This window comes from Mustela nivalis (assembly GCF_964662115.1).
Source record: "Mustela nivalis genome assembly, chromosome: 1".
NCBI lineage: Eukaryota > Metazoa > Chordata > Mammalia > Carnivora > Mustelidae > Mustela > Mustela nivalis.
Genome location: NC_139020.1, coordinates 112,031,353 through 112,278,246, shown reverse-complemented (window position 1 = coordinate 112,278,246; position 246,894 = coordinate 112,031,353). Strand labels below are relative to the sequence as shown.

The following is a 246,894-nucleotide window of genomic DNA, read 5'->3' as shown; positions in this document are numbered from 1 at the left end:
CTATAAGCAGGAGCCCTGCATGCAGCATGATTTGTAGGGGGTGTCTATGGAATATCTCCATGACTCAGGAGGGAGTTCAGAGTGGTGGGCCTTCTATGATCCTGTTTTGGACCACTCTTCTGGGTTTATGTGACCAGGGAAACATAGATGATAAAGATAGGAAAGATTCCTCCCCATTAGGTGAATTCCAATTGGGTGAAAGTACATACAGGAACATTTAGGGAGAAAACACCCTGAGAAAGCTCTGCAGAGCCCTAAGGCCACTCTGTCCCTGGCCTGCTTAAGGGCAGAGCAAAGCACAAGAGGAAGTGACTGCCCAGCTGGCTGGATGTTCTTTCCTGAAAGCTGAGCCAGTTTTCTCCTCAACCAACACAAAGCTAGCCCTGAGAATTTGGTGAACTTGATAATCTTAAGCATCTAGCTACCATCCATGACTAACTGGGAACTGGTTTGATATGGCGACAATTTCACAGGTTTGGGCCCTCCCTAAATGGATCCTGGAAACTGATTTGGTCTGGGTGCCAAGATCTGTAGTTGGGAAAGGCCAAATCTTTGTATCTGTCCATACCGTACCCTAGCACCGGAGGGCACCTGGGGCCTGTGTGAGGGCAGAGCTGGCTTTTGTTGGCACACAGTCATGTTAGCAGAAGTCATTGGCTTTCAGTCAGTGCCCCATATTTGACCACATTAACAGGAGCTACACGGAACTTGGATAGATAAAGTCAATCTCTAATGCTCCTTTAGGCATTGGCATATGTCAGTTAAGAGTATAAGTTTAAGGGCACTGGGTGCCTCAGTTTGTTAAGTCTGCCTTTGGCTTAGGTAACGAATCCAGGTCCTGGGATTGAGCCCTGCATTGGGCTCCTTGCTCAGCAGGGGAGTCTGCTTCTCCCTCTCCCCCTCCCCCTCTACCTGCCCATGCTCGCTCACTGGCTTTCTCACTCACTCTTTGCCTTAAAAAAAAAAAAAAAAAAAGACTATAAGCTTAGGAGACAGACAGGTCTGAGCTCTAATCTAGACTTTCCTGATTTGTGATTTGAGCATAATAAGTCACTGCATCTTGGTTGCCTTGACTATTGGCATGGAAATATTATTTATTACCTCATTCATAACTGCAAAAATCAAAGAAAATTAAATGTGGCAATAACTTCCTTCATCTCTAAAACTTTAAGGAGGATTCTTAAATCTTGGTCTTGTACAGAGTATAGTTATTTAATGTGTTGTATGAATAGGTAAAGGAGTAGATAAAAGCAGCATAAATGAAGAATGAACTAAAGAACACATAAACTTTTAGAAATTGAATGAGTATAATTCTATTTTAATTAAAATGTAATTATCTATGATTTACTAATTGTTTAAAATCATTCTTTTTATGTAGTGTGTTGATTCTTATTTATTTAAAATAAGGTATAGGATGACCTACCTCCACTGTTTGTTTATAGAATCATTGCTTGAAATTAAAAAGAGTCAATTTTCTTTTTAGACATCATTTTGCCATGTTGTGATCCCATTGTCTGACTATCCTGAAGGCTTGCTTTTTAAAATTGGTCCTTGCTGGATGACTTCCAAGTCTATTCAGATCTCTCAAGAGATGTGAAGACCTGCATAAAATAGTCCAGATTTGGACACATTTGTAGGAGTGGTTAGTTGGTCTCCGCCGTCTCATCATGTGTTAGCTCACTGTCTCTAGGAAATAGTCCATAGCAGTTCATAGCCTTCTTTTGGAACATGGTTCTCAAACTTGACCCATCATGAAAATTCCCAAGGCACTTATTACGAAGAAAGTTCAGGGCCCAACCTCAGACATAACTCAGTCAGAGAATCTCTGGGATGGTTCCTGGGGAGAAGTATAAAGCTCTCCAGGTGATTTTTTTTTTTTTTATTAACAAAGAATATATTATTTGTTTCATGGGTACAGGTCTGTGATTCATCAGTCTTACACAATTCACAGCACTCACCATAGCAAACACCCTCCTCAATGTCCATCACCCAGCTATTCTATCCCTATCCCCCACCCAGCAGCCCTCAGTTTGTTTCCTGACATTAAGAGTCTCTTATGGTTTGTCTCCCTTCCCGGTCTCATCTTGTTTCATTTTTCCCTCCTTTCCCCCCCCGCAAACTGTTATGCCTGAGTTTTCGTGTCCGAGAGACCACCAAGGAGCCAACACCAATGCAATCACACGAGGGTTTATTTGACAAGGTTAAGCTTGGGCCCAAGTATACCTGACACAGCAGAGTAGGGAGCTGACTCATCAGTGGGTGAGGACAAAGGGGATATTCAGAAGGGCTATCAGGGTAAAGAAGACTGTCAGGATATTGGAGGCCTGGTTATTATCAAGCCAAGGCCATTTTTCCCTCTAATGAGGCACTAACAAGAAGACAATTGGGAGTTTCCTGGTGGAATGTCACATTCCTTCTATCAAGCGTCTCTGTTAGTGAGATTTAGCATTGGGACATTTGTAAACCGAGGGAGACTCTTGTCTTGCGGGATTGAGATTTCTGCAAGTTAACTATTTGTTTTTCTTTTAGGGCAGCCAGGGGTGGCTGAGGAGTGTCACACATACTGCCGAGGGGAGGGGAGCGGGTGGAGAGGGGTTGCAAGGTGCCAGCTTTTGCTTTGTCAAGATGGCTATACTTATGTCAGGGCTAGACTCGAGATGGGTACAGTCTTGTTTTTCTTGGCCTGCACGCAAACCCTTGACCTTCCTCTCAAATTCGTCATATCAGAGAGATCATATGATAATTGTCTTTCTCTGATTGACTTATTTCACTTAACATAATGCCCTCTAGTTCCATCCACGCCATTGCAAATGGAAGAATTTTATTTTTAAGGCTGCATAGTATTCCATTGTATATATACACTACATCTTCTTTATCCATTCATTTATTGATGGACATCTAAGCTCTTTCCATAGTTTGGCTATTGTGGACATTGCTGCAATAAAGATTCAGATGCACGTGTCCCCTCAGATCACTACCTTTGTATCTTTAGGGTAACTATTCAGTAGTGCGATTGCTAGGTGGTAGGGTAGCTCTATTTTCAGCTTTTTGAGGAACCTACATACTGTTTTTCAGAGTAGCTGCACCAGCTTGCATTCCCATCAACAATGTAGGGAGGTTCCTCTTTCTCCACATCCTTGCCAACACCTGTCGTTTCACGACTGGTTAATTTTAGCCATTCTGACTGATGCGAGATGGTATTTCATCCTGGTTTTGATTTGTATTTCCCTGGTGGTGAGTGATGTCTAGCACTTTTTCATGTGTCTGTTGGCCATTTGGATGTCTTCTTTGAATAAATGTCTGTTTCTGTCTTCTGCCCATTTCTTGATTCTCCAGGTAATTCTGATGATGAATCAGGTGGAGGACTATAACCCTAAGAGAGTAATTTAGATTATTTTCCCCTAAATGTGTCATCTTGCACTTGTCCCCATAGAGACTCGTCTATGCCAACTCCTGTAGTGCTGAGAGAACTTTTTGTGGTGTATTTCTTTTAGAAATACTACGTTTGTCACCATGTATTCTCTACTCCATTTTATAAAAGACTGGTGAGAAGAAATCCTACTGACAAACTTCTTTCCCTTGAGTGGATCCCAGTTATCCACACTCTTTATAAAAACTTTAAGTACTCCATTCTTGACAAAACAATTACCTGCTAGCTAAGCTCAATGAGGAAAACATTGCCACTAGCCAGAGGCAAAGCATAGAATGATGTGTAATGTCCTGTATTCTTGGAGCTAGTTGAAAATATATGCAAAGATCCTCCTCCATAAATATTCAATCTGATCCACACTTCAGATAAGGGAGAAAAAGAATAACTGATCTTGGACCATACCCAGATCTAGATATCTCAAAGGAACCCTCATCTTCTTAACCTGGTTAGTTCATCTAGAATTGATTAGTAAGAAACCAATTTGCTTCAGAAGGTCACTTTAGAGGCTTCTTTCTCCTTAGGATAGATCATAGGATCCACCTCACTGTGGAATACCTAAATTCATTCTTTGTCTTTGTAACCATCCCACCTCCTCCAGGCTGTTTTCTTCCCAGGGAAGTCTCTTGGATTGACAAATATAATTGAACCTTGTTCTTTGAGCAGAGACAATGCCAATTTCAGAGACTCTAACACCCTTCTGTTCAGCATCCTTCACTAGTCTCAGTGGTTATCAGCATTTTCAGTAGCAGTGAGGGAGGCAGAGATGAGGGTTTAGTGTTCCCCATGGTATTGATCTGACAGCTTTGGGGCATTTTTGGCCACTAGACAGACTCTTGTTGGTGACTTACCTAACAAATACAGTTACCACTTGACAATCATCCTCACTGACATTTACTGTGCTGAGCTGACTGGCAATCTGTGTAGATTTGTTCTTGTGGGTGGTCATCCAGAAAGCCCTCCCAAATTTTAAATTAAACAGACATTCTGTTCCTATGCAGCTACTAAATACACAGAGTACCTGGGCAATGTGGCATCAGCTTTGGCAAGCTTGAAGTCAATATGTTTCCAGAAGCATAAAATGAGCTATTGAATTCTCTTGCAACATTTGAATACCTTAGGCAGAAAAAATAGTTAGACTAAACTCAGGTGGTTTTGTGGAAAATTTTTAGCAGGGACAGAAGAAATTAGAGGCTTTGAGATGAGGTTGCTGGGTTGGAGCAGGTTGAGAGCATGGAAAGGTGAAAACTGCTTATATAGTAGGTGGTTTCCCTCTCCTCAAAAGAAATGGGTAGATGGTATCTACATGGATTCAGGGGTCAAATACCAGGAACCCTTAGTTATTTTCTGAAGTTGGATTTCCACAAGCAGACTGAGATACCTACCATATCTCCCACTCCCTAAATTAAGTGCTTAGATTTGAAGAACAGTCCTTTCCCTTGAATGTGGTAAGAACGATTACTGACTAATGTATAAAATGCTATGGGAATGGACCCCAAAAGTTCTTGGACCCATGAGCAGTGAGGGCTACCAAGGCTGGACATATAAACCACTCAGAAAATATAACTACTCTATAACAGATGAAATCAATTAGTACTTATTTAATGGCTGAAGAGATGATGTTTTTACAACCCCAATGTGAGCAATTAAATGAAAAAGATTAGTTTCTTCAATGGTCCATACCAAGTTACAGTTAACAGCAATGCATTGGAAGATATTTTTTAAATAGAGACCAAGTAGAGCCTAGGATTTGATCTAAGTTCCTATGCTTGACTCCCACGAAGGCCAAGGAAGAACTAGCTCTACTACCTAATTTGTATCTTTGCCCTACAGAGGGTAGTTGAATGAAAATGAAGAGCAGAAATGAGAACCTCAGGGAAAAGCCAATAGCAGAAGAGGGGGAGACTTTCCTTCATGGATCAGGAGTCAGTTGTAAGGGTGAGGTGAAAATTTTTTTTTTTTCCTTTTGCTTCACATGCTCTAATCAGAAGTCCTTGAGCTGGCTTGTTTTCTATTAAAAGTTCAGATATTTCAACAATCAATCACTTCCAAACAGTGTAACCTCTTTCAACAGATTCTGAACCATTCAGTTTCTACAGGAAGAAGATCCCTCAAAGGATCCACTTGAGCAGTGAATGGTTTACATATCAGTGAAAGATGAGGTCGTCAAAACTTTTTTGTGATATGGGGCACAAGAACAGCTGAAGGAAAAGTAGAAAATACAGAAGATTTAGATTCCAGAGCATGGCTCCAGTAGACTGAGCTCAAGGGCAGGGTTTGAGCTTCATTCATCTCTGGATTCTTATTTTAGGGCCTAGAATAGTGTACTGCACATGACAGCTTTTCACACGTGTGAGAAGAATGGAATGGGGGAGAGCTGGACAGGCTGTGAATTACCAACATCTCCAAGGGATGCTTTTTAACCAACCATATGTACTCTAATTTCTTAGTTAGATAGTTCAGATTCCCATCCCTGGCTCCAGTTTGGTTATCTAGGGTTTTTGTTTGTTTGTTTGTTTTTTTGTTTTTTCTTCCAAGGATCTTCCTCAAAAAGGATAAAGCAAGGTACATATTGTGAGTTGAAATATTTTTGTATACTAAATTAAAATTTTAGTTCATACTTGAAATATATTATTGACTTTGAATAATATCTTAAAACTAAAATTTATTTTTCTTTTTTTAATTTTAAAAAAAATTTTTAAATTTTTAATTAATGAAAGTTCAATTAGCCAACATATAGTACATCATTCATTTCTAATGTAGTGTTCAATATTCATTACTTGCATGTAACACCCAGTGCTCATCAAATCATGTGCCTTCCTTAATGCCCCATGCCCTCCCCCTGCTCTCCTTTATAATCCTAGTTTGTTTCCAGGAGCCCAGAGTCTCATGGTTTGTCTCCATCTCTGATTTCTTCCCATTCAGTTTTCCCTCCCTTCCCCTATGGTCCTCTGTACTATTCCTTATATTCCGCGTATAAGTGAAACCATATGATAATTGTCTTTCTCTGCTTATCTTTTTTCATTTAGCATAATACCCTCCAATTCCATCCATGTTTTAAAATTAAAGAGTGGGTCAAGAAAAAAAAAATTACATCAATAGAACAATTTGATAATTGCTTAAATTTTGTCTTTTACAAGTGTTTTGCAGGTGTTTTGATTGTTTTGCAGGTGTTTTGATTTTATTAAAATTCATTTATTAGTTACTGCAACAGTACTATTAATTACAACATATATATTTTTCTCCTGTAAAAATATATTAATCATTTACTTCTTTATGTACAAAAATATTTATTTTCTTTTTTTAAATTGTTTTCACTGGCATAGTTATACACACAAAATCCAAAAAAAAACCCCTAATGTTTATTTTCTAGCCAACATTGTTATTTTTCTGATATATTTTATAAAGAAAATTAAAAGTAATAAATATAAAAAGTAAATAAAGGAGAATATATATTATGTTAATGCATACAAAAACTTAGTATATAAATTTCTTTGACTAGAGGAGTCAAGATGGTGGAGAAGTAGCAGGCTGAGACTACTTCAGATAGCAGGAGATCAGCTAGATAGCTTATCTAAAGATTGCAAACACCTATAAATCCAACGGCAGATTGAAGAGAAGAAGAACAGCAATTCTAGAAACAGAAAATCAACCACTTTCTGAAAGGTAGGACTGGTGGAGAAGTGAATTCAAGGTGAAGGGAAGATAGACCCTGGGGCAAGGGGCTGGCTCCCAGCAAGTGGTGGAGCAACAGAGCACAAAATCAGGACTTTTAAAAGTCTGTTCTGCTGAGGGACATCGCTCCAGAGGCTGAACCGGGGTGAAGCCCACGCGGGGTCAGTGTGGCCTCAGGTCCCGCAGAGTCACAGAAGGATTGGGGGTGTCTGAGTGTCGCAGAGCTTACGGTATTAGAACGGGGAAGCCGGCTACAGAGACAGAGCTGAGGAGTGAGCTCCCAGCTTGGGGTTACCTTGAACCAGTCGCAGGTTTGGTGAGCTCAGAGCGCGGCCAGAGGCCACGGAGACAGGAGTAATTGGGCGCTATTCTCTGAGGGCACACTGAGGAGTGGGGCTCCAGGCTCTTGGCTCCTCCTGGCCGGAGACCGGGTGGCCGCCATTTTCATTCCTGTCCTCTGGAACTCTATGGAAAGCGCTCAGGGAACAAAAGCTCCCGAAAGTGAACCCGAGCGGATCACTCAGCCTGGCCCCTGGTAAGGGCGGTGCAATTCTGCCTGAGGGAAAGACACTTGAGAATCACTACAACAGGCCCCTCCCCCAGAAGACCAACAAGAAATCCAGCCAGGACCAAGTTCACCTACCAAGGAGTGCAGTTTCAATACTAAGGAGAGCAGCGGAATTCCAGAGGAGGAGAAAGCAAAGCACAGAACTCATAGCTTTCTCCCCATGATTCTTGTCTTGCAGTTAATATAATTTTTTTTCTTTTTCAATCTTTTTTTCTCTTCTTCTGCTAAATTTTTTTTAACTTTTACCCTTTTCTTTTTTAATGTTTTTTAACTAGTTTATCTAATATATATATATATATATATATATATATATATATATATATATTTCTTTTTTATATTTTTTCATTATTCGTTTTCTTTTTTTAATTGTTTCTATTCGTTTTTCTTTTTCTTTTTTTTTTTTCTTTCTGAACCTCTTTTTATCCCCTTTCTTCCCCTCACGATTTGGGAACTCTTCTGATTTGGTTAAAGCATATTTTCCTGGGGTTGTTGCCACCCTTTTAGTATTTTACTTGCTCCTTCATATACTATTATCTGGACAAAATGACAAGGCGGAAAAATTCACCACAAAAATAAGAACAAGAGGCAGTACTGAAGGCTAGGGACTTAATCAATACAGACATTGGTAATATGTCAGATCTAGAGTTCAGAATGATGATTCTCAAGATTCTAGCCAGGCTCGAAAAAGGCATGGAAGATATTAGAGAAACCCTCTCGGTAGATATAAATTTCTTTGACTAATCTATAATAGTCACTGTAAATGGCAAATTCTTAGATTCTGTCAAAAAATATTTTAAGTTGAGAGGAGGAGTCAAGATGGTAGAGAAGTAGCAGGCTGAGATGACATCAGGTAGCAGGAGATTAGCTAGATAGCTTATCTAACCGTTGCGAACACCTACAAATCCAATGGGAAATCGAAGAGAAGAAGAGCAACAATTCTAGAAACAGAAAATTGATCACTTTCTGAAAGGTAGGACCTGTGGAAAAGTAAATCCAAAGTGAGGGGAAGATAGACCGCGGGGGGAGAAGGGCCAGCTCCTGGCAAGCAGCGGAGCAAGTTTGCTCCATGGTGGGACATTGCTCCAGAGGCTAAACCAGGGGAAAGCCCAAGCGGGGTCAGCGTAACCCCAAGTCCCACAGGGTCACAGAAGGACCTGGGGTGTCTGAGTGTCGCAGAGCATGCAGGTATTAGAATGGGGAAGCTGGCTACAGTGACAAAGCTGATAGGTGAGCTCTCAGCTCAGGGTTACCTTGAATCTGTTGCAGGCTGGGTGAGCTTGGAGCGCACTGGAGGCCACAGAGATGGAAGCAACCAGGCACTTTCCTCCAAGTACAACCAGAGGCCAGGGAGACGGGGGTGGTCGGGCACTTTTCTCTGAAGGCGCACTGAGGAGCGGGACCCTGAGCTCTCAGCTCCTCTGGGCCAGAGATTGGGAGGCCTCCATCTTCATTCCTGTCCTCCGGAACTCTATGAAAAGCACTCAGGGAACTAAAGCTCCTGAAAGCAAACCCGAGAGGATTACTTAGCCCGGCCCCTGGTAAGGGTAGTGCAATTCTGCCTGGGGCAAAGACACTTGGGAATCACAACAGACCCCTCCCCCAGAAGGTCAACAAGAAACCCACCCAAGACCAACTTCACTCACCAAGGAGAAAGTGGAATTCCAGAGGAGGAGAAAGCAAATCTTATCTGGACAAAATGACAAGGCGGAAAAACTCACCACAAAAAAAAAAAAAAAAAAAAAAAAAAAAAAAGAACAAGAGGCAGTACCAAAGGTTGGGGACCTAATCAATACAGACATTGGTAATATGACAGATCTAGAGTTCAGAATGATGATTCTCAAGGTTCTAGCCGGGCTTGAAAAAGGCATAGAAGATATTAAAGAAACCCTCTACAGAGAGATAAAAGCCTTTTCTGGAGAAATAAAAGAACTAAAGTCTAACCAAGTTGAAATTAAAAAAGCTATTAATGATGTGCAATCAAAAATGGAAGCTCTTAATGCTAGGATAAATGAGGCAGAAGAAAGAATTAGTGACATAGAAGACCAAATGACAGAGAATAAAGAAGCTGAGCAAAAGAGTAACAAACAAATACTGGTCCATGAGGAGAGAACTCAAGAGAAAAGTGACACCATAAGACGACACAACATTAGAATAATTGGGATTCCAGAAGAAGAAGAAAGAGAGAGGGGAGCAGAAGGTATATTGGAGAGAATTATTGTAGAGAATTTCCCTAATATGGCAAAGGGAAAAACATCAAAATCCAGGAGATGCTAAGAACACCCCTCAAAATCAATAAAAATAGGTCCACACGTTGTCACCTGACAGCAAAATTTACAAGTCTTAGCAACAAAGAGAAAATCCTGAAAGTAGCCAGGGAAAAGAAGTCTGTAACATACAAGGGTAAAAACATTAGAGTGGCAGTGGACCTATCCACAGAGACCTGGCAGGCCAGAAAGAACTGGCATGATATATTCAGAGCACTAAACGAGAAAAGCATGCAGCCAAGAATACTATATCCAGCTAGACTATCATTGAAAATAGAAGGAGAGATAAAAAGCTTCCAGGACAAACAAAAACTGAAAGAATTTGCAAACACCAAACCAGTTCTACAGAAAGTATTGAACAGGGTCCTCTAAGCTAAGAGAGACCCTAAAAGTAGTAGATTAGAAAGAAACAGAGACAATATACAGTAACAGTCACCTTACAAACAATACAATGGCACTAAATTTATATCTCTCAATAATTACCCTGAATGTTAATGGGCTAAATGCTCCAATCAAAAGACACAGGGTATCAGAATGAATAAAAAACCAAAACCCATCAATATGCTGCCTACAAGAAACTCATTTTAGACCCAAAGACACCTCCAGATTTAAAGTGAGGGGGTGGAAAACAATGTATGATGCTAATGGATATCAGAAGAAAGCTGGGGTGGCAATCCTTATATCATATCAATTAGATTTTAATCCAAAGACTATAATAAGAGATGAGGAAGGACACTATATCATACTCAAAGGGTCTGTCTGACAAGAAGATCTAACAATTTTAAATATCTATGCCCATAACATGGGAGCAGCCAACTATATAAACTATATAAACCATTTTATATAACAAATTTTATATATAACAATTTTATAATAACAAAATCAAATAAATACATTAACAATAATACAATAATAGTAGGGGACTTTAACACTCCCCTCACTGAAATGGACAGATCACCTAAGCAAAAGATCAACAAGGAAATAAAGGCCTTAAATGACACGCTGGACCAGATGGACATCACAGATATATTCAGAACATTCCACCCCAAAGCAATAGAATATAAATTATTCTCTAGTGCACATGGAACATTCTCCAGAATAGACCACATCCTGGGTCATAAATCAGGTCTCAACCAGTATCAAAAGATTGGGATCATTCCCTGCACATTTTCAGACCACAATGCTCTGAAGCTAGAACTCAATCACAAGAGGAAATTTGGAAAGAACCCAAATACATGGAGACTAAACAGCATCCTTCTAAAAAATGAATGGGTCAACCAGGAAATTAAAGAAAAAATGAAAAAAATTCATGGAAACAAATGATAATGAAAACACAACTGTTCAGAATCTGTGGGACACAACAAAGGCAATCCTGAGAGGAAAATATATAGTGGTACAAGCCTTTCTCAAGAAACAAGAAAGATCTCAAATACACAACCTAACACTACACCTAAAGGAGCTGGAGAAAGAATAACAAAGAAAGCCTAAACCCAGCAGGAGAAGAGAAATCATAAAGATCAGAGCAGAAATCAATAAACTAGAAACCAAAAAAACAATAGAGCAAATCAACGAAATTAGGAGCTGGTTCTTTGAAAGAATTAACAAGATTGATAAACCCCTGGCCAGACTTATCAAAAAGAAAAGAGAAAAGACCCAAATAAATAAAATCATGAATGAAAAAGGAGAGATCACAACCAACACCAAAGAAATACAAACAATTATAAGAACATACTATGAGCAACTTTACACCAACAAATTCGACAATCTGGAAGAAATGGATACATTTCTAGAGACATATAAACTCCCACAACTGAACCAGGAAGAAATAGAAAACCTGAACAGACCCATAACCAGTAAGGAGATTGCAACAGTCATCAAAAATCTCCAAACAAACAAAAGTCCAGGGCCAGACGGCTTCCCAGGGGAATTCTACCAAACATTTAAAGAGGAATTAATTCCTATTCTCCTGAAACTGTTCCAAAAAATAGAAATGGAAGGAAAACTTCCAAACTCATTTTATGAGGCCAGCATCACCTTGATCCCAAAACTAGACAAGGATCCCATCAAAAAAGAGAATTACAGACCAATATTCTTGATGAACACAGAGGCAAAAATTCTCACCAGAATACTGGTCAATAGGATCCAACAGTATATTAAAAGGATTATTCATCACGACCAAATGGGATTTATTCCAGGGCTGCAAGTTTGGTTCAACATCTGCAAATCAATCAATGTGATACAATACATTAATAAAAGAAAGAACAAGAACCATATGATACTCTCAATAGATGCTGAAAAAGCATTTGACAAAGTGCAGCATCCCTTCCTGATTAAAACCCTTCAAAGTGTAGGGATAGAGGGCACATACCTCAATATTATCAAAGCCATCTATGAAAAACCCACTGCAAATATCATTGTCAATGGAGAAAAACTGAAAGCTTTTCCTCTAAGGTCAGGAACACAGCAAGGATGTCCGTTATCACCACTGCTGTTCAACATGGTACTGTAAGTCCTAGCCTCAGCAATCAGACAACAAAAAGAAATTAAAGGCATCCAAATCGTCAAAGAAGAAGTCAAACTATCACTCTTTGCAGATGATATAATACTATATGTGGAAAGCCCAAAAGACTCCACTCCAAAACTGCTAGAACTTGTACAGGAATTCAGTAAAGTGTCAGGATATAACGTCAATGCACAGAAATCAGTTGCATTTCTTTACACTAACAACAAGACAGAAGAAAGAGAAATTAAAGAGTCAGTACCATTTACAATTGCACCCCAAACCATAAGATACCTAGGAATAAATCCAACCAAAGAGGCAAAGAACCTATACTCCAAAAACTATAAAGTACTCATGAAAGAAATTGAGGAAGACACAAAGAAATGGAAAAATGTTCCATGCTCATGGATTGGAAGAACAAATATTGTGAAAATGTCTATTCTACCTAAAGCAATATACACATTTAATGCAATCCATATCAAAATCCCATCCATTTTTTTCAAAGAAATAGAACAAACAATCCTAAAATTTATATGGAACCAAAAAGACCTCGAATAGCCAAAGGAATATTGCAAAAGAAAGCCAAAGTTGGTGGCATCACAATTCCGGACTTCAAGCTCTATTACAAAGCTGTCAGCATCAAGACAGTATGGTACTGGCACAAAAACAGACACATAGATGAATGGAACAGAATAAAGAGCCCAGAAAGAGACCCTCAACTCTATGGTCAACTAATCTTCACAAAGCAGGAAAAAATGTCCAGTGGAAAAAAGACAGCCTCTTCAACAAACGGTGCTGGGAAAATTGAACAGCCACATGCAGAAAAATGAAATTGGACTATTTCCTTATACCACACACGAAAATAGACTCAAAATGGATGAAGGACCTCAGTGTGAGAAAGGAATCCATCAAAATCCTTGAGGAGAACACAGGCAGCAACCTTTTTGACCTCAACTGCAGCAACTTCTTCCTAGGAACATTGCCAAAGACAACAGAAGCAAGGGCAAAAATGAACTATTGCGATTTCATCAAGATCAAAAGCTTTTGCACAGCAAGGGAAACAGTTAACAAAACCAAAAGACAACTGACCGAATGGGAGAAGATATTTGCAAGTGACATATCAGATAATGGGCTAGTATCCAAAATCTATAAGGAGCTTAGCAAACTCAACACCCAAAGAACAAATAATCCAATCAAGAAATGGGCAGAAGACATGAACAGATATTTCTGCAAAGAAGATATCCAGATGGCCAACAGATGCATGAAAAAATGCTCCACATCACTCGGCATCAGAGAAATACAAATCAAAACCACCATGAGATACCACTTCACACCAGTCAGAATGGCTAAAATTAACAAGTCAAGAAATGACAGATGCTGGCGAGGATGCGGAGAGAGGGGAACCCTCCTACACTGTTGGTGGGAATGCAAGCTGGTGCAACCACTCTGGAAAACATTATGGAGGTTCCTCAAAAGACTGAAAATAGAGCTACCTCATGACCCAGCGATTGCACTACTGGGTATATATCCTAAAGATACAAACGTGGTGCTCTGAAGGGGCACGTGCACCCGAATGTTTATAGCAGCAATGTCCACAATAGCCAAACTATGAAGAGAACCTAGATGTCCATCAACAGATGAATCGATAAAGAAGATGTGGTATATATATACAATGGAATACTTTGCAGCCATCAAAAGAAATGAAATCTTGCCATTTGCGAAGACGTGGATGGAACTAGAGGGTATTATGCTTAGCGAAATAAGTCAATCGGAGAAAGACAACTATCATATGATCTTCCTGATATGAGGAAGTGGATATGCAATGTGGAGGGTTTGGGGGTAGGAAAAGAAAAAATGAAAGAAGGTGGGATTGGGAGGGAGACAAACCATAAAAGACTCAATCTCAAAAAACAGACTGAGGGTTGCTGGGGGGAGGGGGGACAGGAGAGGGTGGTGGGGATATGGACATTGGGGAGGGTATGTGCTATCATGAGTGCTGTGAAATGTGTAAGCCTGGCGATTCACAGACCTGTACCCCTGGGGATAAAAATACATTATATGTTTACTTAAAAAAATAAATTAATTAATTAAAAAATAAAAAATAAAAATATATTTTAAGTCAATTTTTAAAAGTGGGGAATCAGATTCATTCCCTACCATATTCTAAAGCAGTAATACTAAATAATATATTTTTTATTCATTCCCTATCATATTCTATCATATTCTAAAGCATTCATTCCCTATCATATTCTAAAGCAGTAATATTAAATAATATATTTTTTCTTTTTCAAATTTTTATCAAGAACTGATGCTATATTTTGTCCAAGGCTTTTTCTGCATTGACAGGATCATATTGTTCTTATCATTTCTTTTATTAATGTGTTGTATCATGTTGAGTTGTTTGTGAATACTGAACCACCCCTGCAGCTCAGGAATAAATTCCACTTGATTGTGGTGAATAATTCTTTTAATATCCTGTTGGATTGGATTTACCAGTATCTTTCTTTCTTTTATTTATTTATTTATTTATTTTAGAGAAGAAGAAAGTGCACAATGGTGGGGGGGGGGCAGAGAGAGGGCCAAGCAGGGTCCCCAGTGAGCAGGAAGCCAGATGTGGGATTCAATTCCAGGACCCTGAGTTCATGATCTGAGAAAAGGCAAATGCTTAACTGACAGAGCCATTCAAGTGCCTCAGATTTGCTATTATCTTTTTGAGAATTTTTGCATCCATGTTCATCAGGTGTATTGGCCTGTAGTTTTCCTTTTTACTGGGTCTTTGTCTGGTTTTGGAATCCATGTAATGCTGGCCTCATAAAATGAGTTTGGAAGTTTTCTTTCCACTTCTGTTTTTGGAAGAGTTTGGGAAGATAGGTATTAACTCTTTAAATGACTTGTAGAATTTCCCCGGGAAGCCATCTGGCCTTACACTTTAGATTGTTGAAAGATTTTTGGTTACTAATTCAATTTTTTTGCTGGTTATGGGTCTGCTCAAATTTTCTATTTTTTCCTTGTTCCAGTTTTGGTAGTTTGTATGTTTCTAGGAATTTGTCCATTTCTTCTAGATTGCCCAGTTTGTTGGCATATAATTTTTTATAATATTCTTTTTTAATTGTGTTTCTGTGGTGTTGGTTGTGACCTCTCCTCTTTCATTCATGATTTTATTTGAGTTCTTTATCTTTTCTTTTTGATAAGTCTGGCTAGGGATTTATCAATTTTATTAATTCTTTCAAAGAACCAGCTCTTAGTTTTGTTGAACTGTTCTACTGGGGATTTTTTGTTTGTTTGTTTCTGTATCATTTATTTCTGCTCTAATATTTATTATTTTCCTTCTTTTGCTGGCTTTAGGCTTTATGTTGTTCATTTTCTAGCCTATTGTATTTATGTATTTAAAACTTTTCTTGCTTTTTGAAGTAGACATGTATTTCAATATACTACCCTATTAGGACCACCTTTGGTGTATCCCTAAGGTTTTGGACTGTTATGTTTTCATTTTTATTTGCTTCTGTGTATTTTTTTAAATTTCTTCTTTAATTTTCATTCTCTAGTAGGATGTTCTTTAATGTCCATGTATTTCTGATCTTCCTTAAATTTTTCTTGTGGTTGACTTCAAGTTTCATAGCATTGTGATCTGAAAGTATGCATGGCATGATCTCAATCTTTCTGTACTTTTTGAGGGCTGATTTGTGACCCAGTATTTGATCTATTCAAGAGAATGTGGGATGTACCTTGAAAAGAATGTGTATCCTGTTGTTTTAGGTTGATATGTTCTGAATATATCTGAAGTCCGTCTGGTCCAGCATGTCATTGAAAGCCATTGTTTTCTCCTTGATTTTCTGCTTAGATGATCTGTCCATTGCTATAAGTGGGGTATTAAAGTTCCCTAATATTATTATACTATTATCAGTGAGTTTCTTCATGTTTACTCTTAATTGTTTTACGTATTAGAGTGCCCCCAAGGTAGGCACATAAATATTTACAATTGTTAGATTTTCTTGATGGATAGACCCGTTAATTATGATATAATGCCCTTCTTCATTGCTTGCTACAGTCTAGTTACAAATCTAGTTTGTTACAAGTCTAGTTACAGTCTTGTTACAAATCTAGTTTGTCTGATATAAGTATGGCTACTCTAGCTTGCTTGCTTGCTTTCTCTCTTTGTTTCTTTTTTTCTTTCTTTTGAGAGAGAGAGAGTTTGAGCAGGGTGGTAGAGGGGAAGAGGCAGAGAGAGAAGGGAGAGAGAATCAAGCCCCAATGCAGGGCTTGATCTCACAACCCTGAGACAATGACGTGGGCTGAAGTCAAGAGTTGGATGCTTTAGTGATGGAGCCACCCAGGCACACAACTCCAGCTTTCTTTTGATATCCACTAGCATGATAGATGACTTTCCATCCCCTCACTTTCAGTCTGCAGTTAACTTTAGGTTTAAAATGAGTCTCCTGTATGCAGGAGGCAGCATTACCTATGGCTCTATAGATGGCATAGAGATGGGTCTTGTTTTTATCCATTCTGTTACCCTATGTCTTTTATTTTTGCTCTTGCTTTTTTATTTTTTTAATTCAATTTTACTTTTTCAGTGTTCCAAGGTTGGGTATTAAGGAGGGCATGTATTGCATGGAGCACTGAGTGTGGTACATAAACCCTATGTACTTTGATTGGAGCATTTAGTCCATTTACATGCAGAGATTATTGAAAGATATGCATTTAGTGCCATTGTGCTACTTATAAAGTTGGTGTTTCTGGTGATGTTCTCTGTTCCTTTCTAGTCTCGGTTGCTTTTGGTCTTATTTCCCCCCCTCAAAGAGTCCCCTTTAATATTCCTTTCAGGGCTGGTTTAGTGGTCAACTATTTTAGTTTGTTTGCTAGGTAAACTTTATTTCTGCTTGTATTCTGAATGACAGCCTTGCTGGATAAAGTATTCTTGGCTGCATATTTTTCAACACGTTGAATATATTGTGTCACTTTTTTCTGGTCTGCCAAGTTTCTATGGGTCAATCTGCTGCAAACTCATCTGTTACAGACTTTTCCGTTGTTGCTTTTCAGTATTATTTCCTTGTCTGCGTATTTTGTGAATCTGACTATATGTCTTTGGTGAATTTAATGTGAGATCTCTGAGCTTCTTGGATTTCAGTGTCTGTTTCCATCTCCAGACTAGGAAAGTTCTCAGCTATAATTTGCTCAAATAATATTCTGCTCCTTTTTCTTTTTTTTCTCCTAGGATGACTATGATATGAATGTTATTATGTTTTAAGTTTTCTCCAAGTTCCCTAAGTCTACACTGGTGATACAATACCTTTCTTTCCCACTCTCTTTCACCTTCATTGTTTTCCAAAATTTTATCTTCTATATCACTGATTCACTCATTCCTCTGCTTCATCTATCCTCATTGCCATTGAATCGATTGTTTTGCATTTTGGTTAGATCATTTCTTATTTCTGACTAGGTTTTAGTTCTTTTTACCTCCAGAGTAAGGGATTCTCTAGTGTCTTCAATACTTTTCTCAATCCCAGGTAGTATCCTTGTAATTATTATTTTAAATAACTTGTATCTGTATTGATTAAATCTTACTTGTATCTCTACTAATTAAATCCCTGGCAGTGAATTCTTCCTGTTCTTTCTTTTGGGGTGAATTGCTTCATCTTGTCCTTATGTCTGGGTCACTATTTTCTTGTGTGTGTGTGTGTGTGTGTAATGATTAGTAAAGCCTATTGTATCCTGCTCCTGAGACTAACAGGAGGTTAGTCTAAACCTCCTCTAAACCTAGACTAACAGGAGGTTAGTTAGGACTAAAAAGAGGTCCAATAAACAAACAAACAAACAAACCAAAAGCCAAAACAAAACAAAGCAACCCCAAACCAAAACAAAACAAAAAAATAAAAGAAAGGAAACTAGAACAAGTGTGTTTTGGTTTGCTCATTAAAAGAAGGTAGATCCAGACAAAACAAAACAAAACAAAACAAAACAAAACAAAACAGGAAGCTAGATCCTAGGTGTGTTTTGGTCTGCTCATTAAAAGAAGCTAGATGCAAATAGTAATAATAATAGTAATAATAATAAAGATAAATTAAAATTTTTAAAAACAAAAAAATAAAAATAAAAAATATAAAAGAAGCTAGATCCTTTTTCCTCTAAAGCTGAAGCTTTGCTCCACTCTCTAATCAGTAGATTTGGTGTGGCCAAGGGGTTTGTGCTGGTCTTCTGTGGGAGGGGCCTGCTGCTCTGATTCTCAGGAGAATGTATCCTAGTCCATCTACACCTGCAGGGCTCAGGGGTTCAGAGCTTGGTGTAAGCAGCTCCAGCTTCCACTAGGTGGCACTGTTATGCTCCCTGAGGTCGGTCAGTGCTAATGGGTGGGGTGGGGTCTGGGGAAATGGCACCATCCTGCATTCCCCATCCCCAGAGCTGGGAACTCAGGGCTGGTATTCCTCAGAAATCCCTCACAGAAGAGCACACAGAAGGACACTCTCTTGTGTCCCAGGCTTCCACCAGATCCCCATCTTCACCCTGCCTGTGTCTGGCCTGTCCATCTGCCAAAGGGCACAGCACTTCTGTGTTTTATCTCAGGTGTGCAGCAGGGTTTCTAAACTCCAAATTTTAGAGAACCCCCCCCCCCCACACACACACACGCACACAGACCAGCACTAATCCTCTGGGGGAGGGTCTTGCTGCCCTGTGGCTGGTACCCGCTTGTCCTAAAATTGGTTGTGCAACCATACTGTGGTATGGAGTTTATGGCAAAGTGGACCTAAAAGCCAGTGCTAAGGTTTGCTGCCTTCAGCCAGTGTCTTTGTTCCTGTGGTAGGGAAAGGGGCAAGTCAATGGTGTCCACAGGTCTTTTGTTCCTATGCCACCACTCCCACATGCACTCCAAGCAGGGGAACAGCTTCTCCTCCCATAACCCGGGAGATTCTCAGACCATGTTGCCCACTCCTAGAATTCCATTCTTAGGAGGAGAAAATCTATGAAGTTCGTCAGATTTTCAAAATTCTCTGTGAACTAATGAAGGTGAATAAGCCACTAGACACACACCTTTGTTAGTCCTTTGAGCTGCTGGATTCAGAGCTCTCTCCCTCTTCCATTTTCTCTCCATCTGGCCTATTCCATTTGTTCTTCCCATAGAGGAGTCATATTTTTGTCTAGTTTTCTTACAAACTGTTAACTTACTAAGGGCAGTGTTAGTGTCTGATTGATTTCTGCAACCCCTTCAGGTCTAACCTTAATCTAAGAGCTTGGAAGTTGTTTGCTATATGAATTAATAGGACAACAAGAAGTTGAGAATTAATAAGAGAAAGTCCTTTTTCATAGTTTGGGCTCTTTTTTGTCCCTAGATAAGATAAAATTTTACTTCTATTCATTTAAGTTTTGACATATTTATCACATTTTCAATTTGTGGATCTTCTAAATAGAAAATTAAGGTAGGGAATATGAAAGACAAACCATGACTTCAGCTTAAACATCCCATATTTGTGTTTCCTAAAGGGAGCTCCTTCTGCTCTGTTCTAATCTGTAGAAAATGTGTAGGTTTTGGTGCAGTGGTGATTAGGGGTGGCAGGGGCAAGGAGTGGGTGACAGACTGAGTGCAGTTAAAGAGTAGATGTTTACCCACATCTTTGAGTCCATATTTCAGATGGAGGATTAGTCATGTATTGAAATATGAGTTTCTCCCTCACCTTGTGGTTGTTGCAAAGAGCTCTCAAGGTCACTCAACTGGATATCATAGGCTACTAATACCCTGTCAACCAATATCAGGGCCTCTTAGAGATACTCCTTCTTAATCCTGCAATAACCCAAGCCTTCCTCACTTTGCCTTGTATAGCAGTCACCTCTGTGTTGTTTTTCCCCTTTCATTGGGCCTGAGTCCCCTGAGGACAAGGATCCAGCCGTCCATCCCTTCAACCTTCATAGAGTCTGTGTGGAAGGGACTGCTAGCAACCACCGTATTTACTTCCTCTTCCTCCTGGCACACAGGTGGACCACATTTCCTAGTCAACTTTGCAGTTAGTCAGGTATAGGCATCCGGCTGAGCTCTAGCTAATCTTCTAGTACAGTAAAAGTACCTCTTTCAGGACTGGTCCATAGAGACCTTCACTGATTATCCTCTATGCATTCTTTTGTAATAACCACAACAGCCTTGGAAGCTCCTTGCTGAAGATGATGAAGACACAAGAAAGAAGGACCCTGGGACTCAGGATCACTGCTTGCAGGATAATTTCTCTTCCTTCCACTGCTCTACCAATGCCCTCCCACCACCACAATTTTAGACCACTCTTCTACTATGTTAAACCACTGACAAATCTTATTCTTTGTGGCTGTTCTAGCTGTCAGCTTACCTTAACTAAACAGTATTGCCAGTGTAGACATTCGACAGTGTTTGTGAAATGGGATGCCCTAATAAGGCTTCAGTAGTTAGTAGAGAAAACAGCAAGGGAGCTTTGAAATCTAGATAAGACATCCAAATCCAGCCTGGTTTCCCTTTAGGTCATGGGGACGTGAAGATAGGTAATCATGTCCCTGCCAAATAAGAAGGTGCAGTGTTGTTCTAACATACTCCACCATGCATACTGTGTCTTCATTTCATAAGGCTCATGTACTAGAGGTAAGAGACATCCCTTCTCTCCTAATCCATATAATCCCCCCAGGACCTTCACCTCTTCAGAATCAGAAAAGAGTTCTTGAGAAAATACAGCAGAAGAGGGGGAAGTATTTCCTAGTGGAAATAAGCTGGACCACAGACCAGAGAGCTGTCTCTGAGTTCTTGATCTACCTTTATTTTGTTGTGTCGCTCTGAGCAAACGTCCTTCCATCTCCATGTTTCTTTCCTGTTTTCTGGAAATTGTGTCCTGAGTCAGGAACTGTGAGAGGAGATGAGATACTCTTAGTCCTTTACTTCCTCTGGCTTCACTCTGAACAGTAAGGCCCTATTAGGTCTAAGACTAGGGTTCTGGGGGGAACCAGTTCTTCAGGTGAGGAGAGTATTTTCATGAAGTGAGCATTTCACTTCTTTTCCTTTGCATTTCATCATTCTGCTCCTTCCTTCCCTCCTATCTCTGGAGATCCTACCTTATGGCATATGGTGCTGACAACTTCTTCTCATTAATAAGGAGTTTCCCTTCGGGGTTTACCAGGAGGCACTGTGTTTTGCTTCCAGTCACAAGAGGTCAAGAATCTGGTCCCTTCAGATGGAAAAGAAATCTGGAGAGTCCCAACTTAAGTTACAGCCTCCTGGGTGCTATGACGGAGCAGCCTAGAGGAAGCCGTTCCCAGCAATGCTGAAGCTACTCCTCCCACAAGATACCCTTTCATCCCCTCCCTATCCTCCACTCCTATGTCCCCACATGCCTGCTACATGCATCAGCACAATTGGTGACTCTTCCACCTGTGGCCTTCACGGGGCTGATTAAGCCATGGGGGTATGACTGGCATTTTCTTGCTTATGGACATTTGAAAGTAGATCTTTTGACTTTTAATATCTGTTTGACTTCTAATCTCTTTTAATATCGAAAACCCTAACCCCAGGAGTTAGGGTTTAAAGCAGATGTGATAATTTTCTCTGCAGAGCAAATCCTCTGGTGGCTGAAGCAAGTGCTCAGTACTTAAAGAACCTCAAGATTACCTAATAAAAACTTTGACCTAAAATCTTAATTATCTGTATGGTGAACAGGCTGAATGTCAGCATGTATACCTCTGGGGTTGGGGAGCTCATTACTTATGAGGTATTTGTGAACAGTTGTGATTATTAGAAGAGTTCATGTTTAACTGAAAGAATATTGGTCATCTGTAGAAAGAAGCTAAGGTCTTTGGTTTGGTGAGTAGAGAGAGCCCTTTAGCCACATACAAAGCAAACGCACACACACATACACACACACACAAACACAGAATGGATTAACCAGTTTGGCCTGTGTACAGGCTCTTAGTGGTCAGGCACACCTCTGTTCACATCTCCGTCATCATCGCTTAGTGCCTCCCTTCTTCCCTTCTATTCTCAAGTCTTACTTTGATTTCTCTTGATACACCACACAGGCTATATTTTCTCATCTCTCTTGAACATTGTCACATATTCTCTTTTGTTCTCTGTCCTAGATTGTGCTCACAACCTACCACTATACCCCATTCCTTCCACCTGTTTAGTTTCTACTCGTCTTTGAGATGTCAGCATAGATGTCATTTCTCTCAGGAAGCAGTTCTTGTCTCAGCAATTCAGTCTGAGTTCTAGATCCTTTCTGTTTAAGAGGCTGCTTACTGGTCTGTCTCTCCTAAACATCTGTAAAGTCCCTCAGGGTAATGAATTTCTTTTTTGCCACTGAATCCCAAGGGGATGACAAGGGTCTGAAATATCTGCTGTTAAACATGTAATTGCTGAGTAAGTGTTGAACAAAGTTTTGATGAGTGTTATATTTTGTATCTCTGGGCTATAAGTAGCAGAAACCACAAACAGCAGCAGTTTTATTAAGAACATCTCATTACATATTGGAAAGATGTCTAGAGTTAGCAGTCCCAGCCATAGTGCCATGGCTTAGTGGTATCATAAGGACCTAAGCTCTTTTGTCCTTTGCTGCACTTTATTGGCATTGGTAGAAAATAAGTTATTCTCGCTCTTTCATCAATAGGATAATTTAAAAAATAGGATAATCTTTTCCAGAAGACCTCTGCCCCCAGTTGTCTTTCCTTTGCATATATCGTTGAAAACTAGGTCATGTGCCCACTCTTAGTTATAATCATGACTCATCGTGGTGCTTTAGCTGAAGTCAGGCTGCCAGACAAAGGAAATGTTCTTTTAGCCAGAAATATTAGTGTATAGTTAATGGGTAAGAAGTGAATGAGCACTACTCAAGTCTTTAATTAGATTCTACCAAAGCTCAGGACTCCTTTCTCCATATTTTAGTTCTACCTTAAATTGGTGATACTTAAAATGCAGCATTTGTGATGACATAGTATTCTATAGTGTGGGCACCTCGGTAGCCTCTCTGGCATGAAAAGCTGTTTACTTTCATCCGCCACTTCCTCCTGGGCCAGAGAGCACACTGGATTCTCTAAACTTCAAGGTGGCACGAGTTCCTCCTCAAGGCACCCAATAACTCCCTCTCAGTAAAAAGAGTCAAGTGTCATTCTCTGTAGTCTTGATTCCCAGTAAGTTTTCTTCTATGGTCAAAGTGGCAAGGATTTTGCTCATTGGACTGGATGTAATAAAAATTAAAAAAAAAAAAAAGTGTTTATTGGAAACAAATAAACCAGCCCTTGAATGGATCCTAGTGTACTTATTTTTTGATAAAAATATCAAATTCACTGGTGATTATATAATCATGGAAATTTATATGATATCCTAATATACAGCCTTTCTCATTTTTCCTGCATTATATATTTCTCTGAAAATTTTTTGCAAACTAAAAAGAGAAAATGAACAGAACCAAATTATTATTATTATAGTTTACTTTTTAAAAAACTTCTCTCAATTAGTTTATGATGATGGTGATGATGATTATCTTTTATGGAATATGACAGGAGCTATAGATGATTTTTTACAAATATCATCTTAGATCTTCCTATCAACTCTATAACTGTTTTTGATATTTTACATATTAGAAAACTAATATGCAGATTGAAATAGAATCTAATATAAATACAATCTATAAATATAGATTTATATTTAATCTGTATTTAGATTAAATTATAAGCTTATAATATATGTTATATTATAAATTTATAGATTATAAATTACATTTATATCTGTAAATGTAATCTAATATTCAGATGACCCTGATCTGTCCAGCATCATCGGTAGAGCAGGGATTAGAATTCAGGTTTTCCTAATTCCAAAATAATTGCTACATTCCCTGCCAGGAGCCAACCCTCCTTCCTTAAAATCTCTTTGTCACCCCAACATATCCATTACTTCCCCAAAGTCCACATGGTTTTTATTTATCTCTCACTGGTTAATCTTTCTGTCTTAGGTGGTTGTTGTTATTATTTTAAGATTTTATTTATTTATTTGAGAGAGAGAGACAGTGGGGAGGAACAGAGAAAGAGGGACAAGCAGACTCTGGACTGAGTGTAGGTAGACCCATGCAGGGCTCAGCTTCATGACCCTGAGCAGGAATCAAGAGTTGGTCGCTTAACCAACTGAGCCAACGAGGTGCACCTGTTTTGGGATTTTAGTAAAGTGACTATTCTCATTTGTTAGTTGAGACATTTAGGGACAGCACAAGAAATTATTTGTCTTTCTGGTTCGACAACTTAAGTCTAGAGGCGTTCACATTTAGCTCAACAAATAAACACCAGGGAGGAAGAAAAAAAAACACAAAAACAACACAACAAGCCGATAGGTTAGCAGACCAATCCTGTGGCTGATGAGAGTATTTCCTCTCTTCTCTTTGTTAGCCTGATAGGTGAAGTATGTGCTAGGAGATTTTAAAAGCACCTAAGAACAGCAGTGACAAGTAGTGACTGTTCTGCGTTCCCATAGCCCCAACTGGTATTGATTTTCCCCAAAGAATTATCCTGGAGGTCTTGTTTAGATGGAAGAGAAGAGTAAAGACCACCGGGGTTTGCTCAACCAAGGAGAGGAGAATGAACTGGTGAGTCTTCCCTTTTCGTGATTACAGTCTTCTCAAAGTACCCGAGGCTGTGGGCAGGTGCTACTGTATTGGGGCTGGCTTTAGGAACTGCAGAGGTGTAAGTATGGTAAGACTCCCTGAGATCTGAGGTCACAATTTTATAATCAGGAAAACTGCAGGGGCTGAGAAAATCGTGTTTTCTAGATGACTGAGTTATTGCCATCCTTATATCCATCAGACCAAATGAAACTTTTCCTTCTTAGACATTTTGTAGAGTAGTCAACATGTATCCTACATGGTGCTCATTAAGGTGTCTCCCCCTTATCATCTGGGTCTCCAGGTAATTGGCAAACTCAGGCAAAAACTGAAACTTTTTAAAAAAATTCTTATGTTTTTGGTATATCTGCTTAACTTAGGCTCCGTGTGCTTTGGGCTGAAGTTATGCAAACAGCATAGAGAAGTTTAAAGTGTAGTGTGGCCTGGGATTTAACACCTGTTTTTTTAAAGTTTTCACCTTTTTCCCTGTTACCTTTTCCACTAAATATATATACACTTCAAAAACAAATACTGGGGTGCTTCGGTTGCTCGATCAGTTAAGCATCTGCCTTTGGGTCAGGTTATGATCCTGGGATCCTAAGATAGAGCCCCGTATCAGGCTTCCTGCTCAGTGGGGAGTCTGCCTCTCCCTCTCCCTCTGCCACCTTCCTCCCACCCCCACCTCCAATTCATGCTCTCTCTTGCACACTCTCTTTCTTTCCAATAAATAAGTAAAGTCTTAAATTTAAAAAGTCTCAAATAAAAAAGAAAAACAATCATTAAAACCTTGAAAATTACAGTGCCTATTTAGGACTGACAGGTTTACAGTTGTTATTTTATTTGATCCTCAGAACTCAGTGTTGAAGAATTAATCCTATCACATAGGAAGGACATTTGAGACCAGGAAGGTTAAGTAACTCACCTAAGGTCTTCAGCCTACAAGGGACGGGTGGGAAATGCAGCCCACTTCTTCCCCCTTCACACTCCATGATGTTTACAGGGCAGTCACGCCCACAGCGAGACAATGAGAAAGAGAGAAGGAACGGGAGGGCTGGATCAGAGCGAGCAAGCTGGAAGGGGAGGGGCCCAAGGGATACGGTTCACATAGCAGAAGGGTGTCCGTTTCCTGCTTGGCCTCCTGGTTCCCCGTGAGATCTGTGGGAAATCCACACCCACCCTCTCTCCACATACCTTTCTTTGTGAACCTAAGAGAAATAAATGATGTCGTTTATATCTGCACTGTCTAAGAAGACAGGCACTGGCCACATGTGGTTTTTGAGCACTAATAAAGTAGCTAGACCAAACTGAAATGTGTATGTATAGCATACATATAGCATACATACCACATTTTAAGACAGCAAAAAAAAGTGAAATATCTCGTTAGTAATTTTTATATTGGTTACACATTGAAATGACAACTTTTGGATATGTTGGATTAAATGAACTATATTATGAAAATTGATTTCATCTACTTCTTTTTACTTCTTTCACGTGGCCACTAGAAAGTTTAGATTCCAAATATGGTTCACATCACTTCTGTTATTATACCATGCTGATCTTGACAATGTTACAGTGCTTACAATCTTTAGACTGAAGGGATTTAAAGAACTAAAACCTAACTTACCTGTGTTCACTATTCAACAGTTCTGTGCTGATTCTGATGTTTTTTTCAATGTGTAGATGAGTGTTCATGAAAATCTTTGGTAGCTTATTATTTTTCCCTAACGATGTGCATATTTGTAAAGTTTATAGCCTGGTATTTTAATTCTCTTAATCACAGAGGGAACATAGATACCTCTCCTCAGTCACGCGAGTCTGGAGGCACACTGTGTGCAATATTAGCATTTATTTTGGGATGGTCTTTGGCTATTCTTGCTGCGTTTACTTTGTGGAGATGACCTTGATTCTGCCTCTGAAACACAAGAGATGTTTTGTTCACATGTGTTGCAAAGCCCAACCATTCAGTTGGTACCCCCACGCCTGTACAAACACCTACCAACTAAGTGTCAATATTACAATTGGAAGCAGCTCCAGAGGGAAGAATGGGTACTTGGTGTGGAGGACACAGATTTGACTGGAGAGCACTTCACTTCGTGGTAACTTTTTTCGGGGAACCAGTGGAACACTCCTGGACTCTAAGACCACAGAACTGGGCTTTAGTCAAAGAACCACTGCTAACCACATGGTGTGGACAACTTTTGGGACCTTGCTAGTTGCTCCAAACAACATCACTTATCCCTCCTGACTTAAAAGGTTTTTAAGGGCCACATATAAAATGTGGGGAGTGCTATGACAACACAAAGAGTTATTTAAATCCAAGGAGTCAGGACTTAAATATGTGGGCAATTTGAAAAATGCAGAATTGCATATAGTAGGTGAAATTGAGGTTAGGAATATCTCCCCTTTCTCTGATTAAACTTGGGTAGTGAGAATTGCTTGAGGTCTACCATTATGGAAACTGTGTGAAGAGTTAGTAGGAAAAATTAGGAACTTAGAATGTCTAAGTTATTTTAGACATCATGTACTCTTCATCTTCTATTAAAAAACATATAAACAGGGCACCTGGGTGGCTCAGTGGGTTAAAGCCTCTGTCTTTGGCTCAGGTCATGATCCCAGAGTCCTAGGATTGAGCCCCGCATTAGGCTCTCTGTTCAGCCTCTCTCTCTCTCTGCTGGCCTCTCTGCCTACTTATGATCTCTGTCTGTCAAATAAAAAAATAAATAAAATCTTTAAGAAAACACACACACACACACACACACACACAAAAAAAAAAACCCTACTCAAAGGATTAAAAAAGAAAACAAAAATCATGCTCTATTAGCTTTTATCTTTTGTCAACATTTATATTGACATCTTGGATGAAGGCAAGCTTATCTAATCTGCAACTGAGGCCTTACTATGAGGGAGAGATAACAATCTAGGTGACAGAATGTGGGAATATCAATGACTTGGGCTTAGTGGCTATGCATGAGAAAGTAATTAAAGTTCTTTATTTGGTTATGACTGAATTTTAGTTGCCAGGATGATATTGCTATAAAAAATTAATCCTTGGATGTCTCAATAGAAGTCTGTTCTGCATAATAGAAGAATTAATAGTCCTGCTATAATCTGTACTATTTAGGAAATCTCTAAGGAGTTATATTTCATCCTAAGATTCACACAAGAAGCATAGTGTTTCTAGAGGGATATCTGGATATCACAAATAACAATTATTTAAAGGACATTGGGAATAGTTCCCCAAAGAGCAGTCAAGGCCCTTGTCTTCCAGTAGTTGAATGGTTGATGTGGAGAACAGAGTAGAAGCTGGGATAACACAGCCTGATTTATTTTCATTATAGGAGAATTTCCTAACCATTTGTGATGGGAAAATTTTAACATGACAACTCTCCACTGAACTTGCCCTTATATAATTCCCTTCAGCTGAGTGTGGTGGAACCCATAAATATGATGAGCTGTAATTCCTGTGATTATGTAATGTTATGTGGCAAAATGGGTTTTACAGCTCTAATTAACTTGAACTCAGCTGAGTTCATCAAAAGGAAGATTGTCTGAGTGGGCCTCACCTTATCAGGTGAGCCAGAAATGATACTGTGTCCTTCCTGAAGTTAGACAGATTAAGAGTGTGAGAGGGGCTTGAGGCAAGGGAGGTTCTCCATTGCCATTTTGATGATGGAAGGCTCAGGGTGGTAGGAACTCTGACTGTCTCTAAGAACAGAGAACCAAGTGCAACTTCTGGCTGACAACTGGCAGGAAAATGGGCATCTCTATGTCAGAGCTACAGACAACTGGATCCTGCCAATAGCAAAAAGATCTTGAAAGAGGCCCTTGATTTCCAGAAGGGACACAGCCCAGACGACACCTTGATGTCAGTTTTTTGAGACACTGAGCAAATGATCTAGCTAATGAGACTCCTAACCCACAGAAACTGAGATAATAAATTTTGCTGTTTTAAGCCACTAAGTTTGTTATGCAACGACAGAAAACTAAAGCCCCACAGCTGTCCAGCAAGAGAAAGTATACCCCTATAAGTCAGTGACTATCTTAAGCAGACACTAGATGCTCATTGGCGAAAGATGGTCTATAGCTATTTTTTTCAGGAAGGGAACTGAACCAAATAATGTCTGAGACACTGCTTTTGTTTAGTGGTGCTCTTATTCCAGGAATAAACTTTAACAAAACATGCCATGTTGTCGCATGTTCTTGGTTTAAGGTAAATTCTGGCTCTAGAAATTGTCCCTGCTGATTAGCCCATGCATCTCATTACCTTTTGACCCATGCCTTCTGCTCTTTCACTCCGGCCACATCAAAAGAAGGTCCTTAGTTGCACTTTTACTTCTAATTGTGTTTTGGAAGACCACATATTAACACTCTTGTTAGTCGACTTTATGTGAATGTGTGTAACTGAGAGTAATAATATGCTCATCTCTTTGGTACTAAGTTTTGATTCATACCACTAAAGAGGAAAGGCACTTCCTTATTCCAGAAGGAAAGCATAAGGGAAAATTTAAGATGATGAACTATTTTAATAATTATTTTGAACATCTTCAAGACTCAGTTTTCTTGATCTACAAATAATAATTTATCAACATATCAATAATTATAATATTATTATTTAATACTAATTATAATTAATTAGAATATTAATCAATAATAGTACTTTCAATAAAATTATGCCTATTTCATGGACTAGGTTGTGATGATGGGATGGCACCTAAGTAAGTGCTTGAGAAAGGTTATTTCTCATTGCAATATGTAGAAAGCGTGAAAGTAGTCCAAGACATTTTCTTCCCCTATTCAAAGGACACTTCATGGCATGAATGCAAGACAAAATATATGAAACTATAACAATGCTTGATGATTAGTGATAATTAACACAAATGCCTACATGTGGTCAAACCAAAGCAGTAATAGAGGGGTGAGGAACAATGACCGTACTAACACGATCCATTAAACAGAGACACTATTATCCTAACATTAAAGAACCTTTGAATCATGTCAGATTTGGAGACAAGAGAGTAGAGTTCTAAGAACCGCTTCCCACGGAACACATAAGGAACATATCTTGGCATGTTCAGATAAAGATGACAAAGGGTAGATTGTGAATAATGAATAGAAACCTGGTGATGTGATTGTTGTTTGAAAAAAGAAGGCAAACATGATGAAATCTTGCCCCATCAAAGGAATCAGAGATATTATCTCCTTGGTCACAATTCAAGGTCTAAACATTTAATGTCTACCCAGAAAAAGCTAACTTACTCTAAGTCTTTTGGAACACTCACCCATGGAAAAACTTAACACTTCACAGCCAAAAATTGGCATTGCTATTCTCTGAAAGTAATTATAGTACTAAGAGTCACTGATGTCATGTCTTGGTTGAATAGGTATTTTACAACTTTGTACTGTGAGAATGTTGGTTAGAGTAACTGATTGTGTTATGAATTGTAAACCAAAAGACCCATACTACTGTGCCTGTGCAACAAATATTTAGATGAATAAGTGAAAGATGAGTGTAAGAATAAAAGGATTTACAAAAATGATAAAGGACTTCTTTCAAGATATGTCTCCAAAGGCAAAGGAAACAAAAGCAAAAATAAAGTTTTGGGACTTCATCAAAATCAAAAGCTTCTGCACAGCAAAGGAAACAGTCAAAAAAACAAAGAGGCAACCCACGGAATGGGAGAAGATATTTGCAAATGACAGTTCAGACAAAAGGTTGATATCCAGGATCTATAATGAACTCCTCTTGGACATTCTTTCCTGCTTTGTTGAAGATTAGTTGACCATAGAGTTGAGGGTCTATTTCTGGGCTCTCTATTCTGTTCCATTGATCTATGTGTCTGTTTTTGTGCCAGTACCATGCTGTCTTGATGATGACAGCTTTGTAATAGAGCTTGAAGTCCGGAATTGTGATGCCACCAACTTTGGCTTTCTTTTTCAATATCCCTTTGGCTATTCGAGGTCTTTTCTGGTTCCATATAAATTTTAGAATTATTTGTTCCATTTCTTTGAAAAAGATGGATGGTACTTTGATAGGGATTGCATTAAATGTGTAGACAGCCTCTTCAATAAATGGTGCTGGGAAAATTGGACAGCCACATGCAGAAAAATGAAATTGGACCATTTCCTTACACCACACACAAAAATAGACTCAAAATGGATGAAGGATCTCAATGTGAGAAAGGAATCCATCAAAATCCTTGAGGAGAACACAGGCAGCAACCTCTTCGACCTCAGCTGCAGCAACATCTTCATAGGAACATCGCCAAAGGCAAGGGAAGCAAGGGAAAAAATGAACTATTGGGATTTCATCAAGATCAAAAGCTTTTGCACAGCAAAGGAAACAGTTAACAAAATCAAAAGACAACTGACAGAATGGGAGAAGATATTTGCAAATGACCTATCAGACAAAGGACTGGTGTCCAAAATCTATAAAGAGCTTAGCAAACTCAACACCCAAAGAACAAATAATCCAATCAAGAAATGGGCAGAGGACATGAACAGACATTTCTGCAAAGAAGACATCCAGATGGCCAACAGACACATGAAAAAGTGCTCCATATCACTCGGCATCAGGGAAATACAAATCAAAACCACAATGAGATATCACCTCACACCAGTCAGAATGGCTAAAATCAACAAGTCAGGAAATGACAGATGCTGGCGAGGATGCGGAGAAAGGGGAACCCTCCTACACTGTTGGTGGGAATGCAAGCTGGTGTAGCCACTCTGGAAAACAGCATGGAGGTTCCTCAAAATGTTGAAAATAGAACTGCCCTATGACCCAGCAATTGCACTATTGGGTATTTACCCTAAAGATACAAATGTAGTGATCCAAAGGGGCACATGCACCCGAATGTTTATAGCAGCAATGTCCACAATAGCCAAACTATGGAAAGAACCTAGATGTCCATCAACAGATGAATGGATCAAGAAGATGTGGTATATATACACAATGGAATACTATGCAGCCATCAAAAGAAATGAAATCTTGCCATTTGCGACAACATGGATGGAACTAGAGCGTATCATGCTTAGTGAAATAAGTCAAGCGGAGAAAGACAACTATCATATGATCTCCCTGATATGAGGAAGTGGTGATGCAACATGGGGGCTTAAGTGGGTAGAAGAAGAATCAATGAAACAAGATGGAATTGGGAGGGAGACAAACCATAAGTGACTCTTAATCTCACAAAACAAACTGAGGGTTGCTGGGGGGAGGGGGTGTTGGGAGAAGGGGGTGGGATTATAGACATTGGGGAGGGTATGTGCTTTGGTGAGTGCTGTGAAGTGTGTAAACCTGGTGATTCACAGACCTGTACCCCTGGGGATAAAAATATATGTTTATAAAAAATAAAAAATTAAAAAAAAAGGAACTCCTCAAACTCAACACACACAAAACAGACAAGCATATCAAAAAAATGGACAGAAGATATGAACACAGACTTCTCCAATGAAGACATACAAATGGCTATCAGACACATGAAAAAATGTTCATCATCACTAGCCATCAGGGAGATTCAAATTAAAACCACATTGAGATATCACCTTACACCAGTTAGAATGGTCAAAATTAACAAGACAGGAAACAACATGTGTTGGAGGGGATGTGGAGAAAGGGGAACCCTCTTACACTGTTGGTGGGAATGCAAGTTGGTGCAGCCTCTTTAGAGAACAGTGTGGAGATTCCTCAAGAAATTAAAAATAGAACTTTCCTATGACCCTGCCATTGCACTCCTGGGTATTTACCCCAAAGATACAGATGTAGTGAAAAGAAGGACCATCTGTACCCCAATGTTTATAGCAGCAATGGCCATAGTCGCCAAACTGTGGAAAGAACCAAGATGCCCTTCAATGGACGAATGGATAAAGAAGATGTGGTCCATATACACTATGGAGTATTATGCCTCCATCAGAAAGGATGAATACCCAACTTTTGTAGCAACATGGATGGGGCTGGAAGAGATTATGCTGAGTGAAATCAGTCAAGCAGAGAGAGTCAATTATCATATGGTTTCACTTATTTGTGGAGCATAACAAATAGCATGGAGGACATGGGGAGTTAGAGAGGAGAAGGGAGTTGGGGGAAATTGGAAGGGGAGGTGAACCATGAGAGACTATGGACTCTGAAAAACAATCTGAGGAGTTTGAATTGGTGGGTGGGTGGGAGGTTGGGGTACCAGGTGGTGGGTATTATAGAGGGCACGGATTGCATGGAGCACTAGGTGTGGTGAAAAAATAATGAATACTGTTATGTCGAAAATAAATAAAAAATAAATTTAAAAAAATGGTAAAGGACATGTTCACAAGACCAACTATGCACAAATGCTAGTGCTCCAGATGCAATGAAAATTCAGGAACAAAGACAGAGAGCCTATGGACCATTCCACACGACTAAGAGGATCCCTCCTAAAAAGAATTTTGAGAAGAAACAATGTTTAGTTGAAGCTGCACCCCGTAACTCTTCTTTCCTAAGGAATTTGGATAATTTTAGCTCCATTTCTGATAGAAGTAGAAGAGCTACCTATTAAAAAAAGAAAGAAAGAAAAATAATTTTAAAAGTGCCCTCTATAGGGATGCCTGGATGGCTCAGTGGGTTAAAGCTTCTGCCTTCGGCTCAGGTCATGATCTCAGGGTCCTGGGATCGAGCCCCACATCAGGCTCTCTGCTCATTGGGGAGCCTGCTTCCTCCTCCCTCTCTCTCTCTGCCTGCCTCTCTGCCTATCTGTGATCTCTATCTGTCAAATAAATAAATAAAATCTTTAAAAAAAAAGTGTCCTTTATATACTATTACATACATACATCCATGTATGTATGTTCTCATTTAATCCCTAGGAGCTAGCCAGTCAGATACCCACTTTACACTGGGAAAATGAGGCTCAGTTAAGTCACAGATACAAAGTCACATCACATTGCTGGTGAGGATCCCCTATTACATGGTTTTCTTCCTGTACAAGTATACTGGTGTGTGTGTGTGTGTGTGTGTGTGTGTGTGTGTGTGCTCATCTATATAGTTCCTGAGCTAATTGATCTTCGAATCAATCTGGTGTTTATCTTACAGCCCTTCTCCCAGTTTCATGTCTTACAAAGGTGAGCAGTTTTCTGTTTGGCCTGTGTTTGACTTTAATTTTGACAATTGGTGTTCTAGGCGAAAAGCAAAAATTCCATTTAGGATATTGGCTCAATCACTTTTAGAAATACAACTTACAGTTTTCCCAAAGAGCATTTAGTTCTGAATATTGCCTGTGGTCGAATCATTTCACAATAACTCCAATGGGACCAGCCGCTTTTCATGCACTGAGATTTTGTGGAACTGTAGATTATTCAAGCTAATATTAACTTTTAATATATGCTGCACACTCAAAATGTTTCGGGAACTGTGCTAAATGCTTTGCATGAATTAACTCATTAGTTTCTCACAACAACCCTGGAAGGTATTTTTATCATTTTCATTTATGGAAGAGGAAATTGGGTCATCAGAAGAAATAAAGTGGGTTGCCCAATGTCTTACACCTGGTTAAGTGGTAGGAGAATTACGTGAACTGATTTTCTCATGCCATATCCCCAGCTTTTAACTGCTACACCAGAATATTCCTGTTGCGTTTTACAACCAGCCGTATTTTTCACATGAGGAATCTAAAATTTAGTGAATTTAAATCATTTACCCAAATCACATTAACTAGTAAGTGATGGAGCAAGGAACAGTGAAGTGAAACCTTCTAGAAGGCAATGGGGTGGGGTATAAATAAAAGAGGCTCTGCTGATAAACCTGGGAGGGGCTCTAAGTCAATGACCTTTATTTAATAGCAACCTCAGTTGAAAGGCATGTGCATATTTTATTCTTCCTCCTAATCCAGGCTACTTCCTCTGGACTTTGGGCTTGGAAAAGACCATTAAAGATGTGGTACCTCTCCTGGTATCAGGAATACAGAATTTTAGTGAGAAATGGAAAAGTGAGGGGACTGCTTAGAGAGAGTACAATTCAAGTCTATGTGAAGATGGCATGACCCCTGTGCTATTCAACTCGACTCACAGGTGTCAGAACTGGGTTCCTCACCCTGTGGAACACAGCCTGTTTCCATTCACAACCTTGTTTCAGTATATTGCAACTCAAAACTGAAAACTCTCTCCACCTTTGGCTGAACCTGTTACCAAGGCACCTGCTGACATTGATTGAAAGCTTCCTTTGTGTGCAACACCTTACACCTCTATTTAATCTTCACAACTATGCCTCCAGGTGTGTGCTATTATCCCCTAAGTACAGAGTTGGAAACTGAGATTGAAAGAAGTTAAATCCCGAGAGTGGCAAAACCCACTCTACCGCAAGGAACCATGTGTAGTGGGTTTGAAATTCTGATCGTCCCTCTCCCTGTTCCCAATGTCTTTACATCTATGAGACCTCCGGATTCTACTCATCTTCCTCTTACAGCACACAAACTGCCCCTGGTTCCTTCCTCTACCCTGCACATCTTAGTGGATTTTACCATGCATCAGAAGAATAATCATTTAGAACACTCAAATAATACTTGAGATTAATTGATCAAAATGGAAACATATACTGTGATAAACTCAAATTATGCAAATATTGGCAAGCTGACCAAGAGCAATTTGATTAAAAGAATTCCAGATTAAAGAATGACTCTTTTAACCAAAACCTCAAGTCCATGTCTAGCATATAACTTCTGGGAAAACTGAGAAATGATAGAAAGGAAATTTACCAGAGTTTATGAGACCAGTTTATCAAGGAAGCAAAAATATTGTTTCTATTCATCTTTGCTCAAGGAGGTACATATTTCTGAAAGCTACTTTGACACTTATAAGCTCTTTTATATCTATCTACTTACTTATTTTTTGACAGATGGGGGAGGGGAAATCTGCTGACATTTTGATTGGGCTGTCCCCAACTATAAAGAGGTCTTTCACAGAAACCTTTCCCGTTTCTTGATTATTAGGTATGTGATCTTATCTGTGCTCAGTGAAAACAAACACTTCCCAATCATGCACACTGAGGGGCAGCTACAGACTTCCTAGGTCATCAAATCTTCCTTCCATTTCCCACAGAAACTCCTCTTGCTCTTATTTGTTTTCACTTACTTCTCAAATTTTGCAGCCATTTTCTCTTTCTCAATCTAACTCCATTAAAGAAATTAGAGTAACTCCTGCCTATTTGGAACCGTGGCTAATAAATAGCAAACTTTATTTATTAATTTTTTTGAGATTTTATTTCTTTATTTGAAAGAGAAAGAGAGTGTCTGAGCAGGGGAGAGGGACAGAGGGAGAAGCAGACTCTCTGCTGAGCAGGAAGCCCAATGCAGGGCTCAGTTCCAGGACACTGGGATCATGACTTGGCCAAAGGCAGGAACTTAACCAACGGAGCCACCCAGGCACACCTCCCCCCGACCTTTACTTTTTATTGGTGGTGTTGATAAGATGCACTTATCTTAAGTGCACAGTTCAGTGACATCTATCACCAATTATTTTTGCTCATTTTGGAACTTCCTATGGATAGAGTTGTGTATCAATTTACCATACTTCATTGACTCAGTATAATGTCTGTGAAATTCATGCATACTGTTGTTTGCATTAGAAGTTCATTTTTAAAATTGTTTTGTAGTATTCCATTGCATGAAAACACAAAATTTATCTTTCTCCTGTTGATGTACCTTTAGATTGTTTCCAGTTTGGAGCTCTTCTGAATAAAGCTGATATGAATATTCTTGTGCAGATCTTGTTGTATCATATATAATTCTCTGTGTAAAAATCTAAGAATGGAGTTACTAGCTCATAGATTATTTGTATCTTGAGCAACATAGTTTTTCAAAATGTCTGTATCAATTTATACTGCCAATAGCAATGTAACAGAGTATCATTTCTCCACATTTTTACCAATAGTTGGTATATTCAGTCTTTTTAATTTTGCTATTCTATGGCTATATCATTTTGTCATCTTTGCATTGTGTCATTTTAGAGTAAATCTTCAAATCTGATTGTGTAAGCCTTTCAACTTTGTTCTTTGTTAGGATTGTCTTGGCTATTCTAGCCTGTGATATGTCATTCTAATTTTATTTTGCATTTTCTTAATGACATGATATTGAGTGTCTTCTTGCATGCTATATGAGAAATCTTTTGTAAATCGCCTGTTTCAGTGTTCTGCTCATTTTTTATTGTTTATGTATTTCTTTTTTTATTGATTTGAAGTAGTTTTTTGTGTTTTCAAATATGATTCTTTTTATATATATATAGATACAGATATACATACATATATAGCTAATATTTTCTCCAGACACCTTTTGTTAAACAGAAGCTTTTAATTTTAATAAAGTCAGATATATTTTTGGTCTTTTTTTGTTTCCTGTTTAAGAAATATTTGTGTACTTAACTGTGTGAACTCCATGAAATATATTTTCTTTCAGATGATCTATTGTTTTAGTTGTCACATTTAAGTATATGTGCTACCATTAATGAAATTTTGTGTATGGAGTAAACCGGGATAAAAACTCATTTTTCTGGTACTATTCATTTTGATCCAACAACTACTTATTGAGCAAACCACCCGTTCTCCTACTGAATTGCAGTGGTTCTGGTTCCTTTTTTTTTTTTTTTTTTAAGATTTTATTTATTTGACAGAGAGAGATCACAAGTAGGCAGAGAGGCAAGCAGAGAGAGAGAGAGAGGAGGAAGCAGGCTGCTGGCGAGCAGAGAGCCCAATGTGGGACTCGATCCCAGAACCCTGAGATCATGACCTGAGCTGAAGGCAGAGGCTTAACCCACTGAGCCACCCAGGTGCCCCTCTGGTTCCTTTTTTTGTAAATAAAGCAATTACATACGTTTGAGTCTCTTTATGGACTCTCTATTTTGTTTCTCTTTTCTTTCTTTTTTCTTTCTTCTTGTCCTTCTTTTCTTTTAAAATAATTATTAGGAATTTGTAGTAAGTCTTTATTTCTGGCAGTGTAAGTCCTCCACAATTGTTCTTTTTGAAAATTGTCTTAATTACTTTAGGTCCTTTACACTTCCATACCAATTTTAGAGTCAACTCATCAATTACCATAAAGAAATGTCTAATGTAATCATAAATGGAATTGTTCCTGGCTAATCCCCAAACTTAATATATATTTTCATTTATTTAGATCTTTGCTTTCAGCAATAATGTGTAGTTTTCAGTTTAGAGGTTTAACTTTGTTAGAACCATTATAAGGATATTGATATTTTTTGCTTGATAATATTACAAATAGCTTCATTTTCAAATTACTATTAATATAATTGGTTTTCTATATTGACCCAGTATCTAGCAACCTTGATAAATTCACTTATTTTTTTAAGATCTTATTTATTTATTTTAGAGAGAGCATGAGTCAGGGGAGGGAGAGGGAGAGAGACAATCTCCAGCAGACTCTGAGCTGAGCACCGAGATCGAGGTGGGGCTCGAACTCCCCAACCAGTGATCCCCTGACCTGAAATCAAGAGTCAGATGCTTAACTGACTGAGCTCCCAGGCCTTTGAATTCACTTATTAACTCTACTAATCTGTACATTCTTTTGGTTTTCCTAATATACATAATTATTTATTCATACAGAGAGTTCTGTTTTTTTTTTCTTAGCTTTGTTGATATATAATTGACGTATAACAACGTATAAGTTTAAGGTGTTTAAACATGTCGATTTTGCACACTTAAATACTGTGAAATTATTATCACCAAAGTGTTAGCTAACACTTCCATCACTTCACATAATTACCGTTTATTCTTTGTGGGACGAACACTTAAGATCTACTCTCTTAACAACTTTTAAGTATTAATACAGAATTGTTACTTCTTATGTTTCAGTTGTTATAAAATTGTTACTTTGTCCTGTCTTACTGTGCTTGTTAGAACATTCAGTACTATATTAAATACTAGTGGTAATTATTGATAATCTTATTTTACCTATAACTTCAGGGGGAAGGTACTCAGTATTTCATTATTAACCATGATGTTGGCTGAAGGGTGTTCCTGTCTATTCCTAGTATGCTGAGAGTCTTCTTTATTTTCTTCCTTTCTTTTTCCCTCCCTCCCTATCTCTCTTCTTTCTTTCCTTTTCTCTTTCTTTCCTTCTCTCCTCTTCTTTCTTTCTTTTTCTTTCTTTCCCTGCCTCCCTCCCTTCCTTCCTTCTCTCTCTCCTTCCTTCCTTCCTTCCTTCCTTCCTTCCTTCCTTTCTTTCTTTTTTCCCCTTCTCTTTATTTCTTCCTGTTGAATTGAATTTTTAGATGATGAGCTACCATTCTTTTTCTCAGAATATGTATTTTTTCAAGTCTATTTTTGGGGCTTCTGGGTGGCTCAGTAAGTTAAGCATCTGTCTTCAGCAGAGGTTATGATCCTGATGTCCTTGGATGGAGTATAGGGCTCCCTTTTCAGTGGGGAGCCTGCTTCTCCCTCGCCCTCTGCCTGCTGCTGCTCTCCCTACTCGTGCTCTCTCTTCCTCTGTCAAATAAATAAATAAAATCTTTAAAAAATAAAATAAATTCTACTTGTTTGAAATTAACATAGCTATATTGGTTCTTCTTTGCTAGTCTTTGTATTGTTTACTTTCTTATCCTTCCCTCCTTAATCTTTTTGCTTCTTTGTATTTAAAGGGGTCTCTTGTAAATAACATCTAGTGGGTTTTTTACTATCTAGTCTGACAATCTTTGTTTTCAATCACAGTATTAATGTCATTTACGTGTAATGTAATTACTGATATCATTGAGTTAACATGACTATTTGTTTCCGATCTACTTTAACTACTCTTTGTCTTTTTCTTCACCTAACGTTATGTCATAGACTGGCCCATATTTCTGAATCAACTTCATACATTTTCTTTTTAATGGTGCCACCTTGGCCATCATTTTGATATTTCACATCTTGCTGAGCTATTAGCTATCATTTGGTTCTTCCAGTAACTTTGCTATTACAGATAATACTGCCCTGAACACTACTATGCACATCACTTTCTACTTGGTGTATCATTTCCTTACAGTGTATTTCCAAGTGTGAAATTACTGATTCAAGAGATAGAAACATCTTTATAGATCTTGATATAATTTGCTACCTTGCTTTCTCTAAAGAATTATTCCAGTTTATAAGGTTATTAACAGTATGTAGTTGTAGTGATTTTATTGACATGTTGCTGGCATTGTCAGTTCCTTTTTTTTTTTAAATAAAAAATGTATAGAAAAGAACTGAAGGGGTATCAGAATTATGATTACCAATGTCATCATTGTATGTAAGTCAACAACAACAACAAAAAAGGGTAAGACATTTGAGATCTGATTTTTCAGCTACAAGCTGACCTAAAGTTCCAAACCATTCTGCTTCAATTTTGAACGCTTTGACAATAAGCTCCATGAGTAACTTAATAGAATAATGCAAATTTATGACATAATATGTGAACTGGCATATGCAGTTTATTGGAGTCTAATACAACTATCATTCACAAATAAAACTAAAGCAGGTTTATAGAATCAGAAGGTAGATAGGAAGACAGAAAGGAGACCCAGCTGAAAATATGCTTAGAAGTAGTGTGAACACATTCTTAAATTCATTTAAATCTCATCATGAATAATCTCAAAATAGAGGGGCTGCATCAGTAAACTTAATGAACGTTTTTTTCCCAGGTGGATGATAATACTGAGGAGCATTGGAAAGGAACTCTTAAAATTGTAATTACTTTGCAGAGCACTTAAGGAGACATTATCTCATTTGAGTACAAGTACCCTGTAAGGCAGGTATTTCTAATTGTTTTGTAAAGGAATACATGAGGATTCCCTAGAGGTGATATGATTTACCTAAGGTGACATAGCTGATAACTAGTAGAGCAGTGACTCAAACTTACATCTTTGCTACCTGTGACCTTCCCATTACATTTAAGGATTACTTTCAACAACTGTTATTACAATCTTAATCTACCAAAGAGTTCTTTGCTAGAAACAATTAATGAAAATGACCATATTGAAGATGAGAACTTTTCCAAAGTATTAAGCCAAGAGATTAATTATGACATGATATAAACCGGCATAAGATTCAGGAGATTCTGTCATTTAAGACGGTATAGAAACTCAGTAAAAACCTATTTTCTTGACATTACATTTCTGTGATCTGGACACAGGAGTTCAGAATCTTAGGGAAAGAGCACATAAAAATAACAGCAGAGCGTAAAATAATAGTATAGTAATGATATAATTCACAATCAGCATCCCTCTGAGTCATCCAAATACAATAAAAGTCTAGTTTTTGAAATTTAAAAACTGATGCTATGAAACCTCATTGTGGAAGACAGAAAATAGAAATTGGCTTGAAATAAAGGAATCTATTGTTTTTGGCTATGTGTTTGCTCTAAAACCACATTTCAAACACTTCACTCCATTCAAGTTAATAGCAACTACTCTACTACTAAAAGTAGAACTACTTTAGCATGTTACTGTCAGGGTAAATTCCTATGAGCAATCTTTTAAAAGTCTTTCATGTCCACAGATAATCTCTTGATTCATATCATCCTACCCTTTGTATCATCCTCCTCCAGTAAATTTACATTAATATATTTTTTAAAAATCTTATACCTGAAAAAAGTAAAACTGCTCCAAAACCAGTTTGAGGGTCACTCCTGACCAGAAGAAGCCTTGAGAGGCTTTTCAAGAAGTCTTGAAACATCTCCGGAGGGGCATCAATAGTCCCTGGGCTGTCATGGGGGGGCCTGTCAAGGTGACTCTTGAGGTGTTTAGAACCAAATAAGTCTGCCCGTTTCTTGCTCCTCCTGCCTCATGTTTTAGTTTCATATGCCAGGGTAGCAAAATGAATCCTTCTTTTTTTATGATATCAGCTGACAGCTGTAAGCAATCAAACTAATTCAACTGGCTGAAACCAGATTTCCCTCCCAACTAATATTGCTGCCTCTAACACTTGTGTTTCTTGGAACAGAGTGATGTGTTTATGTGAAAAAAGAAAAATAGAGTCATGTTTTATTTACATTCCAGGAGGTGTTTGGTTACCGGACCCAGAATCTCCGCAGAGCCCTCTGCCTTATAGCCTCCGTGCTTACCTGTGGGGTTCTTCTGCTTGTGTTCTACTGGAAGCCCCAGTGGAGGGTGTGGGCCAATTGCATCCCATGCCCTTTGCAAGAAGCAGACACTGTTTTGCTAAAAACAACGGTGAGTGCCCTTCAGCATTGCGTTGATGGTACAACTAATGACTGGTTGGCATTCCAGAGTAGACCTTTCTTTACTTAAGCTTCCTTGTCCCCAAATAGGAGATGGCAAACTGTTCCTGAACATACTTGCCATCTCTTATTTTGACTCAGGAAAGAACATGTCCTCCATGTCACCCTGGGGAAGTTTCTACCATGTCAGGCTAATTGTCAATGATTTAGCCATTATACAAGCTAGGGCTGTCACTCTTATAACTCTTAAAGACAAAACTCATACAATCTTATAATTCCTAAACACAGAAAGAATAGTTCAGTTTTCTGTTTTGTTTTTTTTTTTTTAAGGTTTTATTTATTTATTTGACAGAGATAGAGCACAAAAGCAGAGGGAGCAGAAGGCAGAGGGAGAGGGAGAAGCAGGCTCCTTCTAAGCAGGGAGCATACTGTGGGACTCGATCCCAGGGCCCTGGGATCATGACCTGAGCCGAAGGCAGACGCTTAACCGACTGAACCACCCAGGTGCCCCAATAGTTCAGTTTTTTAAGAATACATATTCTGAGGGGAAAGAAGACAGTTGAAACACCTATATGTCACTTTTAAGATAGCCAGAAAATGTTTTCTGGATATAAAACTCTCCAGTGAAGTGTATCTTTCTCTGTATTCTCTAGCACAGTGGTTCTCAAATTTTAATGCAAATCAGTGACCTAGAGGGCTCCTTAAAACACAGACTGCTGGCCTCATCCCAGAATTTCTGATTCAGTAGGCTTGTGGTGGGGTTGAGGATTTGCATTTCTAGCAAGTTCCAATATAATGCTGAGGCTCTTGGTAACTATTAGTCTAGGTAGATATTTGGTTGATTGTCTTATTAAATAAATGACATTTGAGAATTTCATGGGCTGGATTTCATGGGTCTTCTCTAGGATGAATTTCAAAGATATATGAGGAAGAAAGTTATATGCCTCTACTTATCCACACTAAAGTTCCCTATAAGCAAGAATCCAGAAGAACCCGTGGTGGCTGACCGCCACTCTGTCATTAACCAAGCTGTATTGAAGCCAGAATTAAAAGTAAGTAATTTTGAGTGCAATGTTATGGCATGTTTTATAAAAATCATCATCTTTATAAAAAGAATAATGCAAATGTTTGTTGGATGGAAGTTCTGAATGTCACATTGCTGCGCTGGGAATTGCAGGGTATCAAGGAAAGTGAGCATGGCTTTGGGACTTGTGCCAAATAGACCTCACTAACACCATGGGCTTTACTTTGTCCTATCACATTTGTAATTGCAGCTGCGATGTATCCAAGTGCAGAAAATCAGGTACGTTTGGAATTACTTGGAGAAGAGGTTTCAGAAAGTCGGGTAAGTTTGACTTTTTCTCAACATTCATCAGGGTATAAAGGAAAAGCACTGATATGTTGAATGCCATGAACTGAAGCACACTTCTTGTCCTGACCACATCCTAGGCTACTGGAAGACAGCAACTCCTGCCACGACATCCATCACACATTTGGATTGGGCCTGACCAGCGAAGAACAAGAGGTCAGGTAGGGTTTGTGACACTCCCTGAGATAAACCCAGTAAAAAGTGAGATATCAAATGGCTTATGATCAGTGAACAGTTGACATAATGTTTCATCAGCTTCCTATAATCCCAGTTTATTTACCAGCAACAAAGATGTATTTTAAGTTGTTCTCATCTTAGGCAAACTTATTAAAAAGAAAAGCCAATCAAATAATATTTGATTTTTCCCCTCTCAGGACTGCAAAACAGTCTCCTTTTTGTTGTCTTTTTTTTTTCTTTCCTCAAAAAACCTTGAGTCATTTCATAGACATCTGCTTCCTCATCCTTCAAATCCTCTGAGAGAGAGAAAGACAATATTATGACTGCATTTTCCTGTGAAGAAAGAGCCTAGAGATGAGAATTTTGTTTGCTCAGGTAGTTGTGTCATTCACCACTGTATTGTCAATCACCATTGTATCCAGGCACCTGGAACAGTGCCTGATTCTTGGTAGAAGTTTGATAGGTATTTACAGAATGAATGAATATAGTAATATATTTGTTGACCTATGAACTCAATATCTCCTTCTATGCTAGGCACTTTGGAAGGAACTAGGGATCTAAGGATAAATAAGGCTTAGTCATTGCTCCAGAGGCATTCATTGACTATTGGGAAAGAGAGACAAAGAACAGTGGTATAATTGTGAGAATGAGATCTATAAATGCACATAGATTAGGACATAATAGTGTAATAATAGTACAGAAATGCTTATGCTGTTCATTAACCCATGGAGATTTTGAGTTTCTGGTTCCCACATCTATCATCTGAAATGGTGACTCCTGATGAGTCTGAAAGTAAACCATTGCAAGCCTTCTCCAGAATCTTAATAATCACCTTCATTTCTTGCCCATTTTAAAGACATTTCTTGCCTGCCCTTCTTCCAGTCCACCAGAAACACAAATTCTCAAGCTAAGAAGCAATCTGGTACTTAAAATACGGGTTCTTGGGCCTACCCCCATAATTCTGATCTAGTAGGAGTAAAGGGTGGTGGTAAGAGCAGAAAATGTACTTTTAGCAGGCCCATGATTCATACACATACCAACTCTGAGAATTACCTATCAGCTGTTGTTTTTAAACTTTTGCTACTGCCTGAACATGTTGAAAAATGAACAAGACATCTAGATTATGACAATATTTGCAAAATGCCTTAGAAAGAATATCATTATGTAAGATTTCAGATGCAATGCTTAATACTCTGAACACAAAATATTTTCAAAGTCATAAAAACATACTGGTTTAATAGCATTAAGTACCAGGTGTCCAAAGAGTGGATCTAATTAGGAAATTTAATTGATTATCACAGATATACTTTGCCTTTGCCTAGGACACCATTTCCATAGGAAAGATTGCCCATCAATGTAGCTACCTCACGTTTGTCCTTATTTATCAAGTGCCAAGCTTTAATAAACATTTAAAAAACATCATACATAATTAAATTTAAATCTGGCCCATGCAGTAAAGAACTTGACAATCTAATAAGCAAGACAAAGAGTCTTGCTTATTATTTATATACATATATATATATACACACATATATGTATATATATAATAGTATCCCAAATATGAAGAATAGAGGAGATAATGTCCTTATAAATATATAGGCAGACTTTATTTATGGCCTTTTTAAATTGAACAGTAAAGCAAGTAAGTAGAATGTAAACTATATCCCCCCTTAATTTTTTAGTGTAAGACTAGGGCTTTTTTTCAAAAATTAAATGTGATCAATTCATTTGTTGGTTGTGTGATATTAGATTGATTTCCTGAATGGATATAAGCTTGCCTTTATGAAAAGCAAGGATGCAACATGAGCAGTAAAGGAAGGAGAATCACAAAACTCTCTAATAACGAAAAGCCACGAAGTCTAAATACAACATTCTCATTAGGCTCCCTTGCCGCCAGGCAACGATGAAAAACGCACATATCTCTAGCAAAAAGGCAACTTGGGACATCAGGAGAGATAACATTGTCCTGAAGAGAACTTTTCAGAGGGTCTCAGGGAAGAAAAATGTTCTAGGAGGTTCCCTGCTCCTATCTCTATTCATTCATGAACTGGAGGACTGGGAACTTTTTTTAATTCTACAAGCCTGCTCCCTGAAAATTCTAAAGTTCACAGAAGTGGGTCATGCCAGAACCCCCTGGATTAGCCTTAGCTATTTAGGAAACCTTTAGGTCCCCCTTTCTGCCAAGGACTCCTTTGGTGGCTTCTCAGAATGGAATCAGAGTGGACATGTGTGGTTTGAAAAAGGTCACTAGTGATTCTGACACAGTCCTCCTACCTCCTTGAGGACCCCGACTCTAGCATTCACCATTTGGAGCCTCACACAACATATTCACCATAATTATTTGGTGAATAAATTGAAAAATGTATGAAAACATTAAACATAAAACAATAAAATTGAAATAGACATAGACCATTCCAAAAGATGGTCCCAAAGACCATCCCATACTACAAAAGAAAGTATTCCTAGTCATTTATATTTGGTTTTTCAGAAATAAATACATTGCAGTAGATTTACTATTATGGAATAGTTGCAGGAAAGCTCAGTGATTCTTCAAGTGTAGTTTAGAGCCAACCCAGAAATGCTTTCCACAGCTTCCCTGTTAAGAAGTATTTCAATCTCTTTTGGAGAGGGACCTTCTGCCTCCAAAGAAATTATACTCCTAATGAATAGTTCTGAATATTAGGCAAGTCTACATAATTTTATTCAGCCTATTTAGTTCTAAAAAGGCTGGATATAATGGAATAATTCTGGAATAAATCTAGGATGACTTTTCCCTTTCAGCTTGTCAGATTTTTAAAGTCAGGGGGTATGTAATCTCTGTTCCTTGGAACTTTCCTCACATTTCCAGCTTCAAGACTTCCATTCCTTCTGATTGCTCAGTCATTGGTCAATGTCCCTGAAAATCCTTCTTTGTGCTCAGATTGAGATGAGTACATGATCCCTAAACACGCAATATCTTTTGGCAAGAGATGGTGGAAAAGACCAAGCAGCCAGAGGTATGCCAGGCTGTGATCCAAACATGTCTCAGACAATCCCTAAAAAGGATAATCTATAGGCACTGATTAATCTGTTGGGTCTCAGTCCTCATGGCAAATGAGCTCCTCTCCTTTTGATGGTAACACCAGAAACCATGTCACCAGACAGAAAAAGATGAAGAACATCAGACTTGCCTTGTTTCTTTCTAACCTGACTTTTCACAACTGTGTGCTTCTATAGTTCTGTGAACTGGATTTTCAAACTTGTTAGGGGAGAGAGCATTCTAGACATGGCTCACAAAGTTCCTCATTAATTAATCCCAAGATTTAGGGAACATTCTCTTTCATACAGTGTGCCTCTAGATGTTAGAAAAACAGAGTTGAAAAGGCTCCATCCTTGCCATTAAAGAGGGTCTAGGAATTTTGAAGAAAAAGATATATAACTATATGATACAATTCAAAGAGGTGCCTGCTACCACTAAGAAAAGGAGGCATGTTGGAGGAGAGGAAAACACAGTTAATTGTGCCTGTGGGACTAAGGAAGACTTGAAAGATAACTGGCATTTACTGAGAGCTTGTCATGCCCTTGGCACTTGTGCTAAATGCTTTACTTGTTTATGTTATATGTTACTGATAGCAGTTTTATGAGGAATGTGTTATGAAACGCATTTTATAGGTAAGGGAACTGAGGCTCACCCCTCATTCATTCAACAAATATTATTTGAGAGTAGTATATGTATTAGGCCCTTTTTTTAGGCATTCAAGATATATCAGTGTCCTCTAGAAGCCTATATTATAGGGAATGATAAGAGTCTCTTGTTGCATGCTTACTAATGTGTAAAAAATTAGGTACAATTTCAGATTATCAACACACTATAAAGAAAAATGAGATAGGGTAAGGAGATAAAGAGAATCTGAGTTGAGTATCAGGGTGGCTGTTCTCAATAGAATTGTTAAAGAAAACTCCATTAAGGAAGTGCTATTGAAGAAAAACCTGAATGAAATGAGAGAGTTGGCCCTACAAAGATGGTGGGAAATCTAGTTCCAGGTCTAGGGAGCAGCTAAGCCTTAGCTGGATTCAAATCCAGGTTTGTTAAATCTCGGATTTTTCCAGCCTTAAGCTCTATCAACAGATTTGACTCTCAAAGCCTGAGTGGGCCTTTATAAATTGAAGATTGTGGGAGGGGTATTCTAAGCAGAGAGATAGAAAGGGAGAAGACCAAGTTCAGGATTTTGAGAAGTTCTGACACTTTGCCAACAATAGGTTATTCCCACAGATTCTGGAAAGGATCCTGAGCACCAAGTGGCTTGGTTACGTCTCCTTCCCAGTGTGAAGTTTGGAGACACGTAATATTCCAAGCCAGTAGCACATACTGTTTGACCCTTCTGTCCTCCAGCATCTCTGCACCTCTGGGTTTTCACATATGGGGTCAGAAAACCCTGGTTTGAGCCCTCTTGGACTCAGGCAAGCAATAATTGCACTTGGAAAGGCATGGCTTGGAAGTCAGACAAACTTGGGCTCAGTGATGTCATGGCTTAGCTAAAGAACCCATAATACACACTGCACCATTGGTGCTCATGGAGTGTGAAGTTAAGGCATGGAAATCAGGGTGTGAAACCTGGATCTGCTTCTTTCTAGCTCTGAGACTGGCAGAGTTACTGACTTTATCCAAAGCTCAGTGTTCTTTATATTAAAGATGGTAATATGAAACCTCATAGGGGTAATATGGGGATTGCAGAAGATAATACATACAAACGGCTAAGTGCAGTTTCTGACAGTCACCTGTGCTTAAAAGTTGTATTGTCGCAATTAATACTAGATATACATGCTTTTGCCAAAACACCCAAATGAATAGATTTTCCCATTGGAAAGATGGGGATGTTGTCCCTTCCCTTTGGACCATTTGATTGGCAATCAAATGAGAAAATCTTGTGTGAGAACTCTGTAAATTTTTAAATGTTACACAAACATAAGAGCTTCTTATTGGAATGTACATATGTGTGGATTTACAAAGGTTAGCTGTGAGGACCATATGTCCTCTTCCAGTTCATTAACTATTCATTCATGTATTTATTTTCATATATTAAAGGCCTGTCCTAGGTGCTGAAGAGACCAAGGTAAAATGGATACGATCTCTACAGTTAAGAGCAATCTCGAATGCTTGAGAATTCTAGGAACATCTTCATATCCGTGTCTTTTTAGCTGTTCCTAGAATATAATTGAATTATTAAAAAATAACTCAAAATGTTTTACTACATTTTGATTATTGAGTTACATTGTACTTAAGATATTTTTTAACTAGGAAAAACAACTTTGTCCATCATGCACTTTCCTTTTAAAAACATGTTAATTTTTTAGGATTTGCACATTAATTTTTGATTAAAGGCACAAAGTGCCTAGAGGGTAGAGCAGTGACTTTTGCTTAGTTTGGCTTGTACTCACTTACCAATGAGGTTTTAGATATGTTACTAATAGGTGATCAATCTCCTACAGAAGATTAGTGTGCGGGCCCAATGCCATTGAGGTAGAAATCCAGCCTATATGGAAGCTGCTTGTTAAACAGGTAATTAACTGTTTTTATCTATTTTTGAAAAAAAAAATTTTGGTTGTTTACTTTTTACTTCTTGGTACACAGGGGAATTTCAGGTAACACATGGATACTTTGATTTGAACAAAATCTGTGTTTCATGTAACTTCTTTTTATTCCCTATTGTTTTTAGTCTATGTTTTCCTGTCCATAGAGGTTTTTTCCTTTTCTTTTCTTTTTTTAAAAATATTTTGATAAATATATATTTTTTATTCCAGGATTCTATTTGTTTATTTCAGAGAGTGAGCAAAAGAAAAGAGAGAGTGAGAGAGAGCATGCACACAAGTAGGGAGAGGAGCAGAGGGAGAGAGAATCCCAAGCAGACCACCCCCCCCTGAACATGGAGCCTGTTGTGGGGCTCAATCTCATGATCCTGAGATAATGGCCTGACCCAAAATCAAGAGGCAAACATTTAATCAACTGAGTCACCCAGGCGCCCCTATTCCAGGATTTCTAACTGGTCCTTTTCAATAACAACCACTTGTTTTAAAGTAAAATCCACTTTAAAAAAATCCCATCCCAGTATGAGAGATATATTGCTGTTTCATAATTTTCTTTTTTTTTTTTTTTAATTATTTTCTTATGTTTCTGATGGTGATTGTAATGCTGGTGGTGGGAGTAATATTATTACTTCTATGATCTTTTTGACTATTATAAATGGAATTGTTTGGTCTTTCTCATGTTACTTTATCATATTAATTTTCTTGAGAATGATTTTTTTGTTAGTGAGCCTATTTATTTATTTTTTTGGAATATTTTCTTTGTGTGCTTTGAAGTTACTATTATTAGTGGTGGTGGCGGTGGTGGCAGTGGTGATGGTAGTGGTGGTGGTGGTAGTGGTTGTGGTGGTGTCAGTGGTGATGGTGGTGGTGGCGGTGATGGTGATGATGGTAGTGCAAGTGGTGATGGCGGTGATAACGGTGGTGGTGGTGGTGACGGTGGCAGTGGTGGTGGTGGTGGTGGCTTCCCATCAGTGGGCCTTCCCCTGCCTCCATTTCTCTCTTTCTCTCTGTGTTCACTCACACTCCTAGAAGGCTCTGAGTTTGACTGCCTCTTAGTGGTCCCAGGGTTCTCCATTCAGAGCCAGGGCCTTTCCTGAGGGTTGGGGCTCTGCTCCTCAGGATCTAGTAGACATAGGCCCTGAGCCAGTTGGAATGTGGCCAGGTTCACAGTTGCACCGTGAACTCTGTTGTTTCCTACCCCACCCTCTGCTAGGGAACAGTTTATGGTTCTGACTTTTCTTGGCCTCTGCTCTGGGGCAGGGGGGCAACCCTGGTTTGGTCTCCTGCTAATTACGGAACACCGTTGGTCTTACTCCCCACAGCAATGAATTCCTAGCCATCACTCTCCAGTACTTATGTGGAACCCAGTGGGCTGATTGTGCTAGCCTCCACTCCATGCTGCATGTTTCTAATCTATTTCTAAAACATTTTGTTTAGCAAGACATGTTTTTCAAAATAATGTTTTATTATTAGACTATTTTTAGAGCACTCTAAGGTTCACAGAAAAATTAATTAGAAGGTACTGAGATTTTCCCACTTATCCTATTTCTCCACATACACACAATTTCCTCCACTATCAAAAAGCAGGCTGCTTTTTAAACTTCTTATTCATGGGGCACCTGGGTGGCTCACCATCACCACTGCCACCACCGCCACCACCACTAATAATAGTAACTTCAACTCAGGTCATGATCCCAGGATCTTGGGATAGAGCCCCACATTAGGTTCCCTGCTTGGAGAGCTTGCTTCTCTCTCTCTCTCCCTCTGCCTGCTGTTCCCCATGCTGTGTTCTCTCTCTCTCTCTCTATCCCTCTCTCTCAAATAAATAAATAAATACAATCTTTAAAAAAATAAATAAACTTCTTATTTATTTTCAAACTGCTGAAGATTCTCCCAGGTATCAATTTGATCTATTTTGAAAGGAGTGGTAGTATTATCTCCACCTACTTACTAAGCCTTTAGTAGGAAAAAAGCAAATAAAACTATTTTGTATTTGACTTCAAAAGAATATTGAACAAGAGAACTAAATTAATTATGATGGTGTTGTTTCTTACACAAGAGTATTTAAACAATTTTCTACTGAATTTATACAAACTCAAAATCATATTATCATTAGTGCATAATCTACAATTAAAACATTTTATACATGACAGAAGAGCTATAATTTCTAAGGTAAGCATGTTGCAATGGAAATAATAAGAAACATTAAGGAACAAATCTTTGTTAATGTACAAAATATATCCAGGGGTTTAAGGAACTCTTAAGATAAAGCTTATTAACTTATTAACCTGATATCAGTTCATTTTCAGGACTAAAGGAGAAGTTTATTTAACATGTTAGAGAATTATAGAAGGTAGAGGTAGAAAGAGTAGCACTGGTTTTAGGTAATATTGCATCTAATTCATAATTATCATAAAGAGCACTTTATCTAGAAAATAATCCTTGGGGGGCCTGGGTGGCTCAGTGGGTTAAGCCTCTGCCTTTGGCTCAGGTCATGATCCCAGGGCCCTGAGATGGAGTCCGCATCGGGCTCTCTGCTCAGTGGGGAGCCTGCTTCCTTCTCTCTCTCTGCCTGCCTCTCTGCCCACTTGTGATCTATGACTGTCAAATAAATAAATAAAATTTTTGAAAAAGAAAAGAAAAGAAAAGAAAAGAATCCTTGTTTTGCTCAGATGGGCTCTTTAATTCATGCGATGTGTGTACATCATATGACTCTAGATCCTCAGGTTTGCTTTCTCCGCTATCATTAATAGTGGGGTCAGCAAAGCCAAAATGGGGACAATTGAGGGCTTAAAAAAAGTTAAAGATGTTATAAAGAGACCAAAAAACTATGTGAATGGATGGCCAGCTTTGGGCTGGGAATAGATTCCGCCCATGGTGTTCACCACAGCTGTGGGTACAATGGTCCCTGTAAGGGCAGGCCTGTGCTGACTTGCCTGACTCTCAGAGCATCATGCTAAGACCTGTGACATGAAGAATCTATTTTTAAATGACCTGGATACAAGTGCAGTCTTGCATCTTCCTCACACACCTTGACTCAATCTGCAGCATGTGATCACGTGAAGAATGCAATAAAATGGTCAAAGCTGAAGTTTGTTTTTAAAATAGACTAAATTGGGGCCCCTGGGTAGCTCAGTGAGTTAAGCCTCTGCCTTCGGCTCAGATGATGATCTCAGTGTCCCGGAATCGAGCCCTGCATTGGGCTCTTTGCTTAGCCGGGAGCCTGCTTCCTCCTCTCTCTCTGCCTGCCTCTCTGCCCACTTGTGATCTCTCTCTCTCTCTGTCAAATAAATAAATAAAATCTTTAGAAATAATAGAGAGACTAAATCATAATTCTCTTCCATTATGGGTAAATACTGTTTAAAAAGATAACTTGTTAGATTTTGTTATTGATAAATATATATATATTTTGTTTTTAAAGATTTTATTCATTTATTTGAGAGAGAGAGTGAGCGAGAGAGCATGAGTGGGGGGAAGGGGCAGAGGGCAAGGGAGAAGCAGGATTCCCGCTGAGCAGGGAGCTCAAAGCAGGACTCAATCCCAGGACTCCGAGATCATGACCCATGCCGAAGCCAGACACTTAACCAACTAAGCCACCCAGACAGACCTAAAATATTTTTCAAAGTTCAAAAGAAATAAGAATGATCAATGTGTGGTCAGGCTCTGAGTGCTTAAAATAACTTTGCTTCCACCATAGCACATTCTCCGTGCTTGACATTTTCTCTACCGAAATTGAGTTCTAAGTGAATTCCTGAATATTAGAGATCATTGTGTGTTGTAAAAAATTAAAGAAAAAATTTCCATAAAGAAATGACATGGTCCTGATTGCCACTAAGATCTATGCAAGTGACTGAAATGCAGTTTTTGTACCTGCAGGTTTTAAATCCATTCTACGTGTTCCAAGCCTTTACCCTAACTTTGTGGCTGTCTCAAGGTTACGTAGAATACTCTGTGGCCATCATCATCTTGTCTGTTCTCTCCATTGTCTTAAGTGTGTATGATTTGCGACAGGTAAGAGCTGTCTGGGATTCTATTTCGCTTCTGGTGCCCACACAGCAAAACCTACAGGATTTCTACTGAGAGCAAGGAGTTGCTTTGTTAAACTTATGTCATAAAGCAAAAAGCAAGGTCTTAGCTCAATGAGGGATCTCAGGAAAAGTGCTTCAGGACTCGCAGGTAGATGAAAATGTTCTTGTAAAGTCTAATTATTGACTGAAGGCTGAATGGCATACTATGTTTGGAAGGACTCTGAGGTTGTGTCTGAGTATGGTGGGAAAGAATGCTGTGATGGGTTAATGATGCCAACACAGTAACTTTCCATTATTGTTCATCTTATAGCCATTTAAAGTCTTCCTTTTTTTTTTCTTTTAAAATCAGTCTTATAAATAATATGACAATGCATTCTGAAATAAAATTTTCTGGAATATTACTTATAATCCTATAGTCCCTGCAAGTCTCAGCTTCCCACAACATCTTTCTAGAAAATGTTCTGCAACTTTGCTTAAGAGTCATCAGGCTGAATCATGAGGCCACTCCAAAAAGATGTCTTGCTGTATTTATTGTATATTTTTTGAAAACTTGAGTGTGGAATTAATTTTGTATACATGGGGCTGAGGGGCAGATGGTGGTACAGCACAATGTGTCAGTCTGTCAATCCTACTGACCTGTTGAAACCATCTCATCTCCAACTTCATCCTTCATTGAGAGAGAAGGAATTAAGATCCAGAGTGCTTGTTCCAGGTCAGAAAGGGGGTTCGTGAGAGAGTCGGGGCTTCTGGCTCCTTATACAACAAAATTCTACTGCACAGGCAATATTTCATCAGCAGAAAGCTAGTACCGCAGCTGGGGATGGAAGTCGAACACACGTGTGAGAAGAGAGACGAGTTCTAGATGTCCGCAGAGTAAGCTCTGAGCATGTGTCAGTAAGGTAGACACGGGGTGTTGACACAAGAGTCACTGAAAGGGACCTTTTATTCCAACTCTATTTCAGTTGCTCAACAAATATTAGGTCTAATATTGGTTCTTTATCTGGTTTAGATCCTACAAATTTTGAGTTATGAAATGTTGGATGAGAAATGAGAGAGAAGCAATAAGTATGTAAAAAGTTAGAAAACAGAACCTAAACATGAAAAGTTAAATGAATGGAAATTCTATGAACTAGAGAGAGGGGATGACAGGGCCTTGTTTTGTTTATTTGTTTCTGTTTTTTCTTTTCTTTTTTAAAAATAAGTGCTCATGTGTGTTTTTTTCACAAACTAATTTAAATCATGAAAATATTAACAGTGACCTGTAAACCGCCTTTGATGGTGGTGAATACTTTCTTCCTGGCTGCCAAGTCAGGGGGTGCAAAAGCATGCAAAAGCCTGAAAATAGATAATAAAAGGATAATAAAAGATCTGACACATTCTGCCAGCCACAATAGGAAACCATAGTGTCCTAAGCTTTTACCTTGGTCGTACGACAATGTATGTAATGTGAAGCCCTCAAAATCCCAGATTTTGAGAAATCTTTGCTTTATTAGAATATCTAATTTGATACCTGCAAGCCATTCATACACTTTCTGGCTTAAGTCAAACATCAGTGAATACGGTCCTACCCTCACGTCCTTCATTCCACAGGAAAGACAGTTACATACATTCACTCGAATACATCATCACAAACCATCAAATGTTCTCAGGAAAAATACAGAACTCTCTGAAGATGTTTGTGGTGCTGAGATCTTATCTACACAAGTTCAAAATCTCCCCCTTACCTCTCCTATTTGTGTTACTTGACACTATTATAAGCTTCCTCATCTATAAGAGGTGTGTGTGTGTGTGTGTGTGTGTGTGTGTTTTGATGTTACAGCTGAGAGAATTAAATTGAACCATGAATTTGAATATTTATATTCCTGGTACATAGTAGATACTCACAAAATATTAGTTCTTTTTATCACTAGTATTTCTGTCATTGTTTTTATTATTATGTCTGGAGTGGGCAAAGTTGTCAGTGGACAGATGGGAGCGGGCACAGAGATAGAAGGGAGGAGCCCTATAATGTGAATAGGGAAGCGTCATGGGAATATGGAGACAGGGCTGCTAATGACCACTGGCTCACTCATTGTATGACACTCTGGACTCTGTTTTCCCTGGATTCACTTTCCTCAGCCGTAAATGGTGGAGGCTATACTCTATTTTTTTTAGGTCTCACCATGAGGGTTCTATTATTTTGCCCGGGCCACAAATAAGGAATGAAAAAGAGCCCTTGAAAATTCAGAACACTGCTAAGAAATTTTCTGACCACTAGAAATCTGGGCGCATGTGTTAGACTGGAGTCACTTCCTATTAGACCCTTAGGTGCAACTATCAGGTGTTAGCCTGCCTATCAGATAAACAAATCAGGTCAGGATGTATACAAATAATAGAAACCTACTTAAACTACCCTAATCATCCAATGGATATATATTATAAATATGTACCAGTAGTCATAGAACCCAAGGACATAAAGTATAGCAGACTTCAACAGGGGCTGGACCCATGAACTTGGGTTACTCTCTCTAGCCTCCTACTCTTTGACAGGCATGAAATTAAGTACACATATTTTGGAGCAAGCGCTCTGCCACCCTCCTCTTCTCTGACCATTGAGAGCACCCCGAGCTCTAGCAGCCTGCAGCTAGTTTGTTTCACTGGCTCTATCTTTCTTTGCACTGGCACGCATAGTTGGAACAGGGGTCACCAAACTCTGGAGAAGCCAGTTTGTCGACAGGAATGATGCCAACATAACTTTTTGCCTGGGATCCAAGCCTAAGGGCTTGAAGCTGTTTGTTACACTTTATTAGGAATGTGATCTGAGAAATGCTGCTAGCTAGGACCAGAATAGCTACCTTTGATTCCTGTGTGGGGACAAACAGAGAAAACACTATGCAGAGAAAGAGCAAAGGAATGAGCCAAATACACAGGGAAACACAGAGGTGAACAATATGGAGTCCAGGGGAGAGGCTGAAGGAGAAAGAGAGGGTAGAGGGAGAAAGAGAATGAATGACCTGCTCCTCATAGCTTTTCCTGTTTCTGTTGGGATCCCTTGAGACCCCTGGCTTCGCTTCCCACCTTAGGTTTATAGGACATCCCTGTATCTTCACAAATTTTCACCTGCCTAAGCCAACTTAACAAATTTCTGTTACCTGTAATCAATGGGTCCCAATTAAATGGGGTGTTACCGCATGCTATTTTACACCCCCCCCGAGTGTTTCCACATACTTCCCCCACTTAAATACTGTTTTTGTTCTACACATTTCCCATCTACATGTTTATGACAAACTTCAGTCTCTCTTTCATAATTTCTTTACAGGGGTGCCTAGGTGGCTCAGTGGGTTAAAGTCTCTGTCTTTGGCTCAGGTCATGATCCCAGGAGGGATCATGGAATCTAGCCCAGCATCGGGCTCTCTGCTCAGCGGGGAGCTTGCTTCCTCCTCTCTCTCTCTCTCTCTCTGTCTCTCTCTGCCTACGTGTGGTCTCTGTCTGTCAAATAAATAAATAAAATCTTTAAAAAAAAATTCTTTACAATGCCCATTTCTTCACTTAGAACTTAGGTATAACTGTCTTGAGGGAAACAGAAAAGAAATACGGAGATTCCTGGGGGAAGGGTTACAGAAAAAAATAGGTTTGATTCTTCACTCTAGAGGGCAATGTTTCAGTGAGAGAATTACTCAAATCTCCTAAGCTCTTGACCTATAAATCAAAATATTCAGGGTAAAACAGGAATCTGTGCTTTTTCACAGTTTCATTACAGGTGATTGCTATGCATGCTAAAAGTTTAAGAGCTATTGTTCCAGAGGAATCCACTAAAGGACAATTTCAAGCACTAGGATCCAAATACATCTGTTTACTTATTTATTAATGGCATCATCAGTGGACATATTTTTCACTCTTTCTACTCTATAGGATGCACAGAAATATTAGTTTATATGGAGATTTATTTATATACTTATTAATTTGTTTTATTAAAACAGGAATGTACTTTGAGTATTAATCTGGAACTTGTATTTTTCACTTATAATACATTCAGTGGCCATCCACCAGGAATAGTTTAGAATAAATAATTCTAAACCATGTTTCAAAAATCATGGTGTGACATTCCATGGTATATCACAAGTTATTCAACAATCCTTTTCTTTATGGATAATAGGGGCTTCCTCTCCAATTTTCCATAAGTATGCTGAATTACACACAACTACACTATAGATGTATCCTTACATTTTAGTGTTCACAGTTTTTTTTTTTTTTTTTTGCAAAGCAACCAAAAGCCATGTTGTTGAATCAAAAGATACATGTATTTTGGATGTTAATAGATACTGAGATATTGTTTTCTTCAAATAAAATAACAGCAACATATGAGAGTATCCATTTCCCCAGATCCTCACCAGCATTTGGTGTTATATACTAATGTTTATAATTTTTCAAGCTAACATTTTTTAAATTATGTCCCATGGTTGTTTTAATTTACATTTTGCTGATTATTGGTGAGATTAGACACATTTTTCTCTAATAGATATATGCATTTTTCTTTTCTATTTACTGTCTCTTCATATCCATTGTACATGTGGAAAATTTCATTTTATTAATCCATCGTTTTTCTTTTGACCTTGACTTTTCCCAGGTATTTAAAAATGTGTAGTCAAATATGTTTCTCTTTTCTTTCCTGGGTTTCTGGGTTTCCTGTTTTGCTTATCAAGTTCTCCTTTTCCAAAAGTAGGTATGCTCTGTTTTTCCATTTGTAGCTTTCTTAATATTTATTTTAAAATCCTTAATGAATCTTGAACATTCAGTTTCTACATTTTAATAGTTCCGAAATGCCTTTGCTTAAAGCAGCGACTGGCCTGGGAACTTCACTTGAACACAGTACTGCCAAGAATTCTTTAACAAAGAGACACTAATCCCATTAGCATCTCCTATTTGTTAACAAAGCTTATCTGACACCCTGTAAAGCGACTGGTAACACCACTGCAAAAAAGCTAATTTCCTGAAACTATCTTTGCAGTTGAAGTCACAAATCCCCAACAATCAGTATTTCTTTAGCTCTTCACTATTTACAGTGGGTTCCCACATCCGTAACAGGCGCTTGTGTGGGGCAGGGCAAACTCTAAAAGGATACACTTGTGTATCCTCCCACCACCGGCGAGGGAAGAGCAGGAAGAGTCAGGGAGGGAAGTGACTTGCTCAGGCTTGCGGTGTGACGGTGGCTGTGAAGACCATGGCCCCAGGTTTCCTGATTCCAAGGCAAGTATTTCACACCGTCCCACTGAACAAAATTTCAAAGCGACCTAGGAGTTTCCTTGCAGCAGCAAACCATTGTTTGATCATTTTATTTCAAAAAGACTGGGGAAAGGCTTTGCCAGGAATGGAAGGACCATCTTCAGCCCTCTCTAAATCCTGCTAAACAAATACCAGCCTTGAAAATTCCAAGAGAAGTGGTGTCGGCAGGAGCGGAATAAGCTATCATTCTCTACCTAACCTAGCGCCAAATCACGCCGCAAAGAGAGAGAGTAACCTTGCCTAAGCTGAGAAAAACCCCGTGGCAGCCCCTAACAAGTTTGGTGCAGGTGTGAGTGCAAGTTGGGTTGGCATTCAGCTGTATTTACACTGAGCTGATTCGCACACTCCATCGCTGGCTCCACAGGCCGCTGCTAGAAATAGCGCGGAGGGTATCTGACCCACAGTGCCTTGCCTTCGGTCATGACAGAACTGGACTCAAAAGATACCTGAGTTAAGGCCCTCATGACTCATCTCTGGAGGAAATCCAGCCACAGCAAACACAAGGACACACAGCAACAGATGCCGAGTAATAACAATATGCAAATTAGTCTTGGAAACGGATCCTGGTCCCACTAAACAGGGACGGGAGAAACCAGAGGGGGCCTGAGGAAAAGCAGGCAGCGAGCTTCCAAATCAGGGCAGCATCACAGCCCTCCCTTTCTCCTAACTGGTTCGTTGTCATAGAAACGCGCGTTTGTAGCGTTTCCTGGTACATTAGCTGGAAGAAGATGCTTACATTATCCTTCTCCAGTGTTGTTGGGAGGAGTAAAATAATTCAGTTCTAGTAAATAAGTGTTTGCTGAGGGCCTACTATGGGATAGACTCCCAGGGTACCTGGATGAGTACTTGGGTCTTCTTTGAACTGCCTGCTTCCCAGGGGACACCTGACAAAAAACAGCTGTAATGGAATGTGATCAGGTCACTAATACTGGTGGGAACACAGACAGCGGAACAATTAATCCTTTCTGGGGATGTTAGTGACATACAGGGTGGAGGTGACATTTGAGAAGGGCTTAATGTGAAGGATTCGGAAGAGTTTGCTAGTGGAAAACCTGAGTGAGCATTCGGAGTATGAGCTTGAACAAAGGCGCGGAAGCATGACAGGTCTCGCAGAACACGAAGCCTGATGAATAAATCCGGCTTGATGCCATAATGAGTTTTGAGAGTTACAGTCAATCATTATGAACTCATACTTCACCACTTCCAAATGTGTTGATTATCATCCTCTTAAGCTAGGTTGAAGTTATCATGGCATTGACTAAAAGAGTTTGCTAAGCAAGAAAGTAACTTAAAGAAATTTATAAGGAAGGTTATTTGTCTTCTTACAGGAAAAAAAGCTATTTTCAAGCACTTTAGGAGAATGTATTCATCAACAGTGAAGGCTTTAGAGCCAGATGAACTAGGGTTTTATTGTCAATCTTAATACTTAGTAAGTGAATGATTGTAGACAAGTTACTTTAACATTTTCAAGCCCCTATTTTGTCTTGGTTTTGCTTTTGTTTGGATTTTATTTTGTTATATGTACATTGGAGATGATAACATTTTCATTGTCGGATTAGTTTGAGGAGTAGAAAAAAAAATCAAGCAATACATTCCAGGTGCTTACCCACTGTGCCTGGCACAGAGTAGTTGCTTAATGTTCTAAACCGTTTAAAAGTAATAAACGTGAGCCATTAGAAACGCTGGGTATTTCCCCTATGAAGCCTTAGAGGCTTTGAATAAATCTCTGATATGCAAAATAAGTCAGTATCAGACCATGTTCAGTTTTGTAAGGTAACTGAAAATGATTCAATTCAATGTCACTTATTCAGGGAGAAGGAACAAATAACTTATCATGTGAAATTTCTTACATAGGGGTACATGGCTGGTTAGTGTGTAAACCTGACCCACAAATCAGGAATCCTGACTGAATCCAGTTTTCTTGTCACAGAACCGAGGCTGACTTTCTCACCATTATCCATCATTAAAATGGATGCCCCACTTGGCAAGCCACAGGAAGTCAATTTAAGGCACTGAATATGTACCTAACTAACAGTAATATCACTTCTTCCACTCGGTTGGTCCAAATGTTCGAAATGTAGCTTTTTATTAAAAATTGAAGTGGGATGCCTGGGTGGCTCAGTTGGTTAAACAGCTGCCTTCGGCTCAGGTCATGATCCCAGTGTCCTGGGATTGAGTCCCACATCGGGCTCCTTGCTCGGCAGGGAGTCTGCTTCTCCCTCTGCCTCTGCCTGCCATTCTGTCTGCCTGTGTTCACGCTCTCTCTCTGACAAATAAATAAAAAAATCTTAAAAAAAAATTGAAGTAAAGAACAAATTGTTCTGTATAAATAAAAACACGGAATTTATTATATTTCTCAAGAGGAAAGTTACGTAATTGTGTGTAATACTTGTCTTAGTCTGGTGACACTGGCTACCATCAGCTAAAAATCATCAATAGGACAGATAAAAATAATTGACCCTAACATCTGAAAGGAAAATTTTATACTTGCATTAAGCTGGGCTGTGTTTCAGTACTGTTGACAGTATTCAGATCTTTTCTGAGTATCCAGGTGAGCCGGGCTGTGCCTTCCAGGAACGCTCCAGCTGATGGCGCCCCCTACAGTCGATATGGGGAACTGTGTGGAGAATACACTCTCTCACCTCTGCCTTCCCCTCTCCTGAGTTTTCCCAGGAGACTCTGCCTCCACTTCTCCGGGCAGCTTCCAATTCCTTCACTCTGCCCAGGGTCATATCTCAATGAATTCCACCCCAAGCAGATCTTCCCAGCTGACGCACTTCGACAGTTGTTTATCCAGCAACAACTTTTATTAATCATTAGTACTTACTGAGCTCTTACCATGGTAATAAGTACCTCCAAAGGGAGAACCAAGATAAACACTAACTAAATTTTAAAAGCCATCTGAAACAGATACTGCTATTGTCTCCATTTTCAGATGAGGAAAAGGGAGTTAGGTTGAATAATAATGCCTTACTGGAAGTGCCAGGCTTCCAAAACGAGCAACACTGGTCTAGTCTGCAGACATCTCCAAGATGAAAATCCACCTGTTTATAAAGGAAGGGATGGCTGTTCCACATAAAGTCAAAATAGCCCAAATATTCCCAGGCTCTTGCAATGTAAAGATCAAATTCAGCTTAATTGTTTTATAGATGGGAAAGAGGTCCCAAGAGGGAAAGTAACCTGTTCATGGTCTTGTCTTTCCCCTGCTTCATCATGTGCCTTGAAGAAGTGCTGCCTCAGGACTTAGTGTTGGTCCTTGAGCAGGTTGATTGTGCATTATGTTTCCTGGAATTGAAATAGTATTAAATTTATTAACATATTTATTGCTACTGGTTGGGGGATGGCCAGGGTAGGGGTTGGGGTAGGGAAGCAGAAGCATCAAAAGCAGAGCTTGACCCTTTGCCCACAGTCCCTTTGGCTGTGATGGCAGGCTCTGTTTTTACCGTACTGAGATTATGTAGTTTTCAAGTTATGGACTATCCGATGTTTAAATGTGAACTTTGAATTGGCAGCAATCAGTCAAGCTGCACAACCTTGTGGAGGATCACAACAAAGTCCAGGTTACGGTCACCGTAAAGGGCACAGGTAAGTGATATGTTCTGTCAGCTTCAGCATCCTAATATTTCAGGGTGGAATCAGTCTCATCTGTTATTGATTATTAGTTGAGGAGAAAAGTCTTCTCTGATTAAACCCAGGTCTTGGGCTAAAGTGAGGCAAATAAGGCTTCTAAGATGCAAAACTTAAGGAGGAAAGATCATGCTAAATTACCTCTGCATTTGCAGGACCCGGAAGGTGAACCCCTCACTGAATTTTGTAACCTGGGTACTTCGCATGCCTTGCCTTGATTGAATCATTTAAACCCAGTGTCTGGGCTGCTTCCAGTTCCCTCTGCCTTCCATACTTCACTCATTTGAATGTTGCTCAGTAAACCTTCTTAAGGCTTTTTGAATTCCCTTAATAACCATCCCAAACAGACCCTGAGTCATAACATTTCAATCCGTTATCCAGAATCTAGCCCTGAATAATTCTTGTAAATTGCTGATGGCTGGACATTTGGCATTTTCTCTGGATTTAGCCTGGGGTGGGGAGGCCATGGTTCTTTGCAAGGAGTGAGGAGCTTCACCCTAGGGCAGCAGAAGCTGTCTGAATGATTTACACTAGGCCCCAATCCAAAGTGTGCCAAGTGGTTTAGGAACCCAGCCCCAGCAAGTAAGCAGCATTAAAGGGGCACCTCTTAGATGACCGATAACCTGGAGTATGTCCTATGGACAGAGAGCTGTCCCAAGTACTAAGATCAAGGTAGAATCTTGTTGCTCTGGTAATCTTTAGCTATGGATCCGGCTTCTGTGGTTCTACAAATGAGCAGAAAGGAGCTGGAGCAAGTGAATGTGTAGGGTGGTCCTTGGTCAACAGGTTGGTTTAGAGTTCTCAGCCACTTGCATTTTTCAGTAAAAACAGGAATAGATCAGCCAGTCATGAAACCTTTGCTGTTGTGTAGGTTTGCAGGAGCTGGAATCCCGTCTCTTGGTTCCTGGAGATACTCTTATTCTTCCAGGAAAATTCTCATTGCCTTGTGATGCTATTCTGATTGATGGAAGCTGTGTGGTGAATGAAAGCATGCTCACAGGTAGGCTGTTGTCATGGAGCTTCTCCTTTCCTGTCCAACACCTAGGCCAAGAGTTAGCAAAGTGCATCAACACATCCTTACCTGCTTTATACCAGCCTGATAGTAAGATGTGGGGAGACAGGTGAAGGAGACACAACTAGGCTATTCATGCAGATGGAGACTCCATATATACAAAGAGGAAACATTTAATAACTTAAGAATCAAATGACAATAAATACAAAATTTTTTAAATAGAAGAAAAGTCTAATGCATGGGACTGATTCATTTCCTGATGGGCGGGGTGAATTGGGTGAATGCATAAGACTACTTGGTGCACGGTATCTTCATAAACATGAATATGGTTTACACGCCTATCCAAACACAACACAACAGGAAACCAACAGTTCTCACAATTGGCAGGGTGCAGAGATTTTATCCAACCCTGCTCTCTGTAGATGGAAAACTGAGCCCCAGGATTCCCTGGGAAGGAGATTGAATTGAACCTTCAAGGAAAGGCCATATAAAAGTTCTGTTCTTTAGAATTGTGTTTCCAGTTGATCTTACTGGGCAGAAAGCCAGTTTTCTTGTAATGGTTTGAACTGTCATTCTTTTTCTTGATTGTATTTTGTAAAGTTCACTTGAATTTGTGTAATTAGCAAGGCACTAGGTATAAAATATTCTTCAGTCCAAAAACCCTGCAATACACAGGACATCATGATAAGAAGAAACCATACAATAACACAAAATAGAAAATATTTGGTTTTTGCTGCTTACAAATTGTTGTATTTTTCTGTTTCCGAGTTGCTAAAGACAGGAAAAATACACACACACATGCACATGTGCATGCACACACACACACACACACACACACACACAATGTTTTTAATATCACCTAAATGTAAAGTACATTACCAATTCCTAAATTGCTCAACATAAGCAGATTTCATATTAAAAATGGGTCTGCTTAATTTAAAATTGAGGCAGGAAAATGTAGTAAACATAAATATGCTCGGTATAATTACAAAATCCTCCTTTAGTGTGTTGAAATCTAACTGCCTTATAATGATAGCGATGAGGATTTGCATACTGATCATATCCTTCATCCAGAATGTTGCCATAGTACCCGATGCACAAACCTCAGGCCCAAGAAAAACTGTCCTCCTCACTCCCAGGTAGCAACTCTCTCACATTTTCAGCAGCCTGCCAGTGAAGAATGGCTTTTCTCACTGGCAAAGGAGCATGGCTGATCAGGGGAGGACTGATCAGGTTTGTGCCCCTGGGTGTACTGACTTGGGTACATCGTTCTTGCCTTGATTCCAGGAAAACTCAGAGAGTTCCGGAGAAGTAGAGAGGGTAAACAATGCTGCTTTTCCACAGTTTTCCAGAATCGACCTAAAATGACCTTAAGAAGTAAGTGGCATTTCTTAGGTCTGTTTCTGGAAAAATAAGGTCACCAGCATTAATATCTATGTAATCTAAGTACTAATAAATGTCAATTTTAGGGACTAACCCATAAAACAGAAGTACATGTATTTCTTTCTCATTGTTTTCTTCAGAAAGATCTAAATACTACCATGCTTTAAATACGTTATTATGCAGTCAACATAGATCTGCCCGCTCATGTACACTATTTTTAAAAAGGATCCTGATTGAACAATCAGATTATGCTTAGATTCCTGAAAATGCATAATCTTCCTAGAGCATTTGTCCACAAATTTGACTCAGATTTTTTTTTGTTTGTTTTGTTTTTTTTTTGTTGTTGTTTTTCTATGTGCAAACCAGTCCTTTGCATATACGGGAGTCTTTATGTCTTTATTTAGAAGAAAAATAGCAAATACTCCTAGCATCTCTAGAGCAATTTACATTTTATAACTAACTTTTATATCTCACTTCATCATAGCATAAAATAAATGAAGAGCTGTTATAATACCCAACTTCCAGATGAGGAAACCCAGGTGGAGAGAGACCAGACTGGTCAGCTAGCAAGTGTCAGGGTCAGAGGTGGCTTTTGCTTCCAAACAGGAGGGACCATGGGAGGAGGAGGAGGAAGATTCTAAGAGGGATAAAGCTCTCATTTCTTGTGCCTTATCATTTTTTTTTTCTCTCAAATGGATAGTCCTACTCACAGCACATGCCCATTATAGGATCTTCCTCCTCCTCATCTCCTTAGCTTCATCCTATTGCCATAAGCTCAATTATGCAAGAAATTTAATTTTATAACTAAGCAGTTTTAATTTTTGTTCCAAATTTGCCATCCTTGAGAGTAAGTAGTGGTATAAGTCAGTTGTTCCCATCAGTTGGCGGGTCCCCTGATGCAAGGCACTGAAAAGGTAGGTCTGGTCTAGGGTAACTCTTCGGTCTGTTGCCCCCACTCCCCACTCTGGACTTGGGAAGTGTCTCAGGCCTGTGTCCCTGCAAAAGGAAGCCACGTGGTACCTTTTGCTCAGTTTTCAGAAACTTCTAGAGTGTTTCCTTAAGCTTCTCTCAGAGATACATAATATCTAAGTTTCCTTTGGATCCTTCTAATTTCCAATCCAGAGATTTTTATTTAGCTAGAAAAGGAGTAGAGGGAAGGCATAGTGAACAGAAAAGTTTTATTTTTATTCTCAGGTGGTCTCTAAAGTTCATGGTCAAACTTATGAATGACTTCTGAGACCCAAAAGCCAGTTACCAACTCCTCAGTCCTTTCTGCCTCTGAAGGAGGCGAACCCCTTCAAGTTACAGCTCCTCACAAAGCAGTCAAGAGGCAAAAGGGAATAAATACTGTGGGGGAAATTCTATTAATGTTCTGAAATTTCTCTTGGCACGATAGCTCATTTCTCTTCATTCTTGTATATATTAAGCATTATGCTAATGTTTTACATATATTATTTCATTCAATCTATAACTCTCTAGGTGGGAGAATCTAAGGCCCAGAGAGGATAAGCCATTTGCCTAGAGTCACACATTTTAAAAGTGGTAGAGTTGCTCTTTGGATTCATTTGTTTATTTATTTATCCATCCATTCATTCCATAAATGTGTATTAGCTCCTATTTATGGAGCACTTTATTAGGTGCTGGGGATATATCAGTGAACACGGCAGATAAGATTCTGCCCTCATGGGGGTGACAGTCTAGTGGGGAGAAAAAAAAAAACCACGAGAATTGGTAAGTGACATAAATTTCCAATGACACGTTTTCGAACATAAATGCCAAGAAGAAAGTAAAACACTCAAATCCAGGTCTTTTGGCCTGAGAACCTAGGCCTAAAACTACAGGCCCCTCATTCTCTTAGGAGTAATTAGGGGACAGATTGGTAGTATTGAGGCTGCCACAATCCCTTCCTTTTCCCTCTACTCATTAGACTTAGTGACATATTTGAAATGTGTGTGTGGGTAGTGTGCAGAGATCCGAGTCGAACACACAGGAATTTTTTGAAGTGGTGATTTCACATTTGCATCCTGTCAGACAAGCTTGTAATGAGTTGCTAGGTCAGCTCTTTTCTCTCTTCCCTTTTCCTTTCCTTCTGTCTTTCACTTCTCCCTTTCTCTCATTTATTCGTTCGTCCATCCATTTATTCAATAAAGGTTCGGAAATGCCTATTCTGTGCCAGGCACTGTGTTGTTCCTGAGTGGCAAGACAAATGAGAGATGACCACTAGCCTCAAACAGCTTCCAGTCGAATGGCCCCAAAATAGAACAGGACAAGAATGTGGCATTTCATGCGGAGGCACTGGCTCATTGAGGATAAGAGGCAGAATCCCACTTCACAGCAGCCAGTGCTTCCAGGTCCCAGAAGTCAGCGGAAGTTGATGATGAGTGTTTGTCCTTCTAAAACACTCTCCAGACTCTTTAGACCTCTAAACATTTGTAGGCAAATCACTCTTTCTTGGGATTCTGAGAAAGGCCAAGCACGAGACTCCTCATTAATATGTGAATAGCGTAAAAGAGCCTTGAAAGTCATTTCTGTGTTAAAATCATATCTGATTTGAATGTTATCTTTGGAACATTATCTCCAAATGACTTCCATCTCTGGTTGATTGAATGCCTGCCTGCCACTAGAAATGTGGGTAGTGTGTGCAGAAGCTATCCACTAATATTAGCCTAAGACTGTACTGTAGATTAATATTCTGTGATTCAAAAGCAGAAAAACAGTAGAAACTGTCTCTAAGTATCTGCTTCTACGAAGGCTGATTTCAAAAACAATGGGGATACAGTGATTTGGAGATTTGTCAAAAAGGTTCTGTCCCTTTTCCAAAACCACTTAGAACATAACTGGTAAAGCCAAACAAAGAATAAATAGCATAACTGTTTTAAAGAGAATGAGTTAGGAACAATGCTCAGCTAAAGGAATTTCCTGAGAATATTCAAGATCACTAATAAAAATTGTATAGCTTCTTGTACCTTAGGATGTAAAAAATGCATCATGTAGAAAACTAGTTTTGAAAAACCAATCATAGCAAAACCTGGGTAATTGTTTTTATTCAGTTCACCCACGCATTCAGCAAAAATATGTCTTTTGAACCTATTACATATCAGCAAGGAAAATGAGCAGTATAAAAAGTTATAATGTCCAAGTCCTTGCCCTCAGTCATTACCTAGGAGAGAGAGAACCTGAATTTGTATAACTATAATCAATATAATACTATTTCCAAATTAGAAATATGACATGTTATTTTGCTAATTGAACATTTAGCAAATGACTGATGGAGTTTTAAATTCATTCTAATGCTTTTTAAATCTGAGAGCCAGGAAGTGTTATTAGAATTTTTATTTTGTCTCTGAAACCTATCCTTTTAAACTCCAAGTTAATTTTCTTTGTATTTTAAATAACCCGTCTTCCTGCTGCTATCAGGAAAACTAAAGGAATAGTACCAGCAAAGAATGGCAGTCAGTAATAGGATATGCAGTGGCCTGGTTTCACTGGAATGTGTAGGAAAAAGAGCCAGTGATGCCCAGTTTGTGGTGGCTTTGAAAATCTAGCAAGAGAGAATGTTTGCACTCGGGACCCTTCCAAACCTCATCCTGTTTCTCTTCATCTGGCTATTTACCTGTATCCTTTAACATAACCTTTAACAAATTAGTAGATGCAAGTATTTTCCTGAGTTCTGTGAGCCACTCTAGCAAATTAATTGAACCCCAGAAGGGGATTGTGGGAACCTCAGATTTATTAGTCAGGAGCACAGGTGACAATGTAGATTTGCAACTAGCATCTGAAATGGGGGTGGGGTGGGGGAACAGTCCTATGTGACTGTGTCCTTAAGCGGTGAGATCTGATGCTGTCTCTAGGCAGATAGTGTGAGAATTGAATTGCATTCAGTTAAATTGTAGGACAACCAGCTAGTGTCACAGAATTGCTTGTTGTGGGGAAAATCCCCACCCACCTGGCATCAAGAGTGTGTAAGTGAGTGTGATAGTGGCGTCATAGCAAAGGAGACTCATAGGAGGAAGGACTGAAGGTTTCTCCCAACTCAGGAGGTCAAGCCAGATTGTGGGTGAAATACTTACTCATTTAAAAAAGAGGTATTAATTCTACTGTAGTCTTAAATTATTATTATTAAAATGTGTTTCATGTCAAGGGGCTAAGCAATTACAGGTAATCTATTGATAAGGCAATCACCATGAGCCAGCAGTTACCAATGAAGCCTTTGGAATCCAAATGCAAGAGTCCAAGAATGAATCAGTGAAACCCACTCACAGGCAAAAGCAGTAAGAGTTGGAGAATCAATCTGTGAGAGGGAGAAGCATGGGAAAAGGTGGTGATTCTGAGACTGTAAACAAAAGGATGGTACCATAAGTAGTCAGGAGGACGTTTCATGATGAAAATATTAGTACAGATTGTAGATATTGTAGATATGGTGACTTGGGGATGCTAGTAAGATATCCAGATTGGGATGAACAACCCACCACTGGGAAATAAAAAACAAGAACACAGGAGGGAGGGAAGATGAAGATAGATGTCATTGATCTAATGATTTAGAAGTATTAATTAATGAGAATAGAGCTGAGATGATGCGGAAAGAAAAAAAAAATGATGTCCTGTTATATTGGTTTCTAGTTTTCGCTACAAGCTCCAAAAACATCATGAAAAATGTTTTATAGATCGTATGAGGGTGTAATTTCTTGTTCATCTCTGTATTTCTAGGACTCTACCTCTACTGTCACACTCAATGTTCCAAACACCCTCAGCCATCTTTAGTGCCCAGAGCATAGCAAGCTCTTGCTGTCATTTCTTCCAAGAATACTTTCCTCTTCCCCTTGATCTAGCTGGCCTCATTTCCTTTTGAGTTGTCATTTATTAATTGTCCAGGACCTCTTTCCTGGCTAATCCTCTCTTGGGTTAGATCTTCAGATCACCTGGTACTATTACAAAAATACTTCTCTTATTGTATTTTTATTAATTATATACTACTTTTTATTGGCTTAGCCCCTGGGCCTCTGAGGGCAGGATTTCTTTTTGTCTTGTTTATTAGTATATTTTTAGCACCTAGAGCAGTGCCTGGCACAGAAAAAGCACTTTTTGTTGAATATTTGTTGAATGAATGGATGAATGGACCGATAAACAAGTAGATGAAAGGGAATAATAATAGTTATATACATTTTTTTAAAAGATTTTTTATTTATTTGACACAGAGAGATCACAAGTAGACAGATAGGCAGGCAGAGAGAGAAAGGGAAGCAAGCTCTCTGCTGAGCAGAGAGCCTTATTCGGGGCTCAGTCCCAGGAGCTGGGAACACGACCTGAGCCGAAGGCAAGGCTTAACCCACTGAGCCACCCAGGTGCCCCAGTTATACACATTTTACTTTATAGTTCATTCATTGCCTAGCATAGATCTGGGCCAAAGAATACTAGTGTGGACATTTAAGTGACAATTCCCTTTGCTAAAATGTCCTGCTTTTTAAATTATAACAGCATCCCATGCAGACCAGGTATGGAAAATATAGGTAAATTTAAATTAAGTAAATATCTGATATATAGCCAAATATACCACTGCTTACATCACCAGCATCCCTGAGAAGTCATCTGACTCAGGGATGCTAAGTAAGACCTGAATAGCTGTGTTTGTATACTTTCTTGAAGCTGGAAAGTACCAGCTCTAAATGACTACCTGAGATCACATGGAATCAACAAAAGACAATCTTCTTCAGGAGAAAGTATACCTGTCACAAAGACACCATTGCCCCGTGTGGACAGCACCATGGCCTGGAAATCCCACAGCTTGGAAGATTATCGGAAGCATGTCCTTTTCTGTGGGACAGACGTTATCCAGGTCAAGCCGTCTGGGCAGGGGCCAGTGAGAGCAGTTGTCTTGCAAACAGGTTGGTAGATTCCACTTTTGTAAATTTAGTTCATGATTAGAAGTGGGGAAATTAGACTGGAACAATTTTGTTTGGGAATATGGAATTTGCTACATTCTGGTAATAACAGCCATACTCATTTGTAGTCGGGCTCTTGTTGTTCTAAGTTGCCACCATACCCAAATGAATGGTTCGTTGTTAAACCATGTGTCTATGATGAAGCATATACAGAGATGAAGCAGATTTCCTCAAAGGCAAGACTATGTTATTATAGGTTTATTTGTTTGTTTTTGTTTTATGGCCACGTGCTTCTTTTCTTTTCCTTCTATACCCACTCTGAGTGATTACCAAGAAATCAGTTCCAAAATCATTGCTTGAGGACTTTTTCCTTTTAAAGTGCTGCTTGCTAGATATTATTTCAAGATCCCTACTGGATACCTCCACTTAGTTTCCCTACAGACACTTCAAAGTGGAGGCATCTAAAGGATTCATCCTTCTCTTTCTGTTGACGGCTTTACCATCTAGCCAGTCCTTCCACATCACCCTTAACTCCTTACTTTCTCCCGAACCAAGTAGGGCACCACATCCTATTGATTCTACAAATACCTCCCAAGTCCTGTCTCTCTCTCCTTCATCCCCACAGCTGGTGTTTTGTCCAGGCCCTTCATCATCTCCTGTCTAACTATTACAAGAGAAATGTTTTTTTTGACTGTTCCATTTGAGCTTTGGCCTGAAATACTTTGTCTTGACTTTTATTCTGTCTATCCCTTGCTCTGTCACCAAGTCATATTTCTTAAAACATATTTTGAAGCAGTTTATTCACACCATGCTCAAAAACTTTTCAAAACTATTAATATTATGCCCAATCTTTCATATTACATGATGCAGCCAATACCTTCCATGACCTATCCTAGGTTGTTATATTTACCCGTGATCTTTGTTTCTGCCAGCCCACACAAGTACAAATTCAAAACACTTCGTTGTCTCAATGTTTTAGTTAGGCTATGATTCAATTGTTCTACCTGATTTTTTTTTAATTAAAAATATCATTTTGTTTCAAAGTAGTCAGTAGGCATAAGAAAATCTCTCAGCTAGCTGATAAACAAGAACTAATGGATGGTAATCATGGAAGCACCCTTATCTGAGCTTGTAAAATGCTGAAGCAACAGGTTAGAGAAAGCTCTGCTCCTTTTCTCCAAAGCCTACAAAGCCATGCTTGAGGAGCCAAGCAAGATGTTCACAAGGCATAGGAATTAAAGCATTTCACACTTAAAAATAGTGACCTATTTCTGGTAGTCAATTTTTTTTTTTTTTTTTTTTTTTTTTTTGGCCAATGACTTAAATTTTAATGGCTACCTACAAAGTGCTATGCCCCGAGGGCTAAAAGAAAAAAAAATGAGATACTCCTTGACCTTAAAGAAGACTGTGGTTTGGGGCAGGAAACAAATGAATTTATAGCTATCTAAACAAAGAACAGTGATAGATGTCATGTGATTAAGTATTATAGGGACTCCAAAGAAGGGGAGAAATTATTTTTGATATGAAGTTTGGTATGATGTCCCATATTTTGATATGGGAGTAGAATTCAGGAAGCATTTTGTTGTTGAGGTGGCATATTGAGCCAAGCCTGATAGAATGGGAAGGATTTAGCCAATCTTATCACAGAGCTAAAAAGATCCTGATCTGTTTCTGCAAAACACAAAGGAAAGAATGCACTGGAGTCTTCTGAGAGCAGTGTTAGTTAAAAGTCTAGCAAGATAGTAGTCTACTGGATTGATGGGGCTGCAAATGCCATGCCTAGAAATTTGAACTTTATTGTAAAAAATGGAGGCTCTGGAAGGTTTTTGAGCATAAAAATGACATGATGAGAGGCACATATATTTAAGAAATTACTTGTTTTGTGCTTTCCTTTTCTCTTAATTTTCTATTGTTTTCAACACATATTTGAGTTTTAAAGTCTTCTTCTCTCAGCAGCTCATCTTCTCTGGTGACTGCATCTGTCGGTTCCTTAGTCTTCTTTCCCCCAGTCATGTGCTTGAGTGAGGAGCTGCACTGTGTGAGCCACTGAAACGCTGACTCCCAGAACAAATAAAACTGAGCGGGGCTAAGGAGTGCCATTTATTGTTCCTGGCAATCTTGTAAGAATAATAAATATAAATATACTTTTAGCAATGGTGTTTTCATTCCATATTCAAATGACACTATTAACCAATCCTTAACTCGATGCAAACCATTTTGGGTTTGGGGGAAACTGTATTAAAGGACCTTACTCCACCTGCAATTATCTTTATGTAGGTTACAATACTGCCAAAGGGGACTTGGTAAGATCCATTCTCTACCCTCGGCCTCTGAACTTCAAACTATACAATGATGCCTTCAAGTTCATAGTGTTCCTGGCCTGCCTTGGAGTAGTGGGTTTCTTCTATGCCCTTGGTGTATATATGTACCATGGAGTAAGTATTGGGGGTAGGGTTTTTAATAGCGAAGCTTTCTCAAGGAACTTGACCTAACTCAAAAGGATTAGATAAGGTTACCTTTTAGCCCCATCATTCTGTGAGTCAGCATGTCCAACGGAGCTTTCTTAGATGACTAAACTATTCTATACGTACACTGTTCAATTAGGTAGCCCTTAACCACTTGTGCTTATTGAATGCTTAAACTGTGGCTAGTGTGACTGAGGAAATGAACTTTCAATTTTACTTCATTTTAACTACTTTAATTAATCAAATTTAATTTAACTAATTTAATTATTTGATTAATTTCAATTTAAGTGCCCATATGTGGTTAGTTAAAATTGTATTGAATGACACAGCTACGAAAAGTTGCAAAGTTCATAGTCCTTTCACCATTTTGATGGAATGAGAGGTTACTGTGTGTGTGGTATTTGCAATACCGAAGCTTCAGAGGTAATACATGCTTCTCAAGTCTGATAGGATGGAGGGGACTTAGTCAATCATACCAGAGAGCAGAAAGGGCATATTAATTAGAGTGAGCAAAGGACAAAGCAAGAAATGCAGATGTGTCTTCTAGAAACAGTAAGCAACTGAGACATTAAGTCTAGTAAGGTAGAAATAGGTCACATGGAAGGGAATCTTCAATTCCATACCTAGAAATTTAGGATTATTTGAGAATGTTGAAAAATTTGAGAGTGTACATTGTCCAAGACATACCTGACAGGCTATGTAGGCAATGAATTGCTCTGTGTTCTGTTGGGTTCCAAAATGGAATTAAATGTCCACTTTTATAGGGGTGCCTGGGTGGCTCAGTCAGTTCAGGGTCCAACTATTGATTTCAGCTCAAGTCATGATCTCAGTTGTGAGATCAAGCCCTGTGTCAGGCTCCACCCTCAGCTCTTGAGATTCTTTCTCTCCTTCCGTCCTCCCATTTTCTTTCTCCCCACTCACATACTCTCTCTTTTAAAAAAGAATAAAAATTATAAATGTCCACTTTTACAGAACTGTATGTGGCCTGGACCCCCACTTTCTTTTAAGCTTCATGGTATCTGGTTTCATTTGATGTCCCTCTTAATAGTTGTGTTGGCTGGACAGAGAAGTAGATGACCTCTGAAGTCCTTTCTGGTCCTGAGAGTCTGATTTTGTGGTGAATTGTGTGGTCCTTTCTGTAAGACATATTAGGATCTTAAGAATGTGAGCTCATAGGGAAGAAGAAAAAATTATGAATAAAAGGATCTAAACATAGATATGAAACTGGGTATGGGTGACCTAATTACAAAGCCCAAATTGGTAACTTTAGTGCATTCTATGTGTGTTATTGGGGAGAAGGGTAAATATTGCTGGGGATTCACAAGAATTTCCAGGCAAGGTTCATGCTCACACTTGTACTTTGGGTAGTCATTTCAGTCTGATATAAGCCCCCAGGGAGTATTTCTAGGTAGGAGAGGGCAAAGGAAGTCCTGGTGTAATGGTACCAGTAGAATAGATCTTGAAAAGAGCTCCAGCCAATGGGACTGGAACTTGAGACAATGTGCCAGTTTTATATGGGGAGTAGGAGTGTTGAGCAAGAAAACAAGTAAAAAGTCCCTGCAGTGTTTGGGAATGAAGATTTCCTGGGTGAGACTCATTATCCAATATACACCAAAATAATGACACTAATTACAAACCCCGTCTTCTTGGTCATAACCTGGGGCTCTGTTGGCAGCTTCTATTTGTACTGGCTCAGGACTTGACAGGGCTGAGTCCTCAGGGTCAACACTCCACAGCTGTAATTGAAAAAAAAGCAGGAGTTGATGGATTTTGTAATAAATTTGAGATTGAACCAATGATGTATCGAGCAGGCATTGTTACTGAACTTGAACCTGAGTTTCCAGTACTCAGAAGAGGATTTTAGGGCTGAAATTATGGTTGATTTCATCAAAATTTAAGGTAAAGCCAATAGTATCTAAAGTATTTGAAACATACAACAAACCACCCTGTGATTTGATCTTGGCTCCACTCTCATCAGTCATGTGAATTCCTGCAGACTTGACTGGGATTTTGACTTGATGAGAACCGGCCAAATAATACAACACAATGGTCACATATTTGTACCCTGGAGTGGGACAGACTAGCGTTCAGATCCTCACCATTTAATTAGCAGGTGGATTGAGGAGTTATTTAATTTTTTAAGCTTTGCTTTCCTTATCTGTTAAATAGAAAAAAATAACAGTATTTACAACACAAGGTTGCCATGAGAAATCACTAAATAATGTATGTTGATTAATACAATGCCTGCCCCAGAACATGAGTAGTGAGAGCAAAGTATTTTTACTATTGACCTCCCTATAACAGATAATACATGCTGAGATCTTAGCAGAATCTTGGTCATCATCTTTATCAGGTCACCATGCATTTCTTATATGTGCTGGGTACCTCCTCTCTGTCAGAAACTGTGCTAAGACTCTGTATCTAGAAATGAATAAGATGAACTTGAAAATGACTTCAAAAATGTATAAGCTAAAGCTGCTTCCCCAAAGGAGTTTGGAAGCTTTTGAGAGAGATTTATAACCTAACCATCAAGCTGGGGTGTGAAATGTTACAAATTCAAGGTAGTCTCTGTGCCTGGGAGTCCAGACAGTGTGTTATGATGAGCAGAGGAAGGATGGTGCTCTGGGTGGAGAGAATGCGAAGTTAAAAGAAACAGAATCATCCAAGGGCAGGATGGACATAGAGTAGGGATCAGAGTCCCCTTTTGTTCTCAGTGGGAGACAACTTGTCTATTCCTTAGGCACACCCAAAAGAGCTCTTCGTCCCACCAAAAAAGCCAGATCACTTTGAATACTCTTGTGGTATTATAGGAGATAGGGCCAGAGAGGGTGCCAGCCTGCTCTGCTGAGCTAATCTGTATGTCCCTCCCTCCCCAGGCTTCTTCAAGAGATACCACAACCATGGCCCTGCTCCTCTTCACCGTTACTGTCCCTCCTGTGCTGCCAGCTGCCCTGACCACAGGCATCGTGTATGCACAAAAGAGGCTGAAGAAAAAGAAAATCTTCTGTATCTCCCCACAGAGAATCAATATGTGTGGGCAAATAAACCTCGTGTGCTTTGACAAAGTATGATCTAAACTTTCCAGGTTGGAGGTTAATGATTTCAAGGTACAGCAGAGCTGGAAAAGGACTCCAAGAATGCTTGGCTCACTGCACTCATTTTACAGATGGGAACACTGAAGCCAGAGAAGGCCATACAGTGAGCTAGCGTGAGACCATGTTCTAGAGGACCACTCTACTGTGTCCTAAGGAAGTAGTTTAGCTATCACATCATGAATTCCTTTCCTATAAAATTTAATATTTTTGTGCCCATGTTGGGTTTTAAAACAGTCTCCTATTATAAAAACTTCTATGACTGACTTTTCAGGCAAAAAATGTTGGGACATTTCTGTTCTCTGAAGTGCTTTGTTTGTCCTGTGCTTCATCGAGCATATCCCCTTCATTTCCTCTGCTTCTTTTAAGGAAAGGGAGGGAGGGGACCATGGCTGTTTATGCACTCAGTTTCTCCTTTCTCCTTTGATCCTCAGGTTAGCAAAATTCCACACTAGCGAATATGTCCCTGTGCTTAGAGTCCTAGAAGTGGCAGGGGAGAAGTATGTCTAAATGGAGAGGATTGCTACTCTGGGACAGGTTCTAAGACTCCTTCCGGTGCCTCTCCTGTAGGGGATATGGAGGGACCTCAGCCACAGTTACCTGCTGATCAGATTTTGCCTCTGCTTGGGCAGGTCAGTTTAACTGCTATAACACAGTGGACCTGGCCTGGTTCTTCCGTGTCTCCACTTCATTCCCATTTGAGTAATTGATAAAGGCTTTGCCACTTTTTATCTAATCTGCATTGGCCAAGAGCCCCGTTAATGAGATATTCCTTGCTCTGCAGAAGTTCTTGACTTAGCTGAGGAAGCAGGTAAAGCAGAAGTGTAGACAATGATAACACAGTGAAATGCATGCTGAAAGAGGTATGAACAAGGCCTTGAGGTGAAGTTACCTGCCATGGGTGAGAGCTGTGGCTTTGGGTGTTATACAGAATGGGCCCTGGCCTCAGAAGCAAGCGGTTCAGCAGCACAGTGATATCAAGGCCTTTGGCACATGGGGGACAGAGGACAGTGGGGTGTGGCTAGATTGGGGGCTGCGTGGTAGGGGGTGCAGGTGGAGAGAGGAGTGAGTCCTATTGCTCAGGGCCTGATGTGCCAAGCTAAGGACTGGAGTTTTGTTGTGAAGGAGAATGGGGGTCTTACCATTTATTTTAAGAAGATGGATGACATTGTTATAGGTGGTATTTTATTTATTTCATCCAGGGTAATTGGTGAGAAGGGACAGAGGGGAGATAGGACTGAGACAAAAAGCTATCTGGGAACATTGTCCTAGACAAGAAGGGCAAAAATGGAGAGTAGAGGTGGAGGAGTGTAACTCCTGTCCGTTTGAATGCAGTTGGCGAAAAACCAAGAGTAGAGTTCATGGGTCTTGGCCCTGAGCTGGAAGTAGAACAGGTTAGCAGGTTAGTTATTTTTGTTCTATTCTTGTCAAGTTGCCTTTGACAAGAAAGCCCTTAACCCCACTCATCAGGAACCACTAAGATTAACTTAACAGTAACCTCCTTTTAGTTTTAGGACCAGAGAACAGCCCCTGGGAAGTTTTCTGGCAGGGATTCCCAGTACTTATCCAGGAGCCTCACTAGTGCCTGTAAAATAAGGAGATTATAAAGCACGTTCATTTCATAGTCATCTGTTTCTAAAACTAGTTCTTCCAGAGGATGTTCATTTTACATCTCTTATAAAGTTTTTTTTTCCTCCGCATCCTCATGTGCTCTTTTGCCAGAACAGCTGAAGGACTGCTTCTCAGCAGGCTTGGCCAAACCCCAGTGGCATGACAGCATGTTAGAGTGCAAAGAACTCTGGATTGGGAATCCTCAAAATGGGAAGTCAGATCCTGGATCTGACACTAAGTTTCTGTGTGATCTTTTAAGAGAAAAAGTTTGAGCTCTAATAATCTCTAAGTGTCTTTCTAGATTTCACATTGTAAAACTCTATCAATATGCTGTTGGAATAAAGCACCCCACGATGAACTGAAGCCCCATCTACTGTTATTTCCATTTTGAAGACATTCACCACTGGGCTTCTGCGTATATCTGTTCCATATATTTCCAGTTTATGTTGCTTTGTTATAAAACAAGTTCTCTCTTTTCTATCCAGTTCATCCTATGCCTGGGCTAGTATTCATGCTAAGAAGTTTGCTTTCTCTGTCTTACTCCCTTTACTACTGCAACTATAATTTACTTTTCTTTCTGTTCATGTCTAGTTTTATTGTATAAAGATCATTTTCGCACAGAGAAATAACACAGTCCCATTCCTGTTTTGTTTTGGTATCAATTCTGTTTTCATGTTCAAAATATTGATGTTTAAAAATATAATCTGGGGGCGCCTGGGTGGCTCAGTGGTTTGGGCTGCTGCCTTTGGCTCGGGTCATGATCTCAGGGTCCTGGGATCGAGCCCCGCATCGGGCTCCCTGCTCCGCAGGAAGCCTGCTTCCCTCTCTCTCTCTCTCTGCCTGCCTCTCTGCCTACTTGTGATCTCCGTCTTTCAAATAAATAAATAAAATTTTAAAAAAAAATATATATATATATATATAATCTGATCATCAGGAAAACACTTCAGTTTGAATTAAGCTACTAACTTTTTTATGGAAAAACTTAAGAGGATTTGAAATCTAAACACACAGGTTGGGACCCTTACAAATTGCAGGAGGGAAATGAAGCAAACAGATTTTTGCTGTTGTTCTTCAAGGAATAACTCACACAAAGCATGTTAGCTTTCTGGGAAGTCCAAATAAATTAATGAAACCAAAATTCCTTCATTCTTTAGTTGAAAGTCCAGTATGGGTTTTGTCTTTCTGCATATTTTACAAAATTTATTTAACTTTATCTAGACAGGCTGGATTCTGGTTCTTTCTTTTCAACCTGCAGTCCACTGGACCTTGAAGCTGCTCCTTTCATCTCTAACCTGAGAATGTCCTTTCCCTGTTTACTCAGTTCTAAGAATTGGAAGCATCATAAGCACTTCATTGTAAAGCATTATGCCTATTTTATGTTTTTTTAATGACAGAAATGTCATTGATAGAAGACTAGAAAATTCAGTGCCTTGTACAGAAATGATTTTAAAAGAATGATGACATAGACCTGGGTGTCAGTATTGAAGGACACACCCCCAGCCCTTTGGTAGTGTTCTGTTTAGCCTTGATAGTGCTGAAGCAGTGTGGCCTCATGCTTACTCTGGGTGTTGGCTTCTTGCATAAAGACACCAGCGTCTGTAATTAATAGTGGACTCTGAAGCAAAGAGCAAATTCAAAGTGCTGTGATAGTACTTAGTTTCATGTAGCTTTCTCTGTTACATTATGTGACAAATATCCTCATAACACAGCAAATCAAATTCTCCCAACCATTTTCCTCTTGATCTAACAATAAAAGTCTTTCATGGGCATTAATGAATATTTATTATTAGCACTTCATTATCTCCAAATTATCAAAGTCCTTTATCAACATTTCATTATCAATCTGGACAGTCACCATGTCACCCATATTTTATAAAACTGTTATGAACCAGATGGCACACTATGAACTAAATTGTCTTGAAAAGAAAGAAAAAATTCTGAACTCTGCTTTAGAAAGACAGCAGGTGCCAACTGAAAAGTCAGACTCGCACTGGTTCTTATTGGATTTCCATTCCCTGAGCACCTACCATTGAACAATAGCAAGTACAATAAGCACACAAAAACAAAACATTTACATTTTATTGTAATGGCTAGTATCTAGAGTCATTTAATGATCAACATAGGCCTTGGGAGAATCATTTGTCACTTGCTGAATCTTTCCTTCAGGTACCCTTCTCTGATTTAAAATTTGATGTTTACAAAGAGGGGCTTTGGACAACTAGATCTACTTTGATTTCTTGGGAGCTTGGATTTAGTTTAAGTCATGATGTAAGTAAAAGCTCTAAATCTTATGTTAACACCAATTCTAATTTCTTCCAGACTGGCACCCTTACGGAAGATGGGCTGGACCTCTGGGGGACTGTCCCAACTGTTGACAACTGGTAGGTACTTTAGTGAAGGTGGACTGTGGGATTTGTGTGGCTATCTTGGTGCTACTCAGAGCCATCTTTCCAGTGGTGAGGGATGAATGTCACATAAAATATATATAATAATTTACTAGAACTACTTCTCAATAATTTTAATTTGTTAAGTTAAATGAGTTCTAAGTACAGAATCAGACAAGAAAAGTAGGTCTTCAAACTCCACATGAAAAATAGAATGAGTTGGATGAGTAAGGAATTGCATGAATAAAATGGAAGAACAAAGAGTGAAATCAGAACTGTGCTGAATTAAAAACTGCAAAGACTTGCTAGTGGTTAGTGGGCTGGTGGGGGTGGGATTGAGGAGGAGTCCAGAGAAAACGAGCTCTGTCTCCTCCCTCATAGAGCTCACATTTCACGGGAAAAATGTTCACCTGCCTTCTATGCACAATACAGGCTGTGGAAAGTGCTACTATTAAGACACACAGATCAATATAGAGAAGAAGAAACAATAATGATTGCTTGATATACTACACAGTCAGATTTTAGAATAACATAATAAATGGTAGAAATTAATTTTGAAAATGAATAGAATGAGGAAAACCACGTGACAGAGATACCACTTGAAATAGAATCTTGAAACAGGTATGGCTAAAATTTTTATAGACACGGGCTTAAAGCTGGCCATGGGAGTGGAGACAGCAATCACAGAGATGCTACCCCAGGATGGAGCTAGAGAGGGAAAGGCCCTAGCTGCCTTTGTAGTGGGGATGAGATCTGCCTTCTCAATCCAAGTGCAAATCCCTCAGCCCTTGAGCTCTGGATACTCTACTTTGGTTCCAAACATGGCTCGGTCTCTGTCATTGAAAGAGTCATACAGGAGCTACCCAAGACAGTGATGGGAAGAGTGCAGATCTGGCACAAGATAACAGCAGACAGGCAGTGAGACATGTGAAGATACTTGGGTTCAACCCTACTTGTGTGCTTCAGCTCCTGGCTGCTCAGATGGCTGGTCCAGGCTTTTGTTCAGACAGGTACCACTTTGTCTTCTATTGGCCAGACCAGTGAAAGGGGAATGGGGTGTTTGCAGCTTTTACCCCTCCTCTTCTTTGCTTTCCCCAAGTAAACTTTTGGGGTGTAGAGAAAACTGGATACAGTTACTGTTTGGCTGTAAGATGGGAGGAGGGAAAGGTAAACCCAGCCAATCTATTTGCATAGATGCTGGATATCTATGCTGAGAATTTCAGAAATAGGACAAAGGGTGAAGGACTGAGTCTTGAGAAACATTTCACAGTCCAGGTGCGCTTTTACTTGAAGGAAAAAGAAACCAGTAGGCAGTCTTCCTTCCAATCCCTGCTACTTCACTGACCCAGAGACCTCTTGCCTGGGGGTGTGGCTTTCTAGAAACTACTCTGAAGAGCTTGCAGGTGTCAGTCTGAGCCTTCCCCTGCCACTCCCACCATAGGGGCTGGCTGCAAGTAATCTGACAGAAGTTTCAGTGATTATATCCGAGTGCTCAGACTTTATTACATAGGGCATGGGAGCTATGGAAGGATTTGAGCACAAGGTTTACATATTATTTAAATTCTATGTTGGTGAGATTTAAGGGGCAGAATGTGTAAAATGATTTTGTTGAGGACCTTCACTTATTAATCATCTTCTCTATCAGTTTTCAAGAAGTCCACAGCTTTGCCTCAGGCAAGACTTTGCCATGGAGCCCGCTGTGTGCCGCCATGGCCAGCTGCCACTCTCTGATCCTTCTCGACGGGACCATCCAGGGAGACCCACTGGACCTCAAAATGTTGGAGGGCACTGCCTGGGTAAGGTGATAGTTTCTTGGTGCGACTAAATGAGAAAAACCTGAAGAGATTCTTACAGGGAGTGGTAAAGCTTTTCTAACTTCAGTTGAAACCCAGAGAAGACTTATAACAATATGTGATTGAAGGTCTGACTGTTCCCAAATTTCCGGATCTATACGCAAAAGAACTCTATTAATGAGTGCAACATGAAAGTGTTCCACGATCAAATAATTTAAGGGAACTGCTATTTTAAGAAAGTAAAGTGGATTTCTTAACTATGGAATTTCTTTGATATATTGTGGTACATTATGAATATTCAAGAGTGACTATGATATGCAGCGTTTATCAAGCCTACTTGACCACAAACTCTTGACAGGCCAAAATATGGTACAATGACGCTCCTTAACACCCTCAGAGAAACAGTAGTCTAAAGCAGTGCTGTTTAGCATGGTAGCCACTAGCCCCATGTAACTATCTACTACTTGAAGTGTGGCTATGCAACTGAGAAACTGAATTTTCAATTTTATTCACTTTAATTAATTTAAATACCAATAGCCATAAGTGGCTGGTAGCTACTGTGTTAGACAGTATAGGTCTAGACAACAAACTGGAAGTCCCCCACTCCAACTGGCTGTTTTCTGAGGTGAGTGTGAATGAGAGTTGAAGGGTACAAAACCATCCTGGTGGCCATCATGACATGGTAGGCAGGCCTCTCAACTCCACCACTTTCTAGCTCTGTGACCCCAAAACCGGAACCAAGACTGTGTCTGTTAACTTCAGGCGTGCCCTTGTGATAATGATGCCTCATTCACAGACTTGTTGTAAGCATTGAGCTTATGACCCTACAGGGGCTGCTTGCATTGTAAAGTGCTCCACGAATGGAAGGCACACATTCATTCACTCACTATTTAATTAATTACATTATTCTGCCCTCAAAAAATAAATTTTAAAGCTACTGACAGTGATGCATCAACTACTGGGACAGCATTTAAACAGAATGGTGAAGGGGTGAAAACAAATGATTGCAGGGACGTAAAATACACCTCACAAGAGAGAATTTAAAGATGGAGAGTAAGAAAAGAGCAGCTTTCTAGAAGCAAAAGTAATGAAAGAAGAAACCTAGTTAGCAGGGAAATTTCTGATATCAGTAAGTTAAAATTCGAGCATGTGTTGTAGAGAAATTTTTGACATAAAGACAAAGCACTGATCACTTTCCTGGATCTTACAGGGGAGTAATTGGTGTAATCCTTATAAACAATGTCTTTAGCAGCATCAGTTGAGCTGACACAATGATGAGCTTCTTAGGGTCAATATTTACTGTATGTGACTTTGATCCTGGTTCTGACAGTGCCTCTTCTACATCGAGGGGGTTTGATCTATTTGTACAAATTACTTACAAGTTGGGGTCTTGCATGGGAACATAAATCTTTAGTATTAGCTCTATAAGAAGAATTGTCTTTAAGAACAGTGGTATCCACCCCAAACAAAGCATGAAAGTGCAAGGTGATTCACTGAGTTTAAAGCTGGGTGAGAAGCAGCCTCCAGTTAAATATCCTTTGGTGGTTAGGAAACTTTCATGAAACATAAGGGGGAGGGGAAACATCCTTGTAGACTCGAAGAATTTTAGCTCTAAAAAGGATATCAGAATATTTTTCAGGAGAAATTTGAGATCTGGAGAAATGGAGTAATGTTCCCAAGGTTAAACAGTAAGTGAAAGAGGAAAAGGCCAGATGTAGTCTCCTATTTTCTGATTTGTACAACAGATTTGTACAATGGATGGCCTTTTCCATATTTTTTGTTAATATCAGTTTCTCAGATGATATAACTTACACTGTTGTAACATCCAAGGTATACAAACCATTTTCAAATATGCATTCTAATTTGCTAACAACTAACTTGCTAATTCTCTAGCTAACCAATTTGTTTGTAACATAAATATAGAATAAGAAATAACCCTATATTTATCTCAAGATCATGTTTATCTGAGGGCTAATGTGCTCAGCTCTATTAGAGGTAGATCTCTACTTAAACTCTTGTCCAGTTACTAGACATACTAATTAGGAAGAGCCATTGGCCTATAGCTAACATTTCTTCCATTAGTTACTACTTAAATGGTACTCACAATATTTTCTGGCTTTTTGACATTCTACAATAAAGTCCTTAATCTTAATCTTAATCTTAATCAATGCAACAGAAATTTGACAATGATTTGACAATTTGACAATTCAGATAATTGGCCTAGAAGAGAAAACATGTGAAAGAAACTTTGAAAAGATTAAAATGCTATACAAATGAGAGGTATTTCTTTCTTCTTATTTTTCTCTAAGGAATCTTATGAATGTTTTTATTTTAAAACAGATAATGGAAGATTGCAATGCAGACTATGGCAAATTTGGGATGTCAGATTCAAACATTGTAATAAAACCAGGACCAAAAGCCAGTTGGGTATGATTTGCTTTTTTAAATCAAATGGTTTTTTTCTCTTTGAAATTGGTAAATTTCTCTGGACTTTCACGTATTTTTATATTCCTATTATATTGCCTTCTCCTAACAGTATGCATAGGTTATTCCTGAATATATCCTGAATATATCCTTTAATTTATTAATGAATTCCTGAATATATCTTTTAATTTATTAATGAATTTGTCCTTTAAGTTATTCACCAAACACTCATGGAGTGCCTATGTGTGCTAGAGCACTATGCTATGTGCTAAAGGACAGAGTGAATTCAGAGCTAGACGTGTTGGCCTCTGTGTTGGAGGAATACATGGGTGGGTAGAAAAATCCATATAGGTGCAAATAAGTGCAAGATAATGTGTCAAGTGCTCTAATAAAAGCTGAAGAAAGAGCTACATGGGTCCAGAGGTGGGAGTGAATACTGTTTCTGAGACAGAGAGAAGCATCACAGATGAAGTGACCTGTTAAGTTTGCCTGGAAGATAATTAGGATTTCTCCAGGCAGCCATGGGGAAGGGCCCTGCAGACCAGACAATTTGATGAGGGAATCACCTTAGAGACAGGCAGAAAAGTATCAATGTTGTGACAAATACAGCACTTTGTTATGTCCCTGGGTTCACTGCAGAGCAAACCCTGTTGGTGTGCACCTGCTAAATTTTACTTATAGGCATCTTAAGCTCCCCTTTCTTGGTGCTCTCGCAGAGTCCTGTGGAAGCCATAGCCATCTTGCGCCAGTTTCCATTCTCCTCAAGTCTGCAGAGGATGTCTGTGGTCACTCAGGTGGCTGGGGAGGATCACTTCCATGTCTACATGAAGGGTGCCCCAGAGATGCTGGCCAAGTTCTGCAAGCCTGAAACAGGTACTCATTTAACTGACCCTGTTCTCTTTTAGGAGGTAAAATATTTTAGAAATCCAAATACATTAAACACACAACTCTGAATCAATGAATACATCTGATAAGGCAGAGGTTGAGAATTTCAAGGCAGAAAGGCAGAGAGTAAATATCTGACTTCGGTCCATCCAGAAAAGTCTAACCACAATGGGGTATCAGGGAAGGACATATGAAGCAGCCATCAGGAGCCAAAACAGGAAGCTATATAAGGGTCTCCAGAAGGGCAAGAATGAGGAGCATGCACTGGGAACCAATGGGACAGGTCTGGACCCTGCACTCATCCTGCGGCTGGGGTACTCCGCCTGCCCCCTCTGGGGGCTGACACCACGTAAGTGCTTGTGCAGATCAATGGAAGGAGAATATAGACAAGATAAATATCTTACCAAAAAAAGTGATTGGAGTAAATTAGGAGGTATTAGAGCAGTGTAATTGATCATTTTCATAGCAATTTCATCTTTCTGGGACAGATTTTGAGTTGATTTGTATTGTTTCTTAGTCTTATAAATATATGCACCCTCTAAGCGACAGCCCAGATTTGTAAGAATATTGTTGCATTCAAATGAGTTCATTTGGATAAAATTGGTCTTTTTCTCCTGATTTTCATCTATATTCTCCTTATGATTGCTGATAACCATCAACTTGTGCACACAATTCTAGATTCGGCAAATGATTGCTTTAACTTCTGCCTCCTACTTAGAGCCATTTTTACCTTGGAAGCGGGCCCTTTTTTTCTGACTTTGATCTTTCTCAGAGCTCTCATTACCTCTATCACTCTAACCTTCACAGACTGATGTCCTTCCTATATTTCGCTGTTTAATTTTTTTTTTTTCCCTCACAGATACAAGTGAGTATCTTCTTGAAATTCTAACCAATGACTATTGCCAATGACTATTGTGAGGGTTTGAGTCTGTCACTTCTCACCTCTCATCCTTCTGGTAGAACTTTCAGTTTTTCTTATTGTTCTTATCTCAGATCTTTGACATAGGCTAATAAGGACTCTGTATTTAAGAAAGAGAGAGAGCCAGGATCTTCTTCAATCCCCGCCTCCTGGAACATTTTAGAACTACAGAAAGTCTGAGCTGAATGGGGACATAGAGTTCCGTATCCCCTCATTCTATGGATGGGGAAATTAAAGTATAGCAGAGAGACCTAACAAGCCCAAGGTCAGAGATCTAGTTAGTGGTAGTGTAGAGACTAAAAATTAGGTGTTTTGTTACCTAAGCCACAATATACTTCCATTATGCTTTGCTTCTTTCTAATACCCTTATAGGCATTCTACAAACCATAAAGATTTTGTAAGTATTTTAACAGTAGTTATGACTATTATGCCAAAATACACAAATGTTGGCATTGTATCATCTGTCATCTAAAGCAGGGATTGGCAAGCTTTTCTGCAAAGAGCCAGGTAGAAAATATTTTAGGTTTCGCAGGCCACATGGTATTGTCTCAACCACTCAACTCTGCCATTGTGACTCCAAAGTAGTCATAGATGGTAAACAAATGGGCATGGCTGCATTTCAGTAAAACTTTATTTTAAAAACAAGTAATGGGCCGGGTTTGGCCAGTAGTTTGCTGACTTCTAGTCTAGAGGATTGGCTGTTTCCCTTGTTTTACCCAGGTAGACCCAGTCCTGAGGGCCGTCTTTATTAAAGCTAGCCAGGGGATTTGACACCCAGTTGATGACCAGTGTAGCTTTGGCGTTCTGTCAAAATAATAAGATCACATTGATGAAGTTGTTAGTGACTTTTAGTTGGAGCTTTAGTTTTTCTATTAAAGTATTTCTGGAGTTTTAAAACAAGGCACAGGGGCGCCTGGGTGGCTCGGTGGGTTAAGCCACTGCCTTCGGCTCAGGTCATGATCTTGGGTTCCTGGGATTGAGCCCTGCATCGGGCTCTCTGCTCAGCAGGGAGCTTGCTTCCCCCTCTCTCTATGCCTGCCTCTCTGCCTACTTGTGATCTCTGTCAAATAAATAAATAAAATCTTAAAAAAAAAAAAAGATTTGTTAAAACAAGGCACAGTGACTGGATCCCAGTCTTGTTTAGGAGCTGGGTAGCCTTCAATGTGATATTACATTTACCTCTTTCCTCTCACCTGACAGTACCCAAAGATTTCCCACAGAAACTGAGGAATTATACAGTACAAGGCTTCCGTGTTATTGCTCTTGCCCATAAAGACTTGAAGATGGAGAAGCTTTCAGAATTACAGAATTTAGCCCGGTAAGGAACTCAGAAATCAGCACTAGAGCAGGCTCTGTGTGCATCAAGTAAGTGAATGCTGGAGACGGACAGGACAGCTCAAATAACAGGGAAGCCTCCTGGAGATGGAGACTCATCTCCTCCAATCTCCTAATTTGGAGATAGGTGACTCTAAGCCACACTGGGGAAGACTTGCTGAGGTCACAATGCCGGTTAGAGGTAGAACAAGGATGGCAGTCCAGATCTCCTGACTCCCAGACGTCAGTGTGCTATCTCTGCCCTACCTTCCAACATCCTATCAAAAATAGCTGACCTTCCTTCAGCCTTGGAACATTATGTGGCTGACTCATAGGGGTCCCATCTCCTTGAAAGAAGGAGACAATGGGCACTGTGACGGACCTTCAGCATCCTTCAGACCTGGCTTCTTCCAGGGCTCAATAGTACACCTCCCTCAGTTCTGGAGAGATAGTGAGTGCAAGTTGAGTTATATAAAATAGAATTCAGCATTCTTCATTACATTAAGGGTATAAATCATCTCCATTAGAGGATAATCTGCAGATTCTTTTTATTTTTCTCTTAATGTTTCTCAGTTTTTAAAGGTTATTTTTGAATTGTCTAAGACAAAGGAATAGTGAAATACTGTGGAACATTGAATAACAAATTATCTATGCATTATTATCTTTGATTTTGTGTTGCTGATCGAAAGACCCTCATTTATATTCAATTAACACCTTTGCATACATAAGATGTGGATATCCTTGGTTCAGTGTAACTATTTGCAACCTATGTCCATTTGCTCTAATGGAATCATTGTCTCTTCTTTATGCTGTGTAAAGTGTAGGATGGGATGATCTTCAAGGAGACTTTCAACCATGACATTTTAATCTTCTAAATAGAATTGCAAAGATCATTTTGAAATAAATGAATGGCACTGTCAGATTTAATATTCAAGGTGTTAGCTATTTTTAAGCAAGCATGAAGACCCATTACACACAGGATTTTGTAATTTTTCAAGACAAAACAATTTTAATAACAAAAGCTAGGGTTATGTGTGAAGAAAAAAGTTGATGTATTTAGACAAGGAGGATAGCCATCACCCAGTTGCCACATACTAGTAACTAATGAGATAGCTATTATTATAAATATAACAAAATAAGAAAGTGATGATATAATGTGCTAGATTTCCAACCATCTCATATTTTCATAGAGAATATCAGCCCCCTATTATGCTTCTTAAAATTTAGTTACTATTTTCAAACAGAGAAAAGGAAAAGTGTTTTGAGTTTTAGCACAATCAAATTATATTTAGCAAAGTTTCCCAATCAGGAAAATCAAAAGCTTCTTTTAAAAATGGTATCATAAAAGGGAATTAGAAGAGTTTCATTTTTTTAAGAAAAAAAAAAAAGAAAAGCAAACTAGAAAGCAGAAGCAGTACTTTTTCAAAATTCCCTCTTTCATTGGTTTAGCAAATTTCTATTGAGCTTGACTCTGTGTGATGCTCTTCAAGACACTGAAAATTCAGAAGTGAATAAAACAAAATCTTTGCCCTCAGAAGTTTATATCCTAATTAGGGGAGATAGATAATAATGCCAATTTACATGGGGTGATCAGTGAGTCCTCTGAGGAGGTGACATTTGAACAAAGAAATGCATAAAGTAGGGGAGCAAAGCACGTGGCTATCGGAGGAAGGGCACTACAGGCAATAGGAAGAGCAGTACAAGCCCTGACACAGGATCTTGCTGAGAATGTTGCAGAGTAACAAGAGGCCTAAGTGTCTGAATTGGTGAAAGATGGAAGAGTCATAAAATAGAGATCAAAAACAGAATAAACTGGTGAGAAGATTTCTGGATCTTTCTTTTAGTTCTAGGTAATTAGAAAATATTAGTCCAATCTGTAATAGAGACTCATGAAGTTAAATGATGGGAATTTAGCACAATCTGTATTAGATAGATCTTCTTTTATAATATTCTCCTGAGGTCACTAAGTCATGACTCATATCTAATTACCTGAGTATTCACCAAAGTGCCTACTATTTGGTCTAAAACAGAGTAGTTATTTGGTGAATGGACTTTTGAATGAAGATGTAGTAACTTGCTCTCTACTCCAGAGAGAAGTTTCTTCACCATGTTCCCATCTAAGTTTGAGTTATATTTTTCACCAGGACATCCAACTCTGATCTTTCTCTTTCTCATGTGTTTATTTCCTCTCCCTCCCAGTTCTACCAACGTGATAGAAAAGAAACAATATCAAAGAAAACTAGACAAGTGATAAGTACAGATGAGAGATTTCTGTACGTTTCTGTAAGATGTGAAGTAGGTGGGTGGGGGAAGGAGGAGAGGCAGCTGAATCAGCAGATGGAAGAAGTATAGTCTACACCACACCAGAAAGAGAGATGGCAGGAGAGGGAAGTTGCTTCACCCTGTGGAAGCTGAGAGGCTGTGACTCAGCTCTGTCATATACTGTGGAATATGGAGGTGGGACAGGACCCAACACCAGGGTTGACTGACCATAATCTGCCTCTCCTTCTTCAATCTTAACTCCTCTCTGGACAGAAAAAGAAATGATGCAAGATTAGGGAAGAGATCTTGGTCCCACATTTACTTTTTAAAAGGTCTCCATTCCTGAGGAGTTGTCCCACATAATGAATGTGACGCAGTTAGATTCCAAGCTTCCAATTTCAAACTCTGAAAACTTTTCAAATGTTTGGCTGATGTCATGTAATTTCTGGAGGTTACAGATGAAGGTTGAAATGAGTGATTCCATATTCAACTATTACCATAGTATTTCATATGCAGTACATACTTAATCAATGTCTAAAATAATTACAAGGTCAAAAAAGTTCTTTGAAATAAATAAATATATATATGATTAATATGGCATGTATATATGATTAACAAAAGTTTTTAAAAACAACAAAAGAGTTGTTAGATAAGCACATTAAAAACAAAAGTTTTTAAAAACAACAAAAGAGTTGTAGAGAAGCACATTGTTTTTAAAAATGAAGTTGAAACTGGGAGAAGTTGATAAAAGATATAGAAGTGCTTTCCTCTGGGAAGCTGAAGGTGAGAGGGTGTCTGGAGACAGGGACTATTGGTTTTCATCATAAGCTTTGGGTTCTTTCTTTCCGATTTTTAAAACATATGCATGTGTTACATTGATAAAACAAATTTTTTTTTAAAAGGAAGAAATAAAGTTCAATTGTCAAAACTACATAAATAAGCTTTAAAATTGATTTTCTCCTGAATCCAAAGAGAGAAAGCAGAGTCAGACTTGACATTTCTGGGACTTCTCATAATGGAGAATCGCTTGAAAAAGGAAACGAAACCAGTCTTGAAGGAACTGAGTGAAGCCCGCATCAGGACGGTGATGATTACTGGTGTGTGTTTCTGGAGGCCTGAAACATTCAATGTATCCCAGGAATCAGAGAAGACCATGTGAGCTGAGTGGGTTCAGGTGGCTAAGGTAGAAGGAAAAATGCTTAGCTGTCATTTGTTATCTTGGGCTCCCATTACCCGGGCATAAGTGCAGCAGCCCTAATATGACCATATATTTTGGTGGCAGGAACCATACTTCATACTCTTTGTCTCATGTCCCCTCTCCCTACCTGGGTTTGGCACAATGCTAGTCAGCTCATAATAAATGTTTAAACATAAGAATAGATATGTGATCACCAGGAACCTCAGTGAGACTTCTGTGTAAAGGATGTAAAGACTCTATTGGACTGTCCTTCGGGCTGTGGAGCAGGCAGTCATATGCTGATCTAATCCAAGAGCGGCACAGCTTTCAGTGTTCTGTTCTCTGCTTGTGGGCCCATATTACCTTCAACCACTCAGGGCTGTCAGTCTCCTGAGATCTGTCATAAATTGTCTAACCATGTATTTCTTCAGTCCTGCAAGTGTTGGGAATATGCAATGTTCTGGACATGATGCTATTATGGGAGGGAGCTTCAGACATAGTTTTTCACCACTAGGGACAGACAAGCTTGGGCAAGAGATGCTGCCAAATGGTTATAAAATAAGGCAGAAAAAGGGAAATGCCCCCAAAGAGCACCAGCAATGTAGTACGGACACTCAGAAGAGGCAGAGCTCAATTCTTGCTGCTGAGAGATTAATACAGAAGCAAGCTAACTCTCTTTGTCATATAGGTGACAACCTTCAAACAGCTATTACTGTGGCAAAGAATTCTGAAATGATTCCTAGAGGAAGCCAGGTGATCCTTGTTGAAGCCAATGAACCAGAAGATTTTGTTCCTGCCTCTGTGACTTGGCAACTGGTCGAGAACCAAGAGAATGGCCTGAGGAAGAATGTGAGCAAATTTTGGAAGGCCCCTTGGTGGCCTGCCCTGATGGTATATAGCCCTGGTCCCAGCAACCTTCTCTCACCATTAGAAGTCACCACAGTCGAAACCCCTTACAGCTGTCCAGAGTTCTGCAATTTGCAAAGCATTTAGCATTTCCACTAGCATGTCTCAGCCCTGGCTGTGCAAAGAAATCACCTGGAAGAGTTTTTAAGCTTCCAGCGCCAAGGCTTTATTGATTAAATCCAAATCTCTGTGTTGGGAGCTTGCAGCAGCCCTTTTCTCCCCAAGATTCTGATATGCAATAGTGGCTGAGAACCAATAATTTACATCCATATTTCCCATTTGATTTTCACAGTTAGCTTATACAGTTGTCAAAATGTTCATTTTGCAAATGAAAAAACTGAGGCCCAGCAAGGTAGGCTTACCCAAGACACACAACTGGCAAGTTGCAGAGTGGGAAATAAAATTTAAGTCTGTCTGATTGCACCCAGAACCATGGGCATTTAGATTGTGCTGTGCCTGTGACATAAAGTTAACAGGTGTTGGGCTTCTCTAGATAGCAAGTTTCTTATGCTTTTGTGAAGAAAATGAGCTGCAGCCTGACATCCCATCCCTAAGTGTAATGCCTCTGCCTACATGTGAGTTCAAGGAGGTGGTTTTCAGATGGCAAATTATAAAAATGCTCCCTTTCTTGAGACTGACCAGCCCTTTGGATTGTTAAGTGTAGAGTAGGCCTTGTTCAGTATACAAACTGCACAGCTGTACAGAGTGACTTTGCCCTTACTTGGCTCAAACCCCTTTGCATTGGCTGTAAAAGATGGCAGCTCTCTCTATGTTTTGCAGATTTCTGGTGCTTATTTCCTTGCAAACTCACTTGCTTCTGTGTCAGTACATGTTGCCTCAATTGCACTGTGTGATAAAACTCAAGTCTTCATTAATTTTTTTTTTTTTAGAGATCAGTCTGCATTAATTTTTAACAAATAGTCCATTCACACTACCCATTCACCTGTGTAATACCTTTAGTGAATTTTTAGTTGTTGCTGGGAGAAGTCACATCACAGTCTCAGGCTTTTTCCTCCTCCCTGGCTCCCCACCACACTTTTCTTCTCCAGCTTTTCAGTGAAAATAAAAGGAATTCTGTCTTTACCTCATGTAGAATTCTTTAAGCATATCCTTTATTGGCTGTTTTGCATGGAGGAATGGAAAGGGAGGGCTCTATCACTTTGCCTCCTAATTCAGTACATCAAAATATTTTTCTTCCCCCCCAAAAATGCTTTTCCTCAGATGGATCCCTCTAATGAAAAAAAAAAAATGTTCTCACCTTTTATACCATTTGAACTCAGAGTCCTACACTAATGTAAAGACCTCGAGAAATGTTGCATTAAAAAGCATGATCAGCGAGGCACCTGGCTGGCTCAGATGGTTAAGCATCTGCTTTCGGCTCAGGTCATGATCTCCACGGTTGTGGGATCAAGCCCCATATTGGGCTCCCTGTTCAGTGGAGAGTCAGCTTCTCCCTCTCCTCCTGCTCATGTTCTCTCTCTCTGTCTCAAATGAGTAAATAAGAATCTTAAAAAAAAAAAAAAAAAAAAAAAAGCATGATCAGCTGTGGGTATGATGAATACATATGCAATTACTGGGAGCTCTTTTTCGAGGTTGATCCAGGTGGGACACATTGACATACAGAGGACAGGAGAGAAGGGTTTCAGCAAAGGAGTCAAACTGGTGCAATGACACCTAGGGTATGCAAGAGATGCTGGCCACTGTGAAGGAATGTGTCACCTGCTGAGGTGGGGAGAAGGCAGGTGCTATAAGGAATTAGGCTCCAAAGAAGAAGTCTGCCTTTTTTACAGAAAAGATATTGGGGCATGATGTGTGAGTGAATGAATGAATGAATAGTAAAAGATCTTAGAAAATTAGTTTGCATGAAGAGGAGAAGAAAGAGAAGGGAAGAATGTTTTCTGTTCTTCCTTGGAATTGCTAAGTGATACCTTTGAAGGATTTCCTCAGTAGACCGATAATGCATGTATTATCTCCTGGGACAGAATCCCAAGCATTATGTTGTCAATGTCTCATATGTTCATATAATTTGGGGAGGACATTGTAAGCATCTTCTTCATCTGTATCTACGTTCCATGAACAATTACACGTTATGTATTTGCTGGTCCTCCCACTGTTACATAACTTAAACATACTTCCTTCTATAAAACATAGGAAAGCAGAAACATTCCCTGAGAACCCATGTGAAAACCATGCTCTTTTGAATTTAGGAAACATACCTTAACATTGGGAACAGTTCAGTGCCTGATGGAGCAAGAGGGAGCTGTTACCATTTTGCAATGAGTGGGAAATCATACCAAGTGATATTTCAGCATTTCAACAGCTTGCTTCCAAAAGTAAGTACTGGTGAAATGAAGTGTTTTGTTTTGCCTCAAACTAGTGAGTCAAAAAAAAAGAAGAGAGTAGTGAAGGTGATAATTAGTGAGGTTGTCTCAGATTTGGGGAATATACATCCCCAAAGGGGCACTTGTCCCTTCAGAAGTTCCCCAGACCTACCTGGTCCCACATATGCACATGACCCCTTCTTCAGAGTCTGAGCTCTGGTCCAGCTCCTCACCCCCATGGCCAGCCCAACCTCAGGCTTCCTCCATCTCTCCCTCCCTAGCAGGGAGTATCTCCAAATAGTTCCAAATGTGCTGCCTGTTTTGTGGGTCAGTCTCTCTCTAAAAGCCACCAACTCAATGTCAGGCTAAGCTCTATTCCCCGTCCTGTCTGGATTCTTAAATTACAGCAGCAGGAAACAAAGGCTTCATGGTTTATTTTCAAAATCATTTGTTATCTTGTCCTCTGTGTGTCTATTTAAAAATAGTGCTGTGCAGGGTTGTGCTGTCAGTGTGAAGGAGATAAGTGTGAAGCACAAGCTGAGGGCAGCAACCATCTGTTAGCAGTTTCTTGAAAATTCTGTCGCCTTACGAGTCAAGGACCATTGGATCTCAACCCCAGAGGCTTCTAGAAAGCTGTTAGTGGAGTTCCTCCTTGAGGAGATGGGGCAGCTGAGACTCAGAGAGGTTAGGTCCCTTGTGAAATGTTTGCCCAGCTAGTTGGACCAGAGCTGAGAACAGAACCTTGGTTCTCTACTCCTCATTTGTTGTTTTTCCTCTACCTATACTGCAATTGTGGGGATTGTGTTTGGTAGAAAGAACTGAATTTCCTTAGGCATTTTTGTCCCATATGCTCTGCTGCTTTCCAGTTATTAACTCAAGGTTATCCCATTTCAGAAAAATGGCCTGGAAGAAGGTCATAAAGTCGTGATGGGGGATGAAAGTGAAAGCTGAAAAGTAAAGCACTGAGTCCCCTTTCTCCCTGTCCTGACATTTGCGCTAATGACACACCTCCCAAGGCTATATTCGAACAGAGGCCAGGAATGATTTTCAGGGCTGTTCTTTAACTTAAAAGGTGTTCCTCATCCTAATCTTATTGCAATAGTTGTTTTTCTCTTCAGATTCTGGTGAATGGAACCATTTTTGCAAGAATGTCGCCTGGACAGAAATCTAGTCTTATTGAAGAATTTCAGAAATTAAAGTAGGTATTATTGCATGAAAGGAGAGTGTATTCGTTATCTATTGCTGTGTAGCAAATTACCTCCAAGTTTACTAGTTTAGAATAACACTATTTATTATTTTTCATTTCTATGGGTCAGAAATCCAGGTGTACTGAGTGGAATCTTCTGGCTCAGGGCCTCTCAAAAGACTGCCATCAAAGGTCTGCCAGGACAGCAGCTCCCTCAGCACTGGAGTTGGAGGGGACTGCCACCAGTCTCCCTTGCATGTTGTTGGCAGGATTTAGTTCCTTGTGTGTGGTTGGGCTAAGAGTCCTAGTTTTCTATTGGCTGTTGGACAGAAGCCATCCACAGTTCCTTTCTACACAGGTCATTTCATAAAGCAGTTCACAGTGTGGTGGCTAGCTTCCACAAGAGTGAGCAAGAGAACAGAGAGAAAGATCACTATATTTAATAATCTCATCTTACAAGTGATATCCCATCACTTTTGCTGTATTCTCTTCATGAGAAACGAGTCAGTAGGTCCAGCCCACACTGAAGGAGGAACTTAAACAACATTATGAATACCAAGAGGTGACAATCGCAGAGAGCAATTTTGGAAGCTGCCTACCCCAGACAGCGTTCCTCTACAGCATAACGTAGAGGAAGATTCTTGGCTTGAATGTGGAGAATAGAAAAAATAGGGGCTTGTATAGTTTAAAACAGGAAAAATGGGGAAGTGTTGGAGTCGTCACCTGGAATTATTTAAGGTTGGTTCATTAGAGGATAGGTGAATAATTTCAGGTCTTCCAGGAAGGAGGTGGAGTGATATTTTCACTGTATCTGGCCCTGGCAGGGGTTTGGGTATAGAGGCAAAAAAAAAAAAAAAAAAAAAAAAAAAAAGTCCTTTCTTATGTTTTTAAAAATAGAGATGACCGAGTCACATCAGAACAAAATAGTTCTTGAGACCAGACCTACCTATAACTTTCTGGGAATGTTAAAATTTCTGGGCTACAGACTTCAGGAAAGTAAAAAGGAAAAGAGAATAGTGAAACTTCCCATAATTGCCAAGAAGTAGTAGGTAAAATCAGGAGACTGACTTTCCCTACTATTTTTTGTTGTCAAAACATTCTTAGGGAAGTTTTAAGAAACTGCCTACCAACTCCTATAATGCCTTGAAGCTGGGTTAGTAACCTCTAAAATGACTATTTTACTTATGGTCATTATATGGCTGAAGAAAGTGATTTTACCTTTCTCAAATGCCTAAGATATTTTACCAATTTATATGCTTACTTTTGAAAAGCTATATTCCCTTTAAAATCGATTCAGGAAGATAGATGCTGTCTCAGAATGAACGCTCTTCTTGATTTCCCCATCTTCCTCCTCCTGTCTTTATCACTGGCGATGCACACAAAGTTGTCCAGGTTCTTGTCTGCATTCAGGGAACACTAGAAGATGTAAGATTCTTTGTGTGATGTAAAGACTAATCATGGGCTTCAAGCCTGAAGAAAGGAAACCACTTCAGCAAATGTGTGTGGTCGTGACACTCATGGGAGCGCAGGAAATGTTCATGGGGGATCTTCATGTCTCCCAGCCAACCTCAGGAGTTTGTTCAAACCTCATGAGTTTGTTTACATTTGACCATTTTAGACTTAAAAAAAAATGAATATTTCTTATGTTTCAACTAATAATAAGGAGATTTCTGAGAAGTTCATTTTTTGCCTGTATTAATTTTGTTATTTTGTGTGTTTCTGGCAAATTGTCTCTGAACCTTTAATAGTATTGCCATTAATCAATACCCATAATGTATTATTTAACCTATAAGAGAAGACAGAGTATGTCCTGGATCAGAAATTCCTTTTCTTTGGTAACAGCTTTATATTTACCTTCTATTTAAATCATTGTGTTTGCACATCAACTGGTATAACATGTTATCTCATATCACTCCAGGTTGCACCAAGATTATGTGTCTATGTCTCTGGTTTTATCTGTTCAACCATTTCCAAAAAGTGTTTCTCCTCCTCGTGTCTAAACTCTGAGGTTTCCATGCTGTCAGCTACCAAAACACAGATGGATTATGTTCTATCTGTGTGTTAGGTGTGGAAAGTGCTATGATTATGATTGCACGCTCTAAGGCTTAGCCCTAGTTGATACAATCACCCAGGACTTCTTACACAATGTATATTCATCTTGGTAAATGTCTTTGGCAGAATCACTATACTTTCTATGTGATTGAAACAATTTAGATAACACAATGGCCTTATTTGTCTAGGAATACTTCTCTCCCAGTCATTTTCTGTCAGCCTGATTCCACATGTGTTCAAAACACACACACACACACACACTGCATGCAAGTTGGTTGTGATGAAAATTATCCAAGTGAGGCATTAAGGTATTCATTTTTCTCATGGTTTCCCTTGCAGTTACTATGTGGCCATGTGTGGAGATGGGGCTAATGACTGTGGGGTGAGTAGAAATGACTTCAACCAATGCAGGTGGTTCCCTACTGTCCCTCTAGAGGACCCAACAGCTCCCCAGGGTCTGTCTCATCACCCTTCTGTCAGCAATCACTTCATCAGTCTGCTGTTTATATTCCCCACACCCGAGTGTGAGCTGGACACTGAGAGGCGTAAAGTCAGATGAGCCATTTCTGTTTTCTGACAACTCCTAGAATAAGAAGGACAATGAAAGTCTACTTAGACTCCTGTGGTTCAGACCCAGAAGGGACTTTTCACGATGAGCTGGTTTAAATCGCTCATGTTACCAATACAGAAGTGAATCTCAAGGAGATGAATTCTTTATTCTCTTTCTTTTTCTTCTCTTTTGTTTCATTTTCATTTTTATTTATTTATTTATTTATTCATTTTGTCTTAAGTCACACAACTTGGTAAAGGCTTAGTGAAGAAAACATTTGAAACAGATGGTTTTAAGTTTTGAATTATGTATAAACTGCATTTTTCCCCTGCTAAACTTCCCCAAGGTTAGTTTTTAAAAGTTGGCTTTAACCCCAAATTCTTACCATCAGTAAAATCATAGACCAAACTATTTGGCTATTACAAACTATAGCAAGCCTAAATTAATGATTCTCAGCAGATTGCATTCCATGCACAATAGAAGGCAGCACATATTTTGGATTCTGAGTTTTGAAGATATGTTGAAACCATAGCCTACCTTGAAAATAAGAAAATATTTTTAGTACAAAATTTTCAGTATAAAACTGAGGAGTATTGCTTTGTATTTCTAAAGCTGTTAGATACTTGAGATCTGAGTAGCTGTTTTACTTTCTTTTTACATATTTTCTTCAAAGTGCTATGGAAAAACTGCTCACACTTAAAGATCTCTCATACATTTTTCTACCTTATGCTTCATGAGAAGCCAGTTGTTAGTCTGCTTTTCAAAAATGAGTACCCATTGCCATAGTTATGTAGAATTTAGTACAAAAGAAATAGTAAGTGTTAAAAAGGACATAGTCTCTGTCTCCTTAAAATTCATTATCTAGTCAGGGTAAGAATCTTGCATAATATTAACTGAAGCATAAAGTAGATAGTCCTAAAATATGTAATAAAGAAACCAAATACTAAAGGAGAAAAGAGGAAGAAGCAAATATTCTAATATTTATTGAATAGGAATTTAGCATGTACTGGCTGTGGTAACAAGGTACTTTGCATGCTAAGAACTATAGAAGTACAAAATCCCATTTTATGCTCACAAAATTCTTGTAGGATTAGGAACTTGCTGGCCTGCTAATTAGCCATTGTCTGTTCTGTACACTCTCTGGGCTGCTTCTCGTCTTGATGAGAATGAATTAGCCTTTATTTCAGTGAGGAAACACATGTCCTGGAGTGATCTGTGATGTATATGATCCGGTCCCTGTCTCCAGTGAAGATGCTTTCCGTCCCGTACTTCATCCCAGCAGTTAGCTGGTTGGCTAGATCAGGATACCCAGGAAAAGATGAGGATTAGATAGCTTTTCCTTTTGTTCATGAAGATAGCCTGCTGAGTGGTAAGAATTGTGACAGCCCCCACAAATGTCCACCCAAATGCTGTCATCTTTTTCATGGACTATTTGAATGAATGCTTCCATTTTCTTTTCACATCTACATCCCTGCAACCAATGCGCGCACGCACACACACACACACGAACACACCCACCACTCTCCTACACTGAGGTCATTGTTTAGCTGGTCCCTCTTCAGTTGATGACTTTCTCGATCAGGAGAGGGAGGGTACTCCAGGTGGGGGAACAGCATAAGCACAAACCCAGGGCTGGAAGGTTACAGTGTTATAAACTCAACAATGTGAAGAATAGTCTCGTGGAGTTGGAAGAGTTAGAACGTGGCCTGAGGAGTCCTGGGTGTAATGTGGACTTGTCATTCTAGGCTTTGAAAATGGCTCACGCAGGCATTTCGCTGTCAGAGCAGGAAGCATCTGTGGCCTCCCATTTCACCTCGAAAATAGCCAACATCAAGTGTGTGCCTCAGCTCATCAAGTAAGCCACTACTTCCCCTTCCACCCTCATGACTGATGGGCTCCTTGTCTGACTCTGGGCAGAATTCAACATAATTTAAAGCAATAAATGTCCCAACAAAGGTATGGGGAAAATGTTATCAGAGCACCAATTAAGGGACCATCAGTGCTTGGGAATGCTGGTAACAGCCACCCAAAAAAGTGACTTTTGCTGAGGCTTACAGGATGAAAGCCTATGCCATGCGAATAGTTGAAAGGTAGAGTTGATATTTAAAAAGCAGTTGCATTTCTTACTTCTTCTCTCCCTTATTTTATATGTTGGATATATACTGGAACCTTCCTCCCTAGGACTGGGGTGGGTGAGGAAGCACAAAGGGAACACTGCATCAGAAAGCTTCCCCAAATAGTGTTACATCTCTAAGATACAAATCAGCAAAAATCCAAAATGATCACATGGAAGACTACATTTGAGGGAAGGTTAAGGAATAAAAACTTGATTTTCTCAGTAGGTCCCTCACCTCTACTCAACTCTCATTGCTGATTTTGTCTCTACTCATATTTGAAATGTAGTTAAAAATAAAACATTAAGTTTTATGTTTCGTTCACAAATCTTATTCACCTGTAACACGGTGGGGTAACTTCAGTCTATATTCATAGCCAGTGGACTGAAAGCACCAAAACTTGAGATATATTCAAAAAGGATGATCCTGAAGTTCTCCAGTATGTCCCTTGGTGCATCTGTGCATCTGAATGGGCAACTACTAGTAGGAGTCATTGGCCTAAATATTCCAGTGCAATTTTTTCCACACCCGCGTCTTGCATAGCGAGACAGCTTGACACATCTACCTGATCCCAGGGTGCATGTACCTATGCCTTCCACACCCTGAAACATCAGCACCTCCCCTGCCTCCAGAACATCTCCTCTTCCTAACTTCTGTGTTCTCTGGTCCTTAGAGCCCTGAGAACCTCGGAGCATTTTGAACTCTTTCCCTTCTTTGTCCATAGCCAAGCGAGCATTGTGTTTTCCTGATCTTTCAGAGACTCTCTCCAAGCCCTTTCCTTACTCTCTCTACTGTCTTAACTTTGGTTTATATTATGACAACTGCAAAATGTCAGTGCCCAGGACCCATTCCCTAGATCATGCCTTCCATCATCAACACAACTCATGGAGCTTTTTAAAATATTGTGCTTGGAAATGTAGTGGATGAAGGATGAGACCAATCTTGCCCTGGAAGACTCACATCCTAGTAAAGGTACAGATAGATAGAAATCTAATCCTAGAACAGAGACTCTTCTGCCTGATAAGTGAGAAGTGTTCAGCAAATTAGTTTTAATGAATTAATGCCCTGACAATATGGTAATTTTTTCCAGTAGTTCAGGTTGATGACTTAAGCCAGAAAGGAAGATTTCAGCAGGGGAGTTGGAACTCGAAGGAGGGACAGAACATGTGTAAACAGGAAGGAGGTGGGAGAATATTCCAGGTTGAGGAAGTGGAGAGCCATGTTTAGCAATGGGGTTTTGTCTTGGGAGTGTAGAAACCCAATGGCCCAGTTGGGCTAAGGAGCTTCTCAGGTGGGAGTGACGCAGGGTAAGCTGGAGTGCCAAGTGTGGAGAGAGTTTAAACTCTGGGACAGTTGCACAAAGTGCCTACTTGATCCATCCAAAGACAGTAACATTTGAACTTCAGATGCTCTGTCTCACACATATGACCTAATGCATTTGTGAATGCAGTGTAGTATTTTAAGATCCAAGTCATGATGTAAAATTTCTCTAGTGGCAGATGGTTTAGTAAGATTTCAGGGTAGAAGCTTTTTGCTTTTATATTTCATAGATTCATAAAAATTAGGTATGGTTCAGCTCTGTTAGGTTCATTTTACCCTTGCTATCCTTGAAACATGCTTATTCCTGGGAAAGCATCCTTCCCACCCCAGGGGCATTGAGGTACCACTTTAGATGCGTAGATCCACAGGTTCTCATTTGTATCTTTTGAAACATGATTGACTTGTTTCTTTAGTTGAAGCCCTTCAGGACAAGGACTGTACCTCATTCCTTTTTGTATTATCATGCCCAGTACTAAGCTGGATACATCAGAACATTCGAGGAGTGGTTGTGGAATGCATAAATGATGTGTTAGCTTCTTAAAATTCATCATCATTAGGGATAGCGGTAATTTTGGAGGCCTGTGCAAACCTCCCTTATACTTTCCTCAAAATGGCTTTTTGCACTTGCCTTTGAATCTGGGTGCTTTCATTTTTTTCTGGAAAGGTACACACAGAAGGATAAAAAGGATGAAACCACAAGGTTTATGTGAGAAATTGGTCCAGGCTTCACATGCTGGCCCCTCCTCAGCTTGTGGGTTGCTCCATTCTGCATTGAAAACAAATGGCAGTGCCTTAAAACTGGTGAAAAACATCTGGCCAAGGCATCCTGGCCCATCTCTCCCAAACCTTCTCATCATGTCTAAGGCGAAGCGGTTACTAGTTTGGCTTTTAAGGTTTTCCTTCTCGGGTACCCCGTCCTTTGACAAAATGTTCAAGCAGTGCAGATGTCCATGCCACGGAGAGAGGACGTGGGCTGCCTCCCATGTGAATTCACTTCTGTCATGACAAGAGCAGGCTACCGGAGGGGTTATTTGCCAGGTTTCCTCACTCCTCCATTGTGAGCTCCTGCCCCACACTGTCTTCTTTGCCTGTCATCATCCACCACTGAAACAAGCCTCAGTTAAGGGAATAAGAGCTCAAACAGCATTTTTAAAAGGGAAATACTTACTTTTTAACCTGCAGTTTCTACTGTTGTTTTTATGTCTTTTGAACTCCACACCAGCTCAGATTATTACCATGGGATCTTCCTGGAGCATTGAAACTAACAAAACCCCATTCATCTCACATATTGGAGTCATAGACATGCTTCCTAATATGCGAGAACACCTGTCCTTTAGCGTGAAGTCTCTGTGGGACTCTAAAATGTACACAGTTCAGTTCTCAGAAGCAAGTTGTTAGGATGTAACGAGTCACAGTCGAGTCAAAGCTTGACATTTTGCACCTTATCATGATGTCTTGTGTTTATAATATCCATGTTAATCTTTTTGATTCACTGAAAATAAAGACTGTGCCTGATTCGTTTATATTCTCCACGACTCTAAGCAGAATGTTGGTACCTCATCAGTCCTAAATAAGAGTGCGTGCATGAGTCAGTGAGTGAGGTCATGATTGAAGCAGAGAATGAATGAGCAAATGAGCGCTTCAATAAATAATCGAGAGGATGAATCACTGATTAAGTAAATGTATATCAACAAGCTATTAAACTTGAACTCTGTTTGAAATATAAGAGATTGAGAAATGTATATCATGCATAACCAGTTATTTTTATTTTTTTTTTCTCAAACAGAGAAGGCCGAGCTGCTCTCGTTTCATCCTTCGGGGTATTTAAATACTTGACCATGTACGGCATAATCCAGTTTATTGGTACTTCACTGCTCTATTGGGTATGAACCTAAATAATTTCTTCCCAGTTTTAATTGCATTTACATCCTTGGTTTATTCTTTGGGGTGTGGCTCCTACATGGGATTTAATGTTTTATAAATAAATGACATTTCTCAAAATAGATGTCTGCAAACTTGGGAACTTGGCATAACTGCACATGACACATGGAGCTAGAAATAAGTAGCTGGGGATCAGTTTTCTAGGAGTGCTGTTTTTTCTAGATAACTGGAGACACTTGACCTCTTGATCATCTATTTCTTTACTTGGAATATGAAGAGAGCTTCAGAACAGCCTAAATATAACTCAGCAGGAAATGCATCAGTCTCCAACTATGGAATATTTTTGACAAAAGACTAAGAGGAGATAAAAAGAAAGAGAAGTTTTTGAATTTGACCTTGAAGCACCAAGAATTAGAAAAACTCCCAGACCAGAAATTTACTGCTGAACCTGGTCAGGACGTACACACTTCAACATGTCATTAGCAGAGGATTAGTATTTAAAAAATTTTTTTAAGATATTTATTTATTTATTTAACAGAGAGAGAGAGAGAGAAGCAGAGGAAGAGAGAGTAGACTCTCCACTGAGCAGGGAGATCGATGTGGGGCTCAATCACAGGACCCCAGGATCATGACCGAGTGGAAGGCAGATAGTTAACTGACTGAGCCACCCAGGTGTCCCTATTTAAAAAACTTTTTAAAAAGATTTTTGAAATTAAATAATAAAAAATGAACATTTTAAAATTAACTAACTGTATGGAAGAAATATGTATAAGTCAAAAGTAATCTTCATTAATTCAGTCATAGCTTGCTCTATAGTGAGATGATCCAACAGCCTCAGAAAACACTTCAAGGAGGCAATTATTATACTGTTTTTCTGAGACATTTGAGAGATGAATGAGAGGACCACAGGCCTCTAGCATCTGGTGGGCTGTTGTGAGCAAGAATCATATGCAGAGGGCTAAGTGGCAACCAGGCAGATTAGAAATAGGAACTGGGTTGAGAGTCAGAAAACCTAGATTCAAGTTCTACCTCTATCACTAAGAACACCTTAGATTTTGCCCTTGGCCAAGCCCTTATGTGCCTCTGGGAAATCAGGTTGGCAGGTTTCCAAAGTTCTAGGAAAGCAGCTTCTAGAACAAAAACTAAGGCTGCCTTGGGAAATTTCTCCCTGTTGCATCTCACCTGCATTCTGAGGGGAAAAGAAAGGAAAAGATATGAGGAGGAAATGTAGGAAGATAGAGAGAGAGTTGGAGGGTGAGAACCTTGGGGAACAATTCATGGGGATGAGGAACAATTTATGTCTTCTCAAAAATATGAAAGACTTCTCAGTTCCAAGTCTTTATGCATAAAGTCATATCCACATAGAGATAGGCCACTCTGCAGCCATTCACTCTGATGGTCTGGGCTTAAATAAAAGTGTTCCACAAAGACCTTTTTTTTTTTTTTTTTTAAGATTTTTCTTATTGATTTGAGAGAGAGAGAAAGAGAGTGAGCGCCAGCGGGGTGGAGAGCAGAAGGAGAAGTAGACTCCCTGCTGAGCAGGGAGCCTGATGCGGGGCTCAATTCTGGGACTCTGGGATCATGACTGAGCCAAAGGCAAATGCTTAAATCAACTGAGCCACCGAGCTGTGCACCCCTCACCCCACAAAAAACCTTTAATTAGAAACTTCAGGGTCTTGAGTTCACACTCTAAAAATCCAGAAATACTTCTTATTCGCATAAATATGGTCCCCAATGGTTCAAATCATAATTTAGTGTTCAGTCAGCAGCCATGAAGCAGAGAAACAGCTGGTTGCAACAGGTATTGCAAAGTATGTTTCTGGTGGTAACGAGTTGACCTTTATATAAGACTCCATAAACGTAACTTCAGACAAGTTCTGTGTCTATACAAACCTAGGAAGTCAAGCATACCAGACTGAAGTCTGCAATGGGCTTACTTGGGGTAGGGGGTACTTGTTCATTTTGTGAAAGTGAATGAACCCCAAGAGAATGATATTGTGAACTCAATCTATGGATAAAGATGGAGAGTAATACCTGTTGAATGATTCGTGGCTTGGATTTCAAAATTTTAAGTTTGACGTTCCCAGTGGGTATCTTATGTTGAGAATTCAACTGTCCAGGCTGAGACTGCAGCTGCCAGATTACTGTGGCCAATAAAGAGGGTGTTTCCCAACTGGCTGACTCTCATTGCTAACATGGAGTTAAGGCAAACACTGCAAAATCGTCATCTGGTTTCATTCTCTCCAATGAGATGTTAAAGGTTGTAGGTAAATTACTTCCTTTTTAAAGAGGAAAGAAAAATAACTGTTGCTTCCTGACTACTTTTCAGAAAGATTTTTGGCAGTGATAACAATGCTGCTTTCATTTACTTTTTGTTCAAGATTTATTTATTTATTTATTCTTAGAGAGAGAGAGGGAAAGAGAGAAAGAGAGCCTGGGGAGGGAGGGACATAGGCAGAGGGAGAGAGAGAATCTCAAGCAGATTATGCACTGAATGCAGAGCCAGAGGTGGGGCTCAATCCCATGACCCTGAGATCGTGACCAGAGCCAAAGCCAAGAGTTGGATGCTCAACTGACTGAGCCACTCAGGCGTCCCTTTATATTTACTTGTATTTCCTTTTCAGCAACTACAGCTCTTTGGGAATTACCAGTACCTCATGCAAGATGTAGCCATTACTTTGATGGTCTGTTTAACAAGTAAGTGTTTTAGCAAAGTAAACAGAATTATCTTTATTTATCCATGACACTTCAGAAATGCTCACATAAACCGAAGCTTCTGAGAAAGATGCACCTTTATGTACTAAAACCACATCACCTGTGAGTTTTTTGAAAGAGGTGTTGGAGTAATTTGAGTCTTGAGGTCCTCAGATCTGGCACTAAAACATCCTGATAGCAAATAGGTCTTAGTCTCATAAAATGATCAATGTATTCTGAGTTCTTCATAGGTGTGTGTCTTTTACATAGAAAAATGTACAAGAAATCTAGAAAAGGAAATCTTTAAAACCCAAAGGTCACTTTCTATTATTCAGCTATACTTCACATTGACGTAAAACCAGATTTTTGCTAGGTCTTTGACATGTGAAAACAAATGCTAGCATTTAATTCTAGGAATTCTATCAAAAGCAAGGTGTGGCTCACAGTAGCTATTGCTCATTTCCTTCCTTTAAGATGACACTGATAAAGTATTACCTATCAAAGGACTCAGGGCTTTATACTAACTCTTAATAAGCAAGAAAGGTGACTACCTCAACAGAGAGCAAAGAAAAAGAATGACATAGTCATCTCTTTTTCCTTGTTCAACAATGGAAGTGTTATGAAAACTAACAGATTAAACATCAGGCAATGCAGGATATTAATAAACTCAAGAATTTTCATGTAACATCTTAAAACATGAAACTGATACAGAAATCGTTTATTATATCAACCCGATGACAGAAGTTACCAGCATTAGAGATGTAAGTAACATCAGTTTTGATTCTTCAGGCTGAAATATATATTCATAGTCCATTAACATATTTTCTGTGTTTTATTAATAGTCACACGACTGGAACATTTTGAATTGGTGATATTGCTTTTGCAGTGTTGGACATTTTTAAGTAATTTGTATGATTTATTTGTGAACATGGTCGATGATGCTAAAAAAAAAACAAAAAACAAAAATACACCAGGAAGTTCTAGGAGCTAAGCTAGAAGGCAATAGCATGGTGGAGAAGGCCATGGCCATTTTCGATCACTCCCTATCTTTGCAAACTTTGGCAAACTATTCATGAAATAATTTCCTGATATGAGATGTCCTCCTAGGGTTGAGAAGATCAGACAAAACAATGCATGTGACGTGTACAGCAGTGTGCCACACACTGTAAGCCCATGTCACAACATGAATGCTATCACCTTGCACCTAGTCTTTTATTCTTCTTTTGAAATGACTGGCTAACTCAGCGAACCCTTGAACAGAATTAGACTAAGTACAAGTAGATTGATTAGAAATCCAAAAATATGAATAGTGTGTTTGGGGTATTTTTTAAAGATTTTATTTATTTAGTTATTTGTTTGAGAGAGAGAGATAGAAAAACAGAAAGAGAGAAAGAGATGGGGGAGGGGCAGAGGAAGAGGAAGAGGGAGAATCTCAAGCAGGCTCTGAGCTGGAGGGAACCTGATGAGGGGCTCAGTCTCACAACACTGAGAAGAAATCAAGAGTTGGATGTTTAACTGACTGAGTCACCCACACACCTCAGTGTTTGTTTTTTTATCCTCTGCTTTCAATGACGATTGTTTTTCCATTACTGCAAGCCCAGTCATCCCACAGGCAGATCATTTCCTGGTCAGTATCAGGTATTAAAATGATCTCATCTTTAGACATTAGTCTAGACTTTGTAAGCTAACATTTCATGTTTTCATCCAGTTCAGACTTTTTCTTCCTCTAGATCAAGCCTGACCTTGGAGCAAGCAATGGGAGAGAAGGCCATGGTCTCTACTCTGCTTGTGTTGCTTACTCTCCACTCTTGCTTCAGGGACTCTAGGAGCAACAAGAGCCAATGACTTTTTACTTACATGGGGGTGTTTTAATCTGTCCTATCAAGTGTCCTCTAACATGGCAGCCATCTAAAATTCATGTTCACAAGTAAATCATACATATTGCTTTAAAATATTCAATATTGCTGAAGCAGTATCATTGATTTAAATTGGCATGGGACTCACTGATGAGTTCTTGGGCTCTTCAGAAATTCCTGCAAATTACTCTGGACTAGACTACTCCCTGACATGGGTGGTGCTTTCCCTCTCTGACTCCTCAGGATTCCTCTGAGGAGCTGCCTTCTAATAGTATGCACTTGAAGCCTTTTTCTATTGCTCGGCCCTCTACCCACACTGGGCAGAGTCCTTCCGAGACAACTCTAGCCTGGCTCATTTCCATTGTTTCTACCTGACCTACCAGATAGTGGATATAGCCTGCTCTCACTGCTGCCATCTGTCTTTCCCTCTGGTATTGTAACCAGAATGAGCAAGCTAATCTCCGCCTCCCCAAATACTTCAGGTCTCTCCTGGAGGGGTTCTTATGACCACCCCTCATTTTGGATTGGAATGATGCCAGGAAGAAAATCACAGTTCTCGCTACTCTTCACAATTCCCTATAAAAAATCTCTTAGGGGCGCCTGGGTAGCTCAGTGGGTTAAAGCCTCTGCCTTCAGCTCAGGGTATGATCTCAGGGTCCTGGGATTGAGCCCCGCATGGGGCTCTCTGTTCAGCAGGCAGCCTGCTTCCCTATCTCTCTCTGCCTGCCTCTCCGCCTACTTGTGATCTCTGTCTATCAAATAAATAAATAATATCTTTAAAAAAAAATATCTTAATTTCTGTAGTTTTATATATCCTGCCCATAGGTAATTGCTTGGGGTTAGGGGCGTGCTTACAGTTGAGGGACCAGTATGGATCCCTCTGAGTGGGTGCATTAGAAACAGGCTGTCATCTCTCTTTTCATTCAGTTAGCGTTTACCATTCATGGTCAGCAAATATAAGGCTCAGCAAGGAAAGGCCCAAACAAAGGAAAAGCCCCATTTAATATCCTCTTAGATGTGTTCATCTTCTACTATGTGTTAGGCACATAGGTGTGTCTGGGACATAAAAAGCCTGATCACTGAGGTTTACAGTTTAGTGGGGGATTCACATACATGAATAAGGAAATGCAAGTCAAAAGTAGTAAGTGCCAGAAAACAATGCATACTTTGGGAGCTCAGAGAAAGGAGAGATTATAAAATCTTGTGGGAACAAAACAGGCTATATATAGATAAGCACGTACATAAGTTAATTAATACATGATGGTGTTGTTTTTGTTTCATACTAATTTAAGCTTGAGGTCAAAAGCCCTAATGTGGGAACCTAAAAAGGCAGGCACCTTGGTGAGAGTGAGAGAGAAACAACAGGTGCTTTGGAAGTTCAGAAAGGAGAGATTGTTGCTGAAAATCTGGGGTTAGGGAAGAGCTAGCAACGGAGAAAAGAGAGAAATACTAAGGACTGATTCATGGAAGAAGTAACATTTGCATCAGAATAGAAAAAGAAGGACGGATTTCAAAAATCTTTTCCTAAAGGATGGGTACTTCAAGTAGAATGAAGCAGCATGATCAAGAGAGAGCTAGAACATGAGTTTTTCAATTTGACCATACTGTAGGATATGTGAAAAACAAAACAAAACAAAAAAAAAACAGCCGGAGATAAAATTAGAGAAGGTGAGTCAGATCAGATCACAGAACTTGACTTCCAGGCTGAGAACTGTGGACATTCATCTGTGGATGTTAGTAGTCATTGGCAATTGAATGATTAATGTAAAATCACACTCACCAAGCGGCCTGCCTTTCCAGGTTCCAGGATTAGGGCTTTTGACCTCAAGCCTGAATTAGTATAGGACAAAGATAACACTATAATATATTTAATTAATTTAGGTACTTGCTTATCTATATATACTTTGTCTTGTTTCCATAGGTTTTAAGGCAACACAAAAGCAGCTAATAAGACAAGATATAATATGTTAAAGGGAAATCAAGGAGAAAAGTAAAATGAAGTCAGAGAACTCAATTAAGAAAATGTATGTCTTAAAGCCCAATTTGACCCTAAAAGTTACCAAAGTCATTATAAAAGGAAATTGTTCTAGCTGCATCTCTACTCTTTTTAACAAACCCACTCAAATTAGATCAAGAAAAAAGAAGTAGGGGGATGTTTAAGAACATAATTCTCAAAAGAAAAAAATCTGAGAATAGAAACTCAGAAGCACCTAGGGTCAGAGCAGGTCTAGAGCACTAAAGAATAGAAAACAGAGGCCACCTTTTTTTATTTCCAAGAGGCCATCTTATCTCTTTCTTCTTCTTTCTATTCTTACTGTTTTTGTATGACTTCTACTCATTCACCTTGCAAATGACCCTAAATGGTGACTCTGCTATTGAACCTCCATAACCTTTCTGTTTGTCTTTGGACAGCTAATTAGCTCTGCCTCTCAGTGTCTCCTTTGCAAATATTTTGGAGAGAAAATTTATGGACCTAACTTGGGTAAAATGTCCACTTCTAAGCCAGTCCTTTCTGTAAATAAAGATGAGGTCATGTAATTTAGCTCGATTTAGGCCAACCACTCCAGCATATGGATGGAGACAGTGTCCAGAGAAGACTGTGGGAGGGAACCCATCCATTATATAAATGCCTCTCTTACATAAATTCCATCAGTGCTTCAAGGACTCCTCACATTTTTGGGGTCTTGGTCCCTTTGGAGAATCTCATGAAGACATAGATCTTTTCACCTTAAAAATCTCATGAAGCCTATTCAAAATTTTGCATGTAGTTTAGGTGGGTTTGGGAACCTCTGAAAATTTGATGTACATGACTTGAAGTGTCCTTTATATAAAGCTAAGCCAACTGTTTAGGAAAAGCATGCCTACCTTATATCCAAATGATGCTGAACAACTAAAAAGTAGACTTTGAAAATGTCTTCCTACTTAGCAGGCCCTGTACCAGGTTCAGTGAGGGACAGACAGTGGGCTGAGACAGAGTTTCCTCCTTCGGGGAGCTCACAGTCTGCTGAGTGCATGTGTAAATGACTGGATTTAATGCAAGACATTCTCACTACATAGCAGCAAAATGAGTAATGGGCTGTGGAAACTCAGAGGAGGGAATAATTAATTCTGAATGAAATAGAGCACTTCACAGGCTTACATTCCTCTGCATACAGTATGATAACATATATCATCACCATTTTAAGGAAACCTGGACTATTCAGAAAAGTTCTGGCTGCTGAGAAATAACAAGTTGGCATTGTAGTGCTCCTCATTTTATCCTTTTCAGTTCAGGAAATCCATGCTACTGCAATGTGCTATAGAGCAGAGAATGGGGGGCTTTATAAATAGGCAGGCTTAAATTGATATTATCACCCTGTTGCTCACCAACTATGGGTCTTTAAATAAGGTACCCTACTTCTCTGAACCTCACTTTCTTCACTTGTAAAATAAAACTGAAATACCTATTTTGTATTACTTTAAAAAATGTATTATTATTATTATTATTATTTTTTTTGAGAGAGAGAGAATGAGCAAGGGATAGGGTCAGAGAGAGGCGGGAGTAGGGGGGCAGAGAGATAATCCGAAACAGACTCTATGCCCATCACAGATCTCAAGGCAGGACTCGATCTTTCAACTCTGAGGTCATGACCTGAAAAGAAATCACAAGTTGGTTGCTTAACTGACTGAGTCATACATGTGCCCCTTGCATTGCTTTTTAATGAAATAATGTTTGTAAGACACTTCGCAGAGCCTCTGGAACATAATAGGGGCCCTAAAATGCTAGTCTTTTATTTATTTATTGTGTGTGTGTGTGTGTGTGATCAGATATTCAGATTCTCTATCAGAAAGCATTAGAATTTTTAATATAGAAAGGGTTAAAATAATCATTATGTAAGGACTCTGCTTCAATCAGCTATTGCCACAATAATACTGTATAACAAACCTCTCCCCAAAATTATGTGGCTTACAATACCCACTCTTGCTCTGTAGATAGACTGTCATTCAGCACATCTAGGTCAGTTGAATCGGATCAGCTTTAGGACGTAGATCAGGTAGTCTTGGTCCAGGCTATGGGTTTCATTCAGGTCTGCTCCACATTTTTCATTCTGGAGCCAGGATGGAATGACAGACTTGGGCATGCTCTCATTGTGATCACAGAGAGTGAGGCTGGGCACACAAGCACACCTGAAACCTCTGAAAACATTGCTTTGGCCTCAGAAAATCACACAGTGAAACCGAAATTAAAGGCTGGTAAAGTGCACTCTACCACCATGAGGCCAATAATTCAAGCCAGTATGGTGTCTGGGTAATAGAAAAGTCAGAAACTCAGTGAGCATCTGAAAAAGGGAGGACTGGAGAGGTAGAGCCAAATGCATAGAGATATAGTTGCACCTCTCTCCATCACCCACAGCCTCTTCATGCACTCTGTAGCCATCTTCATCCTTGAGTATAGGAACGTGGAAAAAACTCCAAGCATGGCACCCCCTGCCTTCTGTGGCCAGAGCAGTCTCTTTGCATTGACAAGAGGCCACACTGTGTGCCCCTTCCTTGCATGCCATGCAATGACTTTTCACACCAGCTACCCAGAGTGATGCCAAACTTCACAAGTTAAGGACATAACGTCCTTAAGACTGTCCTTACTTCAGACCTCAGCCATAAGCTTTGGGTCCCATTCACATTTTTGACCAGCTGGCTGCAAATGTAGGGGTTCTCATTTTCTCCTCAGGTTCAGTAATTCATATCAATAACTCACAAAATTCAGGAAAGTGGTCTACATAGGATTACAGTTTTATTATAGCAAAGGGATACAAATCAGAACCAGCCGAAGGGAAAGACACACAGGGTGAGGTCTGGTGAAAGGATCCCATGGTGGGAGGATCTCAACACCTCCATTGTCCTCTTCCTCTTCCTGGGGTGTCCGTTTGCCCTACTTTCCTGGCACATCCATGGCGACAATATGCAGAGTATTACCAAACAGTACTCACCTGAACTTTGGTGTCTTGTCTAGAATTTTTATTGGGTTTTTCTTATGTAGACATGTTTGGTTGTATCATTGGCCATGAGGTTGATCACAATCTCTAGCTTTTTCTGTGGGATGGCCAGTTCCATCCTGAGTCATCATTTCATCACCAACTTTCTTTGGGCCCACCATCTGTGATCTTGTTTGCATAAACCATCAGGGCTACCATGAATAAAAAGACAGTTTTGTCAACTCAAGAAATCCCAACAGTTTAGAGGATACATCCTAGGATCTAGGAATAAAGGCTGGCCAAATTCTTTATGACACAACCCATCTGTGTTTTTCCATCAGAATTCAAGCTCTTCAGGGCAAATGAGATGTCTCTTCATCTCTGCATACCCCATGGTCTATAGCCTAGCATCCTCCTGGGGAAACACTGATTAAATTGGTAAAGCTAAAGCCTTAGATAGTTATAGAGCTTTAGAGTAAATGAGTCAGGAGAGACTTTGGAGACCATTTAGACATTCCTACACATTCACTTTCTGCATGAGAAAATGAAGTACCAGAAGGTCCACGTGATTACCTGAGAACCCACTGAGAAAACTGAAGACCTACTTTAGAGTGTTATCATCCCAAACTGGACACCTGCTCCTACTGCTTTGCCCTTACATTCATGAACACAAACCTAATCATATATACCCTACTTTCTTCTTTACATCAAAGAAACCAGTGATCAGCTATAAAAAAGGAAAAGGCAATAGATAAGAACTGAAGATAAGAACTGAAACCCGACTATAATGTAAACCTTTGAATGCATTGTATCTAATTCCTGACCTTTCCATGCTTCTTTCCTGTGATGCACTAAGAAGTAAAGTACATTCCGTTTTCATCAGCTTGTTAGAATATGTGGCTTCTAAGAAGAATGCAGTCATCTATTCTTATTTATAGTTGTTCTATTTAACCTTTGCCTATTGTCAAACCTTTAAATTAAAAAAAAAAAATAACACCTTAGGATCAAAACTATAATACATTTTAACACTCTCATCTGGAAGCAAGTTTATGTTATGAACTCTTTTCCCTGACCAGGTGTAATGTGTTCTAACAGTTCTCCACTTAGGACTTAACCAGGATGGAACAGAACACACCTTTAGCATCTATCCTGGTACACTGAAGTACTTAGAGAATGTTGACTGAATGAATAATAAAATGAGTGCTTTAAAAAAAAAAAATCACCAGTATATAAAGATTAGTCTAGCCTGATGCCTCTTATTCTCCACTTTTTTTTTTTTTTTAAGATTTTATTCATTTATTTTTCAGAGAGAGAGCACAAGCACAAGCAGGGAGAGAGGCAGGTAGAGTGGGAAGCAGGCTCCCTGCTGAGCAAGGAGCCTGACAGGGGATTCAATCCCAGGACCCTGGGATCATGACCTAAGCCAAAGGCAGATGCTTAACTGACTGAACCGCCCAGGCGACCTTTATGCTCCTCTTCTTAACTCCCCACCTTCCCACCTCTACTGAGAGATCATAGTACTGCTTTTTCATGTGAAAGCCCACACTCTATTTTACCTACTGTTCCTGGTCAGTCTGGTTATGGAGAAAATATTTGCACCATGAAACATGGTAAATGTATAATTAGCAGAACTTTTAAACCTATTGGTTTTCATTTCTGAAGGTGAAACAAAACATGGAAGAGGCAAGGACTGGTAGCATTGGATATGCACCTAGGCAATGTGCTTATCTAGATATAAAGCCTCATTCATGTTTGCTGACTCTGAACCCTAATGCAAGTCTTGAGATAAGATGCATCCCAATTTTTACTGTCAATAATGAAATCATAATAGGGGAAAATGCATTTGTTTTTCAGTGAGTTCAACTCATGCCTACCCAAAGCTGGCTTCTTACCGACCGGCAGGACAGCTCCTTTCTCCACCTTTGCTGCTCTCAGTCTTTTTGAACACCTGTTTCACCTGCATTGTGCAAATCTGTGCATTTCTCTATGTGAAGCAGCAGCCCTGGTATTGTGAGGTCTACAGATACAGGTAAAGTTCAGTTTTTTAGTTTTCCTTTCTGAAGGTGATACAATGAGTCCGCAATGTCATTGTACAACTTGTTTTGCACATATACCCTTAATAAATAAATTAATTAATTTTTATTTTATTAACATATAATATATTATTTGCTTTAGGGGTACAGGTCTGTGATTCATCAGTCTTACACAATTCACAGCACTCACCATAGCACATACCCTCCCCAATGTCCATAACCCTGCCACCCTATCCGTCCCCTGACCCCCAACAACCTTCAATTTGTTTCCTGAGTTTAGGAGTCTCTTATGGTTTGTCCCTCTCCCCAGTCCGTAACTTTTTAATTAACAAAAGTTGTGTCTCCACACTGCAAAATATCAATGACCAGATAGAACACAGAACACAGTTAATGGGTAGAGTCCTGGGGTGAGCCATGTGCAGTGGATGGGAAAAGATCTTCACATTTGTTGTTGATGTGTAGACCCAACCATTGGTTGACTGAATGAATGTACTCATTCCCTGGTGGTTTGGAGATCATATAGACCAGGGGTCAGCAAATGTTTCTTGTGGAGGGTCAGAGAGTAAACATTTTAGGCTCTGTGGACCTGACAATCTCTGTTGTAATTACCCAGTGCTACTGTTGTAGTGAAAAGCAGCCACAAACAATGTGTAAAAAAGTAGGTGTGACCATGTTCCAATAAAACTTCGTTTATACAAAGATGGGGAGGGTACTTGCTATGGTGAGTGCTATGAACTGTGTAAGACTGATGAATCACAGATCTATACCCTTGAAACAAATAATATGTTATATGTTAATTTAAAAAACTTTATTTACAAAAAGAAGTGTTGAGTTGGATTTGACCTAATGAGCTGTAGTAAGCTGACCCCTGTTTTACCAGATATATTTGTTTAAATTTATTTACATTTTTCAAATGAATAATGTGTTAGTAGATGGTACCATTTTTTTGACTTAACTGAACACTAGACTTAGGGTAAGTCTTTAACTGTAAATTAAGGGTAAAATGTAGTGAACTATGCCATAGATATTCAAACTTTGCTTTTTCTGACAAAACCTGCCTGACCTCCAAAGGAAAGGCAGAAAAGGAGCATCTCTTTTTGAAGTAAGGCTTGTACAAACTCCTTTACACACACTCCACTGTGATCCTGAAGGAGCCGAGCCCCAGGAATCAGTGAAAGATTAAAAACTATCAAATGATGTCCAAGATTGTCATTGAGATCCTAAATTCAGAAATTCAAGTATTACTTGAAGTGAGAATTCATAACCAGATTTTTCTCAAAACAAGATTTTTCTCCTAATTGGAGTGTGTGTACTCAGAGATAATATTCTGATTGAATCTGGAGGACAAGAACGTATAGCCCCAAGGGTGATAGATAGGTAGTCCTGCCTCTATCACTAACGGCTATGCTATGCTATGCCTTAACTTTCTTATCTGCAATGTAAGTATAACAGATTAGATACACTTTTATGTTAAACTCTATAATTCAGGCCTCTGGTCTATCTGTCACCTTTGTGAAAAAACACTTTGTGGCTACTGATGATTAATGTATTCAGCAAATAGTCACTGAACCTCTGCTCTATGGAAAGCACATCTCAGTACCCTAAGGAACCAAGGATTAAAAGACTTAAGTCTATTTTTTGGGAACTAATTTCATCTATAACAAGTTATAGGAGTAAAAAGTTTCAAGCTGAACAAGAAAGTGGATAGAAACTAATTTGTAAGTTTGATTATTTAAAAAAATGAATATTGCTAATAGATCAATCTGGACTGGGAAAACCCATCGCTTAAGCACTTTTCTGAGCAAATATTCTGTGGCATATCTGCGCTAGGTGCTAAGGATTTGTAAATTTGAGTAAAACAATAACAAAATAAAACCAAAAGAGACAGTTCATATTCAAGGAACTCTCATCCCTGAGATGGAAAATAAAAATATGCAAATGAATAATTGCAAAACAGTGAGCTAAATTCAGTGCTAGAGGCAAGAATGGAGTCTGGTAGTTATGCTTGCCAGTGAACTAAAGACAAAGCCTTTCAGATAAAGGGGTGGAGAGGGAATGGAGTACATGACCCAGATGTGTGCAAACTGTGATATTTGGGGAACAGAAAATATTCCTATGTTTGGAATATAAGGAGCATAGGAAGACTGTCAAAAGATAAGGGAAGGAAGGCCGATAGAGACCAGAGTACACAGATCTTCTGAGCTTGCCTGAGAAGCTGGAACTTAATTTATTAGCAAAATAGAGCCATGGACACTCAGAAGCAGGAGAGGGTCATATTTGGATCCTCAGTAAGAGAGTGGATTAGAGTGGGCAGATTCAAATTGAGGGCCTGAGTCAGTGGGCTTACATTCGTCCACAGAAGAGAAAACAACACACACACACACACACACACACACACGCTCACTCTAACGCATACAGGCACACGTGTGACAACACACCTAACCATATATGCAGACAAACACACACACGCAGATAGCCATGGTTCATTCATTCTGAATTGAAAGGAATGCCATAGAAAATTATCATCCAAGTCCTTTCAAGACAGATCACTTGTTCTAAATGGAATGCTAGACAAAGAATAATTTTGACTTGTTTTAAATTTTATTTCCGCTTTGTCATTGCAAAAAGTGAACAAAATATGTTCTGGTGGTTACTGGCTGGAGCAATTTGAAAGCTGAGATCCCATGGTAGTGATAAACTTTTTTTTCGTACCACCTGATAAAAATAGAATAAAAGATCCCATAAATGCTGGCAATTCTTTTGTAGTAAGTGCTTTCTGGACAACCAAAGTAATTTCTCAACAAATGTGAGTTTGGAGAGAAATGGGACTGGAAATGCGACTCTGATTCCTGGTTCAATTTTAAGTTTTGAGAGTACCACACTGTGGCCCATCACCACCATCAACTGCATCACGGTGGCGTTTATCTTTTCTAAGGGAAAGCCATTTCGAAAACCCATCTACACAAACTGTGAGTATATGAAGTTTAATTTTTCTTTTCACATTTTCTTTCCGTTTCCCCACCCTCCCAGAGTCCCAGGTCGGTGGTGAAGGGATGGCTGAACGCCAAAATGGAGCGCTGGCATTTCTACTGGTTGTATAATGCTGTTTTGACTTGATTCATTCTTCTAAGTTCCCCTTCTAGTTATCCACATTTTTCATTATTTTATTCAGTTTTCTCTATTTTCTCAGCTTTGCCTTGTCATTAAAAATATAATTCTGCTCTAAATTTTTTTTAAATTGAGTATTGAAGGACATTTCATAGGTGGTAGACGATTGGGCAGTAACCTCCTCATTGGCAGATAAACACATGCATTATTAAATAGTCACGTGAGTCCTGAACCATTGTGAGTCATCAAGAACGATTTAAAGCACATTTGTATATGTCAAGGTATTTTGTAAGACCTTCTTTAAAAAAAAAATTATTTGAGAGAGAGTCCACAAGTGGGAAGGAGTACATGAGTGGGAGAAAGGGTAGGGGGATAGGGAGAAGCAGCTTCCCCACTGAGAAGGAAACACCATGCGGGCTCCATCCCAGGACCCTGGTATCATGACCTGAGCTCAAGGCAGACACTTAAACGACTGGGCTACACAGGCGACCATGTAGAAGACCTTCTAATCAATTCAGATACAACTTGACCTCTTTAGTAGCTTCATAACATTGGACAAGTTACTTTAACCATTCTGTGCATTTCTTAAGTCACCAGTGAGGATGAACATATTTTCATATGATTAAACATTTCTTTTCTGAATTGCTTATTTATATTTTTTAATCCATTCTTTTTTTAAATCTAATGTTAATAGTGGCATATAGTTTGAGAACTCAAACTACTTTATTCAAGTAATTACTAGTTTTCCCAGAAGATTTTATTACTTAATATTTCTTTGGATCATTTATTTCTTAATTAAATATAATGCCACCCTTAGCATACATACATATTCATGTATATGTATGGCTTTATTATATACATAATTTATATTATGTGAGTTTTTATATTATATTTAAATATTTTATTTTTATTTATTCTCGGAAGAGAGACTGTGGGGGTAGGAGCAAGGAGAACAGAGGAAGGGAGAGGGAAGGTGGAAGAACTTCAAGCAGACTCCCCACTGAGTTCAGAGCCCATGTCGGGCCTGGATCCTGAGATCATGACCAGAGCCAAAACCCAAAGTTGGCACTGAACCAACTGAGCAACCCAGGCACCCCTATATTATATTTATATATGCTATATACCTACAAATCAATTTTTATATAATTAACTAGTTCCTAAGCTATCTTTTCTGTCTCATTAATGTAACAGTCTATTCTTGATCTAAAAATTATAGTTTCATTCATTTAGCTATAGTTTTATAATAAATTTTAATGAATAGTAAGATTGGCATATCTTCATTACTCTTCACTTTTCAAAAATTTCTTACTTTTCTTGCTTATTCATCCTTCCAGATAAACTCTATAACAAACTGTAAGGTTTAAAAAAAAATCCCTTTCTGAATTCTGATACTTTGGGAAAAAATTATTTGTTAACACAATTTAGTCCTCACATTTAAAAACATGCCATCCTTCTCTATTTGTTCATGCTTTTTTTTTTTTTACATCGTTCAGTAAATATTTATTGTTTTTTCTGTTGTAGATCCTGAACATTTAAGAAACTTATTTTGTGTTTTTTAATATTTTTCTTTATATTGTGAGTGACTTTTTCCCATCACATTTTTTTAAACATTTTTTTATAAAAAGATTTCATTTATTTATTTGACTGACTGAGATCACAAGTAGGCAGAGAAGCAGGCAGAGAAAGAGGAGGAAGCATGCTCCCGGCTGAGCAGAGAGCCCAATTCAAGGCTCGATCCCAGGACCCTGGGATCATGACCTGAGGTGAAGGCAGAGGCTTCACCCACTGAGCCACCCAGCCCCCCATCACATTTTTTTAACTGGTTATCACTAATACCTGTAAAAGTTATAGTGTTGTTTATTTTCTATCTAGAACGCTTTTTGAACTTTGCAATTACTCCTTGATTCTTGAGTGTTCTAGAAAGATAATTAATATCATCTGCAGGTAATGCTTCTTCTTCTTTTCCAGTAATTATATTGCTTATTTATATTTTCTGTCTTAGTATACAGTCCAGAATTTTCAGGATAATATTAAATAATTGTGTTGGTAGCAAAAAGTTCTACTCCTTAATAAAAATACTTCAGTTGTTTTCACCTGTAAATATGATTTCAAATATTGGTTCATGTAAAGAAAATACCTTTTTATTTCCATGAAATAAACCAAGAACAGGAGATGTATTTCATCAAATGTCTTCCCATCACCTACTGAGATGATGATGCCTTTTTTTTCCTTTTGACCCATTGTTAGAATCTGTTATATTAATAAACTTATTATTAAATTATCTTCATATTCTTGAGCAAACCCTACTTATTTGTGGTGGATTATACTCTTACTAAATTGAATTTTATAGTATTTTAATGTCTGTATTTTATATTGGATTGGTCTGATGTTTTTGTGCAGTGTTTTGTTAGGTATGAGTATTAGATTTGAAAACTCTTCGACTTTTTCTTTCCCAGAAAAAGTACTTTGTAGATAGGAATTGTCTATTCCTTGGCAGTTTGCAAGAACCCAGTAATATCATCTGCCTCAAAATCCTTCCTTTGAAAGATTTTTTTTTAAAGAATTGATTTAAGTTATTTTATTTTTAAACTGTTTTTAAAATAATAATTTTGGGGGGGGATCTGGATAATTCTATTTCATCGAGATTATCAAACCTTAGCATCAGATTTTGAGTGGCATTTTCTTTTAACTTTAATGCCTTCTCTAACTTTTAATGTTCTCATCATGTATGTCTTATGTTTCATCATGTATTCTTTTTTTAATTTAATTTTATTTTTCAGTGTCCCAAGATTCATTGTTTATGCACCACACCCAGTGCTCCATGCTATACGGACCCTCCTTAATACCTACCACCAGACTCATCCATCTCTCCCATCCCTCTCCCTCCCAAAACCCTCAGTTTGTTTCTCAGAGTCCACAGTCTCTCCTCTACCCCTCCGATTTCCCTGGTTTCATTTATTCTTAGCGGAAATGTATTTTTATTGGTTTTCTTTAAAATTTAATAATTCTGTCTTCCATTTTCTAACTTGTTAATTTTTGCTTTTCCCATTCTTTCCCCCTTCTTACTTTGTCTGAAAAAAATTGTAATGTTTGAATTGTCTTTATAATATATGCATTTTCTTTTATTTTTATGAAATTAGAAAAGCATTCAAGATCAAGAAATATATTTTGGGTTACATTCTTTACATTTTCATGTGTCTAATTATGATTGAATTTCTTCTTTGACCCACTAGTTTAAGAATAGCAATTTTTCATCTTCAAGTGGGAAGAGATTTTGTTTTCATTCTCTTACTACTCTTCTTATCAGTAGCTTACAAATGAAATGGACTTGATTTCCTTTTTGACCAAGAGATGTTTAGAATTTTGTTTTAAATTTCTATGTTGGAAAGGATTTTTCATTTAAATTTGATTAATAATTTTTACTTTCATTATCATGATCAGAAAATCTAGTCTATAAAACTTTTGCTTTAGAGAATTTACTACAGTTATGCCATCCCATGGCACAACCTGTAACCTCTAATTTTCAAAATAAGTCATAGATATTAGAAAAGTAAGCCTTATTCCTCTTTCTAAATTAGAAACATACATTTACTACATTAAACTAATTTTAGAATTATTTACATTCTATAATCCCAGGTCATGATCCCTGGGTCCTGGGATCGAGCCCCACATTGGGCTCTCTGCTCAGCGGGGAGCCTGCTTCCTCCTCTCTCTCTGCCTGTCTCTCTGCCTCTTGTGATCTCTGTCTGTCGAATAAATAAATAAAATCTTGGGAAAAAAAAAAGACAAGTTTGTCCCTGTCTTAATAACCTTGGACAGGAGATCAACTTTATGATGACGAGATATAGAAAAAAATACAAATTTAATATTTATGGAAGTAGGTGTGAATATTTGTGGAATAAATATGGTCTGGAAACAATCTGTAGTGCCTTGCCAAGGACTTGTCTTTCCAAATTACCTATGTAAAAAGAGTTTTAACTTTCCTCATCAGTAACGATTGATCAGGGGAGGCAACATTCATCTGGTTCCTCATTATGTTTTCTAATCAAAGCTGAATTAAATGAAGGTCTTAAGCATTTGCTTCCACAATGGTCATTTGTGCACCCACCTGGCCTGGTTTTCAGATCGTCAGTCTAAGGACAATGTGATGTGCATAGCACTCAGTTGGTTCCTGTGATGACCAGACCTTCATCAGCTTGGACGTTTGGGGGGCATCCTCTTTTTCCCACTAGCTGGGTCCCTGAGACATGGAGACAATGGAATAAATGAAAACTCCATACAGCCCCTTTTCTGGGCTCTTCTTATCAGCAAGGTATTCAGGTCACTTTATTTTGGGAAATAAGCAATCCTGCAGCTCCTGCTTTTCTTCTGTCTGCCTCACACCTCTTCCATGCAAGCCTGAGTATTCTTCTGGGAGGTGCTGCATCTAGTTGTGTATCTAAAGTGAAGCTTTGGGGCACCTGGGTCATTAAGCATCTGCCTTCAGCTCATGATACCAGGATCCTGGGATGGAACCCCATATTAGGCTCCCTGCTCAGTGGAACGCCTGCTTCTCCCTCTCTCTCTGCTGCCCACCACCACCCCCGCTGCCACTTGTGCTCTCTCTTTTATTGTCCCTCTCTGTCAAATAAACAAATAAAATTTTAATAAATAAATAAATAAATAAAGTGAAGCTTGGAAGAGTATGTGGGCACACGTTGGGCACAAGGGTGAAAACAGAACTCTGATATCTTAAAAAAAAAATAGAATAGGGCCAGCAGTAGACGGGCAGTTACTTCTGATTTCTGGTTATAGCGGCCTATATAGAGTTGGGGGCTGGCAGACCATAAATACTGGAATAAATGAGGTGGAGAGAATATAAGAGAAAACCTACTTTGCTTGTTTGTTTATGAATTTTAACACTTGTAAGAGTCATTTATGTCATGGCAACACAAATGAAATGCTGCTCTTTTGGCCTGGAGATGCTAATCTTACCAAAAACATTTCTAAGGCACCATCTGCAAAGTGCCCAAGAGCTCTGAGGACACAGGTGTTGGGAGGTGTGGAGGGTTAAGAACAGTGGTGCTGATACATTGCATCCTGGGAAGTTTAGCTCCCCAAAGCAAAGCCATTTGGGCTGGTTGGAGAGAAAGAACCTAGCAGATGTACAGGAGAGTTGCTCATTCTTTCCATTCATTCTTTCCATTCAGAGTCCTAGAAAAACACATACAAAGACACTTTTAAGTGGTTACAGTCTAGTAGATTCATAAAGGAAGATCAGGCAAAGCAGAGTGGTCCATAACCATACGAAATAAAACTTTGTAAGAGAGGCTGGGGAAGTCTTTTTAAAAAAGTGGTATCTGAATTGGCTTTTTTTAAGAAAAAGTGGGACTTGCCAAGACAGGAAAAATATCACCTACACAGTGTATGTTGTCAACAAAGGCCTCCGTGGAAATGGCAGCTATGTGATTTAACTTCCCTAAGACACATAAGGAAGAGCCATCAGAGAGCAGATCAGAAAGGCAGATTGAAATCGAATTGGGGAAGGCCTTGAACATCAGTTGAAGACCCTGGACCTTATTCTCTAGGCAACAAGGAAGAATGAAGTGGTGCTGAGGGGACTGACTCTCCGTTCAGGCACGACTCACTAGCTGTGCAGTGATTTAGGGCCTCTCTGGGGACCTTTTACATGAGCTGGTCCCTGCGGGGTGTCCTAGCCCCCCTGGACTTCTCAGCTGACGTGACTCCTTTATGGAGTTTACCGTAGTTAATTGGCAGTTTTCTGCACCTCGCCTTTCAAAGAAAGATGTTACGATACAGCCTTTGTCTTATAAGCATTAGAACATATTTTAAAGCATATGAGGATATATCAAAACATCTGAAGATGTATCCGGTATTTGCCCAACAGAGATCATTGGTTCTGCAGTGTGTGCCAAATTCTATGAAACATTCATTTAGTATCTGAAAATAATGTTTTGGTGTTTCTTCAGATATATTTTCATTTCTGCTGATGTCTGCCTTGGGTCTCACAGTTTTCATTCTGTTTTCTGACTTTCAAGATATATATCATGGAATGGAGGTAAGAGCTATTCATTATCACATCTTCAGTGACTCACATGTGCGATGGAACCATATCTGCACCGTTAATTATTACCATATTCTCTCTGATATTTTAATATTGTGAGGTTCTTCTCATTTACTAAAACAACAAATAGCTTACCTGGCTCTCCCATATGCGACCCTCTGATTGTTTTCAGATGATCTATATTTTCAGTCAGGGACATTTATCTCTTCACACCTAAAATACTATGTGTGGATATTTTACCCTTCCATGTTATACTAATATAATAAATTAATCTATTAACACAATAATAACTAATTCTTCAATTTTAGTTTTTTTAACATATAGTAGAAATCCTTTATGATGTAGTTGTAAGGAGTAAGGAAAAGTAGACGTACAGGCCAATCATATTCTCTCTGTCAGACATGGACTGCAGGGAGTTTTATTTCAGTGGACATCATTTAATCTGGGGTGCAGTGAGTTAAAATAAAATTTATCAAGAGGTCATTGAATCCATTCTTGGAGCCAGACTTGTGGGAGAAGTAAAAAAAAAAGAGGATTGACTCTTGATTTGCAATCTATAGTTTTGTTGTGAAGATGAGTCCCACCCAAGAGATATGATGATGTAGTAACATGAGACCACCCATGCTTCAAGAGGGTGTAACATAGAAGTGAGAACATAAGAAGGAGGAGTTCTCACGGGGCCTGTGTCTATCATGGGAGGCTTCATGGAGGAGGCACAATGTGATCTGTGTCTAGAAGATAGGCTAGGTTTTGCTAGGTAAAGGGTAGGGGTATTTCCAACCAGGAGAACAGCCTGAGCACAAGCAGAGAGGGCTGGAAGAATCTCTTTTGTCTTGGAAATACAAAAAAATGTAGGGTGGCAGAGATAAAAATCAAAAGCCAGACTTGTTTCACAGAACACCTGGAAGACTGGCAAAGATGGCAGCACCATGCTGTGGAATATGATGAAGGCATGGCTGAATGGAGAGGGTCAGGGAAGTTTGGGCTCTCTTCTGAAAGCAACAGGGAGTCATTGAAGATATCCAAACAGGTTTTTTTCAGCAGAGTTTTAAGGATGACTAATTAGATGATGGCAGGAAGGCTACATGCTAGAGCCAGAGAGGCTGTGGACAGAGACGCAGTTAGGAAGTGAAAACCTAGATCATTTAGTCACTTACAATACATTATGAAGCTTTAGCGCATGCTTGACACTAGGGCTCCAAAGATGGGTAATATGTGGGCACCCCTCTCAAGTAGTTCAGGGACTAGGAGGGAAGACCATCCAATAAGCAGATGATTCCAAAGCAATATGACAGGTGCCGTCCAAGCCAAGAGATGGAGAAGAGACCTCCAAGATGAGGGCAGGGGCCACAGGGAGGGCAAGGGCCAGGTTCTCCACTGGCATCTGACCCCCTACCACACCTTACAACCTTCTCCAGACAGCCTGCTCCCAGGCTGTGTCTCACAACCTCAGAAAGTCTGTCTGTACTTGGGGAAAAAAATAACAAAGTGTTACTTTGAAATACCCCATATCAGACTAGGGGTGAGAGTTGCAAGTGAGCTTCTAGACGTGGTGAAAGGTCTGTGGGTTTAGTCCTAAAGGCAGCTCAATCCCCGTCCTTTACTTTGGGTCAGAAGGGCTCTGTGTGAATAGTCTCTTGCTATGGATGCAGCATGAGAAGTTGTAATGTTCACACCTATTACCTAATTTTATTTGGTGGTCAGTATGCACCCTTTAGTCCTTAAAAGGAGGTGGGTTGAGTGGGTTCAAATTCCATCAAGCCATTAGATTTAGTGCTAGGACCATTTGTTCAGAAAATTTCCACCTAGTTTCAAAAGCAACTTGAATCTCTTTCCCCTTTATGTTTTACTCATAATCAGTTTTACTGAAAGAATGAACTCCAGGTAGATTTTACTTTGGGAGGATTAGAAGTAATAGTATTATTAAATGAACAACTTCATCTTGTATTCTCTTTCTTATTTTTGAAAAGATAAAAATGAAGAGAGACACGCAGGTTCCAAAGTGCTTTGTCTCATGTGTGTGACTGAGAGCACATTTTCCAAAGTCTCTGTCAGGCAGTTAAGGGAGCACAGGCCCAGAGGCAGTCAATTCTCATTTGCATTCTGGCTCTGCCATTTATTGATTGGCTTTGAATCCTTGGGCAAGTTACTGACCTCATCCGTGAAGTGAAGAAAGCCATGCCCACCCTCCAAGCTCAGAGACTTGTTACAAATATAAGTTAATTAATATAAATATATATTAATTAATATAAACAAGATCATTAAGATATTTTGTTTGAAAATGGAAGATATGCAAAGCATAAAGGTAGCATTTCTTTTTTTAACAGCTCATCCCAACCCTGACATCATGGAGGGTTTCAGTTTTGGTGGTAGCCCTCATCCAGTTCTGTGTGGCCTTCTTTGTAGAGGTAAAGTGATTTCTGTACATCTCTTACTTTCTTTCTAGGGGAAAAAAAGGTATCATTCTCAACACATGCCTGTTTTTTAATGCAACCTCTTTTGTCCCCAAAAGTGATAGTTATTAAGGTTTTGTAAAAGCTGTACATGCTCTCTTTGGGGGAAATTCTAAAATCTCTAAAGACTGGATAGAAGTGCTTTTAGGATCTGTAGCATAGAAAGCAAAACATTAAATTAACTCTAATGTAATCTCCCATGAAGGCATTATATTATACTTTTCTAGTATTCTCATGAGCTAGTAGAGACAAGACCAGGTGACCTACCAGCTCTAAAATTCAATGAGACCTTTCGAGTGAAGAACTGTCTTCAGAAGGGCTTCCTTAATTAAGAGAGAAAGGAAGCCATTTCTCATTTTAGTCAATTCTTACCCTTGAAAGTCTTCCTCTATAGCATTTTTCTTCTACTCAGTGTCACTAAATGACTTCACCTACTCAGTGAAAGTTTCAGGCACTATTGTTTTTTTTAAAGGGACAGTAAAAAAAAAAAAGATTTATGTATTCTAAGTCCCTTGGGGAAAGGGATCAACCAAATTTTAAAAAATACATACACACGCACACACACCCATACACATAACTGTATATAATGGTATAAAATTTCTTGTACTCTTTAAGGAATTCCATTTTTGAGCCTATATATTTTTAAATAACCCAAAAGGAAAAAGAAAACTTATGTGTATGAAGGTATTCATTATAGTATTATATCAGGTATTATCTCAGTATTATCTGAAATTTTAGACTCAACTCATGCATTCAAAAATAGAGATGCTGCTTATTTAAATAGTTATACAACAATTTGATAAATTGGCACGTGGCAGATAGCAGTGATTTTTTTTTTCTTTCCTTGATTTTGAGTACATTATTTTGTTATTATTTCAGTCTGACACTAAAATAATTCTAAGTGAATCAGCAGCCAGGATTTAACTAGAAAATCTGTAGAGATGAAAGGCTGTAAGCTTTGGGCAGATTTCTCTCAAGCACTCTTCTTCCTCAAAGGGAAGAACCAGGGGGAGCTGCTAGACATCGTGGGGACAGCAGGAAGGAGAAGCTGCTTCAGAAGCAGCAGTACTAAGCACATCTCATAGGAAGACCTGGGGGAGCAGAGTGCGGCGGTGAGCAACCTGGCTGCAGGGAAAAGTAGGCTCATAATTTGGTTGTTTTCTCTACCTGATTTCTCAGGATGTCATCCTTCAAAACCAAAAGCTCTGGCTATGGATCAAAAAAGAATTTGGATTCTCTTCTAAAAGTCAATATAAAAACTGGCGAAAAAGGCTGGCAGAAGATCCCACCTGGCCTCCTACACACAGAACAGATTATTCAGGTGATGGCAAAAATGGATTCTACATCAACCTCGGCTATGAGGACCATGAACAGATTCCAAGAGCAAAACTCGAAATGGGAGGCCAAAGCACAGAACAGCATTTTTGGACGAGGCTGTAATCAGAATTGTCGTACTTGCTTCACAGCATCTCCTTGTTCCCTGAAACTAAACCATTATGGAAAATGGATCATAGTCTATCCTTATCTTTTCTCTCTCCATTGGATGATTCAAAGGGTGTTTCTCAATGTACTGAACCTTGCAAAAGAGAACTTTAAATATGATTATTTGGACTCTATTCTCTCCTATTGAGGAAAAAAAAATGCACTTCCTGGATTACCTTTTTTTTTTTTTTTCCACCCCTAATAAACTAGTCACATTGCATAGCATTATCCTGGCTAAAATGCACAAGTTTTCATGGTAGTGAAATTAGGAGTATGAACATTGGTAGAACAAAGGAAAATTGAAGACCAGTTTAATGTTTGAAAGTTTCAATAATATATTTTTATTTGCACCTCCAGAAATAAAAGAATTTGGGGGAAAAGCCTTTCTCTCAATAAATCATCATAAGTTTAATCTTCTATTCACTTGCAAAGATTATTTATGTGCATATCTTTTCCCAAGGTCACAAAATTCCTCTTTTTGCTTCTTTTGTATGGCTTTAATGGAGAAACAAGAATTGACATTTACTTCAGAAAAGTCAACACTAACTGTGGTAGTGTAGTTAAGGAGAGTGATGGAGATGTCTGTTAATTGTCTATAATCTTGGCTTGGGCACAACTTACATCTAAGCAAACTCCACCAATGTTGGCATCTTCCAAAGTATATGGTTTTGGGCTCAGAGAGCAAGAAAATCCTGGGTAAATCACAAAGATAATGGGATACCTTTTAAAATGTACTTTTCACTTAAAGAAGCATGGCACTTCTATTTACTTTTTGCTACTGACAGATTAAACCTCAAGTACTAAGTTGAAAAGTGGGCTCAAAATCAGCATTGCTCATCTTAAAAACAATCCTGGGGAAGGGACCCATGATGTTTGTATCTACAGCATGACAATTATCAAGCTGCTAAACAACCTTAAGTTCCATTTCATCTTTTTATTATCTTAATCAGTTATTAATGGCCACTTAATAGCCACAGGGATGGTAAATCTGCAGATATATGCTGCACACTATTACCTTTAATATATATCTACCTCACTGTGACCTTGAGAGGACATATATCCCTAGTGAACATTTTAAATTAACTACTAGTCATTTTTTATAAAAATAAATCTGATTTTGCCAATTTAACAGATTTCTAGTGGCTCATAGGTGATTAGTTAGCCAGTTCTATCCCATGAGTGCCAATTATGTGCCAAATACTGTGGGATGTATGGATTCCATACACCTTCACGATTCTGGAATCTTTAGGATTGAAAAAAATGTTAACATTTCAGCAATGCATTGCTCTAAATAGTATTTTTTACTATGTTATTCAAGCCAGTAGCATAAATGCCAATTCCTATAGGAATATAGCCTTTATATTTACATTTTATTTGCTTTTTAACCTTTTCTTTGGTGCACAGCTTTGGAGAATGATAATTTTTAAATGTGTTTCATTTAGTGATTACCAATGAAAGAACAAAAGATGAAAAAGATTTTTAGATTATGATTAAGAAATGTAAGTCAACCTAAAATATATGACAGCTCAGTTCCTTGAACTGGCATATCTGTAATTAGTAATTTGACCTTTAGAATCAGAGATTCAACTGATACACCATGACATTTAGATGACATAAAAAGATTTTTTAAAAAAACTTTATTAAATAAATGTACAGCTTCTCCCACCCAGTTTTTCCAATAACCTATTTATTACCTGATAGATGATGATATTTATTTCACTCATTTTTTTGTGTGGAGGGGGTACATAATAAAATTGAACTCTACACTTGGCTTTGCTAAAAGTACGCTCAGAGAAAGGTTTAATAGTTTTGGAAGAAATGTTTGATAAAAGCACAATGAGCATGATCATCTATCAATGATTACCTATAGGAAACACAAACTGTACAGTCTTAAGTTGCCCGTCATCAAGACTGGCCATTTTTATGGAAAGACTGATAACTAACTTTGTGAGCTTTCCTTTCAGGGTAAAAACCAATGGAGTCTGAATACTTACCTGAAAAGGTTTCCTTAAATTCAATTTAAAAGTGCTTTTGTGACATAGCATAGCTATAACTGTCTTCTGGAGTGGAAATGTCTAGAAATGTTTGACTTGAGGGTCCTCAGGAGGTCCTCTCCTTCTCCAGTTCGACTCCCTCTCCTCTCCCATTGGTTAGCATGGTAATCCCACCACACTCAAGTCTCCTGCCTTGGGTAAGATTTGCCCTCTGTAGTCATCCTTTATTAAAAAGTAAGTACACCTTGGGAAAAGTAACATATTAAACTGCTGCCAATCTCATCCCTATTTGACAATCTTAAAAAAAACTTTTTGTTTTTTTTTTGGGGGGGGGGTGTTTGTTTTTTACTCTTACTTGAATGCAAAACATAAAAGGGAAGGGAAATTTAATTTAGAAGAAAACTGAAGGGGTCATTTTTGATCATGATACCTGGTAGAAGATATTCACACCTCCCAGAGGACCACTTTGGGGGTTATCAGGAGATAGAATTGGTATCATAAGAAAGAAAAGAGATTGGTCAGGGAACAAAGAAGAAAGACAGGATCTCTACTGGCCCTGAGTGTAGCATATTACCCCTGCTGTCATCATTACTCTTAACGCTGCAATTAAACCATAAAGTATTTCTGACTCTGGGGTAAAATCTACATCAGCTTAAAAGGTCCAAGACTTTCATTGAGTCTTCTGTTTACTTTATCTACCACGTTTCTAGTTCCCTGATCATCCCCTTCCACCCCCCACCTGCTTGAACTTTTCCTGTATTTAATGCCATGCTTCTAATTATGGCATGAGAAGGATGTCATTGGCTGGTAGTGTGGTTTGTAGGGTAATGTTGTAATGTCTGATACAACCCTAGGGCTTAGAGACCTGCATTCACTTTTCTCCACCTGCTGCCAACAAGAATTCCACTGGGAAGTTATTAAAAGGTAATTTGTTTCATTCAACACATAATCAATAAAACGCAAGAATAAAATCATGACACTCCTTGACTTACAGTAAAAGTCTTAAGTAGTAACACGAGATATTGTTTTCTAAATATGGCACTTTAAACCTGCATTTAATGATCTCTTGCTAAGGTTAAGAGGGTCAAATCCTTGAAATACTTCAAAATCCAAAGGGAATTACGTGGAAGTAGCAGCCCACTCTTGCTTGTCACATACTCCTAACAAACGAGTCACTTCCAGGGAAATCACTGGATCTAAAATGCTGGAGCACAGAATTTTGTCTCCTGTCTACTCCACCTGCATCGACACAGGAACTAAGAGATGGGCGTGCACTCTCAAATAGATTGTTAATCAGAGCTCCTCAAATTGCTTAATGAAATGTTCAAATCTCCCAGTTTCTTTTCTGACCAGAAAGGGAATATGAAGTTAGATGTCAATCTCAACAATTTGGGGCTCTTAACATTTCCTTTAAAATCACATATAAACTGTTCTCTATTCCTTTGGAAAGTAGAAAATAGCCACCCTCAGGAAAAAGGAAAACAACATTTATGGAAGAAGATAAAATATGATGTGATTTTGTTAAGATTCGCTGCTGGCTTGCTCAAAAGGCTACTGCTTCTTGTTCAAGCTGCCACAGCAAATCTTTGCTAGTAGGAAGAAAAATTTCCATGGCTCAATGATGAGATAGTATCAGTAAGCAATTTATTAAAGAGCCTGCCATCCATCACTGGAATTTGGAACAATAATGATGCATTGAAAATAAGTATTCATCCCAGTTTTTTTTTTTTCCCCTCCTCACAAATTCCTTCAGTTCCAATATCTCTTCAGTAAATTGTTAATAGTATTTTGCTCTTTGTCTTTTTGGAAACAAGCCCAGGAGTGAGAAGGCACCAGCAGCAGCTGCTACAAACCCAATGGTACTTATTGCTTGGTTGGCCTATAAAGAAATGAGAAACAAACAAAAAACAAATCTTATTCTAAAGGCATCTCTGTCTTAAATCCAAACTTTAGCTTGTTTCTTAAAACAAAGACCTTTTTAATGTACAAAGGATAAATTTAAAGCTTCATGTAAAATTTAACTGTGTATGAACAAATAAATTTGTGATTTTTACAATTATGACAAAGATATAGTTAAATACACATATGTATATATTCTTCATATTTTTGTGGTCCCCAACAATTTATAACTCATTATGGCACAATTCCTTATAAGCATGGTAGTACATCTGGGAGGTAGTACTCCTGTTTTGCAAAGCTTCGTAAGTTAAGTGATTTGCCTGAGGTCATACCACCATGATGTTTAGATAGAGGTTGAGTCATGAGCCAATTCCCTCTAAACAATCATTATCTCCTAAACACATACAGGTTTGGTTGGGTCTATACCAGGGTGAAAATCTGTGTGTGTGTGTGTGTGTGTGTGTGTGTGTGTGTGTGTGTGTGTGTGTTTTCTGACTTGAGAATGTTTACTAGCAAAATAATTCAGAGATGTCATCTAAGCTAAATATCTATAAGCTCTTATTTGGTAGATACAATTTCTATTTTGATAAACAAACTTCCAAAGAAGTCAATAATGATGTTAACTATTGTGTCAAAAATTAATTTCTCATGTAGACAAACTAAAATAAACCACTCTCAAGCTCAATTGTCCATAAAGGAGTTCAGACATTTATAGCTTTAAGAATATTAATCATCATCATGATGAGGGATCTAATGAATATTCATGGTTTTCATGGCACTCAACTAATATTGCCTTCCATCTGTATGAGTTTGAGTGCAATTTTATGACCCAAAGGTCACATTCAGATGCTTTAGAGTCATCAGGTATTCTGAAAACAACAGTTGTTCTCTGGGATTTAAGAATCAGGCTTTCAAATAAAGCAAAACATTTCTCCCAAATGACTCTAGGGACCAACCCAAATACTGGAAATCCTGACCCAGCTCACATTTGAGCGTATCTTCTGTCTAACCCACAGGCCTTCCCCACATAGGTTGCCATCCCCACAGGACTGCTACACAGTGCTACTCCCCAACTGTAGCTTCCCTGTTGGAAATAGACCACAAGGGCCTGGCCAAGAAAGAAACACAATGTTATACCATCCTGTGGTCTCTAGGGACAAGGCCTGTCATTGTAGCTCCCTGCTCTGCCACCATCCTCAGTTGCCAGGGAGAGCGGCATTGGCAAACAACTGACAAATCCAATTTAGTTTACAATTCTAATTCTGTTTGGTTGATTATTTTATTCATACATTTTAATGAGTCACCGCCTAAGTTTATTTCCCAAGGAAGAGTCAGAATTTGCCGCAGCATAGAGCTACCCACTTGGCACATGGAAAGCCAAAGGGACAGGAAGATACAAGATACAGGACAACATTCCAAAGAGGGGCAAAATCAGTAATCAGACAAGAATCAAGGATTATAAATCAAGCCTAACCCTCATTTAATTTCAGGCAGAGACTGAGATCCCAGGAAGTTCTGAGATGGGGAAGTGTGGAAGGTAATAAACAAATAAGAAGGTGCAATTGGTGCTTTTAGAAAGAGGAGTCAAAAGATAGCCTGGGGAGGTGGCAGAGGCCTATGGCTAGGGTGGTCCCAGCTAAATGCAGACCTAATTCACTGTGTCTCCTTCAGTGGCTCGAAACTTAAGAGGTGAGAGAAATCCCACAGATCTAAGAGGTCTGGGGAAAGCAATGTGATCCTAAACCAAAACCCCCTGAGAGCACATATGCCAGATACCATGACAAGGAAGCTACTTCCTACAGTGTAGGCAGTTTCCCAAATCCCCAAAACTTATTTCAAGTTATACTCTAGATGGCAAAATTCTGAGTAATTCGGATAATCTCTTGGGAGTTATGTGTAATGGGATTTGACCTGCAAGAATATAACATCCCAGAATCTTCTCAGTGAACTATTATGAACAAGAGCTTTTATTTTATAATTTAGGATTACAAAATCACTTAAGCTGACTCTTCACATTTTATCCTTTACAGGGTTCATAAAGAATAAAGGCCGCATTCCAAGGATCTATACATGACCAATGAAACATTAGCTGAATCTGGAGTGCTGTGTCCTCACTTAGTGTAGCTGGGTCACAGATGACTGCAGGGCTTATCAAAATTCCTCTTCCCCTGAGACTAAGGCCACAGTGCTATGCACTGAAGCACAGTCAGAGTGTATCACAGTTCAGCTCGTCCAGGCCTATTTAAGAGTGCTGCCATCTTCCACAAAGGCAGGCACATTTTAATACCTTTTAAGACTGGAACAGTGGCAAATGTCTATTTTAAATTTTTTTTTTTTAAAGAAAAGCCACAGACTAGAAAAAATAACATTACCAACAGACAGATCTGGTAAAGAACTGTTATTTAAAATATGCGAAAAGCTCTTAAAACTCAACAAAAAGAAAATGAGCAAGGAACCCAATTTAAAAATCTATAATTGACAAAAGCTCTCAAAGGACACATCATCAAATATGATATGCAGATGACAAAGAAGCACATGAAATGATGCTTAACTTCACAGACTTAGGGAATTGCAAAGTAAGACAATGAGATACCACTCTATACATAGCAGAATGGCTAAAACCCAAAATGATCACAACACCAAATCCTAAAGAAGATGTGGAAAAACAGAAACTCTCATTTACTGTTGGTGGAAATGCAAAAGGGTAGAGCCACTTTGTAAGACACTTTGGTGGTTTCTTATAAAACTAAACATACTCTTACCATACAATGCAGTAAGCATGCTCCTTGTTATTTACTGAAAGGAGCTAAAAATTCATATCCACATGAAAACCTGCCCACAAATGTTTCTAGAAGTTTTAGTCACAATTACCAAGACCTGAAATCAATCAAGATGTTTTTTAGTAGGTGAATGTACATCCAGGCAATGGAATGTTATTAAGCGATAAAGAAAAGTGAGCTACCAAACCATGAAAATAGATGGAGGAATTTTACATGCATATTGCGTAGTATGCATACTGCTCAATTGTTGCCAGAGGTTTAGAGTGAAGGAAAGATGAATCCTCAAGCAGAAGATAGAGGAATTTTAAGGCAGGAAAATTATTCTGTATGAAACTATAGTGATGTATATATATGTCACTATACATCTGTCAAAATTTATAGAATATACAACACTGAGAGTGAACCCTAATGTAAACTATTTTAGGAGAGGCAAAACTTTTTCCTGTATCCCCATTAGTTTCTCAGCTGAACCTTATTAATAAAAGACAACTTTACAAAAGAAAACCAACAAGTTTACTAACATATTCATCTCATATATACATGGGAGAAACTCAGGGAAGAGTATCTCAAAGAGGTGGAGTAGAATTCAGGCTTATATGGCATGTTCAAAAAAGAACAGTAGGTTTGTAGAGTAATGACAGGACAAAAGAAAGCACTTTTAGGCTTCCCAGAGCAGCGGACCATGGGAAGGTAAATATATGAGAAACTTATGACAAAATCTAGTTAGTTAAGGTTGTCATTTAGATTTTTCTGGTGTCCTCTCCAGGCTGGGAAGAGTCTTAATGATAACCACCAGTTGTCCTGGATGATTAACTTTTGTCCTTCCTGCTAGAGAAGGGCAGAGGGACACCTTTGAAAATGTATGTCCCAATTTTAGGCTTTGCTTCTCAACTGCCTTCAGCTCAAAATAATCCTTATGCCACATATTTTGAGGTGACATATTCCAGCTTTCATCACTATGTACTCTGGTGGGTAACATGTCAGTGTTGGTTCATCTTTTGTAACAAGTATACTACACTGATGTGGACTGTTAATAGTTGGGAGGCTGTGTACATGACTAATGGGGAGGGCTTTGAGGGAACTCTCTAAACTTCCAGTTCAGTTTTGCTGTGAACTATATACTGCTCTAAAAAATAAAGTCTATTATTGTTTTTTTGAATACAGAAAAACACAAAGAAGAAAAAGATGGAGCTACAATCCTTCCACCTTTCTAATCTTTTTAAATGTATTTGCAGTTTTTTAAATTGGGATAAACACACAGCCATTCCCCCCAAAAAAACAGTTCTAAGCCCAAGACTCCAAAGCCCTGAGGAGATCCAAAAATGAATCCAATATTAGCTATTATTAGTAATAATACTATTAATTATTGATAGTAATGAAAATAATAATACAAGTACTATAGTTTCTTTCAGGTCAACATTTTATTGAAGAGTACCAACAAAGATATATAAAATTTTTTAAATATTGCAATTAAAAATATTCATCCAAGTTTTGCTGGTTTGGTGATGGATAATATGTAATACAATGTGCTAACAGACTTCAAATATCTCCTATAGTCCTCCAAACAACCTCAGTTTATAGATTAGGAAACTATCTGATAAACAATGTTCCCAAAACCACCCAGCTAACCCCTGGGGAAGAAATTGGTCTAGCTCCGGTCAGCAGAATTCCAAAGTTTAGATGGCTCCTTAAAGCTGTCACAGCACTGTCTTCAACAGAACCTGTTAGAGAACCATTCTAGTAGTTGAGGAATGATTAATTTTCCCGAGTTGATTCTGGGTATGAAAGGTTAAAAGATGAGGGACTGTAAATTAGAGTCAAAGCAAAAAGGTGGTATTAATCCCTTTTTTTAAAAAAAACACATTAAAAAAATTGCTTGTTGAACACAGCAGACAACTTTATCATTTGCAAAGGAGAGGGATGGACTGCATTTCCAGCTGAATCACTAGTTTTCAATGCGAAGACTAGCAGGAATTTATGTGGATAGCCTCTGTGTTCTGGTTCAGAAGCAATTTATTGTTACATGTGAATAGAACATTCATTATGTTAATGTATTTCCTAATAAAAATGAGTTTCCAATTAAATTATTTCCTAATGAAAACAAATGTATCCTTTCATAATGTTCCCTCTCCTATCTTCCCAAGCTTCCATGAGAAGAATTGTAAACTGATTCCTTAAAATAGACTTTTATATAACACATTCAACAGTTTCAAGATACTGGGAAACTTTATTCATTCTCTTACATCACTTTAATAAATCTTTAGCTTAAAACATCGATGTTGGAATTGGATTGGTGATATGATAGGGAAAAAGAAGGCAAATGAATCAAGCATGCTTTTAGTTAGGAATCTGCTATGCTACAAAATAGTGTGAGAAATGGCAACATTGCATGCTATTTTAAAAATAATCGATCCATTTTTAAAAAATCATCCAAAAGCTCAATGAATCAAAGGAGCTGCTTAAAAGCACACAATTCCTCTGAAACTGGCATTGCAAGGAGACAGAAACCATTTTCAAATCCACCAAAATATGTCTGTCATTAGTTGGCCTCTCTCAGCTAAGGGAAAAGAATCCCGGAGTTACCATCTATGTTTTTGGCAAATGATCTCCCACTTAAAAATGGCAACATTCTTTTCAGAATGTTCTTTTCAGTGCATGAGGTTTCTGATTTGAAACTGCTGTATGACAGGGAAATGGGAAAATAGAACAAAACAAAACTCTGAAGGACAGAGAGTAATAGGACTGACAGAAAAGCTATGGTCTTGGTTCCGCTTCAAGTTCCTTCCAGCCCCAAATTCATGATGTCCACATTCAAGCTTTAATTTGGCCATTAACTTGCTACATGACCCTGGTCAGCTAGATTCCTTCCTTTATCCTTCGGAATTCTCATATTTTCTTGTCCTTTTCCTTTTGTTTGCTGCCTGGGAGTCTTACAGTCAGTAGTTACTATTTTTCCAATGTAAGAACCTTTTTATGTATCTTCTAAAGGAAACTCACCTGCTCTGAAACTCCTTCTCCATAACGAAGCAAAGTCACAAAATGCTCACAGTTGTTGACAAGTATGTCATATTCCACCTCCTGTCCAATAACCATCTCTGACCGTTGCATGACTTCTTCCATGGGGAGAGGGGAGTAGGTCCCATCATATTTATTGTTTATTCTGTATGTGTCCTTTCCCACAACATCCCTCAGCAGCTGCATCTTCACCAGGGCTTTCCTGCTGAATATAGACTTGGCGCTCGTAAATGAGGAAGAAATGCCATCCTCTATAAGGAGAATTCTAGTTAGCAAGATCAAGGGACACAACCCAGTGAAACCCAATGCCATATAATTACAGTGCCACACCTTTGGAACTGATGGAGTCACTGAGGCCCCTGAAGGAAGGAAGCTCTGTTCCTAACTTACCACTAAACCAGAGGCCACTTAATCTTGCCAGACTGAACAACTCATTCTGTAAGTTTATCAGTAACACTTAGTAAAATATGAGTGGGAATATAAGGAAACTCTATGAATATTTGTATCTGTCCATAGAGCAAACTGGGTGAGAAAACTACCCATTTTTGAGGAATAAGATCTCTATCAGTTGGCATTTTTTTTTAAGATTTTTTTTTTTTTTAATTTATTTAGTCAGAGAGAGAGAGCGAGAGTGAGCACAGGCAGACAGAGTGGCAGGCAGAGTCAGGGGGAGAAGCAGGCTCCCCGTGGAGCAAGGAGCCCGATGTGGGACTCGATCCCAGGACGCCGGGATCATGACCTGAGCCGAAGGCAGCTGCTTAACCAACTGAGCCACCCAGGCGTCCCTCAGTTGGCATTTTTGTTAGAGATCTTGGTATATGTTCTTAGCACAGTACATCTAAGACCACTGTCTACTTTTTTCTATAAAACATGCTCTTTTTCAGCATCTGAACCCTCCAGACTAGTATCTCTGGAGCTCAGCAGCTGTGTATTAGGATCAGTGAGTTCATCCTAGTCTCGAAGCTGTGCTCCTTACCCCTTCCTCTGCCTTTTACACTTGTCCTTTCAATTTGGCTTGAAATCTGCCTGATACAATTTGAAACCTGCATGGTACTTCAGTCCTCTAAAGGGTCAGATAGGGTCAACTGGGGCCCTGCTTTTGTCTTGCCAGTTTCTTTTGACCAAGAAACTAGGTCCTGAAACTGAACCTAACCTAGTAGGTGCGGTCCAACAGATGTGGCCCTAGGCTATGCCCTACCCACCCACCTGTTATATGCCCCATCCCCTGCCACTCCAATTCAGCTGCCTTATTTGGCAAGCATCTGCCTAGACTGCCAGGGACCATAACTGTCAGTATCTGAGCCTGGACAGATGATTGCTCAGTGTTCAGCTCTAACGCCAGGCCCTGGTCCCTCTCCATCTGCCTGAGACTGCTATGCTTGGCTATTTGTTCAAGTAAATCATGGGGTGGGGTGGGGGGTCTCCATATAACTAGTGGTTAGACACTCTTCCTTTTTCTACTTCTCTTTTTTCCTACCTTCCAAGCTCCTTTTCTTCAAGCAGCATTTCCAGTTACTGTCTTACACGTTGAAAGTCCTTATACATTATAAGTTCTTAAAGCCTGTATCTCCTAGTTAGAATTCCTAAAATTTTTAAAGACTAGTCTGTTGCAATTAATTTACAGGTGAGGATATTGAAGTGTGGAGAGATAAACTGGCTTGCAAAATATGATGTGAGTAGTTAACAACAGAACCAGGAACTGGATTTCAGTATTCATGATCAAAGCTCCATGCTACAACCACAGTAATATGGAGCTTAATGTGTGAAAATAAGGAAAGAACAGGAAAATCTCTTTATTATTTTCCAGATGTGAAAACTGCAGAAATAATGTAACATTGCTTAATGGTAATCACCAGACTCTGCAGAAACTAATGGCTCTTTATCATATATGTTATTTTATTTGCCGTTTCTATTTCCAATACTCTAGAACAAGAGGCAAATATCTCAAAATGTTGAAAAACCACTTCATTAAAAATTCTCTGACACTTTTTCTAAAGGTATTGTGTCCCAGTCTATTTAATTGCATATATTTTTTCTTAAGAAATGATTTGTGCTTATTTCTAAGCATTTAGGAAATACAGAAAAAACTACATAAACATGTAGATATAAATCACCCATTATCTACCCACCCAGAAATAACTGTTATTATTTTGATGTACTTCAATTATGTCTTATTAACACATGAATACAGATGTGTGTATATGTGTGCATTCACATGTGTATATATTATTTCTTTGCAAATTAGGTTTCATATTACATACTACATTTTTAATCTGGAATTTTCAAGTAAATATCATGCAAGATTATCTCATGCAATTAAACGTGGCCAGAAATATGATTTTTTTAATGGCCATTATAGTAGCTATTGTTTTGGCCTATCTAGCACCCCATCCCACAATTGACTCTTTCTTTCTGGAAAAGGTTTTGTATGGGTCAGTTATAGCAGCTCATTCTCCTGGGCACAGGGATGGTCCAGTGATGGGCATGGGATCCACACCATACGAACTAGGATTGTTCTCCATGCTAGTTCTTACTAGAACAGGAAGGGATTAGCTCTCTTCTATTGGGTCACAGGACTGTAAGAATGAGAGCCTAAGGATACTGACAGTTAATTAGTTCAGCTTCCTAGAGACACACAGTCTGGGAGTATTAAGACAATATACAGAAAGAAAATGCAGATATGAGGCTTGATAGTCATGTTCAATCCCTTTCATCCAAGCATCCCTGCCTGAGTCGAGTACCATCTTCACCCTTTTGGTAGTTCCCCTCAGTGAAGCAATGAATTTGCCTTTTTGCTCAACCTAATTTGTTTGTTTTCTGTTACTTGCAATTAGGAATTCTGTCAAACATAGAATATGTTTGACATATCTAATATGTCAAATATTAGATATGTCATATATCTGATATTCTGTGGCAAAGTCATAATTCATTTAACTAGTTCCCTATTGAACATTAAGCAACTGAGAATTTCTTTTTTTGTATCTCTTAGTCTCCTCCACATATTTCATCCATTCCCCTATCCTCTCCCCTCTGGTAACCACCCATTTGCTCTCTATATTTACGAGTCTGTTTCTGGCTTGTTTGTTCACTTGTGTGTGTGTGTGTGTTGTGTGTGTGTTTTAGATTCCATATGTAAGTAAAATCATGTGGTATTTGTCTCTCTCTGTCTGACTTATTTCACTTAATATAATACCCTCTAGGTGCATTCATGTTGTTGCAAATGGCGAGAACTCATTCTTTTTCATGGCTGAGTAATATTCTATTATTTATATACCACATCTTCTTTATCCATTCATCTATGGATGGACACCTAGGTTGTTTCCCACATGTTAGCCATCGTAAATAATAAACATAGGGGTACATATATCATTTCAAATTAATGTTTTCATTTTCTTTAGGTAAATACCCAATAGTGGAATTACTGGATCATAGGACTTTCTATTTTTAATTTTTTGAGGAACCTCCATATTGTTTTCTACAAAGTGGCTTCACCAGTTTGCATTTTCATCAACAGTGCTAGAGGGTTCCCTTTTTCTCCAAATCCTCACCAATATTTGTTATTTTGCTATTGTCTATTTTTTAAACTGTTATAAATGAGGTAGAAGTAAACACTCTTATAAGGAATGTTAGTCCACATTTCTATAAATATTTCTGAAGAATAAAATCATGGAAGTACAATTACAGAGTCAGAATATATGAACTCTTTTAAGACTTTTAATACATATGAACACCTGGGTGGCTCAGTTGTTAAGCCTCTGCCTTCAGCTCAGGTCATGATCCCAGGGTCCTGGGATCCAGATGCTCACACTGGGCTCCCTGATGCACAGGAAGCCTGCTTCTCCCTCTCCCACCCACCTCCCCTCCACCCCCCACCACTTGTGTTCCTTTTCTCGCTATGTCTCTCTCTGTCAAATAAATAAAATCTTTTAAAATAGACTTTTAATACATACTGTTAAATTGCTTTCAAGAACGATGTTTCATTTCTTTAAACAATAACCTTGATTTTATTTCCTTATAGCCTTATCCACACTATTATCATTTTAAAATCTTTGCTAATGTGATAGTCATAAAATCTATTATTTTATTATACAATTTCTAGATTACTACCTTTAAAGATAGGTATTGGCTTCTGGTATTCTTTTCCTAAAGGTCCTTACCCAGTTGTTTGTTGGGATTTTGATGTTTATGTATCCACAGCATCTAGAATAGCATTTGGCATATGCTGAGTAATCTATAAATAAATGTTGAATGTATTGATATAATTTGTGTGATATATAAAGACAATAATTCTTACCATGTTTGTGACAAATATTTTCCCCAGTGGATTATTTACTTCTTCATTTTTTTTTCCAATCCAGAGGTTTTAAATCTTAATGTTAATTGGTCTTTGTGATTTATCCAATGCCAGTTTGGTCTTAGTATGTCCTTCTCTAAACCTGTTTCAGATAGGTTTATCTACTTTCTATATTTTGTTTCTATTTTATTTCATGATTTCATTAATGATTCCTCCTTATAACAAGAAAACTCAAAAGCTCTTAGGAGTTGCTGTAAACAAACCTTACCTAGAGGTGCTATGTTGATAACATAACCATCACCCAAGTACAGTGCCCAGTGCTGATAGCCAGAACGAAATACTTCAATCAAGTCCCCTGGCTGGGGGTTACCAGGATAGCTCAAACTAAAGCAATCATTAAACGCCATCTGAAATGATAGACACAAAGAAGATCTAGCTGACATGACTTGGCAAAAGAAAATCTGTTTAAGACTTCCATAGAAGTATAGACACACAGAAATTATTGGGATTGCATTCCTTATTAAAGACTTATCAAAACTCATGCCACTGTCCTTTTCTTTGAATGATTCCAACACTGTATTATGTGCATACAGTTGAAAAAGATGTGAGAAAGAATTTTGTTTGTTAATTGCTTAATTTTCTATAGTAATGCTTCTCATCCTGGTCAATCCCAGGGCTCCTTTACAATAGTAAGCATTTTATAGTTCTCTCTTTAAATCCAGAAATTCATAGATAGGATAATTTGCCTGCATACAAAATTTCCAAAGTATTAATAGGATGTCCTATTGGGAATAGAGAGGGGAATTTAATTTATAATAACATCTGTTTTATGTAAACACTCAGTCTGTGACTGTACCAAAACCCATAATAAAGTGTCCATATGCTTGTACTTACTTAGCATGAAAAATGTCAACATTCAGAAGTAGAAGATGAGAAGTCTTTCCGCCTTTCATATACCAGCCTAGTAAAATCAAAGAACAGGGCATGGGTGGATACTGATATTCTGTGCAAAAAAATACCTTATATTGCAAAACTTAATCTATCATTTAACTTAACCAGAGATAAGTTCCAGCCTCAGATGAGTGGCCAGCCAGATATTCAGTCATACTGTAAGAAACAGGACATTGCTTCCTTGTGCCAAACTGTATCGTGCAGGACTAGGCACTTCAGTCTCTACCCACTAAATAATCAGTAAATGCTCTGTGTCATATGACAACCACGAACATCCCCACAGATTTCCACCACTCCCCTACCGCTTCACTTACTTACTGATTCCAAAAACAGTGTAAAGTAGCCATTGTAGAAGTGAGACAACTTGAAAGGTCGGGGAGTTCACCATGTTGGTGAATATGTCTGAAAATTCTGAGTTGGTGAAATTTTTTTTTTTAAAAGTCAAAACTTTTCAGAAAGAACATAGAAATCCCTGATGGTTGATTTTTATGGGAGGTTACATAGGAGGTTTCCTATGTATGTATGGCATGGACGTAGAATGACTCAGCAGGCGGAAGTTAGAGACATTCATCAATACTCAAAAGGAGATTTAGTGCTATATCTGTGTTGAATCTCTAATTGACAGCAGTTTCTCATCATCTCTCACTCTAATATAGATATGTATGCTCATTAACAAAATAAATCCAAGTGCCAGAAAGGGAAATTTCTAAACCATCTAAGTTATAATCATAATAGCATAGGCTAAGGACTTGGGAATACAGACTATCATTTTTCTGGCACTCTAAAAGTCCTTTTTACAACACTTAATATTGGGAGGGTGTTTTCCCAAGTATTTGTGTGCCATCTGTTGAAAACTTCAATCATCACACTGTCACAGAAATCCAGCCAAATGTAAGCTGTCCATCTGTTGAAAAATAACTATTAAAACAACTTTATGGAAACCATTAAGTCTAACCACTCTGTCAAATATGTTTGAGTCTTATTAAGATGGAGTTCAGAATTTGGCCACATGGGCACTAAAAGGAAAAATAGATAATATACTATGAAATAAACAAACACATTTCCCATGAATAGGATTCAGCAAACACACACAGCTGCCTACTAGAATTCAGGGACCTAGCCAAGCCTACAATAATAATCATCCTTTGAACAGAGAGCACTTTGTAGTGTAACATTTTTTTTTTCAAATGCACTATCTCAATTAACCCTATTTAACTTTTTAAACAACTATTTGAGCTTATTATGTTGCCATTACATTTTGTAGAAAAAAAATATACAATAGCTAATGCCAACTTCTGGAAAATACTAATTGAAACCTTCGTACAGATCACTTACATTGGGGTTATATCCCAGGAAACCCATTGTTAGCTGAAAATATCACAGGTCAAAATGCATTTTCTTCTTCTAACCCACCAAACACCATAACTTAGCCTAGCCTACCTTCTACATGCTCAGAACACTTCCATAAGCCTACAGTTGGCAAAATCATCTACTACAAAGCTTATTTTATAATCAAGAGTTGAACACCTCATGTAATTTATTGAGAATTGTACTGAAAATGAAAAATGTGATTGTATAGCTATATGGGTACAAAATGGTTCCCAATGCTGGGGCAGTGGTGGTGAGCTACTGTAACCAGGCTTTGTGAACTAGCCAAAGCTAGACAGGTAGATGGTAAGCCACAGAGGTGGCTGTACGTAAATGTTGAGTAAGTAGCTCATGGCTTTTGTGTGATTTGAGCTCCTTATCCTTTCAGCCACAATAATTCCATGAAATGGATGATTTCACTGCACAACTTTAATATATTTAACACATTTTCAATTCTGACACATAGTTTGTAAACTGATTTATGAAATGTAAGTTAATTGATTTCATGAACCCTATCATTTATATATATTGAAGGATGGTGGAATAACAAGGAAAACATTTCATATGAGTAGCCACTGAAGAAACTGAGGGAGGAGATTGGAAGCTAATATGTAAGGGGAAAGTGAGTTCCAACAGTAAGTGCTTAGAAACACAGCAATTTACTGCAGAAAGGTACATCAGACATTATCCAATCCACTGCTCTCCAAACTTGTTTTTAGCAGCAGGGCCCTGAATTAAATCAAATATCAGAGGGACCCACAAAAATATAAAAGTACCTCTACCCACAAAAGTACCTCTATCCTGGATGAAGTCAGGAAGGAGCATGACAGTCCCATCTGCTTCTCATTGCTGCTGCTACTGAGGTTCTCTGGGGCCCCAGAAATTCTAGGAATGGAGCTTGAATAACACCCATCTAGTTCTAGTACAACCCCTCATTTTCAAGATAGGGTAACTAGTAACAGGTGGATACTTTGACTCGCCAAAGGTCATATGCTATTTTACAAAAGATTTTCAACAAATGGTGGGAGAACAATTGAATACTCATAAAAAAAAAAAAAAAAACAGACAGAAAACAAAACAAAAGTAAATACAAACCTCTACCCAAGTCTCACATCTTATACAAAAAATATTTCAAAATGGATCATGGAATTAAATGTAAAACTATAAAACATAGAGGAGAAAGCACATAAAAGAAATTCTCCAGGATCTAGGGTAGACGGGTTCTTAGTCTTGATACCAAAAGTACTATCCATGAAAGGAAAATTTGGCAAATTGACGTCCTTAAAATTTAGAACTTTTGCACTAAAGAAGACCCTGTTAAAAGCTCAAGAAGACAAGCTACAGAATGGGAGAAAATATTTGCAAACCCCATAACTAAGAAAGGACGAGCACTGAGAACATAGAAAGAACTCTCAAAACTCAAGAGTGAAAGAGCATAGAATGCAATTAGAACCTGACTACAAGACACAAAGACATTTCTCCAAAGAAGAGACAAGGATGTCAAGTAAGCCACGTTAAACATCATTAGCCATTTGGGAAATGCAGATTAAAACCACAATGGGATAACATCACACACTTACCCCAATAAAAAAAATTAAAAATACTGACAACAGAAAATGCCGGCAAGGATGCACAGCAACTATATCACTCATTTGCTGGTGAGAACATAAAACGGCAATTGAAGCAATTTCTTTAAAAACTTGTAACTTCCATACAATCCAGAGATGTACTGATAGACATTTACCCCAGAGACTGAAGAGAGTGAAGACTTATATTTACACAAAAACCTATACATGAGTATTTAGAGCAGCTTATTCATAATAGCCCAAAACTGGAAACAGCCCAGGAGACCTTCAATGGGTAAATAAATTGTGGGACAGCCATACCATGAAATACTGCTAAGGAAGAAAAAGAAACAAACCATTGATAGGTGCAGCAACCTGAGTGAATCTTCACAGAATTATGCTGAGTGAAAAAAACCAATGCCAGAAAGTGTGATACCGTATGATTCTATCTATAGAATATTCTTGAAATGACAAAATCAGAGAAAGAGAGAACAAATAATGGTTGCCAGGGGTTAAGGAAGTGGTGAGAGGGAGGAGAGTGTCGCTATAAAAGGGCAACATGAGAGATTCTAGAGATGATGGAAATGTTTTGCATCTTGATCACATCAATGCAATAACCTCTCTGTGATATCGCACTGCAGCATGCCAGATGTTATCACTGGGGGAAACTGGGGAAAGGTGCAAGAGATCACTCTGTGTTATTTCTTAGAATTACATATGGATCGAGAATTACCTAAAAACAAAAATATTAGTGAGAAAAGAGACCAATGCTTTTTTAAAAATATAGGACATAGGAGAGGACAGATATGTGGAAGTTATATCGAGGCAGATTTCAGCTGTGTAGGAGGAAAACTTCATCGAAAGTGGTCCAGCAATGGCATAGAGCACCTTGTGCAGGTAGCAGTCTGTCACTGGGAATGTTTAAATACAGTCAGGGTTGATAAAAATGACATTTCCACAGTAGGGGTGGAAGGCGAGAGTGATTAGGGCTAGGAGGCCTTGTAAGGTCCCTTTCAGCTCTGATGTTCTCTCCTTCTGTTTCCCCAACACGGTGCTAGGGGGAATCCTCAAATCAACACCATGAATGAGAGAGAATTATTTCCCCCATTTTAAAGATGAGGCTTATGGTGTCCACAAGCAGTTCAGGAACCTACTGAAAGTCACACAGTGGGAAAGGGCAGAACCCACAACCTGGACTCAGATTAGCCTCCTTCTAAGATCAGGCTCCTTATCCTAACTGCCTCTGCTCATTCACATTGTACTGCCTCCATTGCTGGCATTTTAGCAGTCCTTCTAGCATGCTCTTGGGCCAGTTAGCCATTGTGAGCTGCTTATTATGATCACCGTTTTACAGATGAGGAACCTGAGGCTCCGATGAGTTATCTGTCAGACATAAAGTCACAAAGGTAGTAAGTGGCAGAGAGAGAATTCAATTCCATGTCCGTCTTCTTATTTCAGCCTGCCTCCTTCTTTATATCATTGATTAACACCGTTAACCAAAGGAACTGCTACTAAACATTTATTTTCCCTCTTCTCAAAAACCCATCACATGGAGAAGCCACCAAAGCACATAGAATATATATTTCATCTAACAACACAGAAAGTCTTTAAACATTTATATGCAGAACCAGAGAGTAATGGGAAATGGAACTCAGGGAATCCCTAATCTTCTCCTGCAGGAGGGGTGTCAAGGTGGGGCTAGAAGCATCTAAAAGGTGCCTAGACTCAGACCTTAGACAAATGGCTATAACCTGTCTGCTTGGGTAACTTGATTTACATGGACCACCTCTACCCATTTCATTTGGGCACACGAAAATAATAGTGTGCTTCATAAACAGGAGATAACACAGAACCAAGGAAATATGCATTTATAAAGTCCTCTACTACAATCTCTGTGAGTCTCCTTTAAGATAAAAAAGACTTTGTTTTAACAGTTCATCTGCACAGAATTGTCTAGCTCATAACAAAGAGTGGCATGAAGGTAAATCTGCAATCTTTATACAAGAAATTTCTCGTTTCAACTGCCAAAACAGGCTACCTTGTTTACAGCTCCTTGTTGGTCCCTCCCAGTGCATCTAAAGATATAACTGTCCCCTGAACAGATAGAGACAGGCTGATTACCTGCTGCTCATGTCCATGAGGCCACCTGTGTTACAGGAATACTAAGAACACTTTTTTCACAAACTCCTCCCCAAAATCCAAAACTGTTGGAAATCTGAAACACCGCCATAGATCATCCCTAGTCCAACAATCTTCCAATTTGATCTGGACCCTTTCCCACTTCAGCTGAATTTTTCATCCATGGTCCCAGTACACTGAGATGGTTCCACGAAGCCCCACATTCCCAGAACAGCTCCTTCGCAACCTCTCAGAGCTGCAAGGCACTTTGGTCCCACATCTTCACTCTATAGCTGAGGAGATGAACCATCCTCCCCACCAGATAAACCACCCCCACTCAACCACTGCTTGGAATCCCTTCAAGCTCCCCACTACTGACTTCCCATCTTGCCCGCATATGTTCATCCCTATGTTCTAGGAAAACTAAACTATTCATTATTCCTCACACTCACCTGGAATTTTGTTGCTAACACTGAGCCTTCTACCTGGTATGCGCTGCCCCTTTCCAAATGCCCCCCCCCCCCCCACCAAAGTCCCACTTTTAGAGATCCAGGTCAGATGCCGCCTCCTTCCCAAGGTCTGGTGGCAGTCAGCCAGAAATGACATCTCCTTGGTAGTTTCCACCGTGCGTTATCTAACGCCTATTGCATTTCCCACACCTGCGTCAGTTACTGGTGTCCAGGGAATAATCCCTTCGGCTCAGTATGGAGGGCTGGTTCTTGTTTGTCCCTATACCTTCAGTTTCTAGCCGAGCGCCTGGCACAAATAACTGCTGAGCAAATATTTAATGAATGAGGGAATGAGAAGCCCCAGCCCAGGGAGGACAGAGTGGTTGGGTTTTTCCAACACATAAATCATATTAATAGTCCCAAATGCCAAAGTAATATCACCATCCCCCAAATCTAATATTTTGTAATACCAATTACTTGTATTATTATCCGTATTCGTTCAGTGAGGACGATAGCTTCAAAAAACTTCTTATGAAAGACCAGTTTCTAGTCCTGGTTCTGCTACTTAATAGCTGTGTGACTTGGGGACTGAGTCTCTCTCCTTGTGGAGTCGGTGCTTCCATTTGTAACAAATAAGGGCACGGATGCTCTCTACTGGTCCTTCGAGTTTTTCACATCTGACAGGTGGTGCAAACAAGGTTATCTGGGAACCAAGAGGTCCTCCCCACCATCCCCAGCCCACCTCGCTCAAGCCCGGGGGCGTCTTTTCCGCCGGTGGCAGCTGTTGGGGTCCTGGGGTCGCCCTGGACTCACAGCTGCCGACTCTCTGGCTAGCGGCCACGGGCCCACTCCATCTACCCTCGGGAGAGGTCAAGGCGCAGCCGCCCACCAGCCGCCCTCCAGCCCAACGCCAGCTCCCCCGCGCGCCCCGGCGCCCCCTGACGCTGCCGCGCACTCTTGCGGGCTCCCGCACTGGCCCGCGCCGCCGGGGTTCACACTCCTCGCTCAGAGGAGCCCTGACAAGGCACCTGCCCTGTGCGCGTGCACGCACACACGCGCACACCCAGCGGTCAAAGCGCAGCCGCAGCGCGGAACCTGAACAATGAGGGAGCCACCCACCCCCCCCGCCCACTCTCCTGGGAGGGCCCCCGCCCTCCCCACCCCGGCCCCTAGCCACTGGGATACTCTTGCATCAGATTTTTTATGGTATCAAGGATTGTGCTAGGCACAGCAATTACTAAATTAATGTCTTGTTGAACCTGGAAATGTTCGTGTACACTCGTTATGCATGCACACTGCACCGCTAGAGTTGCGCAGATTCCTTTACCCAGGAAAGGACCCTTAGTGTCTGTGCCCCCAGGAAAGCAGCTCGGTTCTTTAACTCAGCAAAAGTAGAAGGAGGGCGTGGCCTTAGAAAATTTCCCTTTTTCCAAAGACACACACCCCTACTCGATGAGAGCATGTGAGCCTGATCCAGAGCCTAAGGCTATGAGGACACACAGGGACCCTGCACCCTTTGGACTCCTACGTATCACCACCCTCTAACCTAAGATCAGCTTCAGATTGGGAAGAGGAGAGGAAGGAGAAAGGAGAGAGGAAGGGCCTGCCACCCCCTCCGCAGCCGGGTACTAGTTTCTCCCAGTGCAAGTTTACCTGGCTCTTGATGGGATGGGGCTTTCCTTAAAGACAAGCCACTCTCCTTCTCCAGCAGCCGGTGTGCCCCTCCCTCACCTCTTCTGCCCTTCCCTGCCAAAGTTCTGGTTCTGCAGGTCCTTTATTCAGCATGAATTGGGTGCATGTGACAGAGCAGGGCCTAACTGACTCTCTTTCAGGCCAGGTGGGTCAACAGAGGTTTCCAAGAATAAAGCCATGCAAGTTTAAAAATAAAGCTGGGCATGAAGAGTATCCCTTTTCTTACTGCTAAAAAAGGGAGGCCAGGAAGACTAGCCAGCTAAGTAAGGAAAGCCTGGTGGACTGCTAAATGAACCTTTTGGAGCTCTGTACAGGACTTTCCTTCAAACAAGTCATAACCTAGATTTTTACTCTGATTTAAATGGAATCACAGCTAAAAGGGAGGAGTCAAGGGCTGAAATAGCTTGCTAATTTTATGTGTTTTGCGACAGTAGGATAAGAATTATGTAAAGATGCAGCTGCCTTTATAAAGGAATCAGGTTCTGTTATGAAAATTAAGGGTGAATCTGTATGGTGTGAAACTAGGTCTGGCTTTGGCAACTTTCGAGACAGAGAGAGAACATAGAAAGACATGGAAAGCATGAGGGATCTAGATATAATCACTGGCAAAGTGGAAAGGAAACTAGAACACTTGACAGGCTGTAGCTTTGGGTAGCTTTTTTTTTTTAGCTTATATTTTTATTATATGTTTCCTTTTTGATATATTTTTAGAGTTCTAAGCTGAATCAGATATGCCTTTCAATACCCATTGAATGTCTGTAAGAGAAAGCCATAAACATGCAATTGCTTTATGTTCCCCAACTATTTCCATTGAGTCATCACTGAAGGAAGTGGTTCATGATTTTCTACAAGAGAGTTATTGTGAGCATTTATAAAGCCATCCCAATTATGAGTTAAATTTATTATGTTTGCCAGGTTAATCTGTTTTCTCTAATCGGACACTTAATCATCCCTTCTCCTCTCTGTATTATGGATTCATGAATATGAACCAAGGAGGAATGCTCAGTCAGGGCAAAATGATAAATTATCATTTCTTTTTGGGGGTATTTGTGATTAAATGCATCATAATAAAATTAAGATGAGATAAATCTTATAATTTTACTTCTTGATCCCTGCCAGGTATAGATAAAATGCATTCAGTTCAGAGTAAATTCAATTTGATGCCCGAGTGAAATTTGCAGGGGAAACAGAGAGAACCTTGTAGTCCAGGAGAACCCTGAGTTCTCTCTTCGTTTTTACAGGAAGGAGTAATAGTTAATCACTCAGTGGTTCTCTATGGAGGAGCAGCACAGAATTCAAATTTCCAGGCGGAAGGAATGAGGAGTGAACCTTGGGCAGTTATAACCAAAGCTGATCTGAGTCCAGAGCTGTGATCCCGGGATCTCATGGGCTTCACGTGGTATGGAATGGGAGCAGATGTCAGCTTACAGCCAAATCACCATTTTCTATTACTTTGGTTATTCTGTTAACTGAAGCACCACGTGCATGGCCCCCTCAGTTGTTGCCTAACTGGGTTGGTTGAAACACGTTGAAATAACTATAATGGAGATGATTTAGTCATGTTTGTTGCTAAATGAATAAAGTCCACATTCTAGCAAAAGCCTGTGATGTAACAAACCACTATTTGCCATATTAATACATGGAGACTAAAACCAGTTTGTATTGTGTGATGTCAGACAGAGTGCTCAACACAACGTTTTGGTGTGTGGATATTTACACACACACACACACACACACACACATCAGTAAATACTTTCATATTCATAGTCTCATTTGATCCTCACAACAAACCCATGACTCCTCAGGTCCTGGAAAGTTGCCCTTGAGGCCTGAGCCTCAAAGCGTCTTACTCCATGTCTATGAGGATTGGACCAAGATCAGGCCTCTTACTGGAGAATTCTTCCTCTACCCAAACTCTCTCTTGTATTGGACAGTGAAAGCGAAGCCTTCCTTCCAGATTAAACAATCAAGCAAAACAAAAATGAAACAAAACCAGGAAGACACCCACATGCAAAACACCAAAAAAACAAAAGGCCTGTACAAAATGAGGTGAATGAGGCCTCAAGCAAAAAACAGTCTTAAGAAGATTTCCCAGTCTTAGTTGGGGTATTTGCTGAGGTGACAGAGTTTGCTGGCTACATGAGCATAGTTAAGTGAGAGTTGAGACAGTCACTCGAATAGTCCACCCCTGTACCACAAAATCCATGTTATTAAAGTAAAAGCTTTTTTCTTGACTGCAATATCTGGGCTTATGTCTGTTCAGACTAAATTTTTCTACAAAGTGCTCAAGCCTCTCATTCTGTCTGCTTTGTACATCCTCAGTCAGCATGATCGGATCTAGAAATCTCTTTCCCTGAAGAGTCCTCATGCTGTGCGCATCCAGGCTATGTGATCTCTCTAGGATTACTACTTCTGAATCATCATGTGCTTTTGAAATTACTAAACTCGGTAAATCAGGTTGAACAAAGTCTCTGGGGCCACCAAGAGGATCGGTGGAGAAAAGAGTGATTTAATGAGGCCCCAGGTCAGAGGCACACAGAAACAAAGAAAGAAGGAAAGGGGTACGCTTTCTATAGAAGTTGCTTGCATTCCACACCCCCCCCCGAGAAAAAAGACAATGGAAAAGCCCTGAACAGTGAGTCAAGAGTCTTGGGTTCTAATCCCAGTTTTACCACTTGCTAGCGCATGTTCCTTAAGCCTTCTAAGCCTCAGTTATACATGTGTGAAATAGGAAAAATAACACATATCCTGCCATTCTCATAGATCTGTGGAAAGGTCTTTAAAATATTTAAAAAGCTTAATATGAGTAAGAGAGAATAAATTCAAATTATGCTCAGTCAATAGATACACTGAGATATCCTTGGAAATGATACTTGAATTTCACCATATTCAGGCAGAAAAATGGCTCAATATATACACAATATTCCTATTCCTACTTTCCCTATTTGCCTCTTCCCATTTTAAATTCAGGGCCAGTAGTCTTATTTATTAATTGTAACATTTACATAGTGTAAATATCTGCCACTTAAAAGTGATACTGACAATGTAGTTGAGCCTTTATTGTCTTTTATTAGTCTAATAAATGAAAGCACATCACTAAAAAGAGGCCACAAATATAAATGATTTCAGGGACTTTGCCGTAAGGGAAAATCCTACAATGCATCTGGGAAAAGGTAATTCTGACTTGGTTCTCTGTAAAATGCTAAATTTCTGCACAAAATCTTACAACACAAGTGTTTACAGGACTCTCGGTGACAAGAAAAGCAATAGTAAATGTGCCTCAGCACTAAAATTCCTGTATCCATGGAAACCTGTGAAGTTCTCTAAGCGCACACGCACGCAGCCTACGTATTTATTGAAGGGCTGAGGCAGCGATCAGTAGGTTACTACGCTGTGAAAAGCTGACAGATTGCTGGGAGCTGCTCCTGCTAAATGTAATTACAGAGAAATTCAGAAATCTCAGACATGATGCAGAAAAAAAAAAAAGCGTGTTTATATATTTGTAGGTACTTCTATCTATGGTGTCCTTAAATCAGATATTTGACCAGAAAAGGCTTGAGAAACCATCAGTGTTTTTCTCCCCCCAACACTGGCCTTCCCCCAACATTTTTAGCTACATTGAGAAAGACTTTAGATTTTCCATGTGTGCACATTCAGATATTTCCTGACTGGCTGGAGAAAATGCCGCAAGTCTTTATCAGACTGATTATTTCTGGGAATTTGAATGTGTTCCTGGTCAGTGCTTCCAAATGTATAATTGGTTTAAAGGCAAAGAGCATAAAAACATCGGAAGGAAAGAATCATTTACAGATGATTCTATAAACGCTACAGATATTTGAAGTGTTTACATAGCCAAGGACCAATATTCTGATAAAATAAAAGGAATGTTGCTCATAGAGGTATATTCACATAGTGTTCTATTTTTTCAAACATACATATCATCTCATTTAGGGGCAATATCAGTCTTTATGAGTATTACTATCCCCATTTTACCCTTCATTACCTAGTCCTGGATTCTTTCTCAAATGTTATTCTAGATTTTAATGACTTAGAAATGGTCTGTGTTTTGGTTGAAATACATTGAAACAGGTAACACTGCTGAGTTCTTAAAAAGATGTTGTTTGGGGACACCTCAGTAGGTTAGGCATCTGACTCTTTTTTTTTTTCTTAATATTTTATTTATTTGACAGATAGAGATCACAAGTAGGCAACGAGGCAGGCAGAGAGAGAGGAGGAAGCGGGCTCTCCGCTGAGCAGAGAGCCCGATGTGGGGCTCGATCCCAGGACCCCGGGATCACGACCCGAGCCGAAGGCAAATGCTTTAACCCACTGAGCCACCCAGGTGCCCGGCATGTGACTCTTGATTTCAACTAGGGTGGTATCTCTGGGTCAAGAGATCAAAACTAGGGTGGTATCTCTGGGTCAAGAGATCAAGCCCCACGTCAGACCCTAGGTACTCAGCATGGAGTCTTCTTAAGATTCTCTCTCTCCCTCTTCCTCTGCCCCTCCCCAATTCATACGCTCTCAATAAATAAATAAATAGATAAATAAAATATTACAAAAGGAAAAAGACTGTGTTTTATCCTCACGGAAGTTTTCACATTAAAGATATTTTCATGTTTAGTTCTCCGAAAATGTGCTGAGCAATGTGGTAGCCATTAGCTGCAGGCGACTGATGAGCATTTGAAATGTGGCTTGTCTCATTTTGAAATGATAATATTTGAATATATTGAGGTAAATTAACTATATGACTCTAATTCACCTGTTTCTTCTTACTTTTTAAATATGTTTACTAAAATATTTAAAATTACATATGTGGCTAGCATTCTATTTTCTACTGGACAGCTCTGTTCTCATGAAGCTGTCCCCAGCCTTTAAAAGGGGCCTTTTTCTCATCATTCCCAGTGTACCAGATTGGCTCATTCCTGTAATTAACCTGCCATACTTTTCACCAGAATAAAGAGATTAACAGCACTAATGGCTTTCACCTAAAAAAAAAAAAAAAAAAAAAAAAAGTGCTTTATATTTGCTTTTTTTCTGGGCCAGGTTTTTCTCCTTTTCTCCCATCCAAGTCTCCCTGACAAAATCCCACTAAGCGAATCAACCCAGTTCCTTTTTCTTTGCTTCAAGAGAGGCAATGAGGAGAGTACCTGCCCTGGGAGACGCAGGAAACCCTGCCCTTGCCTGATGTACAGTTTGCCAGGGAAAGCACACAGGACACGAGACAAAATCTGTTAAGTACCTCACAAGAGAGGGCCACTCCATGTTGAAATTGGCTCAGCCACTTCCAGCTGTTCTGGAAAAATAGTTGAAGTACTTTTGTATTATCATCTTTTCTTATTGTAATCTGAACATGGATTACAACCTGAGCTGTAATATCAATACTTGTGAATTGGCTATGTGACTTTTGTCAAGTCACATAAGCTCTCCAGTCCTCAGGTTTCTTTTATTCTATTCTATTTCTAATGGGCTTTAATAATTAAGTAAATGTTAAAGGTAAACCCTAGGCTAAGGGTACAAAATGGTTCAGGACTCTAATGACTCTATTCGAATTTGTAAAATGGGAAGAAAAGAACATCTGAAGAAACAGCAGTTTTGCTTCCAACTCTATCAGTAATACTTTCAGCCTTAAGTAGGAGAACAGCCCATCAATAGTTAGTGGCTTAGACAAGAGGAATTTAATATTTCTCATGTATTAAGAAATCTGAAGATAGACCCTCATTGGACTAATACCTTGCATGGAACCCAATCAGGAAATTCAAAACATACCTAGAATCTAACTTTTCTCTCTTCCTCACCACCCCTACCTGTAGCCAGCCACCATCATCATCTCTCACAGTATTTTTCTGTCTCCCAGTTTCCTCCCTTGCTCTTTTTTTTTTTAACATTTCTGTATCCAATGGCCAAAGGCTTTTTTTTTTTTTTTTAAGTATCAGAAAGGTAAGATTAAAGTATCATGTTGTTTTCTTACACAAAATCTTCCAAAGATTTCTTATGTCTTTCAGAATGAAATTACCATGCTTTTCCAGCCTTTAAATTATCTGGATGCCTGCTATCTCTCTTATCTCATTCCTCCATTCTCCCTGTTGCTTGCTCAGTTCTGGCCTCCCTGGCCTTCCTGGTGCAGGACCTTTGCATATGTTGCTCCCTTTTCCTGAAACACTTCTTCCTACACCCCAAATATCTGCATAACTAACTCCCTCACTTCCTTTGTGTCTCTCAAATGTCACTTTATCAGACTTCCCTTTATCAAGCTATATAAAATGTCACCCTGTCACTCTCCAGTTCTCTTATTTTTCTTAACATTTTACATAGCTCCTAACTCTACCTGGTATATATTTATTTTTGGCTGTCTTTCCTTCTATTAAATGTAAGTTTCCTGTAAGCAGGGACTTGGTTTATTTTGTACAAATGGACATGTGAATTCCCAGCACTAGTACAGTTTGGTACAAAATAAGCATTCATTATATGGTGGCTGAATAAGTACTTGAGCAACTGAATGATACGAAGGCCCTCTGTTGGTGTCTTTGCAATCCCCTTGGTGTTCTCCTCCTTGGGGCAAGATGGCTGCAGCTGCCCCAACCACCATGTCCTCACACAACCACCTTTAGAAGTAGGATGCACTAGGGACAGAACCTTTTCTTTCTGCACTTCTCTTTTAACAGAAAGACGAATACCTCCCCTAGAATCTTCCAGGAGACTTCCATTTAACTTTTACTGACTAGAATTGGCTCAAGGGCTACCTCAGTCTGAAAGAGAGGTGAGAAAGTATTTGGCCTTGAGAGAGAAAGAGAGAGAGACAGGCAAGGGAGAAAACTATGATTAATAAAATCACCAGGTCAATAAAATGTTATGCTTTCTATTACCCCAGTTATATCACGTGGTTGATTGATAAACCATGAGATCCAGAGGCAATCAATAGAGTGCTTTCACCCTGTAATGCTCCTGCTTTTTCCACCCTTCACATCTTGAAAGTATAGCCATTTATATGACTTATCTTTCCAATTTAATTACTGTTTCATTAAACAAAAACATTTTCAAATAATTACATGGGAAAAAATACATATGTAATCCCACTAGATGAGGTTGATAGAAAAATATATTGAGGAGAGAGCTGGATAAACAGATGAAGGAAAATGACCAAAAGCATGCATATCTCAGAACAAGACAAAAGGAGAAAAGCTGGGGCACCTGGGTGACTCGGTGGGTTAAGCCTCTGCCTTCAACTCAGGTCATGATCTCAGGATCCTGGGATTGAGCCCTGCATCGGGCTCTCTGCTCAGCAAGGAGCCTGCTACCCCCTCTCTCTCTGCCTGCCTCTCCACCTACTTGTGATGGCCCTCTCTATCAAATAAATAAATAAAATTTTTTTAAAAAGGGAAAAGCTAAGGAAAGTTCGCTCTGCTGAGAGATTGACACAATCATATTGGTAAAGGAGCTAGAGGGTGAGATTGGGGGTTGAGGACAGGAGCCAGAGACCATACTTTCCTACTTGATTTCACATCCTTATTCACACTTTGCAAAAGAACCAAGACCAGCTTTTTAAGTAACATTGTAAATCACACACTTAGAACGCTGCATAGGAATTCATTTTTCCTTTTTATTAAATTTTTATTTTTTATTAGCATATAATGAGCCATTTGTTTCAGGGGTACAGAGCTGTGATTCATCAGACAGCATTCACCATAGCACATACCCTCCCCTATGTCCTTCACCTGACCACCCCAACCCTCTAACACCCCTCCCCTCCAGCAACCTTCAGTCCTGAGATTAGGAGTCTCTTATGGTTTGTCTCCCTCTCTGGTTTCATCTTGTTTCATTTCTCCTTCCCTTCCCCTATGACCCTCTGTCCTGTTTCTCAAATTCCTCATATCAGTGAGATCATATGATAATTGTCTTTTTCTGATTGATTTATTTCACTTAGCCTAATATGCTCTAGGTCCATCCATGTCATTGCAAATGGCAAGATTTCGGGGGGGCTTTGATGGATGCATAGCATTCCATTGTTTTTATATACCACTTCTTCTTTATCCATTCATCTGTTGATGGACATCTAGGTTCTTTCCATAGTTTGGCTATTGTAGACATTGCTGCTATAAACATTCGGGTGCACTTTGGATCACTACATTTGTATCTTTAGGGTAAATACCCAGTAGTACAGTTGCTGGGCCGTAGGTTAGCTCTATTTTCAACTTTCTGAGGAACCTCCGCTCTGTTTTCCACAGTGGCTGCACCAGCTTGCATTCCCACCAACACTGTAGAAGGGTTCTCCTTTCTCCACATCCTTGCCAACACCTTCATTTTTCCTTTTAAGGAACTTCCCAAAGCTCAGTTCTGGGCAGGTTGATGCTGTGGCACATGACACAATCCTCCTAGTTCTAAGGGAATCTGGAAGAGACGCTAGGATTGCTGTTCTCTCTTCATGTCTTTCATGAGCTACCAATGGCTTAATATCTCAACTGCAAGGTGACGACGTGAAGTTCAGGTCTAACGTGTGGGGCAGTAGATGAGAAAGCAACCTGTACAGGACTCTAGATCATGACAGAAGAGGCCAGGAGAGCCTCTTTACCTTTTCACCTCAAGCATTTTGACACAGAGGAAAATAATGGTTCAGAGTCCCAGAACCCTGGAATCAGAAGGTCTGAAATGTACAGGTGCCAGCACTATCAGAGTTTCACATCAACCCCACCTGCTGTGGGCAGGCAGACATTATGTGATCCTGCTCTTTCCGCCTGTAGCCATTCAAGGAGGAAGGAGAACTTTTCACGTTTTGTCATGATATTTAGGAAGACATGCAAGGCAGACATTTTAAAATAAATGACATATGAATGCCTAGTCATTTAGATATCTTTTGCAACAAAGCACGGATGAGAAACAGGTAAAATGGACTTAATGGAAATCACTGCTGACTGTGAAATCTTTTGTCAAATCTGACGTCTGGGATAAGGACACAGGCTCGTTGCCCTCTGTTCACACATGGTGCATCTTGGTATCAAATTGGCGCTTTCTCTAATCTATTAAAAACTGGCTTTCAGTTGAAAGAAAATAAAAAGAGACTGGACAATAAAGGTGAACACATTGCCCTTGAGATCATTGATTTTCCACCAATTTTTAGTGCTTGTCATATATGACACCTTAACCGGGCTGTGCTGTTAGAGGTCAAAAGGACATATTCCCAGATTTTCTATGGTAGTTTACCCATGCATAGCCCTGTGACTGACTGTGGCAGATCACTTTACCTCCCTGTCTCCAAATTTCCTATTTTCTCTGAAAACCTACTTTTTCTGGTTAATGCAAGGATTGAACAAATTAATAAGTAATAAAAATGTGGAATAATGCTTGATAAATGTTATGGAGGTGTCAGCTATTCTATCGTTGTTGTTACCCAAAATAGATATGTGGTCAGTGAGTGGACACTCGAATGAATATGGTGGAAGTGAAACTTTGAAAAAGTAGATTCGAGGACAGAAGAAACATAAGTATTTTCTAAGTAAAAAAGAATGGCAAAATCCATTAATAAGACATTGTAGGATGTTGTTTATTTCAAAAGATATAAAAGACATTGTCTTGCATAAAATGGATCATATATGCCCATTTTTATCTGGTTTGGACTGTACATAAAACTCGACTCATCACCAAACTGGCTGGAAAATTGGGTCAGAAATTAATCATTCAATCCAGGACACTAAATCATTGAAAACAAGTTTTTAGCTCAGACTGACCTTGTTTTCTTTCTCTGCCCAAACGGATGGATTCCATTGGGTGGTAGAACCAGCTGAACAGGTAGCTCTTCTATCCTCTAGGCTACTTGGAACTGCCTTTTTGTTTTGTTTTGTTTTTGTTTTTGTTTTTAGCAGATAAATAATCTTTACTCTTCCCAGGGCAATGTGAAGCATAGCTTGTTAATGTTAAACTTTAAATTGTGATTCTCTGTGGCTTATTGCTATAAGAAATGTCAAGAATCCTTGGGCTTCTGATTCTCAATATCTGTCTTAACCCAGCTAATACTGTCGGCTTAGAGGCCAAGGCCTAGCATTTTGCATATAAAGTACAGCAAGATTATCCATGGTAAATTGGCTGGTGGTGGGTCCAGGGGCGAACACACACTTGAGAGTGCTGGGTCTCCATGATGTCGCAGGTGCAAAGCAGTCCCCCCATGCACACAAGAGCAACTCTGTAAAGCACAACCCAGTACTCTTCGCACTGATATTTAATGGGCATAGTCTCTTATGAATATCCAGGTTAACCATTAGACATACTTCCTGGACTGGTTAGAAAGAGCACTAGTATCTCCAGAATGCCTGGAAACTACTGGAAAAATATAAGTGAACAAGTAGAAGAAAATTGAAGGGAAAAGAAATACAAAGAGTTCCACTACCAAGGAAGCATCCACTTTTTTTGCTGTTACTTTTCCTGCCCACCCCGGACCACCCACCTCAGTTTAACCTCCTGACATAGATGTGATCACGTTCCTCTGCTGATTAAATCCTTCTCCACCACCTGCAGGATAAAGTGTAAATTCCTCAACCCTTCCTTTCGGTCTTGATATTATCCCATTACACCGTTCAGACTTCACCTCCCGTTTCTACCTCCATCTCCCACCCAGCCACCTCCAGTCCTACACCATATGTCCTCCCTGCATTTGAACTATTTAAAATTCCATGACCATGACATGTGTCATCTTATCTCCATGTCCATTACGCCCTTTTGCCTCCTGTTTCAATGGAAAAACTCCTCAGATCTCAAGGCCCGGTTACCAGTGTTACCACTCTGAAAATGAACAGCATTTTCCCTTCTTCCATTGCATTTCATTTGTAACTTCCTGGAACAATGCCTGACATAGGTGCTTTTCTCTCTTCTCTGACCTCCTCAGCATCAAAAGTATTGATGGTTTTGTGACCTATTATTCACATTTGTGTCCCTAATCGCTAACTCAGGATTGCAAGTGTTAGGGTGGTTAAATGATATTAGAAGAATGAAAAAGTGAACATTGCCTTTGCTTTATTTTCTGTCTCCTTACAGTCATTTGGCCCTTCTCATCAGGGAGTCATTTTGCTAATCCTAAGTGCCAATTCTTGCTGTTCTGATACCGGCATCCCTGCAAGACCTCAGAAACGAATGGCAGGAAGGTGCATCTCCCTAATTCCTCGAGGGTAAATGAAGGATGTTCTATGGATACTTATCACACAAAATTATAATCTGGTAAAAACAGCTGCCCTCTGTCACCTGCTGTCACCAGGACTGCTACTGAAACCACTTGCAAATTCTGATTTCTGACAACTCAGAAGCTGTTCAGCAGCCTCCCCACTGACTTGCTTTCGGCAGAGCTGAGAAAGCACTGGCTTGTAGTCAGAAGGCCTGAATTCTGGTCTTGGCTCTGTAGCTTGAAATCCATATGACTTAATGTAGGCCACATAGAGCTGGGTCTGTTTCCTCATGTGCAAAAAAACAAGGAAAATGATCCTTTCCCCAGCCTGCTGACCTTGTTGGATTTTTATGAAGTTCAGAGGCTGTAAAGAATTTGAAATCACTTTACAAAATAGAAAATTCACTGGGGAGATGGAGGGTAGTGATTTAGCATTATTTATTCCTTAATATTGGCCATCTGAGGTTTTTCTGTTTTTTCTTCAGGAAGATCAAATTAAACACAATACCTAAAATAGAGGCATTTATTTCTTCAGGAAACTCAAACTAAATACAATGGCTGAAACATATTCTGTTATCCAGGTGAAAGACCAAACTCTACACCAGTAACCTGGGACATCTCCAAGCTACTCTGCAAAGCAGATTGACCAGTTGTCACCTTTGGTACCACTTAAAAGTAACACCAGATGTCTGGCTCCATTTAGCTACATGAGAATTATGGAGGATTGATTATAGGACAAATAAAAACCATGTCCTAGAAATGTGTGTACACGTCCCTGAGAAGTGATTGACTAGCTTGCATGGACATTTCTGGTTATATCCCTTGAGCAATATAGTGGCTCTATGTCATCAGACACAGAATAGGACAGTCTTGTTCTGCTTAGATTAGGATTCTACATCTACTTTGATTAAAGTTATTAAAAGCCAGGTGGGATAAATGATGAAGAAAACTGTAGCAGACAATAACAGTAGCAAACACTTCCAGCACGCTCAACTAGTACTAGGCACAGTCCTCAGGGATTATCCTATATTACTTTCACCCACACAACAGTTCTTTGAGAGTCAGGTTCCTTTGATAACCTTATTTTACACTGAGGAAAATTAACTCACACACCTACAGAGTGTAGACAAAGGACACAAACCCAACTCCACCTGACTCGGCAACCTGGAAGCTTAACTCTCTGTGGGGCCTGGATTACGTATGTGAGGACCACCAGCAGCTAAAATTTCCTTGAGGCAAACGCTCTCTCTTTTGCCTAAAAAGTCTGAGGCGTAAATATTCTGTATGGTTTGTCTGTATAGTTAACTTCAATAAATTCAAATGGGAGGAAATTCCAAAGTATGGATGATTGTCTATTTTTTCAGATTGTTGTCCAGTGGTTAATATCCTATCCAAAAACTTTTACTTCTTGCTCAATAAAAGAATCCAACTTCTATTTGAACTGGTAATATGTTCATCTGAAACTTATATTTCCCAGCCTCCCTGATGCTATGTGTAGCTATGTAACTGTTACGTGCAATATTGTAGTAATGGAAGTAGTACCCTATCATAGTTTGTGGTAGTTCCAGAAAAGGGAGTTCGCAGAGCTGGCAGTGTAGCTTTCTTTCACTTGTTTTTTTCTTTCCCTTATGTGAGTTTTAGATATGTTTGGAGCTCCAGTAGTTGTGCTGGATCATAAGTCTACATATGTGCAATATTTTTCTAATAAATGCAGTATTGTAAATGTATTTTCTCTTCCTTATGATTTTCTTATAGCATTTTCTTTTCTCTGGTTTATTTCATTATAAGAATATAGTATATAATACATATCACATGAAAAAATATGTGTTAATTGACTGTACATGTTATCAGTAACCTACTGGTCAACAGTAGTCTATTAGTAGTTAAGTTCTGAGGGATGAAAACCATATGCAGAGACAGAAAGAGAGAGAGAAGGAACCTGAGATTCCAGTTCTTTTTTGGAGCATTCTGTCAACATCAGATAGCCTCCTCTACCTCCTTTTATATTAGAAAAAGATAAATCCTCAGTGTTTAAGTAGATGTTATTTTAGTTTTTCTCTTACATGCAGCCAAAATTAATCCTAAGCAATATGAAGATTACTTGGAAATTTTTTGGTTTCATCTATGTTTCATAGACCTTTCACTCTAGATCAGTGCCCCAACTGCAGAAAATTGTATTATAAATTATATTCACTCTGCTTCATTTTTAGAAATTTTTATTTATTTATCTTGAGACAGAGAGAGAGCACATGTGCATGAGAGTGGGGGGTGGGGGGTGGGGGGAGGTGACGAGGAGGGGCAGAGAGAGAGGGAGAGAGAGAATCTTAAAGCAGTCCCATGCCCAGCACAAAGCCCAGCACTGGGTTCAAGCTCACGACCTTGAAATCATAACGTGAACCAAACTCAAGAGACAGATGTCAACAGACTGAGTCACCCAGGCAGCCCTCATTTTGCTCAATTTTTAATAAAACTCAAAAAAAGAAATTTTAAGTAGAAAAAAAGCTGAATTTATTGATTAAAATGAAATCTGGAGATTTAGTTTTTTTCTAGATCTAATTGGATTTGAATCCAACAAAAAAGAAAGAGAAGAAACCTATTTTAAGTTTCAGTGCTCTCCAAGATATGCACACAGTGGGGCTTTATGTTATTGTATGTAATAAATTACCTGAATCACCCACACTGAGCCTGGTTGTGTAGATTGATTACTGAAGATCAAAAAGTCCAACTGGGATTTGTCTATGTTTGAAATAAATCATGAAATTTACAAAACCCTAGCGTATTCCTTAAACACCTTCAACTTTTATATGTCTCAGAACATTGTAAAATATAGTTGACCCTTGAACAACACTGGTTTAAACTGCTTGGGTCTACATATGTGCAATATTTTTCTAATAAATGCAGTACTGTAAATGTATTTTCTCTTCCTTATGATTTTCTTATAGCATTTTCTTTTCTCTGGTTTATTTCATTATAAGAATATAGTATATAATACATATCACATGAAAAAATATGTGTTAATTGACTGTACATGTTATCAATAACCTACTGGTCAACAGTAGTCTATTAGTAGTTAAGTTCTGAGGGAGTCAAAAGTTATATGCATGGGGGTTTGGTGGCCCTAACCCCTGCATTGTTTAAGGGTCAGTTGTATATCCATTAAAAAGTGTTCTGAGGAGACTGACTTCTGGCATGACAGCATGAGAAACTCCAGTGATACATTTCCCAGTGAAACTTGTAAAAATCCTTAAAAGACAAAAAAAATTAAAGCTCCTAGAAATGATTGTAAGAGCAAAAAGGAAATGAAGAAATATCTATTTAAGAATATCTATGAAAATTCGGTAATAAAAGTGAGAGTTTGTGATATTTGAATTACATTTAGGCACATTGTTTCTTGCCACAAATTCCAATTCTGCTTTTAAATTTCTAAATTATATTCACCTTTGGCTTCCTTCTTTTGACCTGGATACAAAAATTTTAGAGCTTAATAAATGTAATATTTAAATGTAGTAAGTCCCTTTGAGGTAAAATTCCTGACACCATGACTAGCCATTATAAGCAACTAAAAAATAATAGCCACCATTCCCATGAGAATACACCATCATTATCACCTCCACCATCACTCAGGTTCTTGACACCTCACCTTTGCCCTCTTCTACCTGGTACTTTCATCTGAATTTGTTTTTAGCTTCTCCATGTTATTGGTGTGTACATGTTCATACATGTGAGTGCTTGTGTTTGTCTTTCTGTGTTTGTGTGTAAACTGAAAATTTTCTAAATCCTTTAAGAAGTAGTTAAATATAGTTAAATAATTTCATTGAGGACTACTACAGAGACCTGCAATTAACTACCAAAAGTTATAATCACTTTGCTAAGGAGCTCAAATGTGTTCTTACCGCTTATAGCTGTCAAGTGTGATGGCTGCAAATGTCCACCTTTTTGCTCCTTTTATTCCCAGACAATTACATTAGGTTTGTCTATTAAGCCTTAGAGTGATTTTCAGCTCCCTGTTAAAAAAAGAAAGGTGGGTAAGAGGGAAGTTTATAGCAATAAAGGCCTCCCTCTAAAAGCAAGAAAAATCTCAAATAAGCAACCTAAGCTTATATCTAAAGGAGCTAGAAAAAGAACAACAAAGTCTAAAGCCAGCAGAAGGTAGGAAATAATAAAGATTAGAGCAGAAATAAAAGATATGGGAAGAAAAGAAAAAAAACAAAACAAAACAGATTGATGAAACCAGGAACTAGTTCTTTGAAAAAAATCAATAAAATTGATAAACCTGTAGCAAAACTTAGCAAGAAAAAAGAGAAAGGACTCAAATAAATAAAATCATAAGTGAGAAAGGACATATAACAATCAATATCAGAAAAATACAAACAATTATAAGAGAATATTATGAAAAAAAAACATGTCAGAAAGTTGGACAACCTAGAAGAAATAGATAAATTCCTAGAAATATCCAAACTACCAAAACTGAAACAGGAAGGAATAGAAAATTTGAGCATACCCAGCAAACAAATTGAATCAGTAATCAAAAAACTCCCAGCAAACAAAAGTCCTGGGTCAGATGGATTCACAGGCAAATTCTATCAGACATTTAAAGAATAGTTAATATCTATTCTTCCCAAAATATGCCCCCCAAATAAATAAATAAATAAATAAGGAAGGAAAATTTCCAAATTTATTCCCTGAGGCCAGTAATATTATGCTGATACCACAACCAGATAAAGATATGAATAAAAAGAGAATTACAGGCCAATATCCCTGATGAATATAGATGCAAAAATGCTCAACAATATGTCAGCAAACCAAATGGAACAATACATTAAAAAAAAAAAAAACACAATCACTTGGGACTTATTCCTGGGTTGCAAGAATGATTCTATATTTGCAAATCAATCAATGTGATATGTCACATTAGTAAGAGAAAGGATAAGAACCACATGATCATTTCAATAGATGCAGAAAAAGCATTTGACAAAATACGATATGAATTCATGATAAAAACCCTCAACAAAGTAGGTTTACAAGAAACATACTTCAACATAATAAAGGCCATATATGAAAAACCACAGCTAACATGATATTCAATGGTGAAAAACTGAGAAATTTTCCCCCAAGGTCAGGAATAAGACAAAGGTGTCCACTTTTCACCACTTTTATTCAGCATAGTACTAGAAACCCTAGCCAGAACAATCAGACCTCAAAAAGAAATAAAAGCCATCCAAATTGGTCAGAAAGAAGTAAAACATCCATTATTTGCAGATGACATGATACTCTATATAGAAAACCTAAAAGACTCCACTAAAAAGCTGCTAGAGCCTAAAACAAAATCAGGTGAGTAGTGCAATACAAAATCAATGTACATGAATCTGTTGCATTTTTATACACTAATAATGAAGCAGCAGAAAGAGAAATTAAGAAAGCTATCCCATTTACAATTGCACCAAGGATAGTAAGATACTTAGGAATAATCCTAACCAAAGAAGTGAAAGATTTGTACTCTGAAAACCATAAAACACTGACATAAATAAATGGAAAGACATTCCGTGTTTATGGATTAGAAAAACAAATATTATTAAAATGTCTATAATAAGCAAAGCAATCTACACATTTAATGCAATCTTTATCAAAATGCCAACAGCATTTTTCATAGAATTAGAACAAATAATTCTACAATTTGTATGAAACCACAAAAGACTCTAAATAGCCAAAGCAATCTTGAAAAAGAAGAGCAAAGCTGGAGATGGCTCAATTCTGGGCTTTAAGTTATATTACAAAGTTATAGTAATCAAAACAAAATGGTACTAGCACCAAAAAAGGCATGTAGATCATTGGAACAGAATAGAAAACTCAGAAATTATATGGTCAATTAATCTTCAACAAAGCAGGAAAGAATATCCATGGGAAAAAGACAGTCTCTTAACACATGCTGTTAGGAAAATTTGACAGCTACACGGAAAAGAAAGAAACTGGACCACTTTCTTATGCACACACAAAAAATAAATTCAAAATTGTTTAAAGACCTAAATGTGAGACCTGAAACCGTAAAAATCCTAGAGAAGAACACAAGCAGTAACTTTTATGACATTGGCCATTAACAACTTCTTTCTAGATATGTCTCATGAGGTAAGGGAAACAAAAGCAAATTTAAACCAACAAGACTGCATCAAAATAAAAAGCTTCTGCACAGTGAAGGAAACAATCAACAAAACTAAAAGGCAACCTACAGAATAAGAGAAGATATTTGCAAATGATGTAACTGATAAAGGAGTAATATCCAAAATATATAAAGAACTTATAAAATAAATAATCCAATTTAAAAATGAACTGTCAAATAGAGAAAAATCATGAAACACACTCTCTTTTTTTTTTTAAGATTTTATTTATTTATTTGACAGAGAGAGATCACAAGTAGGCAGAGAGGCAGGTAGAGAGAGAAGGGGAAGCAGGCTCCCTGGTGAGCAGAGATCCTGGGATCATGTCCTGAGCCGAAGGCAGAGGCTTTAACCCACTGAGCCACCCAGACACCCCCACACTCTTATTTACAGAGAACAATATGATGGTTACCAGAGGGGATAGGTGAAATAAGTGATACAGATGAAGGAGTGCATTTGCGGTGATGAGCACCAGGTGATGCATTACTAAATTCTACAGCTGAAACTAATATAACGTAGTATGTTAACTGATTGGATTTTTTTTTTTAAGGAGAAAAATAGAGAATTTGTTTTCTCCTTATTAGATATATTAAATTTAGGTGAGTTAGGATTGTCTATTTTGGAATATGGTACCAATGAGACCATTTCGTGGTGTACCTAAAATATCAAAGTATGTGTATATGTATATGTGTGTGTATAAGTATATGTATATTCTGGGCCTTCCTCAACTATATATATACAATATATATAAAAGTCACTAGTTGAATTTCTCAGGACAGAGGATAAATGTTGAAACAAAATGTTTTGTTTTTCTCACCTGATAATAGTCCCTTCTTCCCTCCTCTGATTTTCCAAAACAAACAATTAAAATGAAATTAAAATGAATTAAAATGAAAGTTACCATCTGGTAAGTTTAGTCAAATAGGATTTTGTTGTACCTGAATACCATTGTATCCTTAACTCAAGCATCTGAATATTTTCTATTTTTGTAACTCAATTAAGTGTGACTAACTTCACATTGAGTTCATCATTAAAGCACAGATCATTAAAATGCCGATATAAAATGTTTTGTTTTCATTGCTTTTTGAACAGTGGGAAAAATTAAACAAGTATTCAAAAGAGAAGGTAGTATGAAAATTTGCATGAAGAAATTCAACCAACTGTAATATGCCAAAATAAATATCTCTACTTAATAAATATCAGAATCTTTTATAGGGAGGTAAAGAGAAAAGTATTCCATTCTTAAGAATAATGGATGTTGCCTTTTACTAAACTTAAGTAGTGTGCTAATAATTGACACTATTCTTATTGAAGAATAACAGCAAAGGAGTACCCTACATTTAAGTAGTAGTTTTTAGTTCCTGAATCCCCAAATATTATTTGTTTTGCTTTCAACTATACTGTAAGAATAGAGGAGATATTGTTCTACTTTATTTAGATTCCATATTGCTATATGAAACTAGAAGTTAGGTACTGTAAGGTTTTACAGGCGAGATAAACACAACACCAGGCGAGGTAGATTTATTAAAGGTGCCCTCAGGTGATGTTCAGTGACTCTGGAGAGAAGAGTCAGGAAAGTCGCATTGGGAGGGAGTTGGTGGGGTCTTTTATGGGGCCAAGGCAGGGCATGGGTTCACATCCATATCTGGTAAGGTATTTGGTGATCGGAGGTTTGGGAAAGTCTTGATGCTCCTGTTTCCTGCATAAGTATCAGGTTACTTGTGGAGATGTGACCTGGGCATACATCCTTATGGTGGGAGAGTCAAGAGTTAAGGAAAGAGGAGGTGCTAGAAGATGGCGGCCCGGTGGTCATTTCTATTGTTTCTCCTGCATTCCCAGAGCCGCCGACCCAACACATACCTTTATTAAACTTTAAAAGTTAAAGTGCTGTACTATGAATCATCCAGGTGTTGTTTCATTATGATTTCACCATGAATTTGCTGCTTTTCTTGAATAAATCAATTGAATGTTCTATACCCTGGATTTTTATCTGAAAGACTGACTAAACATGTTGACCAAACTCTACAGATTGTTTTAAAAATTAGCAATTCTAAATGGCTTCTTTTTGAGCTAGAAGGAAAACTAATGTATTTTTTAACTTGACCTCAACCACTTCTACATCCTAGGGAAATTGCAGAATTTATCTTAGAGGGATAAATCGCTTTTTCACTTATGAAAAGCACATTAATGGACCTCTAGTTACAAAAGAAGGCCCCAGGCTAGTCTTGGGACAAAAAGGCTGTAAATAACTCTGCATAAAAGAGTAAAAGATGACAAGGTTTTCCCATTGCTGGTGGTTGGGTTGGGTAGGGATGGTATTAAGGGGAAGAAATCCCCTGATAAAAGCCACAGCTAAAGAACTTTAGAATGACAATGACTAATAGAAAAGTTTCAGCAGAATTCATTTTAGCCAAACCTTCAATGGAAATTGGCTAAGAATATTTCAGTTGTTGTTCTTTGGGAAGCAAAGGAGATGGGACTGTGGCCATATTTTGGGAACGAAGGAAGTCAGAGAGGGCTAGAGAGGATAGAAGGAGACATTTACGTAATAAAGAATTGAATGAGAAACAGGAGTTTAGAGTAATGTATAACAGATAATCCCCAGGAATTCTTTGTAAGACTTCCTACAATTCCATGAGATCATGCCCAAGTTTTCTTTCTTTGGAAGGGGGAAGGGGAAAATAATACTAATAAATAATAGCTACAAGAACTATGATGACGGAGTGCTTAAAATACCCTTCTAAGATCTTTTTAAATAGAATCTAACTACATTCTCACAGCAACCCTGTGAAGATTTGTAGTTATTCCCTTCCGTAGATGAATAAATTATACATATAGAGGTACTGGGAGACAACACTCCATGGGTCTCTCACATTTCTGTACATCTTGTGAACAGAAATACTGGCTTCCATGTTTCTAGACTGTTTTTTCAAGGATGTTTGTATAGTAAACAGGCTTGGAGCATAGAGGTAGCATCTCCCTCAGGTACAAAGGCAGGTTTGTTTATTTTCCAGATGTAACAAAGGTAACATCTCCTTTTAGGGCAAAAGCTAGGCAGGTTTACTGTCTCTCATAAAAGATTTCGGTTCTCTACACTGGAGGTCCCTCTCCTGTAACAACCCACAGCCCATGTAAGCATCTCTTGCCCTCTTTGCCCCATAAAGACTGGCGCTCAGGTACCTGGCACAAAAGCTGAAGCTCTGGCTACTGCTGTTGCTAGAGTAATGATGTCTCTTGTCTCTGACTCATGAGTCTTGTGTCTTCTCCTAGAATCCGAGAAGCAGTGGCAGACTAACTTGCTAGCTTGCACTTAGGTAAATTCTCAGACTCCTCACAATTCTAATAAGAGATTAAGAACACATTCAAGGCCTCTCAGCTAAAAAGTAGGAAAGCCAGGAAGAGCACCAGCCCAGGAAGTTCTACTCCTATTCCTAATACATGTTTTCCCCCACAATGCTGTAGTAAAAAACAAACAAACCAACAAAAACCACAAATGGTGGCTCCAAGTGACCAGAAGGATACAACTCAAATATGTATTATATTATATAAAAGTTCATAAAATATTTATGTTTCCTCAATAAGCCAAATCAGCTTTATTTGATATAGGCTGCTTTCATTGTATTTATGGTCAAATTCAGAGTGAATATAATATATACAAAATCATTGGCATAGTTGAATGTCCGACAGAAATGCTTTCCATCCTGTCCTAATTCTTACAGATTTCCAAGTTTTTACTTTCACAGTTCTTCAAAGAGATAATTTAGAATACTGTATCTTGCATGAGCCCATTCCTACTCCTTCAGTAAAAAAAAAATAAATAATATTACATTTCACCGAACTCAGTAGGATTTTGTACTTCTTTCTAGAGTCAATATGGCAGAGTGATTAAGAGCATGGGCTCTGGATCCAGACTGCCCTGATTCTTAACTTATCTCTGCCACATCTTAGCTCTATAACCCTAGGAAATTCAATTAAACCTGTTGGGTCTTAGATTCTTTACCAGTAAAATGGAGATAATTTTGACAGCCACTCATAGGTACAGTCATGATAAAGTGAATACATCTCTGTGTTACTACATCCCCAAAGTTTAAGAAGAAAAACACGTAGTTTCTATGAGGACATTTTAGTGCTTTTTTTTTTTACTTTTGCAACCCATAATGTAAAAGCTCTGTGTTATGAGACCAAATGAATTCATCCATTTAAAGCACTCTGAATACTACCTGACACATCATTAAGTTCTCAGTAAATGTCTGCTATCGTTATCCATTTCTTATAGCTCTTTTTAATTCTACCTGGCTTTTACTTAAGTCTGTTACCTGAATGTCTCAGGCTTCAGCATTCAGTGAGTATAAGTGTTGTCCCATCTATTCCACCAAATATCAATGACTCTGACCCTCAACTTGATTGTTTCAGAGACACAACCAGAAATTCAGTCCCTTTTCAATTGCCCTCAAGGCTGTTTTCATGCTTCCATAATCAAATCCTGATAAGAACTCATCCCCTTTAACTAGCCTGAGCCCAATAGTTCCTCAGTGGTGTCTCCTGGAGTTGGAACTCTGCACCTACCAACACCACTGCCATCACATGGAACCTGGCAAAGCTGGTAAGCTGCCATACCTAATCTTGGTGGAATGGGAACAACTCAACTACAGAGGTCCCCGCATTACTCTTATGAAGTGAAAAAGACAACACATCTTTTGTGATACTTGGGCAGAGGAGAGACCCTTAGCAAGGTTTCTTGCATACTTTGTTACTACAGGCTTCAGGGATGTAATAACTCTCTCCCCTGTGCATATGCATAATGCTAGCAAAACTGGAATAAGATGAGTTCTGCTCTCACCAACCATAGTTTTCAGGATTGCTAGTTTCTTCCATCTTTGTTGCTAAATCTGGTATCCTGTGAAACAGTCTTTTTCCCCTTCATAATAAGTTTTTTTTCCCCTCAATAGTGCATTTTGTTTCTCTCTGCAGGATCAGGCATGTATTTTTGAAAACAAATGGTAGAATGGATTCAAGGGTTTTTTTTGTTTTTGTTTTTGTTTTTGTTTTTTATAGAGGTTACCAGCCTTTCTGTAAGTCAGTGAATGTAAATGGATAATTTTAGAAAAGCTGAAATTAAAAAGACTGACCATATCAAGTGTTGGCAAGTATGTGGAGCAACTAAAACTCTCATACATTGCTAGTGAAAATGCAAAATGGTATAGGCACTCTGGAAAACAGTTTGGCCTTTTCTTAAAAAGCTAAACATCTACTTACCATATAGCCCAAACACTCCACCCCCTGGTATAAACTCAAGATAAATGAAAGCATTTATCCACATAAATAAAGACTTGTACATGAATGTTCATAGTTTTATTTGTAAAAGCTAAAAATTGGAAACTGCCCAAATATTCAATAACAGACAAATGGATAAACAATTTATGGTGGTTGAGATATAGATATAGTATCTATAGAGATATAGATATAGTATCATTCCACTGAATAATTTTACAACATTATAATATAATATAATAATTTTACAATATTATATATATAATTTTACAATATTATATATAACAATATAAACATATTTATATATATTCAGTGGAATATTAGTGATAAAAATGAGTGACCTGTTGATACACACAACAATATAGGTGGATCTCAAAAAAAAAGCTATGCTGCATAATAAAAGCCAAACAAAAAAAGCATTTGATGATTCCATTCATATAAAATCATAGAAAAATGAAACTTAATCTATAGTAATTTACAGTGAAGCAGTCAGGATTTTCCTGGGCTTGGGGGTGGGGTCAAAGAGAGGTGAGAGGAAGGGGTTGCAAAAATGCATTAGCAAATTTTGCAAAGTTACGAATGTGTTCTTCATCTTGACTGTGGTGATTTTTCATGGATGCCTACCTGTGTCAAAGTATATCAAGCTGTTTGCTGTAAAAATATGTGTTTTTTCCTGATAATCATACTATAATAAAGCTTTTGTTTTTAAATGGATACATGGGGAAAACATGCCAGCTGAACTTTTTCTCCAGAAACATCAGAGTTTTCGCTCCTCTTACAGAATCAAAATACCATGTCTAATACCATTACTTAGTTCTCCTTAACAGACCAGTAGCTAGTTCACTGATAGTAGACATAGGTCTTATTTGCTTTTATATTCCCCATGGACCTTAGCACAATATCTTGCAAACATCACAAGCACTAAATACATACATACAGAAAGAGTGAAGAATGAGATAACTAACTGAATAATTATCAACCTTAATCGTCTTCGCTGTCATTTATGTGTTGCTCTATAATTACTACATCCCTCTCTCCAGGATAAATTTCTTCTTTTGACAAGCTAATACTTCTCACTCCAGATTATCAAGCCATAAATCTTTGTTTGAGGAAGATCTGTGAGTATAAAGGATGCAATTCATAATGGAATTCAGGAGCACTGTTTGCTTCTCTTCAAACAGAGCATGGAGGTTGCCTCTTATGTGTCTTTTCACCAGTGTTAAAATTTAGAATTGTACTTGATTATCTAATAGTAACGGATAAAAATGTCTTTTATTCAGTTGATGTCTACCAACATTCAGAAATCTGAATGTGAATGGAAAAGTGTTGGTAAACAAGAGAAAAACTCTGGCCCAGGAGATGGGAGCCTGGAGACCTAATTCTGAGTCCTGTGTTTATTAGCTATTTGAATGTGGATAAATTGCTTCATCATTCTTGGGCTTAGTTTTCCAGTACTTACAACAAGGGGATGAAGGAAAATTGCTTATGGAGCTTTCCTGTGCTAGCACTGTGTGGTTTTTGTGATTCCAGGAAAGATCTAGATTGGGCCAAGGTTTAAATGAACCCTTTGGGGAAAGGGACTAAATGAAGTAGCCAGTTCAGGCATGATGTGCAGGAGGAGAGGGTTAAGTTTGTAAGATTCTTATCTTCTTAGAAAAGTCTTATACATGGGTGGGGCATTCAGGACCCAATTCTTTGTCACTGAACTGTCTACTTGGAGTATTCCTCTAATACCATAATACACATTTTCCAGAGAACATACAGATCTAGTTTTGTATTCCATGTACTTGCTGTAGATAAGTTGTATAATTAAAAAAAAAAAAATCAGGGCAGTCTTGTTCTGAAGGAAGCATGAGCCACGCATTGAGCAACTTTTCTGTGCATATTTCGAGTCCAGGGATTCTGGGCAAAGCTTTGGCCTATCTATGTTCAATCACTGTCAGATATTGGAATTGCATTTTTTGCTCCTGTTTCTACCTGGCAAGAGTCCTTTTTGTGCTGATGCCTAATGGGCTGCAGTCTCCAGAAGAGTGATTGATTGCCAGGTGCAGGCATGATCAAGCCAGCACAACTGTGGACCACCTCATCCCCACAGTGGAAGAGGAGCATGCATTTTCTGTAAGGACACTGTAGCTTTCTTTGGCTTTGTAGCTCATGGCATAAATACCCCAGAATTAAATATAAATGACAACCTATGTATATACCGATTAAACTGGATTCCTTCATGGAGGCAGGAAAATAAATCAGTTACTATTAGGGTTCAGAGTCAAATCCAAATTGTAAGATATTAGAGCATAATACTCATTTAAGAAGATTGTTTTACTAATGCTGTCTTTCTTAGGCTGTGCTTCATTAGCGCCTCCCCTGCCAAAAGAGTAGTGATGTGCTTATCACAGTTTATCTCAAACTTTTGCTCCTGCCTTAAAATCTACCTGTGTTTGGGAAGAAAATAAAAATAAATTTATCTCTGAAAGTTTTGAAAAATATTCTAAGTGTGTGCTGAAGACCTGAAGAAGAGAAAAAGTAGGAATGAATGGGATATATGAAGCAAAACTTCCTAAACTCTTCCCCATCTGTTCCCCAAATTTCCACTTGCCTTCTTCCCAAAGGGAGACAATCCAAAGTCCCATCTTACCATCTCCAAGGCCAGGATCACTTGGTGATACATTTTTTCCATCAATTCTGGATATGGCAACTTATGGTTGGGAATATGGGAAAGATGAATTCCTGCCACCAGTCAGGGACAGGCCTGGACAGGACATCCAGACTAAAGCTTCCCTTTGCCAACTCCAGAGGCAGAGGTTTAAGGCAGTGGTCCAAGGGAAGGATGAGATACTGATGGGTCTTGTGAAGAACTCTGTTTTTTTTGTTTGTTTGTTTGTTTGGTTGGTTGGTTGGTTTTTGTTTTTTTTTTTTAAGATTTTATTTATTTGAGAGAGAGAGAGAGTGAGTGATGAGAGAGAGAGAGTGAGTACAGGAGCAGAGAGGCAGAGGGAGAGAAAGAAGCAGACTCCCTGCTGAGCAGGGAGCCAGATGTGATCCCAGGACTGCAGGATCATGAGCCAAAGGCAGATGCTTAACTGACTAAGCCAACCAGGCACCCCAAACTCTTGTTCTTTAGTAGAGGAAATTCTTAATAAATCTTGGACCTGGTTTTAGGGAGGAACTCTCTAGTCTATTGTTTCTATGTCCTAGCTTTGCTGTCTGGGAAGTTGCAGGCTCAAAGATTTCTAGCCAAGAGCTTTTAAAGCCAGGTTCATCATTTCTTATAGCAAAGCATTTCCCTAAAAAACAGAAAGTTTCTTTCTGATCTGTTTATTTCCTGTCAATTCTATGTTCCCAGGACCATACCCCAAAATTTTCCCCTCCAGCTGACTGTGGTATGTTACTTCCTCAAAGCCATGCTGGGTTCACCCAACATAATAGCATTCTAAAACAATAGGCGTTGGCAGGAAGGGAACATTCTTAATCTGACCTGTGCTGCAGGACTGAGTTTCTTCATTAAATTGGTAAATTCTTACATAACCTCTTTGCTAAAGGCCTTTATATTTCCTGCTCTTCAGAATCTGGAAACAGTGGGCTTCTCAGACCCAAATTTCTAGATTGTTATCACCGTTATTTCTAATTTCAAATCAGCCAGTCCTTGTATGCTTATTTCTTCTTTATAATATCTTGCTAACTACACCAACAGTCATAGTGCATGTGCAAACATGCAAACAACTGGCTTTTTCTAAAAGCCATTCTTTTCTTTTCATTTTTATCTGATGGAGAAATAATCCAACCCTGTCAACAAACAGACCTTTCTATATCAATATAGAAGAGAGAGGGAAAACACAATTCATTATTGAGTAACCATTAATAGATTTACACTTGCATGAGCTAGAGAAGAATGACTACCAAATCTGGGAAGCATTTTACTCAAATTTATGCAGTAAATGGTAGGAAGAGCAATTAAGACTTATTTTATCTCCTTGAGAGACAAAGGGGCTGAAGCTTGTGACAGTCTCCGTTCATCTCGTGAGGCCTCTGAGCCCATTAGAAAGGCACCATTTTACATAAATAGAGGTTATTTGGCTCTTGCCTTTAGAAATAGGTCTATATTATAAAATCTGGAGACTATGCTTAATCCCTAGCAAGATTTATCTTTATTCCGAGGTGAGATCAAAACCTCAGATTTATTATGTCTCCAAGGAAATACTAAGAAAAGGGAAAATGGTCTCTTTGCCCTTTATAAATGGAGAAAATAATTTTCATTTACCTTTATATTACTTAGGATTGTGAAATAGACCTAATATAAGCAATGGCTCCAAACCAGTGGAAGTTTGTTTCTGTTTCATGTAAGAGTCCAAAGTGGGTGTTCCTGCTCTGCCAGTCTGCTATCTGCCCCCCAGTCATCCAAGGAGCCATGCCACCAATGCATTTGCCCTCTGTAAGTTATGATTTATAAGATCACCCAGTGGGGTTGCTATCCCAATTAGCTATAAAGGGAAAAGAGCAGGGAGAAAACACTCTTGTTTCTTAAAAGCCTTAGCTTGGAAACAATACCCTTTACTTGTGCTCACAGCCCATTGATTCAGACACTGGGCCACATGGACCTTCAAGTGTCTGAAAAATCTGCCCTGGAAAATTAATTGCTAGAAGAAATTAATTTGCTGAACAGTTAGCCACCTATACCACAGAGATTAGACAAAGCAATATGAAATTATGGGACCTATAGATAAATTCATTAAAAGGCAGTGCCTTTTTAAACTCATCACTTTTCCAGTCACTGGTGCAGCCTCCCAACCCCTCTGTCTCCCTCCTCCTAGGGCTACAACCTGACAATGCTTCTGGTAGCGTTACCTCAACTGATTCTTTTTCACTGTGCTTCTCTGTTTATTTAGAGAATGTCTGGCTGAGTGTGGTGGTGAGGGAGTTGCCCAAGAGTGCTCTGTATCTTTCTGTTCCAAAGGGATCTGTTCTAAATAAATGGTCTAAGCCTGGAGTTCTTGAGAGCTTTGATTCTTCCAGCCAAACCTCCCTCTACTTTAATTACCAACCTCAGTCCATGACCAGCACTTTATTTCTTTGCCACCCTTTTAGGAGGCTTCTTACATTTGAAAATGCCCACAGCTTATCTCCAGGCATTCATTCCATTCTAATGTAAGAACATTGAGAGCAGGAGCCTTGCCTGTCTTCAAGCATCATGGAGGTTTCTCAGTCCCCGCTACTGTAGCATTTTTGTTTGGAGATACGAATGGTCCCCAAGCTATTCCATCAGTTCCCACAGCTTCCTCCTTTCTCACTTGTATTAACCATATGTCTCCCCCACCCACTGTATTTTGGTGTTTTGTGACATTTAAGACCTTCCTGATACTGGAGGGAAGTTATTTAGAGTTAGTCAATTCTTAGAGAAAGTCAACCACTCACATCCATACTTTCAAACGCAAACCATTCATCCCAGAGCCCACATCCCTGCCTACCTTTACTGAGCTCTCACACTCCTGGCCACTGCGCATCTTCCCCAATCACCCAAGGTCCAGGGAATTAGACTTCTCCAGAGAGAGAAACAAAATGATGGATGTGTGTGTGTGTTAGAGATAGAGATAGAGATAGAGAGAGAGAAGGAGATTTTGCTTTAAAGTATTGGCTCATGTGATGACGGAGACTTAGTAATCCAAATTTGCAGGGCAGGCTGGCAAGCTGAACATTTAGGGAGGGTTGCAGTTTTATTCCCAAAGGAGTCTTCCGGCAAAATTCCTTCTTATACAGGGGAGGTTAATCTTTGTGTTAGTCAAGGCTTCAACTAGTTAGATGGAGGATAATCTGCTATACACAAGATCCAGGGATGTAAAAGTCAATCTCACCAAAAACAAAAACAAAAAACACCTCCACAAAAATATCCAGAATAATGTTGGAGCAAATACCTGGATATTCTGACCTAGCTAAGTTGACCCCCAAAATTAACTGTCCCAGTGAGGTACCAGATGACTAGAAACAGCCCCTAAACCCCAGAGCCCACTGAATTTACTCAAACTAGCCAAACTTAAGCCTGCTTACCCTCACTCCCACAGAAATCTCTTGCCTGCATTTTCCCCTCACTCCCTCTGCCTCCTGATTGACCCCGACGCTTCTCCATGTGGTCCCCCTGCATAGCATGCTGAATGTTCTGTTCTAGGGATCTATAAATGTAATACATTTCCTCCTTCATTATTGTCATTTCCATGTCTGTGTTTCCTACCATATCTGATTAAAAACAAATCCCAGCCATCCATAAAACATCACTGAGTAAGATGTTCTGTTATTTTTCCCATAGTGAAAGTTTTGTTCCTCGAAAACAAACTCTGATCTGGAATTAAAAATCCTTATCATTTCTGTCATAGCTTAACAGATATCCCCCCTTCTCCTCATGTGTTAACTCTTACCCTTGAGCCTCTCGTATCTTTAACTAGCAACACAGTGGGACCTGAAATACAGGTACCCCCAATACAAGGGCAAAACCAACCACTATGTGCTTCTTTCTCTAAGGCCTAACCATACTCTTTTTCCATCTTGAAGCCATATTGAAGTCTCCATCCCCTACACCTTTCAAATATAATCAACAAATTGTTCCAGTGGCCTAGCTTTGCAAAAGAAAGAATTTTGTGGAGGTAGTATTCAGACTTCACACTCACCCCAGAGCTTATATTTTAAAAATTCCATTGGCAAGGCAATGCTAGTCATATATTTGAACCTGAAAAATTGACATTTACCAGGCCATCAACTCTCTGTATATCTTAATCCCTTTATGACAACCCAGGACACACGCTGTTGTTCTTCCACAGTATCTACAGCCATAGTTTATTTTATTTTATTTTTTAAAAGTGGGGAATACATCCTTTTTAAGATTTTTATTTATTTATTTGACAGAGAGAGATCACAAGTAGGCAGAGAGGCAGGCAGAGAGATGGGGGGGAAGCAGTTTCCCTGCTGAGTAGAAAGCCCGATGCGGGGCTTGATCCTAGGACCCTGGGATCGTGACCTGAGCCAAAGGCAAAGGCTTTAACACACTGAGCCACCCAGGTGCCCCTCTACAGCCATAGTTTATAAATTGACTTATGAATTGATCATTCCTTGCTCACCCCAATCCACCTTGCTCTCTCTTGATATGAAAACATTTCCAGTTATTTTCTACTTTCCATCCCCATCTCCATAGTGATTGTCTGTTCTTTTCTGCCCTGCCATATGCCCTAGGAAGTTCTGACTTCATAATCTAGGCTCCTCTGCAGACCAGCTCTTGTTCGTGTAGTGATAATCACCAGCAGGAGAGAAAAAGTTGGATATTTCTTCCCCCAATCCTCCTGCTTCACCAAAGCATTTCTGAAAGTGGCTTCATGTCTCCAAAACTCTGTCTTTTAGAAGGCAGCCTCTCCTCTGGGGTTCCAGTTCTCACTGGGTTTCACTTTAAGTGATTACTCTCCTTATCTGTCAACTCTGGAGAGGGGAGCTACTGGTGGTAATGGATTGCCATTGTTGCTGATATCCAGGTATATAATAGGTTTCTTTAAGATTGTATTTATTTATTTGAGAAAGAGAAAAAGTGTGTGTTTGTGTGAGCCGGGGGAGGGGCAGAGAGACAGAGAATCTCAAGTAGACTCCACACTGAGCATGCGGCAGACATAGGGCTGGATCTCACAAACCATGAGATTAGGACCTGGGCCAAAAACCAAGAATCAGACACTTAACTGACTGAGTCACTCAGGCACCCCTCCAAGTGCCTAATTTTGACTTTATTTTTTTCTTTAACCTGGCCATATCTCTGATTGTACTTTCATTAAAGTCTCTTCATTGAAAATATCAGAGTGAATTATGCTCCCTGACTCAAACAAGGGCAAACAAAGGAACATTGTGACAAGCCTGGTGAGAAAGAGAAAAACAGCCCTTGACACAGTGACTTGGCCTGACAAAGTATGGCCTCAGTATTATTAGAAGTTGCCTAACTGCTCACAGCTAGGCCATGTGTTCTCCCTTTAGACACAATCTCTCGGAATGCCAACATCAGACAAGGTCATGCTGTGACCATGATCAACTGCAACTAAACATGGCCACTTCATAATTTTTTCTGGGCACAGACAAAAGCAAAATCACTGTGCATACCACAAAATATCAAACATCCCCCTCTCCTGGCTAATACAAGTGAATGTTGCTTCTTTACTAACTATAGCTATAGTCTTGCTTTATAGCCATCCCTCCATCTTGATAAAGTTTATTAAGAGACCCAATCACAGAATTGTGCCCACTTCTGATAGCACACAATACAGAGCAAACTGACATTTCCTTGGGCCCTCTCCCAAAGCCCAAGTCCTCTAAGTCCTTTCTGACACCCTCTAACTGAAATATCTCACAGTTCTCCATGGTCTCCCTCACTTGAAGAGATAAATCCAACTTGTTCAACTATAGGTGTGCTTCCAGTAGTCTTTGACTATAGGGCATTGACAATGGAAATGACCTATACTAGGAAGTCCAAGTTCTTTGATTCAAATTCTCCATCTTCTTTGTTCCAAGCAAAACTGATGGGCAGAAACCCTATTACAAAAGCTCTCAAACTGGAAGGTGGTTGAGACTGCCACACCTAGAAAAATCATTCTTTCTAGAAAACTCTGTGGTCATCTATCCCACCTCAGTTCTAAAAAGAAGACAATCCAAACTAGACATCCACTTATCTATATGTATAACAATACTTGGAGTAAATATGGCTGCTAGAGGCAACTGCAGGGAATGGGATACAAGAGAGACTGATAATAAGAGCTATCCCCACCTAGAAACTGTGACACTGTACCAACCAGTCTGGCTGCCAAAGCCCACTAAAGGCCATAAACATGATCCTGAGTTTTTTTGGTAGCTTGTTATGGGTTGAGAAACAGAAATACAAGAGATAGTTCCTCTTGTACTAGAAAGGCCTGAAAACCTGCATTTCTCCTCATCTCAAAGATCCTATGACACTTGCACATTCATACTAACCTGCCCATCACATACCTCTCCTAGGCTAACAACAAGCTGGTAGGGTCAGTGGGACCCTAGAATATTGCAGATAATGGAATGGGTCAAACCATACCCTGAAGGCTTTGTGTCTTCCACACAGACCACCTTTTTCAAATAAGTACTGATTCTGCCCCCAAACTCTCTATGCCCAGCACTACCACCTCTTTAGTAGCAAAAAGCTTCCTGATAGGGTGCCTGGGTAGCTAAGTGAGTTGAGTGGCCAACTCTTTGCTTCAGCTCAGGTCATGGTGTCAGGGTTGTGGGACTGAGCTCCCCATCAGGCTTCACGCTTAGTTCAGAGTTTGCTTCAGATTCCTCTCCCACCCCCTTTCCCTCAAGCTCACAGTCTCACTCTCAAATAAAAAATAAAATCTTTCTTTTTTTAAAAGATTTTATTTATTTATTTGACAGACAGAGATCACAAGTAGGCAGAGAAGCAGGCAGAGAGAGAGGGGGAAGCAGGGTCCCCGCTGAGCAGAGAGTCTGATGCAGGGCTCGATCTCAGAACCCTGGGATCATGATCTGAGCCAAAGGCAGAGGCTTTAACCCACTGAGCCGCCCAAATGCCCCAAATAAAATCTTTTTAAAAATATTTCCTAGAGTAGCCTGAGAGTGTTTAAGAAAATATAAATGTACTCTCTTTTACACAGTAGAACAGGGAATGTGCCAGCAAAGAATCTCAGATGGTAGATGATACACAAGAAATCCTTGTACCTGCTAAATATTGAAGGACTGTGACCTTGAGTCTTTCAATTTAATACCCATAATCAGCCTTATGATTTTGCAGTTTGCAACTCTAACCACCATCCTGTATTATTTTTGTCCACCCGTTCTTACCACTTTCTGCTCCATCTGTCCAGTTAAAACTCTGTTCTATACATCTCTCAGATCCCAGAATCTAACATGGGTGACCTGAATATATTGTCAAAGGCCCTCTGGACCCTTGCCAAAGTCATGTTCAGCCTTAGGCCTTAGAAGTCAGAATGTATGGGATGGGGCATGTACTCTGAAATTTGGTGCTCTGACCCCTAAAACCTGGGATAAATCTGAAGGATCATTCTGGGAATGAGTGTCTCCATCATAACTGACTCCGTAGAAAAGACTCAGTCCTCTCATAAGCCCTAAGATAGACACATCAGATCTAAAAGAGACAACAATATCTGTTTCAAGTAAATCTACCTTTTTTTTTTTTTTTTTTAAGATACAGTTTCCAGTTCCAGGTTTAGATGTTGATTCTGGTTCCTGGGTGATGATATATTTGGCTTCTTCTCTCTATCCTACTGAACTCAGCCTTCTGACTGAAAGTTGTGCTTCTCCCCACCCCCAGGGAAAATGTTCCTTTGGTTACAACCTAAGGCAGACTTTGTACATCATGCCTCCTAGAAATTTTGAATGCTCTTACTCAGTCATCTCCACTCTTCTCTCTCTCTCTCTCATAATCTGGTCATCCATCCATCCAACCATCCATCCACTCATCTAATCCCCCATTCAAAATTTTTAAGAATTACTATGTGCCAAAGGCTGTTAGACTCTTGGAATAAGACAGGGTCTACATCATCAAGTCTACAATATAGCGGTAGAGAACAGCTTCTAAAAAAAGAAAACCGCCTAAGATGTGATGTATACTATAATAAGAAGTCAGAACAGCATGGTGTGGGAGCTTGCTGGTGACTAGCTGCCTTGCTTCCCACCTCCTTCAGTTCTGTGGCTCCTCTGATCCGGTACATCATTCTCCCCCAACTGGTCTTCAGCACCTGAGCCAGCTGTTTGCCCCACCACTGACATGCCTCCCTTTTTTCACCCACCTCGTCTCTCTTTTCCTTGCGTATGAAGTGAGACCCCAGAAGAGATCTAGTAAAATGTGTTAGTCATTCCATGGGAGGGACTTGAAACTGGATTTGGAGAGGCTGAATCTCAGGGTGGAAAATGTGTGTCAGGATAATGAGTTGTCTGTGTACGTTTAATATCTATTCTAGAAAAGCTGATGACGTGAAATGCCTGCTGAAACCGGTCTCTTTGGGGAATGATATGGGAGACAGGACTCTATTGACTCTATAGACCCAGCACCACGAGTTTAAAAATGTCTATGTGAAAGTACCAAAAAGGGATACATGCTACACTGCCACACACGTATAAGGAAGATTTGAACCAAAGTGCTGGAGACGGTAACCAAAAGCAAAGAAATTTGTCTGCATCCCCTGAGCCATAGAATATGAATGTTCAGGCCTGGGTCAGAGTCCCTGGCCAAATCAAGCAGGCTCAGAGTCTTTCACCTTGGAGTGTCCTGGCACTTGGTGGCTGCATGACCCTCCCTCACAGAGACTGAGGCAGGTTGTTGGGAAGAGCTCGTCAGAAATTCTTTTATTTGTTTATTCATTTACTCATGAAGCAAATATTCACGAAGGGCCTCCTGTATGCCAGGCATGGTGCTGGGCTGGCGATGCGGGTGTGAACCGGAAGGGAGTGATGTGCACCCTCTTGGAGCTTATATTCTAGTAGCTGCTAAGGATATCCCCAAGCAGGCAAAACTCCAAGGAATAGGATGTAATCATAGCAGCTCTAACGTTTAACTTCTGTGTGCCAGTGCTAAGAGCCTTCCTTCTATTCTTTCATTAAATACTCATCACCACCCTATGGTTAAGGTTATTATCCTCATCTTTTTGATTTTTATTAAATGTATGATACTCATAACAGAGGAAACCGAAGTTCAAAGACATGGAACAACTTGCTCCAGATCATAGAGTTAGTAAGTGGCTGTCTTTGCCATGTCTGTGTGCTGAGCACTTGTGCTCTATATAAAGTTCCATGGCAAGAAAGCTGCAACCCATGACCCAGAAAAAGCAAAGCACATCTCTGCCTCCCCTTCTAAGGCCAAGGAAGGAGTAGGCAAGTAAGGAGTGGAAGGAATGGTGCATGGTCCAACTTCAGCCCCATGACTAGGCAGCCCATAAAAATGGGCATCACACCCCTGCTTCTTCCTCCCAGTGACTTTCCCTCATCCACCTCTTGTACCACATGTTCCACTTTCCACTCTGTTCCTCATCTTCCTTGCTTTAAACCTCAGGTCTCCTTTCCCCTTTATGCATTTGCCTTGCCCTCAGGCTTAATGCTACTGCTGTTTCTGTATGTAAGAATCCAACTCTCATCTGGACCTCTTCTGGTATTGCTCTCCACAGCTCTAGGCAAATGCTCTATCTAAGGTAGTGCAACCCACAAATCTTCAAGTTCACCTGGCCCTTGGGTAGGACAAGAACACAAAGCCTCCCATGGGTGTCCGTATGTAACGGTCTTATAGATGGATGCACTATTGGATGTGTCTGAAGCTCCAAGGAAAACAAAGATTTTGACCTTTGATTCTTCCCTTTCACTATAATCTAAATCAATAAGGCGATTGAAGATAATGTAGAGTGGTACCATGAAATACTTTTTCACTCTGTATTGAGTTTGGCTTATGGAGAAGTAACAGCAACTGTTGGTTTTTGTTGTTGTTGTTGTTTTGTTTTTTACTTTTTCTGCCTTTGTTAGCAGCTAGAATCAGAAAGATTTATTTATTTCTCCTGGTTTCATTTAGAGATTTCGAAAACTTCTGGTTCTCTGCAAAATTCATTGTATCTTTGGGGAGAAAGTCTCTGTCCTGCCTTACAACCTTCTCCTATTCGTAGGAAGCTAACATGGAATAAAGTTCCAGGAGAAAAGCCATCACCTTTGTCACTTGACAAGAGCTAAAATGTGAGGCTTTGACAGATGACAAATTGATTGTGATTGAGGGAACTATTTATGCCATGAAGGCCAAATCTGAAGGGTAAGAATTTTATTTACAGGCCTAAAGCTAAAATAAACCTACAAATTTCTCGACAGCCATATTTTCCATTGCTTCTCAGAACTCATCTCTTTTTCTCCCAACCCAGAGAAATAATATTCTACAGAAATGACATTCTTACCATTTTTTAGTTAATGGAGTGCTATTCAAAAAGATCTGTGGAATGTTAGAACTGAGCCAGAAGGAAACTGAAGTCACTCCACGCAAAGAACTCATTGTCCCCTTGGAGAAACCGAGGTCCAGAGAGGGGACCTGCTGGGCAGAGATTAATGAAAGAGCCAAATGGCACCCTGTGCCCAGAGTCTCTCTCAGTCAATTATCTTCCCTTCTGTTGCCTTTCTGCTGGTTCCACATAATTCCTAGACATGTAGCAGTGGGCAGTTGCCTCCAACCAGCTGTACCCAGAGCTTTGTGTGAGTGCGTTGAAGGAGGAGGATTGCTCATAAGAAACACTTAAAATAATTGAATTATTAGTGGTAAAGACAAGATCCAGCAGCTGCTGCTGCTCCTGACGGCTTATCATTCTCGCATCCTTAGTGACATCTCATTTATCAAACAGCATGATAGGATGATAACTTCACAGAATGAAAAATGCTGACTTTATTTTACAGGGTCTTAAAAAAGTGACTTTTTCTTTTGGGGCAAAAAAAAAAAAAAAAAAAAGCCAAAATGAAATACATGTTTTCAAAAAGTAAAGTTTCACTTCTCCCTTTAAAATTATTTTCTCTTCTTTTCATATTTCATAAAATATGGAAGAGTCTACTATAAACTCACCATTGGGAACCTACATACCTGTTCTCATAGATCTCCATACATTTCTTGAGGACTTCCTGAAATAATTTTGGTTGGAAGGATATTAGAAGAGGAAGGAGAAACTATGCTTATTTTCCAACTAAAAATTAATTTAAAAGATAGTTGTAACCATAATTGCTTTTTAATTAGGCATATAAATTTTTAATAAAATTAATAAATAGCAACTGCAAAGCAACATTACCCAAAAGTGGTCCGTTGTCTAGTACTCCCATAAGGCAATCTGTTAAAAATTCTGTGGTCAAATAAAATTGAAAAATGCAAATAATATAGTCCCTTGAAAATTTACAATCCATATTAGCTTTTTATGGCTCTGAGATGTCCTGCTGTCAAGACAAATGCATTCCTAAGCTATTTTAAGACAGAGTCTTTTTAATTTTTCATGGAACACATTTTGGAAAACAATGCCATAGATAATACACTTTAAAAGATCAATAATAAGTATTGAAAAATATAAATACATTTGAAACAATGGAGTAAAGGCAAGAAATAACTTTATTTGGTACTGATAGTGATAGGCTTCTACTTTGATCAGATACAAAAGTGAACATAAGGGGCGCCTGGGTGGCTCAGTGGGTTAAGCCGCTGCCTTCGGCTCAGGTCATGATCTCAGGGTCTTGGGATCGAGTCCCGCATCGGGCTCTCTGCTCAGCAGGGAGCCTGCTTCCCTCTCTCTCTCTCTGCCTGCCTCTCCCATCTACTTGTGATTTCTCTCTGTCAAATAAATAAATAAAATCTTTAAAAAAAAAAAAAGTGAACATAATACCGGAAGTAACTGTTTTCAGACACTGGATAATAGGCAGCTCATAGTGTGACACTTATGAGAAGAAAAACTCTTTAAGTGAGCCCCAGGGCTGACTGTCCTTTAACCTGGGGCTGTTGCCAGATAGGGTGCAGAGAGGGGAACCCAAATGGAGCAATTTCACTGAGCTGAGGAGCAGAGATCAGACTTGGGGATGAGGCAGCTGGGACTGTGTGGGAGGGTACCAGAAAGAGGGGTCGCAAGGAGAAGGAACTCCAGCAATCTACCCAGAGGTCGGTCCTCTTGTTTTTGGCCAAATACAATATTTATGTAAAGGGGAGCTCAGTGCCAACCTGGCAGAAAACAGCTACGGGGTGCCTGGGGTGGTGGTGAGCCTCTGGGAGGTCTAGGACTTCTCACAGGGCTGGGAGACATAGGGCTCAACCATCCTGAGTGAGGAGACCCTGCTGCATGCGTGGGCTCTCCATTGAGCACCAGCGGGACTCACTCTCGACTAAGGGCTGCACTAAATCTCACCTAACAAAGCTTACAAACAAGTCTCTAAAGAATCCGTCCAATCTGCCACTCAATCACTTCCATAACAAAATTCAGTAGTCCTTCCAGAAGGAAAAATATCCAGACTCTCAAAATTAAAGCATTTCCAATGGTGAACATATGATAATAAATAAATAAATAAATAAATTCATATATCCATTGTCATATATTTATATGATATGATATTTATATGTATTTATATCTCTCTCTATAAAATATATCTAAATATATAATTATATATCTTTTTCTTTAAAATATATCATATTGTATATCTATATGATATAATATCTAAAGATCTATATTTATATTTACACATACACATATATATATTTATATATATATGTACATATATCTTTTTCTTTAAAAGATCAAAGGATGTAACACATAACAGGAGGTGGTGGGTGGTGGGGTAAACAATAGGAACAGACCCAGAGATGGTCAAGGTGCTGGAATTAGCAAATAAGAACTTAAACCAGCTATAAAAAATACATATGTTTATAGATTTAAAGAAACATAGACATAGTAAGTGAACAATGGAATTAAACTGAAAAAATACAATCCCTGACATAAAACCAAGAAACCCAACTAAGCATGCAAATATACATTATTCTTTTCAATGACTACTTTAAAAACAGCTAATTACTAATTACTTTCTATAAGAAAGTTTACAGTATTATGCTTAGGTTTTGTACTTGGATTTTGCAGATTCTGAGGGTTTGAAAGAAACCCTAGAGCAGTGAAAAAATCCTATAAGTCCTATAAATGTGACTGGAAAAGACAAAGAAATTATATGTAGATATAAAAATTAGAACTTGGCTATTAACGGCAAGTTATAAATGATTCATTAGCTGGTTCAACCACAGAAAGTCAGAAAGAATAGTTTCTTTAGTGAGAAGCAAAGAGAAAATATTTCAAAACTAAAATATGAAGCAAGAGCAAGTCATAAAGATGGTCACCCACACGAAAGGAGTTTTATATAATTTTGTCTTCAATCAAAGCAAATTCTTCACATTTCCAGGAGAAATTTGCCTCTCTAGGTTTAATCTTTCCATATTATACTAAGTCAGCCTGGCAAAGCTTTGGGTTTCCTAGATCAGCTTCTATCTGAAATCTTGTAAGATCCACTAGGTCTTGGGTTAGAAGGGCAAACAGGTATTGCTAAATGGTGTGTGTGTGTGTGTGTGTGTGTGTGTGTGTGTGTGTGTGTGTCTGTGTCTGTGTGTGTGTAGCAGTTGTATCCTTAGCCTGTGGATTCTTCTTGCAGGAGGAAGTTCTATCTTTATTCTTGAACAGAGACAGACATAACAAGGGGGAAGCAGGGGAGAGCTATGGTCCATCCTGAAAGGGGTAGTGTCTTACCACCAACATGGTTTACAAACATTAGCACATCGTAGTAGTAAAAATAGATTGACTTCTGGTTGGTTTGAATATTGTTCTACAATTCTTCCACTGGCCACATATACCACAGGCATACATCATTTGTCACTCCCTGAATATCTTGCTTGTTACTTTTAGAGGCCATCCTCAATTTAATCAGGCATCAGTCAATTTGCAATAGTGCTGTTACACTCTTACGTCTAGAGCAGATACCATTAAGGGTCTGACCTCACCCCCAGGGCTTTAATCTATATTATATAAACCTATTTTTAATCGTTCTCAACAGAGAAAATGTTCTCATGCATTTTCCTTTCATTTCACTTAAATCTCTTAGTCTTCTTGTACCCTTACAGACACAGATGTATATTTTAATTGTTACTTGACATATGATGAAACTAAGGTTCAGAAAGTGATTGTCTAAAGTCACAAAGTTTGTTGCTGACCATAACTCTACTTGGCTCTCCTATTGTCCAGCTCTGGTTTTGTTTGCTTTTGTTTTTGTTTCTAACCAAATCATGCTACACCATTTAATGTCTATTCAACCTAATTACTTTTTAATAAAGACTATCAAGAAAGGTATTTACAAATCTAGATTTTTATATTTAATATTCCCATTTAGGCAATAAGAAAGCCAAAATTCAGGAATGTTAACCAGCTTGAGGGGATGATTGGTTCAATGAAGCCACAGGGACTAGAACACAGGGCCCATACTTTGTTCACTGCACCATAGCCAACCTGGGCTCTAATAGGATTGCTGATTTCCATAAGTCTTAGTGACAGAGAATTTTACACCCAGGAATAACAGTCATACAATAAACATTATGTAAAATAATTCAATCTTCTGGTCTTTCCTCTGGTGCTTTAAATGTTTTAGATCAAACTGTGGTGAATTTCCTGAGGGCAGGAAGTAAAAATCTACACCAAAACAAAGGTTTACCAACTAATTCAGGAGTGTCTCTTGTATGGATGAAAATTTTGGCCCACCAAGAATGTCTAGACTTGTGGCAAGAGTGGGAAGGCAGGGGAATGTGACCTGAAGGAAAGTCTGCTCTTCCCAGGCCAGAAGGATGGTGGGGAAAGGAAGGTATCAGGGCACAGAGACAGTCAGCGGTAGTGAAGAGGCCAAAGCATTCTGACTTCTCATCTCTGGGCTTTATTCTATAGATAGGAGGTGCATTAAAATAAGTAGGCATTTACCCCAAAGATATAGACATAGTGAAAAGAAGGGTCACATGAACCCCAACGTTCATAGCACCAATGTCCACAATAGCCAAACTGTGGAAAGAGCCAAGATGCCCTTCAACAGATGAATGGATAAAGAAGTTGTGGTCCATATATACAATGGAATGTTACTCAGCCATCAGAAATGATGAATATCCACCATTTGCATCAACATGGTTGGAACTGGAGGGAATTATGTTAAGTGAAGTAAGTCAAACAGAGAAAGACAAGTATCATACGGTTTTACTCACATGTGGAACATAAGCAATAGCAGAGAGGACCATAGGGAAAGGGAGGGAAATCCCGAGGGGGAGAAATCAGGGAAGGAATTGAACCATGAGACCTATGGTCCCTGAGAAACAAGCTAGAGGTTTCAGAGGGCAGGAAGGTAAGAGGAGGGAGTAACAGGGTGATGGGTATTGAGGCGGGCACATGCTATGATGAGCACTGGGGGTTATACCTAAGTAATGAATCAATGAACACTGAATCAAGGACTAATTATGAACTATACAGTGGCTAACTGAACATAATAATAATTAAAAAAAAGCTAAGCAAGGCAAGCATTGTCCTACTGTCATTTAAGACTCTGGAAAGAGATCTTTGGTGGGCTGAATTCACCATACAACCATATCAAAATAAATTTTGCAACATGATTGGGTAGGAAGAGGCCTTGATATTTGTTTTCCCTAAATAGCCCTAAATTTCCTAAATAGCTCTAGAACATACCACGTTTATTTTACCTAAATGCTAAGCACTTTTAGATGATCTAAAGATCTTGAGGGCAAGTGCCCATACAGATACAGACCTGCATTACCTCTTAGAGAGATATCTCAGTAATGGCTGATTCTCAAGGCAGATGATGCATAGCAAGGGGAGGTAAAACTCCACAGTAGAGACTGCACGGCTTGTTGGCAGAGGCCAGAGAGAAGCCACAGCAGAGATCCAGAACAGTCTGAAATGCTAATGAGAGCTAAAATAGGGTAGAAACAGCCAGGGAGCATCCACTAGGCTGAAGCAAGCCCAGGGAGAGACCAGATGACAATAGGCATTAACTGCAACCAGTGACGAGAGACAGTGCCTCAGAGATCAGTGAAGATGGTCCAAGGAAGCCTTGTGGATATGGTTCCTCTCCCAATCAGGATGTTCCATAATCTGGTGCCCTCTATTCACATATGTACTTCAAACTTAGAGAAGCACAGGGGAAAGGCAGACAGGGTATTTTGTCTATTTTTGACATTCTTAAATATCATGTGAAGGGACTATCTAAATCATTGCATCAGATTAGGAATTTTGTTCTTTAATTTTGAAATAATCTGAAATTTGTAGAGGCATTTCACGTATAGTACAAAAACTCCCCCTTCAAACTGTATGAGGAGTTGTTGACATGATACCTTTTAACCTTCAAATACTTGAACATGTCATATTTCCAAGAAAAAAAGAAAATTCTCCCCCTGATCACAGCACCAACATTAAAATCAGGAGATTTACATCATCAATACGGGGCTTCTATTTCACCCTCCAGCTCCATTCAGATCCACCAACTGCCACAATAATGTCCTTTGTAACAAGAAGATACCGTTCAGAATCACACAGGGCTCACGTCCTTAATTATTTCTATTTGGAATGCTACTGTGGCCTTGAAGACTCAAGAGTGTACTTAGTTATTTGGTAGAATATCCCTGGAGTTAGGTTTTCTGATGTTTCCTCACAATTAGATCTAGGTTACTCATCTCTGGCGGGAAGATCACAGAAGTCATGCTGTGCTCTTCTCATTGCTTCTGATCAGGTGGCATATTTTTCAATTTGCATCACTGATGATGCTCACTTTAATCACTCAATTAAAGTCTATAAAGTTACTCTCCCCTGGCCTTTTTTTAAATTAACCAGTATTTTGTGGGGGAGTTACTTTGAAACTACATAAATATCCTGTTCTTCCCCACACCTTCAATGTATTCATTAATTGATTCATAAATTCCCATTTTTTTTTCCAGTGGGCTATAATCCTTTACTATCATTGCTTATTTTGATACTCTGTGCCCCTATTATCATTGTTTATTTTGACGCTCACTGTCTTTTTGATATGATTGTGCCTTGAGCACTGAACTTTCTGGTACAACCAGACGCTCCAGGCTCTGCGACCTGTTTTGCTCAGGACCGAAATGTTCAAGACAGGAAGGGGGAGAGCTGACTAAGTTTCCAGCTGAAGCAGACAAGTTGACTTCTATCTTCCCTACCTCTATCCAGTGTGTGGGAGACAGGATCAATTGCTTCCCCTCTGCTGATATGAGTGGCGGTGTGAGGGAGTTAAAACCTCACCATATGTTTATTATCAAGGAGAGTTGGGTTTACACCTACCTGAGACTTTGTCAGTTCCTGGGTTGATTACTTATGTTACACCTTTTTTTCCTTCCTCTATAGTGCTTAGCAACAGATTTGTAAAACAAAGCAGTAACATGCATCTGTTTTAGGAACTTCTATAATGAAAGAACTGGTGACATTTTAACTCTTTCCTAATGTGTTAGGGAGATGGGCACACACAAAAAAAGGTAGCCTTCAGAAGTCACCTGAAAGGTAAACAAACTTCCAATTTTGGAAATGGGGAAAATTGATGATGAGCAAACCAAACCTTGTCCAGGACTAAAAGGAGCTCTGGGTTTAAGAAGCTTCAGAAGCTTCTCTCAGATAACAGCACATCACAACTTCTCATTATGTCCTACAGATTATGGGGCAGGTGACAAAACATAGCACTTCAAGCTCCCAAAGGAGCTGCTTTTTTATGTGAAGATGCAACCTGGGTGTAAAAAATTTGTAACGATGTTTTGTTTTGTTTTGTTTTTTCCAGTGCAGAATGGTACTTTGAAAGATAATCATTTTCTAGGTTTTTGCATTTCTGATATGTTGGATTTTACTAAATATGCATTATTTCATAATCAGAAAAAATCGCAGACATGTAAGAAATAACAATAGTAAAATAATGGATGAGTACACAGTTTCATTAAAACACCGAATTTTTTTTTTTTTCTGAAGCATAATGTTACACTGAGTACAATTTATAAATCTTAAGTGTAGTACTTGGGTAAGGTCTATACATCCCAGCAATCACCATTCAGATCAGGATAGAGAATATTTCTGTCACCTAAGATAGTTTCCTTGTCCCTCTCCCCAGCCAATCCCTCACAAAGGTAACATCACTTTGACTTGTATCACATAGATTAGGATCAGGAAGCAGGCTCCTGTTCTGACTTGATCATTTATATACAGTGCCTAACTGTACAAGTCTCTCTTCCTCTGCATGTCTTGGGAAATAGACTAAATGACCTTTATGGACGCTTTCAGTCCTCCTATTCCAGGAAAGAAATGATAAGTAAGGTATTTTCCTCAAGGGTCCTAATAAATGAGCAGTAAGAATTATCTCCCAACTTCCAAGCCTAACTCCAGCTACTAAGCCACAGGGTTTTTGTATAATTAGTTCCTAAAGCTGTAGCAAATAGAGTATATCCAAATGAGAAGGCAATAGTTAATTCTGAAATATTAGATTAATGCTTCATTTATTCACTTTTTACTATTTACTACATGCTAAACATGCCTTTAGCAGGCAATAATAGTCACAGCAATGCCTGCTCCTTGGTCTAGTGGAAGAATAAAAACACCGGTCCAGTCTCACCATATGTGGAATCTAAAAAAAAAAAAAAAAAACCCAAACCACAAATGTGAAGAATAGATTGATGGTTGCCAGAGGAAGGGGGTAGAGGATGGACAAAATGGGTGAAGGTGGTCAAAATGTACAAACTTTCAGTTTTAAGTGTTGTGGATGTCATGTATGGCATGGTGAGTATAGTTAAGAATACTGTATTGCATATTTTTGAAAGTTGTTAGAAGAATACATCTTAATGGAACTAGAGGGTATTATGCTGAGTGAAGTAAGTTAATAAGAGTAAGACAATTATCATATGATCTCCCTGATATGAGGAAGTTGAGAGGCAACGTGGGGGGCTTGGGGGATAGGAAAGGAATAAATGTAACAAGATGGGATTGGGAGGGAGACAAACCATAAGAGCCTCTTAATCTCACAAAACAAACTGAGGGTTGCCGGGGGGAGCAGGGTGTGGAGGGGGTGGTTGGGTTATGGACATTGGGGAGGGTATGTGCTATAGTGAGTGCTGCTGTGAAGTGTGTAAACCTGGCGATTCATAGACCTGTACCTCTGGGGCTAATAATACATTATATGTTAATTAAAAAAAAAAAAAAGAAAGAAAAAGAATATAGCTTAAAAGTTCTCATCAGAAGAAAGACAGTTATAAATTTATGAGGTGATAGATGTTAACTAGAGTTACTGTGGCATCATTTCATACTACATATAAATATCTAATCATTATGTTATATACCTTAAGTTAATATGATGTTTGTGTCCATTATATCTCAATAAAACTGGAAGGAATAAAGGAAATGCAGGTCCAAGTATCTGTAATAGAAGGAAGGAATTCTCAAAGACACAAGAAAGAAACAGTTGTCTCTAAGAGGAGAGACAACTTATCTTCAGCTGGGAGATTACGGTAGGCAGGATTCATGGAAGGGTTGACCAGAGAGACAGACCTTGAATGACCAGTAATAATTGGATACACAGAAATAGACTTTATTCCAAAAGTGTGCTATTCATACATGAGAATGGCAGTCTCCATCCACAGAGTATGGTTGGAGTTTTCTTTCTCAGCATGATGAATCATTGTACAGGTCCTCACAGATTCCACCTTATTCATATCTGCAGGTAAGCAGATCATCTTTGGGAAAACTATGTCTTTGTAACAAATTGATATGAAGAAACATTTCACAGTCATATTAAGAAATCAAGATATATATATGTGTGTGATATATATATATATATATATATATATATATATATATATATATCTCCATGGAACCACTGTCAATTAGTGATTCTGCTCACAACATTCTGGGCTGTGTTGTGTCCACCTGAAGGGCTCTCAAGTTTTCTGGTTGGTCTGGAAGGTAGATGTCTTTCACCAGTGCCAAAGGAGTACCTCTTCTCCTGGAGTAACAGCACATCATAAGTATGGTTTCTTCCTTGTACAGCTGGTGTGAGAGCTTCCTTTTTGATATGACACTTGTATTAGTGACTCTGAAGGCAAGTGACCCAAAACCTCACTTTCTCACCAATGTCCATGTGGATAACCATCCTGAGATCATTTGGGGTGCTCTTCTGTGTGAAGAAAATCCCTTAATGAAGGCAAGGTACTGAAAACCACATTGCTGAGCTCTCAAGGGAAGATTGAGAAAGAACAAGTCACAGTTATTGACTTGACTACATCCACTTATTTATTTTAAATAATATATTTTTAAATAATTTAATCTAGATTACCCACAGTTTGAATTGCATTGTCTTAATCTCTTTATTACTACCAAAAAGAAATCATTTCCTTTTCATAAACATGTTCTAAGTTCCACTCATATGCTAGGAGTTGATACTATATGAAAATTAAAAAGGCAGAAGATCAGTTTGACAATATCATGTGTCATAATTCTCAGAACAGTCATCAAGCGTGAACCAGATACAAGCATTTTTCTAGGTGCTGGGGAAGAGGACTGGTAGGAGACCTGTGGGTTTATTTCTTATCATTCTTCTGTTTTTTGTATGAAGAAATTACAGTCAGAGGGGCTATGTGATTTAACCAAGGTCACCTGGTTAGTTAAACTGTAGAGTCCAGACAAAAACATCCTCTCCAGGATTAGGAGGTTTCCATTACAAATTTTTAAAAAGTTTCCTACCTTTTTTATAGGAATAAAAGAAATCTGACATACATTTTCTCAAAATAGACCTATATTTTGATAGGCTAGGATTTGTTGACTAAGGAAATTATATTATCTCTTCTTCTCAATAAAGCAAGGTAGATTATACTAGATACATCCAGAGTTTTCTTACTGATGTGTGTTCACAGAGCCAGCTTGCCTAGGTTGGAGGGGGAAGTTTACTAAGCCTGTTCAGTTCTTTAAGAAAGAATACATACAGATGAGAGCAAGACATGATGCTGTGGGCTTTAATCTGCTAAAAATTTATAACAAGTGAAAACTAAAAGTAAAAACTAAAAAAACTAAAAAACTAAAAAAAACTTATAACAAGTAAAAACTAAAAAGAATATAATTTCCTCCTAAAAGGAGCAATTGCTACCCATAGTGTAGTGATGATTGCTATAGGTCAGCTACATAACTGGGACAAGAAATAGTTTGGAGTTAATATGCATTTTTTGTTCTATTTTTTTTATACTCCATCTCCACCAGTTGAAATATGACTGTTGCTATCATTTATGCTCTCTGTTTATTTTCTACTTTCTCCAGTTTGTGTCTGATTTGAAAAAGGAGGCTAGCCCTCTTTCTTCATACAACAGCTTACAGATGCATAGAACCATGTACTACTTTTCCAAACCTTGCTTTCAATGTTATTTATTTGTTCATTCATAAATTCATTTATCAAACCCTAGTTGAGCATCCACTATGTGGAAAGGCACTGGGTTTGCTACTGGGGTTATGACAGTCCTCAGAGAAAAGCAAGCAAGTTCTTTGTAACAAATGTCACCATAAACATAACCTCAGAGTGCTCAGGGAGAACTTAGGAAGACCCTCTAACCCACACCTGGAAGTGAGGGAAATGACTTCTCTGTCCTTCTGATTCTACAACAAAACTGTAAGACACCTTTGACCTTCCCTTATTGCATAGAACAAGAAACTGGGTTTCATAGAATTCAAGAGACCTCTTTTTCAGTCATTCACATAGCAACAAAAATGTGATGACCTGTTCAGTATCAGGCACTGTTCTTGGCATAGAAAATAGAGTCATGAGGAAGAAAGATAAAATTCCTGTGTTCAGTGATATTACATTTTATTGAGAGAGGAAAGGTTCAAACAAATGCATCTATAACATATAGGATGTTAATTGGCGCTAAAGAGGAAGCTAAAACAAGTGAAGATGTATATAGAATAATCTCAGTTACCGGCAGGGAGCAGCGGTGGCTATTTTATGAAGACTAGTCATGGAAGGTCTTTCTAATAAGATGACTGAGATTAATTAGAACTGAGAGGAAGTGAGGCAATTAGTCTTCTAGAGGAATAGGGTTTTCCAATTATGCTTAATGTGTTTGAAGAACAGCAATGTGATTGTTAGGACTAACATAAGGAAAGAAGTAAGAAATAGATCAGATTGGGCCCTACAGAGCATGGGTCAGATTTTGGATCTGACACTAAGTATAGCTGAAGCTTTAAGCAGAGCCCTGATTTCTTTTTTCACTTAGGTTTTGAAAGGATCGTTCTGGCTGTGCTGATAAGACAGTGAGCAGCAAGGAAAAGGGTGTGTGTGTGGGGGGGTTCATTCAGAAGGCTATTTAACAGATATGACTGTGAAGGTCATGGACTTGGACAGAGTAGAGGGATGGGGGAGGTAAGAAATGACCTGATTCCGGATTCAGTTTGATGGTGAAGTCAATAGGATTTGCTGATGGATTGAATATGAGATATGGAAGAAAGAGAGGGGTCAGATGTCTCTTAGAATGATGAGCAGAACAGACAGGGGCCTGACCTCAGGGAGCTTATCTACTGTTGGGATAGGCAGCCAATAAACTAGCAAACAAATACATGTGATTACAGTTTGTGATAAGTACTAAAAAGGAAACAACAGAATGCTATGCTATGAAATAAGCAGGGCTCTCTGCCTGTGAGGGATCGTCTCTCTGAGGAGGTGATATTTAAGCTAAAGACAGAATGAGAAGGGGGGTCCTCCATACAAAGATGCAGGGATAGAATGTGCCAGGTGGAGGCTCCAGTAAACACAGTTCTCATGGCTGCAAAGCAGGAAAACCTGGAATTAAAGCAGTCTGCCCAACTCTTAAGCCTCTTGTTTTTTTGTTTTGTTTTGTTTTTCCCCTACTCTTACATGTTCTAGCACTATGGTTTCCAAAGTATGATCTCCAGACCCCAGAATTCCCTGACATGCTTTCAGGGGGTTCCCCAGGCCAAAACTCTTTTCATAATAGTGCTAATGTTCTTTTTTATACTAATTCTTTCACAAGTCTACAGTGTTTTCCACAGGACATATGATATGGCAACAGATTGAATCCAAAGCTGATATAAGAATCCAGCTGTCTTCTATTGAGCCAGATGTTAAAGACATTTAAAAACATGGAAACCAATGCCCCTTTTGCCATTAAATTATTTTGGTTTTTGTAAAACAGTTCTTTTTCATAATGTGTTTTTATATTTATACAAAAAGGAGCTATGAATATTATTTTCAAGAAATTAGTAGCAATTTTTAAAATTGCTCAGTATTGATATTTTTTTATTAATTTTTTATTTTTTATAAACATATATTTTTATCCCCAGGGGTACAGGTCTGTGAATCACCAGGTTTACACACTTCACAGCACTCACCCAAGCACATACCCTCCCCAATGTCCATAATCCCACCCCCTTCTCCCAAACCCCCTCCCCCCAGCAACCCTCAGTTTGTTTTGTGAGATTATGAGTCACCTATGGTTTGTCTCCCTCCCAATCCCATCTTGTTTCATTTATTCTTCTCCTACCCACTTAAGCCCCCATGTTGCATCACCACTTCCTCATATCAGGGAGATCATATGATAGTTGTCTTTCTCTGCTTGACTTATTTCGCTAAGCATGATACGCTCTAGTTCCATCCATGTTGTCGCAAATGGCACGATTTCATTTCTTTTGATGGCTGCATAGTATTCCATTGTGTATATATACCACATCTTTTTGATCCATTCATCTGTGGATGGACATCTAGGTTCTTTCCATAGTTTGGCTATTGTGGACATTGCTGCTATAAACATTCAGGTGCACGTGCCCCTTTGGATCACTACGTTTGTATCTTTAGGGTAAATACCCAATAGTGCAATTGCTGGGTCATAGGGCAGTTGTATTTTCAACATTTTGAGGAAACTCCATGCTGTTTTCCAGAGTGGCTGCACCAGCTTGCATTCCCACCAACAGTGTAGGAGGGTTCCCCTTTCTCCGCATCCTCGCCAGCATCTGTCATTTCCTGACTTGTTGATTTTAGCCATTCTGACTGGTGTGAGGTGATATCTCATTGTGGTTTTGATTTGTATTTCCCTGATGCCAAGTGATATGGAGCACTTTTTCATGTGTCTGTTGGCCATCTGGATGTCTTCTTTGCAGAAATGTCTGTTCATGTCCTCTGCCCATTTCTTGATTGGATTATGTGTTCTTTGGGTGTTGAGTTTGCTAAGTTCTTTATAGATTCTGGACACTAGTCCTTTATCTGATATGTCGTTTGCAAATATCTTCTCCCATTCTGTCAGTTGTCTTTTGATTTTGTTAACTGTTTCCTTTGCTGTGCAAAAGCTTTTGATCTTGATGAAGTCCCAATAGTTCATTTTTTCCCTTGCTTCCCTTGCCTTTTGCATTGTTCCTAGGAAGATGTTGCTGCGGCAGAGGTCGAAGAGGTTGCTGCCTGTGTTCTCCTCAAGGATTTTGATGGATTCCTTTTGCACATTGAGGTCCTTCATCCATTTTGAGTCTATTTTTGTGTGTGGTGTAAGGAAATGGTCCAATTTCATTTTTCTGCATATGGCTGTCCAATTTTCCCAGCACCATTTATTAAAGAGGCTGTCTTTTGTCCATTGGACATTTTTTCCTGCTTTGTCGAAGATGAGTTGACTGTAGAGTTGAGGGTCTATTTCTGGGCTCTCTATTCTGTTCCATTGATCTATGTGTCTGTTTTTGTGCCAGTACCATGCTGTCTTGATGATGACAGCTTTGTAATAGAGCTTGAAGTCCGGAATTGTGATGCCACCAACGTTGGCTTTCTTTTTCAATATCCCTTTGGCTATTCGAGGTCTTTTCTGGTTCCATATAAATTTTAGCATTATTTGTTCCATTTCTTTGAAAAAGATGGATGGTACTTTGATAGGAATTGCATTAAATGTGTAGATTGCTTTAGGTAGCATAGACATTTTCACAATATTTATTCTTCCAATCCAGGAGCATGGAACATTTTTCCATTTCTTTGTGTCTTCCTCAATTTCTTTCATGAGTACTTTATAGTTTTCTGAGTATAGATTCTGTGTCTCTTTGGTTAGGTTTATTCCTAGGTATCTTATGGTTTTGGATGCAATTGTAAATGGGATTGACTCCTTAATAACTCTTTCTTCTGTCTTGCTGTTGGTGTAGAGAAATGCAACTGATTTCTGTGCATTGATTTTATATCCTGACACTTTACTGAATTCCTGTATAAGTTCTAGCAGTTTTGGAGTGGAGTCTTTTGGGTTTTCCACATATAGTATCATATCATCTGCGAAGAGTGATAATTTGACTTCTTCTTTGCCTATTTGGATGCCTTTAATTTCCTTTTGTTGTCTGATTGCTGAGGCTAGGACCTCTAGTACTATGTTGAATAGCAGTGGTGATAATGGACATCCCTGCCGTGTTCCTGACCTTAGTGGAAAAGCTTTCAGTTTTTCTCCATTGAGAATGATATTTGCAGTGGGTTTTTCATAGATGGCTTTGATGATATTGAGGTATGTGCCCTCTATCCCTACACTTTGAAGAGTTTTGATCAGGAAGGGATGCTGTACTTTGTCAAATGCTTTTTCAGCATCTATTGAAAGTATCATATGGTTCTTGTTCTTTCTTTTATTGATGTGTTGTATCACATTGACTGATTTGCGGATGTTGAACCAACCTTGCAGCCCTGGAATAAATCCCACTTGGTCGTGGTGAATAATCTTTTTAATGTACTGTCGAATCCTATTGGCTAGTATTTTGTTGAGTATTTTCGCATCTGTGTTCATCAAGGATATCGGTCTATAGCTCTCTTTTTTGGTGGGATCCTTGTCTGGTTTTGGGATCAAGGTGATGCTGGCCTCATAAAATGAGTTTGGAAGTTTTCCTTCCATTTCTATTTTTTGGAACAGTTTCAGGAGAATAGGAATTAGTTCTTCTTTAAATGTTTGGTAGAATTCCCCCGGGAAGCCATCTGGCCCTGGGCTTTTGTTTGTTTGGAGATTTTTAATGACTGTTTCAATCTCCTTACTGGTTATGGGTCTGTTCAGGCTTTCTATTTCTTCCTGGTTCAGTTGTGGGAGTTTATATGTTTCTAGGAATGCATCCATTTCTTCCAGATTGTCAAATTTATTGTCGTAGAGTTGCTCATAGTATGTTCTTATAATAGTTTGTATTTCTTTGGTGTTAGTTGTGATCTCTCCTCTTTCATTCATGATTTTATTTATTTGGGTCCTTTCTCTTTTCTTTTTGATAAGTCGGGCCAGGGGTTTATCAATTTTATTAATTCTTTCAAAGAACCAGCTCCTAGTTTCGTTGATTTGTTCTATTGTTTTTTTGGTTTCTATTTCATTGATTTCTGCTCTGATCTTTATGATTTCTCTTCTCCTGCTGGGCTTAGGGTTTCTTTCTTGTTCTTTCTCTAGCTCCTTTAGGTGTAGGGTTAGGTTGTGTACCTGAGACCTTTCTTGTTTCTTGAGAAAGGCTTGTACCGCTATATATTTTCCTCTCAGGACTGCCTTTGTTGTGTCCCAGAGATTTTGAACCGTTGTATTTTCATTATCATTTGTTTCCATGATTTTTTTCAATTCTTCTTTAATTTCCCGGTTGACCCATTCATTCTTTAGAAGGATGCTGTTTAGTCTCCATGTATTTGGGTTCTTTCCAAACTTCCTTTTGTGGTTAAGTTCTAGCTTTAGAGCATTATGGTCTGAAAATATGCAGGGAATGATCCCAATCTTTTGATACCGGTTGAGTCCTGATTTAGGACCAAGGATGTGATCTATTCTGGAGAATGTTCCATGTGCACTAGAGAAGAATGTGTATTCTGTTGCTTGGGGTTGAAATATTCTGAATATATCTGTGATGTCCATCTGGTCCAGTGTGTCATTTAAGGCCTTTATTTCCTTGCTGATCTTTTGCTTGGATGACCTGTCCATTTCAGTGAGGGGAGTGTTAAAGTCCCCTACTATTATTGTATTGTTGTTGATGTGTTTCTTTGATTTTGTTGTTAATTGGTTTATATAGTTGGCTGCTCCCACGTTGGGGGCATAGATATTTAAAATTGTTAAATCTTCTTGTTGGACAGACCCTTTGAGTATGATATAGTGTCCTTCCTCATCTCTTATTATAGTCTTTGGCTTAAAATCTAATTGATCTGATATAAGGATTGCCACTCCTGCTTTCTTCTGATGTCCATTAGCATGGTAAATTCTTTTCCACCCCCTCACTTTAAATCTGGAGGTGTCTTCGGGCTTAAAATGAGTTTCTTGGAGGCAACATATAGATGGGTTTTGTTTTTTTATCCATTCAGATACCCTGTGTCTTTTGACAGGGGCATTTAGCCCATTCACATTCAGGGTAACTATTGAGAGATATGAATTTAGTGCCATTGTATTGCCTGTAAGGTGACTGTTACTGTATATGGTCTCTGTTCCTTTCTGATCTACCCCTTGTAGGCTCTCTCTTTGCTTAGAGGACCCCTTTCAATATTTCCTGTAGAGCTGGTTTGGTATTTGCAAATTCTTTCAGTTTTTGTTTGTCCTGGAAGCTTTTTATCTCTCCTTCTATTTTCAATGATAGCCTAGCTGGATATAGTATTCTTGGCTGCATGTTTTTCTCGTGTAGTGCTCTGAAAATATCATGCCAGCTCTTTCTGGCCTGCCAGGTCTCTGTGGATAAGTCAGCTGCCAATCTAATATTTTTACCATTGTATGTTACAGACTTCTTTTCCCGGGCTGCTTTCAGGATTTTCTCTTTGTCACTGAGACTTGTAAATTTTACTATTAGGTGACGGCGTGTGGGCCTATTCTTATTGATTTTGAGGGGCGTTCTCTGAACCTCCTGAATTTTGATGCTCGTTCCCTTTGCCATATTGGGGAAATTCTCCCCAATAATTTTCTCCAGTATACCTTCTGCTCCCCTCTCTTTCTTCTTCTTCTGGAATCCCAATTATTCTAATGTTGTTTCGTCTTATGGTGTCACTTATCTCTTGAATTCTCCCCTTGTGGTCCAGTAGCTGTTTGTCCCTCTTTTGCTCAGCTTCTTTATTCTCTGTCATTTGGTCTTCTATATCACTAATTCTTTCTTCTGCCTCATTTATCCTAGCAGTGAGAGCCTCCATTTTTGATTGCACCTCATTAATAGCTTTTTTGATTTCAACTTGGTTAGATTTTAGTTCTTTTATTTCTCCAGAAAGGGCTTTTATATCTCTCGAGAGGGTTTCTCTAATATCTTCCATGCCTTTTTCGAGCCCGGCTAGAACCTTGAGAATTGTCATTCTGAACTCTAGATCTGACATATTACCAATGTCTGTATTGATTAGGTCTCTAGCCTTCGGTACTGCCTCTTGTTCTTTTTTGTGTGTTGTCTTGTCATTTTGTCCAGATAAGGGTATATGAAGGGGCAAGTAAAATACTAAAAGGGTGGCAACAACCCCTGGAAAATATGCTTTAACCAAATTAGAAGAGATCCAAAATCGTGAGGTGGGAGAAAGGGGATAAAAAGAGGTTCAAAAAGGAAGAAAGAAAAAAAAAAGAACAAAGAAAAAAAAGAAAAGAAAAGAATTAAGAAAAACGAGAACACCTAAGAAAAATGTAAAAAAGAAAAAATATATATATTAGATAAACTAGTAAAAAATCGTTAAAAAAGAAAAAGGAACAGTTAAAAAAAAAAATTTTACCCGAAGGCGAGAAAAAGAACAACAAAGAATGGAAAAAGAAAAAAATTAAATTAACTGCAAGACTAAAAAAAAATCACAGGGAAAAAGCCATGAGTTCCGTGCTTGGCTTTCTCCTCCTCTGGAATTCTGCTGCTCTCCTTGGTATTGAAACCGCATTCCTTGGTAGGTAAACTTGGTCTCGGCTGGATTTCTTGTTGATCTTCTGGGGGAGGGGCCTGTTGTAGTGATTCTCAAGTGTCTTTGCCCCAGGTGGAATTACACCGCCCTTACCCGGGGCCGGGGTGAGTAATCCGCTCGGGTTTGCTTTCAGGAGCTTTTGTTCCCTGAGCGCTTTCCGTAGAGTTCCGGAGGACAGGAATACAAATGGCGGCCTCCTGGTCTCCGGCCCGGAGGAGCCGAGAGCCCAGGGCCACACTCCTCAGTGTGCCCTCAGAGAACAGCGCCCAGTTACTCCCGTCTGCCTGACCTCCGGCCGCGCTCGAGCTCACCGAACCTGCGACCGGTTCAAGGTAATACCGAGCTGTGAGCTTACTGTCGGCTCTGTCTCTGCAGCCGGCTTTCCCGTTCCAATACCCGCAAGCTCTGCGACACTCAGACACCCCCAATCCTTCTGTGACCCTGCAGGACCTGAGGCCACGCTGACCCCGCGTGTGCTTCGCTCCGGTTTAGCCTTTGGAGCGATGTCCCTCAGCGGAACAGACTTTTAAAAGTCCTGATTTTGTGTGCCGTTGCTCCGCCGCTTGCCGGGAGCCGGCCCCTCCCCCCGGGGTCTGTCTTCCCGTCGCTTTGGATTCACTTCTCCGCCAGTCCTACCTTTCAGAAAGTGGTTGTTTTTCTGTTTCCAGAATTGCTCTTCTTCTTCTCTTCGATCTGCCGATGGATTTTCAGGTGTTTGCAATCTTTAGATAAGCTATCTAGCTGATCTCCGGCTAGCTGAAGCAGTCTCAGCCTGCTACTTCTCCGCCATCTTGACTCCTCCCCAAACATCACAGTATTGATTTTTAATGGTAAATATCAATAGATAAAACTCACAAAAACAAAAGTTACTTGGAACCTCCGTAATGGAGGTGCCATATGGATTCCTCCAATTCCGTATGAAATCCATATGGAATCCTCCATAATTTTTTTAAGAGTGTGAAGGATTTCTCATTCTCTTAATGATGGTATTAAGGAGGGCATGTATTGCATGGAGCACTGAGTATTATACTCAAATAATGAACCATGGAACACTACATCAAAAACTAATGATGTACTGTATGGTGACTAACGTAACATAATTTAAAACAAAAACGAAAACGAAAAACAGTGTGAAGGATCCTGAGACCAGAAGCCTGAGAACTGCTCTTCCAGCATTAATGTTAAAACTCCCCAATTTGTACTTGGTCTCTAGACATAAAATCCCCTTCGTATCAAGAATTTTCCTTAAAACTTAACAGTAAGAATTGTGAACATTAACTGAATGTTTTCTACGTTCTGGGCAAGCCCTAAATGCTTTACAATATTTTTACTAGTTTAATCCTCTCAAATAAACCTATAAAATGGGTGCTTTATCATATCCATGTTATAGAGAAGAAGCCAAAGAACAAAGACATGGAAACCTGTCCTGGGTCATACAGCTATAAGTAGTAGTCGAACTGGGATTGGAACCCAAACAGTCTTGCTCTACAAACACCATTCCTGACCATCAGTGATAATTTAAATTGTGTGAACAAATGAATGAAGATTTAGCATCAATACTACATAAACCCCACTTGCAGGGGGTCACAGGAGCTCTGACCGGCTGATGGATCCATGTCAGGCAGGATGGTCCCTGAGTATCACTGATAGGGAGAGCGGGAAGCAGGTGAAAGCCTTGGGCTAGGGATCTCTGAGCAGCAAGCCAAGGAAATTCAACCTCTGCCATCAAGTCCCACAGGAAGGCATGAATCAGGACAACAGTCCAGGCCACAAGATTCAGATTTGTGTGGGTACTACAGACAAAGCAAGGGAAGGAGTGAACTCAATCATCTGTCAGCACAGTGGCTCCCTGTGCCTCTGACTCTTCCCCCAGACATCACCTCTGCAGGGAAGACTTGGTTGAGATTGGAAAATATTCCTTCTCTCCCCCGACCCCACCCAAACAAGAGTGAATGAGTGAGCAAGAGGATTCCAAACAAATAATAGGAGGAAGGCTGGAGTGCCCGTGACTCAACTTTATTTACTAAAGGAGTCAAGGTTCATCGGTGGACCACCCGGTTTAATGGCATCAGGTTAGGGAAAATACCCACATCAGGATAAATTTTACGATAATACACTTTAACTAGTAGATTAAACAATCATACATGGTTGGTAGACTTTAGCTTGAAGTGTCTAAATTAAGTCATACAAAAATTCATAAATGCACATTTATTAAAATCAAGTATGAAGACCAGAAGCAATAAAGTATAAAAATCAAATTATATTTTACTGAGCATAAATATAATTTATAATGAGATCTGAAAAATGGTATTTAAAGTTTTTCTCTTAGCAGAATGAGATATAATTCCCACTTTCCGGATAATGTAATTACAAGGTGAAAGGGAGCTTCTTATATATGAGAACCCATAGTCTCATCTGTCACAGGCCACATAACCTCTTTCTCTCTCTTCTTGACTAAGATGAGTTCAGACTCACAGAGTCTATATTATGCAAATGAAATAATGGAGGAGAGGAGAGGAAACGCAGAGCATCCTTGGCTTATACTGGAAAGAGATAATGTAATATGAACACTCTCCTTAAGAGGTATTTGGATCACTACATTTGTATCTTTAGGGTAAATACCCAATAGTGCAATTGCTGGGTCATAGGGCAGTTCTATTTTCAACATTTTGAGGAACCTCCATGCTGTTTTCCAGAGTGGCTGCACCAGCTTGCATTCCCACCAACAGTGTAGGAGGGTTCCCCTTTCTCCGCATCCTCGCCAGCATCTGTCATTTCCTGACTTGTTGATTTTAGCCATTCTGACTGGTGTGAGGTGATATCTCATTGTGGTTTTGATTTGTATTTCCCTGATGCCGAGTGATATGGAGCACTTTTTCATGTGTCTGTTGGCCATCTGGATGTCTTCTTTGCAGAAATGTCTGTTCATGTCCTCTGCCCATTTCTTGATTGGATTATGTGTTCTTTGGGTGTTGAGTTTGCTAAGTTCTTTATAGATTCTGGACACTAGTCCTTTATCTGATATGTCATTTGCAAATATCTTCTCCCATTCTGTCAGTTGTCTTTTGATTTTGTTAACTGTTTCCTTTGCTGTGCAAAAGCTTTTGATCTTGATGAAGTCCCAATAGGCACATGCACCCGAATGTTTATAGCAGCAATGTCCACAATAGCCAAACTATGGAAAGAACCTAGATGTCCATCAACAGATGAATGGATCAAGAAGATGTGGTATATATACACAATGGAATACTATGCAGCCATCAAAAGAAATGAAATCGTGCCATTTGCGACAACATGGATGGAACTAGAGCGTATCATGCTTAGCGAAATAAGTCAAGCAGAGAAAGACAACTATCATATGATCTCCCTGATATGAGGAAGTGGTGATGCAACATGGGGGCTTAAGTGGGTAGGAGAAGAATAAATGAAACAAGATGGGATTGGGAGGGAGACAAACCATAAGTGACTCTTAATCTCACAAAACAAACTGAGGGTTGCTGGGGGGAGGGGGTTTGGGAGAAGGGGGTGGGATTATGGACATTGGGGAGGGTATGTGCTTGGGTGAGTGCTGTGAAGTGTGTAAACCTGGTGATTCACAGACCTGTACCCCTGGGGATAAAAATATATGTTTATAAAAAAATAATAATAAAATAAATAAATAAATATGAAAAAAAAAAAAGAGGTATTTGGAACCTTCCGTATGCCCTACCACATCCCATTCCCATCCCTAACCTACAAAGGTGGGCACCATCTAAATAGTCTTGTCAGGTATGTATTCATTACTGAAAGTGTGTTGTTTAGCTTGGCATGTTCTAAACACCAGGCAATGGCATCACACTGTGGGTGCTCTTCTGCAATGTGCTTTGGATACTCCACGCTCAGTTTCTGAAACTCATCTGTGCAGCGGAGTTCATGGATCTTCCCTGAGTGAAGAATTCTAGCACAGGCCTCCTGCCTATTTTCTTCGTTCATTCTCCTTTTGACTGATATTTTGGTTGTTGCCAGCATTTTGCATTACATATGCTGCTTCTGTGAGCCACCTTGGACATGAATCTTGGGGAACACATATAAGAATAACTTCAGAATGTATATCTGGGACTAGAACCGCAGAGCTATGCAGCGTGCATGTTTTCAGCTGCACTCCATAATGTCATTTTCGTAATCAATTACTGAGAGAAATGAGCTAAAATCTCCCGCAGTGATGATGAATTTTAAAATTTCTCTTTGCAGTTCTAGCAATTTTGGCTTTATAGCTTTAAAATGAGAGATGATTCCCTTCACATTTATTGTGAATTTGTGAATAATGATATGTTTGAATTTATTTATACTGCCTTATGTTGTCTTATTTTACTTTTTCTGGGGACTCCCCCCCCCTTTTCTAGATTTCTTTCTGATTTATTGGCATTATGGTGGATTTCACTGTTGCTGTTGTTAAAAATGGGATGCAATTATTTCTCTCCTTGTAAGCAAATCCCTTTGGCAATAAGACTGTATTTCCTTCTATCAAGAGGTGAAAGAGAAGCTAAGGCCAGTTCTAAGTCTAGATTGGGAGTCTGCAAACTACAGCGACTGGCCAAATCTGGCATCTTATTTTTGTAAATAAAGATTTATTGTAACAAAGTCACATTCATCCATTTACAAATTGTCTACGGATGCCTCTTGGCAAAATAGCAGAGTCCAGCAGTCACAACTCTTGAGTGGTGTGGCCTGCAAAGCCCAAAATATTTACTGTGTGGGTCTTTTCAGAAAAAGTTTGCCTACCTCTGGCCTTGGGCTTTCGTTCATCTTGTCAGAACTTGTCCAGTTGTCCCGTGAACAAGAACAAGTAGTCCACTGGAGGATGAGAGTCCACGTGGAGCCGTGATGAGTTTTCCTGCATAAATCCAGTTCAAATTAGCCAGCTCCCAGAGGCCAAGCACCCGATGACATTGCATAGATGATTCCACTAGCCCAGATTAGCAGAACTGCCTAATGAGCAGTACATGGGCTCATGAGTAACCATACATGATTATTGTTTTAAGGTGCTAAGTTTTAGGATAATTTGTTACACATTTAATACAAAGTCTTTGGGATCTGCTTTTTTTTTTCCTTTCATTTTATTTCTCCTTTTAGATACAATTTTATTCTGTTAGTCCTCGCTCTAAAAACTTTAATGTGCAAAGGTTCAAGTAAATCATCACTTTTTCCTTCTTCATAAACAATGCAAAGCCTTCAGATGACTAACTCTGATAAGCTGTTCTCAGTTTACATGCTCTTACTGTACAGAATTTTGGTTCCACCTTATTTATTTAATTTTATAAATTAGATATTATTGCTATTATTTTATACTATTAGTTTTTGCCTAGATTTACTCATATATTTGTCTACGTCTTGTTACTCCTTCTTGTACCTCAAAGTTTCAATCTTTATGAATGTCTTCTGTAAGAGTTGGTTATTGGCACATTCTCTCAGTTTTTTTCCTAAAAGTATTTAATTCTACCCTTATTATTAGAAGATACTCTTATGAAGTATGTAATTCTGGATTCATAGTTATTTTCTCTCAATACCTTGACGATATTATTTCATCTTTTATATATAGCTGCTCTCACTTTAATAATAAATCCTCTAGAAAATCTGTCTTTCCTCTTCATATGGATAATCTGCCTTCCCTCTTTTTGTCTTTGTCTTCTGTGATACGACATCTATTTGTAGATTTCTTTTTTACCTTATTTATACTCTTCAGCATTTTCCATTTTCTGGAAATAAAGACTTTTTTTTTAATACATTTGCAATGTTTTTGGACACTAACTCATCACATATGGACTCTCTCCTGCTGCTGTTCTGTGTTTCTTTTACAACATCAGATAGACATATGTCAAGTTATTCATTCTCTTCCATTTCATTCATTCTCATTCTTAGACCTTCTAGTAGTTTTTCTGTCTGAGAAGCACTTTGAATATTTCTTTCTATCTTCTTGTTTATGGATTATTTCTCCATTTATTAAATCTGCAATTTCAATGCTCCATAACATCCAGTACCATGCAATGTCTATAGAAATACTTTAAAATTGTGAAAAGAATATGTTAATAAACTCATGAATCAATTTGTAGACATAAACTTGATGTTGGATGATAGAGGCTCTGAGCTGATGAGTTGAGGATTTCTGAGGGTTTTGGAATTCTAATAAGAATTAGCACACTAACCAAGCATAGCCATAGACACAGGTTGCTTTTACTTGAAATATATGTGAGTGATGGTGTGATGATTTCAAGGGAAATTTTTATGAAGGTATGTATTGCTGAATTAATGAAAATTTGTGGCCCTTCTCCTAGCCATCAAATAATAAAAATGCAAATATCATATTTGTGTAATATTTTATATTGAAAACAGGTTCTACTCAAAAGATTGAAAACACTAACATCATGCTATGATCATGCTGTGATCATTATTACAAGTGAATTTTAGTAGTGTATGCATTTATTAAAGAGACTTAAAGCTAAATCTCCTTTCTGGTCATCTACACTCAAAATTAAAAGAATGACTGGCCTACATCATTCCCTAGAGGGAGTGATCGCTCCTAATAATGCAACAATGGCCAGGCAGGTTGCTCTCTTAAGCTGCCTTTACAACTCATGTTTATTTCACAAGGCAAGGCTTCTTTCTCTCATACTGTGTCACACACCACTAAGGCTCCACTGAAACCATCAAAGCATACTGGGCCAAAAAAAACTGTTCCCATCTTGTAATTTCATATATTTCTTCACAAAAACCAAGATTTATTCAATCACTGGAATGAACTATTAGTCAATCAAGTAAGGGAGTGTTTAACTTTGAGAATGTTCATAAAAATTAATCAAATGTGATAAAAGGTACGAAAGCACCATAAAAAGAGAAAAGCACTGTAAAAACAAAAGGAATTATTTTCATTATTAAGTTATTAATATTGAAATTGGTAACATTTAATAGCCCTGTGAGCACTTGGCATTTGCTTTCTTCCTTTGGGCAATTATAAAAGCTAAGAAAGTAATATTGTGAAGATTTTTTTCCATAATCATTGCAGCATTTCTAATTAACACCCTTTCTTTATACATGAAAAACCAATATATCACAGTAACATTCAGAGAAGTAAGGCCTTATTTGGTTTTTAACCCTTGGATAATAGCAAGCTCATACACCATGGAAAGGGCAGGGATGGAGCTACAGCATATATTCATGATTCAGAATTTGTATTATTAAAGAAGAAAAAAAGATGTTCTCTAGGCCAAAGAATTCACATTTGAAAAACCACCTGTTTTGTTAGTGTGTAAGTTGAAGTCAGTACTCCCTGAATAGGGGACAATCCCCATTGTACCCCCCCCCCTTTTTTAATAGAAAATAGGATTTATTTTTACATTTAAAATGAACACAAATAATGTCCCAAAAGTGTATTATATACATAATCAGTAGATTTATTAAATGTAGAAAAATCAAAGTCATCCAGAAAATACATGTTGACTTTCTTCCAGAGCACCTGGCACATACAGGACATTTTCATTCTCACCAATTCACTGACAAGGTCCAGCTCACAATGGTATTGTTCCCAGGTTCAGCTGCTTCTAACCCCATGGACTCTCCTCAAAAACCACAGCAGCAAACCAACAGGATTTTCAGTGGCTGGAATAAAATCCCTATTGTCCACATTAGCCTCTGCAGAAGTTTTGTTGAAAGCTCTCCCCAAGGAGTATTTCTGCATTCTGTCTTTGGGTTCATACTCCGTGGTGGTAAATGGATTAACACAGCAGTCTCTGATAGTATGATAGATGAAGTCAGAAAAGCGATTTTCTAAACACCTTTTCCTTACTTGATGGATGCTTCCATTTCCATCTCTTCCCTCGGGGCTCTTTGTGTGCAAAATCTCTCTTCTGAAAGGAGTTTTCCAATGCTATTAGTACCTGGTGGATTTATGATATTCTCTCATGCAAACAGTCTTTCTGCTATTATGTAGGTAGAGTCTGCTCTGGGGTTCTATGCAAAATGATATCCTACTTCTCTGATTAACAGCTTCCACTGGATTGATATTTTAAAGTCTGAGACACTGCTGCTATGAACACTGGGTGCATATGGCCCTTCTTTTCATTACATCTGTATCTTTGGGGTAAATACCCAGTAGTTCAATTGTTGGGTCATAGGGTAGCTCTATTTTTAATTATTTGAGGAACCTCCACACTGTTTTCCAAGGTGGCTACACCAATTTGTATTCTCACCAACAATGTAAGAGGGTCCCTCTTTCTCCACAATTTCCCCCAATTTGTTGTTTCTTGCCTTGTCCTGGCAAGAAAACTGATATAAGGTGGTATTTCAATGTGGTTTTGATCTGAATTTCAAAATGTTGAAAGAGCCAAGATGCCCTTCAACAGACTAATGGATAAAGATGTGGTCCATGTATACAATCGAATATTACTCAACCATCTGAAAGGATGAATACCCAGATTTTGCATCAACATGGATAGGACTGGAAGAGATTATGCTGAGTGAAATAAGTCAAACAGAGAAAGTCAATTATCATATGGTTTCATTTATTTGTGGAACATAAGGAACAGCATGGGGGGGGGGGGCATTAGGAGAAGGGAAAAATGAAGGGGAAAAAACCGGAAAGGGAGAGGATCTGTGAGAGACCATGGGCTCTGGGAAACAAATGGAGAGTTTTAGAAGGGAGGGTGTGAGCCTGGTGATGAGCATCAAGGAGGGTAGATTGTATGGAGCACTGGGTGTTATATGCAAACAATGAATCATAGAACACTACATCAAAAACTAATGATGTACTACTGTATGGTGACTAACATAACACAATAAAAAAAAAAATCAACAACAACAACAACAAAAGTCTGAGACATAATTTGGCTCCAGAAAACACCACTTATTTTCTCCTAATTAAGCCCAAGGGCAGCCAAAACTCATCATCTGCTGGGAAGCATTTACCCTCTTAGACATTTAGCTGTATCCTGTGGTACTCCATTGTTATCACCAGCACCTCAACCAATAATCTTACTTGGTTCCATCATAAACCTCAGCAGGGGCCAGAGTATGCATTCTGATTATACTAATTAGCACGCATTTCTCCTCTTTGACCCCTCTCCTTTGTACCTGGAAGCATCAGCATGCCTCTGATGAATGAGAAAGAAGCTGTCAAGAACAATGAACAAAGACATCAAATTTGGGAGGGTGGAGTTTTTGGCAAACAGTCCAGAATTTAGGTGTAAGGTGGAGAATTTTAAGGTAGTTATCATCCAGCTAAACTATTTTCTGTTTCCTCTCACTTGTCCTCACCTTCTTTATTAATAAACAAACAAACAAAACCCAAAAAACAAAAACATAAAACAAAAAACAAAAACACAACTATGGTAGCAGAGAGTTGAGAAGAGTGTTTAGGTGCTTAAAAAGAATTTAAAATAGTGGGCAAGTAACAGAGGAACAAACTCTCTTGAAATTTGGGGAATACCAGAAACATCTTCTAGCTGAAGGTTTTTGAGAACAATTTCCTTTCTGGCAACAGTCCCCTCACCACCTGGCCATTGGAGCGTGTAGTTAGATGACAGAAATGAATACAGAGAGCAGATACTGAGGACAGCTCCTTCTTATATTTTCCTGTAATCTCACAAACGGTGAGAAAGAGATCCAAAATTTCATATCCATACATGGAATACGGAAATTTATCGAAGGTGAGAGCCATTACCTGACAAAAATTTCCTTAAAAAAGTGAAGGGGGCACCTGGGTGGCTTAGTGGGTTAAGAATCTGCCTTTAGCTCAGGACATGATCCCAAGGTCCTAGGATGGAGCTGGGCATTGGGCTTCCCTGCTCAGCAGAGAGTCTGATTCTTCCTGTCCTGCTCCTCCTACTTGTGCTCTCTCCCTCTCGGTCAAATAAATAAATAAAATCTTAAAAAAAAAAAAAGATAAAAGAAAGAAAGGAAGAAAGAAAGGGGAAAGAAAAGAAAAGAAAGAAATGAAGATACTTCCACTGGAAAGAGTGTGGTGTATCAGCCACTGGCTGGGAATTGAGGAGCTGAAAGCTTTTAAGTATGGACACAGCACAGAGTGGAGGAAGGAAACCACATCCTCCCCTTGCCAGAGCGGTCATCATGGAGGATCCAAGGGAAGAGGACTCATCATGTGTTACATTAGTAGCAGACACCATGGGGATGCTGTCAGGGACCACAAGCTCACCTTCATCAATCCCTGCCATAAACTTGTCCTGCAATCCCAATGCCATCTCTGAAGGAGGAAGGCAGAGTAGAAACTTGAACTGACAATATTTTAACCTACATTGAACCTGGAATTAGTCGAGTGGACTGGATGGCTTGCGGGCTTCAAGACAGGCTATACAATGTAAAGTGTGATCAAATTGAGTTGTAGGAGGAAAGGTCACCAGAGTCCTCTGGACTGTAATAACTGAAATTTAAGATGCTAAAATTTATGTTTCTTTGGCTTCTAAAGAAGATAATAGGTTACCAGGATGAAATCAAATAGTTGGTCCTTTTAGGGAAAATGTATTCAATGTGGGGGATTAGAAGAATTAGCAAGAGAATTTTAAGAAAGCTTATTCAAATGTTCGTCATTTCTAAAGAAATGGTAGATTCCAAAGAGGTAAAAACTGTACAAAAGCCAAAGGAAACAGGGCCTGGGACTGTTTATCACTGAAAAAATTATACACTAGAAGACTTTTAAGAGCTGATCCCAGGAGAGCAAATTCCCATGAATTTTTGGACAATTTTGATACAAACTAAGCCTGGATCTCAATGGAAGGAAAAGTACTAGCTTCGAAATGGAGAAGAAATAACGATGAATTAGTAATGGATTGTGAAATCTTAAAATGCCCAAGTCTACAATTTGCCCAATTTTTACCTTGTATAAGTAACACAATTCTGTCATAATACAATTTGTGTGCTTCAGCTGACTTCCTGGGAACTCATGGAATATGGCAGAATGATGTTCCATCAAGCCAGACAAAGGATATTTGCTAGAAGGAAATTATATTGATGCCAGAGAGAAATTTTTCAATGGCAAAACCAGTATCTTCTCTTTCAATACTTCTCAGGATCACATTTTACTGAATATTATCATTTCACCTTTGGCTATCAGGGAAATATTAGGTTTCCAGCATCTTTTCAGTGAACTGTGGATAGTGGAAGAATAATTATTTGAAAATCATTTTAGCTCTATTTTTCAACATGTTATATTAGAAAAGCAATGAGAATTTACCAGCTAGTCTTTTTAAGATCCTAATTCCAAAATTGAATGCAGCTGCTTGTTTTTTATTGTCTTGAATATTCTGGGGTGTTTTTTTTTTTTCTATGTATTTTAATATTTTTTGTTTTCTGAAAACAAAGGAATGGACTAAAGTGAAATAAATCCAAGATTGTTACCTCAAATGAACTTCAGTTCAGACATTTCTGGCAAGTTAATGCCATTTGGTACTGAAATGTGAAATTTACAAAACATGGTAAGAAAATTTCAGTCTGCATTGCTCTCTCTCTCTCATTAGAAGGTAAGAGCCAGTTTTTCAGGTACGATTTTTTATCCCAAGATTGCTTTTCTGCTTTGGCCTGTGAAAAAGTACAAGCTAAAAAGTTACTATGGAATATTATTCAGCCATCAGAAATGATGGATACCCACTACTTGCATTGACATGGATGAAACTGAAGGGAATTATGTTAAGTGAAGTAAGTCAAGCAGAGAAAGACAACTATCGTATGGTTTCACTCATATATGGAACAAAAGCAATAGCACAGAGGACCACAGGGGAAGGGAGGAAATCCAAAGGGGAGAAATCAGGGAGGGAAATGAACCATGAGAGACTATGGACACCAAGAAACATTCTGGGGGTTTCAGAGGGGAGGAGGGGGGATGGTGGGGTAACAGGTGATGGGTATTAAGGAGGGCACATGCTGTGATGAACACTGGGTATTATACTTAAGTAATGAATGATTGAACACTGTATCAGGGACTAATTATGTACTATGCAGTGGCTAATTGAACATAATAAATAAAATTAAATTAAATTAAACTAAATAAAAAACAAACAGAAAAAAAAAAAAAAAGCCTTTGGCTTGGGCACACTTGAACATGTTTTCCAGTCCTTACATGGAAACTATTTCAAAATACTGAATCTTTCCCACCATAGTACCTACTCTGAATGGCACCCTCCCGGTCAAACTAGGCTCAGCATCCAAAAGAGCATAATGGAAAAACAAAATACTAAATTAACTTAATCACCAACCCTTTCAGATATAGTTCATGAGTGTTTGAAAAATTAAAATCACAAAGAATTTTTCAAAGAGGAAGCATCTTTGTCATTTATGTTTGTTTTCAAGGCCTTAAAATGTGGTGAGAGCGCTAAATCACTGCTTTGTACCAGCACTCAGAGATAACAAGGGAAGATGAAGTTCAAGGAGAACTCAAAACAGGATGAGTCATTGGTAAATGACAAGGTTTCCAGAGGGCATCTGACCTCTTGGCAAATGGAGCAGCTTCAGTTGTCTGGGACTCAGGCTCCTTGTCCCTTCTCCTTCCTTCTGTCCTTGTCTCTACTTTCACCTCCTCTCACTGGAACAAAAGCAGCTGCTCGCAACTGGGCTTCCTGTCCCCAAGCTTTCTTCCTTCGAATCCATTGTATAGCTTGTTTTCCCAAAAAGCTATTAATTTAGATTTAGAATCTTCATGGCACTGTCTCAAGCCAAACCTCCCTACAAACTGAGGCCCACAAAGGTGAAATTAAAGGGCCATACTCACAGACAGCTAACCCATTCATTGAGAAGTTGCAATGGCCTCTGTTCTATGTTAGATCTAGTGCTACATTCTCTCCTCATTCAAGTCTCTCTGCTTGCTCTCACCCACTCCTTTATCTCCAGTTTCACTTTCCTGTGATCTCAACTCCTTATCCCCGACATTCCTGCTTTTCTATACTGTAACCCCCATCCAAACTTCCCCAGACACAGCTTATAATAAATAATTGGTAAAAATATTCTGTTTATTAACATTACAGGATGACTTGAACTCAGCTTCAGAATAATCCATGCTCTAAATTTCAAGTGACAACAAATCACATCTAAAAACCTTTATGTTTTCCTTATTTTCAATGGAAACAAGATATCCTTACTATAATATTATAATTAAACCCCTCCCATACTCTTTAGAATCCAGGCAAATAATTTCTCACCAAAATTGAGAATATTAATTAGAAGTATGTTGCATCTGTTATCCTTTCTGTTCTGTAACAGAGGAACCATGTATCTGAAAACTCCAGAGAACTAATCTGATTAATGTAATAAAGTTTATTTCAATTCAATAAAGGTTCAGTGCTTACTACATGAAAATGATTGTCCTAGCCAAATTAGAGAATACAAAGATGGCTAAGATACAGCTTCTATTCTTTGAGAATATAAAAGCAGATGGAAGAAAGAAATACACACAAAAATATTAGTTAATACATAAGCTGGAGGAGAAGAAAGATGAAAGAGAGATTTATTTTAGCTGAGCAGAGCACTTAAGGATTCTTGAAGGAAGGATTTGAGTTGGCCTTAAAGGATTTGCAGGATTTTTAAAGGTAAGGCAGTCCAGCAGAGGCAAATTTGAGCGTGTTTCCCAGTGTCACATCATATGGTTGACTCTTTTGTTAAGTGTCTTTCTCCTCTACCTGAATATTAGCACCTCTAGAATTGGGATCATGGCTTACCCATTTTGCAATATTACAGCAACATATTTTGTTAGTTTTTTAACAAAGGCCCGATACATTGCAAATTGGCAGTAAAAATTCTTTGAATTAATCAATTGATAGTTATTAGGGTCCTGCAAAATTTTAATGCCATAAGTCTCTAACATGACTTGCCTCATCAAGAGTCATTAATGGTGTACCAAAAGCCTTGTTCAAATATTAAATATTCAAATAGAAATCCTATCTGTTATCTCTGTGAAGGCTAAGTGACTCCACATTGTTTTTGGTATTTAATGGGAGTAGAGTCACAGTTCTTAGAAAAAAGGGATTGTCCCAGTATACTTACTTATAAGACTAAGGAAAACCAGTGCCTTATAAATTGGACAATCCCTTTTTTTAGGCGAGACTCATCTAGAATTTACTGCTTAATGAAGAGTCTTATTCATCCTGTATGAGGGGCTGTGTGAGGCAACAAAAAGTGCCATGTGACCTGGTACCTCCTAGGAATCATGTGAGGTTAGGGAGGTATTTGTGATGCTCATTCCAGCCCCAAGTAAAGAACTGTGCAAATGCTATTCTTTCATGATCACTTCTACTGGCAGTATTGCCCAAAGAGAAAAGTATATATAAAGAACATTTTTAGATCAAAAACAGAATATTGCTTTCCTAACAGGTATGTGAGAGCTCAATGACTTGCAGTTCAAGGCCCTCTCCTAAGTTGTGCTGGAGGACATGGTCTTGACTTGAGATAATAATGGAGCTATCACATCAGGGAAATTCAAATCAAAACCACATTGAGATACTACCTTCACTAGTTAGAATGGCCAAAATTAACAAGACAGGAAACAACATGTGTTGGAGAGGATGTGGAGAAAGGGAAACCTCCTCACACTGTTGGTGGGAATGCAAGTTGGTGCAGCCACTTTGGAAAACAGTGTGGAGATTCATCAAAAAATTAAAAACAGAACTACCCTATGATTCTGCAATTGCACTACTGGGAATTTACCCAAAAGGTACAGATGTAGTGAAAAGAAGGGTCATCTGTACCCTAACATTCATAGCAGCAATGGCCATATTGCCAAACTGTGGAAAGAGCCAAGACGCCCTTCAACAGATGAAAGGATGAAGAAAATATGATCCATATATATGATGGAATATTACACAGCCATCAGAAAGGATGAATACCCAACTTTTGTATCAACATGAATGGGACTGGAGGAGATTATGCTGAGTGAAATAAGTCAAGAAGAGAAAGTCAATTACCTTATGGTTTCACTTACTTGAGGAACATAAGGAATAACATGGAGGACTTTAGGAGAAGGAAAGGAAAAGTGAATTGGGGTAAATTGGAGGTAAAGACAAACCATGAGAGACTGTGGACTCTGTGTAACAAACAGGGTTTTGGAGAGGAGAAGAAGGATGTGGGGAGATGGGTGAGCTTGGTGGTCGGTATTAAAGAGGGCATGTATTGCTTGGAGCACTGGGTGTGCCTGAACAATGAATCTTGGAACCCTGAAAAAAATAAGTTAAATTAAAAAAAAAAAAAAAAGAATGGACTTCCAATTCTTTACCTTTGTTCTAAATTGTAAGATCAAGTTATATTTTGGGCAGGGGGGGGGGATCTGTAAGGTAAGTTCTGTCTTACATACTATTCAGGCAAAGATTTCTAGGGGATGATAAAAGGAGAGAAACCTGTTAGCTCTCTGCCAAAGATGCCAGCCCCTTTAAATCCACCAAAGAAAAATAGAGTGTAACAACCAAGTTTCTGATCTTTAAGGAATATTGATAAATGTAACCTTATGAAATGTTCTAGATTCTGACCAATGTATCAACTCTTTCTCCATCAAAAGAGGGAAGTTAACAAGAGTATAGTTGTGGTAGGAGGAGACCAAGGTGCCTATTACTCCTACAGTACACATCAGTTTCATGTGCTTGAAAACATGTTCAATTATGTTTGTCTTCTATAATGAACATTTTCATTCATTTATTCATTCATCCAGGAAATATTTATCAAGTATGTTTATGTGCTAAGTATTTTAGTGGACACTGAAGACACAATAGTGAATAAGAATCAAGTTCCCTGTCTTAATGGCATTTGTTGTCTACTGAGGAATGAGGAGAAGTGAACAGTTGGTTATAGTACAACTTAAAAGGACTGTGATAAAGTACAGATGGTAGTGGAAAAAAGAACAGGAGTCTAGAATTGATGGCATGGGCATGGCTGAGAAAACTGCACAGGAAAAGTTTTAGTCTAGCTAATACTTGAAGGACAAGCAGGAGTTAGGTGGAGGGGATATCAGTTGTCAATTTGTCAGAGCAGCATCCATTCCTCCATCTTCAGGTACAGCACACTGATTTCCTTTGGGGTAAGTATCCCTCCGCCACTTTTGATCCATGTGACTTGGACAAAGTTGACATCAACTCCACACTCCAGGTGTCAGAGCATGGTTCAGATCCCATCCATCAGAGCAGTTCATCCTTCACACATCCTTGCATGTGACCTAAGCGAGGCCAGTGAGACTGATTGCAAGGGCACAAGCCCAAAACCATTTGCAGAGAGGCCCCCCCTTGATGCACCAGAGCTGCCAAACTAGCAGGATGTAAGGCTGGAGCTTTGCAAACATAGGTACAATATCACTGTGTATTTAAAGCACAGGAGAAGGGGTGGGGATGTACATGTACCATCTCTACCTGTCTTTTTTAATCACAAAAGCAAAAGTTTTCTCAGAAGCCCCATTGCAGATTTCTCTTTTGGTCTCGTTGGCCAGAACCTGGTCATGTGGTCAACCCTACTTGCAAGGGATGCTGGGAAAACAAAGAACAGGATTTTCAGAATTGGCTTAGAACAAGCATGGTCCAAGTGCTGGGCAGTTGCTATCCTCTCCAAAAAACAGTGTGTGAAGGTATTTTTTAAATGTATGATCTGTGTATTAATTCTCAGGGGCTGCCATAAGAAATCCCATAAACTGGGTGGCTTCGACAACAGACATTTATTGTCTCACAGTTCTGGGGGCTGGAAATTGGAGATTAAGGTGTCAGCATGTTTGGTTTCTTCGCTTTGCAGACAGTCACCTTCTCACTGTGTCCTCACATGTTCTTCCCTCTGTGCGCACATATCCCTGGTGTCTTTCTGTGTCTCCAAATTTCCTCTTCTCATAAAGACACCAGTCAGATCAGATTAGGGCCAACCTAACTGCCTCTTAAATTAATCATCTCTTTAAAGACTCACGTCCAACAGTCACATTTTGAGGTACTGGGGCTAGGCACATATGAAATTTGGGGGACAAAATTCAGCCCATAACAATCTATAACATTAATTTGGTCCTGGAAATTTATAGAATGTATTTATATTAAGCAATGGGAGGGAAAACCTTCCTTTCTCACTACATCTTTAAAACATTAAGAATTACTATATTTTTAAAATCACTTTAAATTTATCAAAAGAAGAGATTCAGTGTTGTGATTTGCATCCCTTTGATTAGCAGTGAAGGCAAACACTTTTATTATACCAGGTGCCTCTCAGCTTCACTCTGCTTTTAGACATGGCAGTTGCAGGCAGGTGACTGTCATGTGGCACTCAATGCCCACCATCATCCTGCCCCCAGAACTCCTCTTACTGTAGAATGGAGTACTGGTGGAACTCCTCTTTGCAAACAGGCCTGTCCACTCAGAAATGTGGGGGATTTAGCAACCCAGGAGCAAAGTTCAAACAATGGACTATGGAAGATAGTGAATAGATGCTTTACCCCCAACATTCTTGAGCAGATGAATCTTCATTCTCTGTACTCTGAAGCATATCTCAGTGAGATTGAGCCTCAGTTACCCAAGGTGGTGGCCAACTCAACTGTATGCTATTGTATTGGCTTTTCTTCCTTCCCCATTCATTCTGCTCAGCTCTTCACTTCTGTTTTCTGGGTTCACCCCCTCTCCTCCATATAAATCACTATTGCTTGCACAAAAATCCTATTCCAGCCTCTGCTTTCCAGAGGCTAAGACAACTGTAAACTGTTCTTTGGTTGTACCTTTTTTTGATTTTATCATCTTTTTCATTGTTTTCCATGAATGTTTTCTATATCAAGGATATTAGCCTTTTGGGATGTTGTCGACAGAGTTGATAAGGGAAGATATTATATCCCTTGAACTCTAGGCTGCCCAAGCTAGAGTTCAAGAGAAAATATTCTTGTTTTTGTCTCTATACTTTAGAAATGTAATATTTAGCAGTATCCATTTCATATTATTGTTTCCATCACAGTTTTTAATTTAGATACCATATTTATACTCCTGTACTTTCAGCCTACCTGATATCAGGTGGTTCCCTTTTTAGTGCTGTGTATTGTAGTTTTAGACATAGAGCACCCTACTGTGTTGTATTATAGGTTGAAATAGGTTGTAAATGTGTCTGCTTCTTGCATGAACGAAATAGGTTGTAAATGTGTCTGCTTCTTGCAGTTCATCTGTTTCAGGTAAGAGCAATACTCATTTTCCTGTGTGCTCCATTTCCTTTGAAATGCAGCTTTAATTTTGCACTGCTTCAATGCTTTCATTTACTGTTCCTCACAAATGAAGGTCTACTATTGCCAGAATTAGCTTATATCCCAGGAAGAATAGAGGTGCATTCTGTCAAAATTGCTGGGTTCTTGCCCAAACCTTTAGAGGCATATAGGCTCAAATAATTCTGAGACTCCTAGAGGCATCATTAGATGGGACCATCAGTCAGTCTTGAGGTGGGAAGTCCTAAACCATTTTACATTGAATTCGAACATAACAGGCCAAGAAGGAGGAGACAGGAAAGGGAACAGCTTATCTGGGGGGGAGAGCAGAAAGGAGATAAGAAAGTGAAGCTTGCAGAATTCCTGAGCCAACCAGGATCCAGCTACAGAGACACTGGATATAATTCTTGTGGCCAAAGGAAGGACTTAATAACTGGAGATAGGACTGGACAGAGGCAATGAGGAATATTTCAGAGGGATTAATTATCCCTACTTATAAAAGTCAAGGGAAGAATCAACATTATCTTACCCTCTCAGATTATCTTTGCTTAAAACTCAGTCTAGTCAATTTCATTTGAAAATAATTAGCAAACATCTGGTGTTCTATGGCTATTTCCCTCCCCATGATATAGATTCTTCCCACTTGGGTGAGCATTAATGGCGTTTCCCTGCAGTGACTGCTCTTTTTCTGAGCAGGATTTCTGTAAGTGGAAACCACAGCTGAATTGGGTGTTGTTTCTTATATAGTAGGGTGATCTATCTTGTTCATCTAGAGTTCCAGTCATAAAGTTGTGGGTTCTTTATGCCATTTTAACTGCCACTGATATGATCATCACAAGTGTGACTCGGCAAATATGTTAAATCATTTTAAAGATGTAACAGGAAGATAATCAATCTTCAACTCATTTTGTTATTTCTCTTTTATAACTTTAACTCTTCTCCTCAATTAACAACTAGATATTAGTGTTTTGAGCTGAAGTAGGAGGTACTGAATCATAGATCCCAAAATTATATGACAAAGACCATCTTTGCAATACCAAAAGCCATACAGAAAGTCTCACTGAACAACTGATTTGAAGAATCAAATGAAGAGGCTGCATTGACAAGACAAGTGGCACTTGTCAAGACAAGTGGAACTCATAGTTGGGACTGCACCTGAAGAGGTTCCCTGAGGCCCACAGAGCAGTCTCAGATCCTGGCCTAAAACATGAGAAGGGATAGGAATATCAAGAGCTCCAATCCCCACAGACTTTCCCCCTTTCTTCATGGTCCCTTCCCTGCCTCTTTCCAAAAACAGTTTACAGTGTGAAAAATGATGCAGTTCATAGGGGAGAAGAAGAGAGCAGAATTAATAGACATTACTATTACCTGGTAGGAGCTAATAACTACAACTGAGCAAAGAGCTTGGTTTAATTCACTGGTAGCCAAAATCAAAAGTACAATATAACCATTGTTATGAGGGGGCGGAAGGGAACCACAAAAGACCTATAAACTTGTCTGAGGTGACTTCCCCTTGGGATTATATTTGCTTGTGGGAATATTATGTACCACATTGAGCAACACAATGGAAAATATTATTTTTCCTTGTGAATCTGAAACGTTTCCTTCAATTCCTAAAACCTCTCAGGCTTCTGTCTCACTGAATATCATCTGCTGGTAGTGGAGATCCTGAGATTTTGCATTTGTTTCCACAGGGTCCACAGGGTATTCAGACAAATTTTTAATCTAATTTTTTTATTTGAGTGCCCAGATTACAGAGGTTGCACAAATCTGACCTAGGTAAGGTCTAGGTCACTGGTTACTAAAGCTTAGGGCAGACTTATTTCCACTCAGAGCCAGACCTAAGACAGATGTTTCTAGTCATTGAGTTATGTTAGCGGGTAGATGCCTCCAGGCCACTCTTCAACTATGGAAACAGTAGTGTTGGTCTGCGGTTGAAGCAATAGAATCAAGAAGGGAGCAAAGGTAATTATAGAGTTCCCTGCATTCACAGCAGTAAAATTCCCCCACTTTCAACAACAGAAATGGGATGTGTCAGCAGAGACTTTGTGCTCAGATGTACAACTGAGCAGAGACTGGGAGCAGCAGCCAAAAAACAGACCCCTAAAAACTACTTTGCTGTACCTTTCAACTACTTGTTTCAACTCGTCACTTAACTCACCTGACTTACCTGCTTCTGATGATATTGCCTTCTGAAGTGGAATAATTTCAGGGTTTTTTTTCTTGAATGATTTATTATACTTGGTTTTCCTTCACACCTTCCTTCTGATGCTTGTTTCTGCTTCGCTCATTCTGAGTTTTGGATTCTTTTCTTGACTGCAATTTGCATTAACCAATTTAGGTAAACATTCAATCAGTCCAACACAATCCTAAAGACCCTACACATAGGCATAGGCCCTTAGGTCCATTATTCCTGTTAACTCACCAACAGAATCAGGGAAAGAACAAATCCAAGTTGAGAATGGTAGGGTCCACCACTGGACAACTCTGGGACCTTGAGAGAAAGGCAGGTCTGCAGAGTGAAAACTTGATCTTGTAAGAAGCCTGGTCCTGTGGATGGGATCCGAACAGATAGATCACAGAGAAGAAAAAAAAAAATTAAAATTGAGGTACAGAAGGATGCTCCTGCGTCCTTCCTGGGCACAGCATATTCTGCTATAAAAGAGACAGTGCAGAGCAAGAGCCCACTAATCCTGTCTGGGATCCTATATCCTGGGGTAGAGGAACCTGACAATTCTAAGTTTCATCAACTGCAAGCTGTACCCAGCAATTCCACTTCAGCATATATGCCCCCCCAAATTAAAAGCAGTGACTGAAATAGATAGTTCTATACCTATGTTCATAGCAGTAATTTTCCTAAGTGCCAAAAGGTGGAAGTAACCTAGAATCCATAAAAAAATAAATGGATAAACAGGAGATGGCATAGACATATAATGGAATATTATTCAATCTTAAATAGGAAGGAGATTTTGATACATTCTACAACATAGATAAACTTTGAAGATATTATTTTAAGTAAGCTAAATCTGTCATAAGAAGACAAATCCTGTATGACTTCACGTACATAAAGTAGAATAGTCAAAATCAGAGGGATAGAAAGTAGAAGCATGGTTGCCAGGGGATGTGAGGAGGGAGGCATAGAAAGTTATTTAATGGGTACAGAATTTCGTGGGAAAAGATTAAAAAGTCCTGGAGATACATAGTGGTGAGGGTTGTACTGAAAGCTACGCACATAAAAATGGGTAGAATGGTAAATTATGCAAATTGTAGCACAATTTTAAACAAAGAAAAAAAAAAAACCAAGAGAAAGGGGGAAAAAAGGTGAGTTGGGCCTGGTGGGACGTAGGAGGAGTGAGTGCCAGAGTTGTTGACATCCAGCCGGTATCCTAAGGGAAAGTATCATCCCTGAGAGTATAGATGGAGGCTGTTGTTGACGCTAGCTGTGGGGGGCAAAAGGAGACAGATGAAAGTTAGCAGTGTTCAGTTCCTTATAAATATTGGCTCAAAGAGCCAGCCATGGGTGAAAGGGTTCCACAAATAATCCAAAGTTGTTGAGCTGATTAGAGCACTCTATCTAATTTGTTCAAATGTCTGCTGATGCGCTTACAAAACACACACACACACACAAACACACACACACACACACGTGTGTGCTGCTCTTACATGCCTGTGCAATCCAGAACCTATTTAGTCCTGGGAATTTGCACCCTGTATGCCTTTGGCTCATTTAGCCTTGTCCTTGTCCTTGTCCTTGTCCTTGAGGATGCCCTATTGAACACCCGCAGGTATTATGTGCGGGAGCGCACAGGTCAATGGGAGAAGCAGCACTAGAACCAATTTAATCAGGAGTGTCCCGTGCAATCGAAGCTCATATCCCTAGGGCCTCCCAAAGATTGTGTTCAAGCATCTTCATATAGGCAAGCAGCAATATGAGACTTTGGCTTCCAAATTTAACTAATATCTGTTCTTCACTTTGACTTCAGCCTCAGCCTTCAGAGAGCCAAATAGCTGAATGCCTAACTGTTGTGTCATTCCTGGTTTCTCTGTAGTGATGTGTGGTCAGTGACCACGAGACTGCACCAATTACCCGTGGGTCTAATCAATGAATCAACATCAGTAGATGTCTTGTTATTGTCAGAATATTCACTTTCAAATATGGGTAAGCATTTTAGATGTAAGTATGATTAAAACTACCTTGTGTGTTTTCATTTCTGAGACTCTTTGAGATTCCTTTGAAGTATAAATATATATTTATGAACGCAGAGTAAGCTGCTGCAATAATTAATGGTGATTGTGAACAACACATTCATTTTCACATAAAAATAAGTATTTTTCAAATAGTTAAGTAGAGAAATATTAGTTCATGGGATTGCCTTGCTGAAATTTCACCATCATCACTGACTAAATCATCAAACACAGGAGCTGAGGAGGAATGAAGGCATCACTTCAGTGATCACTTTGAGAAAATAAATCAAGTTTGGGCACCTGGTTAGCTCAGCTGGTTAAGTGAATAATTCTTGATTTTAGCTCATGTCATGATCTCAGGGTCTTGAGATCGAGCCCCACGTTGGGTTCCACAATCAGTGGGGAGTCTGCTTGAGATTCTTTTTCTCCCTCTCCCTTTTCTCCTCACCCTCCTCATGCTCTCTCACTCTCTCTCAAATAAATAAATAAATAAATAAATAATTTTAAAGAGAAATAGACCAATTTAACATCCTGATTGCCATGTCACCTGAAATCGTTGCCTTAACGGGCAGAGTTAGCCACAAAGAACTTTACTCCTCCACTCACTTCAGTTGAGAATAAACATTTGTCCACAACCAAAATGTGCAGTTCAGTGACCACACGTTGCAATCTAGAAGCTGGCAGTGCTGAGAAATTACTTTTCCCACACTAAGTCCCACAATCTTACATTTCAAGTCCTGAAAATTTGAACCATTAAACATTTTGTAATATATTATTAAAACACATTATTTGTGCTGGTTTATCTGCAAAGGAGAATATTCCTGGATGTGGGATTTCATGCTGCCATCAGGAAAGTCCAGGGCTCAATGGAATGAATTGTTCACCCTAATGATGGTGATGCAGCTTCAGCCTTGGATTTGATTTCATATTGACTTCAAAATTTAGCCAAAAATCTGTATTTGATATACTTCTGCCACTAAAATCTTGCAGTGTTTGGTAGAAAAAGCATCTAGTGCAATGCTGACCTCCTCTCCAGCATAGAAGAACCTAGGAGCCCAGAATGACCAGTTCTGGAGGGAAAGCGGAGGGCTTTTTAGTGACCCAATAGAGTTGATATAGTGTACCCAACTCCCAGTACCTCATGGGCTGACCCAAAATCCTGGGCCCCAGGAATGAGCCCTGGTATCCATGTACTTCTTAGGTTCAGTACTCTTTACTGTCTTTATGGTTTCTATTATTGATTTCCCTATAGGATAAGGAAAGCGCTTATGTTTTTACTTCTCCATTGCCTGGTACTCCAGTTTTCAGTTACTAGGGTCCCATTCCTGCTTTGAGTCCTTTGCATAAATTGGGAGGGGGTTGTTTTGTTTTATTTTTAAAGATTTTCATTAATTTATCTGAGAGAGAGAGAGAGCATGAGCAAAGGTGGGGAGGGATAGAGGAAGAGGGAGAAAAGACTCCCCACTGAGCAGGGACCCCCCCCCCCAACTTGGATGACATCCAGGACCCTGGATGACTTGAGCATAAGGCAGATGTTTCGATGACTTAGCCACCCCCAGGCACCCCTATATAGATGTTTTTGTTAGTTGAAGACAAGCCAATGCATTGTTTTGGAGTCTTTAAACATTGTCTACATTAATGAGCCAGGACCATTACTCTGCTTTTTTAATAAACTAGAACATAAGGCAACAAATCAGTAGGTCTGTTCTTGTGCCTGAAACAGCTTCTTATTTATATAAAAGTTATTTGGTTGAAATTCAATCTTCAATATGTTGAGAAAAAAAGCTCGTCAAATGTTCAATAAGAAGATTAGTCTAGGGGCGCCTGGGTGGTTCAGTGGGTTAAAGCTTCTGCCTTCGGCTCAGGTCATGATCCCAGTGTCCTGGGATCGAGCCCCACATTGGGCTCTCTGCTCTGCAGGGAGCCTGCTTCCCCTCCTCCCCGCCTGCCTCTCTGCCTACTTGTGATCTCTGTCTGTCAAATAAATAAATAAAATCTTTAAAAAAAAAAAAAGGAAAAGAAAAAAAGATTAGTCTATGTTTTGGGGATTTAAAAAAAATTCTCTTTCTAAAAAGAAGGAAGGAGGTGGAGGAGATGATGATAAATAACCAACAATTATTAAAATAATGGTCTTAATGCCTGTATTCATCCATTCAATCCTCACAGTGGCTTTGTCAGTTAACTCCTGTTCTTGTTAGACTCTAAGATTAACTAGCACTGGTACTGATTAGGGGACGTGAGACCACAGTCACAAAGCTAGGGATTGATAAAGAAGCCATGATTCAAACCCAGGTACTTTACTACCTTCTTCTTCTATTTTTCATGATGGATAGAATATGGTCTTTAATATTTTAATAGTACAATTTTATAACTATATTGTGAAAGAATATTTTTGTCATTGTAACTTTATTTTTTTTCATTAATTAAAAACTGATTTTACTCACCCAAGTCATTCCAAATGAAAGTTAAAAGATTATGAAATAATCTTGAAAAGTTGTATGCGATTCAACAACCAGCCATTTATGACTTGAATCAATGTCAGTGTTCTTTTAGTAGTAAGAAGAAGTATAGAAGCATATAACCCAGCCTACACAGAAGGGTGGGTTGGGGTCAGAAAATGGGCAAAATGGTATGGAAGTGGAAACCAAAGAATCTTGAGGTTATCTGTTTAGGATATTGTTTCATCTAAAAAGAAGAAGAAGAAGAAGAAAATCATAATTGTATTTAAAATGGCTATTCACCCATACTATAATAATGACTAGAAACTTCTCATCTGAAATGAAGGCACAGATCTGTCTTGTAAGTAGCCAACCTCAAAATCAACTACCTGTCACTCTACACTCAAAGATACTTAGCACGATACAAAAGGCACAATCATCTCTCAGGTTTTGAATTTTCTCATTTTTAATCAGGCTGTTTCACTGCTTGTCTATATTCTTTTAGACAAGAATAATTTTCACCATGAAAATTAATCGTAATATCTCTGACTGTATTAGAATCTGCTTAAGATGTGCAAAGTACACTCATGACTTCAGTCAAGTCTCGTAACAACCCTGACCATTAGGAGTTATTATCCCCAGCTTATAAGTAAAGAAAGAGAGAAATAGAAATGCTAAGAATCTCTTCCAGAATCACACAGTACTTTGATTGCAAATCTAGCACACATTGCATTATACATAGACTAATAATTAGAAATGAACAGTCAAAAGAAGAAGAGACTCCTTTGTATCTGGGATTTTTGAGGGCATCAATTGAGATAACCAATACTGTAGCATAGATCTTATTTCAAAAATAACAAAATGAGATTGAAGGAATTCCTCCTGCTAATACTCTTTATTCATCATGAAGACATTAATGAAAACCTTTTGGAAATCTGTATCAAGCCTCTCTGTATTCATTCTCTCTCTCCTACAAACACACACACACACACACACACACACACACACACAAACATATGTGTGTGTGTACCTTACATAAATTATATGTATATTCACATATTATATACACATTATTTTAACATAGGCAGAATATCTGCATGCATAATTTTACATAAATGAATGATACCCAAGTTCAAATCTACTGATAATTGAGATGTCTTGTGCATGGAGTGTGCTTTACAGAAATATTAATGCTAGTGGACTTGATTCAATGAGAGCCATGCACTGTCCAAGAGCTATGCCCATATTACTTATTAAAGAAAAAAATTCCTTTCACTAAAAATGTAGAAAACAGCTCTATCCATTTTTCATTATGCCTAGAAAACTATTACCAGGGATGTCTCATTATGTCGACTGCCTTCCTGCACATAAAATGCACATTAAAATAGAAAATTCATAAAACAAATAAATATCTGTTGTCATGTCTACATTTGGGAGGTGAAGGTCTACAGTTTGGTTGACAAAGGAAGATGGATGTGGATACAGCGTCACTAATAGAAATGGGAATTTCCTGCCGTAATTCAGTTTTCTCTTTGTATTCCATTACCAGGCTGGAATGGCTGGTCAGTAGTGACTGAATTTGGAGCTCTGGACAGTTTTATATGCACCCTTGTGTTAAAAAGATACTTTAGCCCCAACAGAAAATTATCAGAAGGCAAATAAAAAGTAATAAAGAAACAAATTCAGCTTTTTTTGTTGTATTTTTCTTTATATATACTTCTTAGGGTTTTTTTCCTTGTTATTTTAATGAGGTTTACTAAAATTTCTTTAGTATATTTGAAAATTTGAACCAAAAATTCAGTTAGTAAGAAAAATATTAAGTGGTATCAACATTAGCCATCACATACCGTGTCTACTCTCACTAGGAACCTAAGAAATTCCAAATAAGTTACGGCGTGGGAAAAAGAGCCCATGACCTATATGTATGGGTAAGGTTGTTTAGTTGGACATAAAGTTGTGAACTTTTCAATATTTCATGTGGTGAATACTAACTCACTAAATTGTAAAATCAAGTTTCTCATTTTTGTATGTGTCAGAAATTACTGTAACTGAGGGAACTTTTTTCCCCTTGATTATTCATTGTTATGATAAGCCTGGTGGAGAAACTAGAACTTTTCAAGTACATAAAAATCAACTGCAGTCACAAGCCCATGATATCTACATTTTAACTTTGAAACTGGTGCTCATAGCTCTTTGTCATTTCACCAAAAAACTTTTTTTCAGGAGAAGAGAAACATTCATGAGTCATGCCTCAGTCATATCCTTTGGAAAAGAGGTTATAAAGATGGCATGTCAAGGAAAAATTCAGCATAATTCATCTTAATACTGGATTCCATATTCTCAGCTTTGGTGGTCCACACACACACACTGGAGATGATTCATCTCAGTACTGCCCTCAAAACCTTGCATAATGCTTTGCACACAGCAGGTGCTTAATAAATGTCTTATTATGCATTGAATCCTTAAACTAAAGCTATTTATCCTGCCCTTGCCCCATACTGCTCTCCGGACAGATTTGGTTAAGGATAACATCTGCTTGTTGGAGACATTTATTCATACAGCTGCTTTTATAGTGTTGCCTTTGAAAATACAGGGAGTTGGAGTTTGTTGTCATATTTAGGATAATCTATAAAGACAGAATGAGAATTACAAGTAGCCTGCAGCCCAGGAAACATGAGTGGCCATCTTCACAAAGAAGATGATAAAGATTGACTTAACTCAATAGACATTAAAATTTTCAGGGAAAATTAATTAAATTAATTTTTTAAAAATTAATTTAATTAACTACTTCTTCAGGGATCCCCAGAGAAACAGATCCAAAAGGATATACGGAGAGAGAGAGGAAGGAAGGGATTTATTATAAGGAACTGACTTGCATGATTATGGAGGATCTGTAGTCAGCAAGCTGGAGACCCAGAATATTGATCCAAGATAAGCTGATGTTTCCACCCAAGTCCAAGGGCAAGAAAAGGTCAGTGTCCCAGCTCAACAATCAGACAGGAAGATTTCTTCTTTCTTTATGGATAAATTAGCCTTCTAATTTTGACTGATTGGTTGAGGCCAACCCACACGGAAGAGTACAACCTGCTTTGCTCAGTCTGCCATTTCAAGTATTAATCTCATCCAGAAAAACCCTCTCTGGCAACCCCAGAATAATAGTGGCCAAATGTCTGGGAACCCTGTGGCCTGGTCAAGTTGACATGTAAAATTAACCAATCACAGATATGAAGGATTCCATTATTCCTTTCATCCATCATTCTATTTCACTGATAGTTCTTCAGCTTCACAAGCTTATGTCTAGCTTTTAACGTAAGTTTTACCCATTTATGTTCCCAGTTTATATATAATATATATAATATCTATCATATATTATTAGTATAATACATAGTTATAAACATAAAGTTACTAATGTATAGTTAATTAATAGTATACATGTGCCTCCCTCATACATATATGCACACACACATATATAATCATTAGTTTCCTGAATACCTCCCCACACACTGATTCTCACTCTTCAAAAAGAACCATTTTTTAATTCCTAAAATGTTGATTTCCTATAAGATTAGAATTTTATTCTTTGTCTTCTCCTCTCTTTCTCCCCCTCTCTCTTCCCCCGATGTGGCTAATAATAGGACCTGTCTTTTGGTTCAAACAAAGTTTCAGTCTGTGTTTCCCAGAAAACAGCACTTAAGGCAAAGTTTATAGGCTAATACTTTATTGGAGGTGCAATACTAAGATGCAGGAGGAGGGAGATAGAGTCCAAAAACAAACAAAAAACATAAGGGATGCTGCATGAATGAGCAGCTAGAGCCTTGCAAGAAAACTAGCCAATGGCTTGCGGTCATATGCAAAGCCTCCAGAATGGGAGACTAGATCCACTTCATCTCACAACTGTCTGTTCTAGAGAAAGATGGGTAAGGAATTTGTTAGCCCCTTCCCATCTCCTGTTTCTCATGAGTCATCAAAGCTTCTGCAGCGGGGCCTTCACTACTCCATGTTGCCAGGCTGTGCTACTACTCAAGCCCTCTGTGAGGGATGTGATGGAGTGGCACTGGGGCCCAGACCTCCCTCTCCCCCTGGGGCAGGCTGAGATGAGGTGACAACCTGGTGGTCTATGGCCAGTGCTCTCCACTGAGCCAATAGCCAAGATATGGGGGTGAGAAGAAATGAGGAACAAATCTGGAGCCATATAAACTTGGTCATATATAATCAATACTCAGTATTTATATTTTTGAGATTAAATAAATAATACTCATAGTGGAGTCCTATATTATTCTAGATTATATTTTCTTATAGAATTTAAATTTTTTCCCTTCTTTTGAAAATTTACTTACTTTTATTTGCTTGTTTATATTTAGTTATTATTAACTTATTCCCAAACCCCCCCAAAAATGTAAATATCTGTTTAAGCCTATCATGTATTCTACTTGGTATTTTTCCCTTAGACACATTACTTTGGAGTCATTTGACCTCTTTCTCTCATCTCCAGCGTGCTGCACTCTCGACCTGCTCAAATCTGGTATTCAGAATGTCCCTTCGCCATCATTTTGAAATTTTTTGATTGTCTGATATATGGGCCCCTGTTTCCTGAATTCAAGTGTCTTCCCCTTTCAAAGTTTATGTTCCAATTTTGTTGGAACAAATCGTTCAGTAGCATTGCGAAAAAGGTAGTATTTTTGAGGTCTTACATGTCTGAAGATATAGATGGGGTTCAGGGAAGACCTCCCCAAAATGTGACCCTTTGGCATATTATTTTGAGTTAAGGTTACATTCGAAACAACTGATACGGGAAGAACACTCTGATTGTCCTTATCTCCCTGGAAGTAAGAAATAAATTCCCCAGGTGAACAGTACCCTTCCTGCACCTCGAGGGTAAAAGGCATCCTCATCCCCAGACATAGGGACTGCAGGGCCAGGAAGGTAATAGAAACAAACGTGGTTACTTCTTCATTAATTTGCTACCCCAAGCCCAAACTTCTTTATGTTGCCAATTCTTCATAAATGTATTGTTTCTTTGTCTAAAAGATACAGAAGCTGACTACTTTGGTCACTTCTTTGAGCCTCATATTTTTATGAGCTCTTATATATACAAAATCGAGTTGTTTTTTTCCTCCTATTGATCTGTCTAATGTCAATTTACTTATTAGACCAGTCGAAGAACCTAGAAGGGAAGAAAGGAAGAATTTTCTTGCCCTACAATGTCTTTATGCTTTTTCCCACACTTGATGGGGGTTTAGTTGTGTGCACACTGCAGGTTCCCTGGGAATTTTCAAGGCACTTCTCCCCAGTTTTGTTTTCTGAGATAGCTACTGCCATTTGATCCCTGATACTATGGTGAGATCTTCCCTCAACCAGATATGCATATTCATCGTGATGGGAACCTCTTGGATCCCTTAGGTCTGCACACCTGTGCCCTTCCCTTCTGGGACATTCCATCGTGTCATCTCTTTATTTGCCTTCTCTCCAGTTTATGTTCTCTATGCTGAAACTTCTATCATTTGAACAATGGTGCCATGATCTGATTTTCTACGTTCCTGATCTTTTCACTCCCCTTTTCCTACTTCTTTCTTTTTGTTTTCTTCTCTGACAGACTTTGACTTTATCTCCCACGTCTCTACTGAATTTTTTATGTCTGTTATCAATTTTTAATTTTCAAAAGCTCTTTTTGATAGAATTTCTATGCTCTGTGTGTTTTTTCTTTAGAGCTTCCTTTTCTTTTTCTAGATGCAATTTCTCTTTCTCCGTCTCTTTTGCTGCTCCTGTCAACCTCTAAACATTTTAATTATTAAAAACTATTTAACTATTTACTTAAATATTGTTGTCTATTTGCTTCATTTAAATGTTTCAGCTAGCTACTTAAAACAGGACTTAGCTCCCCCATACCTCTTCCCTTCACTAGCTACTTTCTCACCTTCTGCAGTCTTATTTACACCATAGCTTTAAACTCCAATTAAATGCTGGTGGCTTCACCCTTTCGTGATACGTGATATAAAACAGCCCTCTTTGCCCATCACTCACTGCTCCACTGCTCTTTAACTTTCCTTTCCTGTATTTTCAGGTGAAAAATTTATTAGTAGACACACATGCACATACATGCACACGCATGTTTATATTAATTTTAACTTCTCAGAAACAACGGATTTCTACATGACAGTAGAGACAGTGAGGCAAAGGAATCAGGGTCTCTATAGGGAGTTTAAACATCAGCTTGATTCTAAATGACTTTCATGGGATTGAACGAAGAGTGGCAAACTCTGAATGATTCTTTTGGGGATTGTTTAAGTGCATAGTGTCTGCTATTCTAGGCAGTTTCTTTCTGGAATTTCTATTGAGTTTGTTTATATTTGTACTATTTATTGCAAGACAGCTGCAATTCAAAACAAAGGGCTATCTGTGTAGCAGATATTTAAGTATTTGGTATCTTGTCAATTTTGTCTGCTTGCTTGCTTTTTTTATTTTTTATTTATTTATTTTTAGCAAGCATGGATTATTCTGACTGATTGAGCTAAATAGAAATGACCCCAAAACAAAAATAAAGTTTATTGGGTTGCAAGTTTGACTTACCTAATTTTAGAAGTATGCTGATTACCCAGAAAATGTCTTTAAATGGGGTTTTAAGAATGGTATAAGAATAATTTTGAATCTTAGAGACTATTTTAAAGAGCTGAAAAAATTAAACAGGTAATGATATTTAAAATGCAAGGCTGTGTCAGAATTGAAGAAGATGGACTCATTTGAAAAATATGCGGGTAATATTAACAAAATGTATCACATCTTTGGCTAGCCAGCATCTTAACATCTATAAGTCCATGACTGGGGAAATTTCTTACTTAGTGAATTTTGAAAGGAAGTAGAGCCAGCCTTCCACTATCTAAGCCAGTAAGATCATATAATAATTTTCCCAGCCTCCTTTGCAGCTTGTTTACAAACATGTAATGCAGGCTGGCCAATCATGTTCTCCCACATGGGAATTCAAATCAGGAGCCAGTGATGCAAAAAGGAAGGCTTGTGGAGGACCCATGTCACAAGCACCATCCAGGATCCAGTGACCACAGCGAAGAAGAGATCTAGTGTCATCTGTGGCCACCATGGCAACAGGATCCTCACCAGACTAGTTCTTCCTTTTGTTCTGGGTCTGCTTCTCCAGCCTTCCTGTTAATTCCTCCCATTTTTCTTCTTTTAAGAATTACTCTTGTGCTGAAATCAGACTTCAGTTTCTCTTGCTTAACACTGAAAACACTGACTAGTAGCAAAACACTACCTACACTCCAACAACCATAAATACATTACTATTGGAGAAGCTTGGAGTTTATCAAAAAGAATTGCAGTGAGCTGTATTAGAAGCTGAGCTTTGGGAGCATTGGATGTATCACTTGTTCGTGCCCTTCCCTTTGTCCTTCAGTGGAACACCCTCCAAATGATGCTGCTGTCCAATTCCCTTTGTCTTAGAATATATTATAGCCCTCTTTGAGGGGGATAGTTAGAAGTGCCTTAACATTTTGTAATCCTAGGGTTGACTGAACATTGATGAAATGATGTTATCTTTGGCTCCAGTGTAAGGAAAGCAAGCAGATTCATCTAAAGGGTTTTTTGTATTTTTGTTTTTTTGTTTGTTTGTGGATGTGATGCCATATATCCACCGAAAGACACAGAGATCAAAGTGAGGCCCCCAAAGATAACCATCTTCAGACCGGCCATCCATTACAGTTGCATCTGCAGACTTGTTATTTCTGCTTTGTCCGTGCCCTCATCAGATGTGGCATGTTGGGGTAGAGTAGAATGGGTTGGAAAGGAATATAAAGATGTTTCAATGTGGACAACAGCTTGTGTAAATCTTTGTGAAAGATCTCTCCTTAGAGCTGTGCTTGAAACATTGAACCACCTGCTCCCATGATGCCCAATGAGCACTGTGACGTCAATAAAATTTCCTAAGATTATATAAGCTAGCCAGATACTGGTGCCCAGGGAGTTGTTAGCTTCTAAGTGAAGGTCCTTAAAGCTCAGGATAGGAGAGGAGCTTAGCAATTTTAGCCAATGGTGTCAAAACCCAGTAAAGCAATATATAAACCTAAAACACTTGGCAAGGTCTACTATATATGGTTGACATATCTAAAAAAGACTTAGAATGAAATTATTAAAAATAGTTCACCATAATCAACTTACTGTCCAACAACTCGGTGTACGAATTTTCAGCATACTGACTAAGGGTAGGGGCTTTGGAGCCAGGCTCCTGGTTCAATCCTGGCTTATTGCCCACTCACTATTTAATACTGAATAAGTCACTGAATCCCTCTGAGCCACCATTTTCTCATTTACAAAAATGTCCTAAAGAATAACCAGTTCAGGGGTTCCTGGGTGGCTCAGTGGGTTAAGCCTCTGCCTTTGGCTTTGGTCATGATCTCGGGGTCCTGGGATCAAGCCCTGTGTCCGGCTCTCTGTTCATCAGGGAGCCTGCTTCCCGTCCCCCCCACCCCCCCTCCACCCGCCTGCCTCTCTGCCTCCTTGTGCCCTATCTGTCAAATAAATAAATAAAATCTTAAAAAAAAAAAAAAAGAATAACCAGTTCATAGTATTTTGACAATTAGTAAAAGAATACTTAAAAGTTGCTATATAGATACATGACCCATAGTAAGTGTACACTTAATTATAACAATCACTCATGATGAATGAGCTCAAGTCCTGTCTGTTCCACAGCACCTTCTACTGGGCTGGTCTCTGGCTGGCTCTCTTCATGAGTCAGCTGCAGAGATACGTTTTTCCCTTTGTTATGTGTCTTGGCAGTGACTTCCCTTTACGATTTGGCTCTGTCCTCTGCCATTGGTACACATTTTCCCTTCATTCTTAAAAAGGTCCCTCCTGATAGCAAGTTCCCATCCCTGTATCAACTTGAATTTAAGTGTGATGATACTCTGTTTTACTGAAAACAACAAACTAATGAGCATCATCCCTCTCATTCTGCTTTGGTGGTGCCGTTGACCTGTTTAGTTTGTTTCAAATAATGCCCAGCATATTGCAGCAAAGCCATAGAACCAGTAGACATCCAACCTAGAAGGGTTTCAGGTACTTCTCCACCAGCATGAACAGACTATAAATTTCCCTTTTTGCTTCTCGCCTATTAAATCAATTACTAACACAGACATCACAAAACTTCTAGTTTCCAAGGTACACTGCAAATATCAGCTGTTATGCAGAGCAGTGTCTTATTTATGCTCAACTGCTTTTATTTTGATGTCACCTTCACCCAACCCCAAATTTGGCATCTTTGGCTCCTTTGGATTTGTTCTCTGTAATGTTTAGTTCTCAGATTTCTAATGTTGACCTATCTTGGCTCACTCTCTTGGCCCCAGGCACTTCTACTAGGTTAAAAAAAAAAAAATCCCTTGTGCTAACTCCTGCCCTAAGTCACTCTTGAGGTTGTATGTGGTAGTAAGGAACATCATTCTAGAGTGAGCTTATCTAGCTTCAAATCCGAATTTTTACACTTTTTAGCTATGTGACCTTGATCAAGTGGTTTTACCCAGTTGAGTTTCCATATTTCCTCAGAAAATTGGTGTTGACATTGTCGAAACTATAATATGAGGATCAAATGTGACACATAAAATGCAAAAAAAAAAAAGAGTATTTTATAAACTATAGTGTTGTTAGCCATTCAAAACTGGAAAGATGGCTAATAAAGTCAGCAAGTAGTAAAAGGAGCTATCATCTCTCTTGTCCAAAACAAAGTTCTATTAAGATATATTTCTTGAATTCGACCCAGATGCCGGACCCTTAAAGCAAAGGAAGCAACAATCTCTAGGCCCAGAAAAATCAGAATTTTTCCATTTTTGTTCTTAGTATTATTTATTATGAACTTTTTGCTTCTAGGACTTAAGGAAATATTTGTTAACATGACAACTGTCAACTGTCTTTTTGAAAATTAGGCTACTGAAGATGTAGCACTTGGGTTGTATTTCTGCATACAAAACATTTTATTTTAATAAGAAACATGTTTATGTGTAAGTCTTTCTTTGGTCGTGCCCCTAATGCCACAAAGTAGAGAGCTCAGGTAATGGGCAAATGCTGCTTCCCATGGAATGTGAGACTGTTTGACCTTGGTGAAATAGTAGAGTGGGTCACTGCACACCCTGCACACTCACACCCAGACCAAATAAAATAAATATTTCTCACCTTGCAAGTGGGGCACTTGAGAGGTTGAGGTCAACTTCTGTTGATTTAGGACTGCTTTCTGGATTGTCAAGGACAGACCTGTGATCTCATCCACAAAATCACACTACACCCTTTCTTCAGGACCTAAAAGGGGAGATATTTCAATAATAACATCTAGAATTTCTGTAAGACACACTTCTTTTCAAACCCTAAGGAAAGAATTGATTCAACTGTGAATCAAAAAGTCTTCTAATTATCCTATTTGATAGGAAAACATAGAGCAATTAAGGGATTGATCCTGTTACTCCGTGTACACACTCCCACTAGTTACGTAGCTAACTTGACATTTGCTGCTTAGTCCCAGAGCCTTTGTTCTCTCCAAAACCTTTTACTCATCTCTTCAGGCAATTTGATTTATTATAAATTGTGCTGTTGCCAACATTTCCCTGAACATCGCTTTTCTTTTCCACTATGAAATTAACTCTGACATAATAAACGAATGTTTGAGCCTGTGCTGCTCTGTGTAAGAGGGGGTTCTGTCACTGCAGGGTGTCATCTCTATACACTTGGACTGTATTCTGGGTGTCCTCATTCTGGACAACAGAGAAGAGTTGGGACAGTTTGGCCAAAGATCTTAGAGGCTTCAGAGGGGTGGCCAATCAGCTCTGTCTCCCATGCCCATTCCAACAGTTGATGGTAGCTTTGGAAAGTTATGGTGGAGATTTTTGAGATTGGGCCCAGATTCAGTAGGAAAAAATATTGTGGCTCATTAGCAACGCTAGCTGCATGTACAAGAAGGAGAAAAGCTGTGTCTGTGCCGTTTGTATACCTCTCTGGTGAGCATTCAGGGCCGTTGAGTGTTTCAACCTTATCAACCAAGAGAGGCAACACAATAATTTCTCATGACAGAAGGTTCAGGGGTGAAGAAGGACAGGATCTAAAATGTGGGACATTTATATAACACTTTGCCCTTTACAAAGCACTTGCTCCACATAGGATCTTATTTAATCCTTCCAACCACTCCATGAGGCAGATGTCAATTTTATCTCCCTTTTGCAGCAGAAGGATTAAAGGCTAAGAGAATGTAAAATGGTTAGTCCAAGGTCCCGAGTATATCATAAATGACAGCCTCACTACCCAAGCCCAGAATCTTGGATTCCAAGCCCTGCACCAGAAGGTTATGAGTCGATCAAACCCTCAGTTTTCCCCAGAGTCAAAGGGTGGACCTGAAGGTTTGGTTGGGTTTGCTCTCTCTGGGGAGCTTTTGGATCTCAGCAGAGAAGTGCAATGTGCATACACAGATCAAGCATAGACACACTCCTCTTTCTTTTCTTCTTTTCAGACAGTCTTCTTTGTGAAAGCATTTGAACAGCCTTTACATAGCGCTAGGAGAGGCAAGGAGGTGTTGCTAAATAAAATATAATGTGCTTTGTTTGAAGGGGCTTATGCTGCTTCATTGTAAATTGATGTTAATCCAACTGCTCAGTCTAATTTCTGTAAGCAACATTAAGGCTTTTGCCCCCTATCTTCTGCAGCAGGAAAATGCTGTGCCTGTTTTGGAAAGAATTATCTTCTTCCTTGAGGGCAAAGCCTAAATTCCTTTCCTCGGATTCTTGCCAAAGGTCCTAATTAGGACATGCAAATATACTTATGCAAATGAAGCCATGGATCCCAGATTTTTGATGCTTTGGGGAGAGTTTGGATAAAATAAACTCCCTCTTCAACTTCTCATCGATGCCTCCTAAAACTCTTCCTTTTTTTTTAATTAAAAAAAAAAAGAAAATAGTAGGAAATCATTCTCCTAGTTTAGGATCCCACATTGGAGAATGATAAAAACTTACATGACTGACCGCAGTGTGCACAGTGCTTTTGTCAACTTTATATCTAGGTCTTAGAATAACCTAGGAGGTAAACACCACTTTCCTCCTTTTATAGATGAAAAAACCAATGGACAGAGAGGCACAAGAGTGACTTGGCTTTACCTAAGACAACTGAAAATTAGTAAAGGCTAAATGAAAATCTAGTATTCTTTGATAACTTACCTTCTGTTCTTTCCCCTCTAGTACCCTCTCAATGGAAGGAAATACCACCTTATATGTACATAGCATTTCATGGTTTATAAATTACCCTCATTAAAATATTTGAACTCAAACATTGAGTTCACTACTTCAATTCAAATATTTATTGCCATCAACTATGTGCTTGCCATACATTATTCCCAGTGCAAGTGATACATGGTCTCTACTCTATTAGTGTTGATATTATTGGTTGGAGGGAAAAACTAATGAATAGGTAAGCAAACAAGTCAATAAAATAAATTCAAATAATGGTCATTGCTATCAAGAAAATTGAATAGAATAATGTGATAAGCAATGACCAGTTGGTGGTAGGAATGGGGTATACAGGTATTTGACAAGGTAGATTTTTGTTTTTGTTTTTGTTTTTGTTTTTGTTTTTGTTTTTAAACATGTCATAATAGCTGAGACCTGGATAGCAAGGAACAAGTCAGGAATGTCAAGAAGATTATTCCAGCCCTGATGTGATGAGATATTGATTGATATTTGAACAAGAGACAGGAAGTCCATATAACAGGAACTGAACGACTGAGGGAAGAGATATAGATGATAATCGAAGAGACAGGCAGGGGCTAGATCAAAAGAGGTCTTTTACGCTACTGTGCTAGGATTATAATCTAATTGCTATGGGATGACTTCGGACGATTTTAAGAAATTTTATTCCCCACAATAACCTGTAAGGTGGATGTTATCTTTGTTCTACAAATCAGCAAACTCAGAGATGTTTAGAGATTTACCTAAGGATACACAGCTGATAAACAGCAAGATTCCAGTATTCAGGGTCCTAATCTGGGCTTATCTCTCTATCTACTGTAGGTGGGCCTGGAAATAAACACACAAAGCAGGAAAATGGTACAGCCTTAGGTGACTATTATATGTACAAAAATATAGTAGATGAGTTCCCTCAGGCACATCCAGGAGCTCCCTTCATTAGGGAAGTCCTACAACTATATGGATCCATCTAGAAGGATACTGCTGAATCTCTGAGGGCCTTTGGCTTAGCCTTAAGACAAATATTCTATTGAAGTTACTATTGAATATTCAGCATTAATGCATTTCTCCTAAAGCCCAATATGCTTGACAGATTGTTTTAGGAAAATAGGGAACACCATAGACTAAGGGCTGCGGAAGTGTCACAATCAAGCCACAAGCTGTGCTCCACTTATCTTTCCAACTTAGCCTCCCCACTCCACACACACAGCACATTGATGGATGGCAATCCACCCATGTGTCTAAGAAGGAAAAAGTGCCTTCAGCATATTCTAAAATCTAGTTCATTTATATATCACTCATAATACAATTACAATCAAACTTTCCCTTTTTCTCATTCTCCCTAAGGCAAATTTCATGGGATTAGCTTTGCATTCATTCATTCATTAATGGAGTGTCTACTGAGCTATGGGTTGAGCCCTATGTGGGGTGTAGGCATGGCAATATCACATAGCCTAGCATTTTCAGTCTCTCAGAGACCAGAGGTCTTAGATCTCTTGGGTCTGCCCCTTGTGGGATTCCTCTTGTTCCTATTGCTCCCTTTCACTTGGTTCCAAAAAGTTTTGCAGGTTGGGGTGATTCAGTTGGTTAAGGGTCTGATTCAGTTGGTTAAGGGTCTGACTCTTGATTTCAGCTCAGCTCATGATCTCAGGGTTCTGTAAGATCAAGTCCCACTGCCCCCACTAACTCATGTGAGTGCACATACGCTCTCTCTCTAACAAAGGAATTGTTGCCGGTAATGCAGGACAGTATGATTTTTGTCTTGCCTCATCCCCTTAAGAATATTATTCTTTGCCATTCAGACTTGACGATCCTCAGAGGCATCAGGGAGAGAATATAGCCATGGTCCCTTAATTGTCTCTTAATTTGTATATGTTAGAGAATGGCCTGTCCTTATGATCTTTCATTATTTTCAGCTACCTATCCCCACACCTTCACTTTCAAAAATCTTTCATCTGAAATTGGTTTCCCTCCTCTTTCTTGCCTAACCTTCTTCCTAGAACTCCAGTGGCTCTTGTCCAGAAGGGGGAGAGATCACCTTTGCTACTTAGAATTCCTTTTTTTTTTTTTTTTTTTTTTTGCAATTAATTGTGATTCATTGGTCTTTTGATCATTTAGCTTTCTTTCTTGAATTAGAAACCCAAAGTCCTTGATACCACTTCAACAAAATTTATATATACTATGGGTATTTTTTTATTATATTATGTGATTTTAAAAGGGACTGGCAAGAAGCTGTAAGAATGGTTAATAAGAAATTACAACTGAATGGGAGAGACCTGTGAACAGCCAGGACTGATCATGACTAACATTTTCCATGCATTTTGTTAACATTCAGACTCAGAGACTGCTATATTTGAAAAAGCCTTAGAGATTATCTGAACATGTCATCATTTTATGCTGAAGGAAACTGAGACATAGTGCAGAAATAACCACTAGAACTACCATAACTTTAAACTGTGGAGAAAACTATTCCATATATTTTAAATAAGGGGAACTTATAAGAAGATTACTCTGATTTGCCTTGCCATCCCAAGTCCTACTATGCATCTTCTCTGAACCATCCTACACCCAGAGAGATAACTCTTTCTTCCTCTTGCTAGGTTTGCCCTATCCACGTGATAATGGGCTGCTCTGCCCCATTTTCATTCCACTTCCATGCCAGGAATGGCACCATTCCTCAAACCCAGTTTATTTGCTGGAGCCCTGAGAATCTATAATCGACACCAGGATCCTGCTTCAAAACAGTCCTATTGCTTAGAATCATAAATCAGAACTCTCCTCCCTAACTGGATGAGCACAGTTTATCATCTACAGATTGGTTAACAAAGCAAGTCCAGGTGAAACACAAGTTGTCACATTCCAGAAGTTATATTCAAACTTTTCGCCAGGCCCTCTCCTCCACAAGGACAGCCCTAAGGCTATGTTTACCCCACCATTCAGTTCCAACTCATTCTCACCTCCTTTGGCCTCATAACTGAGGACCCCACCCCCCAACCCAAGCTAGAAGGGCAGAGGCCGTATCAGTTAAAATGTTTAAGAAAATATGTGTAAGGCCTAGGTGGAGACTGGATTCAGCTTCTGCCAAATTTGTTCTTTGTGATGTTTCCCATTCTGTTTTCCTTCACCCACTTCGTAGCCCTCAATCAGAAGACACCTCAATTGCTTATAATTTAGCATAACTGGCAGGAGTTTTTTCTTCAAGAGAGATAACATTATGAGCCTTATTTTTTTCTGTTAGTAAGAGGTTCACAACTCTCAGTGTGCATTAGAATTACCTGGACATCTTTCCTACTGAGGCACAGGCCCCACTGTGTTTCATTCAATCTCAATCTCAGGGTATGGAGTTGGGTATTAGCATTGTTTGAAACCTCTCTAGGAGATACAGAATTTCAGCCAGGACTGAGAACCACTATCTGGTTAAAAGCTGTTTTGAGCTTGAAGCATTGTGAATACTGAGTGAGTAATATTTCTTTGGACAGTCTCTTCTGGAACCCATAAAACTATACTACATGAACTGTTACTTCACAATCTGTTATATTCTAAATAAGTTTTGCTAAAAGACTATAAGATTTAGCATGAGAGAATTTCCAAATTTCTTGCTCAGGAGTATCTGAAAGGAGAATTAAATTCACAGTTGATTTTTAAGAGGGAGCTTAAGTATTCCACCAATTGACCATGGCCAAAGGCAAGGAAGAATTGGTAGGTGCTTAGAACAAATAGAAGTAGCAAAAGAAATCTCAAAGGAAGGTCCAGATATCATGTCCAAAGAGAATTGGTCAGATCAGTTGTCATGTTTGAAAAGTCTGTTAGTGTATGGAGCCAAAATTTAAATAGTCACAATGATTACTTTTTTAACCATAATCTGTGATAAAACTACATTATGAAGATGGAGTTGGGAGGAGGTAGAAGGTGTAGAAGGGTGTAGAAGGGCATTAAACTCATCTACAATAACAGAAAGTCAGGAGTTATTGTTTCAGATGGAGAAATTAAGAAATGCACAGGATCACCATATTTACAAAAATAAAAGTGACTATCAGAAAAAAACACTAAGAAGAGTAAAATGATTCCTTTTGGGAGTACACAGCTGTGGGTCAGAGAACATCTATTCTTCATCAAGATTATGTCAGTATTATTTCATTTTTATTTTAACTGGATGCCTGGATTTCTTTGGTAAAAACAAAATTTAATCATAGTAATTCCAAGATACGAAAACAAAAGAGATGCATCTTGAGAAAATTCTGTCAGCTACCCCATGTTCCTAGGTCCTCTCTCCTTTTTCTTAAGTGCCTGGGTTGGAGAGGTTGAGGGGTAGAGGTGGTAACACAAATTGCTGGGAGCACAGATATCAGGAGTAGGACATAATCTCGCTCTAGTTCACCTCAGTGCTCATGCCCATCCAAGTCTGGCTGTCTGGGCAGTGTGGAAGGCTGATCCTAACACTCTGTGTGTGGCTAGAAGGAGTTACCAAGAAATGCCCATGGGTGTTTGGGTCATTTGGCTATGACCCAGCTCTAGCATCAGGAGGTTCGATTTAATGGCCTATTGATAACTTAAGAGAGCAGCCTTTGTTCTCAAAGTGGTGCCTTTGTGGGTTTGGTATCTTTGCTTCCATGGAGACTTGAATCCAATAACCTTAGCTTTGTACAAGTCAGTGGTCACCCCATGGCATTTCCAGGACCTTAAGTAACCAGGCTTTTGGATCAGACAGACCTGCATTCAAGTCCTGGCTCTGTCCCTAACTAGCTCTGTTGTCTTGGGCATTTTATCTATTCTCTGTGAACCTTCCTTTCCTCAACCATCAGATGATGATGGCAAACATATCTATCTCACCAAGATTTGGGGAAGAAAAAAATAATCCATGTCAAGAGCTCAGTGCAGTGCTCCATAAATCTTAGTCATTGGTACTAGCTTTCTTGTGATTCCAATCCCTTGTTCTTCTTGGTGTCTGTCTGGTTAAATGGCCTGACCAGGCAGGGCACTCTTCCAGCTTCCTAGAATGATACAGAGCACACTGCCTCTATTCAGCACATGTTAATTATCTGATGACCAGCAAGATGACATGGCCAATAGTCTCTTCTCTGACAGTGAGGCACTGTCATGGAAAAATCTATCTCCCTCTCCATAAGTGTGGTGCTGAGTAGCATAACATTTCCAGAAACCATCCCTGACCCCTGACACTTGAACAGGGAACAGGAATGCTAATTTCTCTGAATTTGTTAGCCATGAAAATATGCTAGCCTGATGAAGCTGATATGCTTGTTACACAAGAAACAAAAGCCCATGTTGGCTTTGAGAGTGCCAATGATATTATGCCCCATGTTCTTCACAAAAAGAAAGAGAACAAAGAGAGGAATAAGCTGCTTTCTGAGTTGCAGAATACCTGAAACAACCTCCTAGCAAAGGGAAAGGAATGCTTATTATAGTCATTCAGTACACAGCCTCACCTCTCCAGTATGCCACTAATACATAAACTCTGTATATATACCTTTCATTCAAAAAGAAAGTGATTGGCCTTGAAATCCTGGAGATCCTGACTTTTCATCTGTCTCTGTAACTCCTCATTTCTCCTGTCCAGTTTCTTCAAGCCTCCCCCTGATCACTACAGGTTTTCCCTAACTGTTCTGAGCTTCTGTGGACATGCCATTCTGGAATCGCTCAGCAACGTTCTTAGTCACAGTGAGGCAGGCTGTCCTGCTTCTCCCCTCCTCCCTACTCAGGCAGGCTTCTTTGGAGCAAAAGTGTCACCAAACTCCTCCCACCTGCCAGCCCTTCTCAGAAGGACAACTTATGTCCTTTTTTTTTCTAGACTCCTACAGCCTCAGAACATTCCAGTCTCAGGTTACATGCACGTGCGTGTGTGTGTAGGACATTACTCTTTGAGAGGTTTTATATCATTTTGTCCCTTTTGTAAATTAAGTGTCTGCTCTGAATATCTTCAAGTTCTCCAGATTTCTGGTGTCACACATTCTTTTTTTTTTTTTTAAGATTTTATTTATT

General features: G+C 39.0%; 2 protein-coding genes and 1 long non-coding RNA gene across 14 annotated transcripts; 1 reads left to right on the top strand and 2 right to left on the bottom strand.

Annotated features, from left to right (window-relative positions):
• The first annotated feature begins 24,754 nt into the window (after nucleotides 1–24,754).
• Nucleotides 24,755–128,197, top strand: ATP13A5 (ATPase 13A5). 8 transcript variants are annotated; one of them, XM_082728290.1, is made up of 30 exons: nucleotides 24,755–25,003; nucleotides 41,999–42,172; nucleotides 43,086–43,232; nucleotides 43,455–43,525; nucleotides 43,630–43,710; nucleotides 49,199–49,265; nucleotides 53,168–53,302; nucleotides 62,094–62,166; nucleotides 63,080–63,208; nucleotides 70,315–70,485; nucleotides 72,760–72,917; nucleotides 75,824–76,012; nucleotides 79,970–80,031; nucleotides 81,680–81,830; nucleotides 84,168–84,254; nucleotides 84,968–85,124; nucleotides 87,256–87,373; nucleotides 90,604–90,728; nucleotides 91,497–91,657; nucleotides 93,922–94,047; nucleotides 95,154–95,233; nucleotides 97,613–97,655; nucleotides 99,569–99,678; nucleotides 103,044–103,140; nucleotides 105,763–105,835; nucleotides 114,495–114,669; nucleotides 117,440–117,642; nucleotides 123,751–123,839; nucleotides 126,173–126,253; nucleotides 127,478–128,197. In XM_082728290.1, exons 1-30 carry the CDS (start codon nucleotides 24,944–24,946, stop codon nucleotides 127,736–127,738), a joined length of 3,654 nt encoding a protein of 1,217 aa, XP_082584416.1. In that variant the 5' UTR covers nucleotides 24,755–24,943; the 3' UTR covers nucleotides 127,739–128,197. The 8 variants fall into 8 exon arrangements, with proteins under 8 accessions (XP_082584416.1, XP_082584417.1, XP_082584418.1 ...); XM_082728291.1 differs by having other exon boundaries at nucleotides 24,786–25,003; nucleotides 43,455–43,483; nucleotides 49,196–49,265; XM_082728292.1 differs by having other exon boundaries at nucleotides 24,786–25,003; nucleotides 49,196–49,265; nucleotides 63,137–63,208.
• A 3,214-nt stretch (nucleotides 128,198–131,411) lies between these two features.
• PLAAT1 (phospholipase A and acyltransferase 1) lies at nucleotides 131,412–149,139 on the bottom strand. Of its 4 annotated transcripts, none has more exons than XM_082724277.1 (5): nucleotides 148,956–149,139; nucleotides 142,657–142,723; nucleotides 142,031–142,169; nucleotides 137,451–137,719; nucleotides 131,412–131,653 (listed from the first exon to the last, which is right to left on the bottom strand). In XM_082724277.1, the coding sequence occupies exons 3-5, from the start codon at nucleotides 142,167–142,169 to the stop codon at nucleotides 131,552–131,554; spliced, it is 510 nt and encodes a 169-aa protein (XP_082580403.1). In that variant the 5' UTR covers nucleotides 142,657–142,723; nucleotides 148,956–149,139; the 3' UTR covers nucleotides 131,412–131,551. The 4 variants fall into 4 exon arrangements, with proteins under 4 accessions (XP_082580403.1, XP_082580405.1, XP_082580406.1 ...); XM_082724279.1 differs by lacking the exon at nucleotides 148,956–149,139 and adding an exon at nucleotides 148,691–148,943; XM_082724280.1 differs by lacking the exon at nucleotides 148,956–149,139 and adding an exon at nucleotides 148,217–148,640.
• Nucleotides 149,140–208,709: 59,570 nt separating this feature from the next.
• Nucleotides 208,710–246,592, bottom strand: LOC309847851. 2 transcript variants are annotated; one of them, XR_014302671.1, is made up of 3 exons: nucleotides 246,383–246,592; nucleotides 238,853–238,975; nucleotides 208,710–208,772 (listed from the first exon to the last, which is right to left on the bottom strand). It is a non-coding gene; the product is annotated as an uncharacterized lncRNA (long non-coding RNA). The 2 variants fall into 2 exon arrangements; XR_014302672.1 differs by lacking the exon at nucleotides 208,710–208,772 and adding an exon at nucleotides 224,495–224,609.
• Nucleotides 246,593–246,894: the final 302 nt, after the last annotated feature.

Bases quoted from the DNA above. Each gene is read 5' to 3' on its own strand.
- ATP13A5 (XM_082728289.1), top strand. From the start codon at position 24,944: ATGGAAGAGAAGAGTAAAGACCACCGGGGTTTGCTCAACCAAGGAGAG. The intron at 76,013-79,969 runs GTATGATCTAAA...AATTTCTTCCAG, and splicing joins ACCTCGTGTGCTTTGACAAA to ACTGGCACCCTTACGGAAGA. The intron at 114,670-117,439 runs GTAAAGTTCAGT...ATTCTTTTGTAG, and splicing joins TGTGAGGTCTACAGATACAG to TAAGTGCTTTCTGGACAACC.
- PLAAT1 (XM_082724277.1), bottom strand. From the start codon at position 142,169: ATGGCGTTTAATGATTGCTTTAGTTTGAGCTATCCTGGTAACCCCCAG. The intron at 137,720-142,030 runs GTAAGGTTTGTT...TTCTCCTTATAG, and splicing joins TATCAACATAGCACCTCTAG to AGGATGGCATTTCTTCCTCA. The intron at 131,654-137,450 runs GTGAGTTTCCTT...ATTTCTTTATAG, and splicing joins GAGAAGGAGTTTCAGAGCAG to GCCAACCAAGCAATAAGTAC.